The 204,257-nt window shown below is 40.8% G+C and overlaps 13 protein-coding genes and 1 pseudogene across 19 annotated transcripts; 10 read left to right on the forward strand and 4 right to left on the reverse strand.

Annotated features, from left to right (window-relative positions):
- Positions 1-6,015: 6,015 nt before the first annotated feature.
- Positions 6,016-31,356, reverse strand: LOC119491181 (mediator of RNA polymerase II transcription subunit 13-like). Of its 2 annotated transcripts, none has more exons than XM_037774905.1 (30): positions 30,482-31,356; positions 27,318-27,552; positions 26,032-26,200; positions 22,507-22,652; positions 22,183-22,380; positions 21,148-21,342; positions 20,886-21,042; positions 20,688-20,795; positions 19,876-20,592; positions 19,552-19,765; positions 18,690-18,717; positions 18,452-18,573; positions 18,220-18,310; positions 17,941-18,137; positions 17,650-17,849; positions 16,139-17,025; positions 15,854-16,018; positions 15,516-15,739; positions 15,205-15,400; positions 14,732-15,113; positions 12,736-12,952; positions 10,436-10,627; positions 10,092-10,315; positions 9,839-9,981; positions 9,559-9,717; positions 9,266-9,448; positions 8,967-9,112; positions 8,122-8,286; positions 7,068-7,168; positions 6,016-6,956 (listed from the first exon to the last, which is right to left on the reverse strand). In XM_037774905.1, the coding sequence occupies exons 1-30, from the start codon at positions 30,545-30,547 to the stop codon at positions 6,824-6,826; spliced, it is 6,360 nt and encodes a 2,119-aa protein (XP_037630833.1). In that variant the 5' UTR covers positions 30,548-31,356; the 3' UTR covers positions 6,016-6,823. The 2 variants fall into 2 exon arrangements, with proteins under 2 accessions (XP_037630833.1, XP_037630832.1); XM_037774904.1 differs by having other exon boundaries at positions 15,854-16,021; positions 30,482-30,547.
- Positions 31,357-34,557: 3,201 nt separating this feature from the next.
- Positions 34,558-39,951, forward strand: c18h3orf33 (c18h3orf33 homolog (H. sapiens)). The gene is made up of 5 exons (XM_037774314.1): positions 34,558-34,773; positions 36,013-36,072; positions 37,390-37,549; positions 39,114-39,274; positions 39,373-39,951. Exons 1-5 carry the CDS (start codon positions 34,636-34,638, stop codon positions 39,634-39,636), a joined length of 783 nt encoding a protein of 260 aa, XP_037630242.1. The 5' UTR covers positions 34,558-34,635; the 3' UTR covers positions 39,637-39,951.
- Positions 39,952-41,873: 1,922 nt separating this feature from the next.
- plch1 (phospholipase C, eta 1) lies at positions 41,874-115,549 on the forward strand. 6 transcript variants are annotated; one of them, XM_037775735.1, is made up of 24 exons: positions 41,874-42,476; positions 50,069-50,191; positions 71,618-71,764; positions 75,348-75,591; positions 75,696-75,825; positions 79,936-80,106; positions 80,684-80,777; positions 84,504-84,707; positions 85,368-85,488; positions 88,447-88,618; positions 92,081-92,188; positions 96,612-96,767; positions 97,530-97,592; positions 101,248-101,342; positions 103,430-103,527; positions 103,633-103,812; positions 104,718-104,825; positions 105,686-105,810; positions 106,032-106,116; positions 108,083-108,229; positions 109,169-109,248; positions 109,366-109,425; positions 109,956-110,343; positions 111,656-115,549. In XM_037775735.1, exons 2-24 carry the CDS (start codon positions 50,113-50,115, stop codon positions 114,352-114,354), a joined length of 5,754 nt encoding a protein of 1,917 aa, XP_037631663.1. In that variant the 5' UTR covers positions 41,874-42,476; positions 50,069-50,112; the 3' UTR covers positions 114,355-115,549. The 6 variants fall into 6 exon arrangements, with proteins under 6 accessions (XP_037631663.1, XP_037631664.1, XP_037631665.1 ...); XM_037775737.1 differs by lacking the exons at positions 41,874-42,476; positions 50,069-50,191 and adding exons at positions 61,396-61,861; positions 111,238-111,265 and having other exon boundaries at positions 111,656-111,792; XM_037775739.1 differs by lacking the exons at positions 41,874-42,476; positions 50,069-50,191 and adding exons at positions 61,396-61,861; positions 111,241-111,265 and having other exon boundaries at positions 111,656-111,792.
- Positions 115,550-117,023: 1,474 nt separating this feature from the next.
- LOC119491552 lies at positions 117,024-120,919 on the forward strand (annotated as a pseudogene).
- Positions 120,920-122,701: 1,782 nt separating this feature from the next.
- LOC119491554 (extracellular calcium-sensing receptor-like) lies at positions 122,702-137,022 on the forward strand. The gene is made up of 13 exons (XM_037775694.1): positions 122,702-122,828; positions 133,155-133,335; positions 133,667-133,863; positions 134,014-134,105; positions 134,240-134,419; positions 134,503-134,691; positions 134,826-135,042; positions 135,160-135,338; positions 135,427-135,636; positions 135,735-135,858; positions 135,938-136,131; positions 136,208-136,489; positions 136,579-137,022. The coding sequence occupies exons 1-13, from the start codon at positions 122,702-122,704 to the stop codon at positions 136,999-137,001; spliced, it is 2,595 nt and encodes an 864-aa protein (XP_037631622.1). The 3' UTR covers positions 137,002-137,022.
- Positions 137,023-140,608: 3,586 nt separating this feature from the next.
- Positions 140,609-144,020, forward strand: LOC119491555 (extracellular calcium-sensing receptor-like). The gene is made up of 11 exons (XM_037775695.1): positions 140,609-140,753; positions 140,928-141,019; positions 141,154-141,333; positions 141,417-141,605; positions 141,719-141,946; positions 142,028-142,231; positions 142,320-142,529; positions 142,643-142,766; positions 142,846-143,039; positions 143,116-143,397; positions 143,475-144,020. Exons 1-11 carry the CDS (start codon positions 140,609-140,611, stop codon positions 143,895-143,897), a joined length of 2,271 nt encoding a protein of 756 aa, XP_037631623.1. The 3' UTR covers positions 143,898-144,020.
- A 943-nt stretch (positions 144,021-144,963) lies between these two features.
- LOC119491325 lies at positions 144,964-145,821 on the reverse strand (the record flags this gene model as incomplete). Its single annotated transcript, XM_037775217.1, has 1 exon — positions 144,964-145,821. A coding segment is annotated over one exon (858 nt), but the record flags the coding sequence as incomplete, so codon positions are not given.
- Positions 145,822-148,742: 2,921 nt separating this feature from the next.
- On the forward strand, positions 148,743-152,784 carry LOC119491558 (extracellular calcium-sensing receptor-like). The gene is made up of 12 exons (XM_037775700.1): positions 148,743-148,993; positions 149,324-149,520; positions 149,671-149,762; positions 149,897-150,076; positions 150,160-150,348; positions 150,463-150,679; positions 150,797-150,975; positions 151,064-151,273; positions 151,387-151,510; positions 151,587-151,780; positions 151,857-152,138; positions 152,228-152,784. Exons 1-12 carry the CDS (start codon positions 148,743-148,745, stop codon positions 152,648-152,650), a joined length of 2,538 nt encoding a protein of 845 aa, XP_037631628.1. The 3' UTR covers positions 152,651-152,784.
- A 2,709-nt stretch (positions 152,785-155,493) lies between these two features.
- LOC119491559 (extracellular calcium-sensing receptor-like) lies at positions 155,494-159,722 on the forward strand. The gene is made up of 12 exons (XM_037775701.1): positions 155,494-155,744; positions 156,076-156,191; positions 156,423-156,514; positions 156,649-156,828; positions 156,912-157,100; positions 157,215-157,431; positions 157,549-157,727; positions 157,816-158,025; positions 158,142-158,265; positions 158,342-158,535; positions 158,612-158,893; positions 158,983-159,722. The coding sequence occupies exons 1-12, from the start codon at positions 155,494-155,496 to the stop codon at positions 159,403-159,405; spliced, it is 2,457 nt and encodes an 818-aa protein (XP_037631629.1). The 3' UTR covers positions 159,406-159,722.
- Positions 159,723-161,989: 2,267 nt separating this feature from the next.
- LOC119491560 (extracellular calcium-sensing receptor-like) lies at positions 161,990-165,985 on the forward strand. The gene is made up of 11 exons (XM_037775702.1): positions 161,990-162,240; positions 162,630-162,868; positions 162,983-163,065; positions 163,209-163,388; positions 163,472-163,660; positions 163,774-164,286; positions 164,375-164,584; positions 164,698-164,821; positions 164,901-165,094; positions 165,171-165,452; positions 165,542-165,985. Exons 1-11 carry the CDS (start codon positions 161,990-161,992, stop codon positions 165,962-165,964), a joined length of 2,688 nt encoding a protein of 895 aa, XP_037631630.1. The 3' UTR covers positions 165,965-165,985.
- Positions 165,986-173,175: 7,190 nt separating this feature from the next.
- Positions 173,176-177,824, forward strand: LOC119491561 (extracellular calcium-sensing receptor-like). The gene is made up of 11 exons (XM_037775703.1): positions 173,176-173,441; positions 173,695-173,936; positions 174,094-174,176; positions 174,692-174,871; positions 174,978-175,166; positions 175,277-175,708; positions 175,835-176,044; positions 176,147-176,270; positions 176,347-176,540; positions 176,726-177,013; positions 177,103-177,824. The coding sequence occupies exons 1-11, from the start codon at positions 173,176-173,178 to the stop codon at positions 177,523-177,525; spliced, it is 2,631 nt and encodes an 876-aa protein (XP_037631631.1). The 3' UTR covers positions 177,526-177,824.
- Positions 177,825-179,699: 1,875 nt separating this feature from the next.
- LOC119491562 (extracellular calcium-sensing receptor-like) lies at positions 179,700-184,649 on the forward strand. Its single transcript, XM_037775704.1, has 12 exons — positions 179,700-179,965; positions 180,102-180,343; positions 180,464-180,546; positions 181,586-181,765; positions 181,886-182,074; positions 182,176-182,442; positions 182,515-182,727; positions 182,897-183,106; positions 183,202-183,325; positions 183,450-183,643; positions 183,862-184,143; positions 184,227-184,649. Exons 1-12 carry the CDS (start codon positions 179,700-179,702, stop codon positions 184,647-184,649), a joined length of 2,673 nt encoding a protein of 890 aa, XP_037631632.1.
- Positions 184,650-186,808: 2,159 nt separating this feature from the next.
- LOC119491740 (extracellular calcium-sensing receptor-like) lies at positions 186,809-191,561 on the reverse strand. The gene is made up of 9 exons (XM_037775945.1): positions 191,317-191,561; positions 190,730-191,024; positions 190,515-190,601; positions 189,977-190,246; positions 189,611-189,817; positions 188,639-188,914; positions 188,017-188,241; positions 187,797-187,920; positions 186,809-187,719 (listed from the first exon to the last, which is right to left on the reverse strand). The coding sequence occupies exons 1-9, from the start codon at positions 191,559-191,561 to the stop codon at positions 186,809-186,811; spliced, it is 2,640 nt and encodes an 879-aa protein (XP_037631873.1).
- Positions 191,562-197,747: 6,186 nt separating this feature from the next.
- LOC119491775 (extracellular calcium-sensing receptor-like) lies at positions 197,748-202,239 on the reverse strand. The gene is made up of 9 exons (XM_037775989.1): positions 202,115-202,239; positions 201,528-201,822; positions 201,313-201,399; positions 200,767-201,036; positions 200,402-200,605; positions 199,580-199,855; positions 198,958-199,182; positions 198,736-198,859; positions 197,748-198,658 (listed from the first exon to the last, which is right to left on the reverse strand). The coding sequence occupies exons 1-9, from the start codon at positions 202,222-202,224 to the stop codon at positions 197,748-197,750; spliced, it is 2,502 nt and encodes an 833-aa protein (XP_037631917.1). The 5' UTR covers positions 202,225-202,239.
- Positions 202,240-204,257: the final 2,018 nt, after the last annotated feature.

The following is a 204,257-nucleotide window of genomic DNA, read 5'->3' on the forward strand; positions in this document are numbered from 1 at the left end:
TAAACCCTTTTCATTCAGCTTATGTGACAACAGGAGAGGTTTTAGAGTTGAGATGATGGTGAGAATATATGACATACAAATAAAAAAAATAAAAAAAAAGAATAAACAGACACCCACGTCCCTAAATAATGTGCGTTTGGCAGTGCTCTGCCTATGTATCTAAATACTGTATGTAACCATACCCTTCATGTCTGCACTAACTAGTTTACCACAGGTTCATTTTGTTTTTAGTTTATGGTACTTTTTGTAATTATTTATTATGGTATTTTTGTATTTTTATATTTTTTTGGTTATTTGCCCTCTGATTTGCAAACCTTTAGCACTTTACGTTATATTATTTTTTTTAGCTTATCTTTTGTATTTATGGCCCTTTGTGGATTTTAATATGTTCTTTTTTATAGTTTTTCTTTTTAATTATTTTATACGCTGTGTTGAATGTTGACCTGTCTGTCCTTTTGAACGCCAAGTTCCTAACATCTGCCGTAAAGTTAACTCAAAAACAATGCACCTTTATTCATCATAAATTGATAATTATTGGTATTAATGTTATTTAAAATTGAGCTGACACTTAACAGATTATTTTACACAGACTGATTTTTTTGGACACAACAGGTAATTTTAAGCAGCTCTGAAATTATAGAGTGAAAATTAGAAAAACAATGGCAAAATTCAAGAGATCTAATACAAAAAAGTTCTTTATTTAAATTAATATTTGTACTGTATGTTTATTGCATTTTCAGAAGCATTCCAGTAAATACTATTTATAATTTCTACAAATGCCATATACTTTATTATTTTGGAATGACAAGACTATTGCTGTGTCACAGTTCCATAATACACACTAACTGTTCATTATATATACTACTGTTTTTGCAGTTAGTATACAAGAAATCATCATATTTTACTGTTTTATACAGGAAATGATGCAATAATGTACCAATCGACATTATTCAGACTTCAACCTTAAAATGCCACTGCTTGTTCTCCAAGTTCTTTCTGGAGTTGCAATATATTTACATTGTTTGCAGCAGCGAGCTCCGTTTCTTTTGTGCATTGCGTTGTGAGGCATAATAATGTCTATCAAAAGCACACTCAAAATGAATGCATTTTTTATAATGGTATCATTTTTTGAGTACACTTAATCCTGTCACCTTTTCAGCATGAACACAACACATTCAAAACCTACTTAGAACTCATTTGAAGATATGAAACTGGGACACAGCTTGAGTTTTATTGTACACAAGTATAATGACAATACATTTCAATTGAATCAAACTCTCTATATGCTTACAGCCTCGTTATAAACCACAGAACCCTTCAATCAGTGAATGTAATGCTTCATATTCCCTTTGCTTTGTAAGAATAAAGGACAGGTTGATAAAATATAAATAAAATATGACTTAATTCAGTCAGCAGTTCACCTTCATAATTCATTTCAGAAATAATCAATCTCAAGACCGGATAGATGGATAGATTCACATGGATAACATTCAGGAAGATGCAATAATGTTGTTGAGCATAAACAGCATTTAAGGCTTACCTTTAGTTTCTTAAATATCAAACAGAGTTTTTTAAAGGTAGTTTTTCTGCTCATTTGACCTTTCTAATACTAAAATCGGTTTGCTGGCAAACATATCATCTCCCAATATAGCTTTGGCATTTCGGATTCCAGATTAAATGCTTTGAAACAGATTCCTTGAATTCGGAATTCCCTGAATCACAGGCAAACTGGGCTACCATTCAATTGGATCCCATTTTGCAGAACATAAGACGGTGATTGGATGAGGCTTTGGGAAGACATGTTCTCCTTGATTAGCTAATTCCATTCTCACTAACCATCCAAATCCTGTTAGTATTGGAAGGGTTGAAGCTGCTCGTCGAGGAACAGCATTCACAAGGCCACGAACCATTACCCTTTTAAACCCACAATCCGCCTGTGTGCCAAAACTCATTTGACAACTCAAAGTAGCGTCTTCAACAAAGGAGTTACAATGGATGTTACTGTAGACTAATTTTGTTCATGCACAACTATTAAAATGTTGTTCTAGTATCTTATATTCCTAATCACCAAATTACAAATACAAACTAATTACCGCTAAAAAAATCCATCAGCCCCTTACTGTCGGTCGATATTAGCTTATTGCAAATATTTAAGTGTCAGTGGACGGTATATGTTGGCTGATAAGTACAGAAATTCCAAAGATAAATATGAGGTAATTGAGAAACAGTGTCGCCATTACATAGTATGTCCACCAGAGAGCACTGACAATTATATTTTTCAATTGTAAAATGTCCTGCACAGCACATGTCTTGGTCACAATTCTTTAAAAAAAACGAACTGGAGATATATCGTTATCATATCTTTTGATTCTCGAATATCAGTTTGGGTATATAGGCCTCAAAAATCCAGTATCTGTTGTGTGATCATGCAAATGTGAAGTGGTGAGATATTGCTCTCTTTCTGAAGAAGCAGATTCCACGACAGGACCGCCCAATGTTTACTGAACCAGTTCTGGCATCCGATTCAACCCTTTCGATACCATTATTCCCAGTAAGAACCTTTAAAGCTTTAATGAAAGTTTTCCTTTTTCAAAGTCTGACATCATATGTATCTGCTTATTGTTGTGCCTCATTGAAAACGGATCACTTCCATGCTGTAACTTGATGGCTTTATGTCTTCATCATTATTTCAAATGGAAATTTTACACAACATCTGTATAATTCAGCACAGAACGTGTTCCGTTACTATGCTGAACTGGAGAAATGAAATAATGGCTTAAGTGAGGTTTTGAGGTGATGGATTCTTTCAACCAGGACAAAAGCCAGCTTAATGACTTACTTAATGTATAATATAACATTCATATTTACATATACATCATACAAATGAATATTACATAATACAGATTAAATAATATGCACGATAAATGGAAGGAATATTAAACTAAAGCCAATTTAACAAACAAACAAACAAACAAACAAACCCCACTCCCCTCTGTCTTCCCTGGCACTTGGTTCAGCCTAACAAGCTAAGTGAAATCAGCTGGAGACCTGTGGCTGAAGTTTCAGGTGTGCTCCCTGAAAACACTCCCCCGGAAGTAGGCCGAGAGAGAGTTCTCAGAGGAGTTCCCCAAAATAAAAGCACAACATAAAAACCTGAAAGTCCTGTATTAGTCCGTTTTGTGTAACTTAACACAATCAATTGGCGTGTGTGTGTCTTTTTCCAGCATTGTAAGGAGGATGAGTTGCAGCTCCCTCACAATTTGAATGTTTGATTTGACCATTTATCCCTTTAATTGAGTTGAAATTATTTGATTTATGCTTTTATGACTTACTTAAACATTAAGTGCATTTTGGGGTTTCCTCTTTTTTGTCATTCCAGAGGTTTTTACTACCTTACACTGTCTAGGGAGTGTAGTTAGTCACGGCAAGCCAAGGCTCAATGTGCCTGCCCTGAATCTGCTGTCAGCTCTCACCCATTTTGGTAAGTCTCTTTTTCTTTACACAGCCTCCCAGGCAGCGGGAGACAGAGGTCATTGAAGCATGTAGATAGATGTTTTTATTTTGTAAGTGATGTTGATTTCATGATTTAAAAGGGAGGAAACTGTTGTAGAAAAATTGTATTGGACCTGAAGAAATGTATGAGTTGTTCATTGTCATCTGTTTGGTATTTTGAAAAGCCTCAGTCCCTCACACATGGTGAGGAGACTCTGGGTGTCTGGAGATGAGGACCTTGTAGATAGTCCCGACTCCAACAGTCTGAACTAAGGGTTACACAAAACTATGTTTTGCTTCCTCCAAGGTTGTGTGATTCTGTAACACGGGACATACTTTATGAAGCTGGGTGACTCATATGTTACTTCAAGTTTTTGGTAGATCTCTGTCCATGCACACACGCTGTGCAAAAAGCCTCTCTGTTCAGATTTGTGTTGTAATAAACATTATTCAATTAACAACAACTGGGGCTCATCGAGTTGTTCTTTTATTCATCAAGTGATGATTGACCTGAAGTAGAAGTTTTCTACATCAACATGCTATAATGTGAATCTTTCATTACTTTTTTAGACATACCACACTATGACTTTTTCCGACAAACTACACTAAGAAGTTTTTATGACTTTTTTTGCAGGGATGGAAGTAACAAACTACATTTACTCTCTGGTCATGTGCAACAGCGTTTTGTGTTTGTCATGGAACGTGCTCTGTATAAATGTAAGTTCCATGCAACTACCTGTACATAGTATGTCGAAAAAATCATAGTATATTATGTCGAAAAAAGTTTTTAAAAAGTCATAGTATATTATGTCGAAAAAAGTTTTTAAAAAGTCATAGTATAGTATGTCGAAAAAAGTCATATTATAGTATGTTGAAAAAAGTAAAAAAAAAAGTCATAGTATAGTATGTTGAAAAAAGTCAGAGTAAGTCGAAAAAATTAAAAAAAGGCAAAGTACAGTATGTCGGAAAAAGTAAAAAAGAAAGTCTTGGTATAGTATCTTGAAAATAGTAAAAGAAAGTCTCATAGTATGTCGAAAAGTCATAGTATAGTATGTAGAAAAAAGTTGCAGTAAACTGTGTTGAAAAAAGTCATATAATAGTATGTCGAAAAAAAAAAAAAAAGTTGTAGTATAGCATGTTCGAAAAAGTCATAGTATAATATGTCTGAAAAAAAGTCATCGTATAGTATGTCGAGAAAATAAAAAAAATGAAGTCATAGTATGTCGAAAAAAGTAATAGTATAATGTCAAAATCACACAATGCAATGCGTCACATTTTATAGATGAAAAAAATATTCCTTATCCTTATATGGTAAAGCCTTTGTTCTACAAACAAAACATATATTAAGAGTTTATTTTAGACTTATCTATCACAAAGTTTTAATAGTAATAATAATATTGCCAAGACAATTGCTAGCCTCTAATAATTACAAAATTATGGGAATATGTAAAATACTAATACTTATTATCAATAATAATAAAACTGTGTCTGATAAGTCTAATATAAACTCTTCATATACATTTTCTTTGAAAAATCTGGAGGCTTCATCAGGGTGTTGGAGGAATTTTTGATTTGCCATCAATTTTTGGAAAACTGCCAATTTTCAAAATCTACACAGTTGATTTCTTGCCTCAAAAATTCTCAGAAGTGAATTTAATGAAGAAATAACATACAACCCCCCCCCATAAAACATACCTTTGTTCGGACGGGTAGCCTACCTTCGGACTACGGGAACAAAACCACTCCTCCCGGGCCAACAGCCAATCATAATGTGTGACGTCATCTGTAAATGCTGGACCCCGAGCCGGTCTGCCGGCCGAGCACATCTGGTACCTACACCGGGCCAGCTGCGCATGATTTTAATACATGGTCGTGTGAGCGTGCCCCACTGGCTGGCTCACGGCTACTGCTCTGCACCGCTCTCATACGGCGGTTACAGCGGATATCCATGACAGCATCATTGCAGAAGCGTAAACACGGTGATCTCGGTCAGCACTTTTGCCGTTGTCTGCAGTGTTAGCACTGTTGGCAGTTAGCTGCGAGCCGCCTGACTGGATGTGTCTAGAACGTAACCCACAAATTGCAAAATCTGGCAAAAACTCTTGCCAGACTCACTGCCCGACGACCTGTCCTAACCTCAACTATTCAAGGTCAATGCCTAACTTCAGCCATCTCACAAGAGTTTCCCAACTCGTGGGTTACCTTCTAGACACGACCCGCTCGGTTTATCGTTGCCATGTTGAGCGTCAGATAGGCATTAGAAAATGCTCCCAATCCCATATTTAGCACCTTTTAAGGGAAGAATAGACTCTACCAAGTTGCATTATGGGAAGTGTGGGATTAAGTGTTGTTAGAGTTTGAGCCATAAAACTCATGAGTTCGTGTTCTTTTCTTTGTATATTTTGACCAGTGTCTCTAAAAAAGTCTTATATAAACTCAGTATTAAATTATTGGATTCTTTTAAGAGGGAGAAATATTGATCTACTCAAAGCCGTTCAAACAAGTCAACGAGAACAAAGAGGATAAGGTAGACGCACTTTATTCCTAAAACAGAAGCTGCACCATCAGTAGCGGCACACAATTATATGTACACATATACACACACAATTACCTAAATCTGTTATATAAAATATATAATCTGACAATGTACCTTTTAATTCCTCTTCAGAGCTCATTGAGTTACTGTGCGAGAGACTCTGGAGCCAAAGCAGAGAGAGAGGTAAATCTCATCCACTCATAGGGTGGGACACAAATGCCCAGGCCAGCTTTTACTTCATTTTTACAGCATGGCAATAAAAAGGTCTGTACCCTTTGAAAAAATAATATTCTAAAAGCAATCTACAGCAAATTCACTTGAACAGGTTTTTCCGTGTTGTAATTGAGAAAATTACACTTTTTAAACCAATTCCTTTACAGTGAGATGTACACACCCTCTAGGATTTGTAATATATAAAAGATATTAAGCATTAAAAATTCCACATTTAAAAACTTACAATAAATAATATATGCAGGCATTTCATAAGATAAAATTTCATAGATTGCAATCTACAGTCATTTAAAAAGACAATTTATTCTCCTTTATGAAACGTCCCTTGATCTTCCAAAATGCTAAAATGGATTCTTGGCATCTGATTGATTGATTGGTAACTTGTAGTCAGTGTGTCAGTGTTGTGTGAGAAACCCCGGCAAGGAGGAGGAGAAGGGATGCTTCCTCCACATTTGCCCTGATGGAGTGTGAGGTCCTTTTGAGTGTCGAGGAATCCAGGAAAAATCCATGATTCGACTGAGCGAGCCATCCAATCAAATCTCAGCAGTTTGATCCCGTTAGAGTTCAGAGCATGTTCATGATAAAGTTGTACATCTGGGTGAGCACCACAAAGTGAACGGGCAGACAGGAGCGTCGGTCCTGGGTTGCAGGGTCGCATGTCAGCCAGGAGAGGGCGTTGTATTGCTCTAGAACAAATCTAGAAATGTAGAAGGCAGAAACATCATTGTTAATACGACCCCACATCATTCTTCTTATTTTAACATGCTTTCCTTAAAGTGTACAGACTCTTCTGATGTGAGCAGCTCACCTGAGCACATCAGAGGTGTGGTTGGAGTCCAGGGGGTGGGAGTGTTTACTGTGCAGTAGCTCGTCGGATTGGACAGAAGACACGTGCAGGTGCAGAGAGGCCTGGGGAAAAAGAAAGATGGAGACACAAATTAAATCCTAAAGTCTTTAGATTCATTTGTGCTTTTCAGAGATACAGACCTCCTCAGGTAGACAGTATTTAAATGATGGTATAAAGCATCTAATAGTCACTTGTCCAGCAAAAATACCAACGATTCTAAGATGTCACATTTGGCTCTAGTAAAATGTAATGGGCATTAATCAGTCTACTCTGACATTCATAGAGATGATCGTACTCTCAATTCTGACTGTAATGATGTTGAATCAAACGCCGGTGGAGCTGAGGCGGGCCGGGGTGATACAGCAGAGCAGACAGCTAGCGACCTGGTACGGCACCCACCTGTCGCTCAAAGCGGCCACGGGTGAGTTATATAAAAATTCATCCCCCGGTCAGTTGTCATGAACGGGGACAATAGCTATAGAGACCAAAACTGTTTTTTGCACCAGGCTTTAAAACATGTTTATCTCTGCTCCAAGAAGGTTTTGTGTGTTTCCTTCTAGGTGACTTCAACATGAATCTGTTTAACAGCGAGTCTCATTCCCTCACCGCAGACTTTCTGAATACATTTCCCTATACCCCCTTATCACTAAACTCACTGGGGTAACTTCTTCGTCTGCAAGCCTAATTGATAATATATTTACCAACTCTTCGTAATGTGTAGAGGTCTGGTGTCCTTTACTCTGATCGGTTTCCAATATTTCATTTCAATACAACAGTCAAACAACAGGAAACAGAGAAATCTCTAAGATTCATAGCGTGACTGATTTGATGTTCCATCGGAAATTGTATATACTCATGTTGATGAAGTTGCATATCACACACACACACATGCAAACACGCACACACACTCTTACTACATTATTTTATGTTTCTGTTTGCTTGTTTGTTTACTTTTGTTGATTACATGACTTTTGTATTTGCTTCTAAAGCTTATTGAGGTGAGATTCTAATGTACCTTGAGGAAGAGTGGGCACTGGTTCTGGGCTTGAGGGCAGGCCGACCAGAACCAGTCTGGCAGTGGTCCAGTCTTGGCTGTGGAGACGAAGTAGCCCAGGGCCATCGGCTGCTGCAGGATGTTCAGAGCCTCCTCATGGGACTCCATACGGTCGGCACTCTGGCCCTGAGAGACAACACGGACAAAATGAATGAACGGAGCAGTGGGAGTTTTGGATTTAAATTGCCTCTTTGCAGCCTATGTTTTCTGTTATTTATATTCCGTTTATGACTGACTTGAATTCTGTTACCAATTCCTAAAACTGTGTGAGTCACTGTAAAGGTTATGATATAGTGGACTCGAGGCAAGAATGGGAATAATTCTTCCTTTACGCAGGAGCAGTTACCTCATCATTTGCATCATTCAAATAAGTAATTTCTAATCTCTTTGTTTCAAACTTCAGGCTTCATTTAGAGGCAAAATTTACCTTTTTGTTACATTCTGCTTCACATTAATATTTTGAATTTGCTTTATGTAAATGATGGAAGAATAAAGACAATATGACATTTTGACACCAAATTGTAAATTGTACTCCCTTACCGAGGGTAAAAACAAACTAGAAAAAACTGTTTTAGAGTCAACTGTGTTAACATTGAAACTGTGTCGGTTCTTCATCATAGCAGGTAAATAATCTTTATGGTCTGTAATAGACATTTTCTAATGTCATTCTGTTGATTCAGTCCAAGTTTACTTCCTGTAAGCTACTGCATTAACAAACATTGTAACAGGATATCCTAAGGTTAATGTTGTCAAGTTTGAAAAAGTCTAGACATTTGACTTTTGTTTCATCATTAGTGGTGACCGACCTTGCTTCCATCTCCCCCCTGGTGGTAGTGCGAGCCAGGGGAGTGAACGGGCGAGGTGGTGGGGGAGTTGGGCAGGATGTTGATGAGGTCTGGATCCACCATGTCGTTGTCAAACAGGTCAAAGAAGCCCATTCCATCAGATCCGTCTGCAGAGAAAAAAACATGCAGAGAACTCAAGGTTTGTCTGTGGCTCAATTTAAGCATTCTGCAACACATGTGACTCAACATCTCTTTATGATGAGCAAGGTGATGTCGAAGTGATGCATTTCTTTTGAGGCCTTGTCGGCTGCAGAACGTACCGGGATTTATGGGATTGAAGTTGATGTCGATGGGCTCTGCGGTGTTAGTGTTGACCTGCACCATGGCGGAGGTGGGGAACACCAGGATGTGTGTGCAGGATGTGTCCTGAGGAGTGCTCAGCTGCGACGTCTGCATGTTCAGTGTGGTGCTGCGACCGAACACTGACCCTGTCGACACAGAATCTGCAGAGACGAGACGGACATTAGATTTGGGAGTCATCTTGGAGAACTTATAACGTAACTAAGCTCTCTGTTACAAAGTCAAAAATAACCAGGTTGCTATTTTCTTTTACCTGGCATGATGACAAAGGAACCCTGGGGCTCCATGGCAACCAGACAGGCGCTAAGGATGCTGGGAGTGTCAACAGCAGAGATGCCACACAACCTACATGTCTCCTTTAGACGTTTGCTGAGAGATTGCAAGTTCCTCCTGCTCAGCAGAATACTCCAGTCTGGAAGAGGGACGAGATAAGAGCTCATCAGTGTGTGTTCATGGATGTAAATAAGCTTCTACAAACACTGCAGGTGTGTGTGTGTGTGTGTGTGTGTGTGTGTGTGTGTGTGTGTGTATACCTCTCAGCTCGCCGTGGCCCATTCTACCAAGCCGCCCAATGACCACCCTCCATGGCAGCGATGTCACCTGCACCAGGCCGAGACACCACTCCCACAGCTTCTGCAAACCCACCCGCCTGGCTGAGCCCTTTTTCCTGCGAGCCCTGTAACAGACACAACACATGTATTTTAAATACAGACACAATCTTATCAATAACTACAATAAACTGTGGGACTGATGCATGTTTTTTTTCCTGTTCACAAGTTCACATACCTATTGGGTACGTCAATACTAATAATGCAGGTCTCCAGCAGTTCTCCGTGTTGGTCGGTGCAGGAGGCCAGCAGCCAGCGCTGGTCATGGGACAAACAGTAGCCGACAAACAGGACGTTGTACTTCTGGGAGGCCTCGCCAAATGTCTCCCCTAGCTCAGTCTGCTTGTCTTTCACAGGAGCCAAAATGAAGGGCGGCGTATACAGACGCAGACACTCGGGCCTCTGCACAGAAGGAAAACGTGTTAGTTTAAAAAGAGAAACACACCACGACACAATGCCAGACTCTGTGTTGGCTGACTTCCTTTACACCAGCTTCAGACGCGCAGCCAGAGTGGCAGTTACCTCTGGGTTCTTGAGTGCCATGTCGATGGCGAGACCGGGGCCAAAGCCCGTCAGAGCCTTGAAGTTGGTGGTGTTGGGCAGAGGCCGACGACACTGAGTGAACACAGAGAAGGCCAGCGACTTGAGGTGCTGGCCGTAGAGGTGACGCTCCCCACTGCGCACCGGCTGCAGCAGATACTGGCAGGGAACAATCTGACAGAAAAAATAAATAACAGTGGAACTTTAGACAGGGTTGGGATAACACATGTTGTGCTTTAGAGCAACCAACTTTTAAGTACATACTGTTTTCAGTCAGGTTATTTGCATGTCATTATGTATGTAAACATCACTGCTAACTTTTCAGTTTTTAGTAGTAGTAGTAGTAGTGATGGCAAGATTAAGCATCGTGAAGCAAATTGGTTCACAAAAGGGTTCATTTCTCGAGGCTTCATGTGCAAACAAAACCAAAGAGTGTTAAAGAGTGTAAAACAAGCAGATATATTACAGCTGATTTCCACTATGTGATCTGTGATATAGGTTACTGTATTTTGTACCAGTAAAGGTGGGAATAATGACTGTCAACATGAAAAAAAAAAAAATCTATTTCCATGTTGGCTAATCCATTTATATCATTATAGTGTCTATTTTCTGGTTAGTAGCCTACATTATGATTGTATAACATAACTGTATAATAAACTCTAAATGTCTTGTGAGTAATGCATCAAATGTGTGTACCGGTAAATTAATCTTTTGGTCAAAAATTGTATAATAATAAAAGGCAGGAGGGGCAATATAAGTGTTCTAAAGCTGGAAAATGGCACTGGTTCAACCAGGCAGAGGGCAGTGAATGTGTTTGTGTAACTATATAGTGTATAACGCCTATTGGGCGTCATCAATGACGTCATTGGTCTAAAACGATACGAGTCTCGATACGTGCTTCACAGAAAACTTTCTGGATTACTCGACATGTGCGCCAAAGCCTCAGCACAGCCTGTAACATCATTTAGTAATAGTGGTTAGTTTGCTTTGAAAAGCTGATGGAAAATTATGGATGACATCAAATGAGGTATCCCTTAAAAAAATCTGAAGTACAAAGCAATATCCAGTTGTTCTTGCTTGATTTGATGTTTGTGAAAACAGAATTTCATGTTACAGTTGTGTTGTACTTATTTGTCGGGGTTCAATGAGAATTTTCATCTTCATCCAAGTTGTTACATTTTTGTCATTTTTCATTAATGAGTAAATTACCCTTTACACAAGGGACATAAGTAAAAAAAAAAAAAAAAAAAAAAGCACAGCTCATGCACCACTGTATTGTGAATCTCAAAATGTGTACCTGCATACTGGCTTATTATTAACAATTATTGAAAAATCACAAGTACACAAACCACTTCTTCCAGATAAGTTCATACTTTAACTGCTTAAAATAAAAGACTAAGACAGTAGTATGTATGTTGCTATTAATGGCTATTATTTAGGGTTGTCAATCGATTAAAATAGTTAATCTATAATATAATATAATTATGATTATAATATTATATAATGATTATAACTCACAATGTACCTTAAATGGAGATTTGTCAAGTATTTATTACTCTTAGGAACATAGGAGTGGGCAAGTATGCTTGCTTTATGCAAACATATGTATAGATGTATTATTGGAAATCAATTAACACCACAAAACAATGACAAATATTGTCCAGAAACCCTCACAGGTACTGCATTTAGCATTAAAAATATGCTCAAATACTTCTGTCAGTGTGTCAGTGTGCTGACTTGACAATGACTTGCCCCAAACTGCATATGATTATCATAAAGTGGGTGTGTCTGTAAAGGGGAGACTTGTGGGTTATAGTTTCATATTGTGCCAGCATCAAACAAAGTGACAAACTATAAGTAGAAGGATATTAAACCGGCTCTATTCTACCATTGCTGTACTACAGACTAATGCTGAAACCGTTAGCACATTCACACCTCTCCTGTTTCAAAATCCCCTCTGGCATGTTGATGCAATCTTCTGTCACTACATCACAGGTGTTACCGTAACCACCTCAAATAATGTCTGCTAATGAGTCCCCTGCTCATTCTCACCTCCCTTTGTGCCTGCTGGTAACCTGCTCTGTTGTGACTAAACTGACAAAGGGGAGCAAATTAGTTAAGACTAAGGATGCCATCAATCGCAGCTCATCAGCAGATCCCTGTGAGAAAGACAACCAACTGTGTGATCTTAACGTGTCCATCTAGTAATACTGTGATAAGACTCCCCAACCCTAAACACACTTAAAACATCAGAACACTGAGACTCTAATGTTGGCCTGTACCTGTACTGAGACAGCGTTTCTGATGCAAGCAGGCAGGAACTGGAGCATCTCCATGTAGCAGCGCAGTAGGCCAAGTGTGTAGCCGCTGGAGTGGACCTCTCTGTCGGCGTCTTCGTAGCTGAAGGGGTCGATGATATACACCACGATGGCAGGCGGGTAAGACACGGCGTGGGACTCTCCGTCTGTTGGCTTCCCCACTTTGTCTCTCTCCATTGTGCTGTTGATAAAAAGGCACATAATGATTTACAAATCAGTCCTAAAGAAACAGCCCACAGGAGGATATTTTCAAAACAACACAAACAGAAAAAGAGCAGGAGTGGTGGTGTGTGTTGGCAAATAAAAACTAAAATGTTTGTTTAAAAACAATTTTATGATGAAATTAGGGCTGTTATTGCAAATTTGTTTTAATGCCACTAATTTCTTTAACGCATTCACCAATCATAGCAAGTCATAGTCAAGTCAGCACACTGACACACTGACAGCTGTTGTTTCCTGTTGGGCTGCAGTTTGCCATGTTATGATTTGAGCACATTTTTATGCTAAATGCAGTACCTGTGAGGGTTTCTGGACAATATTTGTCATTGTTTTGTGTTGTTAATTGATTTCTAATAATAAATATATACATACATTTGAGTTACAATTGATAAGAATATTAAATACTTGACAAATCTCCCTTCAAGGTATATTCTGAACAGATACAAAATATGTGATTAATCGCGATGAATCCTGGACAATCATGCGATTAAATATTTTAATTAATTGGCTGCCCTAGATGAAATATATTCTTTACATGTCAAATGAGCTAAATGACAAAGTGACAAGATTCTAGGTCGCATTGTTCTTTCAGTTTCACTTGTTCTTGAATACACCGTACATGGTGTGTATTGCATTTTGCATACTGAGCAGTATTCACTAACAGGATGTAGTAGTACTGTGCTGAAAGCACAAAGGCCGGAGTTCCCCAACTTTTGGGGAAGGAAAAAAATTGCCAGTTAAGAAATATTTGAGCAGTTTTAACTGTAAGTCATTTTAGAAAATGATTCAACCCAAAAAATGTAATGTAAAAGCAAGGCAATTGAAACAACATTGATAAACATGGATATAGTTTAGAATAATCAATAAAAAAGCGTTAACAAGCCAATTTGGTATGGAAACAACTATCATAACATCAAGTGAAGCCAAATTAACACAAAAAATAACAACTGTACCTACATAAAATCAAACAACTAAGGCTAAGCCAGAAGTCTACAGCCTCATAAAGCCATATGTTCAAAACTTTTCTTAGTATGGAAAGAGGTCATCATTTGCATCCTTTCTGTCTTCTCACCACAACTCAGCTGTCATTCTGACAGCAACATGCAATGATTGGCTGCAATACGTCATGTCCTGTATTTACACGTGACACTGGATGACACACATGCAAGACAGCTGGCTCTCTGTCAAACAGCTGTAGACTGCAGTGTCTGTCACAGCTTAAAATAATCAAAAACTGAGACAGCATTTTCTTTGAGTCCATTGTACGAGTATGTGCACGCCAGTAGGGCTGCAACTAACGATTATTTTCATTGTGGTTTAATCTGTTGATTATTTTCTCAATTAATCGATTAGTTGCTTAGTCTATAAAATATCAGAAAATGGTGAAAAAAATGTCAATAAGTGTTTCCCAAAGCCCAAGATGACGTCCTCTAATGTCTCGTTTTGATCACAACTCAAAGATATTCAGTTTACTGTCATAGAGGAATAAAGAAACCAGAATATATTCACATTTAAGAAGCTGGAATCAGAGAATTTTAACTTTTATTTCTTAAAAGATTACTCAAACCAATTAATTGATTATCAAAATAGTTATTAGCGATTAATTTAACAGTTGACAACTAATCGATTAATTGCTGCAGCACTACATGCCAGCTCAGGATAGGCTTGGTTGGACTAAACAAACTACAAAATGTAATCTCTCCGTCTGGATGATTAATTGACTCTCACTGTGGTGACCTACCTCTCTGGCGCTTCAGTGGGCACTTGAGGCTGGTTGGCAGAGGGTCCGTTTTCTGCCAGCCCCGCTGCACCCTGTGGGTTTGACTGGGGTCCATTCTGGGCCGTGGTGCCCGGCAAGCCTGCTGTCCCGAACGGCGAGTAAGAGCTTGGCTTCGTTGAGGCCATTCCCCCGATAGTCTGGGAGCCTGAGGTGGAGGAAGAGGGAGGAGTGCTGTTGACCTGGGCAGGCTGGGCAGAGCTGGTGCTGGAGCTGGTAGTGTTGGTGCTCTGGGGTCCTGAGGAGGTGCTGGAAGAGCTGGAGGTCTGGGAGGAGGAGGAGGCCACAGTAGGGTTGCGCTGGGACAATAGGGAGCTATCCAAAGACTGCTCTGACAGGTATGGAGCTGAAAGAAGGTAAAAAGAAAATGATCAGTTACTATTTTTACAATCCATGTGACCTTTCTAACTTTGGGCTTTTAAGATTAAAGATGTTACCTAGATCATAGCGGCACACTTGAGCAAAGAGTTTGAGCTTATTAAAGGCTTCATTGTTTCCGTCTCTGGCAGCCATCTTAAGGAACCAGTCACTAAGGGGCTGCGCTGTCATGCTCCTGCCTTCTGTGGTGCCGACCTTCAAAACGCCCTCTGGGTGACTTTTACAGATGGGCCTGTGTTGCCCAAGCTGGCACGCCTGTCAACAAAAAAAGGGAGTGAAAATGAAACAGTGTGAATCACTTCTCGAGAACATGAAACTGTTTTTGTGGGCACGTCAGTACAAGACGAGTTCCAGCCTGCCAGGTGCGCACCTCATACATAGCGCTCAGATCTTTGAAGAAGGTCTTTGCTCCGCGGAGCAGAGCTTCGCTTTCTGGGCAGATGACGACATATCCCACATCTCTCTGGGAACCAAAAGGATCCAGAAGAAGCTTCTCCCAGTAGGGCAGTCCAAAAGGAGACAGCACCACGAAATCATACTCGTAACCGACCAAAAAAGTGGGGATGGGCAGAGGTTCGGGAGACTCATCTGTACCTGTAGTAAAAATAAGACAAAAAGGTTCATCTTTCTTTCAACAACCACTCAAATAGATCTCTAAATTTGTTAGAGATAAGACTGATTAGTGCAAAAAAAACTCTTTCCACGTACCATATGATCCCCTCCCAGCCATCTTGTGGAACTGTTGCCAAGTGAGCGGTCCCTGAACGCCCCAGGAGCGCACACTCCTCTTCTTCTGAATGGTGTCCTGCAGCACAGGCTGGAGGGACAACAACACCCGCAGGACGTCCTGAGAGAATAGCTTGCTCATGTCTGCTGCTAAAAAAAGAAAAAACAAAAAGAGAAAAAAGTCTTAACTTTACCATGATTGAGGTGAGGAATAAAAAAAAGAAAAAGGGAAAAATATTGTTGAAATGGTGATAAAAAAATACATACATTTGCATTTTGGCCACTGATGAAGACAGGTGCTTTTCACTAGTGTTTCGTCTACTTTGCCTCCTGACATATTGTCCATGAATTGCCTGCCGTGCTCCAGTGCCATGTAGCAGTCATTATAACAGTCTCTCTCTTCCACCCTCAGAAACGAGCTGAGGGCTGAGCCCTTCTTGGGGTACTCCACGCCTGCCATCGGGGCAAAAGGGTTGGTGCACTGGTCCTGCATCAGCAGGATTAGCTCATCCGGAGGTTTCTCCGTCAGGCTGCCGGCCTTGTGCGTTGAAGCTCGCAGCTCTTCGAAACACCGCTCAGTGTCCCGGCTAGCGTCCGAGCCCCGTACCACCACGTCCAGCTCGTCCTCCAGAAACAGCCCGGCCGATTGGCCGAAGCGTCGATTGGTGACGGCGCTGAAGCCACAAGTGCAGGGGTACTGGGCCTCGCCGTTGTCCTTGAGGTACACGCCTACATCTGCTCCTCTGATGTTCATGTTGCAGACACATACGCAGCAGCTGTCAAAGTTGCAGTCCTTGAAGAGGTTCATGACTGACTCGGAGAGAATGAGGGTGACGTAGAGGCTGTGAGCCTCGGGGATGGAAGGTACGGTGGCCGGCTCGACGGAGCTGAGCGGTCGGCAGGTGGAGGCAGTTGAGGCAGGGGAGTAAAGGTCAGAGTTGTCATACTTGAGCGAGCCCTGGACGCTCGATGGGCCGCGGGGAGTCCGCGGAGTGCGTGGCGTGCGAGGCGTGGGCACGGAGAACCGCGGCGTGGCTGGGGAGGGCAGGATGCCGGTGCCGCTGTTGCTTGGAGGGGCACTGCTGGACATGAAGGGTGTGTGGGTCTGAGGGGTGTAGGTCTGGCTGTAGTCTGGCTCCACACTGGGGACGTTACTGTTACAGAGAGAAACAGGGATTCAAATTTATTTCATATTGTTGTTCCAGCAGGTTTTCTATTGAGAAAAATAATCCAAAATGCTTTTTCCAGACTATATGCATTTATATCAAACATCTTAACCAATTCCCACAGACTTTTTAGTCTTCTTTTCTGGTCATTTCAATTGTCCTCCAAACTAATTATTTACTTTGACAAAATCTTAACTAGTTGTCAACTATTAAATTAATCGCCAACTATTTTGATAATCTATTAGAGTCATTTTTTAATTCCTGCTTCCTAAATGTGAATATTTTCTGGTTTCTTTACTCTGTGACAGTAAACAGAATATCTTTTGAGTTGTGGACAAAACAAGACATCTCAGGAAGTCATCTTGGGTTTTGGGAAACACTGATAGGCATTTTCCACCATTTTTTGATATTGTAATAGACCAAACAACTAATCTATTAATGGAGAAAATAATCAACAATGAAATTAATCGTTAGTTGCAGCCCTAATCTTAACTCAAATCACTTTTTCGAAGGTCAAAGGACAAATTTAGTTAGTGGGCTCATCCCCAAATGTCCCTCTTCCCAACTCCTCTAAAACAGCACTTACCCACTATTAACGCTGAATGCACTAACCTGTCTTTGGTGAGGAGATTGACATTTGTCACTGGGGGTATCAGTTCCATTTTGCCCATGGTCCAGCTGGGCGTGTACACACAGTCTTCTGGCAGTTTGATAGGCAACATACACTGGCTGGGTAGCATCTTCAGGGGTGCGTACATGGAACAGCCGATTAACAACTGACACGTCTCTGGCTTGTATACAAAGGAGAAGTCCTAAAAATGAAAAAGTAATAATGGTTAAGAACACTGATGTAGCAAAATTTCCCATTTGCTTCATACTTGACAGGTGTGTGACGTGTTGCACCTTTATCTCAGATGGCTTCGGGCTGCAGAATCCTTCCTCCACCTCCATCTTGAAGTGGTTGTTGAGCTGGCTGCCGTCCAAAAGGGTGAGGCCCGTCCCTGCTTCCAGGCTATCCTTGCTCCCGGAGTTCATGGGAGAGTAACCCTGCTGCTCCAGGGAAGGCGGGGTGGGAAACATCTGGTGCAGGTCTGCTGAGCCTAGAGAAACAAAACATTTATTACTTCTCTTGAAACGTGTAAAAAAAGTCACAATGCACTATCCGATACTCAGTCTCCTCACTTATGCAAGACAGGGGGTCCGACGTGGCTCCTTTATGGTCTTTACAGCCAAACTTGTCCTCTGTACCATGTCCAGCTCTTCTGGATCCAGGCTGTGCAGACGGGGAAAACAAAATACTCAATACATCTTCCATTTCAATGTTTCAACAGGCTTTACAGGCCCCCATCAGCAGTAGTTCTTGAGCAGAACACTGACGTACAAACAGTTTCATTCACCATACTGTTGCTCTTACCGCTAGCTCATCTTCATCCGAATTGAAGATTTTATCCAGGTCGCTGTAGGACACAGCCAAGTCGTTCTCGTGGATAAGGCTGGTGGAGGCTGAAGGTTTACTGCCTGATGGACCCTGACCATCTGCACCGCAAAACAAATTGGAGAGGAGACCTTGACTAAGATGCCAAACTCCAAACATTAAATTTAATTAAATGTCAAACCTAGGGGCCAAATGAACAAAGGGAAGGCGTTCTCACCGTCTGCTGTTCCACTTCCTTCGTCCACCTGGGTCAAAAAAAAGAAAATGATCACAGGAGTTATTGCAATGTCGTAAGAAGACCATTACATCATTTTACAGTGGATGTATCAGGGAAACTGCGGCCATTTTTACTTGCATACAAGGAAAATCCTAACATAAAACGTGTGTTTATTTACAAGAAAGCTCCACAGGGCACCTGTAAGTGATTACCATGCTTTTCCAAAAATAAACAAAAGTTTATGTGCTGCAATATTACAGTAAGTAATGTGTGATGAACTTTTGTCTGCGTAACACTACATCTGAACCTGGAATTTGGGGTTATATCTCCAAGAAATATACTGGAATACTGGCACGGCTGGGGACTGTTCACAAATGTATTTAGCGATTTATATATAAATGAATGACTCTCCACAAAAATATTTTCAATGCACAAAAAAATAGTTATTGTTGTATATAAATGCAAAAGAAATCCACATCTAAAAAAATAAGGCTCACAAATATATTTCTGATACGCACACAAATATTTCTTGTTTTAAATAAATGTAATAGAAATCCACAAATATCTGTATTTAAAAAGTATTTGCAATTTTCATCAAAAACATAGTTGGATGTTACATTTACATACAAACTGCTTAACCTGCATTTACAAACTGCATGTCATGTGTGAACTTCACAAGAAAAATAGAATCTGAAACTGGAAAAATTATAATATCAGTAAATATCTGATGGAGTAAATAAATTGACTTTTAGTATCTCAGGTTCCAGTCGGTACCAGAAAACAGAAGCAGATTTTAACATGACTTTGTGTGATATATCGGGATCTCAACCCGGCATATAGTCTAGCCTCGTCAGGAACCCACCTTGTGTTTCTTGCCATCTCTCTCAGCTCCATTCTTGTCCTTCTTCTCTGTGAAGCTGAACTCCTCGTCTCCCTCTACGAAGGCGTAAGGGTCTGGCTCCTCACTGTGTTCTCCGTCTCCTGTGGCGGAGGTGAGATGGCTGTTTCTCCGCTGGGCGTAAGTCTTGATCAGCTCCTCGGACACCTTCAGGGAATACGAGGAGCCCGCCATCAACCTGAGAGGAAAGAAAATGTGTGAAGATGCTCAGACAAATGCAGGTATGATGTTTAAATTAACAGCTACATTTATTTTGATGCAGCTGAGGAGGAGTATTTAAACACTTACTCTGTGACAGACACTACACTTTCTGTTCCTCCGCCTCCCCCAGAATCATCTCGTATTTTATCCACAGGTAGCTGCGGCGTCAGGAAGCTGGAGGCCTTCTTCCTGGGCAGGTTGAAATACTTCCAGGGGTTGTGGGTGGAGTCTTCATTGGGGTTGATGGCTGACCCCACAAAGACAGTTGGTTCCAAGGTGTCGCTGTAGGCCGGAGGGAAGGGCAGAGGCATGGGCATGTTCTCCAGCTGAGGCTCCTCAGATGAGCTCTTCTGTGGCAGCAGACAGGGCTCCACTGACGGCGGGTAGTACGGTTGGTGAATGGGCGTGGACGAGTTCTTCATGCCACCTGGAGTCATGTCGCCTTCTACATGATCGCAGGGATGCGGGCTGAGAGGAGGGGGTGGCGGGGATCCGACGAGGTCCGCAGGGGGCCCGTGCGTGTGAAGCGTGGGTGCTTTGGAGGGCACCGTGTCCACGTGGTGCAGGCTGGGATACGAGCCCTCCTCCTGCGATCTTAAACAAAGCCTCTGGTTCTGTGGATCCAGGGACTGCTCCTCGCTCACGGAGTTGCGGTGGTGAAAAGGCGTCTGCGGCCTCTTCTGCTGCTTCTCCCCCTTTTCCAGCTTCTCGCCCAGCTTGTGCTTGGGGGCCGGCTGGGCGGGCTGGCATGATGAAGGCGGGTGTCCTGAGGTGCTGCTGGATCGCTGTTTCTGATTCTTATGTCTGTGTGGAAAAAAACAAATAATGCTTACTTTCTTTTAATTGTAAACATACGGTAAATATAGAGTTCACTTGTGAATGCTTTCCATTCAACAGACCTTGAGCAGTTGCAATGCGGCCTGTGAGTGCACTCCACAAAATCCCAAAGTCCAGTTTTGTCCGACTCCTCCTCACAGGTCCCGTTGGTCAAGGTACTAAACTTCCTCCTATTGAAAAAGAGCAGATTGACATTTAATCAGTCAGCACTTCTTTGACTGGCAATGGTAATTTTGAGGAAGAAATGACACTAAACATACTTGTTCCCTGTACGGTTTATGTTATACTCCTGCCACACAGATTCCACCATCTGGCTGGCCAGCCTGCGAGGGATTTTACCCCCGTGAAGAGTGTTGTTAGAGCTGTAGCCATCCGACGCAGAGGACAACTTAAGCCACCTCTGGGCAGGCTGATAATCTACGAGGGAAGGTAAAATGCAATACTGTTAGCATGCAGAAGCTCTCAGAAATGAAGGCCGATCAACGCGTTTGATTCTGATCAATATGCAGCTCCAAGTCTTACCAGTCTGAGCCTCCTCTGGTGACGTTGGAGGAGTCAGAGTGACGGAGGACATGGCAGGATCTCTGTGAGCAGCCTGGCCCTGCTGAGCACCACACATGCTTCCTGAGGTGTTGACTGAGCCCTGAGGGACCACGGCAGGGAGGTCCGACAGGGGGAGAAGCACCAGGCAGGAAGGGTAAACCATCCTTACTCCCGCTGCAACCAAACAAACACCATTATTAATAATAATAGAATTCGTCACCTTCATTTCAGTTCAATGAAGCTCAAAGAGTTTCACTTTACTATATGGTCCTATTTATTCTGTTTAAGTTAATGTATGTGAGACGATAGAAATATATAGTTAATTATATAGGGTGGGTCCCCTGCTGTATACAGGGCATCAATTGTAATGTTACTTTGTGTGCTGTACAATGTATGGGGCTAATTGTGGATTTTAAGTGTCTTACTTGCATAAATATTCTATCTCTCTATATTTATTTTAGTGATGTTTTTATGCTTAAGGGCAAAGAGATCCTAATAAAAAAATTGAAATCAAAATGATGTACAATAAAATTTACCAAACACAGAATGTCTTGATCATTTAAACAACTTGCTGCTGCAACATATTTTGTACCTTTTTATCATTCCGTTTAAACCCACCCAGCCATTTTCATAACTGTTATCACATAACTGTGAATCAAACAGACATGGATATCTGGAGGAGGCAACAGTGAGACTTTCCTACATCTTTTAAACCCTTATAGGCTCTGTCACAGCGATGTGTTGATCTCCAGACCATCCATAAGATACAATATATTATTTTAGTTTATTACTTTATTTGACCGGGTACAGTGCATGATAATAACATTTCTGAAAATATGCCAGAGTTAGCCAGAAATGCTAATTTTCCTCACCTTTTCAACCCTCCTACCCCGTCTGTACCACTCAGACCCAAGATAAATATAGCATATAACTAAATATATCCTTAAATGTTCATCAACATAAAGTTCAGCACAACAACCATCAACACCATATTTAAATAGCATGATGTCTTACCGACAAGGACCTCCACAGCTGCCAGGGAGTCATCCTCCCAGTCCGTATCCTCCATCTTATCTTCCTGGGCCGCCTTGGGATTGGGGCTGATGGGATAGAACTGCCTCCACTCTTCTATGAGCTTCTGAGTAGGGTGGTCTGACATCTTAAAAGCCTGGCCGGTGAGGGTCCCATTCAAGCCGTACGGGCTCAGGATGACTGGAGGGCAGAGAGGAGTCAAATTACTTATGTGGGGTAATTAATAAACCCAATGGAAAATGTATAAAAACAGACAAGTAAGGTGTTTTTTTTTTTTTAACATTTGCGCAGCTGATGTGTTCCTACCTTGCAAGGGACTGGAGCTCTGCTGGGCGAGGCTGAGATGCTCCTCGTTCAGTCGCTGAAGAGGCTGATGTTGAGCTATCTCCACGCTCGTGCACACATTGCTGTCACCGTGGACGAAGAAGGTGAATGCGCAAGACAGGTGCTCGCTGCAGGGTGAGTAAAAGATAAAAAGAGGCATTTAATGTTTAGAGAGACTTGTCCCCAAGCATAACCACATTAAGTTAAGCTTCACTTCGCAGTCAGGACCCAAAAGCTAATGTAAATCCCTGCAGGTTATCAGTGTAGTCTCTGCTATCTAGGGCTGTAACAGTTTGTGTATTCATACTGAACCATCATGGTTCTGCGGTCATGATCCAGTGCACGCAGCCGCATGCTCAATACATGGTATGTAGATTGGCCCCACATTGCATGCATCAAAGTTTCAAAACGCAAATTCCACCCTTACGCCGTTAGCACCATATGCTGAAGTTTGCACACACAAATTGGTGTGCAAGTCAGTCACAAAATGGTGAACGTAAATGAAATGCCGGAGCTGGAATACCCGCCTGCGGGTTCCCGGTCAGCGACAACAGCAACGGGGAGAAAGTTATATATAACACAGGGACGGTGTGTCGCCATTGCTCAACCATTTTAGGGTATACGAATGGAAGCACATCCAACATGCTAACGCACATTCGACCGCATCACCCAGATGTGCCGATCAATGGGATGATAAATGTTTGGGTGCTTTGAATGTTTAAATATAGCAATGGTGGAACTAACTGAAACACTCTAATACACGCAAGTTTTATGTTATGTTATCATTCATTTAATAGTATTTTTTTGGTATTATCAGTTTCATAGCATAGCTTTTCAGTTTTATAGCCCATTATGACCTGTTGCCTTTTGGGAAAGTTGTTCAGTGTTTGTACAGTGTAATTCAGAAGTGTTTGAATTGTTCCTTATTGTTATAATGAAAATAGTTTACAACCAAAGTTGCCAGAGGGAAAGATGTTACCTGAGTCCCCAGTAAGAGGATTGGGTCTGTCTTTGACACTTGCACTACTGTCCGTTCCAAATGAATGAAAAGAAACGTATTCTTATACATTTCGTTTTTTTTCCTGCTGGACCAAACCGTGACTCCTAAACCGGGGTATGAACCGCACCGTAACATTTGTGTACTGCTACACCATGCCTAGTAGTCTCCATCACTCATTGTGAAGGAGTGACTCAAAGGAGGAAAAAAGGACTGAAAAGGGTGGAGGTGATGTGAGAAGTATAATTATTTGCATATTTGGCTTTGATCCATACCATGCTTTCAGGCGACAACTGTTGCTTCCACAGACATTGGGCAGAGAACATGAAGGCCTGCTAATAACTCCAATCAGTTGGTGCACATAACAAACTCCGCTCAACACAGTCTGAACCTTTATCAAACCTTCTCGCAACGCAAAGGCTAAAAAATATGAGTCAAAAATAAACATGGGAGATTATTATAGTCCTGAAATGTTAAAACAATATTCATATTTATTTTCTAACTACTTCTGGAAGGCCAGGCGGCTAAATGCACTAAAATAGTACTTGTTGACATGGTTGCTGTAAAACCACAGTGCACACTCAGCATTTTCCAAAGACTGCCCTGTTCACCAGCCAGAGAGGGCAGGCGACAGCGAGACTGCCAGACCCCTCTGTTAGAGGTGCCGAGCTGCTGCCTCAACACACACACACACTTCTAGACATCTTTATGTAGAAACAGAAGCTAAACACCGGCGAGCAAGGAATCGCCTGCTGTTCTATACCAACAACTCTTTTATATAGCTGCTAAAACTTCCATTGACAGAGCTGCCAGAGGGAACTGAGCCAAAGGGCCGTGCATCAAACGCAAGTCAGCTTGGATCAACACAGCCAAAAAGCAGAGGAGGCTCAAATTAGCTTGTCAGGGAACTCCAGGATACACCAGCCCCCTCGTTCAAGAGCAAGGGGACGCTAAATCTATGTCACCACCCTTGTGTACAAAGAGGTAAGGAAATACAGCTGTGCAGAACCCCACTCCAAACCAGTTATGTATGTGCTGCTGCTGGTGGTTCGCCTGAAGCTTGTATTTCTACAACACAGACCAGTTTTACCTTGCAGTTGGGGAAAGTGGAGGTGTGGAAATTAAACATTACTCTTGAAGTTATGCTATTACCTCAGACATGTCCAAACCAAAATAGAAATCATGCAACATGCTGGATGACTATTACTTGATGTGAAACTAGGTGGAAAATGTGTCACGCTGATGATGTAATTACATCAGATTCAATTCTGGGAATCAAAAGTTTTCTCTGAGAATTGCAGGATCTTGATGACTCAAAACCAACACAAATATAGTTGTAAATACTTAATTAATATGAGTTACAACTGACCTCAGAGTATAAAGCCGCATAGGAGTTAAATCAGAGCAGCAGACAACAGTCTAGTGTCATGGTTACACTGCTTGTGTGTATTCATTCAAGCTATTTTTCCTTATAAGAAGATGATGTCTCATTTCCTTAAACAGCTATCAGCTAATAACAACATAGTTGAAACAATACAGCTGCAAGCACCGTCTCTCCAGTTGAATCCCAAATGGGAATTTTAACAATTAAAGGCAGTCAGAGACCGGGAATTGTTATGGGATGTTTAAAGCACAACTTTCATTTCATTCAACAATGAAGACATCTGCCCAGAGAGGCTTTCCACACAGCAGTACACATGAGTATAACACACAATCATCTGTCATTAACATGTCTTGAACAAGCATAAAATGTTGCTTCCAACACTGTTCCCAACAAACATGTCACGCTTCACAGTAAATCCACCTCTTTATAAAGACAACTGTAATAGCCAACCCCCACATGCTGCAAATATTGACCACAAGTTCTCCGATACCAAACGCTGACTAATGTTCAGCCCTTCAGCACGAGCACAATTCATGACATCTTGCTCCTGCTGCCATATTTATCTTCAGCAATGGTGCTGCTTCTTTTGTGTTATCAACAAACTGCTTTGGGGTACATGTAAGCTGGACCTTTATGATGTAGGTGGAAAGGACTATTGTCATTGCTACGTTTGTTAATAGCAACCTCTTTTCTGAGCTCTGATTTCTAACTTTTTTAACTTCTAAAAGTAATGTCAGCATGTTCATATTAAAACCATCCAGGTTATCAAGGCAATAATCTCCTCATTTTTCACTGGAAGGATTTTATTGTGAAACATCTGCAGGAAATGTTGAGATTCATTAACAGCAGCTTAATAAAGCCACAAGTATAATCAGTCAGGATTAAAGTCAGTGAAAAGCATTTCTGTTAAATAGAGAAGACCAGAGCAACAGATAGTGGACTATGGCACGACCAAGTTGTTGTACCAATACAACAGGTAGAAGTACGAGTAACTCCCACTGATTCAAACAGAACGATACCCAGCTATAACTCGTGACCTGACAGTTAGTTGAGTCTCGGCTGCAATTTGATAAATTTATGGCATGTCGTGTGACTTTGTTGTCTGCCATTAGGAAGTGAAACGTACCTTTTATTAATGGTCTTCTCCTCCTTCTGGTATGGCTTCACGAACCACTTGCCGATGCGAACAAAGCCGCGGTTCATGAGACACCGCTCCAACAGGTTGTGGATGGCTTTGAACAGGAGCGTTCGACACTCGTAGGACAGGCCGCTCTCCCACTCGCCATCCTCCTCACCTGAAACAAGGCAGCTACATTAACCCAGATGCTTTTTAACAAAACAAACCTCTTTCCTTCCTGATAAAAATAACTGTCTTGTGTTAAATGTAAACTGTGGTGTGCTAAATGGGTTTTGACCCAAGGGAATTTAGTTTGGTTTGTAAACAACCGATTTGATTTCAACAGTCATCTTATTGGTTATACAATATAACATGATCCAAAATAACCCCCCACCCCTCAATTCACCCCCTTAGGTGTTACTTGTGTGACAGAAAATTATCCATTTTGTTTATAAAAGAGTGAAACGTTATTGTGAAAAGTTCTAAATTTGTTCTGCAGGCCAGGTGAAGCCTACTCATGGATATTTTTTAATGCTACTATGGTCAACAATGTTTTTTGAAGAGTCATACTTCATAATGATTAAAGTTTCCAACTACAAATGTCTTTGCAGTTTTTCTGAGATTTGTGAAAATGTTGCTCTCGCTATCTCTGTAATGACCAAATCTGTGTTGTCTTCAAGTAACACCTGACCCTCCTTCAGACAGGAGACAGAATACCTGGTCAATGCGGCAGCCCCTCAGAGGAGTTGTTTCACAGATATGAAGATTAACTAAGCTGGAACAAACTCTTCGTCCAAAATCAAGACTGCGTCAGGTGACTCTGATGCACAACACACTGCTCTTATGCTACCACACAAGCCTGTGCCTCCATGGCTGAGAGCCAATGGATTCCACAAGGCTTTAGAGACTTTAAAAGACCTGTTTGCCACAAATCAGTTAGGCTATCAAAACTTATTATTGTCATCAGACTTTGTATCATTAAAATTGCATTTGAATTCATTGCTGCAGTTTAGAAAGGTTGGCATCGTCGTCAAACACTAAACATGTTAAAACATGAACAGCGTTTCCACAAATGGACCAATTTTGCCTGCAGCTGTTATTAACATCAACCACTACGCTCTTGAATTTTTTGCTTTTAAAATCGTGGTGCATATTCCAAAAGCACTGAACTAACTGCTTGTACGTAATGTAATGTACAGTAGATGTACAAATATTGTTGCTATTTACACAGAGGAATGAAATATATTTTTAGTGTAACCAATTCTGATGAACGTGGAGGTGTTGCATGCACTTACTAGAGAGCTCGTTATGGATAAGCTCGGCAAAACTGGGGTCATCCCCCCACCAGAAAAGCCAGAGCTCTCTGCGACCCGGGGTGTGGTGCCGTCTCCACACGCTCAGCACATCTGCCGTCAGGCATCGGCTGAAACTACACAGGATAGGGTCCTCCTCGGTCACAGGGAAAAGGATGGGCGACGAGGTGGGTCCTTGCCACACGAAACGCCGCCATTTGATTCCAGTCAAATCGGCCTAAAGAGAAAGAGGAAAAACAATGCGAGAATGAACACAGCATAGCTTCACAGCATTAAGCCAATCATCTGTTGTTGACTGCATAACTCAGTGAGTGTGTGTTTCTTCCCCCTACTACTAAAAACACACACACACAGCGATGAGAAGCTGAAGACTGCTGTCATACAGAAAATCACTTTGAATGAAAAAAAGTTGAGACCTGCTGACATCTTGGAAAGTTTTGTAACACTTTTGTACATGTGACACCACAATCATGCTTTTAAACACAACTGTCATGCAGTAATTTACTCAGCAGTTATTAAAAACTAGTGACACACCACCACTACCAGGGAGTCTAAAAATCAGATTAGTTTGTCTAATTAATAACTATGTGACTTATCTTACAATATCTGTATCATTTAACATTGTCACTTTAATTAAAGAAATATAGGACATTTTTGACAGGTTTTCAATAACTAGCCTGTTGGCTTGACCTGTTAATATCATGAAACTAACATTAATGCTAGTTGAGTATTCCTTTAAGCCATTGCAGTGTAAACACACTATCATGCCAATTTAATGAGCAATATGGTTACTCTGCAACAGCAATTATGTGATTTATCTTCCAATATGTGTATCATTTGAATCACTTTAATTAAAGAAATACAGGATATTTCTGACAGGTTTTCAATAACTAGCCTGTTGGCTTGACCTGTTACCATCATGAAACTAACATTAATGCTAGTTGAGTATCTCTGTAAGCCATTGCAATGTAAATACACTGTCATGCCCAATTTAATGAGCAATATGGTTACTCTGCAATATGTCTGTCTCTATTATGGAAGTTAAGCTAGATCTATAATAATAATTTACTCAGCAGTTATTAAAAACTAGTGACACACCACTGCCAGGGAAAACAGACTAGTTTGTCTAATTAATAACTATGTGACTTATCTTCCAATATGTATATCATTTAACATCACTTTAATTAAAGAAATATAAGATATTTTTTGACAGGTTTTCAATAACTAGACTGTTGGCTTTGACCTGCTACCATCATGAAACTAAACATTAATGCTAGTTGAGTATTTCTGCAGTGTAAACACACTATCATGCCATTGTCTTCAATATGGTTACTCTGCAATATGTATATCATTTAACATGTCACTTTAATTAAAGAAATACAGGATATTTTTGACAGGTTTTCAATAACTAGCCTGTTGGCTTTGACCTGTTACCATCATGAAACTAACATTGTAATGCTAGTTGAGTATTTCTGCAGTGTAAACACTGTCTTCAAAATGGTTACTCTGCAATATGTATATCATTTAACATTCACTTTAATTAAAGAAAACCTGTCAAAAATATCCTATATTTCTTTAACTAGCCTGTTGGCTTTGACCTGTTACCATCATGCAACTAAACATTAATGCTAGTTGAGTATTTCTGTAAGCCATTACAGTGTAAACACACTATCATGCCAATTTAATGAGCAATATGGTTACTCTGCAATACATATATATCATTTAACTTTCACTTTAATTAAAGAAATATAGGATATTTTCAATAACTAGCCTGTTGGCTTTGACCTGTTACCATCATGAAACTAAACGTTATAATGCTAGTTTCTGCAGTGTAAACACACTATCATGCCAATTTAATGAGTAATATGGTTACTCTGCAATATGTCTGTCTGTATTATGAAATATAGGATATTTGTCTGACAGGTTTTCAATAACTAGTCTGTTGGCTTTGACCTGTTACCATCATGAAACCAACATTAATGCTAGTTGAGCATTTCTGTATTCTCCATTGCAGTGTAAACACACTATCATGCCAATTTAATGAGTAATATGGCTACTCTGCAATATATATATATCATTTAACTTTCACTTTAATTAAAGAAATATAGGATATTTCCAATAACTAGCCTGTTGGCTTGACCTGTTACCATCATGAAACCAACATTAATGCTAGTTGAGTATCTCTGTAAGCCATTGCAGTGTAAACACACTATCATGCCAATTTAATGAGCAATATGGTTACTCTGCAATATATATATATCATTTAACTTTCACTTTAATTAAAGAAATATAGGATACTTTCAATAACTAGCCTGTTGGCTTGACCTGTTACCATCATGAAACCAACATTATAATGCTAATTGAGTAATTCTACAGTGTAAACACACTACCATGCCAATTTAATGAGTAATATGGTTACTCTGCAATATGTCTGTCTGTATTATGAAATACAGGATATTTGTCTGACAGGTTTTCAATAACTGGTCTGTTGGCTTTGACCTGTTACCATCATGAAACCAACATTAATGCTAGTTGAGCATTTCTGTATTCTCCATTGCAGTGTAAACACACTATCATGCCAATTTAATGAGTAATATGGTTACTCTGCAATATGTCTGTCTGTATTATGAAATACAGGATATTTGTCTGACAGGTTTTCAATAACTAGTCTGTTGGCTTTGACCTGTTACCATCATGAAACCAACATTATAATGCTAGTTGAGCATTTCTGTAAGCCATTACAGTGTAAACACACTATCATGCCAATTTTAATAAGTCTTCAATATGTATATCATTTAACATTCACTTTAATTAAAGAAAACCTGTCAAATATATCCTATATTTCTTTTACCACCCTGTTGGCTTGACCTGTTACCATCATGCAACTATTAATGCTAGTTGAGCATTTCTGTATTCTCCATTGCAGTGTAAACACACTATCATGCCAATTTAATGAGCAATATGGTTACTCTGCATTATCTCTATAATGAAAGTTAAGCTAGATCACGATTTTAGCAAGTCGCAGGCCCGATGCCTTCACTGCCAGTCTGCAAACTGACGTTACAAAGCTTGTTGCCTGCTGATTAGCCAAAATGGCTTTCTGGCCTCTCAGTGTACCACAGCTAGCCGCTAACAGTGTCTCTTACCAGGCAGAAGAGATTGGAGTGGCAGTCCTCCAAACTGGCCCCGTTTGGTACAAAGCACGAACTCATCCTCCTTTTTCTCACAGCGTGGTTGTAACGTTAAAGTCCATCGTCTCAATCGCCATGTAGCTGATCTAGTGAACTAAGTATCCCGTTAAAGCGCTGAGCAACTTGCTAGCTCACAAGCTAAGCTAAGCTAAGCTAACCGCTAGTCAACTTCTAACCAACCGCCGCTAGCCTCGTTAGCACTGAAGCTAACGCTACACAGACAGCGTCAACTGTGAGCTATTACGCTATATTGTCTGCTATAATGTCTGATTCTGGTTATCCAAACACTACATTACATCAACACCTAATAGTCAACTAATGTTTAAATGAAATACTATAATAAAAAGTTAGATAAATGCGCAATAAACTAAAAAAACTTCACCCCAAAAAAAGCTCCAGCTACCAGACTCTCTCTCTCTCTCTCCCCTCCCCCTGGTCTCTCTCTCTTAGCCTGCTAGCACAGAAGCTAACATACCAGAGCTCCTCCAACAAGCGCCTGCTAAGCTAAATAAAACAATCAGCTACACCCTCCTCCTGTTCGCTGGAAAACCACCACACTGCTCCGTCATAGTTATTAAAACTACTCCTTAAAACCAGGGTTTAATATGCCACAATCTACTCATCGGCTGCTTGTCTCTGTGTCTGCCTCTCTGATCCAGGTCCATGGGTCCTCCTGCAGATTTCCATTATTTCACTTCATGGATTGAATTCTTTAATGGCGGCCAGGAGGACAACTCTGCTCTCTCTACTCCTATTGGCCAATTTGTTGGTAATGGGGGCGTCATCCGTCTTCAAGTAGCTCCATGACTTCACAGTTTACAAGATGAGAGCTCTCTCTCTCTCTCCACAGTCAGTCAGTGCATCTGTCATGTACAGATACAGGCGGTCCAGTGGTCACTACTCAGTGCATGGGTTGTTGTTACTAAATATGTTTACACTGTGCAAAAACATCTGCTGCACGTGACATGTGCAATAACAAAAAAAAAATCGTGTCTTTTTTTGCACATAATATGAATTATTATAAATATGAATATCAACAAGAATCAAATTATATCGTATTTTGGGCTGTGCAGCAACATCTGCTGCATAACAAACTCAGATTTTTTTTGTTGTATAAATATGTATTTTTTTGCACATAATACGAATTATTATAAATATGAATATCAACAAGAATAAAATGATATTGTCTTGTTACTAAACATGTTTTCACTGTGCAACAACATATGCTGCATGTGACAAACTGAGACGTTTTTGTTTTATTAATGGGAGGAAATGTGTCTTTTTTGCACATAATACAAATTATTATAAATATGAATATCAACAAGAATAAAATGATATTGTCTTGTTACTAAACATGTTTTAACTGTGCAGCAACATCTGCTGCATGTAACATGTGCCATAACATTTTTTTTTGTTTTATTAATGGGAGGAAATGTGTCTTTTTTTGCACATAATATGAATTATCATAAATATGAATATCAACAAGAATAAAATGTTGTTTAGCAGGGGTATTTTGTTTTGTGCATTGAATTATAGGCAGGTGAAGTATAATCTAGTTCTAGTTGTGCAGACAAAGATGGGAACGTCACTGATCCCACCGGTATTTATTTATTAGGCTATAATAATAATATAATAATAATATGTTTATTTGTAGAGCACTTTTCAAGCACAAAGCACAAAGTGCTTTCCAAGGAAATTCACATAATGTACAACAGAATACACTGAAACATAAATAATTAAATAAAAAACAATAGAATGGGAAAATAAAGAAACAAGCACATACATATTCATACAGTTACATATGCACATACTGTATATACACATCAGCACACAAGCATACAAAAGACTATAATTCCGCTGATTGAAAAGCCATTTTATAAAAAAAGGCTAATATAGGTTGATCATATGCTGCAATGTGAATTAATTTTTTTTGCTAGTTTTTTGCTAAAAAGAGAATTTGGCAGAATAACTTTCACAGTGCAAAGTGCAAATTATTGCAATTATGTTTTTTTAATAATAAAATAGTCAGTGGTCACTCCTCAGTGCATGTCTTGTTATACTAAATATGTTTTCACTGTGCAACAACATCCGCTGCATGTGACATGTGCCATCAAATTTTTTTGTTTTGTTAATGGGAGGAAATATGTCTTTTTTTGCACATAATACGAATTATTATAAATATGAATATCAACAAGAATAAAAATATATTGTTTTGTTACTAAACATGATAGTGCAATATTTGCACTATCTGTTTATATCATGTTTATTTTTGTTTATAGCTTATTTTGTATATTGTATATTGGTAGAAATTCATTTTTTTTATTCTTATTTTATTCTAACGTTTTTATCTATTCTTTTGTTATTATACTGTTTGACTTGCACCAACAAAACCAAAGCAAATTCCTAGTGTATACCTCTTACACCTGGCAATAAACACGATTCTGATTCTGATTCTGATTCTGATTCTGATTCTGATTCTGATTCTGATGTTTTGACTGTGCAGCAACATCTGCTGCATGTGACAAACTGAGATTTTTTTGTTTTATTAATGGGAGGAAATGTGTCCTTTTTTTTGCACATAATATTAATTATTATAAATATGAATATCAACAAGAATAAAATGGATATTGTCTGGCTGAGGATTTTTGTTTTGTCACTCCTCAGTGATGTCTTGTTACTAGAAATGTTTCCACTGTGCAACATCTGCTGCATAAGGAAGTGAGATTTTTTTGTTTTATTAATTTGGAGGAAATGTGTTTTTTTTGCACATAATATGAAATATTATAAATATGAATATCAACAAGAATACAATGCTATATTGTCTGGCTGGGGATTTTTGTTTTGTGCATAGAATTATAGGGTACAACATCTGCTGCATGTGACATGTACCATAACAAACTGAGATTTTTTGTTTTATTAATGGGAGGAAATGTGTCTTTTTTTGCACATATTACGAATTATCATAAATATGAATATCAACAAGAATAAAATTATATTGACTGGCTGGGGATTTTTGTTTTGTGCATTGAATTATAGGCAGGTGAAGTATAATCTAGGTCAAGTTGTGCAGACAAAGATGGGGACGTCACTGATCCCACTGGTATTTATTAGGCTAATATAGGTTTGATCATATGCTGCAATGTGCATAATTTTTTTTTTGTTGCTAAAATGAGAATTTGGCAGAATAACTTTGAGTGAAACGTTATTGTGAAAAGTTCTAACTGTCATACAGTCAGTCAGTGGTCACTCCTCAGTGCATGTCTTGTTATACTAAACATGTTTTCACTGTGCAGCAAATGTGACAAACTGAGATTTTTTGTTTTATTAATGGGAGGAAAATTTGTCTTTTTTTGCACATAATACGAATTATTATAAACTTGAATATCAACAAGAATAAAATGATATTGTCTTGTTACTAAACATGTTTTCACCATGCAGCAACATCTGCTGCATGTGACAAACTGAGATTGTTTTGTTTTATTAATGGGAGGGAAATGTGTCTTTTTTTTGCACAAAATACGAATTATTATAAATATGAATATCAATAAGAATAAAATTATATTGTCTTGTTACTAAACATCTTTTCACTGTGCAGCAACATCTGCTGCATGTGAAAAACTGAGATTTTTTGTTTTATTAATGGGAGGAAATGTGTCTTTTTTTTGCACATGATAGGAATTATCATAAATATCAACAAGAATAAAATGATATTGTCTGTTTGTTTTGTGCATTGATATTATAGGGTACTGCAGGTGAAGTATAATCTAGGTCAAGTTGTGCAGACAAAGATGGGGACGTCACTGATCCCACCGGTATTTATTAGGCTAATAGGTTGATCATATGATGCAATGTGCATGACATTTTTTTTGTTGCTAAAATTAGAATTTCTGCAGAATAACTTTGGCATTCAAAGTGCAAATTATTGCAATTGTGTGTGTGTTTTTTCTTTTTTAATAACATATAACTTAATGCATTCAGGCGCACGTCAACGCCATCCTGTCATATCCAACCCAAACCACAGGGCGGAGACTTTACACAGTAAATGTGTCTTGTTCGTCCCTCCCACAGAGGCGGAGCTGCCGGATGCATCGAGAGAAAATGTCAACAACATGCCGGAGACTACCAGAGAAAGAGAAACTGACGAGGCACAGACGGACAGACAACAAAGAGATCCAGGGAGCCAGTCGTCTGTTAACATCGTGTCATTAATATCTCAGTTCGCAGATGATAATTTAACACTTGTGCGGGTAGGAGTCTCCTTTGTGTGGCCTAGCTGCATTTGGACTGGTGATGCACGCCGGGCATGGACGTGCAACATGGTCACTTATTCATTGCCGTAGTAGTGTATGTGAGCCACCTGCATCTGTCAGTGGGTGGTAGGTGGTAGGGCCTATTGGTAAAATAGGATACAAATAAATCATATATCTGGACTTTAACAAAAAAAAACATTCACTAATTCCCTCCTCTGTAGCCTTACCAAAAATAAGTTTATTCAGGTGTGCTATTAGTATACTTCTTTTAAATCTAAAATAAGAGATTATACTTTCAGAATACTTTTTTTATCAGAGATATACTTAACAAAAGTATACATAAGTAAATTGGCTCATACCGACAAGTATAGGCCTACAGAAAAGTCAAGTACACTTTGCTCATACTGACAAGTATAGGCTACAGAAAAGTCTAAATATACTTGGCTTATACTGACAAGTATACAGCAAAGTCTAAGTATACTTGGCTCATACTGACAACAGAAAAATCTAAGTATACTTGGCTTATACTGACAAATATACAGAACAGTTTAAGTATACTTGGCTCATACTGACAAGTATACAGAAAAGTCTAAGTATACTTGACTTATACTGACAAGTATACAGAAAAGTCTAAGTATACTTGACTTATACTGACAAGTATACAGAAAAGTCTAAGTATACATAGCTTATACTGTACTGACAAGTGAATAGAAAAGTCTAAGTATATTTGGCTCATACTGACAAGTATACAGAAAAGTCTAAGTATACATAGCTCATACTGACAGCAGAAAAGTAAGTATACTTGGCTCATACTGACAAGTATACAGAAAAGTCTAAGTATACATAGCTTATACCGTACTGACAAGTGAATAGAAAAGTCTAAGTATATTTGGCTCATACTGACAAGTATACAGAAAAGTCTAAGTATACATAGCTCATACTGACAGCAGAAAAGTAAGTATACTTGGCTCATACTGACAAATATACAGAAAAGTTTAAGTATACTTGACTCATACTGACAAGTATACAGAAAAGTATACTTGGCTTATAGGCTTAAGTGTCACCACACTGATCGGATATCCTGTCATGCTTCACCAGTTGTTCCCAGTGGGGTTTTTAATGTCCCTGTGTGTGTCACTATTATCTCTGTCAAAGTCTTTCTCAGCTGGGTTGATGGTATCATGTCATCCTGTCAACACCAAACCCCTCACTTTTGCTCTCTTGTCTCTCACACAGAACATAAGCACCGGACTGGCAGTTGCTGGTGTTATTGTCATAGCAAGGAGTATCAGACTGGTAAGAGAGTAAAGGCACACACTGGGGCAAATTGACCCTCAAATTACAGACTCAGCTAACAGTTGCATTTTTGATTTAAAGTGGAACACAACCCAAACTAAATATTCCAATATGTTATTTCAATGGCCTAAGTTCAATCAATATGTGTGAACATGAGCTACTCTCTTTCAAAGCCAGAAACCAGGGAAGTAAGTGTACATATCCACAGGGGCGTTGTTTATCGCGAGGGATCGCCTCGCTTCCCAGCGTTGGACGCTTGATGGGCTGCCACTAGACACAAGGCACCTGATTGGACGAACGCTTTCTCTCGTGGGCTGCTGCTCCCAGCTTTCAAAGTGGAACCAACATGGCGGCTTGTTTAGAAACTTTCTTCTCTTATATCATGAAAACAGTTTGCCGAAATTAATGTTTCTGAAAACATTTAATGCGAGAAATAAGCCATGCAGTTGCTAAATCTCGCTTTATTTTAGATCAACAATGTTTAGTTCAAAAGTTTATAGGGAGTTTCCAGAGGCGGCGAGATACGCCGGAAGCCCCTGATTTGCATAAAGTAGCCTGGACCTCAACTTTATGCAAATGAGGAGCGGGCAAAGTAATGGTCCGTTTCTCGAATCGCGCCGCCACGCTACCAGAATGCGTTGCACGGCTGCTTGCATAGACAATGAATGGGAAGCATGGAAAGGACGGAGCCTGTGGACATGTACCATAAGTGTCATAGGGTATAAGGTGTGGAGTTGCTCCATAGACAATGAATGACAGAATGATTTCATTGACCCACAGTTTGTTTTCTTTTCTACACCCAACTGAGCTTTATTCTATTGTCGTGTTCTCAGTTGTGAAACAGAAATGTTCCCATATACTCAGAACATTCATGGGTGCTCTCAGTGTCATCTATAACATCTCTCCCTATTCAGTTGGAGAGAGCAGTTCCATACCTTATACCCCATGACATCACAAGTTGGAGTTTTAGCACTCTAGTTTTTGGATTTGGAAGAGAGTTGTTCATGTTTGCTAATATTTTTGGGTTGTTTTAGACCATAGGAATAACATGTATGAATTTTGAAAATGGGCGTAGTTCCCCTTTAATGTGCATTTGCTGTTGCACAATAATAGCCTCCCTACTTTGTTCCAGGTTTTGACACTATACTCTGTAAAGAGGAAACTGTATAGATTCTTGCAGACCATTAGCTTCTATTCACCCACTTAATTCCAAATCCCATAGCATCTTATAATATTACACTTGTAGGATGTTAATGAAATGCATTTTCATACATTTTACCCAAATGAGTCATTAAATGTCTCATTCCACCTCCTCAGATCACCAAATTTCAAGCTGCGTCTGAGATCCCTGCTCGTTTTATTGAGAGGAACGTCAGTCTACGTGGGAAGGTTCATTCAATCACAGAGAGAGGACTCGAAGTGGAACATGTCCCAATTTATCTGCCAGTCCTCTCTCCGTTACTGTCGAAACACAAAGGTAATGTAGGGTATCCTTTGAGTGAAATCATTAAGGCATGCACACAGACACGCACACATTAGACAGCTTGTATGCCTCCTTACACATCAGGAGTCTGAAAAATGTAAATGGTCAGCACATCACATCTTGTCTCGTTAGAGCAACAGCATAACAATTTACTGCAGGTTCACCTTTTAAAAAAAAATCTTGTTACACCCAAATATGTCATTGGGACATTTTTACTTTGATCATCTTTCATGAGTGAGAGTGACAGGTAAGCTTGTTAGCTGTGTTATTAAATCATGGTATTCACTGAGCAATAAAATCAAGCAGCTTATGCTTTATATCGAGTGCTCCATCAGCAACTTCAGTGTGTGAAGGACTCACATGAACAGATTGGCTCTTGTCAAGCTATTTCAAATATTGCCTTTGTCCCAGTTGACCTCCCACGTTGTTAAAGCTGGTTAGACCCTCCATTTGGGACTGCGGCTGTTACACAGATATAATTTACTGACGTTTCTTTCATAGATGTGGTTGGTCAGCGTTTGCTATTTTTCACAAAGTGTCTATCGCAATTAGGGCTCGACATTGAATGTCAACACTTCAAAACTTTTCTTTTGGTACCTACTGAAATGTGTCCGTACCAACCGGTATTGCAAACTTGCTTGTCATAGAAGCTGGCTTCAAATGTCTGGTCAAATTTGTGGTCTTGTTGATTTAGTTAGTTACTGATATGAAGCCAAATCTTTTCCAATCTTAGACTATTTTATGTAGGCAAGGTTATTGTACAGCTGCTTGTGTTTAGACAACATTTGACATTTGGAAAGTTCATTTCCTTTTTGTTAAATAAAAAAAAAGATAGTAAAAAATGTGAACGTGATAATAACGCATTAACGAAAATTTGTTTTAACGCCACTAATTTCTTTAACGCATTAAGGCAATCGATGTTTTGGAGGTTGTAGCCATCATACTAGCTCGTCGCGAAGGAGGGTAAATAACGCTCCAAACTTGCGTCCCTTGACCTCTCAACTCAAGATATGTGAATGAAAATGGGTTCTATGGGTACCCCCGAGTCTCCCCTTTAAAGACATGCCCACTTTATGATAATCACATGCAGTTAAGGGCAAGTCATAGTCAAGTCAGCACACTGACACACTGACAGCTGTTGTTGCCTGTTGGGCTTCAGTTTGTCATGTTATGATTTGAGCATATTGTTTTAATGCTAAGTTTCTGGACAATATTTGTCATTGTTTTGTGTTGTTAATTGATTTTCAATAAAACAATTATATATACATACATTTGCATAAAGAATCTCCCTTGAAGGTACATTTTGAACAGTTAAAAAATGTGTGATTAATTTGCGATTAATTGCGATTAAATATTTTAATTGATTGACAGCCCTAAAAAAAGGTATCATTTTTGTATCGGTACCAAAACTCAGGTATCATATCAGCGCTAATGTAAAAAAATAATCAAACAACAACCAACTTGAATCATAATCAGTATTTTACAGTGTGCATAACTACAGGTCAGCTATACTTTACTGTAACATGTATGGTAAATGGCTCTTTTATGTCCTCTTAAGGTGTGTGCACGCCCCCGATGCTGGTGCATCTTGCAGGAGTGGAGTTGACTCCAGAGGGCAGGGTATGGCTGCAGAAGAACCTGGCTCCTGCCCAAACAGTCTGGCTAAAGCTTATCAGCCGAGAGGACAACATGCTACACTGTTTGGTGTCTCAAAGCAGGGTGCGTAACTGAGACAAAGTGTGGGGTTCACAATTATATGCTTGATTTAAGACTGATAGGAGTTTATAGTCCATGATGTAATGTCCCTATCTCTCCAGCAAGGGTCGATGTGGAGCTACTGTATGAACAAAGAGGTCCTCAAGCTCGGTCTGGCTCGCACCGCTCCCCTGGTCGGGGTCCTGCAAGACTCTCGCCTCTACTGGCGTCTCCACAAACGGCTGCACAGGGCAGAGGTCAAGGCTGAGAGGAGGGGGCGGGGACTGTGGAAGCAGGACAGCCTATGGGAGAGAGCCTCCAAGACTGTCTGGGACAACGCTTTATTCAGACTGATGAGGAGGATCTTTAAGAGGACTGGTGACTGATCTTTACTAGACATAATTGTTTAATATGTGACAGCACACAATCTGTTTTGTTTATTCTGTTTACCTGTTATTGCCAATTGATATATTGACACAAAGGGAGTTTAAACGGTTAGGAAAAGTGCCATCCATCACTGATCTGTCATGTATGACAGATATATGCTTATCAATGCTTTGAAAACAGTTCAATTTCCCTGATATTACAAAAAAACTTGAATTTTTACTTTAAATTCCTCATTACACCTGTTGCAAAGGTTTGTGTTTTAGTTTTACTGTATTTCACAGAAGTTTGAAATGTTTAAAAAACTCAATCCCTGATTTGAATCCATTGGCTTTCACTTACCTCATTAGACCACAGCTAAGCACAGTCTGATCTGTTGGTGTGTGTGTGTGTGTGTGTGGGACACCCCACTAATCACAAGACGGGGGCGGGGTATGTTAATAGTGCTCAAAGTGGAGAGGGGGGTCCACTTGTCCCTCTTACCGTTGCTATAGAAACACCAAATGTGAAATACAAAGCGAAGCAAAGGCTAAACTCTACATTGGCCGCCCTCAAACCCCATGGGATCCTTACATGTTGTGTGTGAGTCTTTAAGTACCCACAGAGAGGGCCCTTTTAGCCGTAACGTGACCAGGACATTTGAGTACTGAAACGGAACAGAAACAAGGCTGAGCTTGTAAACTGCCCTTGATTTCATGTGGTATCATTGTAGAAATGAATGGAAAAACACACAACAGATGAACACATTTGATTTTGAATGTAAACCCTCCTGAAGAATAAGCCCCAAAGCAAATTTCCTGTGTGTCCAGGATTTACACTCATATGATTGCCATTATTGTTTGCAGTACAAGGCCACTTGCCAAAATTACACCTTGTGCTTCCATGGTTGCTATCCATGCTTCATCCATGCAAGGCCGAGGAGGAGGAGGAGGAGGAGGAGGAGGAGGAGGAGGAAGGCCTGCAAATGAAGCCAGACTGATGTGTGTCCTGTGGGGTGCAGGGTGAGGGGGTCTCTGTCGGTGCAGTGAGAGGTAGCACCGACGCAGTCAATCCAATGGACTCAAGGAGATTAGCGCAAAGGGGAGGAGGGTCTCAGGGGTAGAAGGGGATTTTGGGTCCGAGCACAAAGGCAGGAGAGGAGGAGTCACAGAGGAAGGGAAAGGGAGTGAAGGAAAGGGGAGGCGAGGGGGGGTTGATGAATCAGCTCTCTTTTGTTGTGCAAATGTTACTAGCGACTGTTACTGCCAAAGAGGCTCGTGATTGGTGGGCCGGTTTAAATTGTAAGGTGCATTTCAGGCTGATGGCTGTTGCTGCCAGACTTTGAACTGTCACCGAGGGAGGGGTGGGAGGGAAATCATGGCTGAGACAGACAGCAAGGGGGAAGGCACAGTAAAGTTTCTGAAGCTGGGGGATCACAGAGAATCAGTGCTGATCATGGGAGAGGTTTAAATGTTTAAGATATCATTGTAATAATTAGTGTCTTAACTAATGATTATTTAATATTTGTGCAGTTAGGAATTTCTTTGAGTGCAATCAATGGTCAGCATTTCACTAGAGACATATGGGCATCAATGTACTGCATGGTCACCTGCCATACTGTATTTTGTACATTACTCACCATTTGTCCAAATTTAATCTTGAAGTAACTATTTAATGATTTAAAGGAGCAAGAAAATCTTTTAAAAATTCAGAAATTTGTTGGAACTTCAAGGGAAGGATTTAGGACCACTTGATTCTTTATCATCTTTTAAAGGTGCAGTATGTAGGATTTGGTGGCATCTAATGGTGTGGTTGCAGATTGCAACCAACTGAGTTCCCCTCCGTTCACTCCTGTCTTTCCAAGACTGCGGTAACGTGAGCCGCCGAGTGCAAAACCGCTGTAACGCCGTTCTCCTCACTCAGAGGCCATCCTTCCATCCAACACTACTTCAGAAGCAACGGAAGTCAGACGGTGACTGGCGGTACCACGGTTTTGCACTCTGTGGCTCACGTTATCGCAGTTTCACAAGCGTGTCTTGTCACTACGGTGGCCTTCAGGTAACGTAAAAACGCGAAAGGATCTCGATAGAGCCAGGGTTTGGTTTGTCCGTTCTGGGCTACTGTAGAAACATGGCGGAGCAACATGGTGGACTCTATGAAGAAGACCTGCTCCCTATGTAGATATGAAGGGCTCATTTTAAGGTAACGAAAACACACCAATTCTTAGTTTCAGGTGATTATACACTAATGAAAAAATAGTTATCAATATTATATTACATTTCTGCTAATAGATCCCCCGAAATGTTACACACTGTTCCTTTAAATACTACTGGGCAAAATGATGGCTGCTGAAAATTAAAACAAAATATTTACAATGTCAAATATAGTATAATTAACATTTCATCCAATTAATAGAAAGCTTGTGGAGGATTATGTCAGTGTTCTTAAATTTTGCTATAATTGAATTTGTCTTTCTCCTCTTTTATTCGTTCCTAGTGTTGAATGGAAGGATTGAATGAATGAGTAATAATCCATCTCTTTAGTCTCTTGTGGAAAAGTAGTCCACTCCAGAAATCCACTCCAGGTTTTCCCAAATCCACTGGTCCCACACTGGTAGCAGTCATTTGAAAAGGCACTGTGCTTGATGTAGTGGTGGATACTTGCCCACACCAGTGAAGTTGTTGGGACACACTCTCGCTCATTGAAACCACACTGCTGGAACTATCACTGACTTATTATATCACACCTGCACCCTGTGCCATGGATGTCCAGAGCCTGAAGGACTGCTGTTCTGGTGAAAGTGGCAAGATTTTGTGAGGAAGCTGACAACGTGGTTTCTAAATCTGGAACTGAAGTGACAGAAGTAAGTAAACCCTGTGATGCTTGATGTGATTCATGAAGACATTTATTTGAGAAAAACAGTGACATTATGTCTCACAGGGTGCATTTTCCTAACTTAAAATAAGCCTGCTTCTTGGAACTTAAGTGCACTTTTCTGACTATTCTGCTCACAGTTAGCTGTCACTTTAAATTTACTGTTGGCAGGATACTGTGTACAGTATCCAAGCAGATGTGCACCTGTTAAACCATGTGTGCCTGGACACAGCAGGCTCTGTAATATAGAAACTCAACACATTTCAATCCTTATCTTTATTGTACCACTCCAGGTAAGCCACATGCTCATTTCCTTATTCTTTGATCATTTTGACAACCACAAATTGCCCGATCTGATATATATTTTTGTCATGTACTTTGGCTTGTTTGCTACTGGAATCAATAATTCATCCGTGTGATTGATAAAGCATTTTCTGCTCCATGTGTTTCACATTTTGCTGCTCCTTCCCATTGTGCTTTAACAACAGAGATTTGCAGCAGGACAGCATAACAAAGGCCTTTCTTACACTCAGCCGGTAGCCATCCCAGAGAGAAAGAGATGGGGCACTCCCCCCGTCCGAGAGCAGGGTCCTTGGGGATTTTTTGATTTGATTTGAGTGGTTGTGTGTAGCTGCCCGGGTGTGAAAGACAAAGAGATTTAAAGAGACAGAGAGCTGGTGTGACACTGACTGAAATACACCCTTAAAACACACACTAAAAGGTAACTCTCCATCTTTGCTCTGGCCATGATAGACCTTTACAGTGTTGTCAACATCTCATACAAGGAGGGTCTTTGTCAGGCAGGAGTTGGTGAAGCGTATTTGTAAATTGATACAGGCATAAAGTCCTCAGGTACAAACTCAGTCACTTTTCATGTGCAGTTTGAACTTTCTCCAGATGAAGCTGATTTTTGATTTCATCTGCTCTCACAATAAACACTTTCTGGTAAGCAACTGAGTAGCTTTTCCATCACACATCCACATGCACTGTAAATGCTGTGTGTGTGTGTGTGTGTGTGTGTGTGTGAGTGCAGGAATGCATCAGCCGTAAAGTGACTCCCTTGTTATGTGACTTGACGTATTGTGAACAGTGTATCGGCTTGCTGGTGTAGAGTTGTAGGAGTGGGAACATGACTCTTTGTGGGTGCTGTGATCCCTCATGAATTATTGAAGTTTTTTGGCGGAAAGGAAGGGAGGGTGAACACTTCGGGATTGAATGAACCAAATTGTGTGTGTGGTATGCATATGTATATATGTGTGTGTGTGAGAATTCATGTGTAAAAGACACATGTATAAAAGCAAGCAATGAACAAGCTGTCACTTTGTGCTACTGTATGTCAGAGGCCAATCACGCACTTGCTCGTATCCATTTACAAACATCAAAATGACCAGTTCTCTCTTGTCAGTGAGTCTAAAATACGAGAGTAAAAGTAAAGGATAGGAACAGGAGGAAGAGATCAGGGGGTGTCTCTGCTTGAAATAGATCTGAGGGTTTGACTCATGACCTTACCTTACCCACCCCTCTGTTTCACAGTAAAGCAAGACGACTCCGCCACACACACGTTGCACCACACACGTACACAGAGCAGCATACATGAAGGTTAATATAAGATTGAGCTCTTAAAGTGTTCAAAACACGCTGCATACTTGATATTCCGGCTCTGGAGACATCAGGATTTTCACCCAAAATGGATGATCAATAGCATATTTTGGATTGAATTAATGATTTCAGGATGTACTAGAAAATATGCTGACACTTTAGGATTCTCTTCTCTAAACCTTTTATCTTAGGTGCTTAACTTTTGCACTTTTGCGTAGGAGATTCCTCAGTTTGCACTGCTTTTACGACTCCGTAATGTTAAAGCAGTGTCTGTTGACAACCTCAGATAGCCTCACTGCCCCTCTGTAACAACTCTGACCCCTCAGTAACCTCGCTGACTCAAGGTTCGCTCTGTTTCCTTATCAGGTCAAAGGCTCCCTGAAACAGCACAGGCCTAACAATTTAGATGTTCCAACATCCTCTTCCTTCCTCTCATCCTAGTGAAAACACATTATACCTGTTTTGTAGGGCTGAAATGATTTTTGATAATCACTTAATTGCATAATAAATCATTTTCCAAACAAAATTGTCAAAAACTTCTCAAATGTGAGGATTTGCAGCTTTCTTTGGTTATACATAATTATAAATTGAATTTCTTTGGGTTTTTAACTGTCAGTCAGACAAAACAAGCTGTTTTTTTGTGTGTGGACATTTCACTATTTTCAGATATTAAATCGACCAAACAATAAATAAATATGAAATAAATAATGAAAATAATCTGTTTAATTGATCAGTTGCATCTCTAGAATTTTGAACGTGATGATATCCCATAGATTATCTTGAATCTGAAGTAAAATGTGAGCTTATTAAGCATAAAACATAGAATATTATACAGTCCAGAAATGGACAATAAACAAATAATGATGTTTGATTAACTGTTGGCAGGAATACAAACTGAAGTGATGCCCCACATACTAGAGATATTTAACATGCCCCCTTTGAGTCTGAGTTAGTCTATGAGAAAGGCAATGTCTGACCACCCTTAACATATGAAACAGAAACTTTATTTTATACAAGTTTGTATCAGAGTTTTTCAAAATGACAATATTCTCACATTAATTAATGAACATTAAAATGTTTTTTTTTTTTTTTTTTTTTTACCTCTAGTCCCCGATACACCTTATATACTTTTATATATCAATGAGTTAGGGAGCACTCAGGTTGTTTAGATCTGTTTAGCCATCAGCACACCAACACTGTTTACTCTGTTCTGATAACGGCTTGACAAGCCATTACAAGCTACTCATTGACTTTGTAGAACAGCGAGGTGGCTTACAAGCTGGCTGCCATTAAGATCCTCATCCATCCCAGTTGACTTAGTGTAGGGAGATATATAGGACGCAACATAACTGTGTTGGATATAAGCCAGTACTTCACAGAACGCCATAACTACCGAGACAGTTGCAAATTTAAAGTTAAATTTGAATCACATCACTCAGCATTTATGGCAGCTGGTCACATAAAAAAGAACAACCATTGTGTATCTCATTATTCATGTCTAAATAGAGTGCTCTTTGGCATATGTCAATATGGGGTGACAGATGCGTCTGTGTGCCATGAGAGGGCCATTGTTACATACATGCATGTATGAGGGGCGATTGTGATTGATGTGCGATGAATACTAAACAACCCTTAAAAAATAATTATGGTTTATAACAACTTGGGTCTTATGTTCATAGCTTGGTCCACAATTTTGATCAGTTATGGTAACGTTGTACTGACCAAGTCAAATACTGAGATCTGGGAACAAGGAGACATCGCTACAGTGAAGTCCAACGAGGCAAAGAAAATGAGCAGGCAGACAGACAAATTGCCAACAAACAAGCCAACCCTTTAGCAGATAGTCAAGGTTATGACAAAGGTTATATCAAAGATAACCCTTTAGATTACTTGGATTTGTTGAGCTATCACTGAAAATGGTACTTTTGTGCTATTTTATACTGGACAGCTCATCCATGTAGGGCTGGGCAATATATTTAATTAATATCATTAATTAAAATTTTAGATAATTTTAGCAGATGTCTTGTCAAGAAACACAAACTGCTTCTGCTTCTACATTCATGTTATTTTTTATTTTTTTACTATTTTTGCCTCTAATAAAATATTTTGATTGCAGCGCCAAATGCCTGCTCTCAAAAGTTATATATGCAATAAAAAACAGTAGCCAAAGGGTGCAATTTATACCCTCAATGGTTATTCAATGGCTAGATAAGAACCAAAATCGTCTGTATCTCTATCTCTCTATCTCTTTCTCAGCACTGCATGGACTTCCACAGCCTGTATAAAACAGAAACGGATTGTTATCCTGTCAGATAAAATGTGTGTTTTACATGTTGGACAGACAGGAAAAGCAGAAGTACTAAAATGCTGTATCCACATGTTTCAGATTGTATTACATCTGTTTGATTTAGATATCTACGACAACAAAACTTTTAACTTGGGGCCATCCTCGACCTACTTCCTGTCAGGGCCTGAGATAGAGTGGCTCATCCGGCAGTCTGGCAGTGAAACATTTATTTTTAAGCTGCTTTCTCTCCCAGTAGCCTGATAGACTGGAAAGAGACTGTATCCTCTGAGGTTTGGGCCCTCTTATAGATGAGAAGGCTACTAGTGTTACACACAGTCAGGAGAGGAGAGTCATTTTACACACTCACCTTAAAGATGCACCGACACTCACGTGGTTTTCACCGGTTTTGCAACCATATGTCTGTTTTTTATTAACCTGTTGTTATTGTTAAAGGAATAGTTTGACATTTTGGCAAATATGCTTATTCGCTAGCAAACAGCTAGCCTGGCTCTGTGCATAGGTAACTAAATCCATACCAGCACCTCTAACGTTCATATCAGCTCAGCGTATATCTTGTTTGTTTAATTCGAACAAAAAAAGCTATCTCCTGGTTGCCTGGCAACATCATAATGATGAAAAGACTTCAAGCAGTCACTGCTCCCGGTCAAGAAATTGTCTGGCACTTTACAGTCTGTAAAACCACATTGAGCCATTTTTACACTTCAGTTTTTGTACCAATTAAACAAAACAGAATTAACGTGTTAAATAGTGAACTTTTTGTGCGGTTTCCACTATGCTAAGCTAAGTTAACGAGCCGCTGGGTATGTAGCTTAATATTTAATGGACAGATATGTGAGTGGTACCAATATTTTCAGCTAACTCTTGGCAAGAGCGCAAATGAGCGCATTTCCCAAAATGTCAAACTATCCCTTTAATTTGATAATATTCGGATACTCATACTTGGCTTTTGCTGGTGAATACGAACCCAGTATGCAAATATGTAGTAGTTTAGTTCAATTGTTTCCAATTTTCACTTCTTATGTTTGCGACAGTATCATAAAAATACTAATGACCAATGCAATATGGAATGAGATGTTAAGTGTAGATGCCTCACCATTATAGACACTGTATGATTTCTGATGCCATTTGCTGTGCAACTTTGTGCAGTATTTATAAAGCTTACCAACTTGCACGTTCTGGTAACTTCGTCTTGCCGTGTGATTTAAGCGTTTATGATGGATTCATATAATCTAGCTGCATCAGGACCTGACATGCCATTAAGGCTGATCAAACAGTGTCTCCAGTCATCCACCTCTGCCCGGCTCCTATTTCTAATTTGGACTCTGTTATGAAAACAAACAGTAATTTAGAAACATTATTCTGTAATTAAGCAGTAAGACACAAGGGGCCGTGCTCTACGGTGAGTTCAGAGCAGCTAAGAGGCGTTGCAAGCACAAGGTGAGGCAGAGTTTAATAACTATGAAGGAAAGCCTCAGATGACTTTCTGTGATTAGAACATGAAGGCAACACAAACGTTTTTCCAACCTTAGGCCACACACTGCAAATGTTTTATAGTTAAGAAGAAATTATGATATTATGGTATTTGTTCTCTTCAAAAGCACCACCAGAGAGCACTGATTATAACATGAGCAGATATATCTCCTCTAAGAGACCTTCTTAGAGGTCTTTTCTACTTTTCTTTGTTTATTTTTTCTTTTTCAGCATTATGCTTTTCTCCATGTCTTGTTGTAAAAGTGAATGAAAGCTATTATTGTATTATTCAAAGGAACAGATATTAAAAAGGACCTATTATGCTTTTGTGCTTTCTTCTTTTTCCTTTAGTGTGTTAGATAGTCCACGCCGAAGGGAGTTCCTCTCCCCCACAGAAACACTGCTCCTGAACCACCTGAACGCCTCGCTTGAAGTCCCCGCCTTTTCTTCCGTAACGTGGTGATGTCACCAAGTACCACATTTGCATAACGGCTAGTTTGGCACACCCTCAAACAAAGTTAGTTCGAGTGGAGCTGGAGCGGAGTCCAAAGAGTTTGGTTTGGTTAACCAATCACAACAGAGTGGGCCAGCTGACCAATCAGAGCAGACTGGGCTTTTCAGGAAGGGGATGGGGCGGAGCTCAAACGGAGCATTTCAGAAAAGAGATGCTGCAGCATAGCCGGTATGAGAAAAAAGAGCGTTTTTTGAACATTAAAGCATGTAAACATGTTCTAGTAGAAATCCAAAATACAAGTGTGCACCTAAAAATAAGCCTAATAGGTCCTCTTTAAACATTGCTTATAATCTAGATGTTTAGTAAGAAAGATTCTTTGCATTGTAAAACATTTGTTTTATAATGTTACAGTTATCCATGTTGGCTGTGTTCTGCACACACTATTTCACCATGCCATAGGTGTCACATTAACAGAGTGAGTGGGTCTTTGTCCACATGGTCCTGTCATAAACACCACAGGCATTACAGGCTTCCGCGTTTTAAAGTGAGGTGGTGGCAGGGTCACAGGAAAGTACTTTCACCTCAAAGATACTTAACCTGTGAGCTCTACGTGTTCCACCAGACAGTCACCTCTCCTCGGGTCAGCCGGCACCAGACGCCAATAACTGTCTCAGAGGCTCCGAGTTTTTCCAGATCTCCTGTGTGTGTGTGTGTGAGTGTGTTTGTAGTGGGATGCAGTAAATCACAGAAAGAAAGATGAGCAACAGGTGGGGAAACACTAAGCAGTGAAACTGGCAGTAGGAGAGGCAGGAATGAAAAGTGATCAGGAGGAAGTAGTGGAAAATTGGGAATCCGAGGAGAAACAGAAGGAAGATAAATGAGAACACATGGAGAGGAGGATCAGATAATGTCTTCATGGTAGAGATGTAACAAAGAGCCCAGCACTTTGGAACTGTCACTGTCATGCATTTCATCCAATTACATGCTGATTTTGATCATGATAAAAATAACACTTTTTGGTGATGCTGCCACTACCACAAGAAGAACACATTTCAAAATAAGAGCAAGACATGGACTAAGCAAAACCCCACAAACACACAACGATTTGTCTTGTATTGCAGGCCAACAAAATGCAAATAAATGAAGATGAATAATTTCTGCCTCAGTATAATCTCACAAACTGTGGAGTCACAAGATGAAGTTTAACTGCAGTAGAGGGAAGGTTTTGGGTGTAATTCATTTTATGCTTTTGGTTATGTAACTCCTTCAAGTTGCATCATTTAAAAAAAAAAAAAAAGTTGTCTGTTATGGTTGATCAGTCCTTACATTTTAAACTCTCTCCTAACTCTCCACATCTTAACACCATGTTTTCACATCCTGATGTAATTAAAGTTAATACTGAAGAGATTATCAGGTAGAGCAATGCATTTAACATCCAGGTTTTAGTAAATGCTACCGGAGAATCCACAATTTTTGCAAAATTAATTTGGAATACTAACCCTCCAAAATCTCCAACTTTTTGCCTTTCCCCCTCACAGTAACTCTATGTCCCTGTCCAGAAAGGAAGCAATTTGTTTTCCTTCTCCTTTAACATTCTGTATCTGTAAACTGCATCTTGTACTGTTTGTCTTGAGATTTGTGAGTTGGCTCGCAGCACAAGGCACAAGATGCATTTGTTTTTTATTGATTGATTGATTCAATTCCTGCAAAATGTTTGGACAACACAGTTAAACTCTCTTCTCCTTCATAGGTCATCCAATTGTTCATCCTCCTGCGTCCCTCCTCCTCTTCACTATGAGCGCCTGGGTGGTGAGCAAGAAAGGAGAGCCACAGTACCGCCGGCACTTCCTGACAGACAACAGCACCTTTCATGGTACAGTAGTCTACTTACTCTCTGATAACTGTATGTCATGGGAATGAACAGTAGAGGGAGACTCGTCTCCACTATTGTGCCTCAAACACTCCTCAGGCTTTTATCATGCAGACAGCACAGCCAAGATTCAGTCTTGTGACATCATTAAAGCCTCCTCACTGGTACACAAATCCTCAACCCGAGTCGTTGTGTGACATGAATGAAAAACTGCCCACATGACTTCATTCAGACAGGATGCTCAAGACCAAGATACTATTGTCATTGTAGGCGTACATTTACAATGTTTGTGTAAATACAAAACATGTGTACTAGTAGTACTGCATCTGGTTTGTAGTGCCATGTGTTTCTCTTAATGGGTGACTCATACATGTTAGTACTCATACAGTGTATCATTGTAGAACGAAGAGAAACCAACATTCACAACAGATGTTCTTCTGCTAAATATCTGCATGCATCAACTTAAGTACCCTGACACACATGTGCATTCCTGTTTGTGCCAGTATGTATATTCTGAACCACATCAAATAGTGCATTTTTCATTCTCCTTAAAGCTGAAATTAATGCAGACATCAATTTGATCATGATGTATGAGTTTCGGTCAGGCTGCGCACTGACAGATCCTCCAGACGAATCAATAACAAATGATCTCAGTCTGCCTCTGTGGCGGTCACACCTACAGCAGACAGACCACTTAAAGCCTCACCTTGACTTACTACAGTCAGCGTCCGCATCCCACCCCTGTAGACTGTGTGCTACACACTGTACGAGTGTCTGCTCGTCAGCCGACCGTAGTAGAAATCAGGCTTGACTGCTACAGTACTGTGGATGATGGATTGACCTGATTGATGCAGAGAGTAAACACGAGTGTCTTTTTCCTCTTCGGTCATGCTTAGAAATAAGGGCACTTATGGGAATTTCACAGTTTTTCTCCCTTTGCAAATTTCTCCAAGCCAAACTTGAATGTTCTTCCAGAATCTGTGGTATAGTGAATGTTGTTAAAATGAAAATGAATAGCCTACTGAGCATGGAATCTGAATACATTTTCATAAAGTCCCATAAAAGTAAGCTTGCACCCCGCTTCCACCCCCTCCAATCCATTTCTGACAAGATAACATATTCTGATACTAATCTAGTCGCCTACAGTTATTATGTTCAGGCTGCCATTAAGTTTTTTTCAAAGGGATGAAGGGAGGAGAAACAGAACAAATAGTCTGGGAACAATAAATTGTCTGTTGCATCTTCACACTTCAGATCCTGTCTGTCTGTGTTTGTCCTCTTGTGTCCCTGACAGTTTGTCCTTTCTTGTCAGTCAGAACCATTTTGAAAAACATAATGCCTCTCTCTTCCTTTCCTGTTTATTTTCCACATGACTTTGCTTCACTCTGCCTCTCTTTCCCTTCCTCCCAGTTGTTTCCAGTCTTGTTGTGCATGAGAGAGTGGCTGATGGTTTTTGTTTGGCCATGGTACATAAATCAGTGTGAGAAGAGGGGTTTGAGGGGTGTGTGTGTGTGGGGTCTGTCTGTGATCAGGCAGGTGTGGATGAAAAGTGACCTACAACTTAAATCAAAGTGAGCAATCACTGGAAAGCCTCACGTAACCCACTTGCTAAGACACAGCGTACACAGACACACACATGCAGCATTGAACTGAGGTTGATGCTGGTGGTCAGACGTGTCTTTTTGTTCCTCCAGACAGCACTAATCGATTTGGTAACCCCTTGCTCTCAGTTTTTGAACACAACTGTGTGTGCATGCACGTGTGTGTTGCTCTGTGTGTGCGTGTAGTGCTGTGTGTGTGTGTGTGTGTGTGCTCAGTCACTCCATAATTGTCTCCTGAAATCCTAAATTAAATGGCTTTAATGTGGACCAATGAGCAAGACTAATCTGGGAGAGCCAGATTGACCAAACTGTCATTAGAGAATTGACTCAACCAGGCTACACCTGAGGCTGGACACACACACACACACACACACACACACTGCAAACATAGTTTAAAAGCTAAACCTATTAAAGGGACTGCCTGTAACTTTTTACACGTATAAATCTACCGGGTCGGTGTCCCACTCACGCTCGCATATGCGCGGTTGCGTGTGGATACGCGTGTGGATACGCTGGATATGCATGTGGACCACTCCTCCGTTTGCCTTCACTCACACAACACGCGCGTTCTCGCTCCACCTCACGTTCATGCACGCACACTCCACACTGCAGAAGAGTTAGTTTAGCTCTGAGAATATCTAGAGAACGTACAGTGGACGTTTGTGCAGAAATAAATGCTGCAGCTCCTCCAGACCAACAGAGGTTTCCCGTGTCTTGTGAAGTGATGGGGCTCCACAGCGAGACACGTTATCGTCTCCGACCGGGTGCCAGTGTCTTCCTGCGGGTGCATCCGAAGGGAGACACCGGCACCCGGTCGGAGACGATAACGTGTCTCTTCCTGCTTCAGCCCCGCTGCTTCAGCCCAGGAGGCTGAAGCAGCGGGGCTGAAGCATAAAAAGCCAACACTAGGATCAGCAGTGATTCATGGAGAGACCTTCGTCTGGTCAGCTAACATTACTGCCAAGAAGGTGAAATATAGAGTGATATTGTGCTTTTGGCTGATGTGTGTCACCTCATTGTGTTGAGCGATGCTCGTTCATGTCTATGTAGAGCCAGCAAGCGCGAGCCCGACACTTACTTTCGTTGACTTAACGGCCACAGGTGTCGCTGTTAACAAGCAATCTGAAAGTTACAAATAGTCCCTTTAATGCATGTTTGCACAGAACTTGCGTGCTCTCAGTCCCAGTTTGTCCCTCCTGGGAAACGCGTGCCCAGTATGCGCACTGCAGAGCATCCCTGAAAATTCATGAAGCAGTAAAACCAGAGACACACACAGAGAGCGTAAAGTGGGTCATAGCGCTGGCATCTATGCGCAATGGTGACTGTTTTTCACCCTTTTTCAACAAACAAACGGAGGTGGCACGAGTTCAGTGTGGTGGGGAATTCAAAAACTGTCTCCAAACAAACTGAACCAGACTGGTGAAATGTCCAACTCTGGAGGTTAAGCCACTGTCTCTGTCTCTGTCTGTGCGCTATCATTAACAACCACTCTCCGTCGGTCCAACGAGCGTGTGAAAAAATCGGCTTATCATTTTTTGTGCCTGTGTTGTGCCTGCATGGTGAGAGGAGAGGATGTGCGCGCAGCGGCTGTGGAAGTGAGAGGTTGGCTGGTTTGGTGAATCCACTCTGCAGATCGTAGCTACAGGGGCAGATAGATGCCAAGGAGCAGTTTGTGTCTGGGTTTTGTTTTTTTGGACATAAAAAGTGACACCTTATCATCATGGCGCGTTTCGCTTGAGCGTCCAATTAACATGGGGAAATGGACCAGTCAGGCATGTTTTGATGGCTTTTCGAACCGCTACAATTAGGAAATAATAAAAAAAAAAAATGATTTCCAAAACGCATGGAGCATGGACCTGGTGAGACCAGCAACTCCAGTCCTAAATGGCAGAACTTGAAGTTTGCAGAAATCTCAGTTTGGAGAAGGGTAAGTGATCATTTTCAAGCTTTTGGTTATTTCATCTTTCAAAGGAGAGGAATACTCTCTCTGTGTGGTTGCATGCATTCCTTTGGATGGCTGATACATTGCAAGCAAGCTGAAGCCCCCATGCGTAATTTCTCCATTGCGCTTGTTTTTGTGGAGAAATTGCATCACCCACGCTGTTACAAGCACTTTGAGAAAGGAGCCTTAATTGAGGCTTGTCAATTTGCATGAAGGATTAATTGTGCCATAATTAATGTTTATCGACATTATGGGTGCATAAACGTCAGAATTAATTACACGACATCACTCAGTCGATTTCATTATTGTGTGAATTCATAAACTGATGTCAGATTTCCTCTGCTTATATGGAAGCTCTTGATGGAGAGCAGCAGGAAACTGTCCCTGGTGCTGAAAATGCCCCATTATTCTTGTCACTAGGGGGCAGAAAAGCCTCTTAATTTGTTGATTTGACAAGACTTGCTCTGCCCTCAGACTATACAGCAGCACATAGGTGGGGATGTGCCACATCCTTTATAATCCTGCATCCTCCACACTGTTAAATCCCTGAGATGTTTATGGGTTCTGTCACTGCAGCACATGGTGAGAAGATACATAGCATTACCACATACCACAGAGCTGGATTGTTTTGTCATTGGCATCAGCAGAAATAGGAACCCTTTGAAACCCAGGCAAGGCATGTTGAGCACCACACCATGTCACACCATGACAGAGCTGTGGGTCGAGGTTTGATGGCAAAATTGAAGTCCCAACTGTCCCCCGGGCTATTAGAGCGACCCCTTTTGCTCTCTCCTGTACGCTGTCAAAAATGTGGCACATCCCTGGCACTTAGAAAGCAGGATGTGTCAAGCTGTCAGTCTTCACCCCTGCAGCGCCTGTTTTTCTTTATCTGTGTGAGCGTTGGGGTGTGAGAGGGAGGCCCCTGCTTTCTTCAACGGCCAAGAGGGGTTGCCTCTTCATTCATTTTGGCAACACTTGTGCTAAGAAGAGTGGCGTGGCACCACGACGAGCCCTTGCTGAGGGAGGAAAGGAGAGAAAATGATGGAGGGAGGAAGGTGTTGGAGCCGCATGCATGGCTGCTAATCTCCTCCACATGGAGGAAATGGCTTTTCCGTACAAAATGTGTTTTTCCTCATGTGTCTCTCCTGTACTGATGATGATGCATCTCAGCATGCTCCCTCCTTTTTGTCTCTGCCTCTTCCTTTCTGTCGCTCCAGGGCAGAGAAACAGCTAACAGACACCAGGGGAGAAACACACTCACATCCTTTCAGCTCTTCTCCTCTTGTTTTTATGCAATTTCTTGTTATTTTCAATCTCCTTTCCTTTCCCCTCTTCTTCTAAATACATTATTGGTACAGACTGACATATGTACTAAAACTCAGGCACTGAATGTCAAATAGTTCCTGATTTAATTCAAAATCTCATGTCAAATTGAGGTGCATTTCTCAAAGTAAGTCAAAATGAGGTAGTACCAGAAAATTGCAAGAAATGCCTCTCCTCTCCTCTCCCATCTTTCCTCTCTTCTCCTCTCCTTAGGGCAGGGTATTGAACCTCGATACTTTTTTGGTACCGAGTGAAATGTGTCCGTAGCACATAGTATTGAAAACTAAAAAAGTTCAAACAAAGTTCAAACAATACCCAACCCTATACCTCTCCTCACATTCCCCCTTTTCACCTGTTAATACTAGGGCTGTCAAAGTTAATGTGATAATAATGCGTTAATGCAAATTTGTTTTAATGCCACAAATTTCTTTAACGCATTAACGCAACATGCAATTTTAAAGTTAGAGTGAAGAACTAGAACTAGAAAACCTAAGGAATCCATTGGTACCAACCATGTTTTACTACAGCTTGTCGCAAAGGAGGCTAAATAACGCTCCAAACTTTCGCAAAATTTAGGCGAGGAAAAACTGGCATGGCCATCTTCAAAGGGGGCCTCTGACCTCAAGATATGTGAATGAAAATGGGTTCTATGTGTTCCAGCAAGTCTCCCCTTTACAGACATGCCCACTTTATGATAATCACATGCAGTTTGGGCAAGTCATAGTCAAGTCAGCACACTGACACACTGACAGCTGTTGTTGCCTGTTGGGCTTCAGTTTGCCATGTTATGATTTGAGCATATATTTAATGCTAAATGCAGTACCTGTGAGGGTTTCTGGACAATATTTGTCATTGTTTTGTGTTGTTAATTGATTTCCAATAATAAATATATACATACATTTGCATAAAGCAAGCATATCTGCCCACTCCCATGTTGATAAGAGTATTAAATACTTGACCTTTAAGGTACATTTTGAACAGATAAAAAATGTGCAATTAATCGCGATTAAATATTCAAATCTATTGACAGTCCCAGTTAACATGTGTCACATTTTAATTGTTCATCAACTAGCTTCACATCTCTGATATCCAGGGAGCCACTGACAGCCATCTTTGTATTTTCCACTTAACGCTGAAGCACCATAATTTGCATTTACATAGAGTTTCACTGATAACGAGTTACTTTATCTTGCCTGCATGTTGACTTAGCTGCTGGCGCGTCACACTTGCTCTTGCATCAAGCATTGACATGAGTGTCAAAACCTACTGGGAGGTTCTGTGTGGAACTGCAGCTCTATATAGCGTACCTATGTCTAGGAGAGAAATATAATATAATAGAAGCAAATTGTCCATAACCACTGGCTTTTTATTTAATTTGGTTCCATCCCCCCAGCAGTTAATAAGCTACCCAAAAGCACGGTCCACTTAGTTACGTACAGCCAACACTTTTGGGCTTCTCGTGTGTCCCGAAATGAAGCACCAGGAAAGCAGCTACAGCGCAGCTTTCTCTCCAACATTTGAAGCAGTTGAGAGCAGACAGTTTGCATGGCAGCCTGGCTCTGCTGCCAAAGATACTGTATCTCAATCAACTCACAGCCATCCAGCCTGGCTAAGGGAGGAAGATGGAAGAAGCTTGAACACAACCCCCCACTATACACACACACACACACACACACGCACACACAGGCTTCAGTTCCCTCCTTTGATGTCGGTGCTGAACTCCTCCACTCGGGGAGCCCCCTGTAGCATCTTTGGTGAATGCATTATCATGCTGCAGTTGTCATGTGTTTATTTTCATTCCGGTGTCGCTCTACACTCTGCACCCCAGGGGGACCATGGGAACCCATTTGTAGCAGTGGCGGTTTGAGCGCTGCCTTGGGTGCTCTTAATTAGGCGAAGTGAGCGACTGTGAGATAAGAGTGTGTGTTTTCCCCTCTTTTCGCTCGCCATTTCCCTGTGTTTCCTAACCTTTTATGTTGCTAATAAGAGGGTACACCGAAATATTTTTGACTTCTTCTTTGCAGGTTTTGTGTAATTAGTTGGCTTTAAAAGGTATTTACATTTGAATTTGCCCCCCCCCAGGTGTGAATAGTTAAGACTCACAAGGCTGCTGAAGCAGTGAAGCGTTGAAGTAGTGAGGAAACACTGACAAGATAAGCTGCTATGTTCATCACCATGAATTAACTGTTACTGCTAGTCAGTAGCATCTGTTTATCTCTGAGAATTTCATGTTATTCATGATATAGTAAGCAGGAATTAGAAGGAAAACCTAAAACGTGAAAATTAGGGGACAAAAACAACTCAGCTCACATAAGCATGCTTACAATGATAATGCTAGAATGTTGATGTTTAGCAGGTATAGCCTATAACGTTTACCATGTTCACCGTGTGGCTTTAACATGTCACCATGCAAACATTTGCTAATTAGCTAATTTCAGAGCAATCCATTCAATATTTGTCGAGATATTTCAATAAAAAACTAAAAAGCCAACGTCATGGTGGTGTTAGTGGAAAAGTCAGAGGAAACTCCCCTTTAACCGGTTGAAATCTTATGCAGAACCAGGCTCTCGGTGGACGGCCACATATAGTGATAATAGTATTAACTGATAAGTAATAGTGGCAGTAATAATAATAGAAATATGGCTGATAATAATGATAGTTGCAGTGGATGTCAAGCAGGGCCGTGGCAGCAGGCGCAACCACGATCCAGGTGTAACCCCGATCCATGGATACCTGCGAGACGGGAAAGCATAACAAGCAGTAACATGCATTAATGGGACATGAATGCATACAGATGGAGAGCGAGAGAAGGAGAGAGGAGCTCAGTGTATCACAGGAAGTCCAGACCTATAGCAGCACAACTAGGGGCTAATCCGAGGCAGCCTGGGCAAAGCTTTTGACTAGCACTTTAAGCGTTATCAAAGAGGAGAGTCTTAAGCCTACTTTTTTATTGCCATCCCTTAAAATAACAGCAGAGGTCATTTGGTCAAACGCTCATGATTACATTTGTTGGAATCTTCTTTGAAATTACCCTATTTTTACTAATTACTCTTTATTAGATTAGTGACAGTAGAGAGATGACAGGAAATGAGAGAGATGGGGAGAGAGAGAGAGAGAGAGAGAGAGAGAGAGAGAGAGATGCAACAAAAGTCCCAGGGCGGATGCAAACAGGGATGTTGTGGTTCATGGTCAGCATCGTAACCCTCTGGGGTCTAAGCCCTTTTTTGCTATTTTTGGCCCGCCTGGTCTGGTGGTGACGAAGACCAAGTTAAAGTAAGTCTCTACACCACAGCGTTCCGGAGATATTCTACAAATAGTAATTAGAGTAATTTTCTGTTGTATACGACAGCTTCGACCCCAGGGGGTTAACCTCCAAACCACAGGGTTGCCCCTGATTACATTTCCCTTCCTTGTGGTTGTGTGAATGATGACTGTTGTCTCTCAAGAGAAAAGTCAGAAGTCACTTGATGTCATTTAATCAGAATCAGAATCTTGTTTATTGCCAGGTGTATCAGGTATACACTAGGAATTTGTTTTGGTTCGTTGGTGCAAATAAGCAGTAAAAATAACAATAGCATAATTAAAAAACGTTAGAATAAAATAAGAATAAAAGAAATTGAGTAAGTATTCTTAAGAGGGATGTTGGGTGGTTAGATGTACAGATCTCGTATTCCACCCAATGTCAAAGTTTCTTTTAACCATGACTGTGATTTTTCCCGAGCCTCAAGTAAATAGTTTTAGTTGCCTAAACGTAACCAAACATGAAGAGAGGTGCTGTATGAACCATTTCTGTTATGGTAATTTATAGCAGTTTGGAAGGCACTGACAACCAATGTCCTGCTAATAGGGGTGCCAGATCAGAAAATGCTCAAAATGGATCACAATGGAAGGCAATTATTAGGTTTGAGGAGCTAATTTTCTTTATCAGCTTCTTCCTATAAGCGACCGGATTCTTCTTGAGCACTGCTATGTGCCAAAGTTAAAACCATACTGAAATATTTCTGTATTTGTGCTCTTCTTGCTGTTTTGAAATGAGTGGGGTATTTCCATTATTTGGATGTGCACTCTCTCTGTTTTACTTTTTTTTTTCATTAAACAATAAATCAGCCAATGAAGGACACTGTGGCTTAGTGTTTAGCTCCCCTCCGCTCTGTGTGCAGTCTGCATGTTATCTCTGCATTCATGCAGGTTTCCTCTGTATTTCCTTCCAATGACACACATCAGGTGGATTAGAGACTCCAGCTGTCCCACTGGTATGAGTGTCTGTCTATCTGTGTTAGCCCTGACTGACAACTGATTCAGGCTGGCCCTCCACCTATAATGCATGCTGCCAAAGGCTCCAGGGCTCCGCGACCCTGAACAGAAACAAGCAAGCAGACAAAATGAGTACATGTCACTTCATTATTTGTTCATTATGTATGATTGCCATGCTTGAATGAATATGACCACTGCCAGTAGTCACTTTGCTGGCCATCACACTGGTGGAGCAGGTGATGGAGTTTAGATTTTGCCAAGGCTTGAGCTCAGTACTGTCACAAATGTGCTACCGGCTTTTGTCCCTCCATGGTGCAGCCTGATTTCCCCTCGCATTTGTCCCGAAGTCATCAAGCTGAAGCTGTGCGCCTGACTAATTTAATTTCATAAGCTGTTGAATATCCTGAGAGGAACAGTGAAACAGGGTAGAGACTGGATTACCTAACCCCCAAATTCAGGACTATATTTACTATGGCTGGGTATCGTTTAAAAAGTTACGATGCCAGTACCAATACCAGTACCCTTAATGTGATACCGATACCAATCATTCAATACCCATCATGTGAATGGGAGCTGTGTGTGTGACCCACTGAATAGCTCACGGAGATGTTCGTTCCCTCCGCTCCCAAGCTCAAAGCTGCTCCACTAAAATCGCTCCGAAAAGGAAACAAGCCTCGTTGTATTTTAATTAGGGCTGCAGGCTACCGAATGTCTTTTTTTACATTCAAAGCTTCTGTTGAGGTTTTTGGATTAAGCTTTGAATGTATGTTGTCATATTTTATGACGACATCATACAAAATTCTCAACTTCAATAATATTATTAATCGTATTAAACATTCCAGTCTTTTTTTTTTATTAAATCAATCTTCTTGAATGAATATAAGGTTGAATTGCTGCTAGACCGCTCCGTTAATACAGGTGTGTCCTTTGTGTGCAGTGAGTGGGAAAGCAGTGACTGCAGTGAAAATGTTGTTTTTGAAAGGCTAAACAGCAACAAATATGGATCGAAGCAGAATATTTAGTTGGATAAAAACATGTTGTGAATCTTGGAAATGATTATATCTATCTTTCATATGATCAGACAAACGGAAACATGCTGTCCTTAACCCGTCTAAAACTGACACTAGAGGGGTACCTAGAGCGTCATAGATTGAAGAGTAGGGCCACTAACCAAGTGGCAGTATTTCACGAGTTGGGAGTGACAATGTGTTGTATGACATTACTTGAGGTGTCATTTTGGGTTGATTATCTTTGATTTACACTGCTGCAGTGATATTAGAAATCAAGCTGCCAGCTTAACTAATCTGAAAAATATCGTCCCCACTGGTTATATATCCATTTCTTCCATGTTGCGTCCAACCAGCTCGTTCTCATTCCCAGGGCCTCAAATACCGACGTTTTGTTACGCCCCTCGGTGTGTGATACCGACATACAAGGCACCCTCTGGCGCCAAAATTGCTAAATTTGCTGGTTATATGTTTGCACCTGGAAATTTTGCTTGCATTTGTGTCCTATTTCAAGAAAACAGAGCTCCGAGGGTTTTCCATCAACGTCAATTCATACTCTCTGTTTTTATGGTATTGTGTTGCTCCTAAAGAATGGGCTCTCCCTGATTTGGTGATCCAGTTCATGAAAATGTCAGTAGACACATAGTGAAACGTGCAAGCAAAGAGGGCTTCCCCCTCAGGAGGGAAAAACCTGTGTGAAATAAAAGAGCATTTAGTACAAGATGGACAGATGTGCTGTCGGTGACCGTAGCGTGCACACATCCCACGTCAACATATTAAACCTTACTTTTAGTAGTGCATTATCATGAATGTTATGTCATCGTCCTTATCCCCATATCCCAGTGGTTGACCCCAATGAACCCAGCTGATATGCAGAGGCAAACATCTGCTGCACTCTCCGCTCTTCATAATCACTCCACACAACAATACAGGAGCTGTTAAATGCCGAATCTCTCTTTGTCTGGGTACCAGGATAGCATGTTGGCAGCACACTGACACAGCAGCACGTCTTCTGAGAGACTTGCAAACATCAGAGGGAGGCGGATGGGGAGAGCAGGAAGTGGGAGTGGAGAACAGATGACCAGGAGAAAGGTGGAAACGTGTGTGTGTGTTTTCAGAGAGAAGGCTGTCAGTTGAAGGTGCTGCCACAGATCACAGGACGGTACAGAGGAGGATGAACAACTGGAGTTTTGGCTGTGCTCGCTTGTTGTTTTGGAGCGCGGCAGCTTTCTGTTTGAAGCCAGTCTGGAGCGACCGTCAAGTCTGATGTGAGGAAAACAAAAAGAGTTTTTAAGCTACAGGTGGAGTGTGTTGCACACTCGGACCAAGCAAAGGAAGACTCCCTATACTGGCTTCTTATTTTCTGCAGAGAAAATGGAGGAAATTGGTGCCACTGAATCATCTGCTCACAAAGTACGATCCACCTTTATTCATGGTCCTGCTGAGAAATCAGCTGTGATTACTGTGGCGACTCTCCTGGCGCGTAACGTCTTCCATATTGGTGGCACCCTGGCTGTACCACAGAAATGCAGGCTTACACAAATTGGTAAGTGTGTGTGTATGTGTGTGAGTCTAGACACTGTAGCTCAGTGTGCCTTACAGAAGGAAACCCATTAAAAGTAACAACCATTACATTTTCCACCTCTCAACACTTAAATTATGTAAAACCATCTTGACAATGTGTTCTTCTTACTGTGCAGGTTGTCATCTTACAGACTAAATATGTGTGTGTGTGTGGACAAACAGGTTGCATATTGAACATATTGCCTGCTGGTGCTATTTATAGCGCATGCAGGAAAAGAGCAGGAGCTCATGTTTATGTATCAGAATATCCCCCAGGACGATCAAACCGCACACTTTCTGCTACCATAACTTTGAACCTTGCCTTAATGAGATGTTGCTCATTACATGCAAGAGAAGATTTGCCTTGTTTGTGTGTTGATTTCTGTGCGTTTTATCACTCGTCATAGCAATAATTATGTGTAAATGTCATTCGTTTTTGTCCCGTGGTCAGTCAGTCAACCAAAAACTGAATCACATCTTGATTAAACTTGAGCGCACAAAACAAACAAACCTCCAGGTCATGAGAGCTAACAGAGCAGTGAGTGAAGAATTACGACGCCGTTCTTCCGTTCGGACTGTTTTATTTTGGTTTGAATGCCGTGCTTGTGTTTCATCAACTGGTTTTGGATAGTCCGGGTGGTGGCGCCTTATGTCACATGAATAGTGCATGAAGGATCAGGCAGATGCTGCTGAATATGAATTTATGTAGTTGTGAATAATTTATGACAAATCTTTGGATGTTGGTCCATTGGAGTCATCACCCTCTGAGCGAATCTTAACAGAGATCTCACGCAGAGCCGTTCGAGAATTGAAATATTATACCCTAACTGATTATAAACTCATAGAAATGCAGCTACAGGCGTGCCCAAGAGGAATCCCTCATCATGTTGAGATTAAAAATGACAGTTTAGATTGAAAATGACGAATGGAAACCGCTGTGGACGCTGTTGTCAACCGTCCCCGGCCTGACCGTCATTGTATGTATCTAAGTGAGGACAGGCTTTGTTCCCAGGTTCATCACAGAGGCGTCTCCATCACCTACCCCATTAAAATATGTTTGAATTGCGTGGGCCTCTGTGGCAAGACAAAGCTTTGATCTGCTCTCTCTGCGCCGACAGAGATGATGAGTTTTAGCACATGCACGCACACGAAGACAAACAGTGAATGCACACGCACAAACCCTGTGTCGCTCAAAAGAAATGGGAGCCAGAAAGTAGAGGTCGGACGTAGAAAAAAAGATTCTTTACATGTTTTTTTTTTTCTCCTACCTAGCTGAAAATCAGATTTTTTAATACTTGGGTGGAGTTCGTTTTCTGTGAGGTTGCAAGAAGAGAATATAAATGTCAGGTGGGGTTAAGAAGACATTCACTTCCTTTTTTTTTAGATGTCCAACAAGAAACTGGAATAACAAGTTTGAACTAAACTGTGAATTGAAATCCTCATGCTCAGATGGTTTAAACGTTAATGCTTGAGGGGAAACGAGACAAGAGATGGGAATGAAGATGTGAAGGGCGCTCACTGATCCTTTGATTCAGCCATCACTGCTCTTTTGAAGAGCCACTTACATCAGCTCTCATCTTTGATTACGAGGCGGCTCCCCTCTCCTGGGCGGATATTAATCCTGCTACCCCTTCTCCTTGGGTCTCTTGCTCTCGCTATCGTCAGCCTAACTAGGTTTGAGGTTTGACTCTTCATGGTCCTTATCATTGCTGATGGAGAGTAAAGTGACTGGGGAGTGCCTGCAGAAATGTCAAGGAGTAAGAGGGATAGATAGACGACTGGAGAACGAAGCAAAAAGCAATAAAAACAGGCCATTAAAAAGGCGTTATCGGTTGCAATAAGCACCATAGATGTGGGTCATTAGGGGCCTGCTACATTGTAAAAGTGAAAGTGAAACTTAAAAGCAACACGTTTTAACATATTGTAACGGAATGAAACGCTATATTTTTAACACAAACAAAACGGCTTCTTTAGGTTTAGGCACCAAACTACAACTTCTTTATGTTTAGGTAACAAAAACACATATTGAAGTTGAGGGAAAAACATTGTGTTTTGACTTAAAGTAACTACGTTTCAAAAGTGAAAATGAAACTTAACGCTTGTGAACACAAAGACAACTACACGTTGTTGGTTTCACGCGGGATGTAAACCCCTGTCTGGGTGAAAACCCTGTGATTTGTCCCATCTATCGCCCCCGATATGGAGTTTCAGGCCGTCTATACAGCGCCTAACTTCCGCTTCTGCTCATGTCATAATTACTACGGTCGCTAGAGGTTGCTGTTGTGTTCATTTATTCTTTCCTGTGGTGACCTACTATGTGAATAGATGATAAAACCTACTCCTGGGTGTAGTGGGCCCCTATTGACCCACATCTATGGTGCTTATAGTGACGGATAACACCTATTTAATGGCCTGATAACAGCGTAATCGGCTGAATGAGTAGTATCGGTTGTGTTTCGGTACAATGAAACAGAAAAACAGATGATAAATTGATACCTGCACATGTCAGTCCTCTATTTCTGGAGAGCTGTTGAGCTGGATGAAAAAAAAAGCAGACGTCTATATTCCTTTTTCACATTTTCTTGTGAAATATATCTGACTGCCTCTCGGAAAAACACTCTTACATATTTATACTCCTCTGGAATTGTGGGAGAATAGGGCATGAGAAGTGTCGCTGGAAGCTTGTCATGTCTGAGTCGTGGATTTTGTGAAATGGTGTGAGATCGAAGATCCCAGAAGAACATGCATGTTCACTGGAACAGAGACTGCAGATATATGATCAATACTACAGTAAGCCCACATTTGACAGTGACCTCCATTAAATTCCAGCGTTAACGAAGCTGTGAATTCCAGAAGTGGCTATATGAGATAAATAATGCAAAATTGGCCTATTTTCTTGGTTTCTGATTAATTCTCTTTCTGCGAGTCTTTCTGTATCTTCAGTGTCCCATTATTTTATTCATCTCTAAGGAGTTGGAACAACGCTAGTTCAATTCAATTCAAAATGCTTCATTGGCATTAATGTAACAAGGACAATATTGACAATGTGTCAATAGTAAGTAATAATGAGATTATAAAGAAAAAGGTACAATTCATAAAATGAAGAAAATAGCAGAACACAGTAACCCTCGCTCTCTGTGAGAGACTGTGGACGTGTGCGTTGATGGAGGGTTAGGGTGTGTATTTATCTCTTACATAAGACCCTCAGTCACACAGTGGGTATCAGTATCAGTGGAGAGAGCAAGGAATAATTAAGAATGATCAAATGATTAATCATATTCTAATCATATATAGCAACCATGTTAAAATAGCAACATGTAATCATTACATTATTTACAAATCAAATAATGTATATTAGTCAGGTTTTAATAAACCAGATAAATTATAGGCCTACTAACCAGGTTGACTGATGTATACAAAAAAGAAAAAAAGAAAGAAAAATCAAACAATGAACTCTGAATACAGAGTTGCGTTTCTCAGCTTCCACTAGTTTTCCACAGGTCATAAAATGAGGTGATGAATTGTGCAGCAATCATCTCACATTTGGGCATTTTCCCAAGTAAATATGGGAGTTTCTCTATATCTGCTATGCTTTCAAATTCAGGGTGTATTTTTTATTATACTGTGAAAGCGTTCATTTCTCGGGGCCTGGTGTTTGGGGCATGAGGTGAGGAAATGTGGTTCTGACTCTTTGTCTTTTACACCGGGAGCAGAGTCTCTCCTCCAGCTGTGTCTATGCCGACCTTTCTCTATAGCTGGGCTGTGCACGCTGAGTCTCTCTTTAGTTACAGGTAACATTTTAATTGTCTCTTTGTTTTGTTGTTTTCTTCCAATATGTGATGTCATTTTCTTTTTGTTTGTTGATAATCTGGTTTGGTTTGATTTGGTTGGTGTTGTGGTCTAGAAGCTGTCCTCTGGGGCATGTTAGCTTGCCTGACAGAGCCTCAGGACCAGCTGACTGAAGGGACTCCACTCTGGCTTTAGCTCTTGGCAAGTTAGGGCTGTGTGGTGGTATCTCTGAGGGTCACTAGTTTTTAGGGGATTGTAAAACTTCAGTGCTCTTTTTTGTATATTCAATATGAGGGGGTATTCGGTTCTAGTTCTGCTCTACAGGCATTGTTTGGCGTCTTTCGCTGGAAATGTGGGATGTTCTTACAGAGCTCTGTGTGGACAGTTTCTACTATTGTTTTGTCATCATTTAATCCATTGTTAATATAAAAGTATTGATAAAGGTATTGATTGTTTGTCACGAGAATAGACCTATTCCTATTACCAATGTATTACTGAAAACTGCAAGAAATAGCAGATAACTGGATCCTTTAACAAACTTTTGGTTTACCTTGACCATGAGCGGATCTACCTCAGGATGGCAGATGGGAGAAGTTTACCTTCAGGGCTTTCTGACAGAAATCTCCTTAGGTTTTAGCAACAGACCTACTCGAATATGTTTAGGAAAAGATCGTGGTTTGGGTTAAAATAAACCCTTAAAGCCCTGAAGGCCAACTTCTCCACATGGTGTCTCAGGATGCCCAGACTTGCCTTGGTAAGCCAGTAGTGAAGTCTGTTTGAGGAAAGATCCCAAGTTTACTGTTTTATTTATGACTGCTTGTTTCTCTTCCCACGTACTCCGCTGTGTTATCAGCATGGCAGGTTGTGTGACCATTAGTGCATTCAAGATGCATTTGTCATGCACCTTTGGAGATAACAAACACAGCTCAGGGCCATGTGCTTACGCTTGTGTGTGTTTAATATTGTCCCTGGAGAGAGCATCTCTGACTCAAAGAAGTCATCGAATATCGAGAACAAAATTTGTGTCATGCTAAGCCCCTCCTCAGGACAGAGAGCCTTTTAACAAGTACTCTGCTCAGCGTGTTAAGTATGCTTAAATATGTGTTTTGGATCCATGAGAGGTTTGACTTTACTTGTCTTCGAAGATAATCACCCATGTCGTCTCAGAAAATGCATTTTAATATTCTTGTGAATACGTGTGTGTGCTTCCGTGATTCCTTGAAGGAAAGAAGATTACAAATGTCTTACAACGTTAGAACATTTTGTAATTTCTCATATTTCCAAGGGGCTAATAAACTGTTACAGTTTGCAGTTTTTTAAACCCAGAAGACTCTGCGTCATTAGGCTGCCTTGTCAGATTTTCCATGCTTGCTTTCTAACATGGTTTTGATTTTATGCAGAAAATAACATCTCTGATTACAGGCATTTGTACATTTGGTTGTAGGATACATACAGTATATACCTAATATCTTAAAGTAGCAGTGTGTAGGATCTAGCGAGGAGGTTGCAGACTGCAACCAACTGAAGCCTCTCCCTTGTGCGGCGCGTGTAGGAAAACTACGGTGGCCAATGCGAAAACGCGAATGGCTCTCTCTAGAGCCAGTTGTAGCATAGGTCTTTTGGAGTAAAGCCAGTGTGTAGAGTGTGTTTGTACGGGAAGTGAGTGGTGAAGCAAGAGAGAGAGAGAGTAACGGCGTCGAGAGCAAGTAACATTATTGACAATACTTATTTTCAGGTGATTAAACACTAAAGAAAACATACTTATTAATAGTATATTCCATTTCTGCCAATAGATCCCCTAACTGGTCCTTTAACCAGGAGTTTTTGAAAAACATGCAATGCAAATTTTTGAAATATAATGATAATGATAAAAAAGTGTTTTGATTTATCCTGGGGTACTACTGCTAATGTGTGAATGTGGTCTTTGCTGCAGACTTTATTTTCTTCATTGGTCCAAAATGTTGGAAATGTGCCATGGGAACCCTGAGCAGAGCTAAATGCTATTAGATAATGGGTTCATGATTAAGATTGGTATTATAGTACATTTTGGTACCAGTTAATAAAGGCTTGTAGTTGACAACTGTTTTCACACCCAAACTACGGTATGGTATTCTTGTGAGTCCTCCTGCTGTCTTAAACCGTGTGTTGTAGAAGATTCCCATCACGTTGAGGGATTAAAGTTCAAACAGCTGGGAAATTCCTTCTAGTTCTCACCTCCCTTTTTGGCAGTCTGGGATTGCACACATTGAGTTGTCGACAATATCTTAAACCTCCCTTAGTTGCAAGCAGTGGTGTGGTCCGGTATTATGTAACAGATCAGAGCAGCATCTGAAATCTATCTAAATGATTTATTTTGTGTGTTTGCATTTAATGTCTTTACCTAAAGAAGACCACCTCTGATTGAGCTGTTATCAGGCATGTCTGCGTAGGATAAAAAGAAGAATTGGGAACAAACAATTTGATTCAATTCAATTCAATTTATTTTTATATAACGTCAAATCATAACAGAAGTTATCTCAAGACACTTTTCATATAGAGCAGATCTAGACCCAACAAAAGATCCCCCATGAGCATACATTCTTATGCGACAGTGACGAAAAACTCCCCTTTAACGGGTAGAAACCTTGGGCAGAACCAGGCTCTGGCTGGGCGGCCATCTGCCTCGATCGATTTGGTTGAGAGAATAATACAAATATGACAACTACTACTAATAAAAATGCCAATAATAATGATAGTAGCAGTGGGTGTCAAGCTGGATCGTGGCAGCAACCACGATCCAGGTGTAACCCAGATCCATGGACGGATATCCCACCTCGTCACATACTGACTCTGCTCTCTACGCTTTGTCAGACCCCTCGGTGTCACTTTTCGGTTGCAGTAAACACGTACTTAATGTTGTAAATTAAACAAAAACACTTGTTTAGGATTAGGCAACAAAACTACTTTTAGGTTTGGGGAAAAACGACATGGTTGGGCTTAAAACGACTATGTTTTTTAAAGTGCAAATGTGACATGACATTGTGAACACGGGACACGAACGAACAGCTGATTGTAAAGTGAAAGTGAAACGTGACGCACGGGACACAAACAGCAGTCTCCTGGATGAAAGCCTTCTTGTGTCTGTTAGACCCTCCCGACCTGTGTGTCTGTTTCGCTCTTTAAACTACGTCACCGCAGCACTTTCCCTGAGTGTTTACTGTTCCCACGGATGGGTTTAAATTGTTATGGAAAGCCTGGTGCGAAAGTGTGCCTTGTGTGGCAATATTGAACGCCGTCGGCCGTGACAAAGAGTCAGTATTTGAGCCGTGGGAATGAGAACGGGTTGGCAGTGCCCAGGAATTATTTCATCTTTCACTACTCGTTATGATTCAGCACCAGTAGATAATTTAAGGATTGGTGTGCCTCTTGGATATTGCCTCTTACAAGGATGGCCTGTCCTTGACAAGCATCCGACCAACTGAAGTGTCCTTAAGAAAGCCCCTGAACTCTTATCAGCTCAAGAGTGGAGGCTGTAAAGTCGACAGCTCTATTGAGGCACATTTTTATTGCATCCTCTTCAACTATATGGGTTTCTGTTCTTTCACTGCAGTCAAGAGTTATCATCAAACTAAACTGATGTTTAAGAGAGGGGAAAGACAGTCTTGTGAAGAGAGTGGGACTTATGTCCCATGATAGTAAAATATAGTTCCTGAATACTTCACAGCCAAGGCTGTATAGAGTGAATTATAAATATGAACATTTCTTCACATGATCTGTTAACAATGCTGTTTTTCAAGCTTTTTATGTAAAGACAAATTATATGTGTATACTGATGCATGTAAACAGCCTGTAGACATGAAGACATATTGCATGCCTACATGAAAACACGTGCTACAGTACACACACATATCCAGAGCCAAACACATGCACTCACACACACGCACGTATACACACACACATATGCATGCACACACTCCACTAATGAGGACGGAAATCCCACAATCTCTCGGCTGTCATCCCCGTCTGTATCCCTGCCACCAGCTGTCACCAAAAGTAAAAAGTTTGAAGTTTCGTCTTTTATCCTTTCTCGATGCCGGACAGTGCCAGGCAGTCAAGCCTTCAAACACAAAGTCACTTCTCACCATCATTTCAGTCCCTCTCTGTTCTCCTCTTCTGAGCACTCCACCATTATTTTCCTTCCCTCTTTCGTTTCAAGTGTCTTTAATTGAACCGTCGCCTGTAGATGATTGCTAGAAATTGAGTTTTCCTTTCACAGCATATGATGCATTCTGTATTCTGTAGCACAACAATGCATTGCAGGAACAGAAGGTGAGCTGTCATCTGCCTGCGCTCAACGTGAAAATGTTAAGCACTGGTTTGCATTCAGCTTGTGGGTGTGTCGGTGTTCAAGCTGATGGGGCAGAGGCGTTTATAAATACCACAGTATTTAAATCAGCCGTGATGCAGTAACAACTGGTACCAACACCTTGCTACCCAACATCCAATTCAACCTGTTTAAAGGGTGAATTCACCTCAGTGGGAAACATCTGGGTCAGAAAAGTGAAGCCAATGCAGCAGTGCCTTAAACCTGCTTTCTTTCTAATAGCCAGCAGGGGGCGACTCTTCTGGTTGCAAAAATAAGTCAGATTGTATAGAAGTCTATGAGAAAATGAGCCTACTTCTCACTTGATTTATTACCTCAGTAAACATTGTAAACATGAGTTTATGGTCTCAATCGCTAGTTCCAAGTCTTCTTCAATACAACATGATTTTTATTTAGTAAATTATGTTCACATTTAGAGTCAAATAGACCATAAAGCAGGGTATGCTTTAGGGCGGGGCTACCTTGTGATTGACAGGTTGCTACCATGGTGTTGTCCGGTCTGGGTGCTGTCCGCGTTTTGGTCTAACAACTTTAATCCTTTCACAGTGTGTTTTCAGTTCATGAAAGTTTAGGTCACCTAAAAATGTCTTATTCAGTATTCATTTGCTCTTAGTAAGTAAGTAAGTAAGTAAGTAAGTAAGTAATTAAAGCTTTATTTATATAGAACCTTTTAAAACACACCGTTACAAAGTGCTTCACACACAAATGACATATGATAAAATGATAAAACAAAGAAAAATTACAATAGCTCCACCCTTTCACTTAACCTCTGCAGCTATCCAGCAGTTAGTTTGCACAGTATCACAACACTTGCACATATTTCATTATGAAATAAGTGTCCCTGTTAGTCTGGATGATCCACAAACCTCCATTGGACAGATTTAATTGGGACTAGTTTCTACCAAAGAAATAGTTCCAATGCAAATGGAGGTTTGTGGACAATCCAGCATAACAGGGACACTGATTCTGGAAAGATATTTTGCCTTTGAATTTTTTAAGTCATCTTTCAATGCAAACTAAATTGCACCTCTGTTGTACTGGGCAAGAGGCTGAAAATCCAATCACAAAAAAACAAAACTATCTGCAGAGGCAGGTAGCAAAGTATATTGTTTTTTTTAGGTTGGGTAAACCCGTATTTTAAATCATCACTGCAAGATTAAAACGGTTTTACTACGTTTTAGACAGCCTTTCATGTAGCTGTATCTTCCACCTGCCTCAGCATGATGTGTAGATTTCTTCTTGATCAGCCTACAGGCCCTCTGTGAAGCTTAGAACAGAGAGCCACACATCAGCTCTGTCTCTCTCTATGAGATCTCTCTCTTTCTTCCTTCGCTCGGTTGCTTTCAGCAGCAGGTCAGCGGGAAACAGAAAAGCAGCCCTGTGTGTCCACACAGTCGCATCTCTGTTGCTGCTTGGACTCTGACCCACATCAGCTGCTGGCGACTCCGCTAATTGTGTGACACTGTGACACTTTGCCTCACTTCTTCCTGAGAAAAGACAAGTAAAGCCAGACACCTGTTCCCTTTGTGTCTTAATATAGAGCTCCACTGACCCCAGTGTTTGTGTTTGTGTGTTTTTCTTCTGCAGTGGAGCGATGCATGAGTGTGATGCAGTCCGGGACACAGATGGTGAAGCTGAAGGCAGGATCCAAAGGGCTGGTGAGACTCTTCTACCTGGATGATCATCGCTCCTGCATTCGCTGGAGGCCCTCACGCAAGAGTGAGAAGGCCAAAAGTGAGTATGCATGGGCACACACACATACATAACACGGTGTGGAGTTTGAAAGATGTAGGTCTAATGAAAGACGTTATGGAGTTGCATCAAGGGAATTGTAGGTTCTTGCATTTTTGGAGCTTGACCTTTACTAGAGACTAAAAATCTGATATCTCAGCGTTTGCTGCATCAATTTAGACCATTGTTTTCTAAATTTATGCCCACACTTGTGCAACTCTAAATCACTGGAGTTTCTACTACTTTGCTAAAAAGTCTAAAGGGTAAGAAAAATGAGCAGTCAGCAACAAACCAGGTTAGACAAACTTATTTGGAAGAGAAAACAAAGGCGAATGATAAAATTACTAACCAAATTGTCAATTGAAAGCATCATATTTTACAGACTGAGTAGCAGAGGCAGAATGAATTGGATTTTCCTAAAAAACAATACAGTGCATACAAAAAGAATCCATCTCAGTCATCACTTATGACCCACTAGAAGTGTGTAGCGGTGTGTATCTGCAGAGACCCTGCCCTGCTCGGTCTATATTCTCTTTTGCTGTGTTTGTGATGTTTCTGCGTTTCAGATCATAAGCACACATCTAAGAGGAAGTTATGAAAATGGCGGACACAGCAGCAAAAAACTCACCCAAATATAACGAGGCAAAACACCAAGCGGACAAAGCTCGTTCCATAAGAGTGGATCTGGCGTTGGTTTTCACCCGCAACCAACAAATACTACTCATTCTTCCTTTAATAAAGAAATGTTGTAATTAACGAACATGGCAAGCCGCAAAAATGTTGATACTGAACTGATCCAGTAAAATGTTCACAGACTAAATATTGCATTTGTTTTCTTCTAAAATGATTTTGCAAAACAATATCCGTTCACAACAACTACAACATTATTAAAGATTTGTATGGTTACGTTTAGGCACTAGCTGCATTTGGTTACGTTTAGGGAAAGATTGTGGTCTTGGTTTAATACAGAAAGAGTCCACAGTGACTTGAATCGTGTGACACAAAGTGTTTATTAAAGTAACAGTGTGTGGAATTTAGGGGGATCTATTGGCAGAAATGGAAAATATTATTATTATATTAAGTATGTTTTCTTTAGCGTATAATCACCTGAAAATATGAATTGCGGTGTTTTTGTTACCTTAGAATGAGCCGTTTATATCTACAAACGGAGCGGGTCCTCTTCACGGAGCCAGTCGCCATGTTTCTACAGTAACCCAGAACAGACAAACCCAACACATGACTTCATAGGGGGCATTTTCACGTTTATGCGTCGGCCACCGGTAGTTCTCCTACACGCTTGGTACATGGACAACATTTCAGTTGGTTGTAACCTGCAACCTCACTGATAGATGCCGCCAAATCCTACACGCTGCACCTTTAACATTTAACCAAAACCAGTCTTTTCCTCACCTTAACGTAAGTGCTTTTGCCTCCTTAAACCCATAACCCACAAACATAATTCAGGATGTGAAATCCTGAGCTTTGTACGCCTGTTTGTAGCAGGTATCATGCTACAAAGGGCTCTGGCTCTGAGGGGATTATCATCATATATTTCATGGCCCCCTCAAGCATCACTGTCAATTTTTTTTACTTTACTTGTTTCATGTTTCAACCTACTGAAGCATACGTCTGTCTATGGACCTGTCCTTACTTGTGTATGTGTAGGCTGTCAGCATAAGATAAGCCTCTTAGATACTCTCCATTGACACGATTAAGAGAAACAAACAGCTGCCCAGTTCTTTCTTTTAGTGTGTGTGTGCTATCTGTCTGAGCAGGATCAACATAAGGCTGCCCCATTGTTACTTTCAGTCATATCACAATTTCAGAGATGAGATTATGTAACGGGATGAGAGTGTAATGGGGAAAAGGATGGAGATCATTTTGGAATGGATTATGACAAAGTATTTTGGGGTGGGTATGAAGGCAATTAATTGAATAGACTCATTAATTCTTTAATCAATTAATCAAACACAATGGTGTTTCCCCAAAACATTAAGGTTCATTGTTCTGGAGGAAAACACATTAGTGCATTGATGAGGGTCATTAACGAATTGATTGAATTGAACGATGGTGTGTTAAAAGTTCACACTACCGTGAGGAGAAGACAAGCAAGGTGAAGAGACATGTGTAAATATGTAGAACAGGACGTAGTTCACTGCAGGCTGTTTCTCTTCCCTAACAAAGACACAGAATCAAAAATAGCTGAGTTTGTACTCCAATCTCATTAAACCGTGATACACTCTGTAGCCTACAGGAACTGCTTACTCTGTTTTTTTTAATTATTTTTTTTTACACATGATAGAGAAAAGCTGAGAAAGAGAGGAACTCAGTTAATTTTGGTCATGGTTATTCTTGAATAAGATAAGCAAGTTTTTTTTCCATTATTCCATTTTAAACGTGTCTGATTATTCTGTCGACTCCATCCTTCTGTCATTATACTGGGGACGGTCACAGTGTTAAAGGGTAAGGCTGGTGTTATTCTATGTTTTTCCAATTTCAGCAAATCGTAGTAAACCAACAATGTTTTAGTCTGCCTTTCAATACTTTCCGACTTCCCTACCATGTCTGTGGCTCTCGGCCCCAAGCCCCATTCATCCCTACTGAACAGTAAATCTGTAAAAAACAGGTCACACACATAGAGTTTGACTTTTTTAAAAGACCCAATACTTTATAGCACTTGTGCACTGTAGTCTTTAACAAACGCTATGCAAACAGTAGTACACATACTAGATTTTAGGATGACTATTTTCATCTGCAGATTAACACAAATTCCCTGCTATCATGAAATAAACCCTGACCGGTTGACCCCTCGCTGTACCTTATCCCTCACTTGTCACAGCAGTCAGCATTCAGTACCGCTGCACAAGGCACTCTTTAGTGCCGGTATGAAACGCAGCGGGCGTTCCATTAATTATAATCTAAACCCATCTGTGGCAACAGTAAACGCTCAGAGAATTTGTGGCGGGAGTGTGTTGATGTAGTTTAAAGAGCGAAAAGACACAGGTGGATGGGTCCAACAAACAGGGCTTTCATCCAAGAGACCGCTGTTCATGTTCCGTGCGTCACGTTACAATCAGCTGTTTGTTCGTGTCCCATGTTCACAACGTTCAGTGTCATTTTCACTGTACAAATGTAGTAGTTTTAAGCCCAACCATGTATTTCTTTCCAAAACCTAACTATAGGGATTTTGTTGCCTAAACCTAAAGTGACGCCAAGGGTAACTGTAGTGGTTTTGATGCCCGAAAATAAAGTGACGCCAAGGGAGTGTGACAAAGCAGCGGTATGTGACGAGTTGGGATGAGAACGTGTTGGTGGGCTTGAGTCAAAATAAACTACAGTGCCCATGCTCACGGTAATGAAGGAAATGTCACCCAGTGGCTCATGGATGTGTTTTTAATAGTTTTTGGACAACGATGGAGGTCAGTGAATATTGTAGGATAAATTCATTTTTGTACATAGAAACATAGAATATCACCAGCCTTATCATTCAAGTTGTAATTCAATGTTGACTAGACAGAAATCTACTGAGCCTTTTTTTTTTACTAATAACCAAACTGGTCTTTTCTTTTCCACCCAACTTCCCCAGTCACCATTGACTCGCTGTACAAAGTGACAGAGGGCGGTCAATCGGACATCTTCCATCGGCATGCAGAAGGCACCTTTGACCCGGCCTGCTGCTTCACAGTGTACCACGGAAACCACATGGAGTCCCTCGACCTGGTGACGACAAATGCAGAAGAAGCCAGAACCTGGATAACTGGCCTCCGCTACCTGATGGCCGGGATCAGTGACGAGGACTCGCTGGCCAAACGGCAGCGTACACACGACCAATATCTTTCAAACAAAGGATAACAATTTAGTGTTTATGTCATTTTGTATCCAGAGTTTATGATAATTGATACACACCTAATTTTCCTTAATGTGTGTGTGTAACGTGGCTGAAGCAGACGTTTGAGGAAGCCGATAAGAACGGAGACGGTCTCCTGAACATCGAAGAGATCTACCAACTTCTCCACAAGCTGAATGTCAATCTGCCGCGCAGGAAGGTCAAACAAATGTTTCAGGTCAGAATATGAAGCCATTTCACTATTAATTTCAAAGTTTCACATCTCACTTATACACTAAATTGCTCTTACATTAATTTTTGAGGCATCACCATATCCGTGAATAGAAATCCATTATCAAAACATTTACATACGTATATCAAGCCCTCTTATTAAATAAAGATTAGGTTTGGTTTCATTTGAACACATTAAATCTCTTGTGTATAAATATTTAAGGTCACTGACGTCACATTGCTGTTGCATTTTTTATTTTTATGTGCATTTGTGTAATTCAAATCATTGTGCGAGTAATATTTCATATGTTCATACGCGAGAGAGACACTTTTAGAGGAAAAAGATGAAGAAGTGTGTGGAGAGGGCTGCTTCAATTTTTAAAACAGAAGTCACATTGAATAATGTCAGAAATCCAAATACAGTGTCTATTGGCTTCTCTAATGTGGGATATAGTGCAACACTTTTTCACTTTCTTCTTTTATCTATTGACCACAAACACACATTTGTCTTTGCTCTAGCAGGCGTGCTTGACTTTGAACAGCCATCTTAATTGGATAGTTAATTATGAGATCAGAGAGTTTTTCTTTTGATCTTTTATTTCTGACAAGGAAGTCAGATAGGGACCGAGGAATGCACGACAGGCAGAGTAAAAACAGGACTGCAAAGTTTAGTATTGAGCAATCACGTTTGAGCGGGCTTTGGTTGTGGAGAGGGGGAACGCACTGGACAAAATACAATCTCAGAACCCATCGGCAATCGTCTAACGACGATTCATCTTAAAATTAGCTTGTAAACTGGCTACTTGTGAAACAATCCGGTCGTACAGGTCGTCTCTCAACTCCAACTTCAGTCTTGCGTCTCAAGTTGCTAATCGGACTGTAAACAATGAGCAACACATGGAAGCGGAAGTCTTGGCCTGGCTACACCGGAAGCTAAATTATGAATCCTACTATGACAAAGACATCACCCAGTCTACTCATAGAGTGCTGTATTCTTCTTCTAAAAGAAGAATACAGCGTTCTAAAATCCGAAAATGAGTTAGCATTTTTGCACTTGTCGAAGTCAATGTTTTTTTGAATGAGTTTTTGGTTAGATGCGTGAAATAAGGTCTGTGGTTAACACAAGTTTAAGAGATTTTCACGTTTTGTTCTAACTCAACCCCTGAAATATTGGCCATTGCCTCCAGAAGCTCGGAATCATTGTCAGATCAATAGCTGATGGGTTCCGAGATTGCGATAAATGTGACCAGGGACATTATAGTCAGATAACAATGAATCAGATGAAACCATGGCAAGAGATGCTATTACGGTAGTGTCTAGAAGGGAACCCGCAAGTTGGGGAAACTATTGCAAGATAGTTAAGGTTAGGCATTGATCTTGAATAGTAAAGGTTAGGATCAGTCGTCGGGCTGTGAGTCTCGTGAGAGTTTTGCAAGTTTTTGCAGATCTCAGATCCAATTTCGCAATTTGCGGGTTATCTAGACACGCCCCTGGATTATCAACTGGGCAAAACAGGCAACTACCAAGGGGCCCCAGACCCTCCAGGGCCTCAGGTTCACTGCAGTTCACTTGGGTTATTGTTAATTATAAGAGTGGCCCTGTGTGATCTTAAAAACTTATAATTGAAATTGCCATGAAATATTACATTTGATAAAAGTATCCCCCGAAATTATCCCCTGAAAGCCTCTGCTTCTCCACCCCCAGCAGTTTAGAGTTGATACAGTGGATTTCAAAGTGTTTTCATCACTTCATAATGGGCTAAACTGCAATTTCGCTCTATAAAAAAATCTCTCTTTGGGTTTAGATTAGATGGGAAATTTCAATAATTTATCTCTTTCCATTTAAGCATTGGCAGATAAGGGCGTCGCAAACCGGAAAACAGCTTGTGTGGTTGCTCAAAATCCCCTGAATCTGTTTGTTTTCTGTCCACGCATTTCTGATAAAGTCCATCACAGTGATTTATCCTGCTGGTTGTGTGTAGATTCTTTCTGTGATCGAGTCCCCGATGCACACGGCGAGCTCATTACGGGAGTGTGATGGAGGCATTAGCCGGTATTATTAGATTTGGTGTGGAGTCGATGGGCCCCCGTGAGATCCAGGTAAAATGAGACGCCGGATCCCGGCGAGCAGAAACAGCGAGGTGGCAGGAGAGAATGAGCAGCGAGCCACGCTGCGTGTGTGTGTGTGGCCTCAGGCAACATGTAGCGAGATATGAGGTTAGGAAAAAGAAATCTCGTTGGAGGTGTAATGTGTTTGTGTCATAAAGACGCAGGCTTGCCGGTGTGAATTTGTGTTTGTATCAGTGTGAAAGGGAGAAACATGACAAGAGATGGAGAAAAAAAAAACAGAGATGTGGAAGTTTGCCGCTGCACATGCACAGCTGTTCCCCTGTGTATACCTTCACAGCTGACAAAGCTATACTAATGTTAGACTATGCATTGACCGATATATTGGCAGGGCTGATATTGGCTTATCACTTATTGTTTTTTGGCCATATAGCAGACTGAATTGCTATTACATTTCACTCACATCCATTCACTCTGACATTGTGTTCATCTTAGCTGATTTCTTGTCAGGACAGAAGGTCATTTTGTTTTGTTTTTTTGTTTTTTTGCATTTTTACATCATTTATTAAAGGAACAGTGTTTAGAATTTAGGGAGATCTATTAGCAAAAATTGAATATAATATTCATAACTATGTTTTCATTAGTGTATAATCACGTGAAACTAAGAATCATGTTTTCGTTAGCTTAGAATGAGCCCCTCATATCTACATAGGGAGCGGGTCTTCTTCACGGAGTCCGCCAAGTTTCTGCAGTGGCGCAGAATGGACAAACCAAACACTGGCTTTAGAGAGAGCCTTTCACGTTTTTACGTTACCTGAAGGCCACCGTAGTTTTATGACACGCTTGGAAACGGAGGGGTGAACGGAGGGGTATTCAGTTGGTTGCAATCTGCAACCTGACCACTAGATGCCACTACATCCTACACACTGGTCCTTTAAGCTCGGAGTTAAGTTCACGGGTGGGAAGAACTCAGCAAAAATGTCAAAGTGGATAGCAGCTTTAGTGGTAGCAACAACAGACCATCCGCACAACAATAAACCCATCCTAGCATTCACATTGGGGAGACTGATAACAATTGAACATCTCTTGTAGTTGAACCACATTCACTAGTAAATGTGTAACAATGAGTGAACTGTAAAAACATAGTAGAACACACTTACACCATCAACAATACAGTTACACACATAACATTTAAGGTGCCTTGACATTGATAACATTCAGCCACTAGATGTTGCATTCTCTCTCCCCCGTTCCATTGCATTTACTTCACAACAAGTCGTTGCCAGGCACTCACTGTCACTCTCAGTCATTTATCCGTTTTTTTTTCACACTAACTGACGATCCAGAGATACCAAACGTCAGATATCTTCTACACAGATAAACAAAACATTTATTTTGGACCGCCATAATGTTTAAAATGATAAATTCACAATCATAATTTAGTTTTTCAGGAAAAGCCATACTTTTATTTGGCACCTCTCTAAAGGCTCTGTCTACATGAAAATGTTATCAATAAGTCTTTTAAACTTATGTCTGTAAGTCTGTGGTCCCAATGCATGCTGGGAGACAGATGAGAGCTTCAATATACTGTATTTGTTCTTAACAATATTCGTTTGTATGGTTGTAATTTTACAATAATTTGATATAGAGTTTACAGTTCAAATTATTATTACTGTATGTTTATGATTAATGCCATCATTGATAATAAGGTTTTTGTCCTGCCTCAGATTATTTATTAACCAAATCAGAATTTAGGGTTCTTTTCTTAAGGTTCTTCTCTGGTTGTTTATGTGTTGCGAATATTTCATTGACAGATTTTTTATTTGTTATGGCCTCGAAAATCTAGTCAGGGTCGAGTTATAATCCGCATTCATATTATATTTCCTACATAAACAAGCAACCTCATGAAGTTTCCGTTTGTTGTTTCAGATGAGGACTGTGTGAATCACACACATAGAATCACACTGACTTTGTGCAGAGTTTCAATAACCATCAAAATATAATAGCCTGAAATGTGTCACCGATTTTATATCACTTCCTCGTCCGCACAGGAAGCAGACACGGACGACCAGCAGGGCACGCTGACGTACGAGGAGTTCTCCGTCTTCTACAAGATGATGTCTATGAGACGGGACCTGTTCCTGCTGATGATGGCATACAGCGACAGGAAGGATCACCTGACGCCGGAGGAGCTGGCCAACTTCCTGCGCAACGAGCAGAAGGTGAGAGGTCACGCTGGTCTCAGGTTAGAGGCAATAAAACGCTCAGCCGGTGATGTTAAACCCGACACATTTTTTATGATGAGGTGTCCAAACTACTTTCTCCCTAATAAGCCGTTTCAATTTGAGATCCAGCCACACAAAAGAGATTGATTGTGCTCCTGTTCTCCCTCCCTTAGTCTAACATTAACTCCCTCTGTCTCAGCTGTCTGCCCTGAGGAATCTGCTCCATCTATCACGCTTAAAATTGTGTCTCATGGGAGCACTTTTCTTGTTCTTTACACTTTTTCTATGCTCTTTTTTTTCTTTGTGTTTGTGACAAACTCTTTTCTCTCTTACAATGCAATGGTGTCAGTTTTCATCATGCTGTATTTACCGCCTCCAGCCTGCGATACTCGGCATTAATGTGGTTCTCAGACTGTGCTGCTTGTTTGACACGGCTGACAATTAATTTGATAGCAACACAAGTGTGTTATAAAGATGTGAAATCATTCTGACTCCATTAAGCATTGACAATGGGATTAAATCATTGTCATTTATACGTCTCAAAGAGTCTAATCATGTATTTTTTTCTCTACAGATGGCCAACGTGACTCCAGAGTATGTTGCAGAAATCGTTGAAAAGTTTGAGCTGTCTGATGAGAATAAACAAAGAGGCGTCATGGGGATTGAAGGTAACTTTCACTGTCTTAATTTACATCTTAATTTTCACCTTCCCGATTCTCTCCTTCCCCCATTGTAAACACTGAACACTATATACATATTATTATCTCAGGGATGGCTCTCCAGTGGTTCTCTTCATATTTTTCGAACAGAAAATTTGTTGTGTCTGTTGATGGCTTTACGTCCTCTGAAGCATCATCTATGTACGAGGTGCCGCAGGGCTCCACTCTAGAACCAGTTTTATAAACCCTTTATTTACTCCCTTTAGGCAATGTTATCAAATGGCATGATATTTAATTTCATTGCTACGCAGATGATACTTCGCTGTACTTGTCTTGCAAACCATCAGACTTAGCTAAGTTATGTTCCCTGCATAATTGCCTATCTGCGGTTCAAAATTGGATGTCTCAGCTAAACTCCTCCAAAACAAAAATCTTTATTACTATTAAATTTATTCATGGACTAAGTTCCGCCTGCTCTTGGTGCTTTTGCTCAACACATTGTACCTACTGTAAAGAACCTTCGTTTTATTTTAGATCACAACCTCAATCTCGTGTCCCATGTTAAAAGGCTAGCTCAGTCGTGTTTCTTCCACTTGAGAAATACCACTAGAATTAGATTTTTTATCATGTTTAATTATCTTTAAAGATTTATTCATGCTTTTATGATTGGATGGGCTTATTACAGTCCCTGCGACAGCTACCGATACCAGAATTTTCTTCTTTTTTTTAGTCAGAGCATTTGATTTATTGATTGCTGTTGGGATGTAATGAGCATTTCAATAAATATAACAAAACGTGTATTTGAACAACACTGCCAAGCATACCTTTAAACACATCAACATTAATAAACCTTTCAAATTTTGATAATCTATACTCAAGAATATTTCAGGGTTTTATTGAGCCATTTCATGGAAAAGAGTATGTAAACACTTCGCAAACCTCAAATATCTTTGCCTACAAGCCAGATGTAACATGCAATTCAGGAAAACTTTTATTTGGTATGCATATATGTCCTTAATATGTCCATTAACAACAAAACCACTTGTGTCTTTTTTAAACTAAATTGAAATTGAAGGGCAATTTAATGATAATTACATCACCATTGTTGTTACATTTTAGAGCAAATTTACCAATTTGACATTTAAATCAACCCGGAATTCCACCCCTCATAATAAAAAAGCATTAATCGTGACAATGAGTGGCTGAAAAGACAAAAAAATGATCACGACTGTTTTGGGATTTTCTCTTTGGCAAGTGTTTCTTCCTCGAGTGCCATTTTAAGTAATGCCACATGCAACTGAGGGGTGAGCTTAAGGGAGAAGAAGGAGTGAGGATTGAGGAGGGTAGCTGGAGTGAGAAAATTGGGAAGTCAGAATGAGGGCAGTGGGAGAGAGAAAATGGGAGTGTGACAGAAATGAGAGGACCAAGTACGGGGAGACGAGATGAGAGGGGGAGGAGGAAGGAAGGGTGAAACTAATCTTGTTGTTGGAGGCATGAAGGCTAACACTGTGTGTGTCTGACTGATCAGACCAGTATGCCTGCAGGCCAAATGTGTGTGTGTGTTTAAACATGCATTGTGCACAGATGTGACAGTATGTACAAACACATTCACGTTAACATCTTTTTACAGTGTGATGAGCTGTTACCTACAGTATTTTCATGTCATACGGTGTATCTGGATTAAGCCATGATGGCACCGTGATGAGATTGCATGTCCAGTCTGATCACTGATTTCCCACATCATTTTTTTTAATACTTATATTTGCATCACATTTTTCCGTTTCCCCTCCACAGTCTCCTTTTCAACATTAACTGTCTGCTTCTTTTCCCTTGTCTGCTCTCTGGCTTATTTCCGATTTTCCATGCTCTTGGTATTCTTGTCTCATTTTTTATCCCTTCTCTCTGGATGAAAGGATGCTTTCTTCCCTCTCAGTCCTCTTCATGCAGTACCACCTAAGAAAAAGTTGGCTGTGTAGCGTGGTTTCAAACCTCACCACTCTGATTTGAAACCACAGCGCTCTGGTTTGAATGTGCTTTCCTGTCATTCTTTGGTATTTTCCTGGAGATCAACCTGCAAATGAAGAGATATATCGTAGATGTCACTGTTAGAGGCTGTAAGATGGTGATATGATCTGGAGGCTGGTAGTTTGAAACAGAAAAGTTCTTGTGTTACGGTGTGCACTTTTATTTCAGGATATTGCAGGCTCACTGCATGACAAGCAATATTTAAAATACTTTGCGGTGTTCCACCATGAACTCTGCAACTGACTTCTCCACTTCAATATCTGTATGTGTTAATTACCAACGAAGAGTCTACAGCCATGCTCGTGGCTCTGTGTACTTGAGCTAGATGCTAGCATGCTAAGAACACGCTCCACATATACACAGTAGATCGCTATGCTACCACTTGTAGCATAGTGGCTGCGCGGACAGGTCAGGTCCGCGCCATACGGATGTGTCTAGAAGGTAACCCGCAAATTGCGAAATCTGCCAAAAACTTGCAAAAACTCTCGTTAACCATTCAAGATCAATGTCTAACCTTAACTATTAGAGGCCAATGCCTAACCTTAACTATTAGAGGTCAATGCCTAACCTTAACCATTCAAGGTCAATGTCTAACCTTAACTATTAGAGGCCAATGCCTAACCTTAACTATTAGAGGTCAATGCCTAACCTTGACCATTCAAGATCAATGTCTAACCTTAACTATTTGAGGCCAATGCCTAACCTTAACTATTAGAGGTCAATGCCTAACCTTAACCATTCAAGGTCAATGTCTAACCTTAACCATTTGATGTCAACGCCTAACCTTAACTATTAGAGGTCAATGCCTAACCTTAACTATTAGAGGTCAACGCCTAACCTTAACCATTCAAGATCAATGTCTAACCTTAACCATTTGAGGTCAACGCCTAACCTTAACTATTAGAGGTCAATGCCAAACCTTAACTATTAGAAGTCAATGCCTAACCTTAACTATTAGAGGTCAATGCCTAACCTTAACTATTCAAGATCAATGTGTAACCATCTCGCGAGAGTTTTCCAACTCGTGGGTTACCTTCTAGAGACAACAGAGCATCTTTGATACAGTCTATGGTCCGCGCGATCACAACAATGAGGAAATTTCCGTCACTAGGACCACAGCAGGGCAAGGTATAACATTGGTTTAACACACTCACAATGACGATGCTAGCATGGTCCATGCAGGTATTATTAGGTCTACCACTAAGTTTAGTTTGTGAGCATGCTAACATTTGCTAATTATCATTAACACAAAGTACAGCTGAGGCTGATGGGAGTGACATTGGCTTATATTTGGTCAATATTGGACAATTTAATTCACCCCGTGGGGCAACATAAATATCTGTACCTAATTTAATGGCAATCCATCCAATAGGACATTTCATCTCAAAACCACAGATGTGAAATGTGTGAAAAGCCAGTAGGATACATTCTCCAGGGAACAAAAATGTCCATATAAATTTCATGGCAATCCATCCAATATTTCAGTCTGGACCAAAGTATTGCACTGACCAACAAACAGACAGCCTTGCCATCCAGGTGATTGCTAGCATAGCTAAAAACAAATGATTTCTGAGCCCATCTATTTTTTTTTTAATCTAATTCCCAAAGCAATAACATATTATTGAAAATAAGATGAATTCTTTAACAATGCCTTTTTCAGTTTTGATTCCAAGTAATTTTTTTCCCAATCATTTTGCATTTTCCTTTCAGGTTTCACAAGTTTCATGCGCAGTCCAACATGTGACATTTTCAACCCTTTGCACCACGAGGTGAATCAAGACATGGAGCAGCCTCTGTGCAACTACTTCATCGCCTCCTCTCACAACACGTACCTGACCGGAGACCAGCTCCTCTCCCACTCCAAGACCGACATGTATGCCTGGGTGCTGCAGTCCGGCTGCCGCTGCGTAGAAGGTAAGCATGCATCTACATTAAAATATGGGCCATGCAAAGTTAATATGACTGTGTATGACCCTTTTCCATAGAAGACACCTTGACATGTCACAGTAGGAAAAGCTGTCTGGTACTCTCTGGTTTCAGTTTCTGGTACCATGCATCACTGTCACACTGCCATGGTTTACTGGGACACTTCAATAGAACAGAGCCATTGTTAATGTTGTGTTTTTCCTACTATGACATGTATGACTGTGAAAAAAGGCAATTTGCTGAACTCTGTTTCACCCTATATCGAATGGTATGCGCTATAAGAGGAATAAAACGATTGCTGTAGGGTTGTTTATGGAACATGTTGTGTTAATGTTTTTACATTAAAACACACATTTTGCTGTGTTTATGTTTGGTAATTACATTTTTAAACAGGTCCACAAAAAACCCAGTAGCACAATCTTGCACAGGCTATTGCTTGAACATTACTTTCATTTCCACTATTTTCTGTCAGAATAATTTAACGCCAGTGTTCGCTAGGAGAATGTGAAATAGCTGAGACATCAAGTACAAATGAAATCATCTTTCCTCTATTCAAAGCTGAACAGTGAGAAGAGACAGGAAGCTGAGACCAGAAACACGATGGCTGTGTTTTATTCATGCATCATTTTCTTCTGTTTTTCTCTGCAGTGGACTGTTGGGATGGTCCTGATGGAGAGCCGATGGTCCAACACGGCTACACTCTGACCTCCAAGATACCTTTCAAGTCTGTCATAGGGACCATCAATAAATATGCCTTCATAAATAACCAGTGAGTCAACAACCCTATAGTATGTATGTTTGTGTGTGTGTGTGTGTGAGACAGTTTCTGGAAAAAAGAAACCTCCATTGTCCCATAGGTATTGTACTGCGAGAAAATGGCCCAGAATGCCAAATAGTAATGCCATTTTTGCGCCTTCAGTTTACTCAATCATATAAATTTGAAACATCATTTCCGTGACATTCAGTAGAGCAAATAATATCCTTTGCTTCAGGACACACGGCACAACATTTCTCCACGTGCACACATGTACACAAATACTGTATTATTGATTGTATATTGTTATCTTCTGTTTAATCGTGTTGCTTTATGTTTCCCTATGGGATGAGATATAGCCTAAAAGCATCAGCTCGCTCATAAAAAAGACGCAGAACTACTGTATTTTTCCTCATAAAACTAGTTTTAAACTAGCACTTCTCACACTGCTATAATGAAACATCTATGAATTTGATGAAAGGTTTTCCCCCACAAGGTTTAACAAGAAAGTTGCAACATTTAGACAGCCAGGTTTGTGTTTTTCAGAGAACACTGTGATTCCTGGCAGTAATTAGCACCTATTACTGGACCATCTGCTCAGCGGCGTTTCCTCTGGCTCCCCGAGGAGCCACTGTTTGTCTCTGCTGGGTCCAACAATACCAAAACAAAGTGGTGAATGATGCTGCTTCCTGCTGCCACATTGGCTCGCTTTGACATCTATTGCAGCTACTTATGAGTGCAGCGCCTGTGTTATATAACCACATATTTAATTCACAGCAGACAGTGTTGGATTAGATTGAATTCATGTAATTAAACTGTAAGTACATTTGGCAATAGCTTGTTGGGAGTTTCACCAAAATTAATAAGGCTGTGCGTCTGTTCTTTATCTTATTTTGTTGTTGTCAACGTAATTTTGTTTTTCAATTTTTAGCTGGTTATCTATGATAAGCTTTTTAGCTTCATATTTAACGTCCAGATGAGAGAGGTATTGATCTTCTCATCAAAATCTCAGCAAGAAAGCAAACAAGGGTATTTCCCAAAATGTCAAATTATTCTTTTAATTGCATCGGCAATCAATCGCAGATCAAAATAGGGTAACATTCAACAAAACGGGAGCAAAATAAAGATAGAGGTACAACAACATACCTAACCTGCCTAATTTCGGAACAATCCCACGAAAACTCTGTTAATGGCTGCCTCTCATGTCTTTTGACTCTATGCTATGGTTAGAGCTGATACGATAAGTTGATTAATTGATTAGTCAATAGGTGATTAATCAGTTCATTGAGAAAATAATTGGCAGATTGATCCATAATGAAAATGATGGCATAGGTTTAGCAACATATCCTCAAACAACAGTTCATATGATATCTTAGGAAAAGTTATTCTTCAATTTTCGTGCGTTTTCCTTAGAATATTTAGCAACCTGAGACGACCGTGTCAGTTTCTTCAACTTTCGTCTTCACAGGAAACAACTTGGTTAGTTTTAGGCAACAAAACTGCTTAGTTAGGTTTAGGAAAAGATTGTGGTTTGGGTTAAAATAACACGTAACTTAAATGGTGTAACTTAAGTACGGAAGTTACGTGACAATAAATGTTGACTTCTGGTTTCACACGGGGTACGAACACCGGTCTCCTGGGCGAAAGTTCAATGTTTTTGACCCACCCATCCACTCTGACGTCCTCCCTTCACTGCGTTTTGTTGCTCTTTATACTTCCTGGTTCACGACTATGTGGATTATATGCAAATTGATTTTCTGGGATATACTTACGGATTACAGTGCATTACTTTTCGTAGGTATAGCGTATATAACGGTATATGAGAACAGCCTGGGTATAGCAGCTATTCCTTTAAAAATGTTTGACCAAGTTGTACCACTTTTCCTAAATAATTTTCGTCAACAAAGCTTTTTTTTCCTTCTTTGTATTCCTCTGCAAATTAAATTAAAGACCATATGTTCACTGTGGCCTCCCGGAAGAAAACATTCACACTTGCTAATTAGGAGGCATCTGTATACTCTCATAAAATCACACCATATTAATTAGTAATCTGTAATGACTCTGACAGCAAGAGCAGGTGAATAAAATGAACATCCTGTGCTTCATCCCCCACCCCCTGCTGTTCTCACCATTTACATTCAGCTGATATTTTATCATCAGTGCCACCTGTTAATATGATTAATGGCCCCTGGGCTGCATTGAAATGGAGCGAGTCTCCGCTCTCTCCCACATCACACACACACACACACACGCACACACACACACACACACACACACACACACACACACACACACACACACACACACAACGCAGCTTATTGAGGCGCCCCACTGTTTCACCTGAGAGGTGCTCCCGGATGCCACTGTTTCTGTGTGTGCCGAGGTGAAATGACTCTGGATGTTCTTCTCTCTGTTGTCTCTTTTTCTCTTTGGCAAGGGATTCGTTTGTGTGTGTGTTTAAGTGTGTGTGTGTGTGTGTGTGGGTGTGTGCGTGTGTGTGTGTGTGTGTGTGTGTGTGTGTGTGTGTGTGTGTGTGTGTGTGTGTGTGTGTGCGTGCGTGCGTGTGTGTGTGCGTGTGCATGCGAGTGTGTGTTTTGTGGATCAGAGGTGGAGTTGAGAGCAGGGCTGCGTCCCCCTGAGGGAGAGCTGTCAGTCTGACAAACCTGACATTTGAGCTGCGCTGCCGCGTGGCCACGAGTCATTCCACCTTTTCTAAATGAAAACAGAAACACACACACAGTTTTTTGACACACACACCATGCCACAGAGGTGAAGGTGTTTAAGCAGCTGTATTTTTATCATTTACCTCCTCACTGTTCTGTTTGTTGAGGTGAGAAACAGAAGTACAGTTAGATATGTGGTTCACACTCATATCAGCAGATCAGTCTCACTTCAGTCCATTGGCTGCAGTCAACACACGTTTTCCAAGTATTGACATGAAATCTGAAATATGTATGTTTTTCTTTCTCTCAGGTACCCGGTAATTCTGTCCATAGAGAACCACTGTAGCATCCAGCAACAGAAGAAGATTGCTCAGTACCTGCGAGAAATCTTCGGACACAAACTGGACGTGAGAGACTCACTGAGCAGAGATTCAAATACGTTACCCAGTCCTCAGAGCCTGCAGGGCAAGATACTCATCAAAGTAAGAACAAATCTATGGATACTATTGATGGATGGCGAACTGACATGTTCATGTTTTTACATGAATAAATAAATTGCTAAATTGAAATACGCCCAGTCGGTTAGTGCACTCGCAAATCAAAGCATCTGAACCGCACGTCTCCATTTCCTTCTTTGAAAGCGGAGCGCTGCATATTTTACTTGGTGTGCGTTGCTGTACTGACGATGGGGAGTGGGAGAGGCACTGCAAGGCTGCTAATTATTGCCCATAAACAGATGAAGAGAAGGAAGAGGAGACAGGGAGGACCAAACTAGGTCATTGTATTCATCATAGAGGGGAAAAGGAGAGAAGGGCGAGATGCTGGCATATGATAATTGAGCGACAAATCTTTATTTTTGTAACACACATGTGCACTAACAGAGGCACATGTACAAACACAACCTGCATGGAGACTCAGTTGGGGCTGTCAGACTATTCATTATTTAAATTGCCACTAGTCGCAGCAGTTCTGCAATTAACCATGATGAATAGAGACATATTTATAGACATGTTTACATTCCATGAAAAATACACACTGCTACCCTGCAGAGTTTATACAGGATCACCACCGATCCTTTATATCTCAAATCCCTGATGGAAAGTAAAACTTTACCATAAAACAGGTAGTTTCGTTTTTCATAATTCAGATTTGAAAATCTTTTTTAACTTACTACAGAGGCTCAATATGGCAATTTTCCCCAAAGGATTAATAATGAATAATGCAGATTTTCATTAACATAAAATGAAGCCACAATAGATAGAACCCATATTCAGTCCTCCACAACACCCCTAACACACATTCAGACCGATAAGTTGCTACAAAGGTCCTGGATTGTAGACTGGTCTTTTGGTTAATGTTAATGCTTTTTACTTTGGCATGAGGTTGCCTCTCCACGGAGCAGTATTGTTTATTTGAATTATATACAGAGAGGAGGTCATGGTGGATGTAAAAAGGTTTATACAAAAAGTGTGGTTCACATACTGTCTCTTACCACCAGTCAATGAAGGTTTCTTTTAACCACAATATTCAGTTTGGAGACCCTGTGCCCTCTTTAACAGCTCAGAATACATAATTGTTTTATCAGCTTGATAGTTCATGATTTTTCCTTATTTTATTAGGATGATTTCCACCAAAGGACAGCGTGTTAGTGTCACCTTTTGCCTAACCGAGCCGTGAATATTACACCAGCAGGGGGCAACAAAACAACTCACTTAGGTTAAGGCAACAAAACCACTTAGGAAAAAAACGTCATGGTTGGGCTTAAAATAAGTAAGTAAACTAAGTGAAATACGTACGGAAAACAACGTAACAGAAATACGGAAAACATGTCACAAATGTCACTACAAAACATGTGACAAAGATCACCAACGTAACTTACAAAACAGAACACCAGTCTCCAGGTTTATAATCCTATGTTTGTTGGATCCATCCACCTCTCCTACCACCCACCATGAGCGGTCTTTCTCTCTTTTTATTCTACGTCACTAGCTCTGAGCGTTGCATATTCACACGGATGCATTTACATTGCAGTCAGTACAGAGTACATGGCGTGAAAATGGCACGTCTAAAGCAAGAAGGGCGTTTTTATTACACGCTTTTGCCTTGCACATTTCTGTGTCTTTCACACACACCTTTTCGTGCGGGTGGGCTGCTATATCTGTTATATTTTTGGCAAACCCCTCAAAAATCCCATATAAGTCTATTTAGATTTCTGTGTTTGGAGTTTTAGCAGCTCCTTTGACTGTGAATGACTGTTCGGCCAACAAAAGGAATAGCCTATAATTGTTCAAGAATAGCCCATTAAACATAAAACATTAAAGATTTCCTCATTTGGTGTGATAACAATGCTTTACGGGCATTTCTATATGTTGTCAAAAGTCTGAAGCTCATTCCGTGGCATACGGATGGTTTACCACTTCAAATGTTTGTACTTATTTGGTTTCAATACGGTCAGATGAAAATAAATATTTATTTGAAATATTTAAAAGATAAAATTGGGTTGATTTTGCAGTCATTATTTATTTATTTATTGTTACACTTACAACAGTGGAAATAAAGCTAATATCAACAAAACGCAAAGGTTAACGATGAAAACAATGTGGGTCGTTTTGAAAATGACTGACAATAAACCCATGAGGACTTAAAGTATATAAGTTTCATACCTTGGGGTATTTTATTACACCAAGAAACCTGCACAAATATTATATAACATTACTTTTGTTATTTCAGCCATCTGATAATTTTAAAAGTGAAAAGTAACAATTACAAGTTTGCCTTTTCATCCATCTCTACACACTTTACAGTATGTAAGTTATCATGTCCAGCCTCACACGCTTCTCTCTTTGGAGCACCTACTGTCGTGATCCCCAAAGGCAGGAGGGATGCCCAGCAAGATGACCTGCGAAACATGTTTGATATGATCATCCTCAAAAAGATTGACATTTTTTTTTCTATATATATATCATCACTTTGACAGCCTCAGACCCAGAATGTCCTAATCTACCAGCACAGGAGGAGTTATTCATATAAAGAATCAGAGAGCATCTTGATGAGCAAAAGCTTTCAGCTTTTATTGGATTTTTTTTATAAGAACCACATAAAAATGACTTTATCTGTAATGTGAAGAAAGCCTGCATTGTTCCCTGGGAAAAAAATGAGCTCTGGCTTTGTCCCTCCCCAGCCAGATGTCTGAAAAGTGAAAGAGCATTATTGATTTTCTATAAAGCCCTTTACTCCTCTAACAGTTTTCCCCCGTCTCTCTCCTCCCCCCCTCTGCCCTCGTTTGAGGGCCTTTCACCTCTCCATCCCCCAGCGGAGCAAGAGACCAGAGAGTCACAAGACAATAAAGGGAAATGGCGTAAGGGTTTTTGACAGTCACAGATAGAAGGAAGACTACTCGTGGCAGTGGTTGAAAAACGAGGGCGCTGATGTCAGCCAGTGAGACACTCGATGTGCTGCGGGAAGCTCGGAGTCTGCCATTGATTTTGGAAGAAGCTTAGAAAATCTTGACTCCCACTCACACCTTCAGAATGGCTCACTAATGGCCCTCCGCTCTGCTGGAAGAGCTGCTCAGGGAGCTTCTAAGAGAATCCGCAGCTGATTGTACAATTTGCGCGTGTGTTTGCGTGTGCACACGTGTGTGTTTTGTGCCCTCTCGTGTGCTCACATGTGGCAGCGTTGGCTTTCAATCCGCCTATAAATACCGAGAAAGGAGCCACATGATGGAGATTACTTCAAGGTGCATTTTTGTGTGTATGTAGGCTTGTGTGCAGTTAAGTGAATGTCTGAGTAAAACATTCTGCTGCGTTATTCTCAGACTATCTTAGAGGTGCAGCCTGTGTGGGCGCTCTAGTGTATAAATGAAGATTTAAGACAAATGCATGAGTCAAATGTATGTTTGTCCACTCTCCTCTCATCTCTTTGTCTGTCCTCTATCTATCCAGGGGAAGAGTCTGCCTGCCTATCTGTCCGCAGATGCCGAGGAAGGCGAAGTGTCTGACGATGACAGTGCTGATGAAATTGAGGAGGACTTCAAGCTTAAGAACAGCAATGTAAGATACAGGAATGTAGCTTTAAACATGTACACACAAACATGCACAAACAACCAAGTTATCACCTCCAAACAGACCCGTTACTTCACATTACTAAAGTCTTTCCTCCTTGTTTTCAGTTATTTTTCACTATTCTAAGGCCAGTTGTTCCCAGCTATTGAGTTAAAGGGACTATTTGTAAGATTCAGAAATGCTGCTTAACAGCGACACCTGTGGCCTTGAAATCAACGAAAGTCAATGTCGAGCTCGCGCTTGCTCGCTCTACATAGACATGAACGAGCATCGCTCAAAACAGTGAGGCGACAGACGTCAGCTAAAAGCACAATATCACTCTATTCAGCTGCTTGGCAGTAATGTTAGCTGACCAGACGAAGGTCTCTCCATGAATCAATACTGATCCTAGTGTTGGCTTTTCCTGCTCAGCGCAGGCTTCAGCAGCGGGGCTCCTCAACGACTTACGTTATCGCCTCCTGACCGCAGCCGGCAGCCGAAGACACCGGCACCCGGTCGGTAACGAGACGATAACGTAACTCGTTGAGGAGCCCCGTCACTTCACAAGACACGGAAAACCTCTGTTGGTCTGGAGGAGCTGCAGCATTTATTTCTGCACAAACGTCCACTCTACATTCACTAGATATTCTCAGAGCTAAACTAACTCTTCTGCAGTGTGTAGTGAGCGCGCGTTCACGTCTAGAGGTGAAGCGAGACAGCAAGGACGCGCACGCTGTCTGAGTGAAGGAGAGCAGGCAGCGGAGACGAGGCTCCGGCCACACGCGAGCGCGCATATGCGAACGCGCATGTGTGCCGACCCGCTACATTTATACGCTTAAAAAGTTACAAACAGTCCCTTTAAATTTGCGCCTTTATTTTGTAGTGATGATGTAAGTAGAGAAAATGCTTGGGAGATCTTCTAATTTTTTTGCTATTATCATAAGACAATTATGTGTTGGCAAAGTAACCAGTGGCTCAGGAAGGTCTTTTCCATTTAAATAAGTAAAAAACAGCTGCATGCCTTTCCTTCACCTGTCACAGAGCCATCGTTTCGGATTTTCTACATGCCGTTGACACCAGAATAGCACTGAAATTATTTGAATGGAAACGTATCCTCCCACAAATTAGAACAATATTTTAATAGGTAAAACAGAGATTATAAATGAAACAACATTGCGAAACTCTGCTTCTTAAACTTTTAATTTAGTATTTTAACATATTTACTTTTAAAGGGGTAGTGTGTAGGATTGGCGGCATCTAGTGGTGTGGTTGCAAATTGCAACCGACTGAGTACCCCCTTTCAAGACTGCGGTAACGTGAGTTGCCATGTGCAAAACCGCGGTAACGCCGTTCGCCTCGCTCAGAGGCCATTCTTACCATAATAACACTTCTTTAGCAGCAATGGAAGTCAGACGGTATCACAGTTTTGCACTCAGGGCTCACGTTACCGCAGTTTCACAAGTGTGTCAGAGAATTACTGTGGCCTTCAAGTAACGTTAATATGCGAAAGACTCCCGCTATAGCCAGTGTTTGGTTTGTCCGTTCTGGGCTACTGTAGAAACATGGCGGAGCAACATGAAGAGGACCTGCTCCCTATGTAGATATGAAGGACTCATTCTAAGCTAACGAAAACACAATGATTTTTAGTATCAGGTGATTATACACTAATGAAAACATAGTTATGAATATTATATTCCATTTCTGCTAATAGATCCCTGGAAATGTCACACACTGTTCCTTTAAAAGAATAATGATATAAAAGTAACTCAATTTAACTTTTTCTCCGACTGCTATCTGTCTCTCTGCCTGTGCAGCTTCCCTTTGTGGTTCTATTTGTCTATTTAAGTTATTTAAGTTCTGCTTAATCAGTTCTTTAAAAAAAGATAAGGCATCAACAGCATGTGGCAGGAACTAATGTTAGAGAATCAAACCCGTCCTCCACATACAGAAGTTAGATAATGGGATCTTAATGACATTGTTGTGCTCAATGTAATGACTTCGGTAATTGGGTAGTAATGTCGGTGCTTGTAAAGTTTTATTGATCATCATTGCAGTAATGTTTCGGATTAATCAATGCTTAATGGTGCAGATATAAATATTAAGTCAAAGCAAGCAGTTTTTTTAACGGATAAGCAGCTCAGAAACATGTAAAACATGTCAGAGAATCTCATCGCTGCTTGTTTTATGCAGATCAATCCTGAACTTGTGCCATTTTTATAGTCATTGTTAATCCTGTTTATTTATTCCGTGATAAAGCCAGGGTCCTCCTCACCACATTTAAAGCAGGAAAACACTCAGTTAATTTCCAGATGGTTCCTCTGTGTAACAGAATATGGCATCATGCTTCCACATTTAGCTGGAGGCAAGAGGCTGCAGATGCCACTTTGGATGATCATTGCCATTTTAAAAGGGTTTTGGCAGGTTTCCACTGATGAGAGGTTTTGTATTGGGCTCATTATGCTTTCACAGCCGTCACCACTAACATTGCTTTAATAGTATGATATAGCTTTTGTCCAGTCGTGATACATGGAAAAAGGGGATTGTATAGTGTTGTTAACTCCTACTGTATACGATGCCGGATAAAATCTGTCTAAAATCTCCTAACTAACAGACTTAAAGTGTCTGTTATATAGGGAGAGAAGCATATGAGTGGACAAGGGAGTGATTTTGGACACAGCTTATGTGTCTGTATAGTTTTAATGTTTTAAATTTTAGACTCATTCCACCTCTTGGCTAGACAATAAATAATCTAACAGAAATATAATGCAGCTCGTGGCAGTGAAACAACAACCAGATGTTTGTAAAGAGTTTATTATTTATGTTGTTTTCTAAAAACATAGAATGAAAGAGGGCATAAAATGGAGCTTTTTAAGCACACACAATAACACTCAGATCAGTGTAAACTGTATTCTTCACAATATTAAAGGGACTGTTTGTAAGAATCAGAAATGCTTGTGAACAGCGACACCTGTGGCCGTTAAGTCAACGAAAGTCAGCGTTGGGCTCGCGCTTGTGCTCGCTCTAAATAGACATGAACGAGCATCGCTAAAAACAGTGAGGCGACACATGTCAGGTAAAACCACAATATCACTCTATATTTCACCTGCTTGGCAGTAATGTTAGCTGACCAGACGAAGGTCTCTCCATGAATCACTGCTGAACCTAGTGTTGGCTTTTCCTGCTTCAGCCTCCCGATCGCGGCCGGAAGAAACAGGGAAGACACTGGCACCCGGTCGGTGACGATAACGTTACTCGCTGCGGAGCCCCGTCACTCTACAAGACACAGAAAACCTCTGTTGGTCTGGAGGAGCTGCAGCATTTATTTCTGCACAAATGTCCACTGTACATTTACTAGATATTCTCAGAGCAAAACTAAACGAAATAGCGAGGACGAGCGCGGTGTGTGAATGAAGGCAAGCAAGCAGGCAGCGGAGCAGAGTACAGCTGAGACTCCGGCCCTGAAGACCAAAGCTACGGTCCGACCGCGTCCTCCGACCGCGGCCAACACTGTTTTGCAAGACGGGCTTCACTAGATAGAACTTTGCGGTTTTGGTGCTTCCGTGTAGTTTGTGTTGGAGTCTTGTCTGAACAGCGTAGCCACACGCGAGCGCACATATGCAAGCCTGCATGGGACACCGACTGTGGACTGCTGTTTTGAAGTCTCAAGTTTTGCATTCTGGCCGTCGCCATGTTGAGAGGGTGGAGCTAAGTACAACCGAACGCTGAATAAAACATTTTTAGGCAACCAAAAAGGTTATAATTAACTTTCATGAACTGAAAACAGACTGTGAAAGGGTTAAAGTTCCAAGACTGGTCAACACCATGGTAGCAACCAGTCACAGTCACGAGGTAGCCACGTTCTAAAGCACACCCTGTTTATCGTTTATTTTACTCTAAATGGGACCATAATTTACTAAATGAACATCATGCTGTATTGAAGAAGACCTGAAACTAGCGATTGAGACCATAAACTCATTTTACAATGTTTACTGAGGTAATAAGTCAAGTGAGAAGTAGGGCCATTTCCTCATAGACTTCTATACAAGACTTAGACTTCTTTTTGCAACCAGAGGAGTCGCCCCCTGCTGGCTATTAGAAAGAATGTAGGTTTGAGGCACTTCAGCATTGGCTTCACTTCTCAGACCCGGAGGTTGCCCACTGGTCTACATCTGCAAATTCTAAACTGCTGTTGTAGTTACTTTTCTTGCCAGAAGGTGGTGCTGGTGGTACTGCATCTTTGCAGTTTCTTGATATATTGGCTGGGCCTGGTTTCAGGCGCTTTGCATCAGTGACAATGTGTGTCGTTGCTCCAAGACGACACTACTCTAAATCATCTCCTGTCAATGTGTCCTTGCACATTTATTGAAATTACCTCCTTTGTGTGTCTCACCTCCTTGCCCAGCTCTCTTTCTCCTTCCCTTCTTTCCCACAGGACAACGGTCATCACCAGGTGGAGTCTCACATCAGAAAGAAGCTGGACTCTCTACTGAAGGAGTCTCGGATCGGAGACAAGGAAGACACAGACAGTTTCAGCATCCGAGCTCTGCTCCGGGCTACGCACCAGGGCCTTCAGAAGAACCTGCGGCAGGTACCACCACCATCACCCTAAGGCATTGCGTAGAGCTGCATGTGGAGCAGAGTAATACTCGTCAACAGTTGAAGAGAAAAAAGAGAGGAGGGGGGGTAAAACTAGGCCATGGTATTAGTCATGGAGGGAAACAGAGGAAATAAAGGAGTGGACTAGTTACTGCACCACTCGCAGGTCAACACACACCCACTGAACACATAAAAATGGACAGTGAATCAGGACCTCCTCAGGCCAGTCTGTTGTGTTCCCACCTAGGTGGTGTTTAATCCAAAGCATGTTAAAACAGACCGAAAGTGACGAGAAACTAAATGTCTGCAGTGTTACTTAATATTTAATTTCCCTGCTTGCCTCTTGTGCTATTTTTAGAAGCTTCGGTTTCCTGACAGCCATTTTAATGTGGTGGGTGTTGTGCATCGGGGTTTCCTATTCTCTTTATTCTACTCCGTCTTTGTTGGTGATCCCCTTCACCTCATTCTGTCGCTAAACCCTTTTTTCTCTTCGTCTTCCTTACTGTAATTTTTTCCAGTTTCTCTCTTTTTCTTATTTCTCACCCACTCTTCATATGTGCTGTGCTTTATTGGCTAATGTCTGATGCAGCCCCTCCAGCTATTGAGCTTCAGGGTTTAAGTGTCTCGCTGGGTGCTAATGTGGTTGTGATTAGATTCGCATCAACTGATCCACACACATGAATGTAAACAAGCACAAACACACACACACAAACACACATATAAAACAGTCTGAATGTGTTCTCCTTGTCTCTAGAGCTCCAAGGGGGTTCTGAAGAAATCCCAAAGCAGATCCTTCATCACGACGCTTAAACAGAAGGTGAGGAGCGCGGAAAGAGAGGCTGCTCTCTCTTTGCCTGATTCTTGATCTATTTGTGTGAGGTTTCAAATGGCAAATTCAGGTTAGTTCAGCTTCAGGTTAGTTGGTTATTAAATACTTCATTGCACAATAATTACTTCAGGTAGTTCTCTTCTTTAGATAATGTCTATTGGAACAACTTTCTATTTACTTGACATTTGCTCAGGCCTTGATGCACCAAACTGGCCTTAAAGTACAGACACTGTCTTTTACTTCAGGAAAAAATAAGCGCACTAAATGGGTAAAACCACTACTCAGTTGTACAGCTAGTCAGACAGAACTCTCTCATGATGGCCTCGGCTGCTGATTGAGCATGCTCACTGTAAGAGCCGACTAGAGCCGACTAGAGCCAATGGTACCGGAAACCCCACTGTTACGCCCCCGTCCAAGAGGGTACGAGCGCAACATGAAAGTACAAAGGTTGTTCCCTCCCCGGTCCCCAAACCACAGTCTCAGGACTAAATTGAAGTTTAGTAAAAACAGATTTATTTCTCCAACTCAAGTTAAACCAACGATAAACTGAACAATATACTGTAACTCATGGTGAACAAAGGCCAAAACTACAGACAAAATAACCCTGGCTAACCCTAAACCAAATAAACAAGTGCACAAAAAGACAGTTACATTTGGCTCCCTATAGGATACAGCAGAAAACAGAAGAAAAGATTATAAAAGAAAATGGTAGTTCACCCCTACCACTGAGATGCTATCTCAAGCAAAAAAAACCCTACAAGTTACACAGTTTCAAAGCCAACTAGTGCTCCAAATTCAAAGCTACATCACAGATTTCATCACAAAGGTTTGGAGGCCGAGGACAGAACAAGGCTGCTGTCAGACTGCTGCCACCAGACTGCTGGGCAAACTACAAACAAAGGCCCGACGGACAGTTTTTTGGACTGGTGTTTCAGGGCTCTTACATGTAGATGACCACTGATATAGCATTTTTGTTTTGGTGGAGGATCTCTAATTAACGGAGGTGACTGCAATGGCCGGGCTTTATGTTTCGAATAGAGACATTTTGCATCCCAAATGTTGTGCTGAGATGGACTTCTCCAGGCAAAGGAAAACCTGGAAAAGCAAAAAATGATCTGGCCTCAGAAATAGTCCAGCAATGGATCCCACGTAAAACCACAACTTGTCATATTTACACTTTGGTGTTTGTACAATTGAACAAACAAGATCTGGTACAGCAGGTGGATATTTTTTACCTTTGGACGGAGCCAGGCTAGCTGTTTGCCCCTTCTTCCAGTCTTTATGCTAAGCTAAGCTAAACATATTGTGGTTAGTCCTCCTTCATATTTACCATAGACCTACATATATACGAGAGAGATATTAATCTTCTCATTTAACTTTAAGCAGCAAATAAATGTAGCCTATTTCCCAAAATAAAAATCTTAAAGGTGCTCTATACAATATTCAGAGCATTAATATAGCAGCAAACTAAAGATTTGGTAAATGATAAATGGACTTATATAACGCTTTTCTAGTCTTCCGACCACTACATTTCAGCATTCACACACACACATACACTGAAGCAAGGTGCCAACCTGCATCAGGATCTAATTACTCATTCACACACCGATGGCACAGACTTCGGGAGCAATTTAGGGTTCAGTATCTTGCCCAAGGATACTTCGACAAGCAGACTGGGGGAGCCGGGGATAGATTCGCTGATCTTCCGATTGGTGGACGACCCGCTCTACGTCTGAGCCACAGTGGAGTAACGTCTACCTGAGCAGAGAATGAAGTCACTCTCCCTCTGTGTGTTGTAATCCGAGTTTATCCATGCTTTGTTGACATCGCCGGGCCGACCATGCCTTTTAGTGCATGTTAGTGCGTGTGAGCGTGCTCCACTGGCTAACTCATGGCGCCGCTCTGCACTGACAAATATTGCACTCTGCAATAACACCGTCCTGACCAACAGCATCATCGTGGAAGCGTAGCGCCCACCCTCCGGTTCCCCACTCAGGTTAAAAATGTTATTTCTGTCAGCACTGTTGCCGTTAATTGTTTGCACTGTTCGTGCTGTGAGCCACCAACTCAGCCGTTGCCATGTTGAGAGCTGTGTGGAGGCAATAGATACAGTATGCTCTAAATATCAAATTTAGCTCCTTTAACTCTTTACTGATTAACTGACCTACTTAAAGGGTAACTACACTATCAAATTCTGCTAGAACTCTCCTCCCCAGCTTATTTTAAACATGAAACAGAGGAGTGAGGGAGCAGCGACTGAAAGAGAGGAGGCGTGATATGTAGTGTCACGAGTGACTACCGCTCAGTGTAGCATGGACTTATTAGACGTAGAGCTGGTAGTCAGACCTAACCAGCCATGAGAAGCTACTGTCAGACTCTAAGTTTATCTGCTGGAAAGACTGGGAGTCTGGAGCTTTGACACCTCGCAGTGTAACTCAATATTCAACACAACAGCAACACGAACTACAGACTCCAACACCTCTCTAAAACAGTTTCAATACAAACAGAACAAAACAGAAGGCAGGACTTATTTCATGGCTGTGTGTGTGTGTTCTCATTCAACTGGCCACTGAGTGTATTGTTCAAACATTAAGAGTGTGATAAACCTCTTCAACTGATCTTCACTTATGGGAAGCAGAAAAGAGAAGCCTGTTCTCCTGTAGATAAATCTTCCATAAAGTCATACATGAGAAAACGACGCACCCTTTGTAGTGTTATCTTCAGCCTGTGGTAGGTAACAGGATCATAATGCCACACTTAATCTTCCGATTCCACACCGCAGATCAATTCAGTGAATGTGTGCGTAATGCATATCTGTGAATTACACAGGCAGATCTAAAGCACATGTTTATCAACTATAGTGAAATTGATTATGATGTTTCCTATTCCTTCGGGTTTTCTTTTGAGATACAGTTAGCATAGATCCATTTTATCATTCATTTAGTATAGATTTGGACATAATGTGTGTGTGTGGATGTTTTTGTTTCTCCACATTCCCTCATTTCTCAGCCTGATTCTGAATTTCTTCCTCTATCCATTTGCTTTGTTTTACCTTCCTCTACCCCCTCCTCTGTTTACCCACTCACGTCTCCTCTTCATTCCTTTATGCGTCCCTCTCTGCATATTATGCATCCTCCCACGTGTGTGTGTGTGTGTGTGTGTGTGTGTGTGTGTGTGTGTGTGTGTGTGTGTGTGTGTATATATGCGTGCATGCATGGGTGCATGTAATCTGTTGGCAACTGGCCTAAACCCTGTAATTACCGCGACCCTCATCCTCTCCTCAACTCCACTTTAGCCCTAATAGAGATGTTGCCTCTCTGAGAATAAAAAGCGCACTTCACCGAATACACACTTGTTATAATTACATACGTTTTACCTCAAACACCCACCGACATGCACGACCACACACTCAAACGGCTACTACAATAACAACACTCAATGAATCACACACAAGCACATACAATTAGCTAAAGACACATGATCAACCGGTGAGTTTATGTGTAGGCGGTCTCATGTATGATGTGTATTGAACACATTTATCAGCTGAAGACAAGGATGCTTTTCTGTTTTCCAACCAGTAAGGAAACCTTCATTCTGTGTTTGTTTATATATTCCTGTGTGTGTGTGTGTGTCCATTGTCCAGAGGCACTCCAAATCCAGGCTGACATGCCAAAGCGTGGACAAAGAGGAGGACGTTCAGGAGAGGTCCGGGAGGGAGGCCGGAGGACAGTTCAACAGGTGACCTTTGACCTGCTTCCCCTCAACACTGACAATCCCTGACAACTGGGAGGTTTGATAGTTCCTGACTAGCTTGGAGCGTTTAACAGTCCAGGGCATCAGTATAGCCATGCCATCTGCTAAAGCTTCTTCAGCAGTCATTTATGTGTGAGGGAAAGAATGATGGACTTCAGCTCAATCATGACTGACTGGTCACTGAACTGACTCACAAGTGCAAGACAGACATCGAGTCGAAGACTAGAGGCATCGCATATAGTGTCATCCTGCAGCTCCAGCGGCTCATAGCAGTGTGTATTATATATTATATCATAAAAATATACATGTTATTTAGCCGTGACTGCTTCATTTATTCGCTATTTTCTTCGCTTTGACATTAAAACCATTCTCCTGTGACCAGTGGTTGCAGAAGTGTAAGCGTAAAAGGAGCAACACCACACAATAGAAATACTCTGTTAGAAAGCACCGATCCGACTTTTTCAGTCCTGATACCGATAGAAATACCTGGGGGTATACCGATCCGATAGCAATGTTTAAATAATAAGCTGTATGTCTCACTGTGTGGAAGTGAATGAGATCATTCTTTCATGCGTAAGGCAACATCAGGATTGACTTAACCATTGCTTTCTTAACTTAACCTTTCTTTAACTAAACCTTTTTAGTAACAAATTGGTCAAAACAGGAATTCAAATAACAGTATCTAATGTATATAGCATATAAGCATAGAATTTAATTGAATTGATTGGCCCCATTGTCACCGATACCCGATCTGACTATTTGAGTCAGTATCACCCTGATATCCAATAAGGTTTCGGTATCGGTGCATCCCTAATTGGATTACAATATCTGACCCACAACACAATAATCCTCCTAAAAACAAAAAGTTGAATTGTAAGTAATGACAAATCCATACTTGTGGACAGAGTGGCCGCTGTTCAGCAAAAGTTACATAGACTTGCTTTAACATAAAAGCAACACTTAATGTTGCAGTTAGTTGAAGCGGAGCTGATTTTATTGCTTTATATACTTTTAAGTAGTTTGCACTATAACAATGTAGCATATTTTATAAACAAATCATATATTTTGTATAAAGTAAAGAGTAAAAAGTGCAATATTTCCCTCTAAAATGTGGTGGCGTAGAAGTATGAAGAAGCCAAAAATGGAAATACACAGTAGAGTACCTCAAAATTGTACATAAGTATTACTTATATAATATATTTTCCCCCACTGACTAATGTCACTTTGTTTGAATTGGACCCAAAAATATTCCACCTCACTGTCCCTTTATACTGAAAACCTCCACTGCTGCAGTCCTCCACCTTCCCTCAAGTATCAGCATGGAGAAAAATGTTGCATTGGAGTAACATAAATGCCACATGAGCTCTCTCAGTGCTCTCAGTACTATCAGCATTGCCATTGGCACACATTAGATATTCACATAATGAAAAGAAACCCAAATCAGAATGCAATGTGTCAGAATCAGTGTGCTTTTTTCCCCTTCACAGATGAAGGGGAAAAAACCTAAATCAGTCCATTTTCATCTGCAGCCTAAAGATATCCCCGTTTTCTTTCACACCCATTCTTTGTCCACCTCTGTCTCGTTCTTCCTCTTTCTTTGTGAGTGAGCATTGGGCAAGGAGTCTGGGAATTCAGCTGCGTTTTCCTCCCTCAGTCGCTTTCTAAAGCCTTTGTCTCTCTTTGTTCTCCCAGCCTCTGGATGCATATTCATATATGCATGTCACAGCGCAGATTCCTATACAAGCATGCGTCTGAGTGGCTATGTGACTGACTGACTGACTGTCTTTGTGCAAGACTGCGTGTGCATGACTCTGTGTGTGGTTATATGTGTGGCGTCTTGCTGCACTGCATGCGCTCTGGTCCCTGTTAAGATCTTTGCCTTTGATGCTCTTTCCTGCGGTTTTGCAAGCTGCCTCACTGATGGACAACCCTCTCTTGTCTTGCATTGCTTTTGCAAAAACAGGTATATGAGTGTGTCTTACTTAACCTGTCTCTTATATCTTTACGTGATCTCGCTCACTCTCCTCTGTCCTCTCTTGCAATTGTCTCCTGTCGTCTGGCAATTGTTTTAGGGGTGGAAGGAAGAGGAAGACGATGAAACTGAGTAGAGATCTGTCAAACCTGGTGGTGTTCACCAACTCTGTTGCCTCACAGGAGTGTCTGAATGAAGGTGAAACACCAAACAAATCTCTGACATCTCACACAAACAAATAGGCACATTGCATTGAGTACCTTGAAGACATTTGCTCATGCCCTAACCCATGTTTCTCTTCAGGTACGCCAGGTGATGTTCTGTCATTCAGCGAGACCCGAGCCCAATCTCTGGTCAATCACAAAGCCGAACAGTTCCTGGCTTTTAACCAGAGGCAGCTGTCACGGATTTATCCCTCGGCCTATCGTATCGACTCGTCCAATTTCAACCCCCAGTTCTACTGGAACGTGGGCTGTCAGTTGGGTAAGACGGCTGTCTGTCGCTCTAAGCTTTTGACCTGTATGGAGGATGTCTGTTAATGAAAACAGCAGGTGCCTTCCCTCTGGCCACATACCTGTCATTACACATCAACTAACACTGCATAACACATGCACATACACACTTTTTTTTACACATATTGTGTAGTTTGCCAGTGGTCATATGTGCGGAGGCTAATTGGTGTGAACACTAACTCAGTTGTGCATAATATGTGTGTGTACTGTATGTATTTGCATGCTGTGTGCAGTTGAGCATGTGTGAGTTTATTTGTAGGGCTACAGTTGGACCAGGAAAGAGCGAGGATTAGGGAGAAATACATAAATAAATAAAGAGAAGATAAGCTCATGAGAAAGAGTTGGAACTGAATATTTTTGTCTGTGCAGAAAATGAACACCCTCAGGAAATCCAAGATCCAAGGAATCCCTGCCTGTTTCAGCCAATTTAATTTTTTTCTTCTGTGAAATTCAGAGAGCAATATTGGTCTCTTAATTTCTAAGAAATCACCGTCCCAGGTGTACAAAAATAGAATTAGGGACAAAGGAGAAAAGAAGTAAAAAAGAGAAAACACCAAACACTGAGGTAGATTATCTTTCAAGCAGCTGTGATTCGTCCTTTTTTTTATTGTCTTTTTGCTGGTTTCCTTCCTCATCTGTTTTTCCTATTTGAGGTTTCAAGGTTGTATTAATGTGTAGTAGCACACACAGCCTTAATGAATAAATGAATGAATGAATAAACCAAAGAGGAACATCTGATAAATGCTAAATGATCACAAGAGTGACAACGCAGTCTCCTCATATGACTATTGAGTATCCTCAGGGATTTTTTTTGTCATATGCAGGCCGAGGTTTAGTGATATTTTGTATCCAACTAAATCTTTCTTTCTTTTTCAGTCGCTCTGAACTACCAGACAGAGGGCAGGATGATGCAGCTCAACAGAGCCAAGTTCATGGTGAACGGAGGTATTGGCTACGTCCTTAAGCCCCCTCCCATGTGTAAAGGTACGGCAACAATCTGACCGCATGCACACAAACAAGCACTAATACATGCATATAAATCATTGTCTATTCATGCAAATCAGTGTTTATTTGTTGTGATTGGATATATGAAATAATAACAAGTTAGAATCTTAGGGACAGCACAGGTATGTATGGAACCATATTGGATGACTGATTCGTAGTGGTTCACCACAGAAATACATACATTGGGTATGGGAACTGTAGATGTATATATCTTTCTATATAGTAACCTATATATTATTGTAAATCATAAACCCTTGATTTTCTATTTAAATTAAAACATTTCACACTATTGAATATACAGTATATTTTGTATCTGCTTGCTCCATTGAACCTATACAGTCATTGGTCATGGTTGAAACAGGAATAAAAAAATAAAACGTAGAAGGCCCTTACATTAAAAAAGATAAAACATGTTGGTAATGAAATGACGTGCTTGCTTTTTTAAAAGTTTTTTCTTAAAGATAATACAGTATATTGGTACAGAACTACAGGAAAATAGAAATAAGTGGTAACTTGTGCGATCGAGTTATTTACATTTTCCTCTAATTCATTGTGACATATTTGCTCTCTTTGAGGCATGTTTGTGTTTATAAGTTTATAAAGATGATCTCACCCTCATTATAGTACGGTCACACGGTTGTTTGTGTTGATATTAGATATCCAATTAGGAAGTTGGCTACACAACAAAGCGGAGGCATGGGTGTTGTTTTCACCCCGCATTTTGCATATAAATATTGCATATAACTGGAACAAACATAACAATGAGAGAGGATGGCATTTTAGGATTGAGTGATGACATAAATCATAGTTTGTGCTCTGCTGTCGTTTATTCCCTTCAGGCTCCTTCAACTCGTTCAGTGATGACCCGCTTCCAGCTTGCCCCAAGAAGCAGCTCATTCTCAAGATCATTAGTGGGCAGCAGTTGCCCAAACCACCAGACTCCATGCTGGGGGATCGTGGAGAGGTATAAACACACCGAAACACACACACACACACATTGACACACTGTGTGCTCACATTCTCCATCTGTCTTTTTCACACATATACACACACACACACACACACACACATACACATGCACTATAATGCTTGACTGCTCAGAAATATTGCTCTCAGCAGAAATATATTCAGCATCATTAAATAAAGTATAATTAATGTGTTTTATTGCCCTTTCTCGTCTACCAGATTATTGATCCGTTCGTCGAAGTAGAGATCATCGGCCTGCCGGTTGATTGCTGCAAGGAACAGACAAGAGTTGTTGATGACAACGGTTAGACACGAACAGATCAACTTGAACACAACACTGTGCATTCACTGAACTACTGAAGAATCATCAATTTTCAACTCATTGTTTCTGTTTACTGTTTTGGTTCGCTCTCTGCTCTCATAGCGTCGTTTTCAGCTGCAGCAGGCAGCTGTTTTAAGGGAAAAATCTCTAAAAAGCCACTGTACACTAACTGCTCAGCACCAATAAAACAGACAAGCGCAGTTATCAACAAGCTGGTGACCATGTGGCCAGAAACACGAGTCTGTCAATGAATGCTAATGTTGCTCCGTAACTGCTGAATGTGTTAAGAAGCAACTGTTTGCCAACAGGTTTGCCATATCTCCTTAAAAAGCATTGATATGTCAGTGTTGTGTTCACGACTTATTTCAGGAGCCCCCAAGTGGCCACAAAATTAGTTATTGCAGGTTTAAAGGAACAGCGTGTAACATTTCGGGGGATCTCTTAGCAGAAATGGAATATAATATTCATAACTAATGAGCCCTTCATATCTACATAGGGAGCAGGTCATCTTCACGGAGTACGCCATGTTGCTCCGCCATGTTTCTACAGTAGCCCAGAACTGACAAACCAAACACTGGCTCTGGAGAGAGCCTTGTGTGTTTTTACGTTACCTGAAGGCCACCGTAGTTCTCGCTTGTGAAACGTGAGATGCAGAGTGCAAAACCGTTGTACCGCCAGCCGCCGTCAGACTTCTGTTGCTCCTATTATACTCCTATAATAGTGTTATTATGTTAAAGATGGCCTCTGAGCGAGGTGAACAGCGTTACCTTGATTTTGCACTCGCCGGCTCACATTACCGCAGTCTTGGAAAGGGAGGAGTGAGCGGAGGGGTATCAGCTGGTTGAAATGTGCAACCATACCACTAGATGCCACCAAATCCTACACACTGTCCCTTTGAGAAGTACTTCAATTTCCAAGAGCTATATTATCTTAGTGTAACATTCCCCCTTCTCAACTTCATGGTTGCTGCAACTTTTACTTCTAATAGAAAACTGACTAGTTCCTGTTGATGGGTAATGTGTATTTCATGTCACATCTAGCCAGGCCTGCATAGTTTAGACAAACAGTAGGAGAGTAGATCAGATTTCTTAGATTTTAGCATATTAGACGAAGTTAAGATTAGTAAAACCTGAGCTTTTCCTACTCTAGACAAGTCAAAATGTCTCCTGTTAAAAGGGCCTGTTGATGAAACATTTTATTGATCACATTTAGGGACCTGGAAAAAACTATATCACAGACCTTTTACCCACATAGCTTAGATCATAACCTGAGGTCCTGATACAGCTCTCTGTTGGCAGTTTTACAATATAGATGAAAATGATCCAGTCCAATCTAATCCAGCTCCTATAGGACTCTGATAACTTGCAATGACCTAACCAAGGATTGGATAAATGGGTCAGCCACACTTATTTTACGTCTGAAAAGTGCCACATACTATATGTATATTACAAGTTACATACTATAGAACATACTGCATATATGGCACACAAACAAAAGCAAATATAGTCTGATGTCATCTGCAAACTGCTAATAATTAGTGCCATCATTCCTAAAAAAACACAGCAAATATGAAACAATGCCATAGCCACAGATGCTGCATTTGACTTTGGGTTGTAGAGCACTGCTGGGATGAAAAGTCAGATTATTTAATTAGAGGCATAACGGAAGCAGAACGAAGGGGTCTGCTGGTGTCACCCCTAACATGTCCCCACAGATGAGGGAACCCGGCAGGGGGAGAGGAGAAGCCTCCTCTGGGAAAGGTTATGGAGCCCTGGGAGCTCAGCAGTATTACAAGATTAGTGTGCAGGGCACTGATCCATGAAATACATCATTTGACACATCACTACCACCAACTCCATCTTTCCTAGTTTTTTTGTAACATGCTTTAATGAGATACTGATGAAACATATCCTATAATGAACACATACTATGCATGTGTTTTCCTCAGGGTTTAATCCAGTATGGGAGGAGACCCTGTCCTTTACACTTCACATGGCTGAGGTGGTTTTGGTGCGTTTCCTAGTGTGGGACCACGACCCAATTGGACGGGACTTCATTGGTCAACGGACTGTCGCCTTCAGCAGCCTGATGCCTGGTATGTGCAGAATTCCTCTGTGTTTTCAGCTTTATTTGAGAGAAAAGGGAACTTTTTGTGTGTGAAAGACATGAACTTAAAGGGGCACACCGCCTAAATTAAGAATTCCAATATGTTATATCCATGTCCTAGGAAATTTCAATCAATATTTGTGAACATGAGCCACGCTCTCTCAAAGCCAGAAACCAGAGAAGTCTCAAACTTGTGATGTCATAGGGTATAAAGTCTGGAGCTGCTCCATAGTCAATGAATGGGAGGCTGATTTTATGGACCCACAGAATGTTTGTTTTCTTTTTTATACCCAAATGAGCTTTATTTTATGGATGTGTTGTCAGTAATGAAATAGAAAATGCCCCCATATACTCAGATCATTCTCCTGGTAGCTCTCAATGGCATCAAGTGCATCTCTCCCTATTCATTGTCTATGGGGCAGTTCCACACTTTATACCCTGTGATATCACAAATTTGAGTTTTAACACTCTAGTTTTTGGATTTGGGAGAGAGTTGTTCAAGTTTACCAATATTTTTGGGCCATAGGAATACCATATATTAATTTTGAAAATGGGCGTAGTTCCCCTTTAAGAGGGGGTACAGTTTGTCACTGCCTGTTACGATCATTATAGTTCTTCTATTTAACACAAATAGACAGACAGACTCACTCACTCTTAAACACATAATTTCCCTTACGGCTTTGGCAGTGCTATGGGGCACATTATCTTGTGTCTAGTGAACCATGATTTGTTTGATTTGTATAGTAAAAGACCTGTGGCTTGGCGGGTTATTTTTGTTGTTTACATCTATCAGAGTTGTCCCTGAACTCCCGATGCCCTCTCCTCAGGCAGCTACTACGCAATCGCCAGTCTGATGATGACAGTCGACGTCTTTCTTTGACTCACTCTATCTCACTCACATGCTTTCTCCCTTTATCTCTAACAACAGGTTACAGACATGTTTACTTGGAGGGGCTGACTGAGGCTTCCATCTTTGTGCATGTGTCGGTGCATGATGTCTATGGAAAGGTAAGTTCTGCACAGTCCTGGTGTTTATTGTAGCATTGCCCCTGTGAGTTAAAAAGAAAAAAAATGTGTTTCTCTCAACACATCAATCCATTTAAGATCAATCCTTTGTCTTTCTAGTGGAGCCCTCTAGTCCTGAACCCCAGCTTTACCATAATGCACTTTCTAGGATCTAACAAGGTATCCTGGTGCCCTGAGGCTCTGTGTGGTGCTGCATGAAACAGCAATGCATGATGCAAGAGTGCAGTTTGTGTTCAGCCGTATCTCCACTGACTTGTTTGTGTGTGACATGAAACCTCTGAGTAATACAGTTTGGTAATAAGGTCATTTTTATTGGACCAAAAACAAAATCTCATTTTTAACAAAGACAGAATAACTTGCAATGTAAGCATGCATCCATAATCCGCAACGGCTTCTTGTATATTGATTGTTGTGGTAACCTAAGGAGTAAGGGTGCCATCTATAGGCAATGCATTTAAACGCATGCAATTGTTAACATTTGCTGTGAACTAAGTTCAGTATGTCTTTTTGTTGTTTTCATAAAATTAACACTTTAATTTTAAACTGTAATGCGTGAAAAAGTGTTCAGTCTATGTCCGAAGTGCACCTTGGTTGATAATGTGTTTCTTCGTAGCACATTTTCTCACCTCTTTCTTGATATCTTTTTTTCCCTTCTTATTTCTTTCCTGTTCTGTTCCTCCTGCCCTCAGGGTAATCAGCTGCGAGGTATCCGGGGTTTGTTCAACCGTTCTTCCAAGTCCTGTGTGGACACGAACTCCGGTGGCCTTCGGAAACGCTCCCTCAGTGATCACCTCCTGCGGCGCACAGCCAGTGCCCCAGCAAAAGGCCGGAAGAAGACCAAGATGGCGCTGTCAGAGTCAGTGGCTTCGATATCAGACCAAAAGAACAGCATGGGTGCAGGGGCGAGAGCAGAGGCCGTGTCAGCGAAAGAGGGAGGTGTGGAGAAGCGTTACGAGCCACGAGGCCCCCTCACCCACAGACCTATCTCCATGCCCTTAGACAGGCTTCTGCAAGGACAGCTATCCCTCTGCTCCCCAGATAAGGAACAGCATGATATGGGCGCAGACACTGTCATTGGTGGGTATTTTGCTTTCATCATCGCGGTCAAAGAATTATGTACATTTTGGAATTATGCAAATTACATCCAAATTACAACCATTCTAGTTTAATTAGCATAGGGGATTTGTAAGATTCATGATTCATTATCTAATACTAGGAGAAACCAAGCCACAGCAATCTGAGACATTAATATCAGAGTCACCATTGGCTTTGGGAACAGCTATGCTGTGTTATTCAAGTAATTTCTTTAAAGGGGACCTATTATGCTTTCCTTTGGTGTGTTATATAGTTTTTTGTGCATGTAAAAGGTCTGCAAAGATACAAAGCCCAAAGTCCACGCCAAAGGGAGTTACTCTCCACCACAGAAACACTGCTCCTGAACAGCCTGAAATGCCTTGATTGAAGTCCCGCCTTTTCTTCCCTAACATGGTGATGTCACCAAGTAACACATTTTGCCTAGCGGCTAGTTTGGCATGCCCTCAAACAAATTGAGTTAGAGCAGAGCTGGAGCAGAGTCCAAAGAGTTTGGTTTGGTTGACCAATCACAAGCCGGTATGAGAAAAATAAAGCGTGTTGTGAACATTAAAGTATGTAAACATGTTCTAGTAGAAACCCAAAATACAAGTATGAACCTAAAAATGAGCATAATAGGTCCTCTTTAAACTGTAGGACAAAAGAGCTACTTTCTTTGTAATAAAATGCTTGGAGTTGTCTTAAAATAGCATTTTGCATTGACTTGTTTTACACATTGATTAAAGTAAGATGTTACGTTTTCTAATTTCTCTCCTTTGTTTATTATCTATCTAAAATTCATGTACAGTAACCATGTGAACTGACATACTACAGCCTACTCTCCATGATACGTTAACATGCCTTTTCTGTCCCATCTTCATCTGTTGTGCTTCTTTATAGTAGAGAACTGACTAGGATATTCCTGCAGGTAATCTAAAATACCTATTGTCTGAAGGTTGCATCGTCCAAAAACATACCAGTATTGCGTCCACCCAGTGTATTTTGTCCGAAAGTGGTCTGAAAATATATTGCTGTGTCATTTGATCCCATCTGATCAATCCAATCCCATTTGACCATCTCTTTCCTAATCTGATGTCCGCAAACATGGAGTCTTCCTTTTTTTGAACCTCCACAGTCTCATTCTCCAGCTTCCCCTTCACAGTCGTACTTGGTGATCCATTTGTCTGTGTATTGTTATTGCTTTGCATTGGCTGGACTGTTAATTGTTGTCATTTAATCGTTGGTTGGCTTGGTGTTCTACATGAAATGGTGAAGCCTATCTTTATTAACCTTTTTGTTCAATTATCTGTGTCCACAGGAGCTTGCCCCTTCAACAGGCCCAGGTCTTCCTCTTTGGACCCTTTCATCGAATCCTCATTCTCTATTGGACCAACTTCCCCTTCTAAGGCATACATCAATAGAAATAAAGAATTTGACCAACCAGAGGAGGCTTCTTATCTGGTTATTGGCGGAGGAGAAGTGAGAAAGGAAGAGGATTATGCCAATTACCAGTCAGAAGACATTGGAGTCAAAAAATCAAAGATCATCTCCACAGGACCAGAGAAAAAGTGTTTTGTCTCACCTTCTAGGAACAGCCAGATGAGATCAGATAAACCAGAAACATCATCAAACAGCACAACGTTCACGGTTGCACCTTCAATCTCCTCATCCTCCTCTTCCTCTGCCCCCTCCTCTTTGCCCCCTCTTTCCCCTGTCAGCAGGGACTGTGATCTGAAGAGTCCCAGCTCTTTGCATGACAGCACCATCTCCAGACTCATTGATGCTGTGTCCTTGGGCAACGAGCAAGACACATGTGGCTCTATTTCTGCTTTGATTGGTCAATTTGAAAACACTGTTGAACAAAACGATTCACACACATTATCCCACAATCACACCCCTCTCCGTCACTCAGGCTTCAGGCCTACCACCCCTAAAGCGCTGCAAGATTTAAGGTCTCCTCTGAAGGCCGACACCGCATCTACCCACAAGAAACTCCTAACAAGTCCCCAAAAAGTAGCTCAAAAAACAAATCATGAAATCCAATCACTGCGCACGATTTCCCAGGCAGATGCACCCGGTCCAGCTCTCCTCTCCAGCCCAGAAACTGCTGAGCTTGAGGAGGTCTACACCATCCTGGACGAGGAGTTGCTGTTGCCTGTGTCGGTGTACAACCTGAGGAAACAGACGGTCCATGTTCAGGCAGACACTAGGGAGAGCACACCCTCGAACAGCTTGGGGTCATCTCCAGCAAAGGTGGTCCAGGGTTTAGGGAAAGGGCACAATGTGGGCTGGGATGATATGAACAGAAAGAGGGGTGGGAATGAAGAAATTGAGGAGGCAGAGGAGAGTGTATATGAAGAAGTGTATGATCCCCCAGCACTAGTACAAGGGATAGACCAGGGTACTTCCAAAAGGTACATGGGCTCCTCCGTAAATGACAACCATTTCCAGTTTCTCCATGACTCAGCTGGAAATGTTTTTGGAGAAGTGGAGATAAATGTCGATGAGGATCCATTGGAGATGATGATGACCTCGCCAAGACATGGCAGCCAATGGGAGGGACTCATGAGTCCAACCAAACGGCATGCTATTTACCAAAACCATGAGTCCACTCCCAACTACTCCCAACAAAAACAGCCCCTGCCATACCGTGATCCCCAACAGCAGTACCCATCAAATGCATTTTCACAGTGCCCCTCCCCGATGAATCATCCTTCCTATCAACTGCCCAATCACCGCCAACACCAGCACAACCCCCAGCCCTCTCCCTTCCACAGAACCATGAACTCTAGACCCTCCATCCCTAGTCCACTGCGTCAGAACAGCTACCCCGTCCCTCAGAGCAACTCTGATGCCTTTAACAACAGCAGAGACTATACACAACAGAGGAGCTATAGCCAGATCCTGAACAGGTCTCATCAAGATAGGCTAGGGTATAAACAGATGGAGATGGAGCAAGTAAGGTGCTTCCATAATGGTTTCTCCTCTTCCGAAACCCTCCCTAGCCAATCTGCTGTGTCCACAAACATCAGTAGAGACAGAGGCCTATATTCCCCTTCATCAGACTGCGATGCGGTGTACAGCCACCTGGACTATGACTGCATTACACCCTCATCAGAGTCTCCTCGAAACACCCAGCCACACTGCCAAACTCAATCATACACGCCGACTCATTCACGGAACCAAAAGGTTTCCCTCATCGCTACAAGGCACCACTCACAGCCTGAATCCAGAGATTCTCTGTACTCACATTTAGGCCCTTTATCAACTCAACCCCAGTCTGGTACTATAGACCCCACAGCCCCGAGCCCATGTAAGTCCAAGTCCCTGGGAGACCTGACCTCTGAAGACATATCATGCAACTTCCAGAGCAAATACCACATTATTAGTCGCAGTTTCATCACTCCCCATATGAGGAAGCAAAAGAGGATGGGCACCACGGGGGAAGCAACTTTCCAATCACAGTCTTGTGATCCACTTACAGAACAGCTCCGTAAGCTGGTCAGTCTGGAGGGGGATGACGGCGACAGACCCCAGCCTCCTCAGTTGTGTCAGGAAGCAAAATCCCCACTGTCACAGCCACAGGCAACAAGTGTAGCTCCTGTAGTTCCCAGGGATGTAGATGACTCTCCTCCACTCCTTACCCGGCGCCTATCTTCTCGGAGCCAAAGCCGCGTGCGTCACATCAACAGCCGCGCCCGCGAAAGACTGCAAGAGACCCTAAGGCCTCGGGCGGGTGTGATGATCAATAGTGCCACCAGCATTGGTGGGGTGGTATTGAGGAATAAACCAGCCTCACAGAATCCGCCAGCTAACAGGCACTCTACTGGTTCTTACATAGCGGGCTACCTTGGTCACCTGGAGGACCGGGGACTTCCTGAAGGAGCCTGTACATCATTACGTTATGGAAACGGAGATCATTATGGAGATCACTACTATACAGATGACTCTCTTCCACCTGTCGACTCCAACCACTCTGCGTCAGAGCCTGAGGTGTACTTTCTGCTCAGACTGTAGCACTGACCATAACCTGAAATGAGATTAACGATTAAGCAGTGACTCTTGATGATGTTCAATCGCACCAAAAGCCAGAAGATCGAGGAAATAAATACTTGCCATTGTTTGATCCCATGTTCACAGACCAGTAGGTTTCCATAAATAAATCTTATTCTGGGCTATTTCTAGAGAAAGATGTAGTCTGTACAATGTAAGTGAAACGTCACATGTAATCCATGGTTGGATCTGACAGCATGAATTTCCTGTTTGAAATGTCCACTATTCAATAGTGAATGGTCTTTCTAGTCTGGCAGTGTATTGTCTATATTTGGCTTAATGTGTAAATGTACTTGGGAACTTTGATTCCCTCCAAATGGCTTCCTAGACTGATTGTACAGATACTTGTTATCTTTGTCGCTGTGATGTACTGTCCAAACTGCGTACATTGACTATGAAGCAAAAAAAAAAGGAGAATTGGGTTTTAAGCAGGGAGGGAATGTCTTTCTTTGTATCATTTGAATGTGTAGTATAATCAAACAGCTACTTTTAATAGATGGGGTTCATCTTTTCAAAGATCAAATGTAAGTCTTCCTTCTCTTTTTCAGTGGTATTTCTTTATTTGTGTTGTGTGTAAATATTCCCGTCATTGTTTTTAATCTGAGATGGGTTTTTAGTTGAGAACCAATTCTAACTGTACATTTTATGTTTGTGCATGTTACCTGTGAACATGTCAAGCATGACTATGCACCAATTTATACAATACATGTTTCATCGACCGACAACATTTGCACAGAACAAATAGTTGCATTGGATACAACGGAGGAAGTAGGCTCGTTTGTATTAGGTGCAGTACAGTACTTCCGTGCTTGGACTTATTGCACTCTATGATTTGTAGAATTTGACAACACAATTGCAAATTTGAAAGATTTGAAAGGTTTAAAGGTTTTTATTTTTATAATTACTTTGATACAGACTGCGAAAATAATCTCCTGCTGGTTATGGTTCTTTTATTTTTTTGTATAACTTAATGGAATGAAAAAACAGAGAGACAACTACATAGGGCCAGGCTGAGGAGGGGAGGGTAGCAAAGCAGCAGTTCTTTTTAAATTGTTTCAGTGTTACGCCATCCTTTTTTCTTTGTATTGTTGCTCATCGGAGGACTGTGAGCATTTTCCTACCAATGCAATAAAATATTGAAATATTTGATTTCAACAAATTCCATGTTTATTTCCTGTTTTACTCAAAATGCTTCACAGCACACACAACAGATAATTTATCAAGAACAAAGCTCAAAATCAATTCATCGTAAGTCACAAACAACCTCATCTCTCCCCATATGCCACTTTAAACATAATAGGGTGTAATTGCTCATGAAATCCCGGTGTAATAGAGCTGACAAACAGCACACCTGTTGCTCTGGGCATACAATTCCCCATACTGGTTCCAACAGACTGCCACACTTTGTTAGGACCAGTGTGTAACAATTAGGGGGATCTATGTGCAGACATGGAATATGATATTAAAAAGTTTTCTTTAGTGTATAATCACCTGGAAATAAGAATCGTTGTGTTTTCGTTACCTTAGAATGAGACGTTTATCTACAAACGAAGCAGGTCCTCTCTACACGGAGCCACTATGTTTCCAAAGTAGCCCAGAACAGACAAACCACTGTGTTAACTTTTCCTGCTTGGGCCGGGGTCAATAACTGTACTCGCTCAGGAGTTAACCCCCGTCACTCCACTCAGCCACCAGGAAACCTCTGTTGGTTGGTTTGTCTTGAGCTCTAGATAGGGCCATTTACGTTTTCATGTCGGCCACCGTAGTTCTCCTACAAACTCGGGGAGAAGTTTCAATCTGCAACCTCACCGTGAGATGCTGCCAGATGATACACACTGTACCTTTAAATTGCATGATTCAATCACAGTACAATATTCCTTAGAAATCTAAGAGGAAATGACACATAAAGTTGGATGATTTCTTACATAATGCATTCCCTAGCTCTTTCCCTAACCTAACCTGGACCTTAAAACCAAGTTTGAACCCTCAAACAGGCCTTTAAGGTCTGTCCAAACTTTCCAAAAATGTCCTCACTGGATAGCTGTACAAGAACACAAACACACACACACACACACACACACACGCACACACACACACACACACACACACACACACACACACGCACACACGCACACACTAACTTACACTAATCACTTGCAAGCATTCACTTGTTTTTCCACCATCACTCGAGAGAGGAACAATTTTGGCTCGTGTGTCATCAATTTTACTTCCTTTCAAAAGGCTTTACACCTATTATAAATACTCACATCAACACTTCACTTGTGCAGAGTGGGGGGGTCGGTTATTTTTTTTGTTAAGATACCATTTTCAAAGTTAACAAAGTTTACGTTTTGATGGGAGCTTTTTAATCAAGTGAACCATGTTTCCGTTTATCATGTCCTCTGTTTTTGCAGGCAACAGACACGAGGCTATGATGTTACATTTAGACATGTGGAATTTAATGTGATTTGTATTTGGTAACAGGAACTGTTGAACTCTATTGTCAGGTTCAGTGAAGGAGGTTTGATGTGACTTGTGTTTTACACAGACTGCATATATATTGATGCATATTATGTCATTCAGATAACAGCTAACTATACTGTATGTGTTAAATGTTCAGAACAGCTGCATCTATGTCTTGGCTCACCTGGCTCCACACTCGGTGGCCCTCCTTGGCCTTCTCCCTGCTGCTTCTCACTGTAGTGGGCAGACAGACGGGGCCGGAGGTGGCTCAGGCGATGGTGTGCTCCCGGTGGGGAGAACCGAGTGACAAGAGCCTCTCCCAGGATGGAGATGTGATTATCGGTGGACTTTTTGATCTGTATAACTCACCGGCTCTAGAGCAGGGATTCACCAAGCTTCCTCACTATGAACCATGCACTGGGTAAAACTTCATCAGAAAATATAGTGTTGTTGAATGTCTGGTGGTTATTATGTTGTTCAGCACAATTAGTTTCTGTTAAATACAGATACAAATATTCTACAAAATGTTGAGCTAGAAAGTTATGTTATGTTTATAATACATAATGTTTATGTTAGGTTAGGTTAAAGTTGTATATATCTGAGGTAAGCATATTTAATTATAGTAGAATTATTTGAATATATTTTGCTGTAATACATATCTTTCACTGATATTCTAGTTTATTTTATTCACTGTTCCTTTCTTCTCCTGTGGTCTCAGTTTAGATCTAGAGTCATTAAAAAACGTATATACTATGACGTTTGCGGTGGATGAAATCAATCGTAACAGCACCCTGCTGCCGGGAGTGAAGCTGGGCTACCGTATACTTGATATCTGTTTCCATTACCACTGGGCTCTGCAAGCTGCACTGTCGCTGGTCGGAGGAGACGCACACAGCTGCAACTTAACATCCTCTACGCCTCGTTCTACAACTGATGAACGACCTAGAGAGACAGCAGGTATATGACTTGATGATTTAATATGCAGTTAATATTTGATATGTCCATGAAAACAGCAGCTGATATGATTATAACACAAAAAGGTTGTCCTCATGTAATTATATGTCTATCAGCAGGTGGTCAGCCTGTTCCTTTACTCATTGGTCCTGCCTCATCAACAATAACCATAATTCTGTCAAGGATCCTTGGGCCTCTCTCTGTGCCACTTGTGAGTTTCATTATCTTATAGGAAATAAACCTGATTAACCTTTTTTTATGCATCAAGAGAATGACAATAAAAATAAAATGGTGTTATTGCTGTAAAGGCAGTGTCAAAATAATATTTTTGCATCTTTCTCTCAGATCAGCTACTTTGCAAGCTGCCCCTGTCTTAGTGACAGGCTTAAGTTTCCAAACGTCTTCAGAACAATCCCCAGTGATATTTACCAAGCCCGGGCCATGGCACGACTGGCCATACACTTCCGCTGGACTTGGATGGGAGCTGTGATTATAAACAATGATTATGGTCATTTGGCGATACAGGTGTATGTCTTTGTTATTTTAATGTAAATTGCCTGAAAAACTCTCAAAACATGTACGAACATATTTGTTCTTTTGATCTCCAGGCATTTCAGGAAGAGACTCAGGGGAAAGGGGTGTGTTTGGAATTCATAGAGACTGTCCACAGAGAAACTATTGTGAGTGATGCCAGACGTGTAGCCCTCACAATTCAAGCTTCGACTGCCAGGGTGATTCTAATCTTTTGCTGGTATACTGATGCGAGGACAATATTGCTGGAACTGGCGAAGAGAAATGTGAGCAACTGGCATGGACATTTGTATAGACTAATGTTTTCATCCCTAAACAAAAACATAATATAGTTCATAAAAGCAAATTGTCATTAGTTTTTTTTTATTGTAATTTATTTCAGTGTCCTCTATACTGTAGGTGACTGACAGACAGTTTCTGGCCAGTGAGGCTTGGAGCACCAGTGGTGATATTCTCCAAGATCTTGCCATCTATAAAGTGGCAAGTGGTGTTCTTGGTGTGGCCATTCGAAGTGCAACAATACCCGGATTTCGAAATTATCTTAGACATTTGCACCCAACTCATCGTCCTGATGATGAATTCTTAAGAAAATTCTGGGAAAAGGAGTTTGGATGCAGTCCACATGCAGCACCTCTCTCTTTATATTCATCTCCACTCAAAACAAGATCTAACCATCAGTCAAATGTTTCTTCTTCATCTTCTGCTAAGGAGTCCTTTCAGAAAGCTTCTCTAGCACCCTGCAGCGGCACAGAATCCCTGGAGGGAGTGCAGAATCACTTCACTGACACTTTCCAGCTAAGGATGGCATATAATGTCTACCTAGCTGTTTATGCCGCAGCCCACGCCCTTCACAGCCTTCTCTCCTGCAACAGATCCACCTGCTCCTCTCCAAAACACATCAAACCCATAGAGGTAAACACAATTATCCCTGAGTCATCTTATCCACATGCATATAGTTCTTAAAGTTTTGATGTCAACAGTCTCTTCAACATTTCAGCTGTTGCAGCACTTGAACAAAGTGAACGTCACCACACCACAGGGTGAAATGTTTTACTTCCAAGGGGGTGACATTCCAGCAAAGTACGACCTTGTCAACTGGCAGAAGACCTCTGAGGGGTCACTCAAACTGGTTTTGATCGGACGTGTGGATGGTTATGACCTCCACCTTAATGAGTCAGCTATTCAGTGGAGCACAGGATCCACTCAGGTATAGTCAGATCAACAATTTGTCTCAAGGCTACCAACAAATTTGCTGTTGAAATGAAGGCCTGTGTCTATTCACATGATTATGTCATTGAGAATATTATTTTACTTGTTTAGGTGCCTGTTTCAGTGTGCAGTGAGAGCTGCCCCCCAGGCACCCGGAAGGCCAACAGGAAAGGAGAACCTCTCTGCTGCTTTGACTGTATCCCATGTGCTGAAGGGGAGATTAGCAATCAAACTGGTGAGGACATTAGTCCTGAAATTTCCACCTTGTCTGTGTTTCTTTTCCTTCCCTCTCTCCTCTTTTTTCCTCTCCCAGGTTTCCCTTCACTGTGAGCGTTGTCCATCAGAGTTCTGGTCCAATGCTAAACGAACTGCCTGCATCCCTCGCCAACTGGATTTCCTTTCCTTTAATGAAACCTTGGGCATCACCCTGACTACAGTAGCTGTGTCTGGTGCCGCGGTGACAACAGCTGTGTTTGTGGTGTTCTCTGCTACCGTCAAACGCCTATGGTAAGAACCCAGAGTAGTATAACAGAGAGTTTGTTGTATGCATTTGAATTTCTTTTACATTTCTTTCTTCCTAAAGGTGCGAGCCAACAATTCAGAACTGAGCTTCCTGCTTCTCCTGTCGCTGAAGCTCTGCTTCCTGTGCTCGCTGGTGTTCATTGGTCGTCCATCAGTCTGGGCTTGTCGGTTCCAGCAGGCAGCTTTGGGATCAGCTTTGTACTTTGTGTTTCCTGCCTCCTGGTCAAAACCCTGGTAGTTCTTGTTGTTTTTCCGCTCAGCGCGGCCCGGTGCTGAAGCCTTGATGAAGTGGTTCGGTCCAGGCCAGCAGAGAGGAAGTGTCTGCCTCTTTACATCTATACAGGTGTGAATATTGTTTTATTGGTTAAATGATGCATTTTTACACTTGATATAAAAAACACTTAAATGTGTTTACATTTCATACAGGTTATCATCTGTGCCTCATGGCTGTCCCTCAGCCCCCCTGTGCCTCAACGTGATCTGGGTTTCCAAGGGTCAAAGGTCACCCTGGAGTGTGCCATGGCCTCTGTGGTGGGCTTCTCTCTGGTTCTGGGTTACATTGGTCTGCTGGCCTGCACCTGCCTCCTCTTGGCCTTTCTTGCCCGGAAACTCCCCGACAATTTCAACGAGGCCAAACTGATCACCTTCAGCATGCTGATATTCTGTGCTGTCTGGGTGGCCTTTGTTCCTGCTTACGTTAGCTCTCCTGGGAAATATGTTGTTGCTGTGGAGATTTTTGCAATCCTGGCCTCTAGCTATGGTTTACTGCTCTGCATTTTTTGCCCCCAAATGTTTCATCATTCTCTTGAGGCCTGAAAAAAACACTAAGAAACACCTGATGGCCAGGTAGTGTTTCTGGCTTGAACGTGAGCAGACTCTCTTCGTCTGCTTGAGACAATCGGCCCCCCAACTTGCCCCGGCCCGATATCATGCAATGTGTATGTGTATATGTTATGTCAATTCCTTTCATCTAAATAATTCTAATTGTTAATGTGCTTGTATAAAATCAACGAACGTCTTGCAGCCACACATAATCATGGCTTTCATTGGTAAATTAACAATTTCTGCTGTTCTTAGACAACATTAAATGCTAATACAGCATTATTAATCAACCATTAAATAAAAACACACATATAAATTAAATATTTGTTGAGTTTTCTTCATTAATGTGGTTATTTAGTTGTTCTTTCTTCTGTGTTTTGAATAAATACTGTACCTCAAGTGAATGAAATGCTCCAGCAGTTTCTCAGAAAACACAATTATTACAGAAGATTATGTAGCCTGTGTACCATAATGTTTTTTTTACTATACTCTTACATGAATTCAATGTAAATAATTAAATAATTAAAATAATTAAAATAAATAATTTTCACAGTAGGCAAATGTCATATGTTCTTGCTTTTAGTTAAAATAAGTATAACTGTCATTAAAAGACTGGGTTTTATTATGCCTCATCACAATAGTTGATGCAGCTATCAAAATCATATCAGTGAGAGAAATATTAAAATCTGCTACCTGTTATTCTAATTGCAGTTAATACACTAATCACTTTAAATGAGGAATGATAAGGTGTTGACAACATAGACATCATTGTTTTTCTGCATGTACCAACAACGACCACTAGATAGAAGTATTATACCACTTAATGATGCTCTGATGCTTCTTTCCTCATCTCTCAATAAGGTTTCTTCTCTGTTGAACTTTTCATGTACATCTCAAATTCTAACTATACATTTTATGTTTGTGCATGTTACCTGTGAACATGTCAAGCATGACTATCCACCAATTTATACAATAGATGTTGCATCGCCCGACAACATTTGCACAGAACAAATAGTTGCATTGGATACAAAGAAGGAAATAGGCTGGTTTGTATTAGGTGCAACACAGTTGTAGCGTTTAACCGCTCCACATGTAATTAAAGAGTTGCTCTCGTAATTATATTAAAATAAAATAAAATAAAGTTCGGGGCCGGCCTCTGTTTAAAGATAATGAACTTGGCAGGCGAGTTAGCGTAACCGAAAGGACATCTATTAAAGGTGTACTGACGTCTGGCGAAGGTGAAGGCAAGTTTATGTTGGTGTTCGGTTTTGACCGGGATGGTCCAAAACCCAGATGCCACATCTATTGAGGAGAAGTATTTGGCATCTCTGACTTTGGGGAATTCTTTTCCCAATTGTGTCATTGGCCATCTGGATAAGGGAACTTGTTGGTTAAGTTTACGATAGTCGATGGTCAGTCGCCATTTTCCGTTTGGTTTCAATACCGTCCAGACTGGCGCCGAGTAAGTACTGTTACATGGCCGAATGATCCCCTTATCCAACAGGTCGTCTATGATTTCCTGGATGGGTTCATAAGACGCCAGTGGTACCTTATATTGTCGCACAAAGGTTGGGGGTGCGTCAGGAGGAGTGGGAATTCGAACTGAATGAATATCAGTCAATCCGCAGTCAAGTGAATCTTTGGCAAAGGATGCTTGGTATTTGAAAAGGATATCACGGAGCTTTTCGCGATCCTCTTCACAGTGCAGGGCATCGGCTTCGGCCAATACCTGTTCCACTTGTGTGGCAAAGTCTGAACATGACTCAACCTTAGGTTCGGGCTGCGTCTCTGCGGGTCCCCTTTGGGTGTCATGCAGAAGTGGCCCAAAAGGACGCTCAGATGTGGAAGAAACGGCCAAGACATCAACTGTTTGGAAAACCAACTGAGTGTTGTCAGTGAGATCGACAAGACCAATGGAATCGTCGGCAAGTGTCAAGGCAAGAAAAATGGCGATGGCTTTTGAGGGATTGGTGTAAAACACTTGTGTCTCGGGGCAGTCGGAAAGCAATGGAGGGGGAATACGCCCAATCACAAGGATTCTTAATTCAAAGTCATGAAAGTCTGTGCTGACAAGCCAGCCCAATGAAGTAGACTTTGGAATCAATATGCTTTCCGCAGTGTTATTTAGTACCAAACAGGTAGGTTAACCTAGAGCTTATATCCACAAGTGGAGTAGCTTCTAAAGAGAGACCGATGTCAAAGAAGACAGGCGAAGGTTGGAAGAACGCCCGGGAATGGTCAAGGCGTTGACCAGGTTGTATATACATGCGCACAGACACGTTGTTGTGCTGGGAGGTAGCATCACTGGATGTTCATTGGCGACCTGACAGACTTCAGGTATCGTTGGTCCTGACTTTGCTTTGTCAGGGTCAATGCAGTTAGCGTTATCCTGGGCACTTGTGAGTGACCACAAAACGTTATTGATGGTGTCTACCTGGATGCCCAATTTGATCAGAACATCACCACTGATGTAGGGGGAATGTGGGAGGTCAGGAATGATCGAGAAGAGGTGAGTTAGCTCTCTCTGATTCCATCGCATCCTTAACGCACAGACGCCTTCAGCTGATAGCGTGGTCCGTGGTGTAGAATCCAAGGGAAAGCGGGTGGATTTCCTCACAAGATGGAGATTGGGATCAGACCGTGACACAAAGTTATACAGCCTTCGGCTGATAGCAGACTTATCGGCCCAGATGGCCAGTACCACATCCTCTACAACGCGTACAAGAAAGTTCCTTGTTGGGCCAGAAGTTTTTCTGGGGGCCATGAGGCTGTTTGTGACGTTACGACGTTTGGTTTAGGGACTTCACCCACTTCAGTAGCTTCTGGTTGGTCAGGTAGAACAGTCTGAGCTAGGGTTCTTGTCTCTGCAGTACCCAGGATGTAGCATTGTGCTTCAGCACACGGGGGAAGAGAGATAGGCAGAGGTTATCGAACTTGTGCCCAGATCTTTATGCGTCTGAAATCGATCAGTGGTTAAAATCGGTTAAGCAGGTCTTTGCCGATGAGAAATGGAATGGCATTAAGAGGTGACACATATACCGGGTGAATTAAACGCATTGGCCCGATAGTTAGATGCACCAATGACACTGCCGTCAATGTGGTGCTTAACGGGGTGTACGGTTGAACGTCCAGCGAACATATCTGGAGTTTCAAGTCTTTGTTCGACCGGTGTGCTATAGTTTGCAACCTGCTGAAAAGCTCTGCTGACATCAGGGTGACGTCTGCAGCTGTGTCAAGGAGTGCTTCATGAACAAGCACGTTTTCAAGATTGCAGATGTAGCTGAGAAGACGTTTGAGTGATTCCATATCTTCTTTGGTAAGACTAGGGTTGTTGAACTTATCGTTGGAGTCGTTCTTTCTCCGCTGAAAAGCTGGTTTGTTACCATATCTCTTTGCATCTTCCTTAGGGGGGTCCTGATGGAATGATCTCTGAGGTTGCCAGTTCTGTGCGTAACCACCCGGTGATTTGTAACGATCCTTACCTTGGTCATCATAAGTTTTATGATTTTCCCACTGGCTTGGTGGGAATCCGTTCTGGCTATCCTGATCGAACCTAGAGAGGCCCTGCCGTCTGTTAGGCCGGGGTCGTTTTGAGTACCCGTGGTTCTGATCGGTTCGCTGGGGTACAGACGGTTTCTGCTCCTCAACACGTCGGTAAGTGTGTGGAGGACGCATGTTTGAGCCATGTAGTTTACCGTTGGTGGTTCCTTCCAGTTCCATTGACAAGGGTTTAGTGTTAAGTCTCAGAATGGGTTGGGCTCTGTTGGCTTAATTAGGGCTTGCTTTTGCTTTGCAAATCCCAGAGAGGCCAAGTCACGCAGGTGTTGGATGGTAGAGGTGAGTGGGTTTGCCAGTACACCTAGTTGACCGCTCGTGGTGGGATGGAGGTTCTGGACAAAGAGAGATTTGAAGTTCATGTCTTCCTCCATCCCAGGTTCATTGCGGCATCCAAAGTAGGCCTTAAGGAGGCGATGGTAATATTGTTGGGGAGGTTCTTGCCATCCTTGTCTGACCGTTATAGCAGCTGTTAAGCTGGTAAGCGATAAGCTGTCGGAAAATGATTTTTCCAATGCCTGGCAGAGCAGTTCATAGTCAGCTCTGACTGAATCTGGCTGACGTTCTATGAACCTGCTAACTTCGCGATTGGAGGTACCTTTGATCAGGTATATCTTTTCGTCAACATTGACATTTGGAAACTTACGCAAGTAGAAGTCGATGTCCTTCAAGTAAGCTCTAGTGTCTTGTGAGACACCAGGTTTGGGTTCAAAGCGTGGTACATTGCGAGTGACCTTGTCTAAATCTCGGTCTGAGGGGCCCAGTGGAATCTGGGTAAAGAAGGTCGTGAGGGAGAAGCTCGAGTCTTGTTGGTTCCAAAGAGGTCAGGAGTGTACGGTGAATGAAAGTGAGCAGTCATGTCTCTGTGAGCTTCTCTGGCGGGGGTGATGTTCCTTTCTTCAAGGCAAGCATCATCGAAAAGCGATTGTTGGGTTTGATTTATCTCAACAGAATGCTGGAGATCCCTTAACAGATGCTAATTCTTCCTCTTTCACTTCATGTCGATGGCAGGCATCAGCAAGTTCCTCCTTGGCTTCTGTTAGTTGGCGTTGCATCTGCCGTATCTGCCCTTGATCAGCATCCTTGTGCTGTGCATAGACTCTGTTGCGTGATTTTAGGTCATCCATTTCCGCCAGTGAACTATGAAATAAATCCTTGAATTTATCGCTATCTTTCCTTACCTCATCAAATTGATCTTGCATAGCAGTTAGTTGTTGCTCTCGCGTTTGGAGCAACTGCTTTAAATCTTGATTTCCTTCTTCTAAATCTGCCTTTTTTCGTCATCTGGGGCATTAAGTCGAGTTGTCAGCTCAGTAATGCGCGTGTCCGCTTGAGCCAGAGTTTGTTTGGAAGTTTCAAGATGGCGCTGAAAGGATTTGTTTTGCTCTTACAACTGTGAGACCCGCTGGGCTCGTGATTTTAACTTAACTGCTGCAAGGTCAGGGCTTTATCTTTTAGTGGATTAGATGGGCTTCATGGATTAGCTCCGACATTATATTTGTTAGTTCTTGGGAGTTTTTACCTTGAATGTCTGCTACAAACCCAGGCAATAAATCTTCAGTCAAGTCCACAAGCGCTATCTCTAAATTGTCCAGAATATCTCCATTGTCTGTGGCTTCAGATGAGGCCTGAGTGGCTCTGTCGGCTTGACTAAGATTGGACATTGTTCAGGTGGTTTGGTTAACGAAATTGGTTAATTGCTTTTAAATTAAGAAAAGGAGAAAAGGGAATGAAGAATATTAACGGAAAAAAAATGAAATGAAATAAAATAAAAATAACTGGAATTAAAAGGAATTGTGATTATTCAGAAATAAAAAAAATTGAAGTAAAGTAATAAAATTAAACTTAATTGAAATTGGTTAATTAAGTAGATTATTTGTCATACCACAAACAAGTGTGTTAATCTTGCATGCAGTTATTCACAGGCTGTTTACAACTCTCAAGTTGTCCTGTGCATGAATCATTAAATCCTATGTGTGTTTTTATTGTTGTTCATTCGTTATAAATGATCAATTAATAAAATCTGTGAACAAGCAAACTGGAATGGTTATTTGATTATGTTGGTCATTCACTTAGTAAATTAGTGGTTAGTATTTATTAGAACACAGGCGATTATTAGGGAGCAATCACGCTGAACAGTATTCAAACAGAAGCTGCAATTAGTAATCAAACTTAGTACTGCTTATATCAAATACATGGAATTTATCTCAAGACTAGTTAGCATTTGCAAAAGGGTGTTAGCACAAAGAGGAAACGTTTGAATATCCAATTACCAAGTTTCGTTAAACAAATCGTCCACCAGATGGAGCCAAAGGACATTTCAGTCTTCAAAGTCAGTTAAGCAAATCGTCCACCAAGTGGAACCAAAGGACATTTCAGTCCACAAAGTCAGTTAAGCAAATCGTCCACCAGGTTGAGCCAAAGGACATTTCAGTCCACAAACTCAATTAAGCAAATCGTCCACCAGATGGAGACAGAGGGCTCGTCCTTGCAAACAGGGGAGGAGCTCCCTATGACGTCTCCAAGCAACGCCCACTCAGAACTCCAAAGCTCACGTGACACTTCAGTCGGCGTTTGAACACAGAGCTTAGAAATTCTCCATGCAAAAGCTTACGGCGAAGACTATTTTAAACAGGCACGGCGGCCCAAAAACTTTCTCCACAGTTAACCAGGTTCACAACAAAAGTCCTCTTCGGGACTTTGCAAAGTGCATCAGAGCACTCAATTTCTCTGCATCAAACCACAAAGGCACTTTACTGTTCGCGACAGTTTAGACAAGCAGAGTTTAAAATCCTCCGTCCCACACGGGGTGTCTAGCGGCAAGATAGCTAGTCTTTAGCCGGCTAAACACGGAGCTTCTGAGACGCAGATATGGAGCGCTGATTAAGGAAATTCCACTAATCTCAGGGACAGATTCCAGACGCTCTAACGGAACACCCGGGCCGTCGGCAATTCTGTCAAGGTCTTATCAAAATAAGTGTATCTGCATGCAATATCAACAATAGCTCCAGTCTTACTAGTAACTAGTTATTAACACTCTTTTTCCTTCTGTCAATAGAGTCTATGTATTTACAACCGGGCGTCTCCGCTGTAATTTTTACCTTTGCAATTTACACGCTGAGCTCAATTCATAAATTCGCAGGTAAATGTAACAATCAATAAGACATTTGAATAGTCACACACATACAGTAACCAGCAGAAAGTCAAGTGGCAGCATTAAAAGGTCGTCAAGTTGACAGCAAGATAATAATTAAGTTTCTAACGTTAGGTGAAGTTTGATAAACCTATTTCTTTTAACGGAATAAATTCAATGTTTCACAGTATCAGCGTAAAAATGTCTGTATACTATTTCAGCAGCACAACTTTGATATAATATTTGCCTCACACGGGGCACCAAATGTATATAGCGTTTAACCGCTCCACATGTAATTAAACAATTGCTCTCGTAATTATAGTAAAATAAAAGAAAATAAAGTTTGGGGCACCACCTCTGTTTAAAGAGAATGGAGGAAACTATTTTTAATATGATTATCTGTCATTAAACAATCTCAAATCTGAAGTATAAATTCTAAATTCATTGATCGAAGCATTTACTATGAAACATACACAAACAACGACGTGGGATAAAGTGAAACATTTATTTAACCATAAATGCAATAATTGAATAAATGAAATGATGAATACATATAAATAATAAAACCAGTGAATGAGTGAATGAAAGTTTAATATGATGATTAATGTCTAACGAGAATAGTGAGGAGAGAGATCTTCCTACATGGGTTACCTAACGCTATGCACGGAATAACTAACGATTTGGACAACTTCAAAAAGATTTTCTGACAACAGCTCTTGATCAAAGTCAGACACGGAAAATTCTTACTTTTGTCGTCAGTTCCGTTGGGTCCAGAGAAATTTGTTCGCTGGCCCGGGATACCAACAGAACAGGAGGAGTGTTCAACTTTCTCGTCAGGAGAATGAAAGCTGAAGTTGGAGTCCGTTGACTGAGATCAAAACGAACTGAAGTCGGATTATCTTCTGAGGTTTAAGAATTTATCTATTTCGGATAAAGCTTTAACTGCTGGCCAAGCAATTTTAAACTTAAATCACGCAAGATAATAAAAAGATCTTTAAAAATGATGATATTCAAAATTGACGAAGGAAAAATTATAAACTAGCAAAAAGAAACACAAGGACGTGTGTCAAACGAAGGAGGGGAAAAACAACAGAAGACTAAGCAGAAGACTAAGCAGAAGACTGAACAGAAGACCGGAGGAGCTTTCTTTTTAAAAGTTAACCCTTTTGAGGGGAGGGACTTTTCCGAATCGATTCAATTTGGACAACTTTTACAGGCACCGACTTTAGACATTCTCTCATCACTATTGTCTCAAAGTTATCGTTACACGCTAATTATATATCACAGATCATAGCACCAAAACATTCGGATTGAATATTTATAACATTATGCGATTGTTTGTCCATGCCTAATCATTAACGTAGTAACTTATTTTGACACAATACACACAGTATATCCAGTTACCATATGAAGTGAAAGAAGTAAGAAAAATATGTAATGTAATACCAAATCACAACACAACAATACAACAAAACATTCAATAATAAACAGCAGATCTTGAAAGTAATAAGTATTATTACTTATAACAAACTCTAATTTCCGACCGCTCATCCTATTACCTCCCGTTACCGCTAGATGGCAATGTTGCTCCACCGAAGACTTATGTAGTTCAGTTCACGAGGAGGGGGGCAAATGTTTAGGGTCCTGGGGCCTCATGTATAAACGGTGCGCACGTACTACAATGTTGCGTACACTGTGTTTCACGCTCACGCCGGGATGTATAAAAATCAACGTGACGTGAGAATGTGCGGACCGTGCCGCAAACTCTAGACCAGTCGTGAGAATGTGCGGGCCGTCCTCCAAACTCTGTCATCTGGCAGTGTCAAACTACCAACTACTGAAACTCGCTAAATGTGGAAAAATAATTTTTCCACTCAACTTACTGAGCTTTATTTATGATGTGGTATCAAAAAAACCCCCCACATATTTCTTAACTAGTTTGCGCATAATGTTTAACATCAGAGAGGCACAACAGAAACACATTTAAACCAATTTCCCAGAGATGACATGCCTTAACCACCGTGCCAAAAACAAAATCGCGTGCTGCACAATGTGGCAAACCAGCGTGGTGAGCCTGTGTCCCCTGGAGCTACATATGGATGAACCGGACCCTGGCACACCTAACAATGAGCCAAATGCAGCAGCTATACGGCGCCGTTTAGATGAGATACACAGAATGTAAAGCGACGAGGTGAGTTGAGACAAACATTTATTTTTCAACAAGGTCTTTTAATATATGACTTATCCCACCAAGAACGTCATTCATTGTTTTTAATTCGTTGCATATATATATATATATCTCTATATGTATATATAGAGATATATATATAGATATATATCTTTATATATCCTTCATTGTATTGACATTCTCTCTCTGTGACTCCAGCACAGCGTATAGTATATATTTAGTGAGGATGCGGCCAGACCGGCGCCCCTCAGCAGTCGAGGCACGGGGCGCAGCTGACCGTGCGCCTTCGGAAGCCTTTGGGAGCCTTTGGGAGCGCACGGTCAGCTGCTGTGGAGACGTTGCGTTTGTTACTGGTTCCTGATGAAAGACCATCAAATAAAATATGTTTTCTAGCTTCCACCTCAGTAACAAACACTTCAATTTCACACTCTGTGAAATTCTTCTTTTTTGTTCCTTTTCCAGCGTGATTTGCCGTCGTTATTTGGAAAATAAGTGACAGCATGGCGAGTGTTTATAGTCATTTGCATAGTTATTAATGGGAGGAGACAAGGCGGACCAAGTGGCACGTGCAGCTGCGCTCAATTTCACGTCAATTGGGATGTATAAAGGAAAGGTGCGCAGGAACAGGCGTACGCACGGTTTTATACATGTGAAAATTTCTGTGCGTACGTACTTTTCCAATTTTGTGAGTACGCCATCTTCCAGTGTGAAAGCTGCGCAGTCTTTTATACATGAGGCCCCAGGTGTTTGAAGGAATATGAGGAGGACTCCTTATCAGTAGAATTCCCATTTGAAGTGGAATATGGCCGTTTTTGAATTACAATGAAGTGTAATTTCCTTTGTTGACAAAGTCTGCCGAGGAAACTTTCCCATAGTTAGAAAGTGTTCTTATCTCCTGGTGTAAAATCCTGTGGCTATTTATGTAAGTGTCAAAACTGACAACTCGATGTCCGAAAAGAAAGTTCAAGTCTCCTTGGAGAGAACCCAGTTGCTTCCTTTTGGGCACTCCCGGTTTCAATTGTTAAATCTTCTTTGACAAAAGAATTTTGTTATCCTGTTCTTGTGAAGAAAAACAAGATAGGCTGTCGACTGAGGAAAGCACAAGGTTCCTGCTATACAGTACATCCGTGCTTTGACTTGTTGCGCTCTATGATTTGTAGAATTTAAAAACACAATTGCAAATTTGAAAGATTTGGAGTTTAAAGTTATTCATTTTTATAATTACTTTGATACAAACTGCAAAAACTAATCTCCTGTTGGTTATGGTTCTTTTATTTTTTTGTGTAACTCAAGGGAATGAGATAACAGAGAGAAAACAACATAGGGCCAGGCTGAGGAGGGGAGGGTGGCAAAGCAGCATTTTTTTTTTTATTGTTTCAGTGTTACGCCATCCTTTTTTCTTGGTATTGTTGCTCATCGGAGGACTGTGAGCATTGTCCTACCAATACAATAAAATATTGAAATATTTGATTTCATCAAATTCAATGTTTATTTCCTGTTTTACTCAAAATGCTTCACAGCACACACCACAGATAATTTATCACGAACGAAGCTCAAAATCAATTAATCGTAAGTTACAAACAGCCTCATCATTCCCCATATGCCACTTTAAACATAATTGGGTGTAATTGCTTATGAAATTACAGTGTAATAGAGCTGACAAACAGCACACCTGTTGCTCTGGGCATACAATTCCCCATACTGGTTCCAACAGACTGCCACACTTTGTTAGGACCAGTGTGTAACGATTAGGGGGATCTATGTGCAGAAATGGAATATAATATTAAAAAGTATTTTACCTGGAAATAAAAATCATTGTGTTTTTGTTACCTTAAAATGAGACGTTTATATACGAAGCAGGTCCTCTCTTAACGGAGTCGGCCACCATGTTTCCACAGTAGCCCTGAACGTACAAACTACTGTTAACTTTTCCTGCTTGGGCCGGAGTGGATAACATCACTTGCTCAGGAGTTAACCAGTGTCACTCCACTCAGCTGCCGGGAAACAAGACACGGGACATCTCTGTTGGTCGGTTGGTCTTGAGCTCTAGATAGGGCCATTTGCATTTTCACGTCAGCCACCGTAGTTTTCCTACATGCTTGGCACATGGGAAAGGTTGCAATCTGCAACCTCACTGCAAGATGGCGAGATGTTAAACACTGTACCTTTAAGTTGCATGGATCAATCACAGTACAATATTCCTTATAAATCAAAGAGGAAATGACACATACAGTTGGAGGATTTCTTTCATGTTTGATCACTTTCAGCTCATTAAGAAAAACGATAAGCAGCTTCCCGAAACTTTTCACTTGCCCAGATAACTGAATATCTCAGTTATCTGGGGTCATTTGAATGACTTCATACAGTATTGTATCCACACACACACACACACACACACACACGCACACACGCGCGCACACACACCCACCCACGCACACACACACACACACACACACACACACACACATACACAGTTGTGTACTTCTTTCTTTGTGAGGACACTCATTGACATAATGCATTCCCTAGCCCCTTACCCTAACCTTAACCATCACAACTAAATGCCTGAGCCCAACCCTTAACCTAACCTTAACCCTAACCTCAACCTACTTGTAACCTGGAACTTAAAACCAAGTTTGAACCCTCAAACAGGCCTTTGAAGGTCTGTGTGAAAGTGAGGACTGGCCAAAATGTCCTCACTTTCCAAAAATGTCCTCACTCTGAAGGTCTAAAACTCAAATTGGTCCTCACGAAGATAGCTGTACAAGAACACACACACACACACACACACACGCACACACGCACACACACCCACACACACACACACACACACACACACACACACACTAATCACTTGCAAGCATTCACTTGTTTTTCCACCATCACTCGAGAGAGGAATCATTTTGGCTCGTGTGTCATCAGTTTTACTTCCTTTCAAAAGGCTTTACACCTATTATAAATACTCACATCAGCACTTCACTTGTGCAGAGTGGGGGGGTCGGTTATGTTTTGTTAAGATACCATTTTCAAAGTTAACATTGTACATTTTGATGGGAGCTTTTTAATCAAATGTACCATGTTTCTGTTTATCATGTCCTCTGTTTTTGCAGGCAACAGACACGAGGCTGTCATGTTACATTTAGACATGTGGAATTTAATGGGATTTGTATTTGGTAACAGGAACTGTTGAACTCTATTGTCAGGTTCAGTGAAGCAGGTTTATGTGACTTGTGTTTTACACAGACTGCATATATTGATGCATATTCTGTCATTCAGATAACAGCTATTATATGTGTTAAATGTTCAGAGCAGCTGCATCCATGTCTTGGCTCTCCTGGCTCCACACTCGGTTGCCCTCCTCGGCTCTCTCCTTGCTGCTTCTCATTGTAGTGGGCAGACAGAAAGAGCCGGAGCTGGCTCAGGCGATAGTTTGCTCCCGGTGGGGAGCACCAAGCGACAAGAGCCTCTCCCAGGATGGAGATGTGATTATCGGTGGACTTTTTAATCTGTATTACACACCGGCTCTTCAGCAGGGATTCACCAAGCTTCCTCACTATGAACCATGCACTGGGTAAAACGTGAACACAACATGTATTGTTGTTGAATGTCTGGTGGTTATTATATTGTTCAGAACAATATGTTTCTGTTAAATACAGATAAAAATATTCTAAAAAATGTTGAGCTAGAAAATTGTGCAATGTTTATAATACATAATGTTTTATGATAGGTTAGGTTAAAGTTGTATATATCTGAGGTAGGCATATTTTAATTATAGTAGAATTATTTAAATATATTTTGCTGTAATACATTTATGTTGGTATATATGATATTTTTGATGACAATCTTTCGCTGATATTCTAGTTTATTGTATTCACTGTTCCTTTCTTCTCCTTTGATCTCAGTTTAGATCTAGAGTCATTAAAAAACGTATATAGTATGACGTTTGCGGTGGATGAAATCAATGGTAACAGCACCCTGCTACCGGGAGTGAAGCTGGGCTACCGTATACTTGATAGCTGCTTCAACTGGGCTCTGCAAGTTGCACTGTCGCTGGTCGGAGGAGACACACACAGCTGCAACTTAACATCCTCTACGCCTCGTTCTACAACTGATGAACAACCTGGAAAGACAGCAGGTATAATTTGATGATTTAGTATGCAGTTAATATTTGATATGTCCATGAAAACAAAAGCTGATCTGATTATAGCCCAAAAAGTTTGTCCTCATGTAATTATATGTCTGTCCGCAGGTGGTCAGCCTGTTCCTTTACTCATTGGTGCTGCCTCGTCAACAATAACCATAATTCTGTCAAGGATCCTTGGGCCTCTCTCTGTGCCACTTGTGAGTTTCATTACCTTATAGGAAATAAACCTGACTAACCTTTTTTAATGCTTCAAGAGAATGACACTAAAAATAAAATGGTATGATTGCTGTAAAGGCAGTGTCAAAATAATATTTGTACGTCTTTTTCCCAGATCAGCTACTTTGCAAGCTGCCCCTGTCTTAGTGACAGGCTTAAGTTTCCTAACGTCTTCAGAACAATCCCCAGTGATATTTACCAAGCCCAGGCCATGGCACGACTGGCCATACACTTCCGCTGGACATGGATGGGAGCTGTGATTATAAACAATGATTATGGTCATTTGGCAATACAGGTGTATGTCTTTGTTATTTTACTGTAAATTGCCTGAAAAACTCTCAAAACATGTACGAACATATTTGTTGTTTTGACCTCCAGGCATTTCAGGAAGAGACTCAGGGGAAAGGGGTGTGTTTGGAATTCATAGAGACTGTCCACAGAGAAACTATTGTGAGTGATGCCAGACGTGTAGCCCTCACAATTCAAGCTTCGACTGCCAGGGTGATTCTAATCTTTTGCTGGTATACTGATGCAAGGACAATATTGCTGGAACTGGCCAAGAGAAATGTGAGCAACTGGCATGGGTATTAGTATAGACTAATGTTTTCATCACTAAACAAAAATATATAATTTAGTTCATAAAAACAAATTGTCATCCGTTTTTTTTATTGTAATTTATTTCAGTGTCGTCTAATCTGTAGGTGACTGACAGACAGTTTCTGGCCAGTGAGGCTTGGAGCACCAGTGGTGATCTTCTCCAAGATCTTGCCATCTATAAAGTGGCAACTGGCGTTCTTGGTGTGGCCATTCGAAGTGCAACAATACCCGGATTTCAAAATTATCTCCGAAGTTTGCACCCAACTCGTCGTCCTGATGATGAATTCTTAAAAGAATTCTGGGAAAAGGAGTTTGGATGCAGTCCACATGCAGCACCTCTCTCTTTATATTCATCTACGCTGAAAAAAAGGTCTTACCATCAGTTAAATGTTTCTTCTTCATCTTCTGCTAAGGAGTCCTTTCAGAAAGCCTCTTTAGCACCCTGCAGTGGCACAGAATCCCTGGAGGGAGTGCAGAATCACTTCACTGACACTTCCCAGCTAAGGGTGGCTTATAATGTCTACCTAGCTGTTTATGCTGCAGCCCACGCCCTTCACAGTCTTCTCTCCTGCAACAGCTCCACCTGCTCCTCTCCAAAACACATCAAACCCATAGAGGTAAACACAATTATCCCTGAGTCATCTTATCCACATGCTCCATATAGTTCTTAAAGTTTTGATGTCAACAGTCTCTTCAACATTTCAGCTGTTGCAGCACTTGAACAAAGTGAACGTCACCACACCACAGGGTGAAATGTTTTACTTCCAAGGGGGCGATATTCCAGCAAAGTACGACCTTGTCAACTGGCAGAACACCCCTGAGGGGTCACTCAGACTGGTTTTGATCGGCCGTGTGGACGGGTTTGACCTCATTCTTAATGAATCGGCTATTCAGTGGAGCACAGGATCCACTCAGGTAGTCAGATCAATCAGGCTACCAACAAATTTATTGAAATGAAGGCCTGTGTCTATTCACATGGTTATGTCATTGAAAATATTATTTTACTTGTTTAGGTGCCTGTTTCAGTGTGCAGTGAGAGCTGCCCACCAGGCACCCGGAAGGCCAACAGGAAAGGAGAACCTCTCTGCTGCTTTGACTGTATCCCATGTGCTGAAGGGGAGATTAGCAATCAAACTGGTGAGGACATTACTCCTGAAATTTCCACCTTGTCTGTCTTTTATTTTCCTTCTCTTTCTCCTCTTTTTTCCTCTCCCAGGTTCCCTTCACTGTGAGCGTTGTCCATCAGAGTTTTGGTCCAATGCTAAACAAACAGCCTGCATCCCTCGCCAGCTGGACTTCCTTTCCTTTAATGAAACCTTGGGCATCACCCTGACTGCAGTAGCTGTGTCTGGTGCCGCGGTGACAACAGCTGTGTTTGTGGTGTTTCTCTGCTACCGTCAAACACCTATGGTAAGAACCCAGAGTAGTATAACAGAGAGTTTGTTGAATGCATTTAAATGTCTTCCCCTTGTCTTTCTTGCTCAAGGTGCGAGCCAACAATTCAGAACTGAGCTTCCTGCTTCTCCTGTCGCTGAAGCTCTGCTTCCTGTGCTCTCTGGTATTCATCGGTCGTCCATCAGTCTGGGCTTGTCGGTTCCAGCAGGCAGCTTTTGGGATCAGCTTTGTACTTTGTGTTTCCTGCCTCCTGGTCAAAACCCTGGTAGTTCTTGTTGTTTTCCGCTCAGCTCGGCCCGGTGCTGAAGCCCTGATGAAGTGGTTTGGTCCAGGCCAGCAGAGAGGAAGTGTCTGCCTCTTTACATCAATACAGGTGTGAATATTTTTCTTATTGATTAAAAGTTTATAGCATTTCTTGATATAAAAAACAATTACACTTAAATGTTTTTACATTTCATACAGGTTATCATCTGTGCCTCATGGCTGTCCCTCAGCCCCCCTGTGCCTCAACATGATCTTGGTTTTCAAGGTTCAAAGGTCACCCTGGAGTGTGCCATGGCCTCTGTGGTGGGCTTCTCCCTGGTTCTGGGTTACATTGGTCTGCTGGCCTGCACCTGCCTCCTCTTGGCCTTTCTTGCCCGGAAACTCCCCGACAATTTCAACGAGGCCAAACTGATCACCTTCAGCATGCTGATATTCTGTGCTGTCTGGGTGGCCTTTGTTCCTGCTTACGTTAGCTCTCCTGGGAAATATGTTGTCGCTGTGGAGATTTTTGCAATCCTGGCCTCTAGCTATGGTTTACTGCTCTGCATTTTTGCCCCCAAATGTTTTATCATTCTCTTGAGGCCTGAGAAAAACACTAAGAAACACCTGATGTCCAGGTAGTCTTTCTGGCTTGAACGTGAGCAGACTCTCTTCGTCTGCTTGAGACAATCGGCCCCCCAACTTGCCACGGCCTGATATCATGCAATGTGTATGTGTATATGTTATGTCAATTCCTTTCATCTAAATAATGTTAATTGTTAACGTGCTTGTATAAAATCAAAAAACGTCTTGCAGCCACACATAATCATGGGTTTCATTGGTAAATGGATATCTAAGATATGTTCTGCTGTTTCTTAGACATCATTAAATGGTAATATAACACTATTAATCAACCGTTAAATACAAACACACATTTCAATGAAATACATTTTGATGTATTTTGCATTAATGTGGTTGGTTGCTTGCTCTCTTTTCTGTGTTTTGAATAAATACTGAACCTCAGATGAATGAAACACTCCACCAGTTTCTCAGAAAACAACATTTTTGATGAACTATTACATTACAAAAGACGATGTAGCCTGTCTACCATATTGTGTTTTTTTGTTATACTCTTGCATTAATTCAAAGTAAATAATAGAAGTAAATACATTTATTACTTTCACAGTGGGCCAATGCCATATGTTCTTGGTTAGAGTTAAAATAAGTATAATTGCTATTTAAAAAATTGGGGCTTCAGTATGCCTCATCACAATAGTTGATGCAGCTATCAAAATCATATTAGCGAGAGAAATAATAAAATCTGCTACCCATTAATCTAACTGCAACACTAATCACTTTGAATGTGGAATGATATGTTGATGACAACATGGACATAATTGTTTTGGTACATGTACTGAACAACAACCACTAGATGGAAGTATGATACCACTAAATGATGCTCTGATGTTTCTTTCCTCATCTTTCAACAAGGTTTCTTCCCTGTTGAAGTTTTCATGTACATCTGCAATTAGCTTGTGCAGCTGTGCCACGTCTCGCTTTCACTTTTAATTGAAGCATTTGCTCTAAAAATAATATACAGTAGGTCTAACTGCCCTAAAGTTCATATACAGTAACCTTGCAAATTCTTGATGATCTTTTTAGAATGAGGCAAAGTGCGTCCATGTGTTCAGATTAAACAATGTATACATAGGCATTATATACATTAATTATCCACCATGTAGTCATAGAAAAGAAAATGTTCATAAAGTAATTAGTTAGGACTTTGAGGGACAGGGGAATCACAGCATTATACAATAAAACAATATGAATTTTATGTTCAAGGAAGCAAGAAAAACATACACATTCATCGTAAGTCACAAACAGCCTCATCTTGCCCCATATGCCACCTTAAACATAATGGGGTGTAATTGCTCATGAAATTACAGTGTAATAGAGCTGACAAACAGCACACCTGTTGCTCTGGGCATACAATTCCCCATACTGGTTCCAACAGACTGACAACTTTGTTAGTGTCAGTGTGTAACAATTAGGGGGATCTATGTGCAGAAATGGAATATAATATTAAAAAGTATTTTACCTGGAAATAAAAATCATTGTGTTTTTGTTACCTTAGAATGAGATGTTTATATACGAAGCAGGTCCTCTCTTCACGGAGCCGGCCACCATGTTTCCACAGTAGCCCTGAACGTACAAACTACTATTAACTTTTCCTGCTTGGGCCGGAGTGGATAACATCACTCGCTCAGGAGTTAACCAGCGTCACTCTACTCAGCTGCCGGGAAACAAGACACGGGAAATCTCTGTTGGTCGGTTGGTCTTGAGCTCTAGATAGGGCCATTTGCATTTTCACGTCAGCCACCGTAGTTTTCCTACATGCTTGGCACATGGGAAAGGTTGCAATCTGCAACCTCACAGCGAGATGGCGAGATGTTACACACTGTACCTTTAAGTTGCATGGATCAATCACAGTACAATATTCCTTAGAAATCAAAGAGGAAATGTCACATAAAGTTGGATGATTTCTTTCATGTTTGATCACTTTCAGCTCATTTAGAAAAAAACGATAAGCAGGCTCCCGAAAGTTTTTACTTGCTTATCCTGAGTATCTCAGTTATCTGGGGTCATTTGAATGACTTCATACAGTATTGTATCCACACACGCACGCACGCACGCACGCACGCACGCACGCACGCACGCACGCACGCACGCACACACACACACACACACACACACACACACACACACACACACACACACACATACACACACAGTCATGTACTTCTTTCTTTGTGAGGACACTCATTGACGTAATGCATTCCCTAGTACCATACCCTAACCTTAACCATCAAAACTAAATGCCTGACAACGACCCTTACCCTAACCTTTACCCTAACCTAAACCTAATTCTAACCTGGACCTTAAAACCAAGTTTGAACCCTCAAACAGGCCTTTGAAGGTCTGTGTGAAAGTGAGGACTGGCCAAAATGTCTTCACTTTCCAAAAATGTCCTCACTCTGAAGGTCTAAAACTCAAATTGGTCCTCACGAAGATAGCTGTACAAGAACACACACACACACACACACACACACACACACACACTAATCACTCGCAAGCATTCACTTGTTTTTCCACCATCACTCGAGAGAGGAACAATTTTGGCTTATGTGTCATCAGTTTTACTTCCTTTCAAAAGGCTTTACACCTATTATAAATACTCACATCAACACCTCACTTGTGAAGAGTGGGGGGGGGTCGGTTATGTTTTGTTAAGATACCATTTTCAAAGTTAACAATTTACCTTTGTGACGGGAGCTTTTTAATCAAGTGAACCATGTTTTTTTTTTATCATGTCCTCTGTTTTTGCAGGCAACAGACACAAGGCTATGATGTTACATTTAGACATGTGGAATTTAATGTGATTTGTATTTGGTAACAGGAACTGTTAAACTCTATTGTCAGGTTCGGTGAAGGAGGTTTGATGTGACTTTTATTTTACACAGACTGCATATATTGATGCATATTCTGTCATTCAGATAACAGCTATTAAATGTTCAGAACAGCTTCATCTATGTCTTGGCTCTCCTGGTTCCACACTCAGTGGCCCTCCTCGGCCCTCTCCCTGCTGCTTCTCATTGTAGTGGGCAGACAGACGGGGCCCGAGGTGGCTCAAGCGATGGTGTGCTCCCGGTGGGGAGAACCGAGTGACAAGAGCCTCTCCCAGGATGGAGATGTGATTATTGGTGGACTTTTTAATCTGTATAACTCACCGGCTCTAGAGCAGGGATTCATCAAGCTTCCTCACCATGAACCATGCACTGGGTAAAACTTCATCAGAAAATATAGTGTTGTTGAATGTCTGGTGGTTATTATGTTGTTCAGCACATTATATTTATACACAAATATTCATATATGTTTTTGTCATGCTCATATGTTTCTGTTAAATATAGATACAAATATTCTACAAAATGTTGATCTAGAAAGTTATGTAATGTTTATAGTACACATACTGTTTTATGATAAGTCAAGTTAAAGTTGTATATATCTGAGATTATCATACTTTAATTATAGTATAATTATTTAAATAGATTTTGCTGTAATACATATATTTTGGAAGATATGACATTTTGATGACTATCTTTCACTGATATTCTACTTTATTTTATTCACTGTTCCTTTCTTCTCCTGTGGTCTCAGTTTAGATCTAGAGTCATTAAAAAACGTATATACTATGACGTTTGCGGTGGATGAAATCAATCGTAACAGCACCTTGCTACCGGGAGTGAAGCTGGGCTACCGTATACTTGATAGCTGTACCAGTTCCCGCTGGGCTCTGCAAGTTGCACTGTCGCTGGTCGGAGGAGACGAACACAGCTGCAACTTAACATCCTCTATGCTTCGTTCTACAACTGATGAACGACCTGGAAACACAGCAGGTATGATTTGATGATTTAGTATGCAGTTAATATTTGATATATCCATGAAAACAGCAGCTGATATGATTATAACACAAAAAGGTTGTCCTCATGTAATTATATGTCTATCAGCAGGTGGTCAGCCTGTTCCTTTACTCATTGGTCCTGCCTCATCAACAATAACCATAATTCTGTCAAGGATCCTTGGGCCTCTCTCTGTGCCACTTGTGAGTTTCACTATCTCATAGGAAATAAACCTGATTAACCTTATTTTATACAGCAAGAGGCTGATACTAAAAATAAAATGTTGTAATTGCTATAAAGGCAGTGTCAAAATAATATTTCTATGTCTTTTTCCCAGATCAGCTACCAAGCAAGCTGCCCCTGTCTTAGTGACAGGCTTAAGTTTCCAAACATCTTCAGAACAATCCCCAGTGATATTTACCAAGCCCGGGCCATGGCACGACTGGCCATACACTTCCGTTGGACATGGATGGGAGCTGTGATTAAAAACAATGATTATGGTCATTTTGCGATACAGGTGTATGTTTTTGTTATTTTACTGTAAATTGCCTGAAAAACTCTCAAAACATGTTCGAACATATTTGTTCTTTTGACCTCCAGGCATTTCAGGAAGAGACTAAGGGGAAAGGGGTGTGTTTGGAATTCATAGAGACTGTCCAAAGAGAAACTATTGTGAGTGATGCCAGACGTGCAGCCCTCACAATTCAAGCTTCGACTGCCAGGGTGATTCTGATCTTTTCTTGGCATACAGATGTAAGGACATTATTTCTGGAACTGGCCAAAAGAAATGTGAGCAACTGGCATGGACGTTTGTATAGACTTAATTTTTCATCACTAAACAAAAACATATAGTTTGTCTGTTTTTCTTGTTGTAATTTATTTCAGTGTCGTCTAATCTGTAGGTGACTGACAGACAGTTTCTGGCCAGTGAGGTTTGGAGCACCAGTGGTGATATTCTCAAAGATCTTGCCATATCTAAAGTGGCAAGTGGTGTTCTTGGTGTGGCCATTCGAAGTGCAACAATACCTGGATTTCAGAATTATCTGAGAAGTTTGCACCCAATTCGTCGTCCCGATGATGAATTCTTAAGAGAATTCTGGGAAAAGGAGTTTGGATGCAGTCCACATGCAGCACCTCTATCTTTATATTCATCTCCACTCAAAACAAGGTCCATCCATCAGTCAAATGTTTCTTCTTCATCTTCTGCTAAGGAGTCCTTTCGGAAAGGTTCTCTAGCACCCTGCAGCGGCACAGAATCCCTGAAGGGAGTGCAGAATCACTTCACTGACACTTCCCAGCTTAGGGTGGCTTATAATGTCTACCTAGCTGTTTATGCTGCAGCCCACGCCCTTCACAGTCTTCTCTCCTGCAACAGATCCACCTGCTCCTCTCCAAAACACATCAAACCCATAGAGGTAAACACAATTATCCCTGAGTCATCTTATCCACATGCTCCATATAGTTCTTAAAGTTTTGATGTCAACAGTCTCTTCAACATTTCAGCTGTTGCAGCACTTGAACAAGGTGAACGTCACCACACCACAGGGTGAAATGTTTTACTTCCAAGGGGGCGATATTCCAGCAAAGTACGACCTTGTCAACTGGCAGAAGACCCCTGAGGGGTCACTCAGACTGGTTTTGATCGGCCGTGTGGACGGGTTTGACCTCATTCTTAATGAGTCGGCTATTCAGTGGAGCACAGGATCCACTCAGGTGTAGTCAGATCAACAAGTTGTCTCAAGGCTACCAACAAATTTGCTGTTGAAATGAACGCCTGTGTCTATTCACATTATTATGTCATTGAGAATATTATTTTACTTGTTTAGGTGCCTGTTTCAGTGTGCAGTGAGAGCTGCCCACCAGGCACCCGGAAGGCCAACAGGAAAGGAGAACCTCTCTGCTGCTTTGACTGTATCCCATGTGCTGAAGGGGAGATTAGCAATCAAACTGGTGAGGACATTACTCCTGAAATGTCCGCCTTGTCTGTTTTTTATTATCCTTCCCTTTCTCCTCTTTTTTCCTCTCCCAGGTTCCCTTCACTGTGAGCGTTGTCTATCAGAGTTTTGGTCCAATGCTAAACAAACTGCCTGCATCCCTCGCCAACTGGATTTCCTTTCCTTTAATGAAACCTTGGGCATCACCCTGAGTACAATAGCTGTGTCTGGTGCCGCGGTGACAACAGCTGTGCTTGTGGTGTTTCTCTGCTACCGTCAAACACCTATGGTAAGAACCCAGAGTGGTATAACAGAGAGTTTGTTGAATGCATTTGAATTTCTTTCACATTTCTTTCTTCCTAAAGGTGCGAGCCAACAATTCAGAACTCAGCTTCCTGCTTCTCCTGTCGCTGAAGCTCTGCTTCCTGTGCTCGCTGGTGTTCATCGGTCGTCCATCAGTCTGGGCTTGTCGGTTCCAGCAGGCAGCTTTTGGGATCAGCTTTGTACTTTGTGTTTCCTGCCTCCTGGTCAAAACCCTGGTAGTTCTTGTTGTTTTCAGCTCAGCTCGGCCCGGTGCTAAAGCCTTGATGAAGTGGTTCGGTCCAGGCCAGCAGAGAGGAAGTGTCTGCCTCTTTACATCTATACAGGTGTGAATATTGTTTTATTGGTTAAATGATGCATTTCTACACTAAAACACACTTAAATGTTTTTACATTTCATACAGATTATCATCTGTGCCTCATGGCTGTCCCTCAGCCCCCCTGTGCCTCAACGTGATCTTGGTTTTCAAGGGTCAAAGGTCACCCTGGAGTGTGCCATGGCCTCTGTGGTGGGCTTCTCTCTGGTTCTGGGTTACATTGGTCTGCTGGCCTGCACCTGCCTCCTCTTGGCCTTTCTTGCCCGGAAACTCCCCGACAATTTCAACGAGGCCAAACTGATCACCTTCAGCATGCTGATATTCTGTGCTGTCTGGGTGGCCTTTGTCCCTGCTTACGTTAGCTCTCCTGGGAAATATGTTGTTGCTGTGGAGATTTTTGCAATCCTGGCCTCTAGCTATGGTTTACTGCTCTGCATCTTTGCCCCCAAATGTTTCATCATTCTCTTGAGGCCTGAGAAAAATACTAAGAAATACCTGATGGCCAGGTAGTCTTTCTGGCATGTAGTGAGCAGACTCTCTTCGTCTGGTTGAGACAATCGGCCCCCCACTTGCCCCAGCCCGATATCATGCAAAGTGTATGTGTATATGTTATGTCAATTCCTTTCATCTAAATAATGCTAATTGTTAATGTGCTTGTATAAAATCAACAAACGTCTTGCAGCCACACATGGCTTTCATTACTAAATGAATATCTAAGATAACTTCTGCTGTTCTTATCAACCATTAAATAAAAACACACATTTAAATTAAATACTTTTTGATGTATTTTCATTAATGTGGTTAGTTGGTTGTTCTTTTTTCTGTGTTATGAATAAATACTGTACCTTAAGTGAATGAAACGCTCCAGCAGTTTCTCAGAAAACAACATTTTTGATGAACTATTACATTACAAAAGATTATGTAGCCTATGTACCATACTGTGCTTTTTTTTTAATTGAAGTAAAGATATTTATTACTTTCCCAGTGGGCAAATGTCATATGTTCTGGTTTATAGTTAAAATAAGTATAACTGTCATTAAAAGACTGGGCTTCAGTATGCCTCATCACAATAGTTGATGCAGCTATGAAAATCATATCAGTGAGAGAAATATTAAAATCTGCTTCCCGTTATTCTAACTGCAGTTAATACACTAATCACTTTAAATGAGGAATGATAATGTGTTGACAACATAGACATCATTGTTTTGCTGCATGTACCAACAACGACCACGAGATGGAAGTATTATACCACTTAATGATGCTCTGATGCTTCTTTCCTAATCTCTCAATAAGGCAAGGCAAGGCAAGACAGCTTTATTTGTCGAGCACATTTCAACAGCAGGGCAATTCGAAGGCTTTACATAAACATTCAAGAACATTGTGACAAAGTGCAAAAGAACATTAAGACATATTTAAAACAGCTATAAAAACATAAAAACATGAAAGATTAGAAAATTAAAACAAGCTAAAAATAAAAGCTAGGATAGAAGCTAAACTATAACATAACACACAAGAGTAAAATCTCTAGTGCAGTATAAGATCATTATCTGGTTTAATAAAAGGAAGCAGCAAACAGGAAAGTTTTAAGCTTTGTTTTAAATGAAGTCAGAGTTGTAGCGGTCCTGCAGTTTTCTGGGAGCTTATTCCAGATATTTGGTGCATAAAAACTGAACGCTCCTTCTGCATGTTTAGTTCTGACTCTTGGGACACTAAGCAGACCTGATCCAGATGACCTGAGAGGTCTGGACGGTTCATAACATAGCAGAAGATCAGAAATATATTTTGGCCCTAAACCATTTAGTGCTTTGTAAACCAACAGCAGTATTTTGAAATCAATTTTCTGAGAGACAGGGAGCCAGTGTAGAGACCTCAGAACTGGACTGATATGATCCCCTTTCTTGGTCTTAGTGAGGACTCTAGCAGCAGCGTTCTGAATCAGCTGCAGCTGTCTGATCGATTTTTTAGGAAGACCAGTAAAGACGCTGTTACAGTAGTCAAGTCGGCTGAAGATAAATGCATGGACTAGTTTTTCCAAATCCTGCTGAGACATCAGTCCTCTAATTCTTGCTATATTCTTCAGGTGATAGAAGGCTGTCTTTGTAATTGTCTTAATATGGCTGTTAAAGCTCAGGTCAGAGTCCATGACTACACCAAGATTCCTGGCTTGGTCCGAGCTTTTTAACATTACAAATTGTAGGTGAGCACTAACCTTTAATCTTTCCTTTTTGGCCCCAAAAACTACGACCTCAGTTTTGTCTTTGTTCAGCTGAAGAAAATTCTGGCACATCCAATTATTGACTTGTTCAATGCACTCACTCAGTGCTTGTACTGGACTGTAGTCTCCTGTTGATAGAGTAATGTAAATTTGTGTGTCTTCTGCATAGTTATGGTAATTTATTTTGTTGTTATCAAAAATCTGACCCAGTGGGAGCATGTAGATGTTAAACAAAAGAGGCCCCAAGATGGAGCCTTGGGGAACTCTGCATGTGATTTTGTTCAGCTCAGATTTGCAATTACCTATAGACACAAAGAAGTCCCTGTCTTTTAGGTAGGATTTAAACCAACTGAGTGCTATGCCAGAAATACCCACCCAGTTTTCCAGTCGGTCTAGTAATATATTATGGTCAACCGTGTCGAATGCAGCACTGAGATCCAGTAAAACTAAAACTGAAATTCTACCACTGTCTGTGTTCAATTGGATGTCATTGAAGACCTTAACAAGAGCAGTCTCAGTGCTGTGGTGAGGTCAAAAACCTGACTGGAAGACATCAAAAGAGTTGTTTAGTGCCAGAGAGCTATTTAATTGTTGAAAAACTGTTTTCTTCAATTATTTTAGACAAGAATGGAAAATTTGATATCGGTCTGTAATTATTTACTATTGATGAGTCCAGGTTGTTCTTTTTGAGGAGTGTTTTGATGACGGCGGTTTTCAGGGCCTGTGGGAAGACTCCTGAAACAAGAGAAGCATTAACAATCTGTAAAAGCTCTGAGACCATACAATCTGATACTTTTTTGAAAAGGCCTGTTGGCAGAATGTCAAGGCAGCATGAGGAGGATTTTAGATGTTGTATGATTTCCTCCAGGTATGTCTGATTTATTGGATAAAATTGTGTCATGTTATTTGCACCAGGTTTAAGTGGACGCAGGGGCAACAAACATCCTGTACCTGATAAGGAGGAAGTGACTGCTTGTCTGATTTTGTGAATTTTTTCTGTGAAAAAGGAGGCAAATTCATTGCAGGCCCTGGTGGATAAAAGTTCAGAGGCTACTGACACAGGAGGGTTTGTTAGCCTGTCGACAGTAGCAAACAGGGCACGTGCATTATTGTTGTTTTTGGTGATGATGTCAGAGAAGAAGGACCGCCTTGCATTTCTCAGTTCTGAATTATAAATGCAAAGTCTCTCTTTATAGATGTCATAATGAACTTGTAAATTTGTTTTCCGCCACTGGCGTTCAGCTTTTCGACACTCTCTTTTTTCATTTTTTACGAACATGGCATTTCTCCATGGAGATTTTTTCTTACCAGAGACAGTCTTCACCGTGGTGGGTGCAATGGTATCAATAACATTTGTCATTTTAGAATTAAAATTATCTACAAGCTCATTGACAGAGGTGCAGGGGAGGGTGGGTGTGGAAGAGAAAGCCTGAACAAATTGATCACTGATATTTTCAGTGACATACCTTTCTGTGATTACCTCTGTGTGATCATTTCTGTGCACAGGAAGAGTACTCTCAAAGAATACACAGGAATGATCAGACAGAGCAACATCCATCCCTACAACCTTGGAAATGTTCAGGCCCTTTGATACGATTAAGTCCAAAGTGTGTCCCCTATTGTGTATGGGCGCCGTCACATGCCGAGTCAGTCCATAGTTATCAAGAACCTGACACAGTTCTTTTGCCCCTCTGTCCTGTTGGTTGTCAACATGGATGTTAAAATCACCAACAATGACTACACAGTCAAAGTCAACATAAATTATAGACAGCAGTTCAGTAAAATCATCAAAAAAGTTTGCACATTATTTAGGTGGCCTGTAGATATTCAGAAACAAAGCTCGAGAGGAGGAGTTCAGCTGAAGAGCGACAGATTCAAAAGAAGCAAAATGTCCATAAGATATCTGTTTGCATTGGAGGGAATCATTAAACAATATGGCAACTCCACCTCCTTTCTTATGCATTCTAGTTTCGCTCATAAAGCTAAAGTTGGGAGGAGTTGACTCGATACGAACTGCTGCAATGTTATTTTGGTCTAACCAAGTTTCAGTTAAAAACATAAAATCAAGCTTGTGCTCAATAATAAAATCATTGATTAAAAACGTTTTTCCTGCCAAAGACCTGATGTTTAACAGGGCTAGCTTTAATGTGCTAGAAGCAATATTATTTTTTTTTTGGGACATGGTTTGGCTGGCAAGGAATCAATGCTAAATTTGATAAATTTGCACAATCAGTAAAAATCTTCCTGTTTTTTCGCTGATTCACCATTCTTTTTCTACTACTTATTAGAACTGAGATAGAAGAAGCTCTCATCACACAGGGCCCCAGCTTGTCCTGGAAACAGCTTTAAATGGCTTGAAATGGTTCTCCTTGAGGGTCCCTGGCACATTGTGTTGTGTTGTACCTTAACCATCACAACTAAATGTATGACCCCAACCCTTAACCGAACCTTAACCCTAATCTAAACCTAATTCTAACATTGACCTTAAAACCAAGTTTAATCCCTCAACCAGGCCTTTGAAGGTCTGTGTGAAGGTGAGGACTTGCCAAAATGTCCTCACTTTCATAAAATGTCCTCACTCTGAAGGTCTAAAACTCAAATTGGTCCTCACAAAGATAGCTGTACAAGAACATACACACACACACACACAGACACACAACTTACACTAATCACTCGCAAGCATTCACTTGTTTTTCCACCATCACTCGAGAGAGGAATCATTTTGGCTCGTGTGTCATCAGTTTTACTTCCTTTCAAAAGGCTTTACACCTATTATAAATACTCACATCAACACTTCACTTGTGAAGAGTGGGGGGGTCGTTATGTTTTAGTTAAGATACCATTTTCAAAGTTAACAATTTACCTTGTGATGAGAGCTTTTTAATCAAGTGAACCATGTTTCTGTTTATCGTGTCCTCTGTTTTTGCAGGCAACAGACACGAGGCTATGATGTTACATTTAGACATGTGGAATTTAATGTGATTTGTATTTGGTAACAGGAACTGTTGAACTCTATTGTCAGGTTCGGTGAAGGAGGTTTGATGTGACTTGTGTTTTACACAGACTGCATATATTGATGCATATTCTGTCATTCAGATAACAGCTATTATATGTGTTAAATGTTCAGAACAGCTTTATCCATGTCTTGGCTCTCCTGGCTCCACACTCGGTTGCCCTCCTCGGCCCTCTCCTTGCTGCTTCTCATTGTAGTGGGCAGACAGACGGGGCCGGAGGTGGCTCAGGCGATAGTGTGCTCCCGGTGGGGAGCACCAAGCGACAAGAGCCTCTCCCAGGATGGAGATGTGATTATCGGTGGGCTTTTTAATCTGTATTACACACCGTCTGTTCAGCAGGGATTCACCAAGCTTCCTCACTATGAACCATGCACTGGGTAAAACTTCATCAGAAAATATAGTGTTGTTGAATGTCTGGTGGTTATTATGTTGTTCAGCACAATTAGTTTCTGTTAAATACAGATACAAATATTCTACAAAATGTTGAGCTAGAAAGCTACGCAATGTTTATAATACATAATGTTTTATGTTAGGTTAGGTTAAAGTTGTATATATCTGATGTAAGCATATTTTAATTACAGTAGAATTATTTAAATAGATTTAACTGTAATACATATATTTTGGAAGATATGACATTTTGATGACTATCTTTTACTGATCTTCTAGTTTATTTTATTCACTGTTCCTTTCTTCTCCTGTGATCTCAGTTTAGATCTAAAGTCATTAAAAAACGTATATAGTATGACGTTTGCGGTGGATGAAATCAATCGTAACAGCACCCTGCTACCAGGAGTGAAGCTGGGCTACCGTATACTTGATAGCTGTTCCCGCTGGGCTCTGCAAGCTGCACTGTCGCTGGTTGGAGGAGACGCACACAGCTGCAACTTAACATCCTCTACGCCTCGTTCTACAACTGATGAACAACCTAGAGAGACAGCAGGTATGACTTGATGATTTAGTATGCAGTTAATATTTGATACGTCCATGAAAACAGCAGCTGATATGATTATAACACAAAAAGTTTGTCCTCATGTAATTATATGTCTATCAGCAGGTGGTCAGCCTGTTCCTTTACTCATTGGTCCTGCCGCATCAACAATAACCATAATTCTGTCAAGGATCCTTGGGCCTCTCTCTGTGCCACTTGTGAGTTTCACTATCTCATAGGAAATAAACCTGATCAACCTTATTTTATACAGCAAGAGGCTGATACTAAAAATAAAATGGTGTTATTGCTGTAAAGGCAGTGTCAAATTAATATTTATACGTCTTTCTCTCAGATCAGCTACCTTGCAAGCTGCCCCTGTCTTAGTGACAGGCTTAAGTTTCCAAACGTCTTCAGAACAATCCCCAGTGATATTTACCAAGCCCGGGCCATGGCACGACTGGCCATACACTTCCGTTGGACATGGATGGGAGCTGTGATTATAAACAATGATTATGGTCATTTTGCGATACAGGTGTATGTCTTTGTTATTTTATTGTGAATTGCCTGAAAAACTCTCAAAACATGTACGAACATATTTGTTGTTTTGACCTCCAGGCATTTCAGGAAGAGACTAAGGGGAAAGGGGTGTGTTTGGAATTCATAGAGACCGTCGACAGAGAAACTATTGTGAGTGATGCCAGACGTGTAGCCCTCACAATTCAAGCTTCGACTGCCAGGGTGATTCTAATCTTTTGCTGGTATACAGATGTAAGGACAATATTGCTGGAACTGGCGAAGAGAAATGTGAGCAACTGGCATGGACGTTTGTATAGACTAATGTTTTCATCACTAAACAAAAACATATAGTTTGTCTGTTTTTCTTGTTTGTAATTTATATCAGTGTCGTCTAATCTGTAGGTGACTGACAGACAGTTTCTGGCCAGTGAGGCTTGGAGCACCAGTGGTGATCTTCTCCAAGATCTTGCCATCTCTAAAGTGGCAAGTGGTGTTCTTGGTGTGGCCATTCGAAGTGCAACAATACCCGGATTTCAGAATTATCTCAGAAGTTTGCACCCAATTCGTCGTCCTGATGATGAATTCTTACGAGAATTCTGGGAAAAGGAGTTTGGATGCAGTCCACATGCAGCACCTCTATCTTTATATTCATCTCCACTCAAAACAAGGTCTAACCATCAGTCAAATGTTTCTTCTTCATCTTCTTCTAAGGAGTCCTTTCAGAAAGCTTCTCTAGCACCCTGCAGTGGCACAGAGTCCCTGGAGGGAGTGCAGAATCCCTTCACTGACACTTCCCAGCTAAGGGTGGCATATAATGTCTACCTAGCTGTTTATGCTGCAGCCCACGCCCTCCACAGTCTTCTCTCCTGCAACAGATCCACCTGCTCCTCTCCAAAACACATCAAACCCATAGAGGTAAACACAATTATCCCTGAGTCATCTTATCCACATGCTCCATATAGTTCTTAAAGTTTTGATGTCAACAGTCTCTTCAACATTTCAGCTGTTGCAGCACTTGAACAAGGTGAACGTCACCACACCACAGGGGGAAATGTTTTACTTCCAAGGTGCCGACATTCCAGCAAAGTACGACCTTGTCAACTGGCAGAAGACCCCTGAGGGGTCACTCAAACTGGTTTTGATCGGCCGTGTGGACGGGTTTGACCTCCATCTTAATGAGTCGGCTATTCAGTGGAGCACAGGATCCACTCAGGTATAGTTAGATCAACAAATTGTCTCCAGGCTACCAACAAATTTGCTGTTGAAATGATCGCCTGTGTCTATTCACATGATTATGTCATTGAGAATAGTATTTTACTTGTTTAGGTGCCTGTTTCAGTGTGCAGTGAGAGCTGCCCACCAGGCACCCGGAAGGCCAACAGGAAAGGAGAACCTCTCTGCTGCTTTGACTGTATCCCATGTGCTGAAGGGGAGATTAGCAATCAAACTGGTGAGGACATTACTCCTGAAATTTCCACCTTTGTGTTTTATTTTCCTTCTCTTTCTCCTCTTTTTTCCTCTCCCAGGTTCCCTTCACTGTGAACGTTGTCTATCAGAGTTTTGGTCCAATGCTAAACAAACTGCCTGCATCCCTCGCCAGCTGGACTTCCTTTCCTTTCATGAAACCTTGGGCATCACCCTGACTGCAGTAGCTGTGTCTGGTGCCGCGGTGACAACAGCTGTGTTTGTGGTGTTTCTCTGCTACCGTCAAACACCTATGGTAAGAACCCAGAGTAGTATAACAGAGAGTTTGTTGTATGCATTTGAATGTCTTCCCCTTGTCTTTCTTGCTCAAGGTGCGAGCCAACAATTCAGAACTCAGCTTCCTGCTTCTCCTGTCGCTGAAGCTCTGCTTCCTGTGCTCGCTGGTGTTCATCGGTCGTCCATCAGTCTGGGCTTGTCGGTTCCAGCAGGCAGCTTTTGGGATCAGCTTTGTACTTTGTGTTTCCTGCCTCCTGGTCAAAACCCTGGTAGTTCTTGTTGTTTTCCGCTCAGCTCGGCCCGGTGCTGAAGCCCTGATGAAGTGGTTTGGTCCAGGCCAGCAGAGAGGAAGTGTCTGCCTCTTTACATCTATACAGGTGTGAATATTTTTTTTATTGATTAAAAGTTAACAGCATTTCTTGATATAAAACAAAATAACACCTAAATGTGTTTACATTTCATACAGATTATCATCTGTGCCACATGGCTGTCCCTCAGCCCCCCTGTGCCTCAACGTGATCTTGGTTTTCAAGGTTCAAAGGTCACCCTGGAGTGTGCCATGGCCTCTGTGGTGGGCTTCTCCCTGGTTCTGGGTTACATTGGTCTGCTGGCCTGCACCTGCCTCCTCTTGGCCTTTCTTGCCCGGAAACTCCCCGACAATTTCAACGAGGCCAAACTGATCACCTTCAGCATGCTGATATTCTGTGCTGTCTGGGTGGCCTTTGTTCCTGCTTACGTTAGCTCTCCTGGGAAATATGTTGTCGCTGTGGAGATTTTTGCAATCCTGGCCTCTAGCTATGGTTTACTGCTCTGCATTTTTGCCCCCAAATGTTTCATCATTCTCTTGAGGCCTGAGAAAAACACTAAGAAACACCTGATGGCCAGGTAGTCTTTCTGGCTTAAACGTGAGCAGACTCTCTTCGTCTGCTTGAGACAATCTTGCCACGGCCTGATATCATGCAATGTGTATGTGTATATGTTATGTCAATTCCTTTCATCTAAATAATACTAATTTTTAACGTGCTTGTATAAAATCAACAAACGTCTTGCAGCCACACATAATCATGGCTTTCATTGGTAAATGGATATCTAAGATATGTTCTGCTGTTTCTTAGACATCATTAAATGGTAATATAACACTATTAATCAACCGTTAAATACAAACACACATTTCAATGAAATACTTTTTGATGTATTTTGCATTAATGTGGTTGGTTGCTTGCTCTCTTTTCTGTGTTTTGAATAAATACTGAACCTCAGATGAATGAAACACTCCACCAGTTTCTTAGAAAACAACATTTTTGATGAACTATTACATTACAAAAGATGATGTAGCCTGTCTACCATATTGTGTTTTTTTGTTATACTCTTGCATTAATTCAAAGTAAATAATAGAAGTAAATACATTTATTACTTTCACAGTGGGCCAATGCCATATGTTCTTGGTTAGAGTTAAAATAAGTATAATTGCTATTTAAAAAATTGGGGCTTCAGTATGCCTCATCACAATAGTTGATGCAGCTATCAAAATCATATTAGCAAGATAAATATTAAAATCTGCTAGGCATTATATATATTAATTATCCACCATGTAGTCATAGAAAATAAAATGTTGAGAAAGTAATTAGTTAGGACTTTGAGGGACAGGGGAATCACAGCATTATACAATAAAACAATTTGAATTTTATGTTCAAGGAAGCAAGAAATACATACACATTCATCGTAAGTCACAAACAGCCTCATCTTTCCCCACATGCCACCTTTAACATAATGGGTTGTAATTGTTCATGAAATTACAGTGTAATAGAGCTGACAAACAGCACACCTGTTGCTCTGGGCATACAATTCCCCATACTGGTTCCAACAGACTGCCAACTTTGTTAGGATCAGTGTGTAATAATTAGGGGGATCTATGTGCAGAAATGGAATATAATATTAATGAGTATGTTTTCTTTAGTGTATAATCACCTGGAAATAAAAATCATTGTGTTTTTGTTACCTTAGAATGAGATGTTTATATACGAAGCAGGTCCTCTCTTCACGGAGCCGGCCACCATGTTTCCACAGTAGCCCTGAACGTACAAACTACTGTTAACTTTTCCTGCTTGGGCCGGAGTGGATAACATCACTCGCTCAGGAGTTAACCAGTGTCACTTCACTCAGCTGCCGGGAAACAAGACACGGGACATCTCTGTTGGTCGGTTGGTCTTGAGCTCTAGATAGGGCCATTTGCATTTTCACATCAGCCACCGTAGTTTTCCTACACGCTTGGCACATGGGAAAGGTTGCAATCTGCAACCTCACAGCGAGATGGCGAGATGTTACACACTGTACCTTTAAGTTGCATGGATCAATCACAGTACAATATTCCTTATAAATCAAAGAGGAAATGACACATAAAGTTGGATGATTTCTTTCATGTTTGATCACTTTCAGCTCATTTAGAAAAAACGATAAGCTGCCTCCCGAAACTTTTCACTTGCTTATCCTGAGTATCTCAGTTATCTGGGGTCATTTGAATGGCTTCATACAGTATTGTATCCACACACGCACACGCACGCGCAGGCGCACACACACACACACACACAGTTGTGTACTTCTTTCTTTGTGAGGACACTCATTGACATAATGCATTCCCTAGCCCCTTACCCTAACCTTAACCATCACAACTAAATGCCTGAGCCAAACCCTTAACCTCACCTTAACCTAACCTAAACCTAATTCTAACCTGGACCTTAAAACCAAGTTTGAACCCTCAAACAGGCCTTTGAAGGTCTGTGTGGAAGTGAGGACTGGCCAAAATGTCCTCACTTTCCAAATATGTCCTCACTCTGAAGGTCGAAAACTCAAATTGGTCCTCACAAAGATAGCTGTACAAGAACACACGCACACACAAACACACACACGCACACACACACACGCACACACACACGCACACACACACACACACACACACACACACACACACACACACACACACACACACACACGCACACACACACACACACACACACACACACACACACACACACACACACGCACACGCACATACACGCTTAAGTCACAATTGGGGGCAGACACACACACACACGCACGCACAGACACACACACACACACGCACGTACACACACACACACACACACACACACACACACACACACACACGCACGCACGCACACACGCACGCACATGCGCACGCACGCACGCACGCACGCACGCACACACACACACACAGACACACACGCACACAACTTACACTAATCACTCGCAAGCATTCACTTGTTTTTCCACCATCACTCGAGAGAGAGGAATCATTTTGGCTCGTGTGTCATCAGTTTTACTTCCTTTCAAAAGGCTTTACACCTATTATAAATACTCACAACACTTCACTTGTGAAGAGTGGGGGGGTCGTTATGTTTTAGTTAAGATACCATTTTCAAAATTAACAATTTACCTTTGTGATGAGAGCTTTTTAATCAAGTGAACCATGTTTCTGTTTATCGTGTCCTCTGTTTTTGCAGGCAACAGACACGAGGCTATGATGTTACATTTAGACATGTGGAATTTAATGTGATTTGTATTTGGTAACAGGAACTGTTGAACTCTATTGTCAGGTTCGGTGAAGGAGGTTTGATGTGACTTGTGTTTTACACAGACTGCATATATTGATGCATATTCTGTCATTCAGATAACAGCTATTATATGTGTTAAATGTTCAGAGCAGCTGCATCCATGTCTTGGCTCTCCTGGCTCCACACTCGGTTGCCCTCCTCGGCCCTCTCCCTGCTGCTTCTCACTGTAGTGGGCAGACAGACGGGGCTGGAGCTGGCTCAGGCGATAGTGTGCTCCCGGTGGGGAGAACCGAGTGACAAGAGCCTCTCCCAGGATGGAGATGTGATTATCGGTGGACTTTTTAATCTGTATAACTCACCGGCTCTAGAGCAGGGATTCACCAAGCTTCCTCACTATGAACCATGCACTGGGTAAAACTTCATCAGAAAATATAGTGTTGTTGAATGTCTGGTGGTTATTATGTTGTTCAGCACAATTAGTTTCTGTTAAATACAGATACAAATATTCTACAAAATGTTGAACTAGAAAGCTATGCAATGTTTATAATACATAATGTTTTATGTTAGGTTAGGTTAAAGTTGTATATATCTGAGGTAAGCATATTTTAATTGTAGTAGAATTATTTAAATAGATTTAACTGTAATACATATATTTTGGAAGATATGACATTTTTGATGACTATCTTTCACTGTTCTTCTAGTTTATTTTATTCACTGTTCCTTTCTTCTCCTTTGATCTCAGTTTAGATCTAGAGTCATTAAAAAAATTATATACTATGACGTTTGCGGTGGATGAAATCAATCGTAACAGCACCCTGCTACCGGGAGTGAAGCTGGGCTACCGTATACTTGATAGCTGTTTCCACTGGGCTCTGCAAGTTGCACTGTCGCTGGTCGGAGGAGACGCACACAGCTGCAACTTAACATCCTCTACGCCTCGTTCTACAACTGATGAACGACCTAGAGAGACAGCAAGTATTACTTGATGATTTAGTATGCAGTTAATATTTGATATGTCCATGAAAACAACAACTGATATGATTATAACACAAAAAGTTTGTCATCATGTAAATATATGTCTATCAGCAGGTGGTCAGCCTGTTCCTTTACTCATTGGTCCTGCCTCATCAACAATAACCATAATTCTGTCAAGGATCCTTGGGCCTCTCTCTGTGCCACTTGTGAGTTTCACTATCTCACAGGAAATAAACCTGATTAACCTTATTTTATACAGCAAGAGGCTGATACTAAAAATAAAATGGTGTTATTGCTATAAAGGCAGTGTCAAAATAATATTTATACGTCTTTCTCTCAGATCAGCTACTTTGCAAGCTGCCCCTGTCTTAGTGACAGGCTTAATTTTCCTAACGTCTTCAGAACAATCCCCAGTGATATTTACCAAGCCCGGGCCATGGCACGACTGGCCATACACTTCCGTTGGACTTGGATGGGAGCTGTGATTGAAAACACTGATTATGGTCATTTTGCGATACAGGTGTATGTCTTTGTTATTTTATTGTAAATTGCCTGAAAAACTCTCAAAACATGTTCGAACATATTTGTTCTTTTGACCTCCAGGCATTTCAGGAAGAGACTAAGGGGAAAGGGGTGTGTTTGGAATTCATAGAGACTGTCCAAAGAGAAACTATTGTGAGTGATGCCAGACGTGCTGCCCTCACAATTCAAGCTTCGACTGCCAGGGTGATTCTGATCTTTTGCTGGTATACAGATGTAAGGACATTATTTCTGGAACTGGCCAAAAGAAATGTGAGCAACTGGCATGGATGTTTGTATAGATTAATGTTTTCATCACTAAACAAAAACATATAGTTTGTCTGTTTTTCTTGTTTGCAATTTATATCAGTGTCGTCTAATCTGTAGGTGACTGACAGACAGTTTCTGGCCAGTGAGGCTTGGAGCACAAGTGGTGATCTTCTCCAAGATCTTGCCATCTCTAAAGTGGCGAGTGGCGTTCTTGGTGTGGCCATTCGAAGTGCAACAATACCCGGATTTCAGAATTATCTCAGAAGTTTGCACCCAATTCGTCGTCCCGATGATGAATTCTTAAGAGAATTCTGGGAAAAGGAGTTTGGATGCAGTCCACATGCAGCACCTATATCTTTATATTCATCTCAACTCAAAACAAGGTCCATCCATCAGTCAAATGTTTCTTCTTCATCTTCTTCTAAGGAGTCCTTTCAGAAAGCCTCTCTAGTACCCTGCAGTGGCACAGAGTCCCTGGAGGGAGTGCAGAATCCCTTCACTGACACTTCCCAGCTAAGGGTGGCATATAATGTCTATCTAGCTGTTTATGCTGCAGCCCACGCCCTTCACAGTCTTCTCTCCTGCAACAGCTCCACCTGTTCCTCTCCAAAACACATCAAACCCATAGAGGTAAACATAATTATCCCTGAGTCATCTTATCCACAAGCGCCATATAGTTCTTAAAGTTTTGATGTCAACAGTCTCTTCAACATTTCAGCTGTTGCAGCACTTGAACAAAGTGAACGTCACCACACCACAGGGGGAAATGTTTTACTTCCAAGGGGGCGACATTCCAGCAAAGTACGACCTTGTCAACTGGCAGAACACCCCTGAGGGGTCACTCAAACTGGTTTTGATCGGCCGTGTGGACGGGTTTGACCTCCATCTTAATGAGTCAACTATTCAGTGGAGCACAGGATCCACTCAGGTATAGTTAGATCAACAAATTGTCTCCAGGCTACCAACAAATTTGCTGTTGAAATGAACGCCTGTGTCTATTCACATGATTATGTCATTGAGAATAGTATTTTACTTGTTGTTTAGGTGCCTGTTTCAGTGTGCAGTGAGAGCTGCCCCCCAGGCACCCGGAAGGCCAACAGGAAAGGAGAACCTCTATGCTGCTTTGACTGTATCCCATGTGCTGAAGGGGAGATTAGCAATCAAACTGGTGAGGACATTACTCCTGAAATTTCCACTTTTGTGTTTTATTTTCCTTCCCTTTCTCCTCTTTTTTCCTCTCCCAGGTTCCCTTCACTGTGAGCGTTGTCTATCAGAGTTTTGGTCCAATGCTAAACAAACTGCCTGCATCCCTCGCCAGCTGGATTTCCTTTCCTTCAATGAAACCTTGGGCATCACCCTGACTGCAGTAGCTGTGTCTGGTGCCGCGGTGACAACAGCTGTGTTTGTGGTGTTTCTCTGCTACCGTCAAACACCTATGGTAAGAACCCAGAGTAGTATAACAGAGAGTTTGTTGTATGCATTTGAATGTCTTCCCCTTGTCTTTCTTGCTCAAGGTGCGAGCCAACAATTCAGAACTCAGCTTCTTGCTTCTCCTGTCGCTGAAGCTCTGCTTCCTGTGCTCGCTGGTGTTCATTGGTCGTCCATCAGTCTGGGCTTGTCGGCTCCAGCAGGCAGCTTTTGGGATCAGCTTTGTACTTTGTGTTTCCTGCCTCCTGGTCAAAACCCTGGTAGTTCTTGTTGTTTTCAGCTCAGCTCGGCCAGGTGCTAAAGCCCTGATGAAGTGGTTTGGTCCAGGCCAGCAGAGAGGAAGTGTCTGCCTCTTTACATCTATACAGGTGTGAATATTTTTTTTATTGTTTAAAAGTTAACAGCATTTCTTGATATAAAACAAAATAACACCTAAATGTTTTTACATTTCATACAGATTATCATCTGTGCCACATGGCTGTCCCTCAGCCCCCCTGTGCCTCAACATGATCTTGGTTTTCAAGGTTCAAAGGTCACCCTGGAGTGTGCCATGGCCTCTGTTGTGGGCTTCTCTCTGGTTCTGGGTTACATTGGTCTGCTGGCCTGCACCTGCCTCCTCTTGGCCTTTCTTGCCCGGAAACTCCCCGACAATTTCAACGAGGCCAAACTGATCACCTTCAGCATGCTGATATTCTGTGCTGTCTGGGTGGCCTTTGTCCCTGCTTACGTTAGCTCTCCTGGGAAATATGTTGTCGCTGTGGAGATTTTTGCAATCCTGGCCTCTAGCTATGGTTTACTGCTCTGCATTTTTGCCCCCAAATGTTTCATCATTCTCTTGAGGCCTGAGAAAAACACTAAGAAACACCTGATGGCCAGGTAGTCTTTCTGGCTTAAACGTGAGCAGACTCTCTTCGTCTGCTTGAGACAATCTTGCCACGGCCTGATATCATGCAATGTGTATGTGTATATGTTATGTCAATTCCTTTCATATTAATAATGTTAATTTTTAACGTGCTTGTATAAAATCAACAAACGTCTTGCAGCCACACATAATCATGGCTTTCATTGGTAAATGGATATCTAAGATATTTTCTGCTGTTCTTAGACATCATTAAATGGTAATATAACACTATTAATCAACCGTTAAATACAAACACACATTTCAATGAAATACTTTTTGATGTATTTTGCATTAATGTGGTTGGTTGCTTGCTCTCTTTTCTGTGTTTTGAATAAATACTGAACCTCAGATGAATGAAACACTCCACCAGTTTCTTAGAAAACAACATTTTTGATGAACTATTACATTACAAAAGATGATGTAGCCTGTCTACCATATTGTGTTTTTTTGTTATACTCTTGCATTAATTCAAAGTAAATAATAGAAGTAAATACATTTATTACTTTCACAGTGGGCCAATGCCTTATGTTCTTGGTTAGAGTTAAAATAAGTATAATTGCCATTTAAAAAATTGGGGCTTCAGTATGCCTCATCACAATAGTTGATGCAGCTATCAAAATCATATTAGCGAGAGAAATAATAAAATCTGCTACCCATTATTCTAACTGCAACACTAATCACTTTGAATGTGGAATGATATGTTGATGACAACATGGACATAATTGTTTTGGTACATGTACTGAACAACAACCACTAGATGGAAGTACTATACCACTAAATGATAATCTGATGTTTCTTTCCTCATCTCTCAACAAGGTTTTTTCCCTGTTGAAGTTTTCATGTACATCTGCAATTAGCTTGTGCAGCTGTGCCACGTCTCGCTTTCACTTTTAATTGAAGCATTTGCTCTAAAAGTAATATACAGTAGGTCTAACTGCCCTAAAGTTCATATACAATAACCCTTGCAAATTCTTGATGATCTTTTTAGAATGAGGCAAAGTGCGTCCATGTGCTCAGATTAAACAATGTATACATAGGCATTATATATATTAATTATCCACCATGTAGTCATAGAAAAGAAAATGTTGAGAAAGTAATTATTTAGGACTTTGAGGGACAGGGGAATCACAGCATTATACAATAAAACAATTTGAATTTTATGTTCAAGGAAGCAAGAAATACATACACATTCATCGTAAGTCACAAACAGCCTCATCTTGCCCCATATGCCACCTTAAACATAATGGGGTGTAATTGCTTATGAAATTACAGTGTAATAGAGCTGACAAACAGCACACCTGTTGCTCTGGGCATACAATTCCCCATACTGGTTCCAACAGACTGCCAACTTTGTTAGGACCAGTGTGTAACAATTAGGGGGATCTATGTGCAGAAATGGAATATAATATTAAAAAGTATTTTACCTGGAAATAAAAATCATTGTGTTTTTGTTACCTTAGAATGAGATGTTTATATACGAAGCAGGTCCTCTCTTCACGGAGCCGGCCACCATGTTTCCACAGTAGCCCTGAACGTACAAACTACTGTTAACTTTTCCTGCTTGGGCCGGAGTGGATAACATCACTCGCTCAGGAGTTAACCAGTGTCACTCCACTCAGCTGCCGGGAAACAAGACACGGGACATCTCTGTTGGTCGGTTGGTCTTGAGCTCTAGATAGGGCCATTTGCATTTTCACATCAGCCACCGTAGTTTTCCTACACGCTTGGCACATGGGAAAGGTTGCAATCTGCAACCTCACAGCGAGATGGCGAGATGTTACACACTGTACCTTTAAGTTGCATGGATCAATCACAGTACAATATTCCTTATAAATCAAAGAGGAAATGACACATAAAGTTGGATGATTTCTTTCATGTTTGATCACTTTCAGCTCATTTAGAAAAAACGATAAGCTGCCTCCCGAAACTTTTCACTTGCTTATCCTGAGTATCTCAGTTATCTGGGGTCATTTGAATGACTTCATACAGTATTGTATCCACAAACAAACACACACGCACACACACACACGCACACACACAAACACACACACACACACACACACACACACACATAGCACATAATTTACACTAATCCCTTGCAAGCATTCACTTGTATTTCCACCATCACTCGAGAGAGGAATCATTTTGGCTCGTGTGTCATCAGTTTTACTTCCTTTCAAAAGGCTTTACACCTATTATAAATACTCACATCAACACTTCACTTGTGCAGAGTGGGGGGGTCGTTATGTTTTAGTTAAGATACCATTTTCAAAGTTAACAATTTACCTGGTGATGAGAGCTTTTTAATCAAGTGAACCATGTTTCTGTTTATCGTGTCCTCTGTTTTTGCAGGCAACAGACACGAGGCTATGATGTTACATTTAGACATGTGGAATTTAATGTGATTTGTATTTGGTAACAGGAACTGTTGAACTCTATTGTCAGGTTCGGTGAAGGAGGTTTGATGTGACTTGTGTTTTACACAGACTGCATATATTGATGCATATTCTGTCATTCAGATAACAGCTATTATATGTGTTAAATGTTCAGAACAGCTGCATCTATGTCTTGGCTCTCCTGGCTCCACACTCGGTGGCCTTCCTCGGCCTTCTCCCTGCTGCTTCTCACTGTAGTGGGCAGACAGACGGAGCCGGAGGTGGCTCAGGCGATAGTGTGCTCCCGGTGGGGAGAACCGAGTGACAAGAGCCTCTCCCAGGATGGAGATGTGATTATCGGTGGACTTTTTAATCTGTATTACTCACCGGCTCTAGAGCAGGGGTTCACCAAGCTTCCTCACCATGAACCATGCACTGGGTAAAACTTCATCAGAAAATATAGTGTTGTTTAATGTCTGGTGGTTATTATGTTGTTCAGCACATTATATTTTATACACAAATATTCATATATTTTTGTCATGCTCATATGTTTCTGTTAAATATAGATAAAAATATTCTACAAAATGTTGAGCTAGAAAGTTATGTAATGTTTATAGTACACATACTGTTTTATGATAAGTCAAGTTAAAGTTGTATATATCTGAGATTATCATACTTTAATTATAGTATAATTATTTAAATAGATTTTGCTGTATTACATTTATGTTGGTATATATGACATTTCTTACTATCTTTCACTGATATTCTACTTTATTTTATTCACTGTTCCTTCCTTCTTCTTTATTCACTGTTCTTCTTTGATCTCAGTTTAGATCTAGAGTCATTACAAAATTTATATACTATGAAGTTTGCGGTGGATGAAATCAACCTTAACAGCACCTTGCTACCGGGAGTGAAGCTGGGCTACCGTACACTTGATAGCTGTTCCAGTTCTCGCTGGGCTCTGCAAGTTGCACTGTCGCTGGTTGGAGGAGACGAACACAGCTGCAACTTAACATCCTCTACGCCTCGTTCTACAACTGATGAACGACCTAGAGAGACAGCAGGTATGACTTGATGATTTAGTATGCAGTTAATATTTGATATATCCATGAAAACAGCAGCTGATATGATTATAACACAAAAAGTTTGTCCTCATGTAATTATATGTCTATCAGCAGGTGGTCAGCCTGTTCCTTTACTCATTGGTCCTGCCTCATCAACAATAACCATAATTCTGTCAAGGATCCTTGGGCCTCTCTCTGTGCCACTTGTGAGTTTCACTATCTCATAGGAAATAAACCTGATTAACCTTATTTTATACAGCAAGAGGCTGATACTAAAAATAAAATGGTGTTATTGCTATAAAGGCAGTGTCAAAATAATATTTTTGCATCTTTCTCTCAGATCAGCTACCATGCAAGCTGCCCCTGTCTTAGTGACAGGCTTAAGTTTCCAAACGTCTTCAGAACAATCCCCAGTGATATTTACCAAGCCCGGGCCATGGCACGACTGGCCATACACTTCCGCTGGACATGGATGGGAGCTGTGATTAAAAACAATGATTATGGTCATTTTGCGATACAGGTGTATGTTTTTGTTATTTTACTGTAAATTGCCTGAAAAACTCTCAAAACATGTACGAACATATTTGTTCTTTTGACCTCCAGGCATTTCAGGAAGAGACTCAGGGGAAAGGGGTGTGTTTGGAATTCATAGAGACCGTCGACAGAGAAACTATTGTGAGTGATGCCAGACGTGCTGCCCTCACAATTCAAGCTTCGACTGCCAGGGTGATTTTGATCTTTTCTTGGCATACAGATGTAAGGACATTATTTCTGGAACTGGCCAAAAGAAATGTGAGCAACTGGCATGGACATTTGTATAGACTAAGGTTTTCATCACTAAACAAAAACATATAGTTTGTCTGTTTTTCTTGTTGTAATTTATTTCAGTGTCGTCTAATCTGTAGGTGACTGACAGACAGTTTCTGGCCAGTGAGGTTTGGAGCACCAGTGGTGATATTCTCCAAGATCTCGCCATCTCTAAAGTGGCAACTGGCGTTCTTGGTGTGGCCATTCGAAGTGCAACAATACCCGGATTTCAAAATTATCTCAGAAGTTTGCACCCAATTCGTCGTCCTGATGATGAATTCTTACGAGAATTCTGGGAAAAGGAGTTTGGATGCAGTCCACATGCAGCACCTCTATCTTTATATTCATCTCCACTCAAAACAAGTTCTAACCATCAGTCAAATGTTTCTTCTTCATCTTCTGCTAAGGAGTCCTTTCAGAAAGCTTCTCTAGCACCCTGCAGCGGCACAGAGTCCCTGGAGGGAGTTCAGAATCACTTCACTGACACTTCCCAGCTAAGAATGGCTTATAATGTCTACCTAGCTGTTTATGCTGCAGCCCACGCCCTTCACAGTCTTCTCTCCTGCAACAGCTCCACCTGCTCCTCTCCAAAACACATCAAACCCATAGAGGTAAACACAATTATCCCTGAGTCATCTTATCCACAAGCGCCATATAGTTCTTAAAGTTTTGATGTCAACAGTCTCTTCAACATTTCAGCTGTTGCAGCACTTGAACAAAGTGAACGTCACCACACCACAGGGTGAAATGTTTTACTTCCAAGGTGCCGACATTCCAGCAAAGTACGACCTTGTCAACTGGCAGAACACCCCTGAGGGGTCACTCAAACTGGTTTTGATCGGCCGTGTGGACGGGTTTGACCTCCACCTTAATGAGTCAGCTATTCAGTGGAGCACAGGATCCACTCAGGTATATTCAGATCAACAAGTTGTCTCAAGGCTACCAACACATTTGCTGTTAAAATGAAGGCCTGTGTCTATTCACATGATTATGTCATTGAGAATATTATTTTACTTGTTTAGGTGCCTGTTTCAGTGTGCAGTGAGAGCTGCCCCCCAGGCACCCGGAAGGCCAACAGGAAAGGAGAACCTCTCTGCTGCTTTGACTGTATCCCATGTGCTGAAGGGGAGATTAGCAATCAAACTGGTGAGGACATTACTCCTGAAATTTCCACCTTGTCTGTGTTTTATTATCCTTCCCTTTCTCCTCTTTTTTCCTCTCCCAGGTTCCCTTCACTGTGAGCTTTGTGCATCAGAGTTTTGGTCCAATGCTAAACGAACTGCCTGCATCCCTCGCCAACTGGATTTCCTTTCCTTTAATGAAACCTTGGGCATCACCCTGACTGCAGTAGCTGTGTCTGGTGCCGCGGTGACAACAGCTGTGTTTGTGGTGTTTCTCTGCTACCGTCAAACACCTATGGTAAGAACCCAGAGTAGTATAACAGAGAGTTTGTTGTATGCATTTGAATGTCTTCCCCTTGTCTTTCTTGCTCAAGGTGCGAGCCAACAATTCAGAACTCAGCTTCGTGCTTCTCCTGTCGCTGAAGCTCTGCTTCCTGTGCTCGCTGGTGTTCATTGGTCGTCCATCAGTCTGGGCTTGTCGGTTCCAGCAGGCAGCTTTTGGGATCAGCTTTGTACTTTGTGTTTCCTGCCTCCTGGTCAAAACCCTGGTAGTTCTTGTTGTTTTCAGCTCAGCTCGGCCAGGTGCTAAAGCCCTGATGAAGTGGTTTGGTCCAGGCCAGCAGAGAGGAAGTGTCTGCCTCTTTACATCTATACAGGTGTGAATATTTTTTTTATTGTTTAAAAGTTAACAGCATTTCTTGATATAAAACAAAATAACACCTAAATGTTTTTACATTTCATACAGATTATCATCTGTGCCACATGGCTGTCCCTCAGCCCCCCTGTGCCTCAACGTGATCTTGGTTTTCAAGGTTCAAAGGTCACCCTGGAGTGTGCCATGGCCTCTGTTGTGGGCTTCTCTCTGGTTCTGGGTTACATTGGTCTGCTGGCCTGCACCTGCCTCCTCTTGGCCTTTCTTGCCCGGAAACTCCCCGACAATTTCAACGAGGCCAAACTGATCACCTTCAGCATGCTGATATTCTGTGCTGTCTGGGTGGCCTTTGTTCCTGCTTACGTTAGCTCTCCTGGGAAATATGTTGTCGCTGTGGAGATTTTTGCAATCCTGGCCTCTAGCTATGGTTTACTGCTCTGCATTTTTGCCCCCAAATGTTTCATCATTCTCTTGAGGCCTGAGAAAAACACTAAGAAACACCTGATGGCCAGGTAGTCTTTCTGGCTTGAACGTGAGCAGACTCTCTGCTTGATACAATCTTGCCACGACCTGATATCATGCAATGTGTATGTGTATATGTTATGTCAATTCTTTTCATCTAAATAATGTTAATTGTTAACGTGCTTGTATAAAATCAACAAACGTCTTGCAGCCACACATAATCATGGCTTTCATTGGTAAATGGATATCTAAGATATTTTCTGCTGTTCTTAGACATCATTAAATGGTAATATAACACTATTAATCAACCATTAAATACAAACACACATTTCAATGAAATACTTTTTGATGTATTTTGCATTAATGTGGTTGGTTGCTTGCTCTCTTTTCTGTGTTTTGAATAAATACTGAACCTCAGATGAATGAAATACTCCACCAGTTTCTTAGAAAACAACATTTTTGATGAACTATTACATTACAAAAGACGATGTAGCCTGTCTACCATATTGCGTTTTTTTGTTATACTCTTGCATTAATTCAAAGTAAATAATAGAAGTAAATACATTTATTACTTTCACAGTGGGCCAATGCCATATGTTCTTGGTTAGAGTTAAAATAAGTATAACTGCCATTTAAAAAATTGGGGCTTCAGTATGCCTCATCACAATAGTTGATGCAGCTATCAAAATCATATTAGCGAGAGAAATAATAAAATCTGCTACCCATTATTCTAACTGCAACACTAATCACTTTGAATGAGGAATGATATGTTGATGAAAACATGGACATCATTGTTTTGGTACTTGTACTGAACAACGACCACTAGATGGAAGTATGATACCACTAATTGATGCTCTGATGTTTCTTTCCTCAACTCTAAACAAGGTTTCCCTGTTTTTTAAATATACTCTTGCATTCATTCAAAGTAAATAATATTAGTAAATTGATTTATTACTTTCCCATTGGGCCAATGACAGATGTTCTGCCTTATAGTTAATATAAGCATAACTGCTGTTAAAAAACTGGGGATTCAGAATAACACGATGGTTGATGTAGCTATCAGCTAGACAAATATCAAAAATTGCTAACCATTATTCTAACTGCAGTTGATACACTAATCACTTTAAATGATGAATGATAAGGTGTTGAAAACATGGACGTCATTATTTTGCTGCATGTACCAATAATGACAACTAGATGGAAGTATTATACCACTTAATGATTCTCTGATGCTTCTCTCCTCATCTCTCAATAAGGTTTCTTCCCTGTTGAAGTGTTCATGTACATCTGCAATTAGCCTTTGCTGCTCTGCAACATATTGTTCTATCTCCACTGTTAACTGAAGTATTTGCTCTAAAAGTAATATACAGTAGGCCTAACTGCTCTAAAGTTCATATACAGTAACCTTGCAAATTCTTGATGAACTTTTAGGAATGAGGCAAAGTGAGCCCATGTGTTACGATTAAGCTATTTATATGCATAGGTCTATACAATAATTGTCCACCATGTAGTCACAGTAAAGAAAATGTGGAGAAAGTGAGTAGTTGGGACTTTGATGAACAGGGGAATTGCAACATTATACAATAAACCAATTTGAATTTCATGTTCAATGAAGCAACAAATACATTGTAAAAATATCTTTTCCTCATGACTATATATATATATAGTATTCAGCCCATGAATATAGCTACAGATAACACTTATAGGTCCAGTGTGTAGGATTTAGGGGGCTTTATTAGCAGAAATGGAATATAATATTAATTATTATGTTTTCATTAGTGTATAATCACCTGAATCTAAGAATCATTTTTTTGTTAGCTTAGAATGAACCATTCATGTCTACATAGAGATCGGGTCCTCTTCAAGGAGTCCGCCATATTGCACCGTCATGTTTCACACATGGTTTAGGAAAAGATCATGGTTTGGGTTAAAATAAACTGCTTTCTGGCAAAAAGCCCTGAAGGCAAATTTCTCCCATGCATATTTCAAACGTAGCCTGGAACGGACAAACCAAACACTGGCTCTAGAGAGAGCCTTTTGCCTTTTTACATTACCTGAAGGCCAGCATAGGTTATTCTATATGCTTGGAAAGGGAGGGGTGAGGTGGTTATTCAGTTGGCTGCAATTTGCAACCTCACTACAGGATGCCTCTAAATCCTACACACTGGTCCTTTAAGTGGTCTTGTCATTTTGCCCCTCAAATCCACTGCTGAGAACATAAATTGTACATGTTTCATCTTCTTAGCTAGGATATCAGTCCCAGAGTCACCGGGACTTTGTTCAGACAGAGTTCTACAGCTGTTTCCGTGGCCTACCCTAATGTATATTTTTCTTGCTGTAGGGATTCTACTTAGTAGGTTTTGGTTATTAGCAAATTAATTAATAAATAATAACAGAATTATTAATATTAATAAAGATTATCAATAAACATCAATAATAAACGGGGCACCACCCTGGAATCAGGGACCAATGACCAAAACGTTAATATAGTCTCATTATATATGCTAAACTATCAATTTGGAACGTTGCTTAATAATTAAATTAATAACTATAACCAAAATAGATAGTAAAGGTTGAAGGATATCGGAATTCTTGACATAGCAGAGGTTGGCATTATTCACTCTTGTGCAACATTAAAGAGACCAGCATGTATATTCTACAAACATTTATTTACGAGATAATAAAGGTTCAAAACACAATATTAATCTAACTAAATAACTAAACTAAAAAAAACAAACGCAGTGTGTGTGTGTGTGTGTGTGTGTGTGTGTGTGTGTATGTGTGTGTGTGAGAGAGAGGGGGGGGGAAACAAGATGGGTTCTTGTCTCAAAATGTCTGTATGGCCTACAAACAAAATGGCGAGCACTGTAAAACTACAAACATGGCAGAATCAAAGATGGCCGCCAGCATGTCATCATGTGACCTCTTTGTTCTTCTGAGCACATGTGCTCAAGAAGGACAGAGAGGGGGTGGGGGTGAGGGGGGGGGGGGGTGATGTGGGGTTAAGATTATCTGAAGCTGTATGTTTATGTTTAACTAATTCACAGTTTCTGTATGTGATCTTAATGTGTGTTAGATATGCAGTGGGTTAGAAAAGATGGTTAGTTTGCATGCAAGACCTTGTCTATGTGAAGCATAAACTAAACACATCAGATGTGGCGAAGCCACCTACCCAGATATCAAATACAGATAAATCAACACAATCAAACTCAATGAATAACATTAAACCAAATCAATACAAGTACATTCTAGAAATCAAAGTTGAACAGTCTTGCTCAGCCATGTGCGATTGCTAATGCTAAGGTAAGCCCAGTACGTTACCATGGAAGAACAGGGTTTGTGATTCCATGTGTTGAAGTTATGGTTCCAAATCAAAGATGTCGTCTTTGCTGTGCAGATTGGTTAGCTTGGTGCTAACTGTGAGAAGGCAGGCGCTCACGTCTTCTGCCTTTTGGTTCCTTGTGGCTAGGTCTGTTTCCTAACAGACCATAGATCAGAAGCAGAACTGCTTTGCAAGTTCTGGACTTGAGAGCCGCTCACCTCAAGCCGGTCAGGAGGTGAGGAGATGAAGAGCAGGAAGAGCGCAGCAGCTCACCTCTCGCATGTCAGGAGAGATGAGCAGATGAGTAGAAAGAAGAGGAACAAAGAAATTCCTCTGGTTTTGTTCTGTGTTAATTTCACACCTAGGTGTGAATGCTAGAGTGGCCAATGGAGAGTGAGCTTGGTCCACGGCCAATGGTAGCATACCAAAAGGATCCTGAGACAGTTCACTGTGTCTGCCACCCGAAATGGCAGGTCCCTACATTGCATATGTCACTACTGACTGAAGATGTGTCACTGTTGCTCAGGCATATGGCGTATATGTTATGTATTCGTGTCACTGTCTGATACCACCACCTAAGAGCCATTTAGAACTGATATCTGATGCCACTGTTCTATGTAAAGTGTGATACATGTCAAAAGATGTGCAGCAGAGGCCAAGGTATTCCTAATTTTAATCCTAACAGAGTAAGTTTAAAAAACATTGGGTTCTGTAATGCAATTTAATAGCGTCTCTAGTGACAGGCCCTGCCTGGTAAAGTCCAAGTCTTCCTATATATATTTATTGTCCCCAAACCCAACCAATGATACCCCTTATCACCTGGGTTTTTTTGGTAGACTTGACAAATTTCCCTCAGAGCTGCAGAAACATTTTTTACAACAGTCTTCAATTAGTATAGGTACAGTTCTCCTCCATGTGTATTTAATAGGACTAGCGTGGGTACAATGCATCCATGCTAATCACATGCTAAACACCCATCCCACACCTATTCCCATCAGGGAGGCAGATGGTTGTTGGGAAGAGTTGTTTGCCTACTTCACCTGTGAATAATGCCAAACAGGGAGTGTTGAGTGTGGCCTTTACCTTATTACCATTACCAGTGTAGAGGGAGCCTAAAATGTCTGCTTGCTTTGTCCTGAATTGTTCATGTGTCAGTTTTGGTTATGAAACCTACATGGCATTTTCATTCTAATTAGTTGCCATGAAATCCTCATGCATTGTATAAAGCCACACTCTCTGCATATATAGTAGTTGTGTCTCCTTTGCCACAAAGAGGAGGATCCACTTGAATAATGTATGTCTAGAAATCATGGATTGCAGTTTAATGTGTTAGCAAAGAAGGTAATTTCTACACAGCACTTTACATCCTTTGGAGGTTGGGCTGAAGTATGTTAATGTTATTATTTCCGTCAAAGCCTATGTCAGATCCAGTTGAAGCTGAATGACATTTATACAGCAACTAGTATAACAATGTAGATAGAAAACAATGGCAGTGTGTGAGCTATGATTTGCAAAACCATGAAAAACAACAAACATGCACACAGCCTCTTTTTTCACCCTCTGTGCCTCCTCTCTGTCATTGTAATAATGGGATGTAATTACTTGTAAAATGAACAATGATGGAGGTGAGCGATATTGCACACCTGTGGCTCATCAGTACCTCCTCAATCAACCCCCCTTAAATTCATTTGGATGTAACTTAGTCCCCTGAGACGAGATGACCTTTTGCTCTTTTGAACAAGGATTGCCCCAGGCTCAATGAACCCTGAGCAGAGTCAGCCTTGCTTCCCCAACCCATTTTCATTTTGTAAACTCCCGGCATGCAAATCCTTGTTTTTTACTGTATGTTGAGTCCTTTACTGATGACTGCCCTCTTGGTGGCATGTCGAAGCTCCTTAAAGTCGAAATATAGTTGCTTTTTACGGTACACGTACACGTCAAGAAGCAGCTACACAAGCGACATTGTTCACATGCTCGCCTGCATACGTTGTGTGGAGGATTAAAAAGTATAAATCTTCCTAAAAGCCTGATTTTGCACAACGTAAAACTAAACATGATGATCACACTTGAGTGAAAATTTTGAGATCATTGGCACAAAAAGTGAAAGCACCAACAAACTTTCAAACAAAACAAAGTTTCTTTTCCAAACTTTCTGCCAATGTTCACATGCTTGAATGCATTTTGTTGACACATTGATTAATTTCTGGTGGAACAGTTCAGTCTTTTGTCAGTACCATCGTTTCCTGATTTGGAGGAGCTGGTGATTAAACACTAGGCCTATGTTAAACCATCTGTAGCCCAGCTGGTTAGGTTTAAAACAGCTAGCATGCATACATGGGTGGGAGACAATTGGCCGTGAACAACTGCCAGTGGTGTCATCTCATCCCAACTCGTCACATACTGATGCTTTGTCAGACCCCTGGGCGTCACATTTCTGTAGCACTAAATACGTGCTTAACAACCCCTTGGCGTCACTTTTCGGTCTCAGTAAACACATGCTTAATGTTGTGAATTAAATAAAAACACTTGTTTAGGATTAGGCAACTAAACCACTTAGTTTAAGAAAAACCAACATGTTTGGACTTAAAATTACCACATTTTTAAAGTGCAAATGTGACTTGAAGTTGTGAGCACGTGACACAAACAAACAGCTGATTGTAAAGTGAAAGTGAAACGTAACGCATGGGACATGAACAGCGGTCTCCTGGATGAAAGCCTTGTGTTTGTTGGACCCATCCACCTCCCGTCCCACCCGCACTGTGTGTCTCTTTTGCTCTTTATAGGACTTCACCAGGGACTGTCTTATAGCCTTGTATCAGCATCTAGCAAAAAAGTGATGAAGGAGGGCTTGTACTGAGATGTTGCAGGTTTCCTTGTTTATAGCTGAGCTAGAAAGGCATATGGTGGTGACTGGCAAAGCCATGGCCTCCTTCATCTATTTTTCCCAGTCACAGTTGCAGGGGTGGACCAGGTCCGTTTGCTTATGCTGTCTTTGCCATCTGCCAAGTTTGGGCTAGATGCAAGTGAGATGCTGCAGCGGGCCCTGCCACTCCTACTCCTGAGATGTTGCGGGTGCTTCGGAAACTGGCAGAGAGTTGTTGTGACCCCATTGCTTACTTTCTCTATGACACTTAGACACCTGTTCATAGGACTCTGTGGAAAGTTTTTATGGGGGAAAAAAAATGTCCCCATAAAAACAGCCCATAGTGAGGTCTCAGAGACTGGGACACTTTCTCTAAAGAGATGCTGCTATTGATTTGATATCTCCAAATCTGGACAAATTAAATCATAAGTATCTTAATGACTAGATATCCAGAGGTATTATATATTTCACATTCTCTTTTTGCCTTTCCTTCCTAATATAAATAATCCAGTCTTTTAAAAGACATTTTCCAACAGGTCTTCATAATGTACCTTTACTGAAAAAACAACAAATGTGGTTAGGCAGGGCCCTAGTGTGACAGATGTGGCCCTGTTTTCATGAGTCACTATGGATTAATTTATCAACTACATGTGGAAGATGAAAATCTAACTCTTGGGATATCTGTGGTCACTACCCTCCAGGTAAATATTCTAGTTTCTGTACCACACAGCAGTAAGTTATTGTATTATTGTGTTGCTCTCACCTTTGAGAGAAGTGATTCGGTGCAGTGTCATCCTGTTTACTATCATTCCACCATGGGCTGTTATAAATACGCAGAACAACATTTATGTTGTGCAGAGCGGGAGGGGGGTATGTCAGTGCAAGTTGTATCTATACATTTTGTCATTGAAATTTATTTTCATTTACAGGTGGATGTCTTGAGGATGCATTAAGAGGGATTTAACCATTTTTTTCATTTTAGGAAATGTTAACTGTTTATTACACTTCTTATGTGTGTATGTTGTGCCAATGAGAAGCTACCTAACTGAGTATATTGTACATATTTAAAGTGTCCAGAACATGTCTTGGTTGTCCTGGCTTTTCACTCTGAGGCTGTGCTCAGCCCCGTCCCTGCTCCTTGTGGGGCTTGTGGGCAGACAGCTGGGGCTCAGGATGGGACTGCAGCTGGTTCAGACAGCGACTTGTTCTCGGTGGGGTACACCGAGCGATCAGGGTCTGTTCCAGGATGGAGATGTAGTTATCGGTGGGCTCTTTAGTCTTCATTACAAGCCTCCTTCAACAAACCACGACTTCACTCATCTGCCGCACTACAAAGCTTGCACTGGGTAAAACTATGAGCTGTACTATTTACTGTGAATACTGTGTAATATGCATATGTTTGACAAACGTAATAACTATTATTAGCTGTATCTTTTCTTTTCCATATACTATTAGTGGTTTATTTACGTGCATATTTTCATTTTATAGTTAAAATGTTATAATTACTTATTAAATGCTGACACAAAATTATTTTCTTTCTATTTATACTCCAACATTTTGACTGATATTTCTCTCATTCCTTCTCTCCTGTGGTCTCAGTTTGGGAAATCTCCCATTACAGTATCTGTATGCTATGGTGTTTGCGCTGGAGGAAATCAATCATAGTACAACCTTGCTGCCGGGTGTGAAGCTGGGCTATCATATTCGTGATAGTTGTGCCCTACCCCCTTGGGTTATACAGGCAATACTATCGCTGGTTGGAGGAGACAGCGCCAGCTGTTATTCAGCAGCCCCACTAGGCTATTCTGCTGGGGATGGAGAGGGAATTGGAGAAAGGAGAGGTACTAAATCAAGCTTCCCATAGAACTGATGTACATCCTTGTATATTAATAACTAGTGAATACAATGATGAAAGCATAACCACTGCAATGTTGTATTTGAAACAGAAGTAAGCCCTAACAAATTAACTGATTTAATTTTATCTTATAATAACATCAGGTGATCGGCCTGTTCCTGTGATCATTGGTGGTTCCTCGTCTAAAACAGCCAAGATACTCTCCAGACTCCTGGGGCCACTCTCCGTACCTTTAGTGAGTTCCATTCAAATCTCAAAATGCATTGGTGTTTATTTTAAATATATATATATATATATATAAAAATGAAAATTGGAATTAAAAAATCCCATGAAACAAAAAGCCAAGTAAAAAATCTGATTTTTTAAATCTTCAAAAATGAAAAAAAGATTTTCATGCATGATGTAAAATTTGGTTTTCACTATGTGAAACATTCTTTGGTTTAACATTTACCACATTCAACATGATTCTTTATAGTTTTGTTTACCTACTTAGATGGACTTTGATGCATAGATAGTAGGTCATTTATGCTTTCTTACCTTCCTTCTGCTGCCCTCACAGCAAAATGGAACCTATTTACTGTAAACTGCAGTAAACACAGTATTTTCTTATAAAAACATAATCCATGGGCGAAAATGAAAATGGAAATTATAACATTCTTTATGTGTATGAGAGTTCAGAATAACTATGTGAACTTGGAATATGTGTGTGTGTGTGTTTGTGTTTTTCTTCCTTTACTGTAGATGAGCTACACGGCTAGCTGCCCCTGTCTGAGTGACAGGCTCCAGTATCCTAACTTCTTCAGGACCATGCCCAGTGATATCTACCAAGCCCGGGCCATCGCCCAGCTAGCCATGCGCTTTAATTGGACCTGGATCGGGGCAGTGGTAGCAAACAATGATTATGGCCATATGGCAATAAAGGTGTTTGTATTTTTTGTAGGACACATGTTATGGCATCCATATAAATACAATATTTTAATACTTTTCATTCATCTATCTTTTTGCTCCTCTTCACTGTATATGCCAGGTATTTCAGGAGGAGACTCAGGGGGCAGGGGTGTGTCTGGCATTCGTAGAGACTCTCGAAAGGGAAAACATTGTGAGCGATGCCAGACGATCAGCCCTGACAATCCAGGCCTCGACTGCAAAAGTGATTCTGATCTTTACCTGGTACACAGATGTGAGGGAACTGTTCCTGCAACTCGCCAAGACGAATGTGAGCAATTGAAATACAATATGTAAATAATAACAGAACTGTTCTGATTTGAGAAAAATAATAGCTTTTTTTAAAATGATCTTTTGATTGTGTTTTGTTGCTATCACTAGGTCACTGACAGACAGTTTCTGGCCAGTGAGGCTTGGAGCACCAGTGGAGATCTTCTCCAAGATCCTGTCACTTCTGAAGTGGCAAAAGGTGTTCTTGGTGTGGCCATTCGAAGTTCAGCTATACCCGGATTTGAAAATTATATCAGAAGTTTGAACCCATCTCGTCGTCCTGACGATAAGTTCTTAAGAGAATTCTGGGAAAAGATGTTTGGTTGTAGTCCTGGGACCACACCACTGTCTACCACTTCTCTACCACTCTGCAGTGGGACAGAGTCCCTGGAGGGAGTGCAGAATCACTTCACTGACATCTCTCAGCTAAGGGTGACATATAATGTCTACCTGGCTGTTTATGCTACAGCCCAGGCCCTTCACAGCCTTCTCTCCTGCAACAGATCCACCTGCTCCTCCCCAAAACACATCAAACCCATAGAGGTAAACACAATTATAGCTATTTCAAAGCCACATGGGGACATTAACAGTACTAGTGCAGTTTTTAAATGCAGCTGCTTAATCTACTTTTAGATTTAGAAATATTTACTACAATTTTGATGCTTTCAGTTGTCGTACCACTTGAACAACGTGAATTTCACCACACCACAGGGTGAAATGTTCTACTTCCAAGGAGGCGACATCCCAGCAAAGTATGACCTCATCAACTGGCAGAACACCCCTGAGGGGTCACTCAAACTGGTTTTGATCGGCCGTGTGGACGGGTTTGACCTCCGCCTTGATGAGTCGGCTATTCGGTGGAGCACAGGATCCACTCAGGTGGTTAAAAAGGAACAATATTGATTCAGGCCAATACCAAAATGTCTATTGAATAAGATTTTTACTATGACTCACAAGACTTAGGTTTTACTTGTTGTTTAGGTGCCCGTTTCAGTGTGCAGTGAGAGCTGCCCCCCAGGCACCCGAAAGGCCAACAGGAAAGGAGAACCTCTCTGCTGCTTTGACTGTATCTCATGTGCTGAAGGGGAGATTAGCAATCAAACCGGTGAGGAAATTACTCCATAATTTTCCACTGTTGTGTTTTATTTTCCTTCACTTTCTCCTCTTTTTTCCTCTCCCAGGTTCCCTTCACTGCGAACGTTGTCCATCAGAGTTCTGGTCAAATGTTAAACGAACTGCCTGCATCCCTCGCCAGCTGGACTTCCTTTCCTTTAATGAAACCTTGGGCATCACCCTGACTACAGTAGCTGTGTCTGGTGCCGCGGTGACAACAGCTGTGTTTGTTGTTTTTCTGTACTACCGTCAAACACCTATGGTAAGAATCCAGAATATGTTTTTTACAACTCATTTTTGGTTTGCAGTTGTTTGGGTTAGTATATTTATGTATGTATATTACTGCATATTAAAATATGTGTTTAAAATAATTTGAACGACTCCTTCTTTGGTTGTTAATGTCCTTGTTTTTTTTAATATCAATTCAATCCCAATTCTCATTTTAAGGTGCGAGCCAACAATTCAGAACTGAGCTTCCTGCTTCTCCTGTCGCTGAAGTTCTGCTTCCTGTGCTCGCTGGTGTTCATCGGTCGTCCGTCAGTCTGGGCTTGTCGGTTCCAGCAGGCAGCTTTTGGGATCAGCTTTGTACTCTGTGTTTCCTGCCTCCAAGTCAAGACCATAGTTGTTCTGGCAGCTTTCCGCTCAGCACGGCCCGGTGCCGAAACCTTGATGAAGTGGTTTGGTCCGGGCCAACAGAGAGGAAGTGTCTGCCTCTTTTTATCTATACAGGTCAGAGTTGCAGAAGAGCTTTTTAAGAACAAAATCAATACTTACTATGTCATTTTGCTTACATTAACCTGATATTGTGCTTTCTTTTCATCAAGGTTTTCATCTGTATTATTTGGCTATCGCTCAGCCCCCCTGTGCCTCAAGCTGACCTGGATATCCCAGGGTTAAAGGTCACCCTGGAGTGTGCCATGGCCTCTGTGGTGGGCTTCTCTCTGGTTCTGGGTTACATTGGTCTGCTGGCCTGCACCAGTCTCCTCTTGGCCTTTCTTGCTCGGAAACTCCCTGACAATTTCAACGAGGCCAAACTGATCACCTTCAGCATGCTGATATTCTGTGCTGTCTGGATAGCTTTTGTCCCTGCTTACGTTAGCTCTCCTGGAAAATATGCTGTTGCTGTAGAGATTTTTGCAATCCTGGCCTCTAGCTATGGTTTACTTTTCTGTATCTTTGCTCCAAAGTGTTTTATCATTCTGTTGAGGCCTGAGAAAAACACTAGGAAACACCTGATGGCCAGGTAGCAGAGAAAATTAACAATGCACCTCTAAGTCATTAAGTCCTTATCAGTCTGCCTGCATTTATTTTTTTGTATATAGCACTGTCTCATAAAAAAAGCAGTAATATTTTCTTTCTGATTAGTAATTAACCTCTGATAATATCTGCTGGCTACTATTAGTTTTTTGACAAATTATGTCAGGTGTATACACACAGACAACTGAATAGTTTGTGCTATAGTTATAACATTTTTCAAAATAATCAAAATTGAAACTATAGCCCTTTTTTATGACTTCAATATGTTCAACTAATACTAATGAAACACAGCAACATTAATAAACACAAATAAAAACATTTCAAGGTTGTGTTTCTGTTTTTTTGTAGTGATGCAACTGTTTGCATCACAGGTTGTGCCATGAAAGTATATTTTGAGTTGAGAATGAAAGTGAGAGGGAGTTACATCAGATTGCACTTCACATGATCTACAGAATTTTTGAGGAGATCAGGTTAGGTCTTTAAAGTTATGGAAAGAAGGGGGAATAGGAGTAAATGTACCCATTGATCTTTATTAGTGAAAGTCTTGCTTAAAGGTAAGAATGACAAAAGGGCAACACTTAATAGTTTCAGAATAACCAACAGTCGTACAAAAGTACTTTAAATAGTTACACCATTTTATCTATTTGATTCATGTACATAGACACAAATTTCCTTTTCATTTTGTGACGCTCAGCACGACTTTCAACAACATGTTTTTCTAGCGTTTTCCTATGAATGTCCAGCAACCCGAGACGCGTGGGTCAATTTCAGTCTTTTCAAAACAAAAGTACTTAGTTAGGTTTAGGAATAGATCTTCTTGGTTAGGCTTAGGCAGCAAATTACTTAGTTAGGCTTAGGAAAAGATCGACTTGGTTAGGTTTAGGCAACAAAACTACTTAGTTAGGTTTAGGAAAAGATTGTGGTTTGGGTTAAAATAACTCCGGAAGTGGCTTAACTTAATTACGGAAGTTATGTGACAAATAAATCAACTTTGACTTGTGGTTTCGAATGGAACACAAATACCAGTCTCCTGGGCAAAAGTCCTGTGTTTTTTGACCCACTCAAAAAAATGTGAAATTTGTTTCTATTAACACCAATTAATATATACAGATTTCGTGATTATATCACAAACTGCTGTGTGACTGGGCTGGAATAACTGACCTTGCTCCGGCCGGTGGGCGGAACTTGGTTTTGGCTAGACTGTTTTCAACATGTTGGCCGGGTCACAAACGTTCTCATTTTACAGCTAACAGTACACTACAAGATGTTTCTGAAAACATTTGAGGTGAGGAATAGGCATCAGAATCTTAATTTGTATTTGATTAGAGCTGGCTAGTTTGACAGTTTGATTGGAGTTTGTCAGTTTCGCGAGCAGTGATTGACATCTGGGCTTAGAGACTCCTCGGCTCTGATTGGTTGTTTTCCTACAAGCATGTTGTAATCTTGCAAATGTCATTAGGAGCACTAAAAGGAGGCAAATGAACCTGATTTTCACAGATTATCTGTCTCTATGACATAGCAGTTATGCATAGGCCTACCGCTCAAAAAGGGGTATCTGTATGGTCTTTATACGCTTTTGCTTGGAATGTGCATTTGTGCTACATGTTTTGTCTCACCAATAAAGCTAAGGAACATTTGTACACCAGGCCGGCTTATTTGAACCCAATATAAAAAAAAGAAATCCTGCATATAAGAAAAGAGTATTGATGAACTCAAATTAATAAAGGAAAACTAACACAGCCTGCACTTCTACCACCTGCCTACACAAACACTAATCATGCTGTTGTTGTTTTACTGTCACTCTTGAGAGGAGTGATTTGGGGTTGTGTGCCATCCTGTTTACTTGGTTGCAAAAAAGGCTTTACATCTATTATAAATACCCACATCAACAGTTCAACTGTTCTGAGGAGGAGGGGGGTATGTCACAGTTACAGTCACAGATACTGTGTCAGGTGCCAATGTAAGTTATATCTGGTGTATGAAAATACACGTTTTGAAATTCAAATTGTTTCGCTCCACAGGTGGAAGTCTTACGAAATATTAACTTTTTCCTACATTGGGAGGGATTTGATCTGTTTTGACTTTTTGATTGCACAACTGTTTATAGATATTGACTGTACTGCCTATGAGAAACCTAACCAAAGTGTCCAGAGCAACTGCATCCATGTCTTGGTTCTCCTGGCTTTTCACTCAATGGCCCTCCTCAGCCCCGTCCCTGCTCCTTGTGGGGCTTGTGGGCAGACAGCTTGGGCTCAGGGTGGGACTGCATCTGGTTCAGACAGCGACTTGTTCTCGGTGGGGCACCCCCAGCAACCAGGGTCTGTTCCAGGATGGAGACGTAGTTATCGGTGGGCTCTTTAGTCTTCATTACCGACTTCCAGCTATAGACAACGACTTCACTCAACTGCCGCACTACAAACCTTGCACCGGGTAAAACTGAACTGTACTATTTACTGTGAATACTGTATAATGACAATGATAGCATGAGAATAATTAGCATCTTTGCATCTTATCTTTCTACATTTTGACTAATATTTCTCTCATTCTTTCTTTCCTGTGGTCTCAGTTTAGAAAATGTTCCATTGCAGTATATATATGCTATGGTGTTTGCAGTGGAGGAAATCAATCATAGTACAACACTGCTACCGGGTGTGAAGCTGGGCTACCATATTTTTGATAGCTGTGGCCGCCCGCCATGGGCTCTCCAGGCAGCGCTGTCATTGGTTGGAGGAGACAGCGCTAGCTGTAATTCAACAGACCCTCCAGACTATCCTGCGGGGTATGGAGAGGGAATCGGAGAAAGGAGAGGTAGCTTGTTGTGGATCTATATCACACTCTATCCAAAATGTAATTATGCTATTTTTGGTTCTGTAAACATTATTGTTCATGCAACAAACCCTTAATTTAATCTTTTAATGCTGTCAACAGGTGATTACCCCGTTCCCTTGATCATCGGTGCTGCTTCATCCGTAACAGGCCAGATACTCTCCAGAACCCTGGGGCCGCTCTCTGTACCTTTAGTGAGTTTTGAATACAGCATAAACACTGTACTGTAACTTGGTTCTCCTTATTTCAGGGAGCTGGTGCCATATTTTACTTCACTACCTTTTATCTGAGGCACTGTTTTTGCTTTGCTCTCTGGGAGAGGATGTCATTTTACGGAAAATTTTCCTCTTAGGGCATGCTGTTATAGGCCTAGACTGCCGGGGGACTTCCTACGATACACTGAGCTCCTCTCACCTCCTCTCCCATCTCCATCTGTATGAATTAATTTCCCATTAATGCATGTAACTTGATTTCTTCCCCGGAGTCTTTGTGCTTTCTCGTCTTGCAGGTATCCATGGATCAGGGTTACACCTGGATCGTGGTTGCGTCTGCTGCGGCCCTGCTGGACACCCACTGCTACAGCCATATTTCAATTTTTATTACTGCTGTTATTATTATTAGTAGTAATTTTTCTATTATTATTACTGATATTATTATTATTAGCAGTCATATTTCTATTATTATTACTGCTGCTATTACTGCTATTATTATTATTAGCTGTCATATTTCTATTATTATTTCAGCTATTATCCCTGCTGTTAATATTATCACTCTATTATATCCAAGGCTATTTATTATTGTTATTAGTTCTATTTCTATTATTATTATAGCTGTGTGTCATTATTGTGGTTGCTGTGCATCTCTCTCTCTCTACCCAACCGGTTGAGGCAGATGGCCGCCCACTCAGAGCCTGGTTCTGCCCAAGGTTTTTACCCGTTAAAGGGAAGTTTTTTCTTGCCACTGTTGAGTGTTTGCTCATGGGGGATCTCTTGTTGGGTATCTAAATTATAGAGTACGGTCTAGACCTGCTCTATAAGAAAAGTGTCTTGAGATAATGTCTGTTATGATTTGACGCTATATGAATTGAAAATGACAACATTTGGGATAAAGACAAAAAGTCTGGATGGAATCAGTTTGAACACATCTGCTTCTTTTAAGAAAAAGAACATGTATATTTCAATGAAAATAACAAATTCTGGAACTTTTTTTCTTCTGACCTTTCAGATCAGCTACCTGTCGAGCTGCCCCTGTCTAAGTAACAGGCGGCAATTCCCCAACTTCTTCAGGACCATCCCAAGTGATATTTACCAAGCCCGGGCCATTGCCCAGCTGGCCATACGCTTCAATTGGACCTGGATTGGGGCAGTGGTGGCAAACAATAATTATGGCCACATGGCAGTAGAGGTGTTTTTATTTGTTATGTATAGGGAACATTTTATAGTGTACAAATATATACTCATAAATATAATATTTTAATTCTTTTCATTCATCTATTTTTTTGCTCCTCTCCACTGTATATGCCAGGTATTTCAGGAGGCGACTCAGGGGGCAGGGGTGTGTCTGGCATTCGTAGAGACTCTCCAAAGGGAAAACATTGTGAATGATGCCAGACGTTCAGCCCTCACAATCCAGGCCTCGACTGCAAAAGTGATTCTGATTTTTAGCTGGTACACAGATGTGAGGGAACTGTTCCTGCAACTCGCCAAGATAAATGTGAGCAAGTGAAATAAGATTGTGCATTGAATATAGCAAATTATTTTATAGACATTAAAGCTTTTTAAAAATCATGGATCGAGATCTTATCTTCTCACTAGGTGACTGACAGACAGTTTCTGGCTAGTGAGGCTTGGAGCACCAGTGGAGATCTTCTCCAAAATGTTGTCTCAACCAAAGTGGCAAAAGGTGTTCTTGGTGTGGCCATCAGAAGTTCAGCTGTACCTGGATTTGAAAATTATATCAAAAGTTTGCACCCAACTCGTCGTCCTGAAGACGAGTTCTTAAGAGAATTCTGGGAAGCCAAATTTGGATGCAGTCCTGGAGCCACACCTCTATTTTCACATTCCTCTCCATCCTTCGAATCTGTAACCCGTCCACAAAGGTCTAGCCATCCATTAAATATTTCCACTTCATCTACTGCCGATAGATCTCTTCAGAAAGCTTCTCTACCACTCTGCAGCGGGGCAGAGTCCCTGGAGGGAGTACAGAATCACTTCACTGACACCTCCCAGCTAAGGGTGACATATAATGTCTACCTAGCTGTTTATGCTGCAGCCCACGCCCTTCACAGCCTTCTCTCCTGCCCTGATAGAGACAGCTCACCCAGAAACAACACCTGCTCCTCTCCAAAATACATCAAACCCATAGAGGTAAACATGACAATCAGCCTTTCCCTTAGAGGGAAATCTACCCTTTAAACTGCCTATGCTTTTAAAATTCAAGTGTCAAATTATCATACTCCAAAAATATATTTGTCACAAGCATTATTTTGCTCTATCAGTTACAATGTAAGCATTTTCAATATTTTGGTGCTTTCAGCTGCTGCAGCACCTGGACAACGTGAATTTTACCACACCACAGGGTGAAATGTTTTACTTCCAAGGTGCCGATATTCCAGCAAAGTACGACCTTGTCAACTGGCAGAACACCCCCGAGGGGTCACTCAAACTGGTTTTGATCGGCCGTGTGGATGGGTTTGACCTCCACCTTGAAGAGTCAGCTATTCAGTGGAGCACAGGATCCACTCAGGTATCAAATAATGTTGATTCACATCAATAAAAAAATATATATTATCTTATATTATATATTTTATCCTTGAAAATATGTGCTGGTTTGTTCTTTAGGTGCCTGTTTCAGTGTGCAGTGACAGCTGCCCCCCAGGCACCCGAAAGGCCAACAGGAAAGGAGAACCTCTCTGCTGCTTTGACTGTATCCCATGTGCTGAAGGGGAGATTAGCAATCAAACTGGTGAAGAAATTACAATCCAAACCATCAGAAATTCATGTCCCCTTGCTTCCAAAATGCAGTAACCCTGAATCTGTCTGCTTTAAGCTCATCTGCACTTTCCCCGCTACTCTTCTTTTCCCCGCAGGTTCCCTCCACTGTGAGCGTTGTCCATCAGAGTTCTGGTCCAATGCTAAACGAACTGCATGCATCCCTCGCCAGCTGGACTTCCTTTCCTTTCATGAAACCTTGGGCATCACCCTGACTACAGTAGCTGTGTCTGGCGCTGCGGTGACAACAGCTGTGTTTGTGGTGTTTCTCTGCTACCGTCAAACACCTATGGTAAGAATGTAGAATAATGTAAACTAAACTATACTGTACACGTTCAACGAATCCTCATTGTTTGCAGCTGTAGTATATAGTTAGTGTACCATGCCATTTTTTCTACAAGGTAAAATTTACTACTACAATAGTGAACAAAATATTAGGTTCACCTGAATCGTTCCCTGTTTGGCTGTTAATGTGCTTATCTCTATTTCTATATGACTTTTCATTTTAAGGTGCGAGCCAACAATTCAGAACTGAGCTTCCTGCTTCTCCTGTCACTGAAGCTCTGCTTCCTGTGCTCGCTGGTGTTCATCGGTCGTCCATCAGTCTGGTCTTGCCAGTTCCAGCAGGCAGCTTTTGGGATCAGCTTTGTACTTTGCGTTTCCTGCCTCCAAGTCAAGACCATAGTAGTTCTGGCAGCTTTCCGCTCAGCTCGGCCCGGTGCTGAAGCCTTGATTAGGTGGTTTGGTCTGGGCCAGCAGAGAGGAAGTGTCTGCCTTCTTACTTGTATACAGGTATACAGATGTGCTTTTCATTTTTTTTAAGTTTTGGTACACTATATTTTATGTCGATTTGATTATATTTTCTTTTCTTCCAGATTATCATCTGTGCCACATGGCTGTCCCTCAGCCCCCCTGTGCCTCGACGTGATCTTGGTTTCCAAGGTTCAAAGGTCACCCTGGAGTGTGCCATGGCCTCTGTGGTGGGCTTCTCTCTGGTTCTGGGTTACATTGGTCTGCTGGCCTGCACCTGCCTCCTCTTGGCCTTTCTTGCTCGAAAACTCCCCGACAATTTCAACGAGGCCAAACTGATCACCTTCAGCATGCTGATATTCTGTGCTGTCTGGGTGGCCTTTGTTCCTGCTTACATTAGCTCTCCTGGGAAATACACTGTCGCTGTGGAGATTTTTGCAATCCTGGCCTCTAGCTATGGTCTACTGCTCTGCATTTTTGCCCCCAAATGTTTCATCATTCTGTTGAGGCCTGAGAAAAACACTAAGAAACACCTGATGGCCAGATAACACAGATACATGATGCACACATGTTAACTACACAGCCATTGTTTAGGTCCTCTTAGTTTTTCTTCCTTTTCAATTTGCATGCATTTACTATATTCATTCAGTATTGTATCATGGAAATAAAAAAAAAGTTACTTTATAGTTTTGATTTTCCAAAAATAGGAAATAGCATATGATTTAGTAACTATTGTGGTAATAGTGTTTAGCACACTGTACATTGCCTGAAGGCTGTCTCTTTAATTACATAACATAACATTACATTACATATTATTAAACCTTTGACAGAATAAAAAAATATATTACATTTTTGTCTGTGTTGTAGACTCTGTTAAAAGACCATTCAATTTTCAGATTGCACCATGGATGTAAATTCAAGGTTTTTTATCAATGAAAAGTATCAGTGTCTGTAACTGACGCCTGCATTGTTGTGAAACAACTGCAATCAATATCAGAAGGACAAATACTATTTAGTACATGTGGGTGGAGCCAATCCCAGCTGACATTGGGCGAAGGCGGATTATACCCTGAACAGGTCCAAATACAAAAACGCTCTGTAAAAATATAAATCATTAAATTAAGAGACTTTCCAGTTGGAAAAATGAGTTCCAGTGGACACTAAAGAGTAAAGAACAGGTATGGACGTGAGCTTTTGCCATATTTGTAGCTCATGGAGATACTTACTCCACGTATCCCACGCTCTCTACTGTAAGTCATTAATTGTGTGTATTTTTTCAGTTTATTTGACTTGGGATGCTAGTAAGACTAACAAAAGGTGTATAGGTATTTAATTCTCTTTTCCAATATGGCAAATCTATTCAGTTCAATTGAATTTATTCTCAAATAGCATCAAATCATAACAGAAGTTATCTCAAGGCGCTTTTCATATAGAGCAGGTCTAGACCATACTCTATAATTTATAGACCCAACAACTGAGCATGCACTAAGTGCAACACTGGCAAGAAAAAAACAGGTAGAAACCTGGGGCAACTAGGGCAAATCTGATACTGTTTTTAATTAAAAATCTTTCCCAGTTGACATGGTGCAGTAAAACACATCCCAGCAGTTAATTTGATGAGACAATATTTTATTGAATTAAAAAAAATATTTCATTCAGTACCTTTCCTTCTACTTCTACACTTCATCAGTGGCAGTTCACATTAAAATGCAAATGCTGGTGGGAGGATATAAACCTGTATAAACGTTTGTTCTGTCAACCACAGCCACTTAACTTTTTCTTGACTGAGAATAATTGCATACATAGAGCTAGAGATAAAAAGCAGTCATAGAGTTATTTGAGAATAAAAACTACCTGGCTATTCATGGAAATGAAGGAATATTCACCCAGAGTTGATCAAAAAATATGTCTCTTTTATGCATTTCAATAAGACGATTGTAAAGTTCTATGAAAATGGGTAATAAGCCTAATAACTGATATAAGACATACTATTGATAATTTTAAAAGATAAAATAACTAGCCTCATTTTTTATGCGTGTAGTGACACCAAAGTTGGTGTTAAATCGAGCAAAGATTATACTTTACTTTACTCTTCTAACCTTGCAACAGTGCCATTCCTGAAGACGCTGACTTAGTGAAAGTTAGAGGCTCTGCAGAGAGAGAATATGCAAATGCTATCACAGTCAGTTTTCATCTAAGATGCTTGTATTCGGTAGGATCCTGTATAATTCTATCGATGCTGCCCGCATATCCTAACGGATTACTGCTTCTTTTAAAGACTGTTTTTATTTCTGTTGATATATTTTGAAACTCAGAAGAGCTTTTTGAATTTGGGGACAATATACAATCTGGTGAGGTTATCTTCATTACCTCAAGACAGGTAAAAAATACATAATAATATCAGATGAACCCACATAGTCTGCCTAATTTATTCAGAGACAGTGATGTATAGTTTAACCGGGTTTAACATTAACTTAAAACCATGAAGTCACAAAGGCAATAACAGCATTTGAAGTGCATGTGCTTTGAACTTAACTGCATCCTGGAAAAAATATAATATTCTTTTGTGCTTAAGTAATCTCATGTGATCCAAGTTGTCATCAGCCTGATTTCTCAATTACTAATAACATTGCTATTACTATCAACCTATTTTTCTGCCTTTATTTTTGTATTGTATAGATACAATTATTATATCTGTCAGCATGTTTTATGACTCAATGCCTCGACCCATGATTGCTTTCTTTGTGTTCCTCTCTGGTCTCAGCAGGATTATATAACATTTGGGTCCAAACAGTGCCACCAAGAGACCAAAACCGGAGGCCAGGATGGCGAATACCTCCACTGCATCTGCATATTTGCCTGGTGAGCTGACATAAGCGGGGACAAAGGCCACCCACACAGCACAGAAGATCAGCATGCTGAAAGTGATGAGCTTGGCCTCATTGAAGTTGTCTGGAAGATTCCTCGCCAGAAACGCTAGCAGGAAGCTGAGGATAGCCAGTAAGCCAATGTAACCCAGTAACACTGCAAAACCAACTGTGGACCCGACTACACACTCATAAACTATCTTGTCATTGTGGTATTGAGTGTTTTTATGAGGAGCTGGTGAAGCTGAGACAAGCCAAGCAGTGCAGATTGCTGCCTGAATAGAAGTAAGAACCATAACTGTTCCTCTCTGCTGCACAGCACCAAACCACTTGAGACTGGCTCCACCTCCTGGCTTGGAGGCCTTGAACACAGCCAGAACCACCATGGTTTTCACCAGGATGCATGAGACACAAAGTACAAAGCTGATCCCAAATGCTGCATGTCTCAGCTGGCATGTCCACATCCTGGGACGGCCAATAAACAACAGTGAGCAGAGGAAACATAATTTAAGTGACATCAATAGCTGGAAACTCAGTTCTGAATTATTGGCGCGTACTATAGGGGTGCTGTGATGATAGATGAAGATGCCCAGGACAACAGCACAGATAAAGGTTCCCACCAATGTGATGGCTGTCAGGCAGATACCTAGAGGCTCTTGATAGGAGAGGAACTCTATTTTCTTAGGAATACAGTGGTCACGCTGGGGGCTGGACCAGAAGTCTTCTGGACAACTGGTGCACTCCATGGAGTCTAAGAAAACATTGATAGTGTTAAGATTAATGTGTAATTATATCTCCAAACTGCAATACTTAAAACTGAATACCAACCAGTCTTATTGCTGATTTCCCCCTCGGAACAAGGGATACAGTCGAAACAGCACTCAGGTTGCCCATTCTTTCTGGCCATGCGGGTACCTGGAGGACAGCTCTCACTGCACACTGACCGGGGTGGCTGTAGGGAAAAAAATACACATCTGTTATTGAGTCAAATAACTATAATGAGCCATGCATGGTACACAAAATAGGTGTCTGAAAATTTAAAGGAAACCTCTTTGGATTCAAAGTTCCAGAAGATTTTGTCTTCATCAAGTGTGAGTTCTTCACCTTTGGCTGACTCTTTAACCTCGCCCACACTCTCAACTTTAATTCGTCCATCAGGGAGCCACAGCCAGTTCATGATATCATATATTGGTAAGGCATCACCATTCTCATCAAATGAAACTTGATCACCAAATGGTGTGGTGAAGTTGACCTTTTCCAAGTAATACACAAGCTAAGAACATCAGAATAACGGATAGAGGAAAATCAAAAAGGACAGATGAAAAATCAATTCTATATGACCATGGTGAACACAGTGGTATCTAGTATTCAATAATCAACCTGCCTACTGCACCTATGAACATATGAAGATATTAACAATTCCAACAAAGCATTTCCATTAAAGTGAAGTCACTGATATTACTGTATACCTAGTGACAATACACTCTGACCTGATAATATTATCCACTGCTGTGACCTTGTGGTAGGGGGAAATGTTTCAGCTATCTGCTATGCACTTTAAGATTAGTAATCTCATAGCATTGCATTTAATCCTATACCTGAAATATTACTCCAACAAATAGTATAGGATTTAGTCACATGAACAGGTGGAGTGTAAACTGATATCCCACCTGCCATAGCTCCAGTCTTTGCAATCTGGCACAGCTGTGTCCACTGAAAGGCCCTCTCCCTGGCACACAGCGCAGCATGTCATCAAGAGCATACGCCAGAGCATACACAGCCTTGTACACGTTATACTCTGGCCTGAGGTTTGAAATGTCCAACAACTCAGTCTCCACACTCTCTAGATCTTCCTGTCCAGTGCACAGTTCTCCCCCAGCCTCTACCCAACCTGCTGGAGGTGGTGCAAATCTACACTGAAATGTGTATTCCCAAAACTGATTGACCTGAAATGTATTAAAAACCTTTTGTTATAAATGATGACAATATACTGTATTATTCTTCCAAATACCAGATCAGATTGCAAGGTTAAGGTGAGACACTACATTCTAAAAAATTGTTTTTCATGAACTTGTCAGTTTTTTAATTTTAGGGCTATTTTGCTTCCATAACATGTCTTCTTTCAGACTAGTGTAAAGAAAACATCCAATTTACGTGTTTATTTTAACACACTTTTTCTATATGGGTCTGTAAATTTCTCCTAAATTCACCAAAAGTTACCATTAGATAATGCCTCATTTGCATATTTAAACATACCATTTCAGAAAACTTGTAATACGAAAAATAATTGTCTTAGTGTAAGTAATCAACTGGGGAAGTTTCATGGTGATATCTTAGATTTTTAACCCAATTCACCAGGAGTGTCTTCAAAATGTATTGAATTTTACAAAAAACATCTTTAAAGGCCGTTTTCTCACATTGAGTTTTGTAAAAATCTTTGACTCTAATATGTCAACAAAATGAAGCAACAATTTTGAACTAAGCTTTATCCAATGTTCAGATTCAAACAATAAATTTCAAAAAACTTGTAATAAAAAAAATAATTGTCCTTATATAAATAATCAAATGGGGAAGTTTCTTGGCAATGTATATTAGTTAAATGTTTTAACCTATACACCTGGGGTGTCTCCACTTAAACTCACCACGTTATTTCCATAGAGGTTGTTGTGTTGTATGTCAGGACGTATTCTTAACAGGAAGTCCCTGAGTCCTGTTATTTCTCCTCGACGGATGGCAATGCCCAGTGTGCCACCCAGGTACGGCATGAGGTGGGGGGTCTGGAGCACAGTAGCTGCAGTCCAGGCTTCACTGGCCATCCACTGCAGGCCTGTCACATTCTGCCTCACCACCTGTGCATTGCATGATATAAAATATATAAATTCATACTGTCATGACACATTTGATGTCTTGCCTCATTCATGCATGTAAAACCCTATTATTTCAGACAATCAAAACATTAAGTTGTAGAATTATATAAACTTATAAATAAGCTGTAATTCAAGCCCGACCTCTTCCATGAGGTTAATCATGTGACTCTGATGTGCAAAGACAATGACCACACGAGCTGTAGATTTCCTCATCAACTCGACAATTCTCCTTAATTCAGCTGCGTCTTTGCCCCAGGGCAAAACTTCTAAGTAGGCCAGACAGCCTCCACCAGACTGAGCCAGATCAGATTGGAAGGATCGTGCAGCGTGGAGTCCATAATCATCATTACTGACCAGCAGACCTGTCCAAGTCCAGCCAAAGCGCCTGAGAATCTGAATCATAGCACGCACCTAAGTAAATACAGAGTGGAGGGATTAATGCACAGGCCAGAATAATCTCTCAGTGGGGAACCTGCTAAACAGATTCCACAATTGACCATGTTGGTGCCTTTCAGCTTTGTTATCTGAGACCAAACGGCTCTATCAATGGCACAAACAATGTGACAAGTATTACAAAGACAATATAATTTTCATTGCAGTAAAGGGATGTTATTTCAAAGGAATGTTTCAGTGCACATGCTTTTTTTTATGCATTCTTATTTTGCCGATTAATGGTCACCTGGAAAGCATCACTTGGGATCGTCCTAAAGAAGGATGGAAACGTTTGCCGGTCACTCAGGCACGAACATGTGGCAAAATAACTCACCTGTGAAAGACACAGACTGTATATCCTAAAAAGATTCAAATCCTTCATCGGCTGATTAGTCCAATGTTTACATTTGACATTGCATTTCAAATTAAAATACTTTAAAAGAATCATGGCGGAAAACTTACCATAGGTAATCTGTACAAACCTAAGACAGTGGAGATGGCGATAGAACGTCTAGAGGAAGAATCTCCCACAATCCCAAGGACTGGAGGGGTTCCTACACAGGTCTTGTCCAATATAAACTGCTCGTCTTGACCACTGGCTAATGACAACGCTGCACGGAATCCAATTCCTAGGTTGACGCAGTTGTCATTAAGACTGTATCCAAGAGTCACATTAGGTAGCAGGTTGGAGTTTCTGTTGATCTCATCAATAGCAAAGGCCATGGTCTGGGCCTGTCTGAATCCTAGAATATCAAAACTAACACAAAAATACCATTGTTGGAAAATACAACAAGATACAGTAACTGTGCTGACATGAATGTGTTGCACAATTACAGATTTTGCAAAAAAAATAAACCAGTTGAATAGCAACAATTATTACAATACTTGATTAACAATAAATAAATAGAGGACACAAGTATTACGTCTAAAATGGCATAAATACACAATGTAATTCTGACAGAGTAATATCTTTTCATATAAAATACATTTTACTAATGGGATTGGCTTCTTCCAGTTTCTACATTTTGTTGTTTCCCTGACATACTGACCTGTGGCAGGTTGGCTGTTGTGGTTCTGAGGTAAAAGACAAGTCAGGAAAGACAGAAAAGAAATGGATCTGAAACAGCCCTCCCAGAACCACATCTCCAGCCTTGTGCATCCCATTTAAATGAAACTGTCCCTGTAACCAGCAGGAGGTGGAATGGAGAGGGGAGGGCAAAGCAGAAGAACAGTAGGAATACAACAACACAAAGTACATGAGCATGAGGAGATTGATATCTAAAAATGCCCACATGGCTTTCCTCCTGTTTACTCCTTTTCTGACTCTGTGTCAACCCCTTTTATTGACTTGTAGCATTGTTTAATCTTGCACACCACCCGTAAGTGCATACACAAAAGTAAAGGCAGGGCCTAATACTGTATGTATTTCATTAGAGATTGATTTTGTATTGAGGTGGAATTTATTTTTTGCACTTTTAATAACATCTCACCAAGGCAATTTTATCAACCTTTCCAACCCAAATTGAAGTTGTGGATGACCGCTATGATTGATGTCTACAGAAATTCGTGTAATTTGTTGTGTGATATGCATACCGAATTAAACCCACCAAATGCTCAAATTAGCCCCAAGTCTGTCCACTAGATGGTAGCAGCATACCAAGACACTGAAATATTACATATTCCCTTGCTCTGTTTGTTTGACGGAGGGTTATTGTATGTGGCTGGCAACCAATAGTAACTTGGCAGGTACTAGATATGATCAGTTCTGCAGAAACATGTGGGCAGGAAAGATTTCCCCATTAGTCTGTCCAATTTGCAATTTTATAGATTTGGTAACTGTATTTCTACACTGTTAAGAATTTCCCAGTAAAATAACAGTAAAGAGCTGGAAGCAGGGTTGCCATTATTCTACTGTAAAATTATCATTATTATACTGTCGCTGAAATTTACAGCTCTGTACTGTTAATGAAAAATACAGTATATACTGTTTTTTTGATTAATTTCACAGTATTTTACAGTTAATTTACTGTTTAAGGATACATTATATAGCTGTTTTTATCCCTTTCTTTTACATTATCTTACTGATTTGTTTCAATGCACTATTTAGGTTGTATTTTTTACATACATTTTAATAAACATTATTTTTTGCCTAGATGAATAGACTTAGCAGGTTACAGACATAGGAATAGTCACACTAAATACAATTAAAGGCACTTGTTAAGAAAAAGGCTATAATTAAGGCTATAAGGCCCAAAATGTCTGTCTATAGCTGGCTACAAGCACAGAATGCAAACCATAACAACATGTGAGTGAAGAACAGAGCTAATTCACTGATTTTCCAATCATGTACAATGTGTGAGAAAAGAACATCTACAACTTATCTTATTGCACTTTATTTTTTATTTTCATATGAAGTTCAACTCAGCACCAACAAAAACCTGACACAGATAACAAACCAAATTTCAGAAGAAATAGCATTTCTGAAGACATCTGTCAATCTTACTAACCTTACTTTGTGGAACAGTTACAGAGAGTTGAGCTATATCATAGAGTTAAAACAAAACTCTCAAATAATATTTTGCCTTATATCATGTAACATGTGAATATACTGAATATATTGCTGAGCCTTAAGGCATATCAGTGGTACAAATTTAAAAAGAAATTAACATTAAATAAAAAATAATTTGTCTATATACTAATGAGCACCGACACCACCAGACATGTGACATCATGTCCAAGTATGAATATTCAGGCTCTAACAAGGCACATGGATAAGTGTGGAAGTCCAAGTATTGGGCGATAATGGGGGAGTGAGTTAGCGAATGACTTATGGCCCACTCAAAGACACCAGTTCTCTCAATCCAGCCTTGGTAGCCCGCTGACTGTGTGAGAGAGAGATATATGAGTTCCAACATAACTTTCATTGTAACTTCTCACATACAAAATCAGCGTGTGTAGCCCTCATTTCCTCTTATCATGTATGTAATGTAAACTCACCATTTTAAATGAAGTCCCACTCAAGTCCATGAGTCCCATCAGCAGAGTGGATACATGTGGATATATGGTTGTAGTCTTGTCTTGTAGCTCGTGAATTTGCCAGTTTTCTTTGAGAAGACTTTGCCCTGTCCATCCTTTGTGCCTCTTTCAGGGTTTATTCCTATGGTGCACCTGAAAAATGATAGTGTTTCTTCAGGCACTGTGTAAAAATCAAGTTGTGTGAATCACTTAGATTAATGCCACAATAAAAATACAGGTTTTACTGAAAGTATTTAACCTTGAGATTAATTTGAGCGTGCAGGTGTAGAAGGTGGAAAATAATGCAGCAAGTCCCATCAAGAAGGTGGGCTGGATCCCCTCACATATGAAGTGGCCCTCAAGGCTGACCATCCAGCGCCAATAGCTTCCTGCTGTTTCACCTGAAACTTAGAAAGAATTTTCCTTAGTCAACTTCATGGATTTTTAGTCAATGTTTGAAATGAATTGTGTTGAGTGGTGTGCATTACTAGTTGAGAAACTGTTTTTTGATCAATTATGAATATTCTGACCATCTGATCTATAGAACATGTGGTTTTCAGATATCATTCAAAAACACTAGTTAGCTAGTAAATAAACTTGCCTTCAATTTTGTATCTGCTCTGCTGAATTACCACCCAATAACCAACGTGCACTGAAGTCTTAATGTTACTTTAAATGTTGAAGGGACTTCCATAGACTGTAAAATGTATACACCGTCGTTATGCATGAATTCACTGGCAAAATACATGTGTCAGCACATTAACTTAGATATTAACTTGAATACATAGAAATTAAAATGAGCTCCTTGTGTTGTCCGATTAATGTGCAATCATCTGTGAAATTCTAGCTAGCTGTTGAATCCCTCTATCATGACATGCACATATTCTGTAATGCAAACTAACTGGAAACATCACTGATAAACTTTGCACAGATTTATTAATTAAATAAAATTACTACTCACCAAATAATCAGTAAGATGGGGATGGATGAATAAAAGAACGGATCCAGCATCACATGTGCAGATCAGGTGAAATTGCTCTTCCCAGAATTAAAAAAATACTGCATGAAACAGTTATTCATGATACTTTAGACAGTTGATCAGCAGTAAAGTGCTGTTTTTTAAGGATGCATTATAGTTCAGTTAAAAAACGGCCTATGAGTGTAATTTAACAGATTTTCTTTTGTATTAACAGTAAAGCACTGTTTTTAGCAATAACAGGTTAATACTATTGAAATTCTGCTGTAAATTAACAGCAATTGTTTAGAGTGTACGATTACAGACAGAAACCTGTTAACACATTAATAGTGAGTGCATGCACATACTTTTCCAGGCAGGATGACCTTACTCAACTCTATTCCCCCTAAAATGTAGCAGAATATTGCATCAATTAAAACACTGGCTTTGTCTGACTCAAACCCAAAAAAGCATCTTATCTAGGAGGCATTTAAAAAAAACATGCAGGAAATCCATGCAGGCTTAATTGCAGAAAATAATTATAAAACAGTGAATACAAAAACACAAAAAGTTACAATTCTTTTCTGTATAATGTTAGGCCATTGCATAGTAATGGCTTCAATACGATTAGTTAATGATTATGTAATTAAAAAAATGAATGAGTATCTAAATGCTAGTGAACTATTAGTTAATGAGTAACTCTCAATAAGAATATCTTGATAATTTTTTTGAAGGATATTCAACTTGATAATATTCAGGGATGTGGATTTTAATGTATATATTGTATGAATATGATGAATAAAACATCTGTTAAGAATTCTGCTGTCTCTGATTTTTTAAAGGAATCAATTGTAAAGATAATGTTGAAGTAATGAGGGACTCTTCATTAACTATTCAGGATTATGTCTCACTTTACTCGGAGGGATACAAAAACAGTAAGTAATGTTTAAGTAATCAGTAAATAATGAGTCGTTACTAATTTTGTGCTGCTCAGCAGCTGATTCAGAGTTAATCAGGAACAAGTCATGAAAGTGGTGAAGTCAAGTCAATTTCAATTTTATTTTTATAGACCAATAAATTAGTCAGAATGATCAAGTCAAAAATATTCACAAACTAATTTTTACTTAAAGGGACTGTTTGTAAGAATCAGAAATGCTTGTTAACAGCGACACCTGTGGCCGTTAAGTCAACGAAAGTCAGCGTCGGGCTCGCGCTTGCTCGCTCTAAATAGACATGAACGAGCATCGCTCAAAACAGTGAGGCGACACACATCAGCTAAAACCACAATATAACTCTATATTTCACCTGCTTGGCAGTAATGTTAGCTGACCAGACGGAGGTCTCTCCATGAATCACTACTGATCCTGGTGTTGGCTTTTCGTTATCGTCTCCGACCGGGTGCCGGTGTCTCCCTCCGGCGACGAGACGATAACGTTTCTCGCTGCGGTGCCCTGTCACTTCACAAGACACGGGAAACCTCTGTTGGTCTGGAGGAGCTGCAGCATTTATTTCTGCACAAACGTCCACTGTACATTCACTAGATATTCTCAGAGCTACGAAGTCTTCTGCAGTGTGGAGTGTGCGCTCATGCATGTCTATGGAGCGAGACAGCAAGAACGCACTCTGTGTGTGAGTGAAGGCAGGCAGAGGAGCAGAGACTCCGGCCACATGCAAGCGCGCATATGCGAGCGCGCATTGGATCCCGACCCGGTAAATTTATACGTGTAAGAAGTTACAAACACTCCCTTTAATCATTCATTAATATAGGTTCTCCCTGTCTATTCTCTAGCAACTCATCATTATCTGCTATATAATACTCCATTACGAATTATTAGAGAAGTACTCATTAGACCCTGGACAGGTCGCCAGACTATCATGGGGCTGACACACAGAAACAGACAACCATTTATACTCACATTCACACCTACAGGCCATTTAGAGTCAACAATTAACCTAACGTGCATGTCTTTGGACTGTGGGAGGAATTTAATGCAAAATAACATGAACTTGAATTGATGTGTTGTGCTTTGCACATGTTTAATAACAGGCAGTTTTGTTTAACATGTACATGTTTGGGACAAAAAGAAAACTGAAATTAGTAGGTGCCAGCAGAGACACAAGTCTGTCTCACACTTCTGTCCTCTCCCTGCCTTCTTTACAAAATTCACATTTGTGACTAAGTTTGTTTAGAACAATTTATCTAGTTCAGTCATTTTCAGTTTAGATAAGTAAAATACTCAAAAACCTTCACTTTATATTTATCACTTGATGAGATCCTGCTACATACATATTTTTATATTTTTACATGTGTATATTATACGTCCCAAGAAATCTTTAACAGAAATTCAGCTGCACACTTATGCTTCAGTTAATCTTATATCTGATATATATTTTAATCTAGTTGAAGAAATGGCACAGAGATGCTGCACCAGACAGAGAGAGATGGAGATGGAAACCGAGTTTGCATCAAGGTAACGTTGCAGCCGACCACATCCAAAGGTGCCCGAGGACGCCAAAGAGAGCCACTGAGGGAGAAAAACGACTTAAGCCAAATTGCACCGTTGGATCCAAAATATCCAAAATGACATGTTCTACACAGAACCTGCGAACACTCCATACAGCACAATCCACCAATCTACCCATCAAAGGTTATATATAAATACATTTTCAGAAGTGAACGTGTTTGATGATTATACTAATAAACAAATGTATAGTCAATTATTAAATAAGGTAATTTTAAGAAATTGATAGTCAATATTAGATGCAAGAAGAATTAGGAAATCAGTCAATAAATTCTAAACCTGAATTAGACCACGCCTAAATTTATAATATGAAACTGCTTCACAATCTCCCTCGATGGTTCTTAAATTATCTGCTGTTGAATGATGCATTAATTCAGTCACTGAATTGACCTGGTCACATTTAATTTGTTTCTATCCATAAATGTTCAACATTGTATTCACTGTAATCCTTCAATTAACCTTTATTCAATGTATTCCTTTTTCCTTTTGTTTTATGATTTATTAAATTATCCTCTATTAGTAGTTTAGTCATGTAGTTAGTCAAATAAACATTTATTTTATAAAGAACTTGGGTTATTTGATTTGTGTGTGTATATAAACAACTTGAATCACTGTTCACCATGCCCAAGAACTCCACAGCAAACCTGAGATTATGAGACTCAATTGATCTATATACAATTTAAACATTTTCCCTATTTTGATAAAATTGGGTGGCACCTGGGTAAATTCTGATATTAAAACTAATTGTTTGTGATATTTGAAGCTGAGTTTCACCACTCACCTCACATTTTACAATACATATATATATTGTGATATTAATTATTGATTGATGATTAATCTGCTATATGCAATAATGCCACATGATCCAAGTTATTTGTCATCAGCCTGCTTTGTCAATTACTAATAATATTGGTATTACTACCAACATATTTTTCTGCCTTTACATTTGTATTGTATAGAGAAAAAGTATTAATTCTGTCTGAATGTTTTATGACTCAATGCCCCGAGCCATGACTGCTTTCTTTGTGTTCCTCTCTGGTCGCAGCAGGATTATGTAACATTTGGGTCCAAAAAGTGCCACCAAGAGACCAAAACTGGAGGCCAGGATGGCGAATACCTCCACTGCATCTGCATATTTGCCTGGTGAGCTGACATAAGCGGGGACAAAGGCCACCCACACAGCACAGAAGATCAACATGCTGAAAGTGATGAGCTTGGCCTCATTGAAACTATCTGGAAGATTCCTCGCCATGAATGCTAGTAGGAAGCTGAGGATGGCCAGTAAGCCAATGTAACCCAGTAACACTGCAAAACCAACTGTGGATCCGACTACACACTCATAAACTATCTTGTCATTGTAGTATTGAGTGTTTTTATGAGGAGCTGGTGAAGCTGAGACAAGCCAAGCAGTGCAGATTGCTGCCTGGATAGAAGTCAGAACCATAACTGTCCCTCTCTGCTGCACAGCACCAAACCACTTGAGACTGGCTCCTCCTCCTGGTTTGGAGGCCTTGAACACAGCCAGAACCACCATGGTTTTCACCAGGATGCATGACACACAAAGTACAAAGCTGATTCCAAATGCTGCATGTCTCAGTTGGCATGTCCACATCCTGGGATGGCCGATAAACAACAGTGAGCAGAGGAAACATAATTTAAGTGATATCAATAGCTGGAAACTCAGTTCTGAATTGTTGGCGCGTACTATAGGGGTGCTGCGATGATAGATGAAGATGCCCAAGACAACAGCACAGATGAATGTGCCCAACAATGTGGTGGCTGTCAGGAAGATACCTAGAGGCTCTTGATAGGAGAGGAACTCTATTTTCTTAGGAACACAGTGGTCACGCTGGAGGCTGGACCAGAAGTCCTCTGGACAACTGGTGCACTCCATGGAGTCTAAGAAAACATTGATAGTGTTAAGATCAATGCTTAATTATATCCCTAAACTGCAATGTTTAAAACTGAATACCAACCAGTCTTATTGCTGATCTTTCCCTCAGAACAAGGGATGCAGTCAAAACAGCACTCAGGTTGCCCCTTCTTTCTGGCCATTCGGGCACCTGGAGGACAGCTCTCACTGCACACTGACCGGGGTGGCTGTAGGGAAAAAAAAATACATATCTGTTATTGAGTCAAATAGCTATAATGAGTCATGCATGGTACACAACATAGGTGTCTAAAAAATCAGAAGCAACCTCTTTGGATTCAAAGTTCCAGAAGATTTTGTCTTCATCAAGTGTGAGTTCTTCACCTTTGGCTGACTCTTTGACCTCGCCCACACTCTCAACTTTAGTTCGTCCATCAGGGAGCCACAGCCAGTTCATGACATCATATATTGGTAATGCATCACCATTCTCATCAAATGATACTTGATCACCAAATGGTGTGGTGAAGTTGACCTTTTCCAAGTAATACACAAGCTAAGAATATCAGAATAACGGATAGAGGAAAATCAAAAAAGACAGATGAAAACTCAATTCTATATGACCATGGTGAAAACAGTGGTATCTAGTATTCAATAATCAACCTGTCTACTGCACCTATGAACATATGAAGATATTAACAATTCCAACAAAGCATTTCCATTAAATTGAAGTCACTGATATTACTGTATACCCAGTGACAATATACTCTGACCTGATAATATTATCCAATGCTGTCACATTGTTATAGGGGGAATTGTTTCAGCTATCTGCTATGCACTGTAAGATTAGTAATCTTATAGCTTTGTATTTAATCCTATACCTGAAATGTTACTCCACAAGATAGCATAGGATTTAGTCACATGAACAGGTGGAGTATAAACTGATATCCCACCTGCCATAGCTCCAGTCTTTGCAATCTGGCACAGCTGTGTCCGCTGAAAGGCCCTCTCCCTGGCACACAGCGCAGCATGTCATCAAGAGCATACGCCAGAGCATACACAGCCTTGTACACGTTATACTCTGGCCTGAGGTTTGAAATGTCCAAGAACTCAGTCTCCACACTCTCTAGATCTTCCTGTCCAGTGCATAGTACTCCCCCAGCCTCCACCCAACCTGCTGGAGGTGGTGCAAATCTACACTGAAATGTGTATTCCCAAAACTGATTTACCTGAATGTATTAAAAACTTTGTGTTATACATGATGACATCATACTGTATTATTCTTACAAATACCAGATTACTACACTTTGTCTATATCTGTCTGTAGATTTCTGCTCAATTCACCAAACGTTATCATTAGATAATGCCTCATTTGCATATTTAAACATAACATTTCAGAAAACAAGTAATACAAAAAATAATTTTCTTAGTATAAGTTATCAACTGGGGAAGTTTCATGGTGTTATCTTAGATTTGTAACCCAAATCAGCAGGAGTGTTTTCAAAATGTATTGAATTTTATAATACATATCCTTAAAGACCGTTTTCTCAAAATGAGTTATGTAAAAACCTTTGCCTCTAATATGTCAACAAAATGAACTAACAATTTTGAACATAGCATTAACCAATGTTCAGATTTAAACATAAAATTTCAGAAAACTTGTAATAAAAAAATAATTGTCCTAATATAAGTTATCAACTGGGGAAGTTTCCTGGCAATATATATTAGTTAAATGTTTTAACCTATACACCTGGGGTGCCTCCACTTAAACTCACCACATTATTTCCGCGGCTGTTCTGTTGTATGTCAGGACGTATTCTTAACAGGAAGTCCCTGAGTCCTGTTATTTCTCCTCGACGGATGGCAATGCCCAGTGCTCCACTCAGGTGCGGCATGAAGTGGGGGGTCTGGAGCACAGTAGCTGCAGTCCAGGATTCACTGGCCATCCACTGCAGGCCTGTCACATTCTGTCTCACCACCTGTGCATTGCATTATATAAAATATATAAATTCATACTGTCATGACACGATTGATGTCTTGTCTCATTCAAACACATGTAAAACCCTTTTATTTCAGACAATCAAAACATTAAGTTGTAGAATTATATAAACATATAATTAAGCTATAATTGAAGCCACACCTCTTCCATGAGGTTAATCACGTGACTCTGAAGTGCAAAGACAATGACCACACGAGCTGTAGATTTCCTCATCAAATCCACAATTCTCCTTAGTTCAGCTGGGTCTTTGCCCCAGGGCAAAACTTCTAAATAGGCCAGACAACCTCCACCAGACTGAGCCAGATCAGATTGGAAGGATCGTGCAGCGTGGAGTCCATAATCATCATTACTGATCAGCAGACCAGCCCAAGTCCAGCCAAAGCGCCTGAGAATCTGAATCATAGCACGCACCTAAGTAAATACAGAGTGGAGGGATTAATGCACAGGCAAGAATAATCTCTCAGTGGGGAACCTTCTAAACAGATTCCACAATTGACCATGTTTAATTGGTGCCTTTCAGCTTTGTTATCTGAGACCAAACGACTCCATCAATGGCACAAACAATCTGACAAGTTTTACACAAAAACAACATATTTTTCATTGCAGTAAAGGGATGTTATTTCAAAGGAATGTTTCAGTGCACATGCTTTTTTTTAATGCATTCTTATTTTGCCGATTGATGGTCACCTGGAAAGCATCACTTGGGATCGTCCTAAAGAAGGATGGAAACTTTTGCCGGTCACTCAGGCACGAACATGTGGCAAAATAACTCACCTGTGAAAGACACAGACTGTACATCCTAAAAACATTCAAATCCTTCATTGGCTGATTAGTCCAATGTTTACAATTGACATTGCATTTCAAATTAAAATACTTTAAAAGAATCATGGCGGAAAACTTACCATAGGTAATCTGTACAAACCTAAGACAGTGGAGATGGCGATTGAACGTCTAGAGGAAGAATCACCCACAATCCCAAGGATTGGAGGGGTTCCTACACAGGTCTTGTCCAATATAAACTGCTGGTCTTGACCACTGGCTAATGACAACGCTGCACGGAATCCAATTCCTAGGTTGACGCAGTTATCATTAAGACTGTATCCAAGAGTCACATTAGGTAGCAGGTTGGAGTTTCTATTGATCTCATCAATAGCAAAGGCCATGGTCTGGGCCTGTCTGAATCCTAGAATACCAAAACTAACACAAAAATACCATTGTTGGAAAATACAACATGATACAGTAACTGTGCTGACATGAATGTGTTGCACAATTACAGATTTTGCAAAAAAAATAAACCAGTTGAATAGCAACAATTATTACAATACTTGATTAACAATAAATAATTAGAGGACACAAGTAATACGTCTAAAATGGCATAAATACACAATGTAATTCTGACAGAGTAATATCTTTTCATATAAAATACATTTTACTAATGGGATTAGCTTCTTCCAGTTTCTGCATTTTGTTGTTTCCCTGACATACTGACCTGTGGCAGGTTGGCTGTTGTGGCTCTGAGGTAAAAGACAGGTCAGGAAAGACAGAAAAGAAATGGATCGGAAACAGCCCTCCCAGAACCACATCACCAGCCTTGTGCATCCCATTTAGAGGAAACTGTCCCTGTAACCAGCAGGAGGTGGAATGCAGAGGGTTCCCTCCAGCACAAGAAAAGTAGGAATACAACAACACAGAGCACATGAGCAAGAGGAGGTTGATATCTAAAAATGCCCCCATGGCTTTCCTCCTGTTTACTCCTTTTCTGACTCTGTGTCAACCCCTTTTATCAATTTGTAGCATTGTTTAAGTTTGCACACCACCCATCAGCGCATACGCAAAAGTAAGGGCAGGGCCCAATATGTATTTCATTGGAGACTGGTTTTGTATCGAGGTGGAATTAATTTGTGCACTTTTAATGTCATCTCACCGAGGCAATTTTAGCAACCTTTCCAACCCAAATTGAAGTTGTGGATGACCGCTATGATTGATGTCTACTGAAATTTGCGTGTGATTTGTGGTGTGATAAGCATACCACATTAAACTCACCAAATGCTCAAATTAGCCCCGAGTATGTCCAATAGATGGTAGCAGCATACCAAGACCTTCAGTGAAATATTACATCTTCCCTTGTTCTGTGTTTGTTTGATGGAGAGTTTTTGTATGTGGCTGGCAACCAATATTAACTTGGCAGGTATTAGATATGATTAGTTCTGCAGAAACATGCAGGACAGATTTCCCCATTAGTATGTCCAAATTGCAGTTTTATAGATTTGGTAACTGTATTTCTACGATTACAGGCAGAAACCTGTTACTTATTTACATCAACACATTTATTGTGAGTGCATGCACATATTTTTGAGATTACTTAACTCTATTCCCCCTAAAATGAAGTAGAATATTGCATCAATTAAAACACTGGCTTTGTCTGACTCAAACACATAAAAGCATCTTATTTAGGACGCATTTAAGTAAAACATGCAGCAAATCCATGCAGGCTTAATGGCAGAAAATAATTATAACAGTAAATACAAAAACAAAAAAATTACAATTCTTTTCTGTATAATGTTAGGCCATTGCATAGTCATGGCTTCCAGAAGATTAGTTAATGATTACGTACTTAAAACATGAATGAGGATCTAAATGCTAGTGAACTATTAGTTAATGAGTAACTCTCAATCAAATTTTATGGATGTTTTTGTTTTAATGATTTTCAACTTGATAATATTCAGGGATGTGAATTGTAATGTTTATGTTGTCTGAATATGATGAATAAAACATCTGTTAAGAATTCTGCTGTCTCCTATTTTTTAAAGGAATCAATTGTAATGATGATGAATTAATGAGGGACTCCTCATTAACTATTCAGTATTGTGTCTCACTTTACTGGGGGGGACACAAAAACAATAAGTAATGTTTAACTAATCAGTAATTAATGAGTCGTTACTAGTTTTGTAATGACTTTTGATTCAGAGTTAATCAGGAACATGTCATGAAAGTGGTGAAGTCAAGTCAATTTCAATTGTATTTTTATAGACCAATAAATTAGTCAGAAAGTCAAAAATATTCACAAACTAATCATTATTTAATGATTCATTAATATAGGTTCTCCCTGTCAGTTCTCTAGTAACTCATCATTATCTGCTATATAATACTCCATTACAAATTATTAGTGAAGTACTCATTAGACCCTGGACAGGTCGCCAGACTATAACAGGGCTGACACGTAGAAACAGACAGCCATTCATACTCACATTCACACCTATAGACCATTTAGAGTCAACAATTAACCTAACCTGCATGTCTTTGGACTTTGGGAGGAAGCTGGAGATCCCGGAGAAAACCCACGCTAAAATGGGGAGAACATGCAAACTCCACAGACAATGGCCCCAAGCCGGGTTTGTACCTGCGACTCTCTTGCTGTGAGGCAACAAATTGGAGCAACGAGTGAAGAAACAAAGGAGAATTTATGGCCTACTCCCTGGGTTTTAAGACTACCTACATTCCTTTGAGATGTTGGCTCACAGTCGCCCAAAGACACATGCAGCTGTGAATGAGACCAAAATGGAAATTACATTTAATGCAAATGAACATGTACTTTAATTGATGTGTTGTGCTTTGCTAACATATGTCTAATA

Source organism: Sebastes umbrosus, chromosome 7, assembly GCF_015220745.1.
Source record: "Sebastes umbrosus isolate fSebUmb1 chromosome 7, fSebUmb1.pri, whole genome shotgun sequence".
NCBI lineage: Eukaryota > Metazoa > Chordata > Actinopteri > Perciformes > Sebastidae > Sebastes > Sebastes umbrosus.

What these genes read in the sequence shown, in the direction of transcription:
- LOC119491561 (XM_037775703.1), top strand. Translation starts at nt 173,176, where the DNA reads ATGTCTTGGTTGTCCTGGCTTTTCACTCTGAGGCTGTGCTCAGCCCCG. An exon ending in GGGAATTGGAGAAAGGAGAG is followed by an intron (nt 173,937 to 174,093) that starts GTACTAAATCAA and finishes TAATAACATCAG; the next exon opens with GTGATCGGCCTGTTCCTGTG. An exon ending in TGCAACTCGCCAAGACGAAT is followed by an intron (nt 175,167 to 175,276) that starts GTGAGCAATTGA and finishes TGCTATCACTAG; the next exon opens with GTCACTGACAGACAGTTTCT.
- LOC119491181 (XM_037774904.1), bottom strand. Translation starts at nt 30,547, where the DNA reads ATGAGTTCGTGCTTTGTACCAAACGGGGCCAGTTTGGAGGACTGCCAC. An exon ending in GGCTGGGAGGGGATCATATG is followed by an intron (nt 15,740 to 15,853) that starts GTACGTGGAAAG and finishes TTTTTACTACAG; the next exon opens with GTACAGATGAGTCTCCCGAA. An exon ending in GAAACGCTGTCTCAGTACAG is followed by an intron (nt 10,628 to 12,735) that starts GTACAGGCCAAC and finishes TTTTTCTGTCAG; the next exon opens with ATTGTTCCCTGCCAGTATCT.
- c18h3orf33 (XM_037774314.1), top strand. Translation starts at nt 34,636, where the DNA reads ATGCCGGAGACTACCAGAGAAAGAGAAACTGACGAGGCACAGACGGAC. An exon ending in TAGCAAGGAGTATCAGACTG is followed by an intron (nt 36,073 to 37,389) that starts GTAAGAGAGTAA and finishes CCACCTCCTCAG; the next exon opens with ATCACCAAATTTCAAGCTGC. An exon ending in GTTTGGTGTCTCAAAGCAGG is followed by an intron (nt 39,275 to 39,372) that starts GTGCGTAACTGA and finishes CTATCTCTCCAG; the next exon opens with CAAGGGTCGATGTGGAGCTA.
- LOC119491555 (XM_037775695.1), top strand. Translation starts at nt 140,609, where the DNA reads ATGACGTTTGCGGTGGATGAAATCAATCGTAACAGCACCTTGCTACCG. An exon ending in TGGAACTGGCCAAAAGAAAT is followed by an intron (nt 141,606 to 141,718) that starts GTGAGCAACTGG and finishes TCTAATCTGTAG; the next exon opens with GTGACTGACAGACAGTTTCT. An exon ending in GCCTCTTTACATCTATACAG is followed by an intron (nt 143,398 to 143,474) that starts GTGTGAATATTG and finishes CATTTCATACAG; the next exon opens with ATTATCATCTGTGCCTCATG.
- LOC119491559 (XM_037775701.1), top strand. Translation starts at nt 155,494, where the DNA reads ATGTCTTGGCTCTCCTGGCTCCACACTCGGTTGCCCTCCTCGGCCCTC. An exon ending in CACTATGAACCATGCACTGG is followed by an intron (nt 155,745 to 156,075) that starts GTAAAACTTCAT and finishes CTTTGATCTCAG; the next exon opens with TTTAGATCTAGAGTCATTAA. An exon ending in ATGGTCATTTTGCGATACAG is followed by an intron (nt 156,829 to 156,911) that starts GTGTATGTCTTT and finishes TTTGACCTCCAG; the next exon opens with GCATTTCAGGAAGAGACTAA.
- LOC119491562 (XM_037775704.1), top strand. Translation starts at nt 179,700, where the DNA reads ATGTCTTGGTTCTCCTGGCTTTTCACTCAATGGCCCTCCTCAGCCCCG. An exon ending in AATACATCAAACCCATAGAG is followed by an intron (nt 182,728 to 182,896) that starts GTAAACATGACA and finishes TGGTGCTTTCAG; the next exon opens with CTGCTGCAGCACCTGGACAA. An exon ending in GCCTTCTTACTTGTATACAG is followed by an intron (nt 184,144 to 184,226) that starts GTATACAGATGT and finishes CTTTTCTTCCAG; the next exon opens with ATTATCATCTGTGCCACATG.
- plch1 (XM_037775733.1), top strand. Translation starts at nt 61,690, where the DNA reads ATGGAGGAAATTGGTGCCACTGAATCATCTGCTCACAAAGTACGATCC. An exon ending in GCCCCCTCCCATGTGTAAAG is followed by an intron (nt 104,826 to 105,685) that starts GTACGGCAACAA and finishes TATTCCCTTCAG; the next exon opens with GCTCCTTCAACTCGTTCAGT. An exon ending in AAGAGTTGTTGATGACAACG is followed by an intron (nt 106,117 to 108,082) that starts GTTAGACACGAA and finishes TGTTTTCCTCAG; the next exon opens with GGTTTAATCCAGTATGGGAG.
- LOC119491775 (XM_037775989.1), bottom strand. Translation starts at nt 202,224, where the DNA reads ATGCACAAGGCTGGTGATGTGGTTCTGGGAGGGCTGTTTCCGATCCAT. An exon ending in ACAGCCGCGGAAATAATGTG is followed by an intron (nt 199,856 to 200,401) that starts GTGAGTTTAAGT and finishes TAATACATTCAG; the next exon opens with GTAAATCAGTTTTGGGAATA. An exon ending in AAAGACTGGAGCTATGGCAG is followed by an intron (nt 199,183 to 199,579) that starts GTGGGATATCAG and finishes TGATATTCTTAG; the next exon opens with CTTGTGTATTACTTGGAAAA.
- LOC119491558 (XM_037775700.1), top strand. Translation starts at nt 148,743, where the DNA reads ATGTCTTGGCTCTCCTGGCTCCACACTCGGTTGCCCTCCTCGGCCCTC. An exon ending in CTTAACATCCTCTACGCCTC is followed by an intron (nt 149,521 to 149,670) that starts GTTCTACAACTG and finishes GTCTATCAGCAG; the next exon opens with GTGGTCAGCCTGTTCCTTTA. An exon ending in GGAGATTAGCAATCAAACTG is followed by an intron (nt 151,511 to 151,586) that starts GTGAGGACATTA and finishes TTCCTCTCCCAG; the next exon opens with GTTCCCTTCACTGTGAACGT.
- LOC119491554 (XM_037775694.1), top strand. Translation starts at nt 122,702, where the DNA reads ATGCAGAAGTGGCCCAAAAGGACGCTCAGATGTGGAAGAAACGGCCAA. An exon ending in GGAAAAGGAGTTTGGATGCA is followed by an intron (nt 135,043 to 135,159) that starts GTCCACATGCAG and finishes AAGCCTCTTTAG; the next exon opens with CACCCTGCAGTGGCACAGAA. An exon ending in GCTACCGTCAAACACCTATG is followed by an intron (nt 136,132 to 136,207) that starts GTAAGAACCCAG and finishes TTCTTGCTCAAG; the next exon opens with GTGCGAGCCAACAATTCAGA.
- LOC119491560 (XM_037775702.1), top strand. Translation starts at nt 161,990, where the DNA reads ATGTCTTGGCTCTCCTGGCTCCACACTCGGTGGCCTTCCTCGGCCTTC. An exon ending in ACGACCTAGAGAGACAGCAG is followed by an intron (nt 162,869 to 162,982) that starts GTATGACTTGAT and finishes GTCTATCAGCAG; the next exon opens with GTGGTCAGCCTGTTCCTTTA. An exon ending in GGATCCTTGGGCCTCTCTCT is followed by an intron (nt 163,066 to 163,208) that starts GTGCCACTTGTG and finishes TCTTTCTCTCAG; the next exon opens with ATCAGCTACCATGCAAGCTG.
- LOC119491740 (XM_037775945.1), bottom strand. Translation starts at nt 191,561, where the DNA reads ATGTGGGCATTTTTAGATATCAATCTCCTCATGCTCATGTACTTTGTG. An exon ending in GTTTGTACAGATTACCTATG is followed by an intron (nt 190,602 to 190,729) that starts GTAAGTTTTCCG and finishes TGTCTTTCACAG; the next exon opens with GTGAGTTATTTTGCCACATG. An exon ending in TGATTAACCTCATGGAAGAG is followed by an intron (nt 189,818 to 189,976) that starts GTCGGGCTTGAA and finishes TGCAATGCACAG; the next exon opens with GTGGTGAGGCAGAATGTGAC.